Source organism: Caretta caretta, chromosome 10 (genome assembly GCF_965140235.1).
Source record: "Caretta caretta isolate rCarCar2 chromosome 10, rCarCar1.hap1, whole genome shotgun sequence".
In the NCBI taxonomy this organism is placed as follows: Eukaryota; Metazoa; Chordata; order Testudines; family Cheloniidae; genus Caretta; species Caretta caretta.
The window spans coordinates 9,523,047-9,809,239 of NC_134215.1; the positions used below are offsets into that span (position 1 = coordinate 9,523,047).

Here is a 286,193-nt window from a genome sequence, read left to right on the forward strand (position 1 = left end):
GCACCTTTCCTCCCTGGATCACAAAGCACTTGACTAAATGAACTAAGCTTCACAATGCTGCCTGAGGCAGGGACTACTCTCCAGTTTACAGATGAGTAAACGGAGACATACAGAGGTGAAATGACTTGCCCAAGTTCACTCAGTCTATGGCAGAGTCTGGAGTAGAACCAGAGCTCCTGACTCCCAGACCTTTAGTCTTATGGCACAAGCCTGGATTTTCAGAATTACCTAAGCAAAAATGCACCTAATCATGGTAACTTTGTGCACAAAATGACCAGTTAAACCTGTAATTGCTAACTGGTGTGTGCACTATTGCAGGGAGAACAATGGTGACATCACATGAAAATCCGGTCTTGAAAATCCTCCCCCTTGTGTCTGTCTGGCACCAAGCTGAGACTGTAACTTACATATGAACTTTGCCACCCTAAATTTGAGCCCAGGTTCTCAAGGTAGATTAAGTAATGCATTGCAGCCAGCTGGTCCCCATGCCTTAGCCAAGCTAAATAATGTGAACTTTCAGAGACCTATGTGCTTGTTACCATAGCTGGAGGGGAGAACCTCTTTGAAAAGATCTGCTTATTAATGTAGTGCCCCAGCAAGCATCCTCACCAGTATAGGAAGGAGCTGACTAATCTGACTGCAGCAAAATGTGACCCAGGGGGTATTAGGAGTCAATTTGTGTAGCTGAGTGAAATTACACCATCTTTATTTCAGAGACTCATTTGACCTGAGATCATTGCAGTAACGGAGTGAGAGAGAAGGGAATCTAAAATTTAGTAAATAAAACCAGGAAATACAACAAAATGGTGAAAGCATTAAAAATTAATCAACTGTCTGAATCGCGACTAATCAAACCTTTTTCTGTGACCTCCCAACTGGATGAGGATTAACCTGGATCCGCATCTCTGGGTCCATAACCTCCTCTTTGCCACCTCAGATAGAATCCTGATGTCTGGTTTCATGAGGAGCCTGTGTAGGTTGTTGATGGTGTATGTTTGTGCCGTCAACTGTCTAAGGCTGATGGAGGGGTATTTTTGGAGTACTGTACCAAGTCCTCCTCATACATAGTAACAGCTGGAGTGGGCGGCAGCCTCTATCTGTCTACAGTAGAACAAATAGGCTCTAACCATGGTGGTAAAAATTCTTGCATCCTCTCTATACTACAGCTTCCATCATTGTTTCTCCATTAATGACCAACGGCTATGCAGTTTGCTAGAGCAGATGTCTGAGGCCTGGTCCACAGTCAGAGTTGTGCCTGTTTCACTAAAGGTGTGATTTTAAATTTGAAAATGATGTAGCTACATGTTTGCACATGCTTAAATCATTGAAATTAAGTGACTTGCTAGCATGAGAGAGGCCCAGCTGGGAGCAAAGTGTATCTGGCTTACTTGAGTTTAAATGTTCCGGGGCAAGCTAAACTGAAACATAACCCAGTGTGGACACTTGTTTAAAACTGGTATTTCACCAGTTTAACTAAACCGATGTAAATTTGTGTGTAAACAAGCTCATAGAATATTGAGCATGTGGCATGTGGTGGAATAGCACTAGGGAGTGACACAGGCAAGTCTCCTGAAAATGGCTCATGGTTTCAGTGACCTTTTTCATAGAATCTAAGGACAAAAGGAACATGTGATAATTTAGCCTGACCTCCTGCATAACACAGGCCATAGAACTTCCCCAAAATAACTTGCTTGAACTAGAGCATATCTTTTCCTTTGCTGCTTTGGCAGGTTTGACCTAAGGTGCAACCCGTGAGGAGCCTCCTCTACATTTCACTCACAAATGCTTAAGTTATGGTTTTGTTTTATCATTCCAATAACTGTTATCTAAATGTGCTTTTAGGGGAGAGGAAAGAGATAAGAGAGGAGGAGGCTGAGGAAGGAATGTGCTGTCTGAGTCTATTATAGAATGCCAAACGTTGTTGCTGAGGTTTGCTGCATTGTTTCAGCATTAATAATCTGAGAGGAGGAATTGGGGAAAAATGACAAACGTTTTAGCCTGCAACTCTAGCATCAGATGTATTGGCAGATGAGGGGGGAGTCCCACTAGGATGGAATGTAAAGGAAAGATATGCCTAGAGACAACTAGCCTTCAAATCTTTTACTGGTAATAGTGCCTTTCAGCAGACTATCTAGGAATGCTTTACCAAGATGGCAAAAAGAAAAGGAGTACTTGGGGCACCTTAGAGACTAGCAAATTTATTTGAGCATAAGCTATTTCCCCATGTTTATTCCCTCCTCCTCCCTTCTCCCCCCCCCCCCCCTCAGATGTTCTTGTCAACTGCTGGAAATGGCCCATCTTGATTATCACTACAAAAGATTCCCCCCCTCCCCCGCTCTCCTGCTGATAATAGCTCACCTTACCTGATCACTCTCCTTACAGTGTATATGGTAACACCCATTGTTTCATGTTCTCTGTGTATATAAATCTCCCCCCTGTATTTTCCACTGAATGCATCCGATGAAGTGAGCTGTAGCTCACGAAAGCTTATGCTCAAATAAATTGGTTAGTCTCTAAGGTGCCACAAGTCCTCCTTTTCTTTTTGTGGCTGTAGACTAACATGGCTGCTACTCTGTAACCTGTTACCAAGATAGGGTGGTATTCCCATTTTCCAGATAGAGAAACATGCACAGAAATTAAGGGACTTGCCTAGTATGAGAGAGGCCCACCTGGGAGCTGAACTGTTCTAACCTTTGACTATCTTTCCACTCTATCCAGTCACTTCTGTGCTACTAAGTTTCTTAGCTGTCCCGTAACTTGGGCAAGGGAGATAAAGAGGCTCTGCAGCTACTTTTGAAGAAAAGGGGAACGTAGTAGTTGTATAACAGCCCTCATCAGTCATCCAGCTGTTTAGGACACGGAATAATATTCCGGAAGGCTACCGATTCACCCCTTGAGTCTGATGCCAAGTGAAGGCCGGGTGAAAGGTGAACTCTGCGCTAGATTCCAGCACTAGGTAAAGATCATCATGTAACTGGTTCACTGCCCACCTATCCGCCCTAAGAAGCGTGTCAAAGAAAGCTCCCTTTGCGAATGATAGAGAAGGAATGTGTGAGTCTCTAGGTACAGCTACTCGGAGTGAAGCCTCCAAGAACTCTCATCGCTCTCCAAATGAAGTAGCAGGAGGACAGGTTGGTATGTTGCAAGCTGTAGGGTAGAGTGGGAGAAGATGGTTGTGCCTCTTTCATAAAATTTCCAGACAGGGGCTCACCTTAATTGTTATTTTTTTTTTTTTAAATAATCTGAGGCTGATGTGCCTCTGCCCATGCAGATTAACAGCAGCCTGTCCGCATGCTCCACACCCACCCCTCCACTTTTCTTTGTAATTACTCCTTTGTGTGAAGTGTAAACATTTCCAGATGTGGAGGTCTGTCTTGTTTGTTCAGTCTCACTGGACTGGGACCATTGGCTGGCTCAGAAATAGGCACTGTCCCTGGCAAGATGATAGATCAGGGCTGGCATTCTCAGGCCAAGGGAAAGTCAGGGTGTCAGGCGCAAGGAATGGGCCTGCACAAATATTTACTGACAGAGCTTTGTTTGGAAGGAGACCTGAACATTCAGAAAGTCATCTGCAGACAATATAATGAATCTAAGTATCGAAAAGAAATCACCTGGCAATGAAAGCAGCCTGGACTATGCACAAAGAAACTCAGCTTCTTATCAATGGCTGTGCAAGGTAGGGAACAATCCCTCATGGGTGAGAAGATGGAGGAGATGAACTAAATCTCTTCCATCCCTGTCTTCCGTGAGATCATCTCCCAGTCTCCATACTGTTGAATTGACTTCTCGTGTTGTCATGCACTCTAAGAAACAGATCTGCTCTCTCAAGAGTGCAGTGAGGCTGTGGGGCTTGCATTGGTGCAGGGAATGGGTCCTGTAGACTGCGTGTGTTAACTTCCTGTTGTTTCAATTTGTGTAGCCCTGGTTACCCACCATGGCAGATTCAAACAGGTTTTCAAACAGAAAATTAAGGAGGCAACAAAACTAGAATTTAGAGCTACTGAAACAAATGTCTTGCATCCTGGCTTGAATATTGGAAGACATGGGCTCTGGTGGACCCTCAAAGACAGTGAATTTCTAAGACAGGATTCTTTGGCTAAGAGCACCCGTATTTGATAGTTCAATGGTTCCCAAACTGGGGGTCACAATCCCAAATGGGGTCGCACCACTAGCACATGGGGTCATGGCAATCCTTAGTGTGTGGAGGACACCATTTTGCTCCGCACACCACGACCTTGCATGTACAGTGTGTGTGAGGTCACAATGCAGGGAGGATGCCATTTTGCTCTACAACATGGGGTCCTCTGCACAGTATGACCTCGTATGCACCATATGTATGAGGTCACACAGTGCGGAGGGTGCAGTTTGGCTCTTCTAAATGGCATACTCCATGCTAGCTGGAGTCCCCGCAGGAAATACTTCATTTAAATGGGCTGGTGCTGGTAAAAGTTTTGGGACTCCCTGCCATAGATGGAGGTCAGTGCAATCAGTGGAGTTACACCAGGGCTGAATTTGGCCCAAGATGTTTAAACGAGGAACCTGCTCTTAATAAATTAGAGAATTGGTCTGAAATCAACAAGATGAAACTCAATAAAGATGGAAAAAATCAAATGTACAAACAAACTGTGGAATAACTGGCTAGGCAGCAGTACTGCAGACAAGGATCTGGGAGTCAGAGTGGATCCCAAACTGAATGAGTTAAACCATGATCTAGGAGGAAAGGCTGAAAAAATATCGAGCACGTTTAGTCTACTGAAGAGAAGGCTCAGGGGGACGTAAGTCTTCAAATATGTAAAAGGTTGTTATAAAGAGGACAGTGATCAATTGTTCTCCGTGTCCACTGAGGGCAGGATAAGAAACAATCAGCTTAGTTTGCAGCAAGGGAGTTTTATATTAGATATTAGGAAAAAGAATTCTAGCTCTCAGGATAGTTGAGCGCCGGAACAGATTACCTGGGGAGGTTGTGGCATTGGAGGTTTTTATGAACGGGTTAGCCAAACACTTGTGCATTTGTCAATCTCTGTCTGCCTCGGTTCTGCATCTGTAAAATGAGGCTAATGAACATAAGAACGTAACAGCCATACTGGGTCAGACCAAAGGTCCATCTAGCCCAGTATCCTGTCTTCCGACAGTGGCCCATGCCAGGTGCCCCAGAGGGAATGAACAGAGCAGGTGATCATCAAGTGATCCATCCCCTGTCGCCCATTCCCAGCGTCTGGCAAACAGAGGCTAGGGACACCATCCCTGCCCATCCTGGCTAATAGCCACTGATGGACCTATCCTCCATGCATTTATCTAGTTCTTTTTTGAACCCTGTTATAGTCTTGGCCTTCAACATCCTCTGGCAAGGAGTTCTACAGGTTGACTGTGCATTGTGTGAAAAAATACTTCCTTATATTTGTTTTAAACCTGCTGCCTACTAATTTCATTTGGTGGCCCCTAGTTCTTATGTTATGAGAAGGAGTAAATAACACTTCCTCTAGCGGTGTGGCGCTTCACCCCTGCGGCGCCTCCTGCTGGTCGTCTGGGAATTAACTCATTTTCCAGCCTCCGGAGCACCCTCTGCAGGCCTGTGTCCTGCTTGCCCCCGTGTCCCTTCCAGACCCTGGTGCCCCTTTTACCCAGGGTGCTGCCCCCTGGCAGTACCCCCAAAGATCTGGGTCTCCCATCCCCAGGGTATTCCCCAATCCTCTACGCCCACCTCTCCTCAGTCTATGGCCACTGCCAGTCATCACCTAGCCCCCGTTTCCTGGGGCCGACTGCAGTGTAAGGTCCACTCATCACAGGCAAGGGGGGTTTGGACCTGCTGCCTCTGCCTACCTTTGGCTGTCCCCTGCAACTCCAGTACCTATTTGGCCTTACTCTAGGCCTCCAGCCTGTGGGGTTTCCAGGCCGGAGTTCCTCTGGCCTTCCCCCAGCCCTGCTCCACCTCTGGTACGCTCCCCAGCAGCCAGGCCCGTCTCGCTCCACGGCTAGAGGAGACTCTGAGCATCTGGCTCACAGCCCTTTGATAAGGGCCAGCTGTGGTCTGTTTGGGGCGTGGCCCCAGCTGTGCCTACTTCCCCAATCAGCCTGGGAGCTACTGGCCCCCAGGCACAGCCCTCTCGTTGGCTGTTTTAAGCCCCTCAGGGCCGGAGCGGGTGACCACCCACCCCGCTACACTTCCTTATTTACTTTCTCCACACCAGTCATGATTTTATCATATCTCCTCTTAGTTGTCTCTTTTCCAAGCTGAAAAGTCCCAGTCTTATTAATCTCTCCTCATATGGCAGCTGTTCTATACCCCTAATCATTTTAGTTGCCCTTTTCTGAACCTTTTCCAAGTCCAATATATCTTTTTTTGAGATGGGGCGATCACATCTGCACGCAGTATTCAAGAAGTGGGCATACCATGGACTTCTATAGAGGCAATATGATATTTTCTGTCATGTTCTCTATCCCTTTCTTCATTATGCCCAACATTCTGTTTGCTTTTTAGATGACTGCTGCACATTGCGTGGATGTTTTCAGAGAACTATCCACAATGACTCCAAGATTTCTCTCTTGAGTAGTAACAGCTAATTTAGATCCCATCATTTTATATGTATAGTTGGGATTATGTTTTCCAATGTGCATTACTTTGCATTTATCAACATTGATGCTGCCTTTCTGCCACTCTTTGCCTGTCTTGTCTATTTAGATTGTAAGTTCTTTGAAGCAGGGACTGTGTCCTACTATGCATATGTGTTAGCATCTGAAGAGGAGATATTGGTTAGGATCTTTAGGTGCTATGGTGGTTTTATGCAGATTAACATCGAGTTCACTGTGTAACAGGCAGCATGACGATAGTACAAAGAATAGCATTGGAAAAGGATGCAAAGGGCTCAGGTGGGCAGGAGACATGGGAGGAGCTGGCTGGGAGGAAGTAGGAAGAATTGGAAGCAGAGATGTAGACAACACAGAGCCCTGCAGAGCCTGACTTGGATAGTGAGGGAGAGGGGAAGGCTGTGAAGGGCTCTGAAGAGGAGAGTGATGTGCTCCCAGCATCAGGAATGGGAAACTGTTTCAACAGCTGCAGTTTAGGTAGGTTGGAAGAGGATGAAATGGGATGAATGGGGGGAGGCCAGAGAGGAGCAGGAGAAGGTGGTTGTCGTGGTTGGCACAAGCAATGGCCAAAGCGTGAAAAGGGTTCTAGTAGTAAAATTAGGACAGCAACCTTGCTCTCAGTAGTCCCATGCTCCCCCACCCCCGATCTCCTACCACACATCCACTCCCCACCTTTGGCTGAAAAATGAAGATCCTACTGGAGATTTTGACTATCTGCCTGCTGTGCTGTACTTGGCTATCTTCATGCCATATCCTTTTGGCTCTTCCTATCCATCCATCGGATGGACTCAATCCCTAGCCTCCAAGGACACTAGTGACTGAGATCAAAAGGCCAGGTGCAAAGTGCTCTGACAATTATCATTCCATACCCTGTTTCATGCTGGTTTTCTTGTTCCAGTGGCCTCCAGTTCCTGTTTTGTTTGCTTTCTGGGTAAAGCCTGAAACGAGGAAGGCAGGCCAATGCCCTGAAGATGCGGGATAGGAAGATGAGATTGATAGCGCAAGCACAGAGCTTATTAATGGATGGAGACATATTTCCCTTTGAACAAACAAGGCTCTCAGCAGCACTTCCCAGAAGCCCCATAATCACAGAACCAGCACTACTTTCCCCCAAATATATAAGAATTAAAATATATAAAAAAAACCTTTTGCTGTCTGCAGAACAAATACCTTGAAAATGCTAAAGGACATAAAGGGCATTCATGAAAGGGCTGGATGGTTGTTACTGCAGCAGGGGGAAAAACATTATTTCACTGTGCAGATAAAAGGAAACGGAAAAGCGGCATATTTATAGCCAGGGAGCCTGGATTCCTTGTTAAGCCACTGTTATCAAATTAATGTCAAAATGCATCAAACAGGCATGAGTGTTCTGGGCTCCTTATGCAAAGTGCTTGCAAATTGGTTACAAATACATTTGTTTACAGGGTACGAAGCAGGAGCTCACTAATTAGTCATTGTACCAATTTTTTTTGGCAGTTACACAAATGAGCTGTTTTGAAGTATAAATATAAGAGATTTTATGGCCCTCTTTTTTTTTTAACCAAAAAAAAATAATAATTTTTTTTTTGAGGGTTTTAAAGTGAGCTGTGTGGTACCAGGTATCCTAGGGTATGTAGTGCTGGCAATCCGTGAATTGGAAATCAGGGGACTGTTTTGAAGTACTGTAAACTGGCTAAATGTCTGACACTGTGTTTCAATGAGTAACGATGGTATTTGAAGAGGGAGATGGGTTGGCCTCTGGCACAGCTCCAGCTTTGTGTCTGGGCCTCTTGCAGGTCCCTGTTCCTCAGATAGGGGATGGGAGATTCTGTGCTGGAATGTACAGGAGTTGTCAGAGTTACAGCAGGGGTAGACTTGGCCCATCATGTTCATAAGTGTCGAGGTCACTTTCTCGCCTCTGCTGCAACATGATGTGCTGTGTAGCCACAGGCAGCAGGTCGCAGCAAATGGGAGGTGACGCAGTGTTCAGGGGCAAAGACGTGACCTTGCACATCATGGCAGATATTTTCAAAATACACATTCAGAAGTGGCAGGTGCCATAATGCTCTGGCGTTTGTGATGCTGCAGCCTGATCTTCCATCACACCACACACTTGCTCAGGCCTGCCCTTCAGTATGGGGCATGCAGCATGCGTGCACGTCACCCTGGAGCCATCTCTGCTTCCACTCAGCTGAAGAGAAAGACCTTTGCTCTGGTAACTGAAGTCATTTCATCGGCTGGGCGTAGCCATAAGAAAACCAAGGACCACCATTCACCACAGATCAGTTAAGGCCCCTGTAATGTGGCCTAGGGGATAAGGCACAAGGCTGGGTGGCAGGAGATCTGGGTTTTCTTCTGAGCTCTGCCCATGACCAGCTTGGTGATCTTAGGTAAGTCACCTCTGTTGGTGCATCTGTAAAATGGAAATAATACTTGGAAGCAAAGAGCTTCAAATGGCATCTGTGACATAAGCACAGTATGTTTTTTGTTTTTAGCTTCATGTATATAGTGTGAATGAAGGATCAGTCTTCACTGCCAAAGGGCCATTCTTTAGCTTCATGTACCCCTAGGATAGCCATATGAATACCGTATTAATGTAAATGGTCACTGTGATCTCTTTTTGTAAGGAATAAGGCCTGGCATAACCACCCTGGAGTCTAGCTAGAACCTAACTAGCTAGACACTGACTGTGCCACCTTTAAATAGGAAACATCGTAGGAGAGATTGCCTGGCTTATATGGATCGGAATAGGCAGTGCTTAACTTGTAATGAAAAGGTGCCAGGGCTCAAGCTGTTTAGCTGGAGAGTGGCGGTTGCAGGCCAGGTGCCCAGCTCTAAAGGCGGAGCCACCGCCAACAGCAGCACAGAAGTAAGGGTGGCATGGGAGGATGTATTGCCACCCTTACCTCTGTGCTGCTGGCCTTGAGCCCAGAGATGCCAGGGCTATGAACTGGCAACCCTAATGGTGCCGGGGCAAGAATTATGCACTGGAAATGGAAGTTTATCCTGGTCAGCCAATTCAGGGTGGGGAAGCTGGGCCAGTTTAGGAAAGAATAAGGCTAAAAATTTTAGGGGTAATTTTAGGATAGAATGAGGCTAAAAATCCATCTTTATTCATCCTACACACCAGCACCATAGCCCCCGGACATGGGGGAGAGCCTAAATGAAACCAACCTCCTGGCCAGGGAGGATATAGCTGAAGGCTTTTCAATTTTATAGGAAAGAGAGAAGGAAAGGCTAAATATTGCCTCTTTACAAACCAAAGCCTCAGGATCTCCACTGGAAGGAATGTTAATAGCTCTGCGGTATATTCTCCCTTTGTATCATTTCTGGTAAATTGCCCTTCAGGCTGAAATAGCCTCCCTGACAGCGCTGGCCTCTGTGGCACTGGGCCAGGCAGGATCTCCACTACCTGAGACGCTGGGAACATTTGAGTTTAATGCCGTCGTAAAACACTGCTGTGGTTTCCATTCCCTGCAGTAGCCAGGCATGAAGTCCAATTTCGGCCCTGCTTTCACACAGAAAGGCATGAGTTTTCTCCACAGCAGAGTCTACATAGCATGGACAGGTGTAGCATGCACAGATGGGGCCTCAGGAATTAGACGATATCTCGGGCATCTCACCCAAACAACAGGGAACTGCTCTTTGTGCCTGTGTTCTTGGGGTTTTATTTTGGAAGGCATTTGGACCTGTTGCTGCTGAATAGCCACTATAGCAGGCCTAGAAAAGGTCACTTTATCTCCCTGGCAAACCAGATGCCTGCTCATCACGGGCTGCTGGGCTCTTGACATCCCCCTAAAACCAAAACTCTGATCCTGAACCTTCATACCCTAAATCTCCATGCCAGCCCTACATTTCATTGACATGTTATAACCACACCTACAAATCTAGCAATATTTGTAACCATAGCTTACGTGTATCTGGAACCTTCCATCCTGAAGACTCCCAAAGCCTGTCACGATACATATAGGACACCACTGAAATGCAGCCACTGCTGGGGTGGAGGGCAGCAACCAACTAGCAAACAGCAGGAGCAGAAATTATGGCCCAGGGGACTAGTTTAAGCCCCTACTGCTCTTTCCAAAATATCACAGAATCTTGGCTAGCCACCCAGGACTTTCTTTTACGATCTTGGGTAACATTTTTAAAAGGGCCCAAGTGACTTCAGAGCTTAAGTCCTGTTTTCAAAAGTGTCTTAGGTGCTTTGGAGTAAAAATCTCTGATTTTTGTAGGTCAGTTTTCCTTGGAAGGACAACTGTTCCTGTTGAGATTTAAACGTGATTTTCTTGCTTTTTCCAGCATCAATCTCCCAATCGCCTAACCCTTGGCCTGGAGATCTGTTATGTGTGAGTCTGACTCAGCTTCAGCAGTCTGTGTGCATATGTTGGCCAGCCAGCTTTACTTAGGACACTAGGGGTATGTCTACACTACGAAATTAGGTCGAATTTATAGAAGTCGTTTTTTTAGAAATCGGTTTTATATATTCGAGTGTGTGTGTCCCCACAGAAAATGCTCTAAGTGCATTAAGTGCATTAACTCGGCGGAGCGCTTCCACAGTACCGAGGCAAGCGTCGACTTCCGGAGCGTTGCACTGTGGGTAGCTATCCCACAGTTCCAGCAGTCTCCGCTGCCCATTGGAATTCTGGGTTGAGATCCCAATGCCTGATGGGGCTAAAACATTGTCGCGGGTGGTTCTGGGTACATATCGTCAGCCCCCCGTTCCCTCCCTCCCCCCGTGAAAGCAAGGGCAGACAATCATTTCGCGCCTTTTTTCCTGAGTTACCTGTGCAGACGCCATACCATGGCAAGCATGGAGCCCGCTCAGCTCACTTTGGCAATTAGGAGCACATTAACCACCACACGCATTATCCAGCAGTATATGCAGCACCAGAACATGGCAACGCGATACCGGGCGAGGAGGCGACGTCAGCGCGGTCCCGTGAGTGATCAGGACATGGACACAGATTTCTCTGAAAGCATGGGCCCTGACAATGCATGCATCATGGTGCTAATGGGGCAGGTTCATACACCGATGAACGCCGATTCTGGGCTCGGGAAACAAGCACAGACTGGTGGGACCGCATAGTGTTGCAGGTCTGGGACGATTCCCAGTGGCTGCGAAACTTTCGCATGTGTAGGGGCACTTTCATGGAACTTTGTGACTTGCTTTCCCCTGCCCTGAAGCGCATGAATACCAAGATGAGAGCAGCCCTCACAGTTGAGAAGCGAGTGGCGATAGCCCTGTGGAAGCTTGCAACGCCAGACAGCTACCGGTCAGTTGGGAATCAATTTGGAGTGGGCAAATCTACTGTGGGGGCTGCTGTGATGCAAGTAGCCCACGCAATCAAAGATCTGCTGATATCAAGGGTAGTGACCCTGGGAAATGTGCAGGTCATAGTGGATGGCTTTGCTGCAATGGGATTCCTTAACTGTGGTGGGGCTATAGACGGAACCCATATCCCTATCTTGGCACCGGAGCACCAAGCCGCCGAGTACATAAACCGCAAGGGGTACTTTTCGATAGTGCTGCAAGCTCTGGTGGATCACAAGGGACGTTTCACCAACATCAACGTGGGATGGCCGGGAAAGGTGCATGATGCTCGCATCTTCAGGAACTCTGGTCTGTTTCAAAAGCTGCAGGAAGGGACTTTATTCCCAGACCAGAAAATAACTGTTGGGGATGTTGAAATGCCTATATGTATCCTTGGGGACCCAGCCTACCCCTTAATGCCATGGCTCATGAAGCCGTACACAGGCAGCCTGGACAGTGGTCAGGAGCTGTTCAACTACAGGCTGAGCAAGTGCAGAATGGTGGTAGAATGTGCATTTGGACGTTTAAAGGCGCGCTGGCGCAGTTTACTGACTCGCTTAGACCTCAGCGAAACCAATATTCCCACTGTTATTACTGCTTGCTGTGTGCTCCACAATATCTGTGAGAGTAAGGGGGAGACATTTATGGCGGGGTGGGAGGTTGAGGCAAATCGCCTAGCTGCTGGTTACGCGCAGCCAGACACCAGGGCGGTTAGAAGAGCACAGGAGGGCGCGGTACGCATCAGAGAAGCTTTGAAAACCAGTTTCATGACTGGCCAGGCTACGGTGTGAAAGTTCTGTTTGTTTCTCCTTGATGAAACCCCCCGCCCCTTGGTTCACTCTACTTCCCTGTAAGCTAACCACCCTCCCCTCCTCCCTTTAATCATTGCTTGCAGAGGCAATAAAGTCATTGCTGCTTCACAGTCATGCATTCGTTATTCATTCATCACACAAATAGGGAGATGACTACCAAGGTATCCCAGGAGGGGTGGTGGAGGAGGGAAGGAAAATGCCACACAGCACTTTAAGCACAGCACTTAAAAGTTTACAACTTTAAAATTTATTGAATGACAGCCTTCTTTTTTTTGGGCAATCCTCTGTGGTGGAGTGGCTGGTTGGCCGGAGGCCCCCCCACTGCGTTCTTGGGCGTCTGGGTGTGGAGGCTATGGAACTTGGGGAGGAGGGCGGTTGGTTACAGAGGGGCAGCAGTGGCAGTCTGTGCTCCAGCTGCCTTTGCTGCAGCTCAACCATACACTGGAGCATACCGGTTTGGTTCTGCAGCAGCCTCAGCATTGAATCCTGCCTCCTCTCATCACGCTGCCGCCACATTTGAGCTTCAGCCCTGTCTTCAGCCCGCCACTTACTCTCTTCAGCCCTCCACCTCTCCTCCCGGTCATTTTGTGCTTTCCTGCACTCTGACATTATTTGCCTCCACGCATTCGTCTGTGCTCTGTCAGTGTGGGAGGACAGCATGAGCTTGGAGAACATTTCATCGCGAGTGCATTTTTTTTTCTTTCTAAGCTTCACTAGCCTCTGGGAAGGAGAAGATCCTGTGATCATTGAAACACATGCAGCTGGTGGAGAAAAAAAAAGGGACAGCGGTATTTAAAAAGACACATTTTATAAAACAGTCGCTACACTCTTTCAGGGTAAACCTTGCTGTTAACATTACATACATAGCACATGTGCTTTCGTTACAAGGTCGCATTTTGCCTCCTCCCACCGCGTGACTACCCCCTCAACCTTCTCCCCTCCCTGTGGCTAACAGCGGGGAACATTTCTGTTTAGCCACAGGCAAACAGCCCAGCAGGAATGGGCTCCTCTGAGTGTCCCCTGAAGAAAAGCACTCTATTTCAACTAGGTGACCATGAATTATATCTCACTCTCCTGAGGATAACACAGAGAGATAAAGAACGGATTTTGGTTGAATGCCAGCAAACATACACTGCAATGCTTTGTTCTACAGTGATTCCCGAGTACGTGTTACTGGCCTGGAGTGGTAAAGTGTCCTACCATGAAGGACGCAATAAGGCTGCCCTCCCCAGAAACCTTTTGCAAAGGCTTTAGGACTACATCTAGGAGAACCGCAAATGCCAGGGCAAAGTAATCCTTTCACATGCTTGCTTTTAAACCATGTATAGCATTTTAAAAGGTACACTCACCAGAGGTCCCTTCTCCGCCTGCTGGGTCCAGGAGGCAGCCTTGGGTGGGTTCGGGGGGTACTGGCTCCAGGTCTAGGGTGAGAAACAGTTCCTGGCTGTCGGGAAAACTGGTTTCTCCGCTTGCTTGCTGTGAGCTATCTACAATCTCCTCCTCATCATCATCTTCTTCGTCCCCAAAACCTACTTCCGTATTGCCTCCATCTCCATTGAAGGAGTCAAACAACACGGCTGGGGTAGTGGTGGCTGAACCCCCTAAAATGGCATGCAGCTCATCATAGAAGCGGCATGTTTGGGGCTCTGACCCAGAGCGGCTGTTCGCCTCTCTGGTTTTCTGGTAGGCTTGCCTCAGCTCCTTCAGTTTCACGCGGCACTGCTTCGGGTCCCTGTTATGGCCTCTGTCCTTCATGCCCTGGGAGATTTTCACAAAGGTTTTGGCATTTCGAAAACTGGAACGGAGTTCTGATAGCACGGATTCCTCTCCCCAAACAGCGATCAGATCCCGTACCTCCCGTTCGGTCCATGCTGGAGCTCTTTTGCGATTCTGGGACTCCATCATGGTCAGCTGTGCTGATGAGCTCTGCATGGTCACCTGCAGCTTGCCACGCTGGCCAAACAGGAAATGAGATTCAAAAGTTCGCGGTTCTTTTCCTGTCTACCTGGCCAGTGCATCTGAGTTGAGAGTGCTGTCCAGAGCGGTCAGAATGGAGCACTCTGGGATAGCTCCCGGAGGCCAATACCATCGAATTGTGTCCACAGTACCCCAAATTCGAACCGGCAACGTCGATTTAAGCGCTAATCCACTTGTCAGGGGTGGAGTAAGGAAATCGATTTTAAGAGCCCTTTAAGTCGAAATAAAGGGCTTCATTGTGTGGACGGGTGCAGGTTTAAATCGATTTAACGCTGCTAAATTCGACCTAAAGTCCTAGTGTAGACCAGGGCTAGGTTGTTATAATCAGAAGGTGCTGCTCATTGTTTTTTCTAGGGTTTTGTTATTGCTTTGAGTTCTCTGCTTTCCCCAGATGTTCACAGAGGAGCCTATCTGTGAGGGTTTCTGTGGCATGCTGTCACACCAGGGGTTATTACTGTAGGTAGATAGATACATGTGTCCCTTTTCCTGAACAGCAGGTCTTAGGATTCCAGATATTGCCATGTGCTAGTGGCATGTGCCTTAGGGTGAGGGATGTGTATAATAAAGGCCAGCAGAAGTTGGTGGCCAAGTTCAGCTTCCCTCCTATTACAGTGATTCATACAGAGACTGCAGTAATCTAATTAATTCAGGGGAGCTCTATTAGTGACCGTATAAACTGCAAGGATGGTGCTAGAGGCACCGGACCCCAGTGATGGAATTAATTCCATGAATCCAGCACTGTTTGCAATTCTATCAAAAACCCGAAGAGAACATTAAAGTTGCACAATTAAGTACTCGAAAGTCAGGGTATGCCGGAGAAAGTTACACGTGCAACCTTTTCTTGGCATTAAGATGCAGCCTTTAATTACATGATCACATACCATTTTAAAAAATAAAATAGGATAATACAGTTCTTGCTGCAACTTTAGTTACATGTGTAAATACCATCTCCTCATTTGTATCACTCTGCGTATACCACACAAATAGAGACTATGAAAGTCTCTCACAGAAATGCATCATGAATGAGGCCAGGGACTCCTGCAGAAGCCTGCTTTATTCCTCTCCGTCTTACAAGCTGCATCTTTCAAAGCAGGAGAAAAAATGGTGTATTGCCTTATGTGAGAAAGACCATGTGATCATGTAACTGAAGAAGTGTATGCACAAGAGAGCAGAGTTTAATGTGCATCCCTTAAGTGCTTAATTGTGCAACTTTAACTTTCCTTTAACATTTTTTTTAATGGGATTTCTTAAGTTGTTTTTCTTGAAAGGGAAAAAGATCAGTAATCTGGAATTGTTTGGCCAGGCACCACTGGAACGCCCTGGCCGTGGCAGGGTGAGACACTATGAGGCAAAGTCTGATTCAATGTATACGTTGCTCAAAGAGTATTTGCTTCACTGAGGGCTCTTTTTGTGCAGTTGAAAACTCGCTGTACCCGCCACACTGTAGTTTTCATTACATGCCATCTAACAGGTTTCAGAGTAGCAGCCGTGTTAGTCTATATTCGCAAAAAGAAAAGGAGTACTTGTGGCACCTTAGAGACTAACCAATTTATTTGAGCATAAGCTTTTGTGAGCTACAGCTCACTTCATCGGATGCGCGAAAGCTTATGCTCAAATAAATTGGTTAGTCTCTAAGGTGCCACAAGTACTCCTGTTCTTTATGCCATCTAACGTTCTTCCTGGTTAGACGACATGAAGTTAAGTGCCAATAATATGCAGACGATGCACAGCTCTGCCTATCCTTCACAAACACCCCACTAAGTCAAGTTGGCCCAGTGCTTGGATGATGATGTGGATGAAGAACAGCTGGTTGAAGCTTAACCTGAGCAAGACAGAGATGATGCTGGTGGGCAGAAGAAAGTTTTTTGACGAGTTTTTGCCACAGTGTGGGTCTTCTTTGTCTGAAGGTACACATCCACACTTGATCCATTAGATCCATCGTGTAGATTCCTAACTGATGCTGTTTTCACATTGCAACAGCTGTGAATAATGCTTTCTACCACCTCCAGTTACCTAGGAGACACTATTCCGTCCCAGCAAACAATGCCCCCGCCTCAATTATTCTCACCTCTCAGTTGGACTACAGCAATGCAATATACCTGGGCATTAAATCTTCAGCACTTCGAAAATACTGAAGCGCGTCTTCTCAGCAACCCAGGCCACCACAAACACATCACATCTGTCCTCCGCTCCCTACACTGGCTTCTCATAGAAGAGCGAATCAAGTTTGAGTGTCTCAGTCCTTATCTAAGTGCTCTGCGGCCTGGGCTCAGGGTATCTAAAAGATCAGCTGAAGCTCTGGGATGAAGGCTGTGGTTGACAGTTCTGCTGCTCTGGCACAATAAGGGTAAAGCTCGTCTGCACAGGAGACATAACGTTCTTGGGAGTCAGCCCAAGACTGGTGAATTAACTCCCCCAGGAACTAAGGACCATCACAGACCTCCCCACTGTCCACTCCAAATGCCAAATGCATCCTTTGACCTTGGCTTCTCTAACATACATGTGTCTATATTATAATAAATTTCAAAACAAAACTCTCCACTGCACACAGTTCTCCCTCTGGGGAGAGGTGGAGAGAACAGGCACACGACAGCTGTTAGTCACGTTGCTTAATGCACTACGGGAAGGCACTCAGATACTATGATGATCAGCGCAGTATAAGAACCTGAATAGAATAGAAATAATGGCAGCGAGAATAAAAGTCGAGGCAAGGGGGGGGCATTTTAATTTTCTTGTTTTCTGATGAAACGTGAAGATCATTGAGATGGAGAAACAGAAGGCTGCTCCAGAGGGTCGGAGCTGCAGAGGATAAAACTATCACTGTAGCAGTGACTAATAGAACAGAGGGGAGACTGGTGCTAGATTTTTCTTTCACAATGTTAATGAATGGAACAAAGTTGAAGACATTCTTGGAATGATTAAAGCCATAATTGGTTGAGTCAAGATAACGGGATGGCAGTGACTCAGAACTGCCATTTGAACTGCATCCCTTTAAACTACAGTTCCGAAAATGCTTATGCAACTGGAATATCGGTTAGCCTAAAGCAAGTCACTGCCCATTGTTCTAATGGCCGATCAGCGCATTGTGGCTGTTCAATGCATGGCTTACTGCACAATCCTTGTCACAATCCACTATAACTTTACACTCTGTAAGACATGCAAGAAGCAACTTCCAGCTGAGACAATCTCAGCATGGCTCCTCGTGGCGGGTCCAGAGGACAGCTTCGCTGCAGCTCACCTGTTTAAGCTGCAGCCTGTGGTTCTTTAGACCTGTAGTAACATGCCCAGGACACACACAAGGGGTCCAGACATAAGAAGTGTAAGACCTAATTGTTAGAGTACAAGAGGGAGTCAGGAGTGCTAAGTGCTGTTCCCAGATGTGCCACTGTCCGGCTGTCAGACCATCGGCAAGTCAGTTAACCTTGCTGTGCCTGTTTGCCCACTGTAAAGTGGGGATAATTATGCTAAAATGAGAGGAAAGAGGGTGTTGTGAGTATTAGTGGACTGGGACTCAGGATATATGGGTTCATTTCCCAGCTCTGTCACCATTTTCCTGTGTGGCCGTGGGCACATTTCTTAATCTCTCTGTGCCTGTTTCCTAGCTGTAAAATGGTGATACTGATACTTCCTTTTGCCTACCCGTTGTCTGTCTCATCTCTTTAGACTGCAAACTCTTTGGGGCAGGGACCCGCTATTGCTATATGTTTATACAGTGCCTCGCACAAAGGGGCCCTGAGCTCAGCTGGGGCCTCTAAAGTGCTACAGTCGTACAAAATAATCAATACCTGTGTAGCTGGGCTCTTGGGAGGGTTTCTAAAATGTGTGGAGAGTCTCAAATTGAAGGCTAAAGTGTGGTTGTTGCCTGGGAAACTCATGAGGCTGGATTTATTGATCCAAATTAATCCCTGATGACTTCAAGGGAGTTACAGCAAACGGCTCGTTTCCAAGCTGAGGGAATTTGCTTATGTATCATTTAATTGTTACGTGACAAAGCTGGAGTAGAAGGTATAAGGTATGGAGGTGTTTATACACGTGTGGGAGGGAAGGGGGGGGAGATGAAATGCCAGCACAATAGAGAGAGGTGGCAACTAGTTCCTGGAGACAGCAGTGGTATGAGTGTAGACCAGAGAAGCGTCTGGATTAAGTCCCCCAAAGCCAGTGCATGGAGACTCCCTCCTTCCCCGCAACAGCGCGGTCACTTCCCAAGGCTCAGATCACCAGCCGCTGGGCAGGGGGCATTCCATTACAAGCTCTATTAAAGTGACAATTAGTGTTAGCTGAGTGTCACAGGTGGTGAGACACTTAACAGATGCTGAGCATCCAACGTCGATCTCATAAGGAAATGAGCGTGATCATGGTTAATATTAAACAGGTATCCTCTTTCTTCTGAAGATGTGCTGAAAAGCCCAGCGCTCACAGGTATTAGAGGGACATCCCAGAGCTTTGCACCGCACCAACTCTCTGAATTCAGCAGTATGTGTGCACCACAGTGAAGTGGGCAGGGCTAAGCGCAGGGTGTGGTGTGTACCTGGACTCTAACGAAAAATCCCTCTGGTTTATGTGTCCTGAGATTTATTGCTCTGGGGATATGGGGAAGATGCCTTAGTTTTCTTTTCGGCAGTTTATAGCAGCTCAGCTCAGGGGCAAAATCTGTTTCCTTTTCCAGCCAGGTCCTTGCTTTTTCCTAATTTTACAGGTGGGTTGACTAAGTAACGAGGAAGTTAAATGACTTGCCTGAGGTCCCGGTGACTCGAGGCCCTTTCTGATTCCAGGGCCTTAGCAGAACGCACTAGATAACACAGGTTTCAGAGTAACAGCCGTGTTAGTCTGTATTCGCAAAAAGAAAAGGCGTACTTGTGGCACCTTAGAGACTAACCAATTTATTTGAGCATAAGCTTTCGTGAGCTACAGCTCACTTCATCGGATGTGAAAGCTTATGCTCAAATAAATTGGTTAGTCTCTAAGGTGCCACAAGTACTCCTTTTCTAGATAACACAGGTTCCCATTACTCTACCTGCCTTTCCAGTGCCCATGTGATAACTTGCAGCTGGGCACGGTAACTTGGGCAATGGGCTGAGTCAGCCAGCGGCCTTTCTGTGCTGATGCAATGAAGAGCTAAAGGTTTTATCCGAGCCGGGCCTTTTTGGCCCAAAGTTTCCCGCTGCTGTTCCCAGGGCTGCAGGTGTAGCTAGTGGCTGCAGGCAAGACCTCTTTTTTTATAGATGAGGGTGGTACCAGTCTGCTCCCTTGTATTCAAACTGGCTGCAGCCCTTGGGCTCCTGGCGAGTTAACAATAATAGCAGGGCCTGGCAGTTTTAGAGTGAAGCCAGAGGGTGGCTTTGAACCATCTGTGTGTCCTTGGATTCTGGGCTGGTTAGGCTCCTGGTGCTACATAGACTGAGTAAGTGCACCCTTGCACAGCGGCATACATGGGCTGGAGCAGAGAAGGGAGAATCCCTCCCAGGGAAACCTAAGCACAGAACAGTTAAGCAACTTGCTTAACAATACAGTCAAGGAGCTTAACTGCAGAAGAGCAGGAAATAGAACGCAAACCTCCTGATTCCCCATCCTGTGCTATAACCACTAGATCCGGCTTCCTCTGTGTCAAGCTGTTCCCAATGTGAGCCCTCCTGTCATGAACTCTTTGATGGATGCACTTATCTGTTCCTTTGGAAGCACCAATGAGCGCCTGGAGGTGTGAGGATTCAGATGGCAGAAGGAGGGAATTTCACCACCCTTTGTCACCTTTAATAATTTCATACAAGCTGTACCATGTGCTTCAGTGGCCTGGAAGGCCCACAGTCCCCAGAGAAACGTCTGTCTCTGTGAATCAGACCTTGTTATCTCACCTATATAGCATGCTTGGTAGGGTCCAGATCTGCAGACTTTTGCCATCCAAGCAGGACCCATCATGATGGAGAAGAGTTGTCACTGTGCAAGGCTGCCTTGTTATTTATATTCCTGTAGCTTAGGGCCCCATTCTCTAGGCACTCTAAAATCACACAGTTAGAGACAATCCCTGCCCCAGGGAGCTTACAATATAAACTGATCGGACGGCCAAAGGGTAGCGTTATATCCCCATTTTACAGGTCGAGGATCTAAGGTAGAGAGAGATAAAGTGACTTGCTCGAGGTCACACATGGAGTCTGTGATATCGGGAAGTTGAACCCAGATCAGAGTCCCAGCCCAAGACCACAAGACCAGGTCTGCAATGGAGAAGGGGCCAGTGCCAGGAAGAGCTTGAAGACCCAGTCATGCCAATTGAAAATGCAAAGCATTCTGATCTGTTTGTCTTAGGCACTTCCCAGAGCAAAAGCCTTTCCCAGCCTTTGAGCAGCCACTCTTCACTGCAAAGAGAGGGCCTGAGGCTGATCCCATTGACATCAGTAGCAAACCTTCAAAGGGAGCAGGGTTGAATTGGGCCTGTTGTGTATCTTTTAAAGCCTTTTTGCTCAGTTCTCTGACCTGAGCTCTTCGACGGTGACTAAAAGGGAGAGAGCAGGGGGAGCCACATCTAGACATCTGATGCTGAACAGACTCAATAACCCACCACGTTTCAAACCAGGCCAGGCTGTCGCAGCAACTGTCTCCTTCAAAGCCCTGCCAAGTTCTACCACCAAGCTCCAGCCTGGCTCAGAAATAAACCCACCTGCTCTTCAGTTTGTTTTTGTGAAATAAACACAGTTGAATGAGCAAAAGGCCCGTTCCTGGGAGGGAACAATAAAGCCAAAGATACATCCTGGGAAGACCAGCTGGAATGTTTGGCTTCATCGATGCAACAAAGCTTTTTAACTCTTTGGTGGTTTCCCCTCCTCTCTCAAGCGCTTCTAGGCTCTAAGCCTGTCAGAGACACAAGTGAGATGAATTTGCGGCTCAGGACTGATTGTGGCCCATCTCCCCAAGATTGAGGCCACAAAGCAAACTGAGCCACACACTAAGCAGGCTGTAATCTATGCTGCACAGTTACTTGGTTAGGAATCGCATTTGAGTCAGGTCTGGGAGTGCCACACAACGTAGGAATCCCGTCCCCACCTCTCCAATACCTCTTGGAGGAGAAGAAAGGCCATGCGTAGCCACCATGGTTCATTCCAAACTTCAGCCTCTGCTTGGGTGAGTTTCCGAGCCCTTCTGTTTTGTTTTAAATGCAGCATGAGGCCCCAAACTGTTCCCGAAAGTCCTTCACGTACCAAATTTTATTGGCATGTGGAAATAGTTCTGGCTGGTTTTAGGTCTGGCTGATTTTTAATCTCCACCCCTTTGCTACTCCCAGAAAAGAGTCAACAACTGTGATCAGACAAGGGAGGCCCAAACTTAACCACACTTGTCTTTTTCCTTCTTTCCCCTTGTTCCGAGAAGTCCCAGCTGTTATTTTTTGGACGTAAGTTGAATTGTAGTTTCAATGCCTATTTCATATACAATGTTCTTTTTGTTTGTCCTTTTCTCTGGAAGTTTCATCCGTGCCCTTCTGAGTGCCTGCATCAGTGCAGGGCCCATGAGTTACCTCTCTTAAATGCCACCTCCCCCACTCTGTCTGAGTTTTTGCACAGAGCCCCTTGGGGCAGGAAGAGAGGGGAACTATTGCTTTTGAAACCTGGTGCGTGCAGGAGGAGGCTTATGATGTCAATAGGGGTTCGTAGGAATGAAAGCTCTGGCAAAAAGCAGAGGCAACTCCCTTTCATGTCAGTGGAAATTGGGCCAGCTAATGCCAAAGCTGGATGTGGAAAGGAGCAGAGTGAAAACCACATGGACTTCCTTCACCTGTAGGTGTAGAACTCAAAGAATGAGGGGGAGCGAGCCATCCTGTCAAGGCCCTGGAGTTTCCAGTAACCCTGGCTATCAAATGGGGTGGGAATTTAGCTTCCTGAGGAATCTGGTACAGGCAGCAGAAACAGACAAACAAATTAGCTTTAGGTAATCCAGCCTCACAGAAAGACCGGTTGCATTTAAGCTGAGACACCAGTATACACATGGTCTCCACGCAGCCCCCAGTGTCTCTACCTCACAGGTCCATAATTCTCTGTTTGTGCCTTAAGAGGATAAATACATGCAAGAAAGAAACTCCTGGCTGGACCCTGCCTTCATAATACGTGGGCCTGGTTTTGGGTAGGGTGCGTGTGTGTGTCTGCAGAGTTCTTATTACATCTATAAAGGGGACACTGGCAAATCCTGCAGGCCAAGAATGTCACATTCCTTCCTTATTTATTAGCCGGTAAGTGCTGACACTCAACATTCTTTTAAAGCCTGTTTCATGTGAGAATGTGCAGCTTCTAATTGCAATGGCATGGAGGGGGGCTAGTTATATTGATTCTTCCAGCACTGCATAATTAGACATGAAAATTAGCATTTACTTCAGCTCTTGTAGCTAAATGAAACAGCTTGTGGGTGCACGCTGCTGTGGCAGGGGAGGCCAGTTTGTGCAAGGAGCAGAAGAGATGGGCCTAGCCCTAAACTGCAGATGTGGGTACCCTGAACACATGGTGGGAAGAGCGGTAGGAATCTGATGGAGCCTGATCTTGCAAGTGGCCCCGAGCTTCATAACAGATCAGTCCTTTCACCCCCAAACATTGGGGAAGTTTGAAAGCCAGATCTGCATCCTCATTTTTGTATTGTGGACCCATCTCTAGGAGTCTGTAGCACCCAGGCTCTCACAAAGTTCACCCTGAGTTCGAGTCCTATCCTGGGTGAGCTCATGGCCAATGCCGACAATGAAAGACTGGGTGCTGCGCTTTTAGAGGTGAACCATTACACTGAGATCACGACTGTTGGCTGCTGCTGGATCTGTCCTAGATGAATATAGAAAATCTTGCTCCTGACTTGCTCCCAGTGTAGACCAACCCCAGGAAACTATTCAGTGGCTTTTACTCATTAGAGGTTTGTAAGGCCCACAAGTGCCCCATTAGCAAGTCAGCTCACTCAGAGGGGCTGATGCTGAGGGCACAAAGAAATGCCCTTGGCTTTTGGATGAAAACTTAGGAAGACTCTTTCTTCCTTCTGAGTTGCTCATAAAAAGAGCCCTCCTCTCTCACTGAACTCAGCAGGAGCAGAGGATGCTTAATACCGTCCAGGATTGGGAGTCAGGACGCCTGGGTTCTGATCCTAATTTGTGGCATAAGACTGAGCAAGTCACTTAGCCTCTCTGTGCCTCAGTTTCCCCAGCTGTAAAATGGAGTTAACACTTATCTGCCTCATTGGGTTGTTGTGAACCTTTGTTCACTGGTGTTTTTATAGAGCTCTGAGACCCTCTCATGGAAGGTGCTATAGAAGGGGAAGGTACTGTTATTTCATGCACTGAATCTAGCTTTGTTTCACTTAATGATTATTTTGCACTTGTATAGCATCTTTCGGCCAAGGAGCTAGAGCTTACACCGTACCATCTCCCTTTGAGGTTGGGATTCATACCCGATCCTACAGTAGGCCAGAAGAGAGAGAGCAATCTGTGGCAGAGAGCCGTGAAGTCCCAGCTCCAGCCACTAGACTGCACTTAAACATAATTCAGCTGCACTGGGAAATTAAGAAATGGCCCTGCAGGGTTTGCAGCTGCATGTGTGAGTCTGCAGGCTTCAAGATACGTGAGCTGGGATATTTCACTCCCCACACAAGCCTCGATGAGAGTTACCACCTGGATCAATACTCATGTTTAATATATATTAACATTTTGTACCACAATCCAAGCTCACAGGCTCAGCTGCACCCCGCCCCCCCCGAAATACACACACAAAAACTCCACAAATTTCCCCCATCCAGAAACTTCACGTCCATTTACAGCCCAATACAAAGCCCATTAAAATCAATGGAGAAAACACCCTTTGGCTTTAGAAGGTTTTGGATCAGGTTTTGGATCAGGTTTCTCTGGTACCCTACACAGCGAATAGCTGTTGCCTCTTTTGCTGCACTAGTAACTGGACCCTATTAGTGACCTCGTTTGCCATGTTACTATGCTCCTGGTAGAATTGTTCCTGTGACTTTTAAGTGTGACTGACAAATGGAGGAAAAGAATGTACTGTATTTTGAACAAGAGCTTATTATTATTCAGGATATCAATATAGGGGGGAGGGGGAAATGTTCCTTTTGTGCAATGCAACATCTGTCAGGAAATAGTCTTGAAGATTTCTTATTCTTTTCTTATTTTCTCCCTATTTAGTTTATCCTACGTGAATATTAACCCACAATAGCCTGCAGCACTCTGCTCATTTAAGAACCAGTCTGCTTAAAGTCACTGCAGTCTTTCAGAAATGCCATTTCAGCGTATATTATGTGCCCTCTGCCCCTAGAGGGTATGAGTCTGTGACAGCTCCCAGTTCGGGGCTTCGGCCCACATTCTCAAAGGTATTTAGGCCTCAAATTTCTATTGATGGCAATGGGAGTTAGGTTGATCGGGGCCTTAGTTCTTTTGCTTAAGCTGTACAGGTTGCTGCTTTTAGTTCAGGAGATCTGTGGCTCAACCCCCAGATTGATCAGGATAACAGTTGTTGCACCAGCACTTCATAACCATAGTGCCACCTTGTCTTGTGGGGCAGCAGATATCAGAGAAAACAGATATCAGGTATCAGAAAAAACCCTTGGACACCTCGGCTGTTAATTTGCTGCACACAGTGGCCTCTCAAAAGTAGCAAGGATAGAACGCCAAACCTCAACTCAAAACAAAACAAAGCAATCCCCTATCACTTGGGCTAAAAGAGAATATTCACTAATGGTTAGGAGTATAGGAACAATGCCACACAGTTGAGCAGTTCTGAGTCCATTCAGTAGAGGGCAGTGTTGCTCATACCTACCAGCCCGCACATTACAGTGTTCAGTGATCGCTGTAGATCACAACAGCACATAAAAATGAGACCGTTTATTTATTCAGTGTTCAGGAGGGTGAAGAAAAATTATACACAACTGAAAACCAGACGCGCTCTCCGTGCGGGGACGGTTTATGCTCCAGCTCAGCAGCTTTCTAAACTTATAGCAGGCAGTACCTAGCTTCAGCTGGCACCAGTTTGGGTAAAGTTGCTTCCCATGTCTGGATATTACAAGGGCTCCAGTTTCACTCTGCAGGAGGAGTCCGCTGTAGTCAGAAGATGTAGCTTTGCCAACCCCAAGCATTCAATAATCATGAGTCAGGTCCCAAAAGCATGAGATTGTCTTAAAAGTTATGAGATTTTTAGAAAATAATAATAAATTTTAGATTATTTTTATTTGCCTTGTAGTTTTTGAGCTTTTAGAAGCCATGTTTCCAAGCTTTTCTCTGCATCCAGGAGGGCTAGAAACTAACTTTTTTTATTAATTATTAAAAGCTGATATTTTCACATAATCACCTAACTCCAGGAGCTGGAGCTTTAAGAAAAGCACCAAATTTGGTGAGATTGGTGATAAAATTATGAATCAGCAACACTGAATGTTTAAAAACAAGGTTTTGTTTTAAGTCTTCTCAGTTAGTAATATTTTCCCTCTTAAATTACAAAGGATACTGAACTGTCGGGGGCTCCTTAACTGCTATGGCCAAACACAAACAAAATAAGAGCTCCCTTGTTATTACAAAGGGCTTTTCTGCTCTGGGAGTGGGAGGAGCAAAGCCTCCAGTTTCTTGTAAATATGAGCTGGTTCAGCAACCCCATCCTTAAAGGGACCACAGCCACAATATTCTATCTCGTACTAGTCCAAATTTATGTCAATTCTCCAGGTAACAGATAATCAAATATACAATCGCACCCTTTTTATTTGTGAATTGGTTCTATGTGCCAAGCAAGAATGTGCGTCTTCCATTTGAAATAACTGTTCAAAACTTCTTAAATTCCTTATGCAGACAAGTTTATATTTTTGCCCCTTATTTTGACTGTAGAAACAGAATCTAGCCTATTGGATTTAGTAGCAACAGATGACTCCAATGTGAATGAATTTTATTGAGCTTTTGTGTGCGTTTTCGTGAGTTATTAGAGAGAGCAGGGTGAACACCTTATTTTAACAACTACGTGAATATTCCGTCAAAGCAAAACTTGAATTTGCTTTGCTTGAGCTCTCATCCCTTTCACGTTCCTTTCTGCAAATCTTCCAGTGAACGAATTTAGCGGCAGGAATGTTTGCAGGAAGCAGACAATTTTAAGGAGATATTAAAGAATATTCATGGGGGGTGAATGTGTGATCAGGAATGTTTGCACCAGAAATGTGATTATTCTGAGTGTTACAGTCAGCCAGTCAGATAACAAAAACCCGTCTCATTTATTACAGATTGTTACACTAGCACAATGGGATCCAACCTGACTGTGGTCTATAGGTGTTACCACAATATAAATGTTAAATAATAATTATAACAATACTGTATATCCAATCCAAGCTAACCAAACAGCTTTATTTTTTTAATTTCGGGTATCGAGTGCTTTCCATAAGCATCTCCTTAATGATGTATAAATCAAGAATGATTTGTCTGAATTATTTAGCTAATGATCCTGAGTAACAAATAAATATGGGTTTCAGAGGAACAGCCGTGTTAGTCTGTATTCGCAAAAAGAAAAGGAGTACTTGTGGCACCTTAGAGACTAACCAATTTATTTGAGCATGAGCTTTCGTGAGCTACAGCTCACTTCATCAGATGCATACCGTGGAAACTGCAGCAGACTGTGTATATATAAAGTCTGCTGCAGTTTCCACGGTATGCATCTGATGAAGTGAGCTGTAGCTCACGAAAGCTCATGCTCAAATTGGTTAGTCTCTAAGGTGCCACAAGTACTCCTTTTCTTTTTGCAAATAAATATGGGATAATTGTAACCAGCTCATGGACAGTTCACTAACAGAGAGAGGCTAAATTCATAGTGAATAATTGATTCACTATGAATTATTCGCTCAGCTCTGTTACTGAAGAACAGCATCTTCCCAGCCTTTGGCTGCCAAATGGTCTGTCTCTCACAAGGACTTAACTGAATATGAATCAGCTGTTTTCATGAAAGGCTCATGCTGGGTCTTAGAGACACAGGGGTTTTGCTGCTCTCAGTTGGTGGGGTGCAACCCCATTTCCAGGTCATGACCTACTGGTAGAGCAGAACTCCTCTACAGCCTTCAGGGTCCTAAAGCCTGTGATCTCTTTCTGTTAATGGGATACTGGCAAGTATTTCAGGCCCAAGATGTAGCTTCTGTGTAACATTTTTATAAGACCTGGTACTAATAGGAATGTGTTTGTGGAATTTAAGGGGAGAGGGAAATGAAAAGAAGCATCTGCCTTGATTTAACTTCCCCCCTCTGTTGGGATTACAGATCAAACACTGCAGTTTTGCGTAGTACTTGAGGACCAGAAACTAAAACTAGTGTCTTTCATTGCTGTTTGCATATCATTCAGGGTGGACAGACACCAGGAGTGATTCAAAGTAAATCAGACATAAAAAAATTATTTCAGTCTTAATCATACACATCTGTTATTAATGCAGAGCAGGAAACATATTTTCCACCATTTTTATAAGCTGACGCCCTCCCTTTAAAACAAAGGAGGATTCAAATGTGGACAGAAAGTTGATTTTTTTAAATGTGAGTAGTGAGTTCTGACCTCTAGAGTCAATAGGGCCTGTTCCTTCTCCCGCTGACCTAGCGCTGTGCACACGACCGCTTATGCCAGCACAATTTATGTCACTCGCGGTGTTTTTTTCACCCAAGTAGCTGGTATTGGGGCATTTAGTACACTGGATGAGGTACACCACATGTTGTGATAGGCGTGGATCCCCTGGATCTTGAAAGGTATGCTGTGGGGAATGTGAATAACTATAGCAGTGGAGATATGTGTGTAGGTTTTGCATCTGTTCTGGCAGGGTCTGGTGGTGCTTTCTGTGGTGTGTCCTGGTCTGTGGGGAGTTTGCTTCTGATAATGAGCATGGTGATGTTGGGGAGTTGTTTGAAGGCCAGAAGAGGGGGTTTGAGAAAGATATTACCTCACCTGCTTCATCTCTCAAAGAATCTCAGCATACTTTCCCCTAAATGTGAAATGCATGAGAATCCCCTTGAGTGAAATGCATGAGAACTTTCCACCTCGACGCAGATTTGTCGACTGTAGATCTTGTGTGTTGACTCTATACCCAGTGAATGCACATAGTTAATTACCCTCAAAGGCAAAGTAAAGAACCCCCTGACCTCTTCTTACTGGCTGCAAAGTTTGCTTGGTATGGCAGATCCTAGCTAACTCACTAACCTCCAGTTACATTGAAAGGGGACTCAGGAGAGTGATCAAAATTAAAAAAGCATCATTAACATGCATGACATACTTTCTGTACCAACAGTACTGCAAGCCTGCCTTTTTCTTTTTCTTTCTTTTGTGTGTGTGTGAGAGAAATCCACAGAAAAAAAGAACAAGATAATGAGTCTAATTCTGATCTGTCGCACTGGTGTGAACGAGGAGAAAGCCAAAGAGGTCAGTGAAGTTGCTCTGGATTTACGCCCCATCATAACTAAGATCAGAATCTAGCCCAATGTGTAAAATTCTTGGTTTCTTACGGGCCGATGGAAGAGTGAAGTGGTCTTTAGAGGAGGACATTACGTGCCTTTATTGGCATTCCATGATCAAACAGCTGAGGCCTCCTCTAAATGCAGAGTTGCACCAGTTTAAGTAGAGGTGTGTTTTTAAATTGTTTGAGTTAAACTGGTGCAAACCCCATGTGTCAATATTCTTAATGTGATAAACACCACCCAAATCAGAGTGTCCTCACAAGGGTTTGCACCTGTTTAGCTAAACCGGTTTTTAAACTGGTGCAGCTTTTGTGTGTAGACAAGGCCTAAATAGGACTCTCCAGCAGGTGCGAAATTAATCTTTTTCTTTTTGTGGCATTTCATGTGAATTTCTGTTTCTTACCCAAATTCAATTAGTTTCACATCATTTCAAAGACAAAATGGTTGTTTCCTCTTTTATGCAACACCCACCTATTTTGGCACATTTTCGGTGTAAATCTGCTTGCACTCTGAAAAATGCCATAGCTCAGCAATGTATTTTTGTGAAAATTGGTCTGTTTCTGAGTTGTTTGTGGTGCCCTTTTCTGTTTCACTGTAAAAATCTTCACCCCTCTCCAGTACCAGAACGAGGGGGAATTGAGCCCTGGTCTAAACTTAACATTTAGATTGACATAGCTGCGTCGCTCAGGGCTAGCTCCTGGTGTATACGCAGCTGCGTTGGCAGAAGAATGCTCCTTCGACCTAGCTACTGAGGGAGGTGGATTACATGCAGTGACAGAAATACCCCTTCCGTTGCTGTAGGAAGCATCTTCGCTACTGGCTCTGGTAGCATACCATACCATTGCTGCGCCCATTGCGTAGACATGGCCCTAGTTCCATGCAAGTTTCAGAGTAACAGCCGTGTTAGTCTGTATTCGCAGAAAGAAAAGGAGTACTTGTGGCACCTTAGAGACTAGCAAGGTTGTTGTCTCCCCAGAGCACTGCTTTCCTTGGACTGTTGTGTTACCCAAAGCCCGTTAAAAGGATGATCCCAGGGGATGGAGATTAAAGAGACCTTCGGAGATCTGAGAATTTCTTTCTGTAACAAAAATAAAATAAAAAATTGTTTACTTTCCCAAATGGCAACATCCACCCTAGTCTGAGTCAGAGAGAGAGACAGAACATAGCAACACAAGCCCCGTTGTTATTCTTCTCATGTAGCAGGAAGAATTTCTGAGAGCACCATAAACTACATCACATGGCAAGAGCCTGGGTGAGCTCTAATTGCTTCTATTTGCATAATGAGGCTGGGCTCAGCATCCTGCTGATATTTGAAAGAAGAAAATCAAAATCAGCTCTAGATAAACAACTTCCCCCCCCTCACCCCATTTGATCATTCTCTCCCTTAATGCTGAATACAATTTTTCAGCTCCTCTTTCTTCCTGAGGACACGGCAAAGTCTTGGTAATGCTCTTCTGCCTGTTCAACAGAGCACCACCAAGCCACTGACTCCCCTTATCAGAAGGGGCCCGGGGCTCAGTCCTTCAAGAGGGATTACTTGGGGATAATCACAGGTGCAAGCACCCAGAAACAATGTTGAAACCTTTGCGCCATGTCTGAACAGCAGGTGTGAGTTGGAGACAATCATGCTGGCTTCAGGAAGTTGTTAATCATTTAAAAAATACAAATTTGACCCTAAACGTTACAGAAAGATGGCTCCAAAGGAGCAGCATTCTCAGCTGGGAGCCAGGAAAGATTAGAACCTGGTTCGAAAGCAGCACTGCCATCCTCAGGGAGGGGGCCGGGCTCCTCTGGTTTTACCCTTTGGCTCCAGCACACTGGAAGAAGCAGTGTCAAAAATGATGGGGGGCGGGGGAAGGGAAGTGAGCCACAAGCCCAGCTTTTGGACCTGGTGCTCAAAGTTGCCTGGTTTTTTTTTTTCTGTTCTGTTTTTCAGGGCCTGATCCAACTCCTAGTGAAATGGAAAGACACCCCCCCCCCCCCCCGGCCCTTGATTTCACTGGGAGTTGAATCAAGCCCTCTGTGCCTAAAACAAGCCCCTGCACTGTGCTTTTCTGATACCCAGGGTGGAGGGTTGGCAAACCCAGTAACATGTATGCACACTTATTAATTCACTGCCGAAATCTGATTAGCGAGTTTCAGGCCTCTAATGTAAGCACCCCTTGTGTCAGCATGTAGCTGTTTCAGTATCTGGAAAAGACCCCAGCCTACAGACAGGGAAAAAGTGCTTGTTTGTTTTTACAACCTGTTACAACCCTACAGTCTTGCAACCTTTAATTTCCACGATCCGGAATGTTAGTATTTTCTCTGCTAAGGCTTCAGAGCCATCCAGCCTTGGCCCCAAGGGCAGTCACTGGGAGTGACTCTACAGGACTGCGCTACACTTTGTATGGAGATGGCTGAATTCTGAGGCAGCTACAGAATGTTTTTGTTGCTGTGACAGGGGTATAGTTTAAATCAGGGCTGGCCCTGTATGAAATCCCTGACCTTCAGGCAGGAGTGGGGTGGCCATTTACACACACACACACATGTACTGGATAGACAGATCTGGGATGTTGGATCTGCAGGCATGTTGTAAATAAGACACAAGAAGTAATTCCTTTCTACTCTGCACTAAAAGGCCTCAGTTAGAGTATTGTATCCAGTTTTGGGCACCACACTTTGGGAAAGATGTGGACAAATTGGAGAAAGGCCAGAGGACAGCAAAACGATTAAGGGTCTAGAAAACATGGCCTATGAGGAAAAATTGAAAAATTTGGGTTTGTTTAGTTTGGAGAAGAGAAAACGGGGGTGTGGGGGGGGGAGATACATGATAGTCTTCAAGCATGTTATAAAGAGGAGGGTGATAAATTGTTCTCCTTAACCATGGAGGACAGGACAAGACACAATGGGCTTAAACTGCAGCAAGGGAGATTTAAGTTAGAGATTAGGAAAAACTTCCTAACTGTCAGGGTCGTTAAGCACTGGAACAAATTCCCTAGGGAGGCTGTGGAATCTCCGTCACTGGTGATTTTGAAGAACAGATTAGACAGACGCCTGTCAGGGATGTTCTAGATAATCTTTAAAAAAGGGAAGAAGGAGGATCCTGGGAACTACAGGCCAGTGAGCCTCACTTCAGTCCCCGGAAAAATCATGGAGCAGGTCCTCAAAGAATCAATCCTGAAGCACTTACATGAGAGGAAAGTGATCAGGAACAGTCAGCATGGATTCACCAAGGGAAGGTCATGCCTGACTAATCTAATCACCTTCTATGATGAGATTACTGGTTCTGTGGATGAAGGGAAAGCAGTGGATGTATTGTATCTTGACTTTAGCAAAGCTTTTGACATGGTCTCCCACAGTATTCTTGTCAGCAAGTTAAAGAAGTATGGGCTGGATGAATGCACTATAAGATGGGTAGAAAGTTGGCTAGATTGTCAGGCTCAACGGGTAGTGATCAATGGCTCTATGTCTAGTTGGCAGCCGGTGTCAAGTGGAGTGCCCCAGCGGTCGGTCCTGGGGCCGGTTTTGTTCAATATCTTCATAAATGATCTGGAGGATGGTGTGGATTGCACTCTCAGCAAATTTGCGGATGATACTAAACTGGGAGGAGTGGTAGATACGCTGGAGGGCAGGGATAGGATACAGAGGGACCTAGACAAATTGGAGGATTGGGCCAAAAGAAATCTGATGAGGTTCAATAAGGATAAGTGCAGGGTCCTGTACTTAGGACGGAAGAACCCAATGCACAGCTACAGACTAGGGACCGAATGGCTAGGCAGCAGTTCTGCGGAAAAGGACCTAGGGGTGACAGTGGACGAGAAGCTGGATATGAGTCAGCAGTGTGCCCTTGTTGCCAAGAAGGCCAGTGGCATTTTGGGATGTATAAGTAGGGGCATAGCGAGCAGATCGAGGGACGTGATCGTCCCCCTCTATTCGACATTGGTGAGGCCTCATCTGGAGTGCTGTGTCCAGTTTTGGGCCCCACACTACAAGAAGGATGTGGATAAATTGGAGAGAGTCCAGCGAAGGGCAACAAAAATGATTAGGGGTCTGGAACACATAGTTATGAGGAGAGGCTGAGGGAACTGGGATTGTTTAGTCTGCGGAAGAGAAGAATGAGGGGGGATTTGATAGCTGCTTTCAACTACCTGAGAGGTAGTTCCAGAGAGGATGGTTCTAGACTATTCTCAGTAGTGGAAGAGGACAGGACAAGGAGTAATGGTCTCAAGTTGCAGTGGGGGAGGTTTAGGTTTGATATTAGGAAAAACTTTTTCACTAGGAGGGTGGTGAAACACTGGAATGCGTTGCCTAGGGAGGTGGTGGAATCTCCTTCCTTAGAAGATTTTAAGGTCAGGCATGACAAAGCCCTGGCTGGGATGATTTAATTGGGGATGGGTCCTGCTTTTGAGCAGGGGGTTGGACTAGATGACCTCCTGAGGTCCCTTCCAACCCTGATATTCTATGATTCTATGATTCTATGAATAGTTTGCCCTGCCTCAGTGCAGGGGACTGGACTAGATGACCTAACAAGGTCCCTTCCAGTCCGATATTTCTATGATCTGGAACACTGTCACAGTGTAAGTGAGAGTTGTCAGGAAAGAGTATTCCTGGTAGATGTTCTCTCTCTGAGATGAGATCATTTTGATGCCTGTGGGCTACTCTGGGGCATAGGATATCCCAGCATTGTCAGATGGGAGAAGCCTCCCAATACTGCCACAGCTCAAGCTGGATCCAGAGGCACTGTGCTGTGAGTCCAAAGAGCACAGGGCACCAGCTTCACCATTAGTAAACCAACTGGCCGGCCATGATTCACACAACTGGCCAGTCTGTTCCAATGGAAGCCTTAGCTATCTTTGCATAGACAAGTGATGGACCAGAGAACATAGCACTCCACACAGCCAGTGAATGCCCATGTGCCAGTGGAAAGGCAAATGGCCACATTATTTCCCTGTAGATTCAGAGTTCTTCATGGTGCTCTACGGCTGGGTCCCCGAAGGGGTACCTGTGATGTGGTGTCCACTCCACACTGGAGTGGAAGGGGTTAATGGAGGCCAGGTGGGCCAATTAAACTAATAGAGTGAATTCTGAGAAGAAAACCCTAATTAGAGGAACAGGCTCAGCTGTGCAGGAACCAATGGGGCCTGTATAAAGCCAGGTAGTTGGCTGCAGTGTAGGAAGGTTGCTGTTAGGAAAGGCTGCAGGGATAAAGGCTGTAGTCACGTCCTGAATGGAGCAAGTTGTAGGCTGACCAACCCAGAGAGCGGGGAAGCTATATATGTAGGAAGAAGCCCAGGGTAACAGCATCAGACAGGTAGGGCTGTACAGGGACCGTAGCTGCTTGTTATAGGGTCCCTGAGCTGGAACCTGGTGTAGAGGGTGGGCCTGGGTTCCCCAACCAGCCACTAGTAATGGCACAGGGTATTGGAGATATCAGCCAGACAGCTGCTCTGGAAAAACTGTGAATTCGCCAGAAGGGGAGGACTTTAGTGACCTGGCTGGAGGGTGAAGCCATGAAGAGGAGACTGCAGATCTGGAAGAGAGTGGGGCTGCAGAGTAAGGCAAGAGAAGATACTACCAGAGGGTGTCTAATCCCAAGGACGGCCAGCAGGAGGTGCTGCCAGCGGTGAGTGAATCCCGTGACAGTACCTCAATGGCCACGTATATATTCAATGTTGCTCACTAAAACTGTCCCAAGAAATACACACTCTATTGTGAGGGTTCCTTGGTGAAGAATTATGTGTCTGAATATATTGTGTGTATGGGAGACAGTGTGCACAATGGTTAGAATATGGGATTGGGGTTGTATCCCTGGCCCTGCTATAGACACACTGTGACCTTGGCCAACTCCCTGTATCTGCTTTGTAATAACACCTTCCTCCTACAGATGGTGAACCTTATTGCTCTGATGTTTGTGAAGGGTGCTCTAGGTAACCCGTGCATTATTACCCGGGCACTGGATACTCGGGGTAAAATAGCTGATGGTCTCTTGAGCAGTCACAATTCCCCTTCACTAACAAGGGTTATGTTGCCTAAAGCCAGCCAGTCTGGGGGACTATTCAGTAGGGGATGTAGCTTATTCAAGCTGTCTGGGACTGCAGTCCCGCAAGCGTGACTCCTACAGCCAGCTCTAGCTCTAGGCACTTTAACAGGTATGGACTAGTTTGGCCCAAGGATGTTTGCCGATGGCTGGAGGGAGGAAGTGAATGTTGATCTGCTGGTGCCAAACTGTGAACTTGTTTCTCCAGCGTAGTGAACTGGAGCTGCTGCCTTCGTTCACTGGGACTCTGTAATTAGTTTGACACGTTCTGTGATGACATCCAATGCAGCAGTCACCATGATGGCTCTTGAATTCACAAGGCCATAAAGCCTGGGCATGAGTTAATGACCAGGCCATAAAGCCTGGGCATGAGTTAATGACCAGGCCTGGCTGTCCTCCCAGGCACTCCAGGAGCACCAACAAAACTTACAGCCCAAGGCACTGTGAGGTGGGAGTGTGCGTGCGCGAATAGGCTCTCCTCTGGTGCGATGTCCATAAATCGCTGCTCACAGAGAGCGTGGTGGTTTGAACGCCGACGAGAGATTCAATAGACAGAAACCTCAACCCTCTTCCACACTGTCTCTCCCCAGCATTTTCATGGTGGCTGAGCTCCGCTGTGTCTTCAGGCTGGAGCACAAGCGTTAGGGACTTGTGGAGCAGGAGTCCAGCAGATGTCACTAGAGCCTCTGGAATGGATGAGGGGATGGCTGGCTTTGGGGTTGGCTTCCTGACCCCTCCACGGTCACCCAGGGCTTACAGTGAGAACGCTCTGGAACGCAGCTTTGTGCTATGGAAGCAGTGTCTTTTATCAGGCCTGTGGCTTTAACGGGTGTTTTGTTGACACCTTAATTGTCTGTCCTTGTAAGTGAATGGGATCCCCTTTTATCTGGAAATTCATTCAGCTGACTAGAACACCAGGGCCCACCCTGCAGGCACAGGCTACAAGAGCAAAGCAGCTTCCCCCTCCCCCCCCCCGGCATGGCTGGTGCAGAGCTCTCCTGGGTACTCGCTTGGCGAGATGCCTGCCGCATGGGGTTCAGTAAGCCTCACAGGCTGCCCTGACTGGGCGGGCTGGAAGGAGGCAGTGATGTTCCCCTCGGGACAGCCATGGTCTCTGCTGTTGTGCCATGGACGCATCCCGCTGGTTTTGCTCTTTGCTGTCTTGGTGACAGTGGAGGAGTCTGCCAGTGTTTCAGCTACGGACACAGTCCCGGGTTACCAGAGCCCAGACATGCCCGGGGCAGTATGCTGGCTTTGTACAACACTTCTCTCCACATGCCCATAATCGTCTCCATGTTCCCCATGGGATCAGGAGGCCACTCAAGTCTCTGTGACACGGCCGCCTTCCTTCTGGGTGAGGAAGCCTGGAATAAGATTCCTCCAGAGACCGTCAGTACCCTTCCCTGATCAGCTGGACTTTCTGTTGAGTGACACAGGGTGACGCTCCCTTGCCTTCCCCTTCTCCCCTCTGTTGTGGTGGTAGTGGGCATGGGGGAGGAGCATAGATCTATTGAGGCTGGGAAGCAAGAGGTTGAGGGTAGGCATGAAAACTGCATTTCCTCAAATGGCCCCACAGCTAGGCCAGCCCTACTTGACTATTCTGGGAAGTATGGAGCATATTTGCTAACTTCAAGGGTATATTTATGCTCTGACTCAGTCCAAGGAAAGTAAGGGAATTTCACTAAAGCTGGATCTCTGCCCTTGCCACACCCCAGGGACTGTAATGTAATGTACCAGTTTCGATGCGCATGCCCCACTGCTCTCTGAGACAAGGCAGTGTGTTATAGATCCTAATGGAGATTCTTCTTTAACTCTGTGATTTCAGAGCAGGCGGTCCTGCGTGACTTTCTTGTGTGACCATGGCATGCAGCATGGTCCTAGGTGGGCTCATGCATGGATTTGTTGCAGTGTCATGAGTTCTGCCATACCAAGGTTCAATGGGGTAGACTATGGCTGTATCATGTGTGGTTGTTGGTTTAAAGTGGACCTACAAAGTGCAGTTCTGCTTTGAAAAGTGACTGCAAAAATATCACCTTCTAACCTAGCAGCTCTGCCCTTTGTGTGTATCAAAGTCCTGCGTGCTTATCTCGGTTAGCCCTACAGAGCCAACACAACTAAGGCCAGGTCCACACTAAAAAAGCTTTGCCCGTTTAGCTATACTGGTTTAGCTGAACTAACAAACCCTCCTAGAATAGATACACCTTTGATCGCCAAGAGTGCATTTGCCAGATACAGCTTATGCTGGTTCGGCAAGCAAAATAAACTATACCAGCAAAAGCACGTTATGCCAGTAGATCTGCATCTACACAAGGGATTTTGCTGGGGTAGAAGTGCCACCATAAAGTCACACCCCTAACCAACATTGCTATAGTGACAAAAGTTTTTAGTGTAGACCTGGGCTAAGAGAGGTGACCTGCCTTCTAGTCCTACCAGGACCTCCTCACCAGAACTGCTCACTAAATTCCGGTGAGGATGATGGGATTGCACGAATGTCAGTGAGGCTGTAATTTGGCCTGCAGAACTTTTGGGTATGTCTTTGCTACAGCACCGCAGCTGTAGCACCATAGTGTAGATGCTTCCTGCATCATTGGAAGGGGATTTTCCTTCGATGTAGTTAAGTACCACTGCTCCGGGAGGTGGATCAAGTCAACAGAAGGATTCTTCCGTTGACTTAGCCTGGCCTACACCAGGGGGTAGGTCAACCTAATACGTTGCTTAGGGCGCAACAGTTTTCACACCGCTGAGCAACGCAGCTAGGTAGACCTAAGTTGTAGGTGTAGACCAGGCCGAAATCTCAGTAGTGGTGGTGTGCAAGAGGGAAAGAACCCAGCTTGGCTCTCAGATCCCAGTCTGTATTCAGCTCTTAGGTACTCTGGTGTGCAGCAGAGAAAGCCTTCAGATACATAGACAGGGCCTGATCCACCTCCCATTGAAATCAGTAGGAGTCTTTCCATTGGCTTAATTGGAAGTGGCATATGGCCTGGAGTTTACAGTTCTGGCAGTTTGGGGGTGGGGGGGAACATCCTTTCACCCAAAAACGGAGCACATTTGGCCTGGCAATCACTGAGACACAATAAGCCTGGGACCTGACCGTGTCATAGAATCATAGAATATCAGGGTTGGAAGGGACCTCAGGAGGTCATCTAGTCCAACCTGCTGCTCAAAGCAGGACCAATTCCCAATTTTTGCCCCAGATCCCTAAATGGCCCCCTCAAGGATTGAACTCACAATCCTGGGTTTAGCAGGCCAATGCTCAAACCACTGAGCTATCCCTCCCCCCAATGTCAGTTGTACAGAGTTATCTTTCAGAGTAGAGTTACACCTTAGGGCTCTTTCATTGTACTGGATTGTTCGGGGCACTGCACTTGTGTGGTGTGACTGAACTAAAGAGCATGATTCGGTGGCCCAGAATCCCTGGGTGGTTTACATTGCAAATGAAAAGGTCCCAGAAGTGTATGGTGATCAAAGTGGTGTCTGAATCCTGGGGCCTGGGTGTGTAGTGAAGGGGATTTGCTAAACTTTGGCATTAGATTGCAGGTAGTAGATACTATGAGAGAGCATGTGATTTCCAGTCCTCTAGGGACTAGAATGGTCCTCGTCCTTTGCTCCTCCTCCCCCAGAGTGCACACCCAGGCTGATATTCTCTGGTCGCTTCACGGCCCTTCTGGGAAGACATGCCGACTCCAGGCGTTCCCCTAAGCGAGAGACTTCTGCAAACAGCCGTACTTTCTTTTTACAGAGAAAGAAAACTCCAGTGTTAAAATGACACAGCCCTGTTTGTGCTAGGGGGCTGTGTACTGACGTGACGGCTGACTGGGTGCCATCCTGTTCAGGGATCGCTGCACGGAACCCAGCACTAAGCAGCCGTGTCAAGGAGGGAGGGTGGTTTCTGGGGGGATGCACAGGTTGAGAACACAGGAGGCCTGGGGCTCAGTTCGTGGCTTCACCACGAGGGGGGATCTCACACTTTGTTGCTTCAGAAGGCTGGGCTCATTGTAATCCCCAGGGACTCCTTGCCTCCCTTCATTCCCCCTACAAGTGCCCTGGGTGCCACCCTTCCATTCCCCTCTATTTCTGGGACACTCTGCATCTTCCCCCTCACACAGTCTCCCACATGAGGGGCTCTGTGTACCCTCCCCCCACCAGTGTCCACCACTCTTCACCCCTCCAGGATTTCTGTGTGCCCCCCATACTAGGATCCCCCATTCTTCTCTCCCATACAAGGGGGTTCTGTGTGCCTCCCTTCCCCCACCACATTATTTCTTCTCTTTTGGTGTTGGAGATAACTGATGCAGTGTTCAGAAGTTATTGCATTACATTCAGATAGCCAGAGAAATGCCATCAAGCTTGCCCTGTGTGATCTTGGGCAAATCAATCTCTCTGTGCCTCCATTCCCTGCCTGTAAGGTGGGGTTGATAATATCACAGGGGTGTGGAGAGGGTAGATTTGTTAATGTTTGCGAGGCAGGCTGGTGCAGAGAGCTATAAAGTATTTAGAGAGAAGCCAGACATAGACTGCCTTCATCTCCTTTGCCCTTCAGTGTTTCCCTAGGAGCTCTTGATCCAAAGCTGTACTCGGATCTCTGTATCCAGCCTTTTAGGCACAAGTTGGGAACTTCTCGCAAAATAAAAATGTTAATTTCTCCTCTGGTTTCTGCTCTGTTACAACCTTACAGGGAGAGGCCAGGAGCTGAGAGGTTTCTCACCACCATGGAAAGCACATTTTTCCGGGGGATTGTTTGGAATCGATTCTTTGCTGATGGGTTTTAAGTGGGATATAGAATCATAAACACTATGGGTGAGATTTTCAAAAACTCCTAAGGGAGTTCAGCACTGAACCTCATCTAACTCACTGTAATGATATTGAAAGTCCCACCCTGTGCAGGAAAAGATGTATTTTGGTCTAGCGGTGAGTGTGAAATAAAACTTCAGATTCAAACACCCCTGAACTGTGGGGTGTAAAATCCAAATGCAGACCCCAAATTCACCATAGAATGAGGGGGGGGGGGAACATGATCTCCTTACAATGGGCTGAACCAAAATCTGGATATCAGCGCCCTTAAACTTGGCGATACAAACCTGAATCTAATTTAGTCATCTACTCACCACTCCCTGCTGAAAAGCCATCTCCATCCATTGCCAGGCCATGGTGGGATGGTGGCATGTCCTTGGAAATATGGGGGAGAAAATGATGATTGGACAGATTATTTGACACACATTCTGATGGCCAGATCTTCAGCTGTTGTATATTGCCATAGCTCTATTGACTTGAATGGAGTGATGCTGATTTGCACCAGCTGAGGATTGGACCCTTATTGTCTAGAACATAGGCTCTCAACCTGAGAGTCAAGAATATGTTGGGGGAGGGGGGGGGAATAACCACCCTCACTTTCTGTCTGGCTAAATGGGATGGGGCCCCCAAAACAAGGGGAGGGTGAGGATGTTCTGTAGTAACACAGGGTGGAAAAGATCAAGAACCACTGGCCAGGCTGGGCTTGGCCACTACAGTTCATTGTAAAGGGTTAAATATGCTGTCTGAGGTGTAGTCAGAGAACCTGAATCTTTCTATTCCCGCTCTCCTTGAAGAATCAAGTTTCTTTTTCCTCTATAAAGGCTGGTAAATGAGACCCTATTAGTCATGTTACTGGGAATAATGGTGTCCCTCGTGGCTGGTTATGTTAATTACGGGTGAGTGTTCATTAGGGGAATCCCAGGGTTAAATCCTAATTGCAGTGCCGCAAGGGAAGGGGCTCCTTTCAATGCCATCCCAGGAGCACCAATGTTTTCTGCGGCACCTCTGTGCCGTTTCTCTCACCTTTCCTCTCCCCTGGAAGAAGGAAATCTTAAAGCACCGCACCAGAGTGATCACAGCTCAGACCTGTTCCCGAGTGGGAATTCCAGGAGATGCAATTACAATCCTTTTGTTGGCTTCTGCTGGTGCACCAGTAGCTCTAAGGACCACTAGCCCATTCTGTCCCCAAACCTAGCTGCCAATTGGGACCAGGAGGCACCTGCTGACAATGTTCCATTAGGATTAGTCCCCTGGTGAAGTCAGTCGCACCCTTCCCATTGACTTCAGTGAGTGCAGGACTGACCCCTTGCTAGAGAATAGGTTCTGACTATGGCATAAAGTGCATGAGATGGGCCTGAGCTGTTCAGTTGAAGTCTGGGTTTTGGTTCAGGCTCATCAATAGCTAAAACCCTCGGCTGAAGCAGGGAATTCTAAGAAGTGCCCCTCTGTGCAGCGGTTATCGGGGAGCTCCCTGATGTAGAAATGTGGCTGGACTCAACTGGAACTAGCCCCATTAGGGAGAGAACCTTGGAGCTGTATTTTGAGTCAGGCTGGCTGTGCACATTGGGACAGACCCTAGGAGCATGGAGAAATATTCAGAGAGCCCTGGTGTCTCTGTAATAGGGGCCATTCCTATGAGCCCCAAAAGCTGGGCTGTTTCTCCTGCACCCAGCTTTGGTCTATATGACCTGCAGCAGGACAGGTGATTAGTCTGCTTTAAGTATCTATGGCAGAAAAGGCACAGTGCAGGGGAGGCATGCCTGGTATCTCCCCAGATACCTTGTCAGGGTGGTTCTGCTGGTTCATGCTACCTAGCTGTACCTTGTCACACCCAATCCTGGCTTTTCCACCCATTGTCTGCCCTGACATCTCCTCCACCTTTAGAACAAACAATATAGCAGCCAGTAGCAGGCTCCAAACCCAACCTACTAAGCCCTGTGTCAAGTCTGGGTCCCCACTTTGCTTCCTTTGTGATGTGCGACAGGTGCTGGTGTGGGGGGTGGAAACCGTGTGTCACTTCTTGCATAAGTAGCTTGTCATTTCTGGCATTAGTAGCCTGCGCATTAGCACTCTGAATCCTTTTCTGCACCAAAAGCTCTCAGTTCTCAGCTAAGATGAAGCATGAAGCTTGTATGTTCAAAGAAACATACAAGGTTAAAAGGACACTGCTGAGACAAGCAATCTGTCTGTGTAGATACGCCATTTCTGATGTTGCTAACAGACTTGTGGGAATGCACGCTCTTTGTTTACTGCCTGCATTGCGCTCAGAGTGGGACTCCAGTCCAGCCTGGTTAGTTTCACTGATTATTCTGATCAGTTTCATTCTCTGGCTCTTGTGCACCAGGACAGAGGCAGGACACAAGCAGCCATTCTGGGCACTTGGTTGGAGCTCCCTGGCCAATTGCCAGTATGATGTTGGAGCCTGAGGGGCATCCCTAATTGGCTGGTACAGCGACGTACATCTGTCAGTGAGACATAAATGCCCATAACAACAGCTTATTGTCTTTGCCCTGCTCTTATGGGGAGGGAGAAGCAGGGTGGGAGGGGGATGGGATGCTTTCAGGGCTTCATTGGCTCCATGTTTGCATCCCTGCCCCTGCACTGATACCATGTTGTTGTGTTTGGCTTGCTCAACTTAAACACAAGTAAACCTGGAAACTCTTCTATTCCCGTTAGGTTAAGCCCCACATTTTTAAAGGGTTGTACAAAAACTATCTGACCTGTTAAAGCACGTAAAATGTGCTGGTGGATCTTTGTCTTTTACAGCTTGAATGGTTGCAGTATTATTTACTTTTATTTTTTTTGGGGGGGGGGGGCTGTTTGTGGATGGTGCGGGGACAGGTGGTAGGGCATTCACCCAGGACCAGACCCTGGTCCATTGAAGTCAACGGGAGTTTTTCCCGTAGTTAGTGTGATACTCTACACAGGGAAGAATTAGCCACCAGTGTGTCCCAAGGACACAATGTACAATCAAGTAAAATGGCTGACTTGAAGCTGTACCCAGTGCTCTTGCCTCCATGCCATAGGCTAATGCAGTGGTTCTCAGCCTTTTCATTTGTGGACCCCTACAATATTTTGAGTGGAGGTGTGGACCCCTTTGGAAATCGTAGACCTAATCTGCGGATCCTCCAGAATCTGCAGACCATAGACTGAAAACCACTGTTCTATGGTAACGACAACTTTCCTCAGACCCCTGAGACATAGTCTGCAGATCCCAGGGGTCCACAGATCACAGGTTGAAAACCACTGGGCTAAATTAATCCCTGATGTAACCACACTGACTTCAGTGGAGTTACATCCCTGGGCTAGATTCTCAAATGGTGTAAACTGACTTTGGTGGAGCTATGCTGATTCATCCCAGCTAAGGATCTGTTTCAGTTTTGCCAGCCCTTCCCCTCTGGGATAGGAGAGAATAGGGGAGAAAAAAGACCAATAGAATAGAAAATATTCCATTTGCTCCCTGATTGTAGCAGAGCAGAAAGCCTGTACAGAGCTGCACTCCACTATGTAGCCTAAGAATGTGTGCACATTAAATCCACACACTTAACAAAACATGCTGTCTGTAATGGAGCAAAGCACAGAATGGCCACTTATGCTACAAAATAGAACAATAACTGCGGCTCAAAATTACATAAATGCCTTGCCTCTGGTCTTCTGCACGTTACAAATAACTCAGCCATTCCGGGGCTAACACTTGCATAAACAGTTATGATCATATACAGGAGACATTCCAACAAAATATCCAGGGCTTTGAGACCTGCTTCAAAAGCAGCCAACAAGCCAGGAATACTTCATGTCCTACCCTTCTGATGTTGCAACTCTCAGCATGTACTGCTGCCCAGTTCCCTTCCTTGCTGCTTTGTTCTTTCTTGGGAACAGATTGTTCCAGTGAAGCAGAGTTCCCCAAAATATCCGGGTGCAAAAGGGCAACCTTAAACCTTAGCTAAAGAATGTGGTTAGCGGTAAAAGTTCCCACCTTTTAAGAGGTAGATCAAGCTCCTGCTAGGGCATTTTTGCTACTTCTAAGATCCTCTCCAATCTGTTACTTTTGCTGCCCCAATCCCCAACTGCCTTTCCACTAGGTTTGTGAAATCCTATAAGTTCGAATGACATTGAGTGGATCTGGTTTAATGTTCATTTTCAAAAGAGCCAAGATCCCTTCCTCCAAGGAAGTAGAAAACCCCTTTCCCGCTCCACTCCTCTAGCTAGACCCAGAGCATGGAGCGCGCACATGCTTTGATCATCTTCCTGGATCGATTGGCCGGGCGTTCTAGACATCTTTTCAATATTTTATAACCCTTCATTCTTCCAGATGGCACCGAGGTTTTTTCTTAAAAAAAGATCTAACTCCAGGTGTGTTGCTTTAATGGCTCTTGCTGCTTCCTCTCGTTTTTCCTCCACCCTTTCAACTCTCTTCCCAATTGTCAGTCCCATTTTCTCCAGGTTAGATCCACCATGCTGAAGGCTGGCCGAGGTCTGTCAGACATCTCTTGTTAAGCCTCTGGACCTGTTGACTTCATGAACTATGGCCTTTGCATTCTTCTTGCCTCACGTACACTGATGAATCATAGCATCTGTAACCCTGACATACCAGCCCAGCTAAACTCTTCTTGCGTCCTCTCTCAGTGGTGTGCTAGCTCTTTCCACCTGCTCGGTCTATCTCAGAGGTTCTCAAACTGTGGTCCATGGACCACCTGTGGCCCACGAGCTCCATTCAGGTGCTCTGTGGATAGTTCCCTCTCAGGCGCACGCCTGGAGGGCCGCACACAGGCGTGGCTCCACTAATTAGGTGCCTGGACCTTGGAGAAAATGCACACAAGGTGAGGGGGGAATAGGAGGTAGGTGGGAGGGGGCAGTGGGGTAAGAAGAGGGGGTGGGGGAATTTGGGATGTGCAGGGCTGCGGCAGCCAGAGAAAGAGGTGACTTTCCCAAGCTCCAGGCTGCGGCTGCCGGGGTGAGACGGCCCTCCTTCCTGGCCTCAGCTTTGTGGCTGCTATGGCGGGAGTAGGAGAGAGACTCCCCCTCCTTCCCAGCCCCAGCTCGGGGGGCTGCCACAGTCGGGGAGAGAGGGCACATCAATCACATTAGAAAGGTAAGACTACTGATATTAAAATATGAGTGGTGTGCTTTTATTTGTAGAACAAAAAAAGTTAATAATTAAGGTTTGGTTTTTTTAATATATATAGCACTTTTATCCAAAGCGCTTTACAACAGTTAGCTAACGGTACAAACAACATTTGGAAAGATCATTAAGTGGTCTGCTGAGACCCTCAGCAATTTTCAAGTGGTCTGCGAAATAAAAGTTTGAGAACCACTGGTCTATCTGATCCTGGCTGATCAGGAGATGGTGTGATGGTGATGTTTACCATGAACGTAAGACCTCGACCCTGTAATGAGCTCAGTGAAGACTGACCTATGTGGATCTGTGCTGAAGTGAATGGGGTTCTGTGCAGGTCTGCCTGTGCGGAGCAGTTTACAGGATCAGGTCTGTAAGGAGCCACACCCCAATGCAAGGATACACTATGTATCCCCATGTTACAAAGGGACATTTACATCATCGCCTGGCTGGGAGAGGGGGCGTGTCTCATCTCTGTCTTTCCCTCAGCCTGTGGGCCTCCCTAAAGAGTGCAGTGAGTCACCATCAGCCAGCTCCAGGGTGGGTAGGAGATCTGGTGACTCCGGCCCAGCCCGGTTTGTTCACTCAGCATTCCTGCTCATCCTCATCTCTTTCATAGCCGATGATATTGAAAATGCAGGACAGTCTCTGGACAAGAATGGAGTTGATCTGCTGATGAAATACATCTACCAAGGGCGTTGACAGCCCCTCTGACAGCAGCAGTGCCGTGTGATGGCAGTAACATGAAAAGGCCCTTGCTGCAGCCGGATGGGTGGGGACCGTTGTCCGTGTCTGGACTGCCAGAAAAACGGTTGAAGTCCCCAGCGAGTGACAGGCTGAGATAGGGGAGCTCTCCCAGCTCAGTCAGAATGAGGAGCCTGCCTGCAATCAGCTTGGTGCTGCACTCGCTGGAATGGAAGCCTCGTTGCTCAGGCTGTTTGGAAGAGGGGCAGGAAGGTTCAGGGGGTAGTGAATTGAACCTGGGTTTCCAGTGCTCTGCAACAGATTTCCTGTCTGTGGGGCAAGTCACTTAGCCTCTCAGGGACTCAGTTCCCCATCTGTACAATGGGGATAATAGCACTGCCCTACCTCTTGGGGGGGGGGGGGGAGGTTGTGAGGATAAATACTCTCAGCTGCTATGGTAATGGAGGCCACATAAGTACCACAAATTGGACAGGACAAAACGCTAATTGGTATGTACAATAGGGAGCAGAGAGATGGACTGAGAAGGCTGTTGCTAACTTTTGTGAGCTTCTCGCTATATTACCAGCTGAGAGCAGCACCTCTAGTTAGGCAAATAACTCTTGTGGCACCTTTTCCCCCCCAGCACAGACTGGGGCACCCCAGAGATGCACCTTAGGTCCTGCCGATAAACTGATTTTATTTAAAAAATAAGTCCTTGTACACAGTAGTAGAAAAACATTGTGTTGCCATAGATCCACGTCTAAGTAGGAAATTTGCAGCTCTTGTTGTGCTCCACAACATGGTGACATGCTTGGAACGCCATCAAGACAATAGAGAGAGAATCCAGATCCTCTTGCTCCAAAAGCACAGACCCCAGCCACTTAAATGAATGGAGAATCTCCATTAGCTGTTAGCAGTACAGGGTCTTTGACACACAGTCAGGCATTCCCAAATCTGCCCAGTGGAGGGAAGCAGTGCTCCAATACACATGCCAGTTCTTCACAGAATCATGATGTGTAACTCGTGTGTGTGTGTGGGTGTGGGTGTTGGAGATCCCAATTTGTACCCAACCCATAGAGAATACGAGTCTGTTACAACTCCCACCTTGACAGCCTGGCTCATGAGCTCAAATTATAGACACTCGTGTTGATAACTCTGTAGGTCCTTGGTGTGTTGGCCAAGAGGGTGGCTGTCACAGGTGCTCACTAATATATGGCATGTTGCTCTTATGTGTTGGCCCTGTGGGATGCATCTTACGTTCCAAGAGACCTCTAGCAAAGCAGAGATTGCCTGGAGAAGGGAGGTGATGGGGATGCTCTTTACAAGTTTCCTCCTTCTCCTGCTCCTCTCTAAATTCAACTTACTTATCATAAAAAAACAACCCCAAATGTGACCTAGAAGATTAACTCTGCGTAAGCTCGAAAACGTGTCTCTCCCACCAACAGAAGTTGGTCCAGTAAAAGACAGTACCTCACGCGGGCCTTGTCTCTCTAATATCCTGAGACGGAAAACAGTTACAACACTTTAGAACCCCAAACATGTCAGCTGTTCCTTTTTTCCTGTTTCACACATGATGTTGAATTGTGCTGTGTTCCTTCATTCCTTGCCTGGTTTGGGATATAGATGTACCCAGCAGAAGGAAAACAGAGAGCTTTCCATGAGCCCCAGCAGGGCTGAGGGGAGCAGAAAACTTGTTTTGACTGGTTACTGATCAAGCAGATGTGAAGGGATCTATAGGTAGTTGAGACAGCAAATTGTTTTGTACAAAAATGTGGGTTTTTTTTCCCCTCTAGGGGAGAGAGAAGGGGGGGGCAGAAAAAAATCTCTCAACTTTAGGCTGTGCCACAATGGGAGTGCATAGACAAAAAATTCCACTGCAGCTATTCAGGAGAAAGAAAGGGAACAAGTTGGGAGGATAAGGTTCAAAACCAGATTTGCCTGCAGCCAGGAGATTGCTGATTCCCGCAGAGAGAGCGAGTGAGAGTGTTGGCTTTCCATCAGAATGATTAAAGGGCTGAGGTCTCTTTAAGATCAAGCCAAGTAACCTGTGGCTCTGCTGGTCTTTACAGGGGGAGGAGGCAACTGGTGACTGAAGAGCTGTGGAAAGGCTCAGCCAGCAGCGAGGGAGGCCAGGTGCTTCATTGCAACAGCCCGGCACGGCGGCATGGGGTTCCCAGGCGCAGCCTGCCGCCTCGCTCAGAGCTAGAGGCGGGTGTGTGAGCCGCAGCAGGAGCGCCGGGGCTACTCCGCTTTGCAAGGGAGCAAACTCCTTGGAGCCTCCGAACCAAAATAAGGCTCCACTTTCCCGTGCCTGGCTCTCCGCTGGGGGCCCATGAGCAGCCTGGCTGGCCCTAGCCTGGGCGGTCAGTTTCCGGAGGGGGGCCCCTCGCTCGGGGTTACAAATGAGAACGTGGCCGGGGCTTCACTTTTCCAAGGGCACCGTGGAGGGGACTGCGCAGCTGGCTACCGACTTGGGCATTCAGCAGCGTTCGCCCGTGTCCTTGAGCCCGGGGAAAGGCTCCTTCTAAGCGTCCATGCGCGAGCGAGGGGTCGCGTGTGCGCATATGGGATGCAGGTTAGGGAGGCGGCAAAGGCCGGCGCTGAATGTGGGTCATTAAGTCCCCGGTAGTTCTGCTTTTTTTTTTTTTTTTTCCTAGACTTTTAAAAAAACAACCAAACAACAGCCAAACCAACCCCGCAACAAAACAGTGCCGTTGGGTTTATTGCGTGTGTAAACCCCCCCCCTCCCCATTTATATTGCTGCTCTCTGGGGATTGGGTGGAGGGTTGGTTTTGTTTTTTGTTTTTTAAATGGTTTTTGGTATGTTGCAACCCCTTCCCCATCAGCAAGCATTTGTGTGTACGTAGAGAACAGCCCGCTTGTTGCTTCTCTGTGGCGTTGTTACGTGCAGGAGTCCTTCCCCGCGCCCCCGGGTGCGGTATTCGGGTGCGTGAGGTGCTCTGGGTCTCCTTTACGTGGGCGCTTGATTGTTTGATTCTGGTCCCGGTGTAAGGATTTTACAGCAGCTCGTTCTGCAGGGCGGCGGCTTGGCCATACAATTGGTACAAAACGTTCCTTTGAATGCACAACATGCCGCAGACGACTCCATTAGCGGGATTAATTTGAATAATTGCATTTAATAAACACCCCTTCCCCCCTCCCCCACAAAAAACCCCCAAAGTTTGGGGAGGGTTAAAAAAAATCACTCCTGGGCAAATGGATTTTTCAGAAGGGAGGCAGTTGTCATACAAATGTTCGAGAGAGGCTTTTGTAACTAGAGGTGGAGAAGTTGAATTGCACTGTGCAGTTGGGCTTGCATTTAAAAAATGCCTGTGAAAGAAACTGGGGGCAGGCGTTTTTTAAAATTTTTTTTTTTTCCGCTGGAATATTTTGTGAAGGAGGAAGCTGCGATTGGAGAGAGGGGATCTATGGGGGAGGTGGTGGGGGGGAGAGATGAGGTTAAGGAGCCCTTGACTGGGCTGGAAACATCATAGTCACAGTCGGATACCAAGCAGGCTGCTCTGGTTGGGGGGGGTTAATGGATATTTGTACCCATATGGTGCGTGTTACAAGCGCCTTTCTAGTTGTGAAGATTAATTTAAAACCTCCTCTCCCTGCCCTCCCTTCACTGACACATGAACATCTGGGCTGAATGTTGCCCAGCTCCTTATCAAAGTGAGCTTTCATAAACATTGTCTGCGTTTATGAAGGTGGGCCCTCTTTTTTTCTTACTGATCCTTCCCTGTTTGCATGTGCTTTGCAATTCTGTTGAAACACTAATTATCCAGTAAACAGCCCCTTCAATGTTTATGATAGGTGGTTGGATTCCCCTTTTCTGCCCCCCCCTTTCAGTGGTGGGGTTTTTTATGGCATTTTCTTTTCTGTATGGAAGTTAAGACATGGGGAATATTTTTTTTTAAATGAATTATTGAAGAGCACAAATTATTTTTTTTTTCCTGTTTGCCGCATTTTTCTGATGCAGATTTTAAAAAGCAGACTCAAACTTTGATCTTCTGCAAAGCAACCAAGTCACCCAAGTTTTCTTAAATGTCACTAATTTCCCTCTGGGTAGCACCAATGTTTTTTCAAATCTATAATATGCGCAAATCATCTAGGATGACAAATAAAAGAACAAAAGCCCTAACCCTTACCCCTCAGAAGGGTGGTGAAGTTATTTGTCAATGAATTCCAGTCTCTGTGTGTCAAATGGATTTAAACTCTGGAAGGTTGTGGTAGTACGGAACGCCAGGATTCACGGAGAGCCCCAACTACCCAGTGAGCTCTTTGGCTGAACATTAAAGTTAGATGCTCAGAGCAACTACCTCCCCATTCCTACTGGCTAAGGCAGCGGGACCCGTACAGTTGTGTCTCTGAAAATCTAATGAAGAGCCAACAGAGATTTAATTTCCAAAAGATTTATTCCTGGTTAGTTTAGGCCTCTGATTTAAGATGTCCTATTTAAAACAAGCTTTTACAAAGCCTAAGATAAATAAAACATATTTCCATTATTTAAAATAAAACACATTGGAAAGTGTTTAAAAATAATGATTTTTTTTTTAAAAAACTACCCCTCCCCCCTTGTAATTTCCTGCAGTGTTTGCAACTTTTAGTAACAGTGCAAAGAGAGCCTGAAAGTGAAATTGTCAGGGAACTCCCTTTAAACAAAAGTGAAACTGACCAGTTTCCAGTCTTTTCACAGTCCAAACTGAGGGAAGCTGTAAATGCCACCAGCAGAAGAAAAGTGAACTAGAATTCAAAAATCATATCAGATGCACTAATGGAAGGTGTTAGTAACAGAGGGCAGGATTTTAAAATAGGATTCCTTTTAAATGCATTTAACATACAAAAGGGACAAACCAAAGAGCTAGGCAGGAGCAGTTAATGTTTGGTGCAGACATAACCACCACAGCATTGGTCTGGATCAACAGAGAGCCTTGAGAACATTCTCTGGAACAGTTTAAACAGGGATGCCTGCAGAACGGGCCCCGACTGCTGTAAGTCCAGTTCGTTGTAAGAATTCAGATTCCTTTCTTGCAATTCTTTGCGTTTCCCATGTAAGGTTAGATTTAGAAGAATTTTTGAAAGTCTTTTAACTGTCTGGATGCTTAATAGCAGTTGCCTTGCCTGCTGTGTAAGAGGAGAGGAATGGTGCTTGAGACTTGTATCTGAGTAATGTAAAAGCACATCATGTCTCCTTTCCAAACAGGCATAAAAGTGCCCGTTAGGCAAGTTAATCTCCATGGTCAGTGATTCATCTGGGCCATGATCTGGGATTCACCAAAATTAGGCTTTGTCCCATGGCTCAGGTCAGGGAGAAAGCTGGGAAGAGGGACACAATAAGCCTTAAGGAGGCTTGTTTAAAGCAAGAGTATGTTCCTTCTCAGACCATATTCCTACTCAGTAGGATTCCATTAAAGTTCGTGTGGCATGGAGGAGAAAGTACAATGCAAACAAACAAAAAAAGAAATTTAAGAGGGGTGGGAAAGCAAATGTGAATTCAGCTGAACTTGAGCGGCCAGTAGACAATTCTTTGGCCTGTCTGAACTAAACACCCAATATATATACCGTTTTAAAGTTGGGGAAAGCAAATCTTTGTCTATCTTGGACTTTTCCCTTTCCTTTTGGCATAAATTTAAGTCTAGGTTATTTACCCCTTGAGATAGATTAATTAAAGTGCGTGATTTCGTGCCTTATAATATATTAAGGAGATGCCACGTTTATGCTGTGTGTGTGGTGTGGTGTGATATTAATTAAAAAATGTTGTCTTACATGAGATAAAAAACCACTTTTCACAGTGGTTTTTGCTCCTCTTTGATTCTCAAAATATAGGGAGTATTTTGAGTTCTTTATAAATCCTTCCATCAGTGGCTGCAGTGCACAAACACGCTGTGAAACCCATAGGGAGGCACTGACCTGTTAAAAGAAATAACCAGGGCGTGCGAGTTCTCGTTTATTTTAAAAGCTGGAGAGGAACCAAACTGATCAGTTGCAGAGATAATTGCAGGAAGTGGAGTGTAAGAATGAGATTTAAACAAGAAGACACTGCAGGTGCACAGAGGGATGATTCCTCCAAGAGGAATTGCACAATGCTCTCCACGCTCCTCAAGGACATCGCCATGGCTTCCCTAGATAACACAGATTATAGTGGAGATAGGAGAGCAGCCCTGATCTGTCGCTCCTCTTCTGGACACATGTACTAGTGGAAATAGCTAGTCACCGTGGGATGCTGTGGGGAAATTAGGCTTTTGTCTACTAGCCACTGGAGTAGCTACATTAGTGCAGATTCCTAGTGTGAATGCAATTTAGTGGAACTGTTTATTCTGGTTTGAAGTCGACACAGCTGCACCAATGTGAATCTCTCTGCACTGGAGTAAACCATGTCTACACTTAGGATTGCACCAGGACAGTTATACTGGGGGCAAAAATTCCAGTGCAGATAAGACTTTGTATAAGAGCTTTCTGCCTTTTTTTTGTTTGTGGGTTTTTTGTTTTGTTTTTGTTTTTGTTTTTCTTTGCATGGCTGTATTGAATATTTTGGGCCACTGATCTTAGCATGTAAAGCCCCAAAGCTACTCATTCTTGGTGCTTTTTCCTGAAATTGATTGCACCCTCCCTAGTATGAAACTAACCAGGAATTACAGGAGACTGAGGACTTTGTGGAGGAGGAAATGGGCACTGCCAACACCAAAAATGTCTGATCCTTAGGAACCCCAGCATAGCACAGAGCTGAAGGACATAGCAGTGTCGTTACAGGGATCAGGTGAAATATTTCTAGTTAAAGATCCATTAGAGAGAGGAGGAGGGAGGCTCTTAAGGGAGCGGTATGTCTAACAACTTCAGCTGTAAAGCCCCTCAGGCCCAGGAGCTCTGGAAGAGAGCTCAGGTTTTTTTATGGCTGTCGCTGCCCCCTGCAGAGATGATGGTCATTCAGCTCTGAGCAGGAACTGGCTTTTGTTGGTGATAGAGAGGAGCAGAGGATGCAAAGAACTTTTGTGGCAAAGATGCGGCTCAGCCACAGGTGCGGGAGGTTATTAAAAGTGGCTTCTAACCAAGGAAAGTCCCCAATTAGGATCTGAACCAAAGCCCGTTTGGGACTTCCAGAGGCTTTGGATCAGGGCCTGGAAGCTTTACTCCAGGTTATTGCATGTTCCCATGTCAGAGGCAACAAGAAAACAACTCTTAAGAATATTATTTTTGTAACTCCTGGAGTTTGTCACGTTAAAGCTGGTAGCAAGGCAGTACTGTGGGCCTGATCCAAGTTACTAAAGTGGGCTTTGGCTCAGTCCCAATGTGGATTGGAAATTCTTTCCAAAGAGGGCAGTTGCTTTCTACCAGATAATATTTATTAGGCCTCTGGTTTCAGAGGGCTGACAGGCATTTCTGTAGTAGGAGGGATCTCTTTTAAAGATAAGGCTGGCCTTGGATCTATTGACCCTCAGCAGAGCTTAAAACACATCTGGGGAAAGAGGTGGGAACAGATCTCCAGAACCACCCCAACTCCGGGATTCACTCATGCGAATGAGAGAGAAAACACAGAGGGGGCTTGTGGTTCCTCTCACTGCTACCATCCTCCTCCTGCCCTCATTCCCTCCAGTTGTCTGTTACACCCAACCCTTGTGTTTTGTCTTCAAGTAAACCATAAGGTCTTTGGGGCAGGGACCATGTCTGCCTCTGTCTGCGCAGAGCCTGCACAATGGGGAAGCTGATCCTGACTGGAGCCTGCGGAGCTGCTGCAATACAAATCGGAAGACTAAGGCTCCTTCTACAGCAATGGCGTGCCACTCCCCAGGCAGCTGGGGAGGATGGACAGAGAAGGAAGAGCCTTGCTTTGAAGACATGTAGCCTCCCAAATCCATGTGGTTAGAGGCTCAAAGGCACAGAGAATAAAGTTCAGTAAGCTAGACCAGAAACCTAGCAGACTTGTCTATTTCATTCCATCTGCAGACCTTCAGCCCCTTGAGGAGTCCTTTCATTTGCACTCAGCTAGACAAGTCCCAGCCTGCTGGCCTAGGCAGAACCCCTGAGATCCCTGCAGCCTTCGGAAGGCAATTCTCTCCTTTTTTTTTTTTTTTTAATTTCTAGGGGAATTCAGTTAATTCCAGCACTTATGAAAGAGAGCTAGAGAGTGGGTAGCTCTGCAGGCTTCCTCCACACAGCTGGACTCATGTCCTGACCTGCAGCCTCCCTGCTGCGCCAAATTGTGGTCCCTTGACAGCTCTGCCAGTTCATGCGATTCCTGGCCTGCAGTGCTGCAGGCACCCAGGAGAGCAGCCATTCTTGTAAGCAGAGATGGCTCAATGATGGGTTTGGAGAGAGGTATCCACTGGAGATTGAGATAAGGTCACCTGCTTATTTCATACCTGAGCCACTGAATCACTGTCAAAAGGTCACCATCTACCTGCTCTGTATTTGAAGTGGTGACGCAGAGGTGGGGAGAGTCCCCTGCCTCTGTTGCCAGATCCCTGGCCCCATCTGGTCCTCCATGGTGGCCTGACCCTGCCTTCCTATTATACACTCAGCCCCTTCCCACAGAGTGTAAATGTTCTGAGTACTCACAGCTCCCAGTGATATGAATAGGAACTGGGGGTGCTGCAGCCCTTTGGAAATCAGAGATGGATTTAGGGACCTCCCTTCAGGCATCTACTGCTGGAAAATTGGGCCTTTTTCCTTTTTTCTTTCCTCTTTTAAAAGTTTAACCTTTATTTAACTCCGACTAACTTTGGGTAAAGGAAGCCCATCAATTACAATTCCATAGCTCACAACAAACACCAGAAGATAAGTGATGTCTGAATTTAAGATCAGAAAACAAACCCTTTAATTTTTTTTTTTTTTAAGAAGTTTCATTCTTCTGTATACATTTTAAAGAAGCCTAAAAGGGCTCAGGGCCATTTTTTTTTCCTTTCCCCTTTCCATCTCCCCATTCAAGGCTCTGGGATCCCACTCTTCTTCAGCATTCAGCTGGGTCTGTGCCTTCTCTCTGTTTATTCAGCCACACAGTTCTGTTCCGGGCAAGCTGGGGAAGGGAATATTTTCTGTTGCTTTGTGGTGCTGTGTTTGTTCCAACTACAGTAGTCTTGGTTAAAGGGCGGTTCGGGGGCTGATACGCGATCTGCCTCCCGCGTTTGCCTGCGTGCATTCTTTTCACATGACATCTTTCCCCCATTATTTTGTATCTGAGCGCGTTGGGGCTATGCCAGGACATTTTCTTCCCTTTTTTTTACTCACTGCACCCTGATTGTCTGAACAGCAGAATCAATCAAACTCCAACATGAAAACATGGGGTGGGTTGGGGGAGGGGAAAGAAGACTGTTGGAAAAGAGTGGTGTTAAAATAAATTGACCCTTTAATCTAGAGGTCATCAGCAACCCCTTGCATCGCTCCCCAGATGAAAAATCACATCTGTGGGGTTAGATCGGCAAACTGCAGTCTAGTGTCAAAGGTTGGTTAGATTTATGGGTTTTAATATTTGCACTATTGATTGCCAGGCTGTCTCAGGGGTTGTTGCAACAAGCACAATTACTGCACTTTTGACAGAGGTAGTGATTTTGAAGATGTCAGAGTGGTGGAGAGGAGGAGGGTAGTCCTGGGAAAGAGGTTTAGAAGCAATAATAAACTGTGGCACACCGCATCTGGAATTCTTTCCCCCTTTCCATTCTCTAGCTTTCTCTCCTACCCTTTCTCCCATCCCCATAGCTTGGCCTCATGCAGATTGGACATAATACATGAATCATGACCTGAAGTGCCCATGTAAGTCCAGTCCTGCCCCAACTCCTTCTTCCTATCAGCCTGGGGACGCACCTCAGTAAAACAGGTCAGGTCTGCTGTTGCCATCTTGGACCTTTCATGAGTGGGTGTATCAGATCTCACACACTCACGCACGCACACCCCCAACCAACCAACCAGCAAATATCTCCAAAGGCTGGTGGTGAAATTACTACAGAGAATTCTTTCCCAGGTGTCTGGCTGGTGGGTCTTGCCCATGTGCTCAAAGTCTAACTGATTGCCATATTTGGGGTCAGGAAGGAATTTCTCCCAGGTCAGATTGGCAGAGACCCCGGGGGTTTCACATTCCTCTGCAGCATTAGGCACGGGTCACTTGCTGGTTTGAACTAGAGCAAATGGTGGATTCTCTGAAACTTGAGGTCTTTAAATCATGGTTTGAGGACTTCTGTAACTCAGCCAGAGGTTAGGGGTCTATTACAGGAGTGGGTGGGTGAAGTTCTGTGGCCTGCGATGTGCAGAAGTTCAGACTAGATGATGATGGTCCCATTTGGCCTTAAATTCTATGAGTATCAGAAATAAGGTTAGAGACCACTTGATTCTAGGATCGTATTTCTCCCATCACAACATACAGGTAACTTCCACTGGGAGTGAATTCAATGGGATTTACTCATGACTCCAGTCTTCAGAGGTGAAAGGTGAACTTCCATTTCTGGACATGCATTGTGCTAATAGTTACTAGATTTAGTTACAAGTTTCCCTCCAGCAGTGCCCTCTGTGCATTGGCAGAGGTTTGTGTAAATGCTTGTATTAGCTCAGTGTTTACGACAGGCTGAATCTCTTTTGTGTCTCTGCTACACTAGCTTTTAACATCAAGAAGCTCCTAAAATAGCACAAGAGGTTGGGTTTTCTACAATGATTTCAGCAAAAATTTGGTAACGGGAGCCTCTTCTGGGTTCAGATTCCAGCCAAAGCACTGGTTGAGCCTGTAGCTTTGAAGGAGAAAAGTGTCTCTCGTGCAGTTGGAGAACAGACCCAAAAGCAAGAACCTTGCTGGAATTCCCTCAATTGGCTGAGCTGAGCTTCCCTTAGGAAATAAAAGGCAAACCAAGCACACACACTTGTCATCTGAAATGTGCTGATATGTGAAGAGCATTGGGCAGAGGGAGTGTCTGTGGCTGCACAATAAAAACCCCTGCAGCTGATGGGGGGGTGGGGAGGAGACCTGGCCTGCCTGTATTGGCAGGAAATGTGATGGGTGAGAGGGATCAGGGAAATGGGGGAAGTTTGGGGCTCCAACACTCCATGGAAAGGAAAGGATGGAACACCAGGAGTCTGTGGGAACTGACCGGTGATGGTGCCATTTGTAAGTCCTGAGCCCAGCATGGGCACATGGGGATCCCAAAGCAGGGGGCGTGTTGTGCCCCACCCCTTCTCCATGCCTCTCTGATCTCCAGTGCCCAACTTCAGTACAAAGTGACGAACTGGCTTTGGTTTTGTCCTCCATTTAGGCTGTCATTGTCAAGTCCCTGGACTGACTAGTCACGGCAGGGAGTGAACCACCATCTTCTCACAACGCAGGAGCTCCTAGCCAGGCTCCCTGTCACCGGGAGGCACTCAGCCAGCTTGGAGCTGCCCCTAGGGTTTTACTTCACAGTATTTTTCTTTTCTTCTTCCTCTTATATAAATCGTCTCTGCAGTCGGGCTAAGGCAGAATCCCAGATGCTGAGAGGGTTTGGGATGGTCGTGCCTTTAACCTGAATTCTCTCTTGGCTTCTTTGAATGGGACAGTGGAGACTTTTTCATCCACTTCCCAAAGAGTTTGTGGGATGACTCCTTTAGGGACTAAAATCCTTGTGTCCATCTCTTCCAAAACCAATGGATGAAATTTTGTCCATTGATATTCCAACCCCTAATGATAAATGGCTGTCCCTCTCATTGAGAGACCTGTCATAGAATTCTGGACAGAGGGATGGTCATCGTGAACCAGTGGTCCATCTATCCCCAGGAGTGGCCAGCACCAGATGCATCAGAGGAAGGTGCAAGAAAGCTCACAGGAGGCTGTTACGGGATAGTCTCCTCCTGGCCCCTGGTAGTTAGAGGTTGGCTTGTGCCCTGAAGCATGTCGGTTTTATCCCTTCCATGGTTCGTGGGTTTTGAAGGATTTTTTTTAATCTTTGGTTTTCTACTGCTGGCTGTTCTCACAAAAAAGCTGAGGGTTCTCTTTAGCCTATTGCAAATTCTTTGTGGGAAGCGAGATTCTTGCCAATGCCATTTAAGAAGGACAGTGAAAAATGGAGAGACTCCACCAACCATGTGAATGTGGAGTTATGCGCAGAATACAGTGTCTCAAGGTTGTCACTGTACACTAACCTGTAACTCTGGCTGGAGAGATACTATGCTGACTGTGCCACATACCTACTTTTAGCTCACAAATAGCATCAAGAACAACTTTTTGAGTTGTCTGACTCCCTTCCTCTCTTTCTGTCTTTGGGGCTCTATTCTGCTGCTCATCATCGTAGTATCAGAATGCCTCCCTGTGCTAGGGCTTGTCTTCATGGACAGTGCTACAGCGACACAGCTGCTCCCCAAGAGGCAGTAGTTATGCTGACGGGAGAAGCCCTCCCGTTGACATAGTGCTGTCTACATGGCGGGAGGAGGTCACTCCGAGGTATGGATTTTTGACACCCCTGAGCGACATAGTTATACCAGTATAGGTCTGTGGTGGAGACTTGGCCTTGGGTTGGCAACAGCGAAGTCCCTGGGGGAATTCATGGCCTCTCCTGCTCTTTTCTTGGGTCTCTGCTTGTGCGGGGCTGGGGAAGTGGGTGAAGCAGGGAAGTTGTTGCAGTGAATGTCTTTTTTTTTTTCTCTTGCTTTTGTACCTTGGATGGAAGCTGCTGCTTCACCCCCCAAGGGTGTTTTGTTTTCCTTATTACTAGAGTATTGTGAACGGGAGCTGAACACACTTGAAGTCAAGGAAGGTTTGGAGCCAGGGTTTGGATTCTGGCCCATCTCTTAATGAATTAAGGCTAAGGCCCAGAACCACAAAGGTATATAGATGTCTAACTTCCACTGATTTCAGTGAAAGTTAGGCACCTAAATACCTTTGAGGGTCTGGGCTTAAGTCTCTCTGGAGCTACAACCTGTATTTTCCTCCTTAGCCTTTGTGTCCCAAGGCAGGCATGGTTGTAGTGAGGAGTGGTGAATGACCAGGGAATCTATCCAAATCCCCTTTGAAACACAAAGGCTTTCTAATAACTGAGGAAGAAGGCAAAGAAACGTATACCAAGGGCGCGTCACCTGGGGAAGTTTATACTTAGCTTCTCAGAAATATGCTGAGTGTCGTGGGAGTATAGCAGTGTGTGCAGCCCGGCTCATTGAGGATGGGGGAGGGCAGGGTTCAGGAAATCATTCCCCTCTCCCCGGCCCCAGGGAACATTTTGAAAATGGCTGTAGGGCTCCAAAGGCAAAGACAGTGCTCTGGAGAAGGACTTGGATGAGGCTGCTAGAGAAGCCATCTGTGGCAGGGGTCATGTAGGGTCATTGAGTAGGGGTGACTCTTTCCGAGGCTGAGAGCTCACCTCAGCCCTCCCTTCAGTTTGCAGCTGGGATTTCTCCAGCTTGTCACCGTCAACCAGATACTGTGTGTTCCTTAGGACCCAGCGTGGGTCCAAGATGTATCTAGCAGTTGAGTGGCCAGAATAGTCAAAGTGTGGATTAGGTAGTGTGATGGGTGACAAAGGCCATCAGGACCGAGAAGAGCCATCATGGTCTTAAATCCCCTGTGCCAACGTTTCACTAAAAAGGGGCGTTTGGACCCAGAGGAATCCTCTGAGGTGCTCTAGGGAGGAGGGCAGGGCATCTGGATCCAGTTTACTGGGGAATCTATTGAACGGCCGTACTGGGTTTGGGGAGTTTGCCTTCCATGCCTCGCAGGGAGAAGCTGTAAAATGTAGGTCCTTTTGTTGATGTTGTGTTATTACCCTGGTGAACTGAGGGCTTTATTTCTGCACTGGCTTGTCAATTAAGGTACCAGGCTTCAGGCTGCAAAGAGTTTCCCCGTCTTGACCCCAAACCTTTCTGTGCATCTCAGACCTCCCACACTTGAGTGCAAACTTGGTGAGATGCTCAGAACTGTCTTTCCCCTGGGTTGGAAGTAGAATCGAACCCCGTAACCTACTTTGTCTGGGTGTAGGTGACTGTATTTTTACAGCTCCAATGCTTATACCATCAGATAGGCTTTTAAGCCGCCTAAAACCTCTTTCACTCCTGCCCTTGACTGTGCCTCCACTTGGTACAAAAATGGTTTCAAAGTTTTTAAAACAATCTCTTTCTGTGTGCTCGCTTCTTCCCATTTGAAACCCAGGTCTGTGCTTCCCTTTCTTTGCTGAAGGAACTTAGGAAGATCTTAGGAAGACTCTGCTAGTGATGGCCTATGAGAATATAACCTGAGCTACAGCTCGCCTACCATTTGGCTTTGCCAAGCTCCTCCAGCACAGCAAGCGAATCGAGGACCTGATCATTCTAACTGTGACAAGCAGGGGTGAAAGTAAGTCGAGTGATTTACTGGTACGCTGCAGCCAGCTCTGGCCCCACGAAGGGACAGGGCTGAGGGGGGTCAGAGCCAGCCCACCCTGTAAGGTAAGTGCTCGCCCCCTTCTCCTTCTCCTCCTCCTCTTCCTCCCCAACCGGGGTAGTGTAGCAGCCAGGGGCTCCGGGGGCTATTTAAACGGCCCGGGGCTCCCCTTCTACTGCCCCAGTCCTTTAATTAGCTGCCGGAGCCCTGGGGAACCGACGGGGCTCCAGCAGCTATCTAAAGGACCGGGGCGGCAGAGGCAGCTGAAACCCCAGGCCCTTTAAATTGCCCCCTGGGGAAGCCGGGCTGCCCCAGTACGGTGCACTGGCTCTTGCCAGTACGCCGTACCAGGATGTACCGGCTTACTTTCACCTCTGGTGAGAAGCAAGCCGGCAAGAATGCGGCTTAAAACTCTGATGTGACCCTTGTACGTCGCACAGAAGCAGGAGAGGGTAGCAACGTTTATTTTTTCGCCTTTGCTGGCCACCCTTGAGTAAAGATTTGTCAGCGACTTCTGTTCAGAAAACAGCCTTTTTTGTTCACTTTTCTTGGATTTAACAAGGCTTCCAAATTCGTGCATCGCCAACTCCTCGCTGAAGCTGCCAGGAAATGCAGCCAGAAACAAGTATGTGCTGATTCTACCCACAGCAAAACTCTCTCTTTTTTTAGTTGGAAGAGGTTTTAAGTTGCCACCCATAAGCGCTTCTGTTATTTTTTGATCTTGCTGGTATTCAGTCCTATCGGGTGCTGAGTGCTCCGGCCCCGTCTAGCACAGCATGTAAGCGCATGCTTAACTTTAAGCACGTGCGAAGCCCTATTGATGTCCATGGGCTATAAGTGCTTTTCTGGGTTGGAGCTGGAGTGCACAGGTCCTTGCAGGATCAAACCCGTAGTGACTGATTCACTCTGAGTGTAAATTCTTTGCCTCCTTCCCTGGATTATTCAGAGACGTTTCTGGCCACCTATCACTGTACCATTTTAAGCCCTAAGATGGGGTCACGTGCTCTGCCCGCAGCTAAACTCTCTCCTGCTAGGAATGACTCTTCATTGTAGTAGAATCCCTTCTTGCAAGAGGCATGAATCATAGTTTTAGAATGAGACCCGAGCAAGGGGTCAGGCATGGTTGCACTGCCCCGGCGCAGCCCAGGAGGGAGCCCTGACTTGCTGTGTTTCTCCTGGTCTCCCCACAGCAACAGGGAGAGAGTAACTGGTGCTGGATCTATAGTCTCAGCTACACGTGCTGGGGTGGAGCCACTTTCTGCACCTTCCGCGCGTTTGCAGGGGGCCAAGGGGGAAGTGCAGGATTTCCAGCACCAGCTTCCCCTTCAGTGCTGCTCCCCCGACGCAGGAACCCCCTTGTGTGCCCAATGGCACTGCCATAGCCAAGCTACAACTTTGCCCAGGATTAGAGTGTTAATACTGGGCGTGTTACTGGGCCCTCCTACACGTGCCCATGTAATGGTGAGGGCTGCTCCTCGTTCCTTCCAGCTCTCTGCAGTAGGAGCGCCTCGAGTGCGCTGCTGTGTGTGTGTGAGTCCGTCCATCCTCCGGGAGATCTACTCTACTGCCTGCTGAAGTACTAAGGGAGAGCTGCTCAGGATGCACCAAGGCAAACGCAGTCAGGGAGCGTGGTAGGTAGTAGTGCGTGGCTGTGTTGTGAAAATGTTGCCGGGTAGACCCAGCTCAGCCATGTTTGTTTCAGCTGGGTCAGGGGAGTGTCATGTATTGGTTACAAAAAGGCGTGTAACATGGGGAAGGGCCTTAATCTCTATTTTGCTTGGCCTTGGGCCTGAGCCATGTGTTAACCTTGATGCTTCCACCCTGCAAAAGCCCTTGGCTGTGGCATAGAGGCACCATTCATGTTCCTGAACTGTCGGCTTTTCAGGGACTGCCTCTTTATTATAAGTATATGGTGTCTAGCATCATGGGGCCCTGATCCAGGACTGGGGCCCCCAAGTGCTCCTGCAACAAAAGTAATAAATAATAACATTCAAGGCAAGGTCCCCCAGCAGATCTCTCTGCCCCCCACATGGTAGGAATTGCAATATAGATAGGGCCTCAGTGGAGATCAAATGTATGGGGGAGGAAGAGCAACCGAAGATTAGGAACTGGGCCAATTGTTTAGCCCTCTCCTTGTAACTACTGGGAAATGAGGAGGCTGAAGGCTTATTGCTGATGAATGCAAAGTAGCAATTTCTAATCATCTGCCTCGGAAGAGTCAAGTACAAGCAAATATTAGGGTTGTGTATATTGCTCGTATGTAAACATATATGCTAATTAGGTGCAGCCTTTGGGCTGCTGTCAAGTTGCCAGGGCCACTCTGTGTTCCTCTGATTTAGGGAGTGCTTGCAGTATTTCCCTCTCCCCTTCAATTAGACCAAACCCAAATGCTGGCTGGAGTCGTATTTGTAAATTTCAGTTTCTACTGGAGCTGCAGAAGCTGTGACTGTGGCTTTGTAACAACCGCTCTGAAAACAGACTCCCTAAACTTTAATCGGCCGCCCTCCCAATAACCCCCTTGCTGTCCCCGAGAATTGAAGCACGTTTTCTTTATCTGCTCCTAAGCAGGATTTATTATCCCCAGGACTTCCTGTGCTTTCTTTCAACATGCTCCATTTCTTTTCGAGAACAATAAATCAAAACTGTTTGTTTCATTTTCCTGCCATGGCCTCTCTCTGCAGTAATTGCACTCGTGTAACAGCACTGGGACAGCCTGGCTCTCTGCAGAGCTTCAGTCTGCTGCACGTGGGGAATCTCTCCCTGTCTGTGTTGAAGGTGGGCGGGGGGCAGGGAGGAGTGAAAAATTCAACCCTCCCCCCCCCCGACCCCTAACCAATTTTCCATCCAAATGGATCCCTTGTTTACCATTGAAATAAACCTGAGTCAAGTATGGAAATTTCAGCAGATCTCACCTAGGGGTTGCCACCCCATGAAAACCCAGTTGGGTGGCAACCCCTAGGTGAGATCTGCTGAACTTTGACCAGATCCTGGATGTCTTGGTTGGGGATTTAAGGAACCTCTAAGGCCCATAAAGGGCGTGCAGTGGACACAGACTGGAACCACTCCTCTGCAAACGAGTGCCCTGCACTGGCTGGCTGGATCAATGAACCCCGGGGTGTGGGCTTTGCCAGCCAAAACCCAACCACGGACAGTTAACCAAACAGCCCTGGCCTGGCCTCTGTAAAAAGGAGCTACAAAAGGAAACAGGGGAAAACATGCGAAGTGTCACTTTCTGAACACTGTTCTGATTTACAAACACTCCGTGTGCTCTGAGCAGCCAGAATGAGCCCAGCTTTTTTTGGGGAATGGGGGGATTCTTTCTTTTGAAACGGAGGAGCCATTTAAATGTCTTTCAATGTCAAGAGAAAGTGAGACCCTGTACAGAATACACTGGGATAGGGTCCTTGCTGCGTGGAACTTGGTTTAAACAAGACGGCACAATTGACGCAAATGGCTCTTCGGCCAAAGGGAGGTGATTCAGGTTACTTGGTGCCATAAGTTTGTAGAGAGTTTGTCTCTCTTTCTAGAGAGCTGGCCCCTGCCCCAAGGAGCCTGCAGGCCAAGTGATCTGAATGTAGCTGAGTTAATGTTGGTGGGAGAAGGGTGGATTTGTGTGACGAGCCCATGGCAACCTTGCAGCAGCTGGGCTGAGGGGGAACTCCCAAAGCCAGAGGAAGCATGAAAGGAAGAAGGAGGATCCAGAGGGTATGGTGAAGCAGGAAGAGGGCAGGGAGGGGAACTGGGAAGAAATGGGAGCAAGGATGTATAAATGAGGCCAGGTCTACACTACACACTTTGGGATAGCAATGTCTCTCGGGTGTGAAAAATCCCACCCCGAGCGACATAGTTATTACGCCGACGTGATAGATGGAGTCTTCACCAGAATTGCTACAGTGGTGCAGCTGCATCAGGGCACCTGCTCCAATGCAAGTTTGTAGTGTAGACCTGCTCTGTGCTGGCCTGCGCATGACCGTGAAGGAGTTGTCTGCTGATCTGCTGAGTGATCTGCTCTTATTATGCTCAGGAAAACCCACTCGTGACTCATGGAAAATACTTCATGGGTAGAGACAACTCTGTCTGTCAAATTTTCCATCTTTTGTCCTTTATAATTTTTTTTCTTCTAGGGATGTTAGAATGAAAACGTCCAGGATCCTTGACCTCCAGAGCCTATTTACTCATTCTCTACCTCAAGGCATTGCTCTGTCTGGAATGTTTGCTATGGAAATTATGATGCCACTAATGGAGGATTACACTTTTGGGTGGGGAATGAGCTGACTGGATTTTTAGAGGCTGTTTCTGAATTCAGCCCTGAAACTGCAGAGGGAATCTGGCATGTTTCCGTCTTGCCCGTGCAGCTTTTCATACCCGCGTATCAGCATGTACAAAACCTTGCACTATGCGTACACAAGTGTATTGGTGGACGTGTGCCCGGCTGTGGTTTGTATGGGCTAGGGTGAGCGTTCACAGGAACCCAAGCATGGCTATGCAAAACCAGAGTGCAAAATTGCATTTGCAATTCTAGCGGCTCAAAAGAGGCCCCTTTGGAAATATTACTCAGACCAATGCGCTGTTAGCCTGTTTTCATGAAAATATCCCTGCTAACATAAATGAGTGGAAAAAAATATAGAACATATGGTCTAGATGCATCTCAACAGAATGTTTTTTCCAAGCTTCCCATGAGTAGGCCTGCCCTGTGTTTTGAAATACGTTGTGTTGCCAAACTGCCATCCAAAAATTAGAGATGGGTCAGAACCGAAGCTCTGGATCTCAGCAGCCTGGAGCTTTAGGGAAGCTTGAATCTGAAATTCCTGATTGCCCCCGATCTCTGCAGTGGGCTAAATCAGACCCCCGAGTTTGCATAGTCTCAGATTTCAGAGCAGTTTGGATCCAGATCTGAATTCTGCAGCTAGGGCTCATCTGTACTGGAAAATACAGAAAACGCTGAAAGACTTTCTTCGTTGCTACAGGGAGCTGCTGAATTCTGCCCAGGGGAGTTCAGCCGCTGTGCACATGGAACATCAGGATGAATGGACAGTTTTGGGTTCTTTAAGCAACTGGTCTGGGGGAAGCGTCCGTCTGTAAGAAGCCCTTCCTTCCCAGTTCTCCTGTTTGATTTCCATGTGCCCTTCTCCTGCCCTAATTTTGCATCTTCTAATGGTAGGAGGTGTCTCCAACTCTGCAGCTGATACTTACTGTGACTCCTATTCAGACTGTTTTTTTTTTTTTTTTTTTTAGCTTCTCATGTTCCTTGTGATGAGATACCACCCCACCCCCCCGGCCGGGGTGCAGCCTGGGACTGTGGGACACGCCCCCTTAATTTCCCAGCCTGGGCTGTCTCTCACAATGCCTTGCTAGTGACCAGCAGCAAACCCCTCCAGGGGCTGTTTTCACTCAGCACAACTGCATATGGAGCCTCACACCCAGCTAGATTGCATGAATGCTCCCAGAGCCACTCGTGAATCACCCAGAGAAAGGCACCAGAGCCAAACCGTCCCAGCATTGTACCCCAGGAATACACTGTCTTGCTCTGCTTCAGACGAGCCGTGCAAACTGCTTTATGGGTTCACCACTTCATCACTGGAAAGTAGATATACACCAGCCTTTGCTAAATCTGAGCAGATTTGCCACACACACCAAGCAAACTCGCTGGTAAAGATAAACAGTTAAACAAGTTAATGGACTACAAACAATAGATGTTAAGTGATAGGCAAAAAGTCAGGTAGTTACCAAAATAAAATATAAGCACGCAGTCTAAACTCTCAACCCTTTCAGGCTGAGCAACAACTAGACTCAGCAGGTTTTCTCACCCCACTGGATATTGCAGTTCATAGTACGCAGATGTCACCCTTGAAATCTGGGCCAGTCTCCTCTGCTGGAGTCTTCAGAGTGTCCTTGTTGCTTGCAGCGTAGGTGGATGAAGGGAAAAGGCCAAGCATGTGGCCACTGTCTGTTTTATGCTTGGAAAACACAGGTCCAAGCACGTCTGGGTGCATTGTTGAGTCTCCAGCAAGGTTGAGAAATTCCCCTGGTGTGGCCTCATGCAGGTGTGTCATTGCGTCATAGTTCCCTTGCTGGACAATGGTTGTTGATGGGTTGATTGACACTCTGCCTGGGTGTTGCCTACTTTCCTTGCTGTTGCCTCAGGGGAGCTAATATCTAGCTATTCCCCAACGTGCAGCATGTTTTAATGACCACCATACAACACAATTCTTGTAACTTCATATGCATTAATGATATATATATATAAAGTCAGAGAAATGACTTTCAGCAGATCAGACCCTTTCCCCTGATACCTTACAAGGCATGCTTTATATGTAAGATCACGATTATATGAAAATGTAGAATATCGGGGTTCCAGGATGCTCCCCCAAGGAATAGAATGTCAGATTCCTAATGTCCAGAAACTCTCCTGAGCCTTCAGAGCTCTTGGTTTGTTTTGAGACTTCCAAGTTTAGCTGATGCTACTCAGGAGTCCGTGTCAGGAGTGACCCCTAGTTTGTCTCCTATTCTGCTCATGGGGCAGGTTCCTGTGTTTGGCTGGGGAATCCCACCATTGCAGTGCTAAGTTAGAACCCTCTGAAAATGGCACCGGGTTTTGTGGCTGTTGGAGGGACAGGGAAAGGAGAAGGAACTGGTAACATCAGGGTCCCATTTCCTTCCGGACTCTCATTTTATTTTCCCTTGTGAGGCACTTGGGAGATTCATTGTGGGCCAGTTTGCATGCAGAATCCCTGGGACAATCTGAACCTCTTGCATGATAACACCATCTATGGTCAAAGTTTGCCTGCTGGGACTGGAAAGGCAAATGCCAAGACTACGATTAAAATGTCTAATTCTAGAGGCTCACTGAGACTGCTTTATATTTAATTGCCCTGGTTTTTCTTGGGATCATTTTCAGATAAGTACCAATCATCTTCCCTTCTCTTCCCCCCCAACCCCCACCATTTTCCACTAAATTTTATCTTGTCATTTCTTCCCCCACTCCCCCCGCCGTCCTCTCACTGGTTTTTTGGAATGACGCCTTTATGGCTTAGTTTGGAAGGGAGGATGGAAAGTTATTTTCAACCCCCAAATTAGAAACAGAATTAGATTTTGTGTTGCATTTTGGAAGAGCCCTCACCGAGGAGGAGCAAGCATTATAAAAAAAGAAGAAAAAAAAAGTCTATCTTGACTCCTGAGACCTCTGTAAGGGATCTGATCCTGGGAAGTGCCTAGCACCCATAAACTTACTGGCATCTGTGCTGAGAATGTTTCCAGGGAGTGCCTGGCACCTGGAGGAATTGAGCCCTACCTGACCTCTGAGCGCTTTCCCTCTCCCTGCCGCAAATGAAAGTGCCTGCAACAGAGCCCCAAAGCTCTCCCACTCTCCTGAAGCTGTAAGCTCATCACTGTAGCAACCATCACTGCTACAAATTGAAATGAGGAGACAGGCACTCCTGCAGGCGGCAACCCTCTTCTGTCATTTACAAACATGCCATCATTAGGGGGGTGAGCCAATTAAAGCAATTAAGAAGCTTCAAGGCAAGCGACCACTATTTCATTCCAGCACCACAGACTGCTTTGCCATAGAGCTCCGAGCACTGATGTCCTGCTTTTGATGGATGTATGTGTGCGCGCGTGGAGGTGCATTTTGGTCCTGTAGGGTGACACAGCCTGGATTATTGATTATTTGACTGGATTATTCAGTGGGCAGAGAGAGAAGGAACAGAAGTGATCTCGGCCAAATAGGAACCTGTCCACATATATTTGACAGTGTTGTGTTGGATGAAAATGGGTTGGCTGTAGAAGTTTTGTTTGCAACATCTTTCTGTTTCCAAAAAAACTTGAAACAGTAGGGGAGGAGGGAAAGGAAATGCTGGGGAGCGGGTTGGTTTTGTGTTTGAAGAAGTCCAGGCATGAAAAGAACTTCCGTTTGAAATGGAATTTTTCAAAACGCAACAATTTTATTTTCCACTTCAATTTATTTAATTAAAAGTGAGAAATTTCAAATGAAATGAAAACTGTGTATTTTCTCTCAATCTTTCATGGTAAAAATCAACCCCGTTTCAACTAGCTCTGCTTCCAAATGTCACTTTCCCCTTGCACCCTTTCAGCAGCAGACAGGATCCGCAGAGATGCTGGAAAGGCAGAGAGGACCGTAGAAACAGCAGCCCTACAAGAGCTCTTGTGCAACAGCGCTTCTCCTTCTCCGCGTGTCTGCACGCCTCGGAGCCTGAGCCGCAGCAACCAAGGTGTGGCGCCCTGATGGCTGCTGCAAAGGAGCTGTGCAATAGCTTCCATTCCAGTGCCGCACTGACACCGTTAAAGCTGCTCCTTTTGGGCTGTGGGCCATTTCAGTCTCTTGGCCACGTCTCTCAATCCCTTCCCTCAGTCGGACAGCCACGGTGCCTGCTCAAAAGGCCTGTGTTCTTTTGGGCAACTCCTTCCACTCCTGGGTCTCAAACCCTGGCTCTGAATGGTGAGCAGATGATCCTGGGCAACTTTTCATCTGGCACATTGCTTTCTGCCTTCAAACACACACGTGCCTTCCTCCTGGAGGTCGGGTGCCATTTGCTCTTCTGATCTGGTAAGGCCGTGAGCAACCTTGAGATTCTACTTGGCCAAGATGGCCATAGAAGAAACACCGCTTCAGACAACGTGTGTCCTCCAACAAACAAAGGGGTGGAAGCTTTGCTCATGTGAGCCATGAGAAAAAATGATTCTGTTGGAGGAGGGGATTGCAGTTCAGATCCACACCTTATTCCCTGTATGGGCGTTTAGTTGTGGTGGCATTGCTAATACTTGCTCTCTGAACAGCTACAATGCCGCCTTTCCTGTAGCATGACCACCCATCCTGTCTGTTAATAGATGTCCCTTATGTAGTGCTTACCAACCCATTATCTGTACCCAATAAGGAGTGGCCAGGGAGTGTTGATTCAGATTATAAAGTCTGTTTCTAAGCTACTGTATAACGGTCAGAGGCTGATAAAATTGTAGCTGTGTGTGTAGGGGTGTCTCATTAGGAAAAAAACGGGTCTCATTTTCCTGCAGATACGTTCCAGATGGTCACTCTACTGCCTTGCTCGCCCTAAGCAGTACACTTTGTATATTGACTGTATTTGCAGCTCCCAGCAGCGTTCTCCCTACTCCATCCAGGTCTCCACTACAGACCTATACCAGTATGACTTCTTCACTCGGAGGTGAAACCCCTGAGCAACACCGTCATACCTACCTAACCCCCCGTGTAGACAGTGCTATGCTGACAGGAGGGCTTCTCTGGTCAACAGAGCTATTGCCTCTTGGGGAGCTGGATTAACTATGGAGACAGGAGAAACTCCCCTGTTGGCATAGCAGCATCTTCACTTAAGCACTACGGGGGGCAGCTGCACCGATGCAGCGTTTTATGTGAGACCCGCTCTCAATCGCGGTGATGACCCTCAATCAGCATAGTACCGCCATGCAGGCCTCACAGCAGTGGGGCTTCCTCGAGCAGTGTCTGCTCCACCATGGATTGTCAGGGTTCCCTGGGTCAATTGGAAAGCTGCGCTCTCTTGGCCACCCCCTTGTAAGTACTTTTCTTAGCATTTGCTTCCCTCATTAGTTGAGGCTCAGAGTCTGGCCCTTGAAGGATTTCCACGGTAAGGGCCTGTCTTCACAGCTAATGAAGGTGCTTTTTAAACCTCAGAGTAACTAACACACCTCTGCTATCCTGAGCTAAAAACAGGGCAGATTAGGCACTCTGGTTTTATCATGAGGTTAAATTCCCCAAAGTCAAACTCTGGAGGGGTATAGGGCTGTTTACCTTGTACTAAAACTAGAGTGCCTGGCCTTCATGGTGGTTTCTGTACCTTGGGATAGCTTGTGTGTAAGTTACCATGAGGTAAAAAATACACCATTTAATCAATGCAGATAGGCCCTCAGAAATGGGGAAAAGCTCCATCTGGTGATCTGGTCCGTTCCCAGTCTCTACCAGTGCAGGACTGGTCCCTATAGTACAGTTCTCAAAACCTCTCCCCGACTATCACCATGGTACAGCAAATTTTTCAGGACACTTCCTCCCATCTAGCCAGAAAGTCGTTAGATGTTGGCCCTGACCCCTGAAACTTGGTTGTGATCCTCCCCCACCCCTGGTCAAGAGCTCATGCTACAGTATTTTCCTCAGCGCATTTCTAGCTGTGCCATCCTGCCCATTGGCTTGTTATGGTAGGGGTTGTTTATGAGCACTAGGCTGCTGTCTTTATTTACATGGCTACATTAAAAGGACCACCTGCTGGTTAAAACACACAGAATTCTCCTTGCCGGTGTTATGAATAATGCCTGGCATGTTTAAAAAGGACAATTTCAAAACCCCAAATTGCTTCTTGCTTTTGGGGCTATTCTTACCCCCTCCCCCCCCCCCCAGTCTCTACTGGGCTTGTCACTTTCACTTTTGTCTCAAGTCCATTTGGCTTCCTGGCTGTCATACACTAGCGCTCAGATAAAACTTGATCCTACACACAGTGAAGTCAATTGCAGAGCTCCCATTGACTTTAATGGCACAGGATCAGGGCCCTACTGAGGTGAAAGGTGTAATATGTCTACAGGAATATCCAATGCTGGAATGCTTAGCCTACAGACACGGCACAGGGAATGTTTAAATCAAACCAAAATCCGTTTTTTAAGGAGGCATGAAACCAACTCTATTAATAGTAACTGTGTGAGGAAATGTTTCTTAACACAGTCTTCAGGCTGAGTTCACACCATGTGCCAGGTGACAGCTTTTCTTTTTTTAAACCAGCCTAAAAACCAACTCCGTTATAAACTATTCTGGAGATCTGCAAACTGATAGGAGAGCCAAAGGGCAGCTCAAAGTCTCTGTCAAGGTGAAGCTCTGTATAAAATTCTGCTCAGGAAAGTTCTTCCTTCAGCTCGCCTTTCCCCTTTTCCCTCCAGGCTTTGTCCAAGAGTCAGAGCCCCAAGTGCTGTCTGGCCACGTCCAACGATAACAAGAACCAAAATGCCAAAAGTTTCATTTTTGCCTGTATATCCGAATGGACGGCCTGCTGGAGAGACAGGAAGCCGGTGTCCTGAGAGTCAGACATTCCTAGGATGTTGAAAAGGTCCAGCATTACCCCTTGAGGGGAAACAAAGTACCATGTAAGGGTTGGAGGGATCAGGCAGAGGGGTGCTGCTTCCAGAAATGACAAGTTTGTCCTCTCCAGCTCCTTTTTGCAGCACCTTCTGGTGTGGTGCGTAACTAAGGTCTGATCTGTACACCTTTATATAGGCATAAGCACCTTTATTCCAGCCTCACTGTCCATGCTCCAGGGGTTGTACGGCTCTGACCATACTGGTACAGTTAATGCAGTACACTGTTCTAGCATAGGCGAGGCCTGATTCTCTCCCACACATTCCCATGTCTGCGAGTCCAGCCTCAAGAGCTGATAAATGGTAACAGACCCCACGTCCACAGAGCTAAAACACTGGACTCTCAGCTCTAAAGGTTAAGCAAACTTGCCTTATACAAAGTACCATCGCATGCTTCCCAGCCTCCCTGAATATTTCATGCCCCAGGTGAGCATGTCTCTGCCTGTGGCTGGTGAACCGGCTGCCAGTAAAGCATTCCCTTCCCCTGAATATCCCCAGGGGGGAGCCCAGACAGCACAGCCTGGTTTGTTGTTGTTTTTTTTTTTAATTCTCCATTTCATGGGTAACGCTCTGTATGGAGGCTCCAAAAATAAGCCTATAGTTTAGATTTAATAAGACACTTATTGTATGCTAAATACCAATGGTGGATAGGAAACATGTGTACTGAGGATTAACAGCTGTGTAAGAGATAAAGGACAGAGTTAAACCTCAGAACAGCATGTTTCAAATAATCCATTGCTATTGCAATATGGTGCAATAACTATTGTAATAAACAGAACTGAACTCATTGGAAAAGACAGATACTGTATGTTCCAGATCACCCGGTTATTAACCTCTCTTAGTGACGTCACGCCATGAAAGGGAGCACTATCCAGGGTAAAGGAGCTGGACTGTTGCTCAGAAAAAGATCCATCCTTTTTGGTTTAATATTTGTAACGCATTTCTCTCCCCCCATACAAAAGAACGAACATGTCAGAACACCAAAGGTACATTCACTTTATTCAGAGAGGATGGTTAAGGCACTGGATCTAAATACTGGGGGCTCAAATTCCAACTCTGCCACAGACTTGGGCAAATCAGTTTAATTTTTTTGTGCCTCTGTTCCCTCTTTGTAAAATGGGGATCATATTCCCTTTCTTCAACCCTGTCTTGCCTGTTGAAACTGTAAGGTCTTCAGGGCAGAGACTCGCTTACTGTGTGTCTAGCACTGTGCGGGCCCTGATTCCAGTTGGGGCTTGTTGGCACTGCTCTAGTGCACACACGTATAGGCATGCACACCCACCCACCGCTGGGCCCCAAGCCTAGAGGCTGACCTGTGCAGGTGGACCTCTGGCCATGTACTTTGGGGCATAGTTTGCCCTTCTTAATAATTACTGGTCATAGTTCATTGTCTGTAGAAACAATGGGGAAAGAAGAGCCAAAGGGCGCTAAATGGCCTAACCCATTTCACGAGGTTCCACCTCATGTTTGTGAGGGGACTGTGTTTAATCTGTGGGTGGCATGGGAGTGCTTTTCCCATCCTGGAGGTGTTGTCTTTGTATGTAGCTGGGTGCTGGGAAGCCCCAAGGTGCTGGGGTGAATGCTGATCCAGTCTAGAGCCGGAGGTAGAAATAGCCTGCCCAAGTGAGCCATGTGGCATACAACACACTGCAATCCAGTAGACAAAGCCCTGTCTTCAGTCACTTATAACTCACTCCAAGTACAGCCTAAGGTGACATTTCTCATGTTTGTTCAAAAACGATTGGTGAATTCTGTGGGGCTGGCGGGCGGGGAATGTAAGACCCCTGAGCTATTGGAGAGTGTAATAACTGCCCTTCACCTTTGTTAATTCAATACACCTCCCCCAAAGAGCAGCAAAGTGCCCTCGCCATATGCTGAGCTGCTTCCTCCTGCCCCAGCCAATGTCCCTTTCAATTTTAACTCCCTATCAAATGACTTTATTTTAAACAAGGGTTTCCCCCTTTCCCAGTCCATCTCCCCACCATGCACATGGTGGGGAAATAAGAGATCTGGGCTCTACAACAGCTCTACCATGTTCTGAGAGCCTTTGAGCTGGTCACCCAAAGCTGCTCCCAGTGACCACAGGGCAGGAGAGGGCCCTGATCATCCACTCCCTCCAGTTGCAGAGTGTGGGTAACACATCCCTTCCTCATGGGGACTTGGGAGGCTTAGTTTGTTAATGTTGGGTAACATGCTTTGAGATCCTTGGCTGGAAGATGCAAGAGAAGGACAAAGGGGAGAGGGGCTGTGGTATTGGATCGCACTGTGACATCCTAATGCTGGTACCCTGACATCACCGTGATAAATGGGAGACTGATTCCAGTACTCGCTGAGATGAAAGATGGGCTGTGGGAGGAGAGCAGTGACAGATCCAAATGCAGATCTCTGCAGTGCTGAGAATTAGAGGCAAACAAAGCAGCTTCTCCTGCTCTCGCCTTCCTCTTCCTCCTTCTCCCCACTGATCCCTGTATGCCTTTGAGTTCCAGACGCTCACCACTGTCTCACTCAGCTGTGCCATTGATCGGTGCTGCCAATCTGCTGTAGGGAGGATGGGATCTTTTTTTGTCCCAGTCTCTTAGGGTATGTCTACACTGCAGTTAGGAGTGAGCCTTCCAGTCCAGGAGACAGACCTGTGCTAGCTCTGCTCAAGCTAGCATGCTAAAAATAGTGTGGACATTGCAACGCGGGTGGCAGCTCAGACTAAGTGCCTGAGTCCAAGCCCTCCTGTCCGAGCTCAGGTGGCTAGCCCGAGCTACCACCACTGCTATTTTTAGCACACTCGTGTGAGTCTGTCTGTTTGGGCCAGGAGGCTCGCTTCCAGCTGCAATGTAGACATACTCTTTGGCTTTCCCTAACACTAAGTAAGGAGACACCCTTTTTCCCCATTTGAGAAGGCAAGGCTGTGCCTCAGTTCTAGGAGAAATCTTCCCCCTTGGAATAACAAACTCTGCTCCTTTCTCTGATCCGTTTTCCCAGATCCCAGTGTTCTCACATGTAGCTGATGTTTGACATCATCTGGGAAGACCTCTCCAGGCTCTATTAGAAATCTGAACGGCTTCTGAGTTGTGACTGGTTGTATAAACCACGTGATATTGTTTCTGTTCCTGATTGGATGAGCCTGACTTTACAGCTGGATTTCTGTTGTGAATGGTTGCACAAAGTGAACCCAGACACCCCTGTCTGAGATAGAAGGTGCTAGCTTCAAAACTGGTTCTTCTTCAAAACTTGGTTTATACTGGTGTCATGAGCCTTGATCAGATACACTGACCTCAAGGTTTGTTGGTGGGGCATGAGGCCCTACCACTCAAGCCACAGGAGAACTCTACTTCTCATCGTAGAGGAGGAGGTAGTCCTAGAGGCAGCCACCAGAGGGTTGTGCTAGCATCCACTAGGCCAGTGCATTACACTAGTGATCTTGCACCAATGTTCTCTGAAAGCAAATTCACAAGGGGTTCAAAGGCAGCTGGAATGATTTCAGTTAAAAGTCAAATGAATATTCCCAGAAAACATTGCCATCTCCAGGCAAGATACAGTGATTCTGACTCTACTTTATCCTTTTGCCCCAGTGAACTCAGGCGAGCTAGCCTCTCAATGCTTGCAAGCTACTGTCTGTGGCTGTATTGACGGTACACTTGTTCTTTGAAGCAAGCCTGAAATTCTTGTGCCTCTGCCTTCTCAAACAGTGGTATTGGGCTACCTAACTAACTGATGATCCAGCTGCAAATCTATTGGAGCATATGGCATAGGACTGCCCTAACCTCATGGATCCGACCCCCTGACTGAACGCTGTACCAGGTATTGCTGTATGCAGTCTCCGTGTTACTCTCCTGCCCGTTACTGACGAGGTGATGGAACAGCCCAATTCCCTTATGAGCACTTAGCAATCATGCTGCCCCATGGGTCACACCACCAGCCTGCTGCCAGCGTTCTTGTGTCAAAGAAATCAGCAGAACAAAATGTTTCCTTGCTTTGTCAATATTTTAAACCTCTCTCTTTTCTGTGTGCAAATAATGAATGGGGATAGGTGGTTACCAAGGTGTAAATCAGCCTCTGATTTCAGAAGCTATTGCAAGCCTGTAGCATCATCAGAACCTAGCCCCTGATTTACAGCCTAGCAATCATCTCTTCCCTTGCCATTACCCAAAACACACTGCCTGCCTTTTGCCTTCTTTTCCGTGCCTGTCCTTTTATGCAGCATGCTGTGGGGTTGGAGCCGTTTTGTGTTGTGTTCTCTTGTGTGCAGCAGTATTTTCCATTGCTTATTTTGAATTATGATGTATGTGCGCCCTGGTTAGGCGGCTTTGTTGGACTGTTTATCGCTGTAAATTTGGAATTCAGCCTCCAAGGCCTCCCCCTGAAATAGATTGTAATCTCTTGGGGTCTTCTACCTGCTTAAAGGAAAGGAATAGGATTGGATTTGTTTATAACACTTCCCATAATTAAAGTATCCCTAGGCCCCTGATACTACAGAGTTAGGTTCTAGCAGTGTAATAGGAAACTTCATGGCGGCAGCATTATGTGATCGCACTGTCTTAGCCAATAGAGAGAGGAAACGGTGGGCAGGATGAATGCTTAGCCCACGGTTGTACCCAGATCCTTGCCAAATAGGCTGCAGGGACCTTCCGGCCTGCACAGCTCGTGGCCACGGCAGCGCCAATAAGTGTATTGGCTTGTTGGGCAAAGGCTGCCGTCGCATAATGTCAGAAATGCCTCTCGGCTGCCTGAGCCCGACTGCAGGAGGAGCCATGACGTTGCTTTCAGCCTGCTTTAAACAGTGGCTTTTTAAAAAGAGACCAGAGCACAAAACTCAGCCTGGACTAAGCCAGGGCCACTCCCGGGGCAGCTTGAGGCCAAATTTAGGCCAGATGTAGTGACCAGGTAAGTGAGTGAGTGTGAGTGACAAAGCCAAACAAAAAGAAAAGGAGGACTTGTGGCACCTTAGAGACTAACCAATTTATTTGAGCATAAGCTTTTGTGAGCTACAGCTCATGAATGCGTCCGATGAAGTGAGCTGTAGCTCACGAAAGCTTATGCTCAAATAAATTGGTTAGTCTCTAAGGTGCCACAAGTCCTCCTTTTCTTTTTGCGAATACAGACTAACACGGCTGTTACTCTAAAGCCAAACAAGAATAACTTGCATGCTGAGGGCATGGAAGAGGGAGTGTAGCAGGGAGAACTATTAGCAGAAGGGTGTCAAATAAAGTAGGCTCCCCACTTTAGCCCTCCCCTACCCCACCCAGCCTCCCACCCCAATGACATCTGCTTCATTCCCAGGAAAATCCAGGTCTCACACAAACTGGCATAACTGTAGTAGTCGTGACTCTGACTCTAATGGCTCACACTCATTGAATGCCAATCCATAGGCATTCCTTGCTCGCACATGGGTTAATGCCTTGTGTAATTTCCATTTCTGCTGGGTTCAGTCCAGCCGGTTTAATTTTCAAGTGTGAACAGATTATTTCCCACCACCACCACCATTATCGGTGCTGATTGGGAACGGTTGCCAACCCCCAAAAGATTCAGAAACTTAAAATGTAGGCCAATATATCCCACAGTTGCCAACTTTCACGCAGTAAATAAACACCCCGACTTTCACAATAAGCCAAAAATCAAGGTAATCCCATTTCAAAACAAGACAATCCCTAAGAACCCCAATATTCTGTGACTAGATCCTCACAGCGTGTCATCTGGGACTGTGGGCCCACTGTGCACCCGGGACTTTCTCCCCCCCTTGCCCCTGCTTGTCCCTTGTCCCCGCTTGCCCCCCTTACCTCTGCTTGCCGGGAGCCAATCAAAAAAAAAGAAGCAACAAGCCAAACAAGCAACAAGCCAAAAACTAGCCAACAAGCAACTCACAAGCCAACTAAGCCAAAAACAAGCCCAATTTCTGCTTTTTTTTCATGAGTTTGGCATGTCTGTTAAATCCTAAGCCTGGTGTGTAGCTCCCAAAGGTCTTGCCTGCTCTCTTCCCGTTAGCCTCCTTGCCATTCCCAATTCCCTTCCTGGCCCAGCTCTTTTTTCAATGCAAATACCTTTGCTAATTAGCAAAAAGTGTCAAAGGAAATGGTTAATTTCATAAAGGGGATTTAACTGCCTCTGTGTAAGTGCAGCCTGTTTTATACATTTAAAGGTTTGTTTAAAAGATAAGGGAACTCCTGATGGAGGGGTAGAGGATTTATTCATCTTGATATTAAAGGGAAAATGAGCTGGGTAAATGGAATTAGGTTTTTGATGTGCTAATTGGAAAGTTTGGGTCAGTAAGTGAAGGTTCTTGTGACTAGAGGATTGCTATCAAAGCGAAACTCCCCACTGAAAAAAGCAACTTGTTTATGGGTGTTTTGTGTGTGTTTGTTTCCTTTATAAATTAAAAGGGTGACATTTTTTGCCTTTATGCAAGAGGATGAGACTGCAGTGTCATCATGGTCCTTCTGGACATACAAATCTGTGAATGAAATAATAAACAAAGGGAGCAACATCTGGCTATGTAATCTCCACTGGAAAAAAAGTTACACACAGCTGAGAATTCTAGGCTTTGCCATGAATGTTTCTGTACACTTCAGTGAAAATAGGGGCTTCCTATGTTTGGATTCTAAATATCCCTTTGCTGTCTTTATAGCTCAGACTATTCAGTACTGTCTTAATGCATGAAAAACTGTATAGTTTTTTTTCACTGTCCAAGTAGAGTGACAGGCAGGAAAAAGTAGAAATGATGACAGGTCAACTGTCTTTCAAATCTCTTTGGTTGCAATAATCTAATGTGTTTGTAAGAAAACATCTGGGACCTGATTGTTCTCCTATTGAAGTTACTTGGAGTTCTGCTGTTGATTTTGTTAGCCCATGATCTGTAACCCAAAGAGTGTCCCTTTATAGTAAAAAGCTATGGACAGTGTCGTAAGCTTTGTGGAACTCTGATATCTCTTCCATCTTTCCAACGCTTAAATTCCCCCTGCAGAGGGAGTCATAAGGTTACACTCTGGCAGGGAACAGCTGCCTCTGATATGCACTTGAGGCCACATCTACACTACCACTTACTTCGGTATAACTTACATCGCTCAGGAGTGTGACTAAGCCCCCCCCTCAGCGACACAAGTTACAGCGACCTACGCACCTGTGAGGACAGTGTTATGTCACCGGGAGAGCTTCTCCTGCTGACCTAGCTACCGCCTCTCACAGAGGTGGATTAACTATGCCGATGGGAGAGCTCTCCTGGCCGCATAGAGCGTCTTCGCCAGACACACTACAGTGGCACAGCTGCATCCGTGCAGCTACGCTGATGTAGCATTTCTAGTGTAGACTAGCCCTTAAGGAAGATTTCAGCAGCAGAAACTCTGAAATTCACTTAACTGAGGGCCCTGAGGCCAGGAAATTTTATGCTAGGTGGTCAATAGTCCTGTTCCTGGGGGAGCTCCTGCCCCTTTCATGGTGCAAATTGATAATTTAGGTGACAAATGGGGAACAAACCAACCATTCATCTCTTTAATTGCATCTCAGAACAGAACGGCTCTTGTTCATAGAATTTGGAAGCAAAGGAGTTGGATCAAAAGTTGTAACAGCCTCTGGCCTCGCCCCTCTTTTTATTCAGCCTGGAGTGGGTATTTGAAATGTACCTTAAATAACTAACTGTGATGGAAAGAGACAGGATTGTCTACCATGTCTCCTCCTTGGGAGGTCACTTTGGAGATGCAAGGGCTTGGTTGCACTTTTCACAGACACGTGCTCACAGGTCATGAGTAGGGCTTCTGATTTTTGTTTTAGCCGATCAACATGGAAAACACACCCCTATAAAAAAGGAAAGCAGTGTTTATCAAATAAACACCAGAAAAACCCTAGGAAGGGTTACTTGTATCTAAGGGTTGTCTAAGGAGTGTGTGTGTGTGTGTGTGTGCTGAAACAGTCCTGTGTTACAGGGCACTAGCGAGCATAACAAGGAGATGAATGTACAAATATACGTTACTCATTACAGTACATTGTGCTCTTCCTGGTAGAACTCATTTGGGGCACTCCTACTGGTGCCGTGTGGCTCATTTTGCTTGGGGGAAAGGGTTGCGGGGAGCTGGAATAAACTGTACCAGCAAAGCAGTTTTGCCAGTGTAGCTGCATCCGCACAGTGTTTTGCCAGGACAGTATACTGGGTCTATAGCTGTATAGGCAAAGTGCTTCGAGTGGAGACCTGGGCTCAATCACCTTTCTTAATAGGCACCTTTCTTAATAGGCACTCAAAACCAAACAGCCAGGTGCCATTACTGTCCCACTGGCCTTGTCTTGATGGGCAAAAAACTTGAATGAGCTAAAACACCCTATCTTAACATGGCTGAAATGCCCCATCAAAAAGCAGGCTAGCACCTTTGAAGCTGTGCGAACTGGACTATGTCTACATGAGCACTTTTGTTAGTAAAACTTATGTCGCTCAGCGGTGTGAAAAATACACCCCCCCGACCGATGACAAGTTACACCGACAGAAGCACCGGTGTGGACAGCGCTATGTCAGCGGGAGATGCTCTCCTGCCAGCATAGCCGCTGCTGCTCGTTAGGGTTTGGTTAATTAAGCCAATGGGAGAGCTCTCTCCTGTCGGCATGGGGCGGCTACATGGGAGACCTTACAGCGGGCGCAGGCTCAACGGTACAGCTGTGCCACTGTAAGGCCTCTAGTGTAGACGTCTGTCTCCTGACTCCTGTCTATGATACAGCCAGCTAATGCTGCTTCAAACATGTTCACCTTCAACTTGATGGGGCTTTTCAACCATGTTAAGCTAGCTCACCCTTTTTACCTTTCAGGATATACCTGTTATCTGGGATCTAGTTCAGATTTAGTCAAATCCTTAGGTTCACTAGAGTAGCAAAAGACCAGCTCTTCACTTCACTTTCCTCTCACATGCTTCTCAAGGCTTACAGAGGAGAAAAATCCCCGCCCTATTCTGGACTGGAATATCTTCTTGTAGGGCTGCTGGTCTGAGGGCCTAGCCCAGCAGATTGGCTTGTTGCAGGGTTGTTTGCCTGAGTGTTTGGTGGATGGACCTGAATACTTATTGGAATATGCAACTGGAATTTGCAAGCAAAAGCTAGGAAATCCCTTCATCCTCTCTCCTGTGACAGTCTCCACAAAGGACCCAGGTCCTCTCCTGAACCCAAGTCACCTGCAAAACCAACTGCCCTGGAACAAAACCCTCCATGTAACTTCTCTCTGAGTCTTCCAGCTCTTCCTCTTACAAAGGAATCTTTGAATCTTCAGTCTCGCTGCTTGGAGTTTCACTTGTAGGCAAGACCTAAGTTATGAAAGTTATTCCCAAATAAGGCGGGGGTGTGTGAATTTAAAGCAGAATAGTTACTCCAGAATAGCTATTCCACTTTACATTCATGTGTAGACAAGCCCTTAGAATGGAGAAGAAAGGATGTGAGATGGTACTGAGTCATTCATTTAAACAGCACAACAAAGTGATTTCTAGCTGTGCTGGAAACTATTTACCCTGATGGCTGCTGTCTAAAAATGCCTGTAACAGTTTAGAAAATTGCATGAATCTCCTGTGTGTGCCAAGAAGCTGGTACCTCTCCCTCTCTCTGGCAATAGGATGCTACACATCATGTAGTGCTAGCTATGGAATTTGGAATGGAAACAAGGTGTTTCTAGTAGAAATATCTTTCCTATTCTGTAGTAATGTGTCTAAGTTAAGTAACTAACATGCAGTAAGGCATGCAGTTATTCCAGGTGCCAACACACCTATCTTCCACGCCATCTGGAATTTCAGATGAGCTATCAAAGTGCACTCCAAAAATAGGTTAAGATTACTACCCCTAGTATACAAATAGGGAAACTGAGGCACAGACGGGTTCCATGACTTGCTGAAGGCTATGTGGTCATTGGCAGAGTTGGAATGACTCCCAGACTAATCACTAATCCACACTGCATTCAGTCAGACAAGCACTGCTGGTACAGATACAACACATAAAGCTGCTTTGTTTCTAGAAAGACTGTTTTGTAACATTTGTCCGACAAGCCCAGACCCGTTAGGTCAGGCACGGCGGGAACCTTTGTTAGCCAATCAGATTTCTCTTTGCATCTCACCACTCTATAGAGTAAATCCAAATCTGCCAGCTTTATCCTGCATACGCCCCCCTTCCGGCCAATACTCTTGGAATCCTGTCTCTACACGCTCTGCAAAGGTTGCCCGGAAGGTTGCACTCTGCCTCATGCCACTTTAACTTCTTATGCCAAGAGGAAGAATCATCGTCCATGTAGCTGTGTCTCAAAATTAACTGCAGAAAATTTCTATGGAAGCTGAATATGGTATCGCGTCTCTCCCCTGTCTCTGAAGTGCTCTGCAGGCTGGTTTTACTGCTTTCACATAGATTTTTCTTTTCTTCTCAAGGCTGTCAGCAAAGGGATAGATCTGAAAATAAAAAATGGCAAGCTCCGTGCAAGATGCCCTGTTAAGCCATCCCTGAGCCTGACAACTGGCTTCCATTATGGCACAGAGTTGATTTTCCTCTATATCCCCTTTTTCCTTCTAGACTTCAACTTCTTAAAGGGGGCGAGTGGGAAGGACATAGAGGCAGTTGTGAAGTATGTATTGAGAGGGAGGGAACCTCTTCCATGCCATCTGGAATTCTAGTCCATCTCTGCTAACAAAGAAATGCACCCAGCTTTCTAAAAAAAAAAAAGTCCTCACAAACACACACCTCTTAATTCATGTGTCTGTTGAGTAACAATGACAGAGTCACACCTGATGGTGAATCGGAACTATTAGCCAAACATTAACAAGCACTGAAATGCATTCTTCCCCCTCTCCCCCCCACCTTAGCTGATCACTCAGACTATAATAGATGCCCGATGACTGGAGGAATTTATTACCAAAATGTAAAAAAAAATAAAAATTATTTTAATTGAAGGAGGAAATTGCACACATTCTAATCAGCATGAAATTTGTCATACATGTAGGCTTTAGCATCAAGGGAACAGGCTCCTTCAACTCTGCAGCCTTGAAAATGTAACCAAAGTAGAATAATTTTCTGTCAATATAGGGCCAATTCCTGCTCTCTCACAGTAGTGCCAGTGGAGTTACTCCTTTCTGTGCTAGTTTTAAGAGAGATCAGAAATTGGCCCATAGTATCTAGAGATGAAAAATCCCTATTAGGCCGTTGGACCAGATTCTGATCTCATTCATACCAGTATAAAGCCAGGGTAATTATACTGACTTCAGTGTAGTTACTCCAGATGCAGCTTTGTAAGACAAGACCTATGGGGAGGGATAGCTCAGTGGTTAGAGCTTTGGCTTGCTAAACCCAGGGTTGTGAGTTCAATCCTTGAGGGGGCCGTTTAGGGATATGGGGCAAAATTGGGGATTGGTCCTGCTTTGAGCAGGGGGTTGGACTAGATGACCTCCTGAGGTCCCTTCCAATTCTATGTAGTATTCTATGACTACGCTGGGGGGAAGATGTGCTCTTCGAATGAGAGAGCTCCCGTACCACTCTAGTGGAGACAGAACACATTGTACTTGACCTCAATGTAACTGGTTGAGATTAACCTTAGGCTCCCCTCAAAAGGAAAATCATGTATCTTATATGGAGATGATAGGGATGGGGGACTTTGTTTCGGGAAGCCGTGACTCTGAAAGTCTTGAGGGGTCCTGGTGGATAATCAGCTAAGCGTGAGCACCTCGTGCCGTGGCCAAAAGAGCCAATGCAATCCTCGGATGTGTAAGTGGAGGAATAGCAAGTAGGAGTAGAGAGGTTATTTTATCTCTGTCTGGCAGTGGTGTGACTGCTACTGGAATATTGTGTCCGGTTCTGGTGTCAACAATTCAAGAAGGATGCTGATAAATCAGAAAGGCTTCCGGGAAAGCCATGATAATAATTAGAGAATTGGAAAACATACCTTAAATCTATGTCAATCTATTTATCGTAACAAAAGGAAAGTTGAGGGTTGCTTGATCACAGTTTAAGTACCTGCATGTGGAACAAACGTGATAATGGCAGTCTAGCTGGCAAAGATATAAAATCCAATGGAAGTCTAAGCTGTACCTTGAAATAAGGTACAAATTTTTAACAGTGAGGGCAATTAACAATCGGAACAATTTAACAAGGACTGTGGTGGATTCTCTATCTCCGGAGATTTATAAATCAAGGTTTTGATGTTATTCGAAAAGATCTGCTCCAGTTCAAACAGGAATTAATTCAGGGAAGCCCTATGGTCTGTGTTATAATACAGGAGATTAGAATAGATGATCACATTGGTCCCTCTTGGTCTTAGAATCTATGGATGTCTTAGCCCAGGATTGTGATTTGACTAGCATATTGGTTCATCAACACTGGCTCAAAAGCTAGACAGTGATGTATACCCAAATCTCAGGGCAGCGCTGGAATGAAATGCATAGTGGTGTTGTAAAAGGGAAATTTATGATCCCACGGCAGGGGTCCTTCTCTAATGAAATGTGAGCTATGGAGATGAAGGGGAATGACTCAAACCACTGCCAAAAAAGAACTGTTGGGATGTTTGGTGGGTTTTGTGTATCTGAAGGAAAGGGACACCCTATAAGAAGTAGAGGGTTGTGGGTCAGGAAGGAAAAATGGTTATAATGAAAATGTAGATCCTAGAGGCTCAGAAATTTTGAAAGTAAGGAGGCAGCCATGTTTAAATATGGCAATTGCTAGCAGGGTTCTAACATAGGGTGACCAGATGTCCCGATTTTATAGGGACAGTCCCAATGTTTGGGTCTTTTTCTTATATAGGCTTCTATTACCCCCCACCCCAATCCCGATTTTTCAGACCAGATTTGCTGTCTGGTCACCCTATTCTAATATGACCCTGCAAATGAGTGCCGCTGGGGATGTCTTTCCTGAAAACAGTGTTAGCCATTTTGGGTCAGTGTTTCATAAGAGCTCAGCAGGTTGGGGGCATGGTAGGTGCTGAGTCCTTTGAGGATCTGGCCCAGTTGTGGGGTGCTGCTGAGTACTCAAAGTCTAACCCCAAGTTCTTCTGAAAACCTGGCCCACTGTGCACCACAGCCCTGGATCTCCTGCCCTTTTAACTTCTTAACAACCATGGTTTAAATTCAATTAATTAATTAATTGAATTAATTGAATTAATTAATTAATTAATTAATTGAATTAATTGCAACAAAGCCCGTTGCCAATTGTGCCCACATATCTATTCAGGGGACACCATCACAGGGCCTAATAACATCAGCCACGCTATCAGAGGCTCGTTCACCTGCACATCCACCAATGTGATATATGCCATCATGTGCCAGCAATGCCCCTCTGCCATGTACATTGGTCAAACTGGACAGTCTCTACGTAAAAGAATAAATGGACACAAATCAGATGTCAAGAATTATAACATTCATAAACCAGTCGGAGAACACTTCAATCTCTCTGGTCACGCAATCACAGACATGAAGGTCGCTATCTTAAAACAAAAAAACTTCAAATCCAGACTCCAGCGAGAAACTGCTGAATTGGAATTCATTTGCAAATTGGATACTATTAATTTAGGCTTAAATAGAGACTGGGAGTGGCTAAGTCATTATGCAAGGTAGCCTGTTTCTTCTTGTTTTTTCCTACCCCCCCCCCCCCAGATGTTCTGGTTTAACTTGGATTTAAACTTGGAGAGTGGTCAGTTTAGATGAGCTATTACCAGCAGGAGAGTGAGTTTGTGTGTGTATGGGGGTGGGGGGGATGTGAGAAAACCTTGATCTATGCAGGAAATAGCCCTACTTGATTATGTAAAGAGTTGTCACTTTGGATGGGCTAGCACCAGCAGGAGAGTGAATTTGTGTGGGGGGTGGAGGGTGAGAAAACCTGGATTTGTGCTGGAAATGGCCCACCTGTTGATCACTTTAGATAAGCTATTACCAGCAGGACAGTGGGGTGGGAGGAGGTATTGTTTCATATTCTCTGTGTGTATATAAAGTCTGCTGCAGTTTCCACGGTAAACATCTGATGAAGTGAGCTGTAGCTCACGAAAGCTCATGCTCAAATAAATTGGTTAGTCTCTAAGGTGCCACAAGTACTCCTTTTCTTTTTGCGAATACAGACTAACACGGCTGTTCCTCTGAAACCTAATTAAAATACTGTAGCTAACTAATGGGGGTTGCGATTCCTCTGTAGCCAGAGCTGCAATGTCTGCAACCTGCCACTTTAGACACTGCTTGTGATGTCCTAAGCTGCTTCAGTGTATCAAAGCTGTAGCTTTTCCTTTTGTAGCATTAGGACACTTATAAGTGTATGGTACAGTATGGCCCATCATAGATGGGCCTGAACCGAGAAGCTTAGAAGTTCCACGTTGGATCCAAAGTGCAGGGAGTGGACATGTGCGGCTTTGTGGGAGCCCATCTCTAGTTCTGAGACCACTGTACTGGAAAAGCCAGGTGCTGATGCCTCTAACGGATCTAATCTATCCCTCCCGCTTGTAGGTAACAATTCGCCCCAGATGGCCAAACAAAAGACTTGCAGAATCGCCCCAGGAGTCCAGTTGCCCCCCTCCAAATTATTTTAAAGATCTAAGAATATGAAGTTTCTATGGGCTGGGCAGAAATTTGGATCCTAAAATGGGATTGGTTTCAGCAGAAGGCTTAACTCCAAACTGCTGGCAGTTTGGGGGAATGATTTATGTTAATGGCTAGAACATACTGTGATACGAACCAGAATGTCAAAGGGTGACCGAGGCCTGTAGTGATCACAACAGAGCAACTGCCAGGCTGATACGAGCCAGGTGCAACCAGCAGGGGCACTACTGGGCCCTTTGCAGGAGAAGCAGGGCCACACAGGACCAAACTCTACTACCCAGTTTTCCAGGTGAATGGCCTCAGATCAGCTCCAGTCTCACGCAACCACTCTCCTTCACGTCACCTCTCATTCTTCCTGACTGACCTCCGGAAGCTTCGCCGCTCACAGGCAAAGCCCCGAGGAGGAGAGCTGGCATTAACGCAGCCCATGCAAAAATCCAGCCCCACCTTGGGCCATGGCGGGATGGGGCTTGGAAGAAGGCGATTGCTCCCAAAACAATGGAGCAGGCAGCTTTGTGACTTCCAGCACATACAGCTGAAAGTGTGGCAGACATGAGTTGGGCCTCTGGCCAGAGATTCTGATCTGGAGGGAGAAGAACCTTTTAAATGCTGCCATATGAGAAGGGAGAAATTATGCATCAAATTCCGTGAATATTTCAAATCAGAGTCAGATGATTCACCGGTGTCAGAAGGAGGCTATCTCAAATGTTGGGGCGGGGGAGAGCACATCATCCTGTCCCCTTTGCTGGCAGCCTGCACAACAGGATTGCAGCCAATCTTCTCCTGGTTCCCTCTGGCACCCCCCGATAAGGCCCTGGGTTCTGCGAAAATGACCAGTCTGTGTCCCAGATGGTGCTAACCAATCCTCTGTCCCCAGCGATGCAATGGAAGAGTTCCAAGAGGCTACACCATCATGGGACTGAGCAAAATGAGCGCAGAGAGCAGCTCTGCCTGCGGGGAGGCAGGATAGAAGGGCACTGGTGAAACAGCTGCCTGTAAAGTTTTGGTGACTCTTTTTCTTCCAACTTTTGCTGTTCCCAGGGCCGTCCTTACCCATACGCAAGCTACGCAGCTGGAAATTTGGGGCACCTACGGAGCTGCATGCTGCTCCAGCAGCCAGCCTGATCCCCTGGCTGAGCTGGCCAGGAAAGCTGCCCCGGCCTTTGCTCTGTCCCCGGCCTGCCTCTTCCCCAAAGCCCCCGCCCCGCTCTGCCCCCCCTTCAGCCCCCCCCACTCCACCCCTTCCCCTGAGCTACCTCCTGGGGGACTGCAGCAGGGGTTGGGCCCGACCCCACACTCACCTGCCAGCTCCCAGCCACGCCACTGGGGAGTGCCAGGGGGTGGTTCCCCCCTGCCTCCCAAGTCCCAAGGCTGGGAGCCAGGGGAGCAGAGTGGAGTGGGCTGGGGCTGGGTCGCTCCATTTCCTGCCGCCCCGTGAGTGCGGGGTTGGGCCTGCCCTGCAATCACCGGGCGGCAGGAAGTGGAGCAACCCGGCCCCAACCCAGTCTGCTCTGCTGGCTCGTGCTGGGGAGTGGTTTCCCCCCTGCACACCAAGCCTGCTCCTGCCCCCCACAGACCTTGGGCACGTTCTTCTCCCGCCCCCTGTGTAGACTTGGGGACGCCCCTCCCTCCATCCCCCCCCCCCCGCAGAGGCCTGAGGCCAGCCTCCTCCCCCCCACGGGGGGCTGCGTAGGGCACCACAATGTCTAGGGATGGCCCTGGCTGTTCCCATATTTCTTCAGAGTGAGTTGCCACCTTCCAACACGACAGTGATGAGGTTCTGCTATGGTAACTCCTCTGGCTTGCTGCCCTTGCGCTGTAAGTTCTTTGACTACAGATGTACGCGGCGAATACGAAAACATCCAAAGCATGTGGACATGGCTCCTGTCGCTGCACTGCTTTCAACCGGAAGCTTCAGTGACCTGGGGTTGTGCTGAGACCACAGATTTATTCATTTGCTTGGTAAATGCCACAAGACAATCTGTTCCTAAAGCACCACAAGTAAATAATTCTTGGGCCCTAACGTCCCTTTTTATCCACTGCTCTCTCTAATGAGAGCGCTGTGAACGTAGTGTCTTAATTTTAAAGACAAATGGGGGGTGGGGAGAAGGCTCCTACGTTCTTGGCATGCAACTGTGCACCCTCCCCTTTATTTAAACTCATGGTGCTGATCTGAGCTGCAGTTTAATGTAGAAGGAACAGGGACTTCTACACGCTTTGCAAATCAAAGAATGAAGTGAGCTGTAGCTCACGAAAGCTCATGCTCAAATAAATTGGTTAGTCTCTAAGGTGCCACAAGTCCTCCTTTTCTTTTTGCGAATACAGACTAACACGGCTGTTACTCTGAAAGAAAGCAGAGTGACTCAACTTAGGGCATCACTGGAAGCAGGAGCAGGGCCATAGAGTATCTCCTCTGATGCAAAACACACCTTCTCTTCCCTGTGTACATATCATTCCGGGAGGCATCTGTTTGAGTAACTGTGCTCCCTCCGAATTCAAGTCCTGGTCCTCCTGGCCCCAAACAAACACATGTCAGAGCAGCTAACCTAACTGCCCAAGGTTTAAAAGTGTGTGACTCTGATCCTGGAGAAAGAGAGCTGTTATGGGAGTCTGCCTAGTGATTAGAGAAGAGGCTATGGACTTGAGGCCCCTGTGTTCGAATTCCTGGCATAGCAATGTGAGTCAGGATATGACTGGGCAATACACTGCCTCACTCTCCGGTCTGTAAACAGAGATCCTGCTAAGGAACTGATCCTGCTGCCCTTATGTGGGAGTAGCCCCAGTACGTTAAGTGACTCCTCACATGATTAAGGGCTGGGGGATGAGGCTCAACACTTGTAGAAGTCTACTTGTGGCACCTTAGAGACTAACAAATGTATTTGGGCATAAGCTTTCATGGATAAATTTGTTAGTCTCTAAGGTGCCACAAGTACTCCTCGTTTTTTTTTGCTGATACAGACTAACACGGCTACCACTCTGAAACTTGTAGAAGTCTGTAATTCAGAAGGTTGTATCAGATGCTCTTATGCTACACAGAAAGCTTGCAAAACTTACCCTGATAACTCAGTTTTACAAAGTTCTGACTGAGGGCCCTCAGTTCAGCTCCAGACAGGACTAGGCACAAAGGTGTACCATCTGATAGCAGGGGAGTGCTTTTAGACATACACTTGTGTCATGGATAGAGGTCTCTGTCCCCTCTCAGGTCTTGCTGAGGCCCCCCCCCCAGGTCTCACACTTCCTGTGTTTGCCCCCATGAAGTAGAATTCTGGATATCCACCCTCTTCCCAGCTGAGGTCAGACGCCTGTGGGTCTTCCCTTGAGGAACCTGCATGAGCAGTGGTGAATAGAGTGATCGGACAGCCTTCTTAAACAAAAGTAGTGCTTCTTTTAACAGTAGGAACTAAGCGCTTAAAGGAAAAAGGATTTTAAAATAAGTCTACACATGTCTGTCTTACCATCCCCAGCTGGTAAGCTAGGCAGGCCTAACTTCAGACCTCCCCCGCAGGTATCTATGTCAGGCTGAGTTCTGTCGTCTTGAAAGAGAGGTCCTTTTTCAAACTGCGTCAGTCCTTTTATTCTTCTGGGTTCCCAAGCTTGGCCCATAATGGCATTGTCTCTTAACAACCCTCAAGTGGTTGCAGAGAAGTGGCTTCTCTAAAGCCATTTTGATTCCTTCCTGCTAGTCTTCCTTCCAGCCCCAATTAATCTAAACCAACATATTCATACATTAAACATCCTAATAACCAGGTCAACATAGTGTTCCTAAATGATTACAGAGCAGCTCCACATCCGGCACCCGTTGCTCTTCCCAGGTTGTGCTGTTTGGCACCACTGTAGGCGTTGAACTGGACACTGGCAATAGGACCCCATTGGTAATTGTGATGCGGAGGTGCATCTTGCTAGACAGCAAACTTGATTCTGATCTCACTTTCACCAGAGTGAATCAATAATAAGCTTGGTGTGAGTTCTAGTCACCCCCCTTTCAAAAAAGATATATTAGAATTGGAAAAGATACAGAGAAGCGCAACAAAAATGATTAAGGGTATGGAACAGCTTCCATATGAGGCGAGATTAGAAGACTGGGACAGTTCATCTTAGAAAATAGATGGCTAATGGGGGAGAGAGGGAGTGTCTCTAAAATCGTGAATGGTGGGAGAAAGTGAATAGGGAAATGTTCAATACCCCTTCACATAACATAATAACCAGGGGTCACCCAATGAAATGAATGGTCGGCAGGTTTAAAACAAACATAAGGAAGTACTTCATCACACAGTGCACAATCAAGTTGTGGAACTCCTTGCCAGGGGATGTTGTGAAGACCAAATTTATAACAGGTTTCAAAAAAGAATGAGAAGAGTTCATAGAGGACAGGTCTATCAATAGCTATTAGGCAAGATGATCAGAGACGCAACCCCATGTTCTGGGTGTTCCTAAACCTCTGACTGCCAGAAGCTGGGACTGGGTGATGGGATGGATCACTCAAAATTGCCCTGTTCTGTTCGTTCCCTCTGAAGGATCTGGCACTGGCCACTGTTGGAAGACAGGTTACTGGGTTGCTGGACAATTGGTCTGGCCATTCTTTTGTTATCTTATCGTATGTTTATTTAGCCGTATTAAAACAAATATGGTTTCCTTGAGCCCAGTTTACCAAGCAATCCAGATTGCTCTGTATCAGTGACCTGTCCTCTTCATTATTTACCACTCTCCCAGTGTTTGTGTCATCTGCAAACTTTAAGCTGTGATTGTTTTATGTTTTCTTCCAAGTCATTGATAATAGTGTTAAATAGTGTAGGGACAAGAACTGATCCTGCAGGACTCCACTGGAAACACTCAGTCGATAATGATTCCCTGTTTACAGTTACATTGTGAGACCTGTCAATTAGCCAGTTTTAATCCATTTAATGTGTGCCATGGTAATTTTATATAGTTGTCATTTTTTCATCAAAATGTCATGTGGTACCAGGTCAAACGCCTTCCAGAAGTCTAAGTGTACTACACCAGCACTATGAGCGTTATCAACCAACCTTGCAATCTCATCAAAAAAAGACAGCAAGTAAGTTTGGCAGGATTTATTTTCCATAAGCCCATGTTGATTTGCTTGAGTTACATTACCCTCCTTTAGATCTTTATTAATCAAGTCCCATATTAGATGCTCCATTATCTTACCTGGAATCCATGTCAGGCTAACAGGTCTATAATTACCCGAGTCATCCCATTTACCCTTTTTAAAAATTGGTACAACATTAGCTTTCTTCTGGAACTTCCCCAGTGCGCCAAGACTTATTGAAAATCAACATTGATGGTCCAGTTTGCTCCTCACCCATAGTGCTCTCCTTTCTCCCCCACCCCCACCCTACTCATTGTGTGGCCTTCTGGGCCCCATCCAGTGTGTCTGCTTGAGATTATAGTAAAGCAATAACATCAGATATGCTAATGCTCTACTTACACATACTCATCCATCACTGAGTTTAGACATGCTTTATATTACATAACAGAGTTGCACATTTCCATTAACATCAATCTCCTAAGCAATGTAATACCCAGATGTGTGGAGATTACCTTAAAGGGACTTTATCAACGGCTGGAGGCCCCACATCTAACCTCCCTTTCAAACATGTACAGTATATTACCATTGCAAGTGTACTTTGTTTTCTAGATTGGAGAGAATACTGGGGAAGGGAGGGTGAAGGTCATTCTGTATATTAATAATTTAGGAACAAATCAGTGCACTTATTGTAAATCCAAAACGTAAGCCAAGTCAAGCTGTGTGCATGTTGTCTGTGACCATACCACATCGACACAGCTCTGTTTATATGCAGATGGCCAGAATCTTTAAATAAATAAAATAAAATAAAATAAATAAAGCAGTGATGCACAGTTAGGCAGTATCTTCCTGAAAAAAAACCCACTGGCTTTTAAAAAGAACATGTGCAAGAACAAATAAATGGCTCAGATGAATTATACATCCACAACCAAACCCACCTGAGGTATGATGATTATGGCTTGTTACCAGTATTTCATTTTCTCTTATGTGGGATGGCTTTCATTCATTGTTTAGGGCCCTACGTTAAAGTAGTACGTTTGTTACTAAAACAATAGATTACAAGGCAAGAAGGGACCACTGTGAGCATCTAGTCTGATCTCCTGTATTACACTGGCCGTAGGCCTTCCTTGAATTAATAGTGTGTATTTTTAAAAAGCTACAATCACTAGGCTGAATAAACAACACTCGTATAGTATTTAAATGTAAAGGCAGATAGATGCAGGCAGCCTTGCTCACTTGGGAGATCTGAGTGCAATTCCCACATCTGCCACAAACTTTGTATGTGACTTTGGACAAGTAATTTAATCTTTGTGTTTCAGTTCCACTTGTGTAGAAACTGGAATAAAACTTGCCCACTCCCAAGGGGAGTTAGGCTAATTTTATTAATATCTGCTCTGCTGCTTATCCTAAGTATTCAAAAATCCCAAGTTAGACCACAAAAAATCATGAGACTCTTTGGTAAAAAAGTGCAGTTCCCTTTTTTTGCCTTCTGCAGTCTGGCCTTTAGGTTACACTCAAGTCACATTTTCAAGCTTTTTCTCTGCAACCAGGATGGTTAGAAACTTGTTTTAAAAAGAGACGGCAATTCGCATGTAATCGCATGGTCAAGAGTTGGCAACCTGGAGGCATTGACATGAGTGATGGGTGCCATAAGAAGATAGCTAACAGATGCTGGTACCATAAATGTCTTCATACTTAAAGCTCCAAGTAACTTGAAAACTTAGTAACAGTTAACAGATTCTGTGATCTGTCTCTAGAGGGGTCTTGATTATATTGATACATATAGCCTGACAAGGCAGAGGGTGAAAACACAAGATATTTTGAAAACACGGTCTCTGGGTAAAGCATAAAGAGTGACTCTGCCAAGGCCAATGGAAGCTGCCTAAGAGCTGGGTGCTTTGATCAGTTTTCCTATAGGGCTCTTCAGAGAAGTAAACAAGACTTTGGGCTTAATAAGCCATTTGTAAAGCTGTCTAGATAAACAACAACGTGTGTGTCAGGCTGAAGCTGGCTTCTAAAGGCTCCCTGGCAGTGGGTGGGACCTCAGCACAGAAATATTTTTAAGGTAAACAAGGGAAAATTAGTTCTGGAGAAGGCTGAGGCTGCCTGCAGTCACCCAGCTAGAAGCTGATCCTAGAAATATTTTGCAGCAGGAAACTTGCTTTTAATGTACCATGGCTGAAAAGTGTGTTTTAAAAGAAATGTTTAGACTTTTTTAAATCTAGGAATCAGTGGGCAGCATGACACTTTACTAACCCAACAGCCGGGGGCTTTTTGAGTTCTTAGAAAAGACATTTCATAGTGCCGGTAAGGGGAAGAGGGCCTGATCCGATCGCCCTTGCTCATGGGAATCATCCCATTGGGACTTCAGTTGGACCATTTGCATGGAACTGCAGGATTGAGACTCTAATTACTGCTGATTCCACTAGATGGTTGGAGATCTGTAGCAATTACGGCATGGTGGCCTGATCTCTTGATGGAAGGACAAAGGATGCCAAGAAAATATTTTACTGTGTGAATCTTTGGAGAAACTAATAAAAAGGTGTGCTGGACACAAAGATTAAACACAACCATTCTCATTGCAAAAGCAAGGGGCACTGTGGAGACACGTCTTCAAGTGGGTTCCATAATAGTGCTGCTAATTTGCTTTGAAAGTCTTTACAAACACTGGCAGAGCAGGGGACTGGCATGGAGAGGAGACAGAGGAAGAAATGAAGGCTAAGTTCAAGGAATTCTCTAGGGCATATAACAAAAACAACTGCCTAAGCAAAAAATACAAGACTGTAGGCCACTGAGGACAGAAGGAAGAACAACCCAGCATTATCTTTTAAAATCTCTTAAACTGAAAAACAGTGAAAGGTTACAGTAGGCTCGCTGCAAACTGAAGCAGGGGTGAATTTGCTGGGGAGTGAGAGTGGGGAGGTGATGAATAAAGGTGTTTTTTTTTAAATTTATTAACATTAGACAAGTATGAACAGCATCAAATAAACGTCAGGACTGGGCATGGAAGGAGCTAAAGAAGATATAATAACTAACATTGCTCTTGTCTAACTAAACAATCCATTACCTGGCCCAGGAAGGCTCTTAACTAGCTTTGTTGTAAACTCTTGGGTGAGGTCTTCACTGCAGAGTTAACACAGGTGATCAGCATTAGGGTTAGCCTAACCTGTGTGAGCAGCTACACTGCAATGCCAATGCCTGAGTCCATTTTGCTAAGACTTCTGGGGGCACGTCCCATGGTTCTCTGTGTTGCAGTAAGCTGAGCCAGTCTAAATCTTTCCCTGGGAATTGTGGAAGAACTTGTCTGTCCTTCTGGGGAGAGAGGGAATTGTGGGAAGGCATTGGAGGACTATCCATGCCTGTGTGATTTATTCTGCGTCCTCACTGCAAAGTGGGTGAGTTACCAGCCTAGGTTGAAAGCAGCACCTGAGCTCTATACCCTCAGCCAGGCCAGCTAGCCTGGGTTGAAAGCAGCCAGCTAGCCTGGGTTGAAAGCACCACCCAGCTCTGATGAGAGGGTTTTGTGTGTGGATGGGAGGGGGTTAGGGTTTGCAGTGAAGACGTACCCTTTGAGTGCAAGCATGTTTGGGGGCAGGGACTGGTTTTTTGGTTGTCTGTTCTGTGTTTTGTACAGCACCTAGCAGAGCCCTGCAAGTGTTGGGTCCAGGTTAGGTTGGGTGGGAAAACAACTGGACCTTCTTGGGCTGAGGTTTCTCCTAGGGTTGCCAATTTTGGTTGGACCTATTCCTGGAGGTTTCGTCACATGCCATAATCTTTAATTCAAGATTAATCTTCAATTCCTGGAGACATGAGGACACTCCCGGAGGGTTGGCAACCCTAGTTTCTCCTCCTGCTTATTGGGTTGACACGGCAACAGCTGTATGCCCCGCTTCTGCCATCAGCCACCACCAGCTTGCTGCGCTGTGGAGTGAGTGGGCCGAGCAAACATTTCCCCCACTGCCCCAAATCAGATTTATTAATTTATTTATTTCTAGTAGCATCCATACTGGACCATGCATTTTTGAAACAGAAAAAATTATATGATCCATATGCTGGTAAGATCACAATCTGAAGTGTCCATAAAGTAAAATGTCTAATAATACTCTATACTTTCATCGGTATCTCTCCCCTCTCCATTCCCCCAAGACTATTCACCTTGGAAGAGTCCACCGTGTTTTGTTGTTCCCACCAGACTAAGTATTGGAACAACAGACTTTCCTGATTGGGGCCTAAACCGGAATATGTCCAAAAAGGATTTTTTGCATCCTGGTCCAAGTCACCTTAAAAATAAGTTAGCAGTTGATTCTAACTAGTTTCAAACAGCTCTAGTTTAGTTAGATTTTTTTTCTGCATTGTGTCTGGTTTGGCAATGCAGGAACTTTGTGAAAATACAATGAGATGAGGGAAGTCTGTGCTGAAATGTGTTACCAGTTCTCTTTCCGTTAGTCCTTGCCCCAGCCATAAACAAAAATCTTCTCTCTTTCTTTTTTTATTTCCCCACCCCCAACAAATTTAATTAAGTCATTCAGATTCCTTTGAAAGAAAATGTCATCTGTTGACACAATTATATTTTAACTAACCAAAGCTGTTACAGTCCCTATATATATTGAAGTCAGGCTGTCGTTATTAGTTCTAAGTAACTAATTTATTCCCATTATTGTGTTCAAATTACAGGGTATTACCCCCTGGGGAAATAATCTTGTTATTTGAAATGTAAAAAAGAATGTTCAGGGAGAACAATGGATTCCTAAATGGACCACCTGTACAAGAATCACATGACGCATAGCTCACATGGTCTGGGGAAAACGTTAAGTCCCTTCTTAATATTTGTTTCCCCCTTCCCAACAGAACGAAATCAAACTCCTAACCTTCCAAATCTTTCAGGGGGAAATCTAAATAAATATGCTGGAGTTGAGTTCCTAAGGTCGAGTATGAGGGAAGAAATATTTTCCCCATTTCTTTTTCATGCAGACTTGCAAGGGAAGTACCGCCTGAAAAGATAAGGATGGGGAATCCAAACTCCCCCTAACCTTTTAGATCCACAGGCAACTGTCAGATTTCTGCATAACCCTGGCATGCATTTATTTCCCGGGCAAAGAGCTGTAATGGTTTCTTTTCTGAAATGTTGTTCACTTGATCAAAATCTCCTTCAGAGAAGCCAAATAACAGCTTGTCTCAGAGACACCCAAACATACGCTACTAATTTGGACCACAAAAAAAAAGAAAGAAAGAAAGAAAGAAAACAGAAAATCAAATACACTTGTAACCTGATTACAACCGCCAGCTATGTGTGCAAAATCACAATGCAGCTCTATAATTAAATCTTTCCTTCCCCCTCCTGCGGAGCTCTTTCTTCTAACAGGCATGTACAAAAACAGTTGTTATGACATCAAATTCCAGCTCACTACAAGAAGGGCCGTTTTGTCTATAGCTACTCTCCTTGTCTTTAAGGAAATAATAATTAAAAGACAAATGCTAGTGTCTGAAAAGCATTGCCGAGCAGAGACTCAGGCTTGTTAAACTGTTCTTCTCCTTCTCCTTCCCCCTGCCCCTCCTTATGGTCTATGCTAATCAAACCTTGCGACTCTGATCATAGTTTATAAATGCAAGTGTCTGGATTGAAGCCAGTCAATAACAATGATTGATGTTATGGATGGCAATCACTAACAATCAAAAAGGGAAAACACCAGCTGATAGACATTAACTCCTGACAGGGACTTCACGCTATTAAACACAGAGCTGCTAGACTGGATCAGACCTGTGGATCTAGTCCAGTAGCCTGTTTCCTGCAGAGGCCAGAGCCAAGATGCCCATCCATCATAGCCGGAGGAGGAAGCTGGATAGAGATAGGCCCTCGGTCGCAGAGCAGTATCTCCAGTCTCTTATCCAGTCACGCCTCTGGGTAGAGTTCCTCTAAGCGTTGTCCACTGACTTCTGGGATGCCTTTGAGGGGCAGTAGACGCTGTCTGGGGTTCTCTGCTGTGTGCCCCTCTTGCTCCCTCATTCTCAACCTTTGACCTTACTCCCATTCATGTTTTTCTTCCTTTATCCCACTTATTCAACTGCAACCTGGGCTTAGTGGTTCCTCCCCATTAGTTGAGGAGGCCTTTAGTTTTGGGCAGGCCTAGGCCTACGGTTGCCAACCATCCAGGAATTAAAGATTAATTAAAGATTATGTCATGCGATGCAATCTCCAGGAATACGTCCAGCCAAAATTGGTAACCCTACCTAGACCCAGTCCTGCAAATAGTACAGTGGCTAGGAGCACATGCTTCAGAGGGAGGTGCAAGAAACCCCATCATGGGCAGGTGTGGAAACCAATCCCTATCCCCTAAGAGCTAGAGATCAATTTAAGCCTTGAAACAGGAGGTTTTAGATAATCCTTCCCAATACTTAAACCAGGAAATATTAAGAAAGAAAAAAAGTCTGCGCAGGTAAGTTATCTGTGCAGCTCGTGGCCACAATGTCCATTTGCTTGAATTAGACTCCTAGGTGATCTACTTATCATGAGGACACGATTTTAAAAAATAAAGAGAGAAACAAACATTGCAGTAAATTGTATGGGGACTCTGGCTTTAACTTTGTTCTGTGCAGGAAATGTATATGCCTGAGATAAAAGGAAGGTGGGGGGAAGGGCAGGGAAGGTAGGCATTGGAGACTGATCTCTAGCCATAGGATTTTCTCGCACTGAGTTTGTGTTTAGATCTGAGACACACCCAGAAGAGGATTGGAGAGATGAAAAAGCAGAGAGAATTATTTCAAAGAATTAACCATGGGAAATGCTGCCTTTTTTTTTTCTTTTTGGTTCCTGCATAAAAGCAAATGCAGGAGAATAATAAAAAGCTAGGAAAGGGGGCGTGTGTGTGTGTGTGTGTGTGTGTGTGCAAGAAACAGAGCATCTTCCTGCAAACTTCAAAGACCCTCAAGAAGACAATGAAATAGTTTGTTCCCTCTCTCTCTCATCATCTAATGAAAGAACCCTTTGCAAGCCAGCACAAGCTGTTGCAGAAGGAACTACCTAGACGTCCTTGAAGGATCAGAGGAGATGGAGGCTCCCAAGGAAATGGAGACTATGCCTGATAGTCTATTTTTCCAGAGAGTTTCTCCGGCATTTCAAGAAAGCCTCTGAATAGGGTCACCTCCTTCCATCCAGATTCGTAGACCTGCAGATGAATTGTCAGTAAGAGATGCATTGCGCCATGAACTGGGGCAGGTGTCTGCACGTTCTCCTAAAAAGTGCCATTTATGAAATGGCATTATTAGTTACTATTCTTATTGTATTGCAAGCACGGCTGCCTTCTTTACTCACTGACTGCTGGACTGGCAAAGCAACTAGTTTAACTTTGGTGAAAAAAGACCGTTAGCCAGGGCTAACAAATGAGCTAGATACTGTATGAAAAGAGAGGGAAAATAAATAAAGCATTGTCATGGGGAAACGGTGCTGGAACAGTACAGACAGAAGGGCGTAGACAGTGTGCCTTGTTTGTTTATACAGCCGTGGTGACAATTTCAGTAGTACAATTCACTGGGCCAAGGCTCCCAGTGTAGTTCTGATTCATAGAGAGGTGGAAGCATTAGTCAAAAGCAGCTTTGAGCAGGGAGGACATGACATGTTACTAGGTGAGAGAGGGTCTTTCTTGCAATGAGCAGCTGCAGCATGCACACATCTTTCAAGGCACAGATCAATCGGCAGGGGGTTAGCTGAAATTTCAGGTTGGTCTCCCTTGCACATGTTGGAAACTGGATGCATGTGAGCACCCCTCCCCAGTATTTAAGCAATTATCCAACACAAGGGGAGGTCCCCCACCAGGAACTACCACATGCCTCCCTGAAGTTTTGTTTTGCAATATAGTGGCTGGGAGATGTTTATTTGAAACTTTTCTAATAGCTATTTTTACTATTTGGTACCCTCTTTCTGATGGCAACATGCCTGCAGTGTCACCAATAATCACAAGGCCCGCTTGGGGGTCTATTTTGAGGTATCTTCTTTGAAATAATGTATCTTTTGTTCAGCCGGGATGATTTGAGCTCCTTTTCACCCCAAATCTCTCTTATCCACAACAGAGACCCGTCCCCTGACATCTATGAAGTGCCAGGTATGTATGGTAACACCCACTGTTTCATGTTCTCTGTGTATATAAATCTTCCCACTGTATTTCCCACTGAATGCATCCGATGAAGTGAGCTGTAGCTCATGAAAGCTTATGCTCAAATAAATTTGTTAGTCTCTAAGGTGCCACAAGTATTCCTTTTCTTTTTTCCAGGTCTCTCTGTTATCTAAAATCTTGATTAGCTAAAGTTACTCAAAGGTTTCCCCAGGATGGCTGAATAATCGAGGCTGCACTGGACATCTGGTTATCACTACACTCTTGGTGACTCTAGATACACCCCAGAAATGCCATGTGGCCACTGGCTGGGCCCCATCTGCAGTAATCAGCATTGCAGTTTACCACACCAAGGGTGCCAAGGGTCTCTAGGGGTATGGATTGTGTGAAGTAGCTGGAGCATCCCTCCAGTCAGGTTATCCCTTAACACTCTCTGTATTCAAAAGCATGGAGTTAGGCTGAAGGGGCTGTTGGTGGCTATTCAGTTGGCGGTATTATCGGCTTACTGGACTTCTCCATCCTGCACATCACCTCCATCCCTTCAGCATGATCTTATCATGCAGTTTCAACTGCCCCCTGTCACACATCGTGAGGGGGAGGAGGCCCCTTAATGATGGCAGTTGTTCAGGAACATTTGGCAAAAAGTTAAAGGAAGGCAAATAAATTTTGGGACAATGTATGCAAAAGGGAACTATAAATATAGAAACAGGAAAGCATCCCTCTGCAGCAGACCACCTAGAGCCAGAATAGGAGTTGTGCTTGCTTCCCTGTCTTTTAAAATCTGAAGTATAGAGATGAGCTGTTTAAGGAATTTAGTTGGAAAACTACTGAAATCTGAACTAAAGTGACTGGTTATCGATATTACTTCTGGAGCAGCCTAGAAAGAAGCAGAAGAGCATCTGCTTTGATTAGGATTGTTCTTGTAATAAAACTCGTCCATTCATTACTGAACCTGTCTGGATGTGCCATGCTCCAGACAAACACTCATGGTAATCTGTTAGTGGGTTTGATTTTTCAGACTGGTCAAGTGGCATGACCAGCATTTAACATGTGGTTTTCAAGCCAGGATCGCATGCTTGCTTCAAAGTTTCCTTGCAAACAAGAGTTTTCTACTGAGCCCCTTGCTCGTTTCCTTTGGCAGATTCAGAATTTGATTTTCTTGGAATTTCTACAAGCCCAGCATAACGACCCTTAAAGCCATTAGCAGCTGTTAAAAGCATAAGCTATTTCATAGTATTAATACTCTGTGCTTATATAGTGCCTTTTATCTAGAGATTTAAAAGTACATTTACAAGTATTAAATAAATAATCACAATGCTCCTGGGAAGGTAGGCAGTATTATTCCCATTTTAAGATGGAGAAACTGAGGCACGATGGGCTTGATCTTTCAAACGCTACAGAGCGCAATGGTTATTACCCAGAGTAATAGCATTGAAGGCAATGTTTGCCTGTTTGTCCCCATGGAGAGTAAGTTACACCAGGTCACACAGCAACTCAGTGGCAGAGGTGGGGGGCATAATGCAGGAGTTTCCTGCTGGAACCACTAGGCCACACTTGCTCCCTATCACACTGAACTCTAGTCACCAGTTTGCTAGTCAGCCCCTATCTAAGGAGTCTCAGGGTCAGGGACTTGCTTATTCATATGGATATTATCTAACTGGCTTCCCTCTGCCAAGAAGGTAGACACTGGGCTGTTCTGAAACCCAGTTTGGATGCAGTGCTGCTGTCTGTAGGTGCCTAGAGCTGGCTCTGGACCGTCTTGGAGTTTCTCTCCGGCACAAAAGCAAAATACGTAGTGTGTGTACACCAAACGGATGCTGAAACTGGTGACTCGAATTCACCCCCTCCCCCAGGCGCTTCCAATATGTTTTATTTATGACCATATGTGAACTGTTCCGTGGACCTTTCTAGTTTAACCCTTTCTTTCAGGCTTTTGCTCTAGGCGCTGGGCTTACATGGCTGCCTGAGCCAAACGGAGGGAGGGAGGGAGCATGTTTGTGTGTGTGTATGTGTGTATTTTAAGGGACCAAAATTCAAGTGCCCCAAGGTTACTGATCAGGCTTCAGAGAGTACATTTTCAGGTAAACATGCACTTATTTACTTCCACAAGCCTTCCATGGAGCTCTTTATTTTGAGAAATACTATCTTCGATTTGCTGTAAAAATGTGCATGCTGGAATTTAACCTTGGGCAGAAACAGCTTGTGTGTGTGTGTGTGTGTGTGTATTTTTAATTTAGGAAGGCTGCTTTCTCAGAGTGATGTTGCAAATCTGGATTTTCCAGTTCGTAGGGTGTTTGGTTTGTTTAAATAGCACCAGATAGGAGAAGTGAATTTTAAGAAAGACAGAGCAAAGACACAGAACTCTGCAGCTAACTCCTCAACTTCTTTCTCGGTGTTTCCTGCTGAGTAAATGCTGTCTGATCTCCCAAGGACCGTTCTTAATATCTCCTTTAACATGCCCTGCTAATGTTCCCCACCATCCAAATGGCAAGCGCAGTTGTGAAGATTTTTTCCCCCCTTTTAAAATCAGTTTTGTATGCATATTAAAATACCTGCAGCTGTTGTGGGATTGGAGATGGGAAAAAGTTTAAAGCAAACTAGATATATTTGAAATATTTATATAATACTTGTGGTATCTCTCACTCACATACACCTCCTACCCCAGGAACACACATGCTCTTGGCTTAACTGACAGGCAGTTCAAGAAAAAAATATCTAATTCACTGTGATGACATAAAAATCTTGCCATTCAGGAGTGAGAATTCCCATTTGCCTGGACACACAATTGTGTTAAACTATCATATTGAGCCCTATTATAACCCTGAGTTCTATAGAGACTGAAAATTTGGATAGAAAATGTTTTACATTTCTCTGCTAAAAGAAAGCGTTTCCTAGTGAAAGACGTAATTGCATTCTCCTTGTATTAGACTGGTTTTAAAAATAGATGAGCTAGGTCAATATCCTAAGAATCCAAGCAGTAATTTTAGTCTTGGAATTCACAGTTGGCTGATATCCTATATATTTTTCTGACATTAGGTGAAAGTTTTACTTTTGTTTGTAAAATAACAAAGGTAAGATACACTGTCTGCCTCGTATGTGTACCATGTAGGAAAAGATGCTTCTCAATTACAGGCTTTTTACCCCTTGCATTTTACATTGTGAGATCTTCCACTGCAACAAAAGACTATATTGTTTCAGAAGATGATGCCAGACTCATGTTCAAGTGTTTAACCCAAATTAGAAATTCTAAACGTCTGCAGCACATCTTCAAAAGTGCCCGATCAGACACCCACAGAGCGGATCAGAAAAGGCAGGGAGATTTAAATGACTGGGCCAAGGCGGGTGAGGTAGTATCTTTTATTGGACCAGCTTGTGTTGGTGAAAGAGACAAAGCTTTCAAGCTTCTTCAGGGCTGGGAAAGGTGATCAGAATGTCACAGCACACTACAAGGTGGAACAGATTGTTTATCATGAGTGGTTAACACATACTGCAAGAGACCATTCAAGGTGAAGTGGCCAGTTAACACCTCTGCCAAAAAAAAAAGGGGGTTAGTGGGTTACAGATTGTTTGTAATTAACCATAAATCCAGTGTCTTTAAATCCATGAGTTTTAGTGTCTGACTAGCATAATTATGTATTTAAGCTCCCAGGCTTGTCTTTTGAAGGTGTTGTCCTGGTTCGAGGATGAGGACTGAAAAGTCAGATATGGAGCGATCACTTTGTGAAAAGTGTTCACCCCTGAGTGATATGGAGGGCTTTTTTAAATCATTTTTTTGTGTGAGATCATTGGAGAATGTAGTGATTGCCTGGGTACAGTTTTTAAACTTGATATCCGGTGTATATGTAGTTGGGGGATTATAGATTTAAAGAACAGCCCTGACATACACATAAAGCATGCTTATTAGAAGGCTGATACTTCATCTGTTGGGCAGAGATGGTGTGGCCATGGATTATGACCCCAGCAACTTTCAATAAAAACACAACAGTATCTGCCCATGAAAGTGCCCTTTATTCTCTCTCTGTGTAAACACAGGTACCTATAAAAAGACACCTGGATCGGTGAGCTCACTTCTGACCTTTTTCATCACTAGAGAGAATGACATACAGTGTTCCCTCCCATGGTACACGTATAACTGGTGAGTTCTCACATCTCAGCCCGCATGAACTCCGAGATAATGGGAGAGCTCAGCCATCAAGTATGATTAGTATCACTATAAAGAACACTAGGTGTGGATGAATGTGTCCATACACAGTGCAGTGGTGCTGGAACAATTTTTTTCAGTGGGGGGGTGATGAGGGCAGAAACCACGTATTTGGGTTGTTATTGCTACTTCAAGTCAGCACCCCTAGATCCAGCACCGATGGCACAGTGTTCTTTGTATGTTAGGCATCACTAAAAGTAAAACTGTTTAACACCTTTTAGTTAAAAATCTATGGTAAGTGTTCCAAAAAAAGCCATTAAAAATTAGTTTGATGGGATAGGATTTAAACTAACATACATATTACAAATAGTAAAGGTATTTCTACGGGTGCCCTAGGGAACACCTGTGTGTGTGTGTGTGGCGGCGGGGGGGGGGGGGGGAATATTTTAAAGCAAATATTAAAAGCAAAATTAGATTTGCAAACTGGCCATGTTGATAGAATTGTTAGATGTCGATGAAGGAACCTGGAATGGTTGATCTAAGCCATAAACCAACATTTTAAAAGGCAAGCTTGCTATGCTCTGCAGAGCATTAATGTACCTAGAATCCTGCCAAAAGGGTCCCGTCAACAGGACCTTGTGCTGACATGGGTGCTGCATAACACTGCTTAACTGAGGCATTGTTGCACCTTGAATTTAGAATAAAGAGTCTAGAGGGAATTTTAAATTGACACCAGCCTCTTTCAAGTGACCCCTTTTCTAATTGATCACTTTAGTCATCGGATGAAGTGAGCTGTAGCTCACAAAAGCTTATACTCAAATAAATTTGTTAGTCTCTAAGGTGCCACAAGGACTCCTGTTCTTTTTTGGTCAGACAGGTTCCCTAAAAGGGAACTCGTCCTGCTGTTTTGTGAGGTTCCCATTGCCTTGAATACTTTAGTTTTTAATTATTGTTATTCTAGGGTTTCTTAATGCACTTGTATTTATTTTTCCAGCCTGCTCTTGCTACTTTTCCATCTGTGCTCATTACCAGCTTTTCCTTCTAATACATACAGCCTGTTCATCCTCGCCTAACGTGGTAGCCACGCGGGGCCAAGAGGGAAGAGGTGCTGGGTTTAATGAGCCAGCATTTAGAAGAAAAAAAAGAGCCCTTTGCCATTAATCTTAATATAGCGGGAATATTTTCCTATTAAAAAGACATAAACCCGACAGATTTCCAAAGTGTCTCGCTAACTACCTGCACACCCACCCCCACCTCACTGGCGTGCATTTTAAGTTTTGCTATAAATTTGTCACCCGTCATCAGCAGGGTGGTTAGCGGGTTTCTTCTTACAAATTAGGAAGTGGCCTCTCCTAGGATTGTGTGTGTGTGTGTGTTGGGGGTGAAGCGAGCTTGGCTGGGGTTTGAACGTTGTGCTTCTGTGCAAGCCAGCTGTCCAATAACAGAAATCCGAAGGGTGATCAGCAGTAGGGACACGTCTCCCATCTCCCAAATTACACCTATTAATACATTTCCGGAAGGGCTTTAACATTCTCGCTTCCTTTTCAAATCAGCATCAGCTTTATTTCACACCTTTTGGGATGATTTGTTATGGGAGGGAACAATCGCTTTGCTATATTAATTTCTACAAGGGGATGGGTAGATTTTAATTCCCCATCTCTCTGTGTTTTTTGTTTCCCTGAGGAGGGCAGGCCCTGCTTTCCTTTCTTTCTAAATGACAGGTTTCAGAGTAGCAGCCGTGTTAGTCTGTATCTGTAAAAAGAACAGGAGTACTTGTGGCACCTTGGAGACTAACCAATTTATTTGAGCATAAGCTTTCGTGAGCTACGGCTCACTTCATCTGATGCAAGTGAGCCGTAGCTCACGAAAGCTTATGCTCTAATAAATCTGTTAGTCTCTAAGGTGCCACAAGTACTCCTTTTCTTTCTAAAGTGGCTCAAAGGTAAGGCACTTCCCTGCACGCTGCAGTTTCAGGTAATTGCTCTTTCTGAAAGCTGCCATTCTGCTGCTCACAGGCGGCTTCCATCCACAGGCCAGGCTCAGCTTGGTGTATATTTTTCATGCCTCTTAGGCCTTTTGTTTCCATGTTGTATAGTTTGTTTATAAGTTGTGTCATCAACCGGTGCATTTGGGGAGCTTCCAATGGAGCCCAGCTCCATCAGTCTTCCTCCACCCCTCTCCCCACTGGTCTTGACAGCCTGAGGCTTGTGGAACTCCTTCATCTTTTCAGGAATAACCATTTTTGAGCGACGATCAAAGCCTGGACAAGATAGCCTAGCTTTAGTGTGGGGGTGGGTTATGCTCCCTCTATATTTGTGTCAGGGTTTCTATATAAAGTCACTGACTCTACACTTTAAATATAGCTTGGCATGTCAAAACACCCTGGAAAGGTGGAGTAAGCACGTTAAAACTGCATTGTGAAATGCATGCACAAGCATCCGACACTTCTGGAAATGGGATTGCAGAGACTTGGTTAGAGGAAGAAGAGGGACTTATTGCTAGATAAATACATACAGCTGATGGCAGATGCGGTTACAGTATATTCTGTTCCCAGCAAAAGGTAGAAAGATATAGCCGGGAAGGGGCAAAAGAAATGCCCGTGAGGTTAGCGTCTGCGATTTCCCCATCAGAGGCTAAGGAGGCCTGGCAAGTTTTTTTAAAAAAAGGGGTTATCCTGAAGTAGCTCTGCCTCTTCCTACAAGCCAACCAAACCACCAGCTGTTAGGGCTGCCTTGGCCATGCTTAAAAACTATCTTGGGGCAACCAGGGCCCATGTAACTATTCTATCTATCTCATCAGCTGGCAATTAAATTTCCTAAAAATTGTAAGTAAATGACGCCAGTGGTATTATCTGGGGCACAGTCCTCCCCTCCGAGTGCCAGCTGCCCTTCCATTTTCAGAACCCTGGGCAGAGGGCAGCCCGCTCTGCAGGGAGGACAGTGCAATCCGCGGTGTGACTTGATTTTCAACCGCGCATGGAAGTAGGTGTCAGAAACCCACAGGGGTCTGGTGGAAGCACCTGGCCGTTCTACAATGCACCTGAGCGTTCATTCAAGGCGTGCGAGGTGCTGCCTGCCTAACCACCAGTCCCTGGCTTTTCTGACTGACACACACTGTCCTCCCTAGACAGCTCCCGCCAGAGGAGACTTCCCAGACACACTCCGGAATTTCTAACCAGGCACTGGGCAGCTATGGCAGATCCATTTTGTTTATTTGTTTCCCTGGTAAACGAGTGAGTCCTATTAACACTCGCCCTGTTGCGCGATCCGGTGGAGCTGGTGGAAGCGCATGTACCCAGGCACCGAATCCCATGTAAACAAATGAACCGTCTTCTTGTATGTGAAAGCCAAGCCCCCACCCCACACATTTAGGTGCTACTTAAGAAATCATGTGGCAGGGAAAAGTTCCTTCCCCTCTGCAGTTTTCTTTTTTTTTCCTTTTTGCCACGTGTTCTGCTAAAGCCTGCCAGGGGTAAAGGAGAGACATACATTTGTGAACAACTGCTCCACTGGCAAATCAAACTCATCCTGTCAGTCATGCAGTGTCCCCTTATCTTGGGAACCTGTGTTCTCCCCTCCTCCACCACCACTTGGGGGCTGATTTAGAGTGAACGAGGCTGGAGAAGGGGGTAGAGGGGACATCTCAAACAGGCCAGTGTAACCCAACAGAGGCCCTACTGCTACACTTTCATTTCAGGGATGGGGGCGGGAAGAGAAGAGACCCATTAGCAAACAGAAGATTTATGGCTCAAATTGCAGAGAGCTCATTTCATTCTTTTGTAGGCCAAACACAGAACTGTGTTCACAAGCCAGCTAGACACTGGACTGCAAAAACGTAGTACAGAAAAAAGGGAATTGCACAAGATATAATCTGACGCTAGGCACCACTGTACGATTAAATTATTCTATCTGCAAGTATTTACTGCTCAGATCTGCTTGCTAGCCAAGCTAAATTTGGCTCTGGAATGAGTGTTAGACTTGCTAGAAACATGAGTGGTTTTTTGCTTAGTTACACTGTTTCATGGAAGGCTTTGGTTATGAGGGACAGGGGGAAATTAATTCGCCTTATTCATACACCCGTCTTTACAGCAAAACCTACCGAGGTCCCACTTAACTAGCTCTTCCGAAGAATAAATTTTGACCGTTTACCAAAGGCGCCCAGCGAAAATGAACCAAACTCTGTTTTTGTTTTTTTTAAATTAGACTTAACGTTCAGAAAGAAACAAAGACAAATAAACCCAAGGCCATATATTTCTGAGCAAATCAGCAGGACCACATTGGGGGAGAAAATTCTATAAGAACTAAAATCATTGTAACTAGCGCTCGGGTTCAAATTCTCAACCTTACAAGCAAAAAAACAAGGGGGGGGGAGCCTTTGATCTTCTAGATGAAAGCTTTATCTTTTTTTTTTTTTAAAAAAGCAGCAGCCCAGTGCTTCACTTAAGCCTTTTATATACTGTAACGTTTCTACATGAAGGAGGTGTTACTAGTTGGTAGATTTCAAAGGCTTCCTAGGACTATGAATCGCTTAAAACAAAAAAGAATAGATCGTTCTAAAAACTATCCAAAAGAAAAAGTTTCTGCGGAGCCAGGCTGGCACATTGCTAGCGTCCCACCGGTTTGAGCGCAATAAATAAACCCCAGTTTAGAAAACAGCTAGGGGAAGGGGTTCTTTTCCACATGAAACCAACCACGATTGTGTTCTAAAGTGAGTGTGAAAATAAGTGTAGTCACGTATTTAAATATATACACAAGCTACACGTACTCCGTCCTACCTATAGATAAACTACAAAGGGCAGTATTAAAACCAGGGCTGGCTTTCTCATCTGTGTTGACCACTGGGGTAAGCGATTAGGTTTCTGCTAGGAATTCTTTCATAAAAGCTGATTAGCTCCAAAGCAGCAGGTAAAGATCAGCATCATATCCCGGGGTCTGGAGAGGGAAAAGAAGACAAAGGAGGGGCCTCTGAAGGCAAACGGGTTTGGCTTTTGTGGGGAAACAGCGGAAAGACGGCTTCAAGGTTGGAGTGTCCTTTGATAAGAAAAAAAAAAGTATTTTGTCAACCCAGCCGGGAATAATTGTGTGTTTACGGTTGTACAGTGCCTCAAAAAGCAAACCCACGCTGTAAACGGTATGTAACAAACAGCGGCAAAACAAAAGAAAGTCTAATCTAATTAACGCCGATTAGAACAATGAAGGGAAGGGAAATCCCTAATGCGCTTTAATTCGGTTCAGTTGTATTCTGCAAACACAAATACCGAGCAGGTCGGCTGGTTTGAAGGGCAGATGTGCCTTTGGCAGAGAAAAGAAATCGACTTGGATACGCTCCGTTGAGTTTCTGTACACGCAGTTTTAAAAAAGAGAGTTGACTAACATAACTCAGAACCGAAGAGAGGCGGGAGAAGAGGGGAAATGTTTGGTTTGGTGGGTTATATAGACCTGAAAGTAGTAGAAACCCAGACGTTATTTTTCCGGTTTGAAAGAAACCGAAGGGGGGTGGGGGGTGGGAACGAGAAAATGGCTCCTTCCCTCCGCCTGATTCGAATCATGGATTTCTGGAGCCTTGGGTTTAAATATTTAGGCTGGAAAAACAGGCACAGACCCCGAAGACGGTAGAGGGAAACAAAAGGTCACTCGTAAAAAGCACGATTTAAAAACATAGCTATCTAGGAGAGTGTCTGGCATCTTCTCCCCGAGCTGAGACCGGCCGCTTTCTAGAAAGGTAACTTTATTTAAAGGGGTTAATTACTAACCTGGCAGGTGGCTGATTGCCCACGGTCTCTTATATATTGGGGAGGGGGCGGGGGAGAAAAGTTTCCCAGGCGAGAATACCAGGCTTTTAAAGAAATGTGTTTTCTCCCCTGGTACTCCACCCAGCCCACAAGATGGCTTCCACCCAGCTGGTATCTATCAGTCCGACTGCACCAAAGGGGGGAGGGAGAAATCCATGATTTCGCTATCGGTGGCAAAGATCAAGGCAATTAAATATTTGCTACAGGACAAGATTGCAGTTGGCGATGGAAAGCCAGCTCTTATTTATTTTTTTCGAGGGGGAAGGAAAAATAACCCACCCAGTATTGTTTACAGCGGAAGGCAGCCCGTGTTATGGGATTTGCTTTGCATTTTTCCCTCCATAACAACATCTCGAAAGCCTCGTCAGGGAAACCATTTGATGACATAAAATGCTATTAAAAAATAGCTCCAAGGCTCTTCTTGCATTGAGAGTTGACCTAGTACATTTTTCTTGCTTAAAGCTTTTGGGGGGTTTCTGGGTGGCTGACAAAGCGGGGAAAGAGAAAGATTGATCAACAGAGAAACTGCAGCTTTAATGAAATGCAGATTCCCTTCCCAACTGATGAGAAACACACTTGAAAAATGCAAGCGCCATTGGCAAACTAAGGACAAATAGGCAGAATTTTTTATTAGCAACTAAATGATTTATTGCATACATACCCCACCATCACAATTACAGCGTCTTGTAGGATCCGGGTGTGAGAACATAAACATTTATACAGTACGCGTTTAAAGCCACATAAAAGCCATTAAGCCATTTTTATTTTTTCCCCCTTTGGTCTGCTAAAGGAGAACAAAAATTCCGAATCCAGGAGTTGAGAAGTCCGAAGACAATGGCTTGGATGGCTCCCTCCTTGATCGTTAGGGTATTTATTAGCGGTGGATTTTTTTTAAAATTGCATGTAGAATTTGCAAGCTTTTCGAGGAATAAAGCGCTATTTTAAAAGAAAAAAAAAGAAGAAGCGTAAACTCAGAGGGAAGCTGTCACTCATTGCTGCTCCAATGATCATTCAAAATCTCTCCGCATTCTGTTCAGGCAGCCATAAGCCACGGACTTGCATTCATTTTCTTTGCAATAGCCTCCTCTTCCCCCTCCCACCAAGCCTCTCTCTCTCTCTGCTCGTCGCCCCCCCTTTCTTCTTGTTGATCCTTTGGCTAATTTTGGATCAATCCACTGTTGATGAGTCCTGCTGAAATTGCCGTCCTTTCACTGGGGTTTCAGAAGGCGCCGGGGTGAAATTTGGATGAGATCTTCTTTGCTTTAACACACAGAATTGCTTTTTCCTCTCAGCTCATTACTATTTTAGGTTTGGGGGTTCCCCCCCCTTCCTTTCCTCGTCTCTCTCCCTCCTCTTCTGCTTCCAAAAGAGGGCAGCCTAGAAACCAGCTAGCTACGGTTTGACTATGGGCAACTTGAAACTATCCTACAGGACTCGAGGGTTTTTTTGTTTTTGTTTTTAATTTATACTGGAATTAAATTCGATTTCCCCTCCCCCTTTAAATACCCAAGTTGAGGGGGGAAAGAGAGTTTCTAACCTCTTGACGAATTTCAGGACTGCTTGATTGGGGGAGAAGAGGTGGTTCGACTGATTTAAACGCCTAAACTGTTAAATCTAAGGCTTTTTAAAAAAATAACAAACACAAAACCCCCAACAAAATAAAAACCAAACCGTAGAGCACTTAATCCAAACCCGGGGTAACAAAACAAAGCTGTTTACAATGTCTCTCGCTAACGCGCAGCATTGGTTAACCATTACTGTATCAGAGCCTTCCAGACCGCATCTGAAGGTTAAAAGAAGGCATGGCTCGCTTGCTGTTAAAAATAGTTTAAACGCATTTTCGTGAGGAAGGCGGCTGAATTTTGAGACAGGTTCTCCGTTTACACGGAGCCGTGTCTCTCTCTCCCTCTCCCTAAATCAAGGCATGTTCATCTTCCTAGGCGGGGAAAACAACAACAGACCAACAACGCAGGGCGAAAACGGATTATGCTGAAAGAGGCATTGTAATATCAAACACAGAGTCGTTTGGTTTCTCTCTCGTCTTCCCCCGCCTTCTCCTCCAGCTAGGGCAGCGAGCAGATCTCTTCTCTGCTCAGCACCGGGTTTCTCCCACCTAAACAGATTTCGCATGGGGAGGAAGGGGGGAGGTTGTCTTTGAAATTTAACACGAGGTGGAAAAAACAGAGCCCAAGCATGTTTATTAAAATGGGGAGGGAGAAGGGTCCCGTAGGAGCCCAGCAGTGAAATGCAAATGAAATGAAATGTCAGTTGGGATTTTTGACCACAGATCATTCATTGCTCTTTAATCGTGTTTTCAGCTCGGATTTTTTTTTGGGGGGGAGGGGGGCGTTTGTTTGCTTTCAAAGGAGCTATATAAAGGGACTATTTACTCTCCTCTAATGTTCATTTATTCTGGGATTATTTTAACCAGCCGGGCTGCAGCTGGCTCTTATCACCTATGTTTCTATAGGAACCTCTGTCGAAAAGGTTATACACACACTCACCGGCCTCTCGAAAACATTAAAGATTAGCTGCCTTCGATTACCGTCTAGTGAAGGATTCTTTAGGTTCTTCCCCAACCCCATGCGCGCCCACGGGTACTTGGAACAAACTCCTGCTCTGTCCCCTCTCCTCCCAGTCCCGTTCAGACAAACGTTCTCTCTGGGAATCAATTAAAGCTCTGTTTGAAATGATAAAATGGGGGAGGGTTGTTTTTTTTCCCAAAGTTGGGAAATATTTCCCAGTACAGTAAAGCCCCAGCTAGCAACTGCAGAAAGAAGGGGGGAGAAGAGGACAACCCTCCCCCCCTTGCATTATTTGCCCTCGGTGCTGAAAGCTTATTTTTCAGTCAGAACCGCCCCCCCCCCCCCGTTCCCTGAAAATAGGGGACTTTCGCTAAACGCAGCGTTTTCACTAACTAGAGCGAAATGAACAGACCCAAACTGCGGCTACAATCACCTTCTATTTTGATCAGTCAGCCCAGACTGGGGAGGGGGAGGGCGAGGGCAGCCTTGAAACGGCCTCTAAAAATTCTCACCACCAGTTTTGATCATTCAGCCCTGTTAGGGGAGCCTAGAAACGGCTCGAGTCCTTGGTCCATAATTGGTTTTATAGGAATGGCTGAGGGCCAAAGTGTTTACATGAGGGTGAGTGGCAGGGCGAGCAGCCAATGGGAGACTTACTATGAATTTTTGGCTGGCCAGCTTGGAGAGGGGTGGGACGGGAGGAACAATGCTTGTTTCATTGCTAAAGAGGGTTTTTTTTTTTTTTTTTTTTTTTTAAGATCCAGAGAGAGGAACTTGAAAGGGGGTTTGTGTAATGTACCTTTTCCAATCGCGGGCTGTATATGGAGATTCTGAATTCTCCAAACCAGCGCTACCTGGATTTTATTAAAAAGCAGAGACCTCTGGAGCAGGAAAGCTGGATTTTAAAGGAAAGCAGAGAGATCGGTGCCGGTGCTCCTTTTTCTTTCAGGGTGGAGGAGAGGGTGAGACCGACTTATGGACTAAAAGGACATTTTTATACCAAAAAAAGGCAAGACGGGCAAAAAGTACTGTTCTAGCTTGGATCTAATTTCTGAGACGGGAGGAAAGCAAAGGCAAAGAGCTAAAGAATGCCAAAGAAGAGAGTTGCATAGAGGAGAGAGGCGGATTCTTCGGGGCTGGAAAGGTAGAATTCTTCGAATTTATTTTTTTGCAGCAAGTTAACTAGGTTTGGTTTGCGTTTTTGGCGAATAGCTTTGCTATAGGATCCGCTCCCCCGTCACCCTCCAAAAACCTTCCCGTAGTGTAGTTGGCTTTGATTTCACCCCAATTTCATTACTTAAAAGCCCCCTCCTTTCTCCACCCCTTCCCCCGACACACACACCAAAAAAAAAAAAAAAATCGAAAATAAAAATAAGGTTTCCAAAGCGACTCCCCAACTTCTCCTTTGCTGATACAGGCTTGGAAAGGAGGTAAGAGAGAGAGACATGTTATGGTTATGGGCTGTTTTTAATTAAAAGCAGGAATGCAGCCATTTTAACTGCGTTTAAGAGGAAGGAAAAGTAAGGAGGTTTTGAAATTGGAACATTGAAGGAAGGCAGATAAATTAACTCCCCCTCCCCACCAAAAAAGCCTAGAATCAAAAGGGTCAGCTAAACTTGTCCATTTTGTCATAATGTTATTTCATTCCACTGTAAAATATACGAATAGGAGGAGGGCTTTTAAAAAAAAACAACGCAGCAACACCCCCTGCTTAAAATGGAAAACATGTAGCTAAGGATGTCCAGAATTATGTTGGTTTTTTTTTTTTTAAAGTAAATGTTTCATCTGGTAACCAGAGGAGGGGAAGAGCCACTGCTTAATAAAGCTGGTGGAATACATGTAACTAAAACCAGGCTAAAATAAGAAACAAAGCTGGTAAGAAAACTCATGTTAAATGGCTTTTGAGCGACTTTGGCTTTCTGGACAGTGCATTCCCTCTTTTTAAACTATGTGTAGGTTAGACATGGGTGGAAATAATTTCAATTTATTTCAGATAATTCTGAGTATTTGCCCTGGAGAGAAAACATGGAATACATAAGAATTCTTCACTTGATCTGGAAACTAATGCTCACTAGACAGCTTGAGTACCCTTTAAAACATATATATGGGAATGATTGCATGGTATTGAAAATAAATATTTGAGGGGGGGGGAAACAGATTTAAAATATCCTGCTTCCCTCTACCGCCCCTTTTCTTTCAGTAAATTCTAGATATCTTAACATTTTAACTGAAAGGTGATGAGTATTTACGAAGTATAAGAGGGTTCTCGAATTAAGCTTCCCCCCCCCCCCAACTAATTTCATTGGCAAACAAGCCGCGGTTTAGAAAATATGTAAGAATATTCCTTAGTAAATCAGTAACTGAAAATGAAACTGAGGATAATACTGTTTCTTATAAAACCGTGACAAGATGCAGTCCCATCTCATGGTAATCTCAGAATTACAATTGTATCGTTGTTGTTGGGTTTTTTTTTTAATCGTGTGTTCAGTAATAAATCCACTTTCACACAAAAGCTATTTTAAGTGGATTAAGGAACACCGATTTAAAAGCCTAATAATAATAAAACAACAACAACAATAATAATCTTCGTTTAAAACTCCCTAACTGCGTGTACCTAGTGGAGTCCTCAAGGGCTAAAAAGTTAAATATTAAATACTTTCAGGATAAGATAATGGGTAAATGTGTAGTGGGGCATTTTAATCTATGGGAAGGGGAGGTTTCGCGGTTTTGTAACCTAAAGTTGGTGATTGTGGAGAAGAATATATACTGCGGTGGCTGGTTTCAACCAGATTCGTGGGGCAGGAGCGTCCGGAATGCCTGAGTGAGGCTTTTATTATTTGTCAAAAATAATTTTAACCCGATCTAGCAGGGCTTGCTGAACTCCCCCTTGGTTTTGGTGGGGCGGGGGGCAGAGCGGAAGGTTCTTTTAATTAAACCGAATTCTCTCTCTGCTGTTATTGCAACAAAAATATCGGAGTCTCCCAAGCAACGTCTCCCAAGCAACGTTGTGGTCTTCTCTCTGTCAAACCCGCTCCTTTTCCCCCTTCAAGGCGAGGATATTTTTTTAAATGATTTATATCGGTTGTTTGGAGGGGGGGGGAATCAGTTTAACTTTTGGGTGACTTGCTGTTTAAATCATTTAGCCTCCGTTTGCAAACAAATTGACTAATCGCGTGTGTGAGGTTTGGATGTGAGGGTGAATTCACCGGAGGGACGGTAACCCCCCGCCGCCGTGTTTGTGTCTGTCTCTCCCCTGCAGGGCGCTCGCCTCGCCAGGACCCCAGCACCCCACCGCGCCATGGGACGCTTTCACACCTTAGTTTTAAAAAACATCTGAACGGGGGGGGAGGGGGGGAGAGCTAAAGTCAACTCGGAGTTCGCGAGTGGATGATGGATGGCAGAGATTTTGGGCTTCCCCGATCTTTTCCCCCTCCTCTGCTGTCCGGGCTGGCCATGGAGAGTCACCGAGTCGGACCCGCCAGCGCAGCCGGGCGCATCGCTCCATCCGCCGGCCACATGGCTGCGGGGCTCCCGGCCCCTCTGGCACCTGGAAAATACCTCGCATCGGGCATCAACATCCATTCCCACCCGGGTAAGGCGCTTTGCGGCCCCGCTGGCGGTGTGTGTGATTTAAATCTCTGAGGCTGAGCTGGAAAGGACAAGCCCCCAGCTCCTTGCAGAGCCCCGGGAAGGGTGGGTCCCGGCTCCGGGGCGCTAGCTCACCCTGGCGCGGGACGAAATACATCCAATCTCATTTTTTTCCTCCTCCCAAAATGTTTCATTTTCCCCGAGGAGGAGGAAGGTTGGCGCGTGGGGTGTGAAGTCTAGGGAGGCATTTCAGTGTCTGGGGCGCTTTTTACCTTCTCTCCCCTGGAAGAAACGGACCTGAAATGCGTCCCATGCCCTTCTAAAATGCTCTCCCGCTGATTACAATTTTGTACTGATATCTTTGAAACTTGTCTCGTGGTTTTTTTGCTTGAAACAAACCCCCAAGATTTCTCCCGCCTTCCTCGATTCCGGATTCCTCCTCCCCCCCTTTTATTTTATTTTACTTGCTCGATTACACTTTCCCCCTCAAAAACTATTTTTATATAAAACTGGGACAAAGGAGAAATCTCGCTTCTTCCTTTGGTTTAAACACAAATCCGGACTAGGATTACCTGGTTTCTAGTCTAAATACCACCCCCCCTTCCCGCCCCAAGATGTAACAATTTGAATATCTTGCCGGGAACAGTATTAAGAAGAAGAAAAAAGTCTGAATCTTAATTGCAAGGCGAGATCGCTCTCTGGTTGGCTTTCCTGTTTTGTGGATGATAATTTCAGTGAGGGAGAGAATCTTGTTCGTGCTTTTCAGCGGAATGGCAAGAGGTGCTAACGGAGGGGTGGGAGACAGGGCGAGTTTCCACCCCCCGTTTCTAAGCAGGGCAGTTACATAGCTGCAACACGCTTTGTTTTGCTAAAGTCTGTTTGTGTTAGGGTTTGAGGGCTCCCCTCTGCTTTCATTCCCCAGCGTCTGCATAGCGTCCTGGGAAGTTCGTTAAGTATGGCAGGATTTTTTTTGGGGGGGAGGGTTCAACAACCTAAAAGTAAATTGTTTAATAGACACCAGCTGGATTTTAAAAATCCAGGAAACTGCCGGGGGGAGAAGAGAAAGCGGTCCAAGCGGTGTGGCGGCTTGCTTTTTTTGAATGCATCGACGATAAATACCCCCAATATACCACATGAAGCCAACATGGTTTAATTTTTGAGCAGCCTTATTTCGTTGATTGCATGGGGGGAATGTACAAGGAATGCAAGCTAAGAATGTCCGATCGAGCCTTCCTCTCTTTCCCTCTCCCCCAATAATTTATTGTCCGGGTTTTGAGCTACAGCGGTAGTCGGTTGCTTTGGGAGTGATTCAAGGCAGATGAAAAGTTTTAGTGTTCTCAGAAATTCCCTGCTCCCAGACCTCCCCTTACCCCTTGGAGAGAGAGGGGTCCACATAGGGGAGGGGAGGGGAGTGGGGGAAGGGGAGGCAGTCAGAAATAACACACACACACACATCGCATTATGAATCCCTGGGGCTTGCAGAATGTCCAACTTTTGCACATTAACTGAGGATGCATTTTTGTGGTTGCGTGTGTGACTCCGTTAAAAAGCTGAGTAGCTGGAAGTGTTTTTATTTTTAAAACTGTAGATAGAAAGCTGTTGTGTAGAGGGGGGGTTTTACGGGTTACGCTCTTTTAAAGAATCAATCCTTTACCAGCCGGATGGATGCAATTTCTAAAGTGCTTTGGGGCTATTTCTTATTAATACATAAAACCTAATCTCAAGTGCCTGCCTTTTTTAGATAGTTGGTTTTTTTTTTTGGTTGAAATTCTTATAAGTCAATATAGCTGGGAATCGGTCTGCACATGTGCCAGCCAACTGTTTATTTTTCTTTCATTGCACATTTAAAAATATGTTGCTTTTTCAGCTACTTCGTGTTGTGTAGCCCGTGTTTGTGGCCTGAAAGGAGGTTGCTTGCAGTCCAGCGCTCAGATATTTCTTCAGTTACATTTCTTTTTTTCTGGGTGTGGAAAGGTGACTCTGAGGTTACATTAGGCGTTGGTAGGGGACAAGTTTTGCAATAATAAACCTGCCTTTCTCTACAGCGCATGGAATGGATGACTTTGAAATTTACAAACCTGATTGCCAACATCTGCAAAGAAGGAAGCAGCCCGAATGGAGGGAGAGATTTATTGGTTTTAGAATGGATGTCAGTGCCAATTTTCCAGGTGCTAAAACAAGAGGTGTAAAATGAAGAGCAATAAAACGAAGCACATGGGCAAACACCTCATTTTCCACCACCTCCTGCTAAGGCAAAATGTAATCTCTCAAAAATTGATCTCCCTGCCTAGACAAACAGGTGGAGCCTAGTATCAGGGTTTTAGTTTCCTTTTATTTTTAAAAGACGTACAAACCTGTAATTCTTTGCTGGGGAGAATGATTACAATTACCTTTCCAATTTGTATTAATAGAAGCTTTCCCCCACCCTCCCTCCCTGCCTTGCTTGCTTGGGCTATCTCATGAAATAATTGCTTTATGTTTACCCCCTGTTTCCTCTGGCTGATCCCAGAAGCTTCTATCGCTCTTGTGGCTTTGAGGTGCTAAAACTGTCCTTTGAAAGGGGGTTCAGGTAGAACTCCCCCCCGGGCTGGTAAGCCAGTGGGGAGATCTGGTCCTTCTTTAAAGGAATTTAATCTTCTCTTTTCCACAAGTTCGGATTTTACATCTAAGCCACTTCCGAGATAACTACCCCATCAGCCTTCCACAATTCATTCCCTGCACTCCCTCATAAACTCTCTACCCTGTATTACTATTAACAAAGCTCTCTCACCCAGGTTGGCTACAGTAGGGAGTGGTAATTCCCAGACAGGCTAAATTGCATTAAAAAGATATGTACAATTAACAGTTTAAACTTCCATTATACTGTGGCAGTTGGTAGACAGGGATTTTTTTATGGCTTGAACAATTTCATTTTAAATGATGATTGCTTCCTGCTATTTAGAGCTTCTCCCATTCCCCCCGTAATTTTAAGTTGTTGAATGAGGGAGGGGTAGCATTTTAACAGAGCATCTTGAAATCAGTCAATGAATAAGCAGGACTAAAGAAAGTGACTGCTGAATCCCTCCCCAAGTCATCTTAAACTAAATTCATCCCTTTAAAAATAGCGTGATTTACTATGCTTCTGGATCTAGTTCTTTTAGCCTATTGATTTCAAAATTCTTTGCTGTGTAGCCTTTCTGTGCTAGAAAACCCCGAGCTAAAGGACCCTGCGCTCTGGCTCAGCTAGACTTGCAGGCAGTTGTCTCTTCTCTTATGTGTGTATTTTTCATGTGAACTTGCCAATAATCCTGATCCATTGAAGATTTTTGGGGGGGTGGGGTGGGGACAGAAGTCTTTTGTCTGACGCAGTACAGTGTGAGTTGTTGCAGTTATGGGGAAGGGGATACTTACTAGGGGCAGTGAGAAGGTAGAACTGGCTTCTCTGCCAGCTCAGACCTAGGTCTGGCTAAATGCAGTTATTCCTAGTGGTTCTACATTTCTTTGATTCTTGGCTTGTCGGAGATAGGCAGGTCGTTCATGTCGCTTTTGGGTGGCAGAAGACCGGATGTACGTGCCAGCCAGGAGGTAGCATGGCACCTTCCTAAGGGTCCTGCTAAATGTCCATGAAAAGAGTTAGGAAGGTGACGTTATGCAATGGCATCTCATCCACAGCAGCAAAGGAGTTCGGCAAGAAGAGGAGGTGTACTTTAAATAAAAGAGAAGGTGATTGCAATCTGGCATCACTGATTACAGAGTCCATTAATACACTAGCCTTTCATCTCTGGAGACCTGGTTCAAAATCTGGTGGGTTATTGGTTTTTGCCTTAGGTCACAAGTGAAATGAGTTTAGTGGTCTCGGCTTAATCCACAAAGCACTTTTATTTCCAGCACAAAACCCAGAGTTAGTGTGTTACCATTGGCGATCTCGGCATAGCAAAAGCCTGAGACTGAACAGCATGTGCCGATGCAGGACCATGTTGATGTCAAGTAGCAGAGATGCATGAGAGAAACTTGCCCAGGACCTGACTATATCAAAATGTACCAAACTCCCTGAAAAACAAAACAAAAAAACTGCCACTGCTTTTCCCCAGTGTTAGGATATTATATTTCTGGGTGGGGTGTGTGTATATAATCTGGTGAGTGCTCTTTGTAGGTATTGTTACATTCTGGTCTGAGGAACTTGATTTTCCAGAGTGTTCCACTAAGGCTTCCTTAATCCACAAGAAGGGACTTAAATCTTAATGGCAAGATAAGTAATAAATAAAACTTGCAAGCTCGCCAGCCAAAGAAAAAGGGCCCAGATTGAGGGAAGAGATGCTTTTATATTTCCACGTTAAGTATCTGTGTCCGGATATAGGAAGTGTGAGAATTTTAAAATGGATCGGAAACTGTTCCTATGTACACCATTGCAGTGATAGGCAAGAAAGTCTGTTGCACGTATTTACTGAGTGTGAGACTTGGGCCTGCATAAAATTTGTTTTTTTACCCGCACTCCTAACCAATGTAGCTATGCTGGCAAAAATTATAAACACCTCTCATATGACATAGTGGTGCCAGCAAAAGCCCCACGTAACTGCAATTATACTGGCAAAAGTGCAGTTTTGCTGATATAAGCTGCATCCACATGAGTGCTTTGCTGGCGTAGCATCTGGTATAGCCATACTGGCCAAATGCTCTTAATACAGACCTGGCCTGCCGTCTTTTCTGCCTGTAAATTGCCTATCACACAGTTTAGTGCTAGACAAATGGTAAGAAATAATAACCTGTAACCTCTACACCAGCCTGCCGCAAGCTGGAATTGGGATATGGACTCTAAAGTTATCCAGTGCTGTAAATTCAACTGATCAGCTTAGTGGTTCAGCACAGGTATTTTTGTAATTATGATACATTCTGGGAAAATTTCATTGTGTTCAGTGGGGAAAATTTCATTGTGTTTAATGGTCCTTGAAATCACACTTCCCTCTGGGTAGTGTGGTGGGTCTGGTGCTGTGGAGTGCCGGCTTGTAATATAAAACAAGGAGGAATGTTAGCTGACTAGAGACCTGCCAGGGGTGGTATTTCTCCCTCGCATGCCCCTCCCTTGTCTAAACTAGGCATTTTTGACCTAAACTTACCACCAGCGCTGTCCCCCCAATAGCAGTGGTGGAGAGAGGCACTTTTGCAAACAGGGCTCCTGACCCCCATGATCTAGACTGGCTCTGAACGGGGCTCATGCTTGAACCGGTCGTGTGCAGCCCTGTCTACGTTCACACTTTTACTGCTAGATCTGCTGCAGTAGCAGCACAAGTGGAAAATCCTTGGCAATGAAGTCTAGGGTAGGAACACCCCCCCCCAAACACACACACACGCTGTCTGGGTTTCCAACTTGTTGACAACAAATAGCTGAAGGTTGATAGAGGAACAATGACTGTTCTGTGTCTATTCACCCCAAGGGGAAGTTGTGAATATGGTAGTTAGGCCAGGTGTTACTTTGGTCCCCTCATAGGTTTTTTTAGAAATATTTAGAGCACACATTGGTAAATTACGGTGTAAGAAGGACGGGAATGGATTGAGATTCCCTGACCCTCCTTCCCTCCACTACCCATTTTTCCACCAACTTAAATTGAGATCACTTCAAAGCTTGCGAAGCCAGAGAACGTTATGAGAAGAACTGGCTTCTCTGTTCCTGCACTAGTCTTCATTTTTGGAACTGTCCCATGGGTGCAGCACTTCTTCCGGTGCAGTGACCCTAGTGACTGTCATTGTGAAGCCATGTCTACACGAGAGAGACTTGAACTGGTGTAACAAACACCAGTACAGAAAGCTAGTGCGGACCCCTCCTGTAGGTGCAACAGTCTTGCTTTTTAAACTACATACGGGTAGTTATACCGGGCAAATTGACCTGTTTTAGACAATCTGCATAGAAAGGGCACCAGGTGCCACAAGTACTCCTTTTCTTTTTATGTATGTCACTGTGTCATTTAAACCTGTTCACAGCAAGTCCAGGCATTGCTGGTGACCACCTGGTCCGTGTTGACATTAGAGCGTCCATCATTGCAACTACCACTGGAGTTGAACACCTACTAGGAAATTCTAGTGGAGGAAGGGAGGAAAACTACTGTAGACTAGCCCTCATTGCTCTAGTTCACAACAAACCTATTCCTTTCCAACACTTTAGCTGTTGAAGAATGGACCTTGTTGGAGGGAAGATGGGGATGAAGCTTGCTTGTTATTTAGCTTTTCTAATATAGCAACGTTGGTAAGCAGAGAGGTTGTTTGCAAAAGGGAAATTCTGAATTTCATTTCCTTCCTAAAGACTGCAGCAACATTCTTGTTGGTTTATAATTATATTATAATAGTGGTTATTTAAGGAAATTAATTTAAGGTTCCTGCAACAATGTTAACACAGCATGTTGCACTTTCTGGCTTTGTCTGAACTAGGATTTAAAGGTGTGATGGTAGAATTAATTAGCTAGCTAACGTGATCTAACGCCTAGCTCTAGTCAAGGCAAGTTGTACTTAAGCAAATGCTAAACTTGTCCAGTTACAGCCTGGGTGCTCCACTATCCAAAGCTGTAAGTGGACAAGTTTAGCATTTGCTTAAGTACAATTTGCAGAGTTTTGTCCAGTTTTAGGAGGTGTTAGCTAGCTCAATCTAACATACACGATCAAAACCATGTATTGGTTGTACCAGTGTCTGGTTTAAATGCATGGCTTAACCTAGCACTGTCATACAATGTATACCCTAAAATATAAGGGATGTGTGAGCTTGCTGAGTTAATGTTACTGTAAGAACCCTTGCATTTTTGCTTTTATTTTAATTGCAAAACTTTAACTCTGTGCATGTATCTTTTTAATAAAAGAGGGTAGGATGCAGGGAGTGTGTGGGGCAAATGTCTGCACTTAATGATGGTAACATTTAAGGGGTCCCAATTAGTGAGGTGTGAACTTTAAAATCTGAGATGAATGAGAGAGGAGCAGAGAGAGAGAATCTTTTCTGCTATGGTTTGTTTGAAAACAGTTTTTTGAAGAGGTGGGTTGGCAGAGCAGCCTGTCCTCTGTTTGCATAGTGATTGCTGCATCTTACCAATTGGGCTGGGGGGCCCTTTAAAGAAATTCCAGCAAGTCTAGAATTGCAGGAATACTGCTCAATGCAGCAAAATTTGCTCCCTAAGAGATCTCCCTAAGATCATACAGCCCATAATTCTCATCCTCACCATTTTCTCTTTTTCCCGTTGTTGAGGCAGAATTAGGAGAGACTTTTGTTGTGTGGATTTCCATACAACATTTTATATTTCTTTTTAAGTGTATCAGAACTGCACTTTTATAGACTCTAGCCCTCTGGTGCTGTGGCTGGATCTGTGGAGAAAAATCTCATGTTCACAGTCTCCAGATTTTTCACCAGTACAGACTCCCTTTTTTACACTAGTACGTCACAAGTGCATTGGGGGAGTAAGAGTGGTGGAAAAAATTCCTAATTTAGACAAGCTTCCAGGAGTGGTGTAGCAGTGAAAGTTTGGCTCTCTTTCCTTAGTGTCACAAATGATCAGCTATTGCGTATGCAGTATGTTTCTGTTTTCCTTTCCAGCTGTTTTAGATGATGATTATGGGAAACAAAAGGTGATCATTTTGGTATCACTCTAAATCAGGGGCGCATTGAGAAAAAATCGGCAGGTGAAGGATGATTATAAACGGACATTGCTGGGGACCTAAAGAATGTTAATGTTTTAATGTGGCAAGAGTTGAAATGTTGATAAAAGATGGAGGTGACCTTGGGAACAATTTTTATTATGAGCATCAGTAGTGGCCAAAAGAATCATTTTAAGGGAATTGGAAATTGACAAACCAGCTGAAGATTGTGGGACTGGTACAATGAAATGAGTGATGTGGCAAGTCTGGAAGAGATATGGTGGCCTTAGAGAAATGACTGAGGGAGAATTTTAAGGAGATTTGGACCTCCTTTCTAGATCTGTATTCTGATAACTTCAAAAACGGTCACAGTTCCATATATCTAGCCATCTTTTTTTTATCCTGGTATGTTATTAAAAATTAGATTATTTTTATTCTTGACGGTTATATATTGAATCTTGCCTTCTGTGTACTACTGCTTTTCTCCTCCCACTATGTTCTGTTCAGCCTCTTATCATTGGTCTTTAAGCTTAATTCCCCATGGTTTTGAATGCACTTTTAGTATATTTGGTTCTAATTGATTTTAATTATGAAAATCATTTAAATGACGGACATGCTTGGCAGGTGAGGTTAACTTGGCTTTGCATATATCTTTGCTGCAAAAAAGGTGTGTTATTAACTCCAGCTAGCTCAGTCAGGTTAAAACAGCAGTGAAGACCTGACAACTCCGCTTTTAATTCAGGTTAAAGTCTGTAGGGGAGCCTGCAGTTGAATTCACCTAAGTTAACTGAATTGCCAAGTCTTTGCTGCTATTTTAACCTGCATTAGCTAAATTGGATTAGCTAACCTGTTTTAAGAACACCCCCTTTTTTTGTGTGTGTGTGTGTGGTGAACATATAGCCTTAGTGCAAGTCACCATCAGGGCAAGAACATAGTGTGTGTGTGTGAAATAACTAGAAAGCAATAACACATGGCACTCCCTCCATGTACTGTGTGTGTGACCATTATGTAATTCTCTGTTTCATATCCAGATCTGTTATGTCAATATACATCATATGGACAATATTAGGACAAATCAAGTTCTATTATATTCAAGTGCATAAACATTGTGTGTGTGTTTTCTCTCCCCTACCTCCCCCCCCCTCAGTTTCCACTTTTTTCTCCTTTTTATGCTCCAGTAGCTATACACACTACACGTCATTTCAATCCTGCGTTACACTCAGGGGTTTCCCTTCACTATCCCACTGCTACAGCAGAGCCTTCTCCAGAATGAGATTAGCAGCACAAAGCAGCGATTCTTCTGCTTCTTTTAATGTATCCTCTGGGTTTGTGTGGGATCGGAAATTCCTACTTTCATCAGATGAGCCCTCTCTGTAACTTTTTTTGGACAGATCTTCTGCATCTCCTCTTCACGATGACATTCGTGTTGGTGCAAGCATTGTATACTCCCCCCACCATTGTTAAAGTTAGTTTTACCTTATTTTCTTCTCTAAATCTCTCCACATAACTGAGCGGCCTCCATGTTGTCTGGCACAAGAAAGCTCTCTGTCTTTTCCTAGCCAGGTTCAATATAGTTCTGAGAATAATAAAACCATCTTTTGTATCATTTAGACAAATGTTTCATGCCTATAGGTACAAGTGTAAGTGACAGCCATAGATTACAATACACCATACAAGTAGCATCTGTAGTTGGGTGGCTGAACTTTGCAACGTCAGGGGCTGCGCTGGCAATTTGTCAAGAGCCCAAGGGCTGTGTTTTAATTTGAATATGTATTTAATGCACACAACCATAACATTTGCGTATGCTTTTATCTCCTTTGATCAGCGACTAGAAAGCACTTGTTTTGATTTTTTTTTTGCCAGTAGTAAAAACATGGCTGTTTCCAGTTATGCCATCTTTCTAATGGCAGGGAGATGTTAGCAAAGGGCTACTTTTTAGGGGAGGCAACTACTGGGCAACCTTGATATGGGGTGAAGTTTCAAGCAGAATGGTTGAGCATGAGCGCAAATGGAGACAGAGCGTGTAGTGTGTTTAATTCATTAAAAGGATGGTTTGGAATGCCAGGGCAGGTGGTAGAAACAAGGTGTAAAGAGAAGCAGGGATGGAAATGCAGATGATGCTGGTAGCAGGAGGAAAGGTTCTGCTGCCCAGAGTGACGAGACAAGGAAGGATGGGGTGGTGGAGTTTGAGAGGACAGGGAGAGCTGATGGCACTCACTGGAAGGTGTTGTGAACCCCACTGAAGACGGGGTTGGGGCGGGAATGAAAAGGGCTAGAATTGTGGGGTCTGGTCATGCCATTGTTGTTAATGGGACTTTCTGTTTACAAATGGATGGCGTGTTATGACCCATGGGCAGAAGATAATATGGTGAGATTCAACCTGTTGAAAAACTCATAGTACTCAATCTGGGGAGGGAGAGAACAATCCAAAACACAGAATCAGTGGGAGCAAGAGACACACAAAGGCGTAGTGCCGCAAGAGAAATGGGATGCTAGTGAACCGTAAATAGAGAGGCCTCCAACACAAACCCAGAGATGTAGGTAGTGCCTCTTGAAACCATCCTGGTGAGACAGCATCGAGAATTGCATATGGCTTTCTGTGTACCTCCATCCCTGCAACAAAAAAGAACAAATGGGAAGGACAGCTTGACTAAGGAGGAAAGATTAGAGGACTAAAATCTGAATAGTTTAGCTGAAAAAAAACATCTGTTGGGATTGCAACTTTAGTATTTAGAGGGGTAAGTGCCCAAGGACAGAGGAATGTTCAGAATGGTTCAAAGAATAAGTGGGTTGAGATTAAGAGGAGAATTATTATGGGCAAATACCAGGGAAGATACCTTAAAGGTGTCACGGTCTATTCTGGTTTGCCTAAATTAGGGACAATATCAGTCCCTGGTATCAGAGTAACAGCCGTGTTAGTCTGTATTCGCAAAAAGAAAAGGCGTACTTGTGGCACCTTAGAGACTAACCAATTTATTTGAGCATAAGCTTTCGTGAGCTACAGCTCACTTCATCGGATGCATACTGTGGAAACTGTAGAAGACATTATATACACAGAGACCATGAAGGGTGAGAGGAGGTATTGTTTCATGGTCTCTGTGTATATAATGTCTTCTACACTTTCCACAGTATGCATCCGATGAAGTGAGCTGTAGCTCACGAAAGCTCATGCTCAAATAAATTGGTTAGTCTCTAAGGTGCCACAAGTACTCCTTTTCTTAGTCCCTGGTATAGATCTCTGTATATTTCAGGACCAGGGTAAAACACATCAGCATAAGGCCATGCTTTACACCTGTATAGAGCGTTTACACTGGAGTTTGTATCCTGTATTGGCACAGAAATCCCTAATGTAGACAAGTCCATAGGCTGTTGACTAGTCTCACAGGAGAAGTGGTGGAAGCCCACTTCAGTTGCAGACGTCCTATATGAAGAGGACAAAGCAATGTACGGAACATCGGCGGGAGAATGAACACTGCATGGCTTCTGTTCTCTCTGGCTTCTGTGATTTTAAGTGTTGGAGATTAGGAAGACTGTAAAGGAGGAAGTGAGGGAAGCCAAGATGAGAGGAGATAGAAAAGCATGAAGGAGGACAATTTGCATGAGCTAGTGGCCAAATACCACACGCCTTACTCGTGTGAGCAGTCCCAATGAAATTATGAAGGCATGTGGTATTTTGCCTTATTCAGATGTTTTGAAGGGGACATTACAGAGCTGGGAGATGGTGGAATCTTGGCCTTGCCTAGTGTAGACAACCAGTTTAAATCAGTTTAGAAATCTAGCTCTTTAAACCAGTACAAACTCCTCATCTGGATGCTCTTGAAGGGGTAGTGATAGTCCGTGTAACTGTGTCCCATTTTAAGTGACACTGGAGTTAGGCTAGTTTATGGGGGGGAAAAGCAATTCAGACACTTGGCTCCAACGAGTCCATGTTGTGCCATCGTCTAGAGGGGAGTTTAGTCAGCCCAGCTCAGTAGGGGACGGGCTGTGCTGACCCACTGCATATAGCTATTAATATTCTTCCACCCCCTCTTGCTACACAAAACTGTGGTTCCAGCTTTTTTGGGTAGGCTGGTATTAAAACTACTCGCAAGCCCTTTATTACCACAGTGTCTGAGTGCCTCACGGTCGTTAGTGTGATGTAGGGAGGTACTCCTGTTCCTAATTACAGGTGGGAAACTGAGGCATGGTGTGGCTTGCTCCAGCTCCTATGGGAAGTCTGTGGTCATGTAGGGGGAATGGGACCTGGATCTCCTGACTCCAGCTTAGGACCTTAACCACTTGGCCACCCTTCTCCCTTTCATGGAATGCTTCAGCCTGGTGTGTTTGGTTTCAGAACTAGGCTTTCCCTGAGTCATTAGTCTATGGTTTGAGCACTCGGTGTCATTACTACAGGAGAGAAATGGCTTGCAGAAGTCCAAATGAATTTAAAAGCTCTTAAGAAGGTTGGAGCAGCTTCCACCTATGACAGAGGTGGGCAAACTACGGCCTGCGGGCCACATCCGGACCGCGGGACCCTCCTGCCCGGCCCCTGAGCTCCTGGCCCAGGAGGCTAGCCCCCGGCCCCTCCCCCGCTGTTCCCATGCTGCCGGTGTAGTGTATTAAACTGCTCCGCGTAGGAATGTGCTACTGGTAGCAGTTACGGGGAGCAGTTTACTACACTACACCGGCCCGATGCTCTGGGCAGCGAAGCAGTAGTGCTGCCAGCCACCAGTGCTCTGCGCTGTGCGGTCAGGGGGCAGGGAGCATGGGGGGTTGGATAGTGGGCAGGGGAGTTCGGGGTGGTGGGCAGGGGGCGGGGGCGTGGATGGGGGCGGGGCGGTCAGAGGGCGGGGAACGGGGGGGGGGTTTGAATGGGGGCAGGGGTCCCAGGGGGCAGTCAGGAAGGAGTGGGGGTTGGATGGGGCAGTCAGGGGCAGGGGTTCCAGGAACAGGGAGCAGGGTGTGTGTGGATGGGGCACGGGTCCTGGGGGGGGCCGTCAGGGAACGGAGGGGGGTTGGATGGGGCAAGAGTCACGGGGGGGGGCCTCAGGGGGTGAGAAGCAAGGGAGGGTGGATGGGGGCGGGAGCACAGCCTGGCACAGCCTCCCCTAACTGGCCCTCCGTACAGTTTCCGAAACCCGATGTGGCCCTCAGGCCAAAAAGTTTGCCTGCCCCTGACCTATGAGAAACTTTGCAGAGGTCTTCTCTTCTGCAGTCCTCTTGTTCAGTTTTGCTATCTCTCTGAGTTCTGAGGTGTGTGCCACTGGGGTCTGTCTATGGTCTGGGGCCCTCAATGGGTGGGTGGTGGGGGGCCTCCTTTGTGGGCCAGATCCAAAGACACCCATTGATTTCAATGGGCTGTGGGGCCCTGATCCTGCAAAGACTGATGCACATGCTTGACTTCATGCACTGTGAGTAGCCCCACTGACTCCCAAGTCTTTGCAGAGGTTTCTGACAGCCACATCCTGTGTCTTCTCTGCCATAAGGAAATTGAAAGTTTCACAACTTAAATTTGTAGCTCATGAAAGCTTATGCTCAAATAAATTTGTTAGTCTCTAAGGTGCCACAAGTACTTCTTTTCTTTTTGCGGATACAGACTAACACAGCTGCTACTCTGAAACCCAACTTAAATATAAGACTCCCCACCCCACCGCCCCATTTAAAGTGCCTGAGAATCGCAGTTAACAGCAAATATGCTAAGGAGTCAAACTGGCAGCTCATTAGGAAGGGGATTTCTGATAATCGGGGAATCTTGGATATTGGGGACCAGGACTCAGGAGACATTTGGGTTCTGTTCCCATCTCTGCCCTGACTGGCTGGATGACCTTAGCCAAGTCTCTTCCATAGAATAATAGAATATCAGGGTTGGAAGGGACCTCAGTCATCTAGTCCAACCCCCTGCTCAAAGCAGGACCAATCCCCAACTAAATCATCCCAGCCAGGGCTTTGTCAAGCCTGACCGTAAAAACCTCTAAGGAAGGAGAGGTTTTTAAGGTCTTTCTTTCCCCGTGCCTCCGTTTCCCCAAATGTAAAATTATGCTGATTTCCCTTGTAAAACGCTCTGAGATCTGCCGTTGAAAAGCCCAATATCAGAGCTAGATACTATTCCTCTGAAAGCTTAGACAGCGGGTTTAAAAATAAGCAGTTGAGAAAGCCACGTCTACTGTAACTTTGACTCATAGCTGCTCATGCCAGCTCTGTCTGGCTTCTCCTTTTTTGTTGTTCTTTTGGCATGATCCTTGGAGTCAAAACAAATCCAGATCCAGCTGCCACCTTCTAACCTAATTTTAATGATTGGGGTTGCATGTTTGTTGTTTTGGCTATGTACAATAATGGAGACCTAAAACCTGCTAGGGGGAGGAAGGGATGGCACCTTCTGGTGCCAGTTGTTGTTGGTATGTTTTGTTGCAGCCCCAGTAAGCAGGCTAGTTTGCATAGTGAAAGTTCCTTGCCCGCGGGAGGACAAGAAACCTCAATGGAGAAGATGCAGAAAAGTATCTCCCATCCTGGGCCATGCTGGCTATTTTCACTGTTGTGGGTTTAGATGCTATCTATATACTCCGAGCCGGTGAGCTAGGTGACTCGCAGAGGGGTCTGAAGACACAGTCCTTTCCACTAAGAGCTTAGGTCAAAGGAACTGTTGGACCCTGCACCTCTGTGGGTGTGTCCTCAGTGCAGAGGGAACTCTGCTGATTGAAGCTCCGGCTGGCCTAGCCCGGGTCTGAACAACCACATTGCAAAGCTCTGTTTGCTCCCACTCAGCTGCGTCTACACTGGTGCTGTACACGCTCAGGTGTGTCCCATGGAGGCATATCCCGTGGTTCCTATCTCTGCAGTAAGCTGAGCCATTCTCCGATTCTTTCTCGATGAATTGTGGGAGAACTTGTCTGTTCTTCTGGTGATGGGACGGCAGGAAATTGTGGGAAGGAACTGAAGATCATCGCTTGAGTGGCGTAGCCCAGTGGCTCTCAACCTTTCCAGACTACTGTACCCCTTTTCAGGAGTCTGATTTGTCTTGCATACCTCCAATTTTCACCTCATTTAAAAACTACTTGCTTACAAAATCAGACCTAAAAATACAAAAAGTGTCACAGCCCAGCATTACTGAAAAATTGCTGACTTTCTCATTTTTTACCATATAATGAAATACATCAGTTGGAATATCCATATTGTCCTTACATTTCAGTGTACAGTACATAGAGCAGTACAAGCAAGTCATTGTCTGTAGGAAATTTCGTTTGTACTGACTTCGCTAGTGCTTTTTTTGTAGCTTGTTGTAAAACTTGGCAAATCTCTAGATGAGTTGCTGGAGCCCCCGGGGTACATGTACTGCTGGTTGAGAACCACTGGCGTAGCCTGTGTCCGCATTGCAAAGTGGATGGGTTTCCAGCCCAAGCGTAAGCAGCTCTTGGACGCTAGCCTGTGCCCCAGCATGGGCCAGCTGGCCTGGGTGTAAAGCCCCACCACATATGAGGGAGAGGATTTTGTGTGCGGATGGGAGTGGGGTAGGAGCAATGCCCAAGTTGACTCTTCGGTGAAAACAAGCCTCTCAAATGCAGCATCACCTGAGTACATCAAGTTTGCAGGATCAGGGCCCGAGTAGACAATGACAGATGAAAGGTTGACGGATGGAACAAAGAGCAGAGTTATACGATTACTCGGGAATATATTACAAAGCAAGAAAAGGGGAGAGCTCTCCCATAATTCACTGCAGATATGGCCTTGTTCAAAGAACTGCAGCAGAAAGGGAAGAGAGGGCAGATGGTATTTACCTTTCCAAGCTCAGCTGCCTCCTCCGTTTTCCTTTCAAGCACCCTGTTGTGAGTACTCAGGGTTGGCTAGTGCCCATCAGGCAGGAGTATTTAATTTCTCAATGGGAGGGGAGGAAGATAATGCTGCATAGTTTAATTTAACCTGCTGGTGACCTGGTCTTAAGTCATCATGTCTGAAAATAGCCTGTGTTCCCCTCAGGGCATGGCTAATGACTCTGGGAAGGCTGGATTCAGTCTCTGAAGGCTGATTTAATTTGCTCTCTGAAGGCTGTTGCTGCCAGAAACTTGGCACAGGTGATCTTGGGACCAACACCTGTGCCACCCCATAATAAACACGCCCCAAATGTGTGTAGCCTTTGCTGAGAAACGGTGGCTAAGGTGGTGCTCCCTTTTTAATGAAAGGGACGTTATCACATAGTTTGGGCGCAGGGGTAGCCTACTTCAGCTGCACATTAAGTGGGTGGACAGGGCTCTGAACAATCAAATGAATTCGGTGCCACGGGCTTTTTTTCCGGTCTCTTTGCAATTTTGATTTAAAAAAAAAAATCGTGGAACTAACGTGCCATTTGTTGATCACCCTGTTGCCCTGCCTGGTGTCTAGCTGGTCCATTCAGGTTGAAAGCTCATCGGGGCAGGAGCGATGTGTTTGAACAGCGCTGGTCCTTAGGCACTACTATAATAAACGTGACTGGTGATTATTGATTTGCATGAATGATTATTCTAATACATGTTAGGCCGAATCACCCACTGCCACCAAGCCACGCTGGAGTAGATGGCATGGCAAAGGCTGGGGACAAATGAATTCACATGTATAGCTTTTCTTGGCCTGGAAAATGAATTGTGCTAGAAAATATGTTAACTAGTGTGAGGTCAACTAGCACTTGGCCCTTAGTGTGGACAGAAGCTGGCCCTGGTTAACCCACAGGCCCTTGCTGTGGTTCATATCCATATCTGTTAACTTGTTTCTTACAAGATGCATTTTCCCATTGTCGGCCAGATTGCCTCCCCGGTCCCACTCCCTCCTCCATGCAGCAAAGCTATTCCGAAGCAGCTGCGTTAGCCTTGATGCTGCATAGGGCACTGCTCTGCTGGGAAAATGGTAGGTGAACCTGCATGACAACAGATTCCTGGGGCTGCCCCCCAAACCTGACTGTGGGGGTATGCAGTGAACCTCCCAGGGCTTGGGCACCTAGAAGCTGTGACTCGTCCTCAAACCTGTTGTCAACTGCAAGCATGGATTCCACTACCTTTGGGCCCTCTGAGGGTGTAGAGAAAGGGCAGGCTTTACCTTTGGGTGAGCAGGAAATAACAGGCTGGTTTTAAAAAAAATGTTAATTTTTTGGTGATGCTGCAGACATATAGATAGTGGTGTCAGCATAAGTAGGAGATCTCTACCTGTCTAGATACTTGCATGGTAGCATGGTTTAATGGGTAGAGCATTGGGGGAGACTCAGGAGACCAGGGTTCTGTTCCCAGCTGAGCCTGCTGAGTGACCTCAGGCAAGTCACCTCCCTGCTCTGTGCCTTAGTTTCCCCATCTGTAACATAGGGATAGTGACACTGGCTTTCTTTGTAAACCATTGTGAAATCTGCTGACAAAAAGCATTGTACCAAGCTAGGAATTAAAGGTTCTTGAGGCAGGGACTAGCTTTTTGTTCTGTGTCTGTACAGTGCCAAGCACAGTGGGGTCCTGGTCTGTGACTAGGGCTTCTAGGCTCTATGTAATACAAATAATAATAATAATCCCCTTTTAAGATGTACTCTCTGAGGCACATGGCCAGTATCTTTAAAGGGGATCTGCTGAAGAATCATCTCAAAAGGTAAATCCCATGCACAGCTGTTTGGTTTACTTTCATGTCCACTCACCATCAGGGTCTGCTTAGCTCTGAAAATAGGGTTTGTTGGCCAATTGTTACTGCAGCCTCAGCAGAGGGAAGAAGGCACCAGAGGATAAAAACAATAGATCACAGAAATTCAGATTAGAGAGATGGAAAAGATCAGTTAGGTCCTCTCTGTCTAAATCTTCCTGCTAGGGCAGGATTCTCATTGAATATATTGTTCTGGTAGGTGTCAGTAGGTGGCGCTGTTACACATAGTTTTCTAAGGTGTCTTTTTTTCTGTGTCTGAGCAAAAATATGTTCAGTCTTGGGAAGACATGGTTATGGAGTTACATTTTGTTATGCAAAGTGCTGTGTAAATGCAGTGGCCCATGGCATGGGAGCAGTGAGACCAGCAGAAGAGCTTTGCTCTTTGCCTTTAGCTCTGATTAGAGTCAATTCTTGAGGCTGATTTGCTCTCTGAGAATTTGGGCATTGGTGCTAGGCTGAAATTCCTGGGAGAAGAGATTGCCCTGCATGCTGTTTGACCACCTCTGTTCCAGGACTGGTGTATTTTTGTGTGTATATACAAATAAAACAAGTTACACTTAGAATATAATCAGGCTCCACTTCCTTGATTTCTTATCCAGTTGGGAAGCCAACCTGCAAGGCCTTGCACATATGCTACGGCTTGGCAGAAAGGTGACACTAGTGTCAGGAATTGGAACAACAATATTCCGACTAAAATGTGAATTGCCTTAATTTATCCCATTAGGTCTAGGACCATTCTCAAAATTCTCTTCTCCCTTGGAAGGTTTCTGTTCTCCAGATACTTGCAGAGAGTTGTCACTAATATCTATTCCATGTGTCCTTAAATGAATCTTTAAAAATTCCATCCCTCACTATGCACTTGGCTAGAAAGATGTTCAGCAAAGAACATTCAGCACATAAAGGCTTTCCCTTCCAGGCCCCAACAGTCCCACCAAATCTTTGAGAATCATGGCATGTATGAAAGAAAAGGAATGCATTTGAACAACGATTAGCTGGTTCAGTGTTCCAGCAGCGTTCCCTGGGGTCAGTGACATCTGGTGTAGTGGTTGTGACTTTAATTTATTTTTTATTGTCTGCGCTAGATGCATCTCTTAGCACATGGAACCTTTGGCGCTAAGGAGGGAATAAATGTTATTTGATGTATGGCGTTTTGCATTTGAAGTCCTATTTAAGGACGGATCTAATATAAAAAAAATCTTGCTTGCTGTTGGTGTGTGTCCTTGCGCACCCCTTTGTGGTTTTTCAGAGCAAGGCTGAGGCGGGCTGGACCTAAATTCCAGGCAAGGCCCCTAGATTCTGCATCACTCTGGTGGAAATTCTGGGGCAGTTAGGATTAATTTAAAATAGAAGTTCTTGTTGAATTAAATAGGAGATTGAAGAATGCAGTCAGCTCAGTAGCCCCCCAGGCTATTTAAACTGAACTGGGAAGTTGCCAGGGGAGAAGCTGGAAGTTTGAGCTCTGAGATGGGAGACCATTGGGCACTTGGGAAAGTTTTGTAGATGAATTGGGATTGTGAGCTAAATGCTTTTAGGGTCTGTCTACACCTGGAGTTATTCCAGAATAAGAGCATCAACACATGTAGTTAATCAGGAATAGTTTATCTGCTTTAAATTCATACCCTACTTTGTATGGGATTAAATTGCATGAATAGACAAGTCCTAACTAGGTGATTTTGCTAAAATGATCAGCAGTGAGATAGTCACTTGTTGACAATGACATTGTCATCTTTATATTTTATAATTAACACCCAGCTGAAATGAATGTGGGTGGTTCACACCTCTTTGAGCTATTGTGTCAGGCTGTTTGCACACTCAGCGCAGTATACGATTCCGCCACTAGATGCCTCCATGCTGCATAGAGTTCCAGGCAGTGTGGTCCCTGGTAAACAAAGGAGACAGAGTTGAAGCTCAACCTTGTTTGTGTCTGTGGTTTGTCTTTTTAAGGAGGACCCTGACACTCAGGAGACCTCACTTAACCATGTGTCACATATTCAAGGTTTTCTTCAAAACCATAAGGACTAGCCACTCTTCCTTTCCCCCGTCCTCCCTCCAAAAAAAAAAAAAAAAAAAAAAGACAAAAAGCTGAGATTCTGGAGCCAAGGGGTGAATTTTTAAAGTAAACCCTCTGATCCCGGGACTTTGGAATAAGATTTCTACTGCAGTCATCCACAGCAGGCTTTGCTTAGAGGGTCCTGGCTGGCAAACCGGCTTTGTTGGGGTTTTTAGTCTAGCAAAGCTGCAGGGATGAGGAGAAACAGTTCAAGCCGCTGATTGTTTGCCATGGGGAAAGGGAGTGTTTTTGTAGGAGGAGTCACTTTACAATCACTGGGCTCTGTCGGTTGGCATAAGTCTTGTGCCCCTGTCAGCAATGGGCATTAATCAGTGGCCTGGTTCTCTCTCCCTCCTCTGCTGCTCCTGAATGTGCCTCCATGGGATTGGCTGTTAGCTGCTAAGGATGATGCCATTGTTGGCTTCATGAGCATCATAGGCAAAAGGAATCTGATCAATCAAAGCAACAAAGCATCCTTCAGATGCTGGCTTTGTCAGCCACTTTGTGGTTTGGAAAGAGAGTTGGGGGATAGCAGACGGGAAATTCTGTCATACTAAACTGAAGCCTTTGCTGCCTATTTCACGGCTCCCAAAAGGGGGGCAGGGTGCCCCTCAGCAATGCAGATTTCTAGCCTTAGAATTATGCCCAAATTCCTCTTTTTGGGCCAAAGAGAGGCTAGGGAATTGGCTCACAGCTGGTGTGAGATACTAGCAGCTCCCACTGTGTGTGGAGTAAACTGGGAAACTGAGGCAGGAAGGCTAGGTCGGGGGATGAGCCTTGGGATATTAGTTAAAACTCTTGCTTCCCTACAGAAAGGCAGGAGCAGGATACAAGTCAGACTGAGAGTGTTGTAAATCCGGAGCGGCTCAGGGAAAGCCATCCAATACCAAACAGATTTATTGGCAATGCAGGTAAATGGGCCACTGAGCAAGAAGAGGCAGCTGAGTGTTTCTAGCTTGCAAGGTCTCAGTGCAGATGCAGGCACTGACAGACACGCACTGAGCCTGCCCCAGTCCTCTCTTTCCTTGACCTGTGTCCAAACGGCTGGCTGCGGGCAGAATGGAGAACTAAAGAATGGGGAAGTGGTGGTGAGTTGGAAGGTACAAAAGCCCTCCGCAGATTGCAGGGAGGCTGGTTCAGCTGTTTTTAATTTCCTGTTGCTCAATGAGGCCTTCACCAAGGCCATGGAATGTGAGGTCCCAGTTCCATCCTGCCTGAGAAGCACATGTTGATGCCTGGCTTGGCTGCTTTCTCTTCTCCTCCCTCTCCTCGTTTGCTCCTGTCCTCACGTTCCCCCCAAGGACCCTTTTCTTGGCCCAGGCCTCACAGCTGGCTTCTTGCTTGTTAGTTTCCCTTCTTTATGCTAATCAAATCTTTCCTTTTAGGGGAGCAATAGTCTGCTGGGGAAAGCTCAGGCCTTGGAAGAGCTGGGTTGTAGTCCCACTTCTGCCATGGGCTTCCCTATGGGACCTTGGGCAAGGCCTGACTTCTTCAGCTAGGGGTGCTCCGCACTTGTGAAAATCAGACTCTTAACCGCTTGTGTTCTGTTTCTGCATCTGTAAAATGGGACTATCACTCCAAGAAACTGGCTAATACGCATGTGGGGAACTGAACCCAGGTTTTGGGCTAGCACTCCTACCCACCTGATCATTCTTCCTCTCCTCCTCCTCAGTGTCGCTGGGTGTGTCTTGCTTCCCCTCCCTCCCGGGAACCAGCAAAATATCACGGGAGTCTCATTAGCTGTGTCAGTTGTGGGGCGAGAAGGCTGGAACTTTTATGTCGCAAAACTCTGATTTTGTTGTCCATGGAATACCCCTCTGCCTTTCCCTAGACTGGGCGTACGAGGCTCAGGGATATCTGCGGTGGGTCACGGAGTGAGAGTGTTGTACGAAGTCACTGCATAGCATTCAGCAAGGGATAACTGATGCAGAAGTCACTTGCAGAGCATGCTGGGTAACAAAGCCACCTCTCTACCCATTGACTAAGGGACTTGCTCTTTCCATACCAGAGCAGGTGAAAACAATAGTCAGTACTGAGCAAGATGAATTTTTTTAATGGTCTGGGTCCAGACTCCCTAGTGTATTTGAGGCAGGAGTCCATGCAGGGCTGTTAACTTGCACCAGCTCGTCAGGTGGGGATTTGGCAGCAAAGGGACTTGAAGCACCAAAGACTAAGAATGTGAGACCACCTGCTCAGCCACGCAGTTCATTTATGTCAGGAAGATCTCGGCAGTTTCCAGAGCCCCCGGAAAATGAAACATTGAGTTAAATTGGTCTCCTGGCTACCTGTCAAGGGGCTGTGATTGAAACTTTCACTATGCTCCAGGGGATATGCAGGATCAATGCCACAAATTGGCTCTTTGAAGCCATCATTAGCCATGGGACATGGGCTGATAATAAGGCAGTGTCGGATGACTTTAGGGGGGACTTTGGCATGCAAAGGTTGGTGAACTTGGGGTGCTTCTAAGGAAGGTCTATGGCAGGAGCTATTAGAATAGCTATATGGAGGTAGACTGGTACCAAAGTGCAAAGGATATAGGAACAGTCACTAGCAATGAGCTGATGAGACAGGGTTTAGTTCAGCCTTGAATGTGCTGGCACCCGTGTATCACTCGTTGCCTTGTATATGGCACTGAGTCAAACAGCCTCGGCACCTAAAGTATAACTAGAACTGACCCGAGAGACAAAGGAGGAGGTGGCAAAGATTTACACTGTCCTGCAATCTGTCTCTCAGCTGTTTGCAGCCATTACGGTGGGTGGGCGTGTGAAGTAGCTGCTGTTTTGAGCTCTGCAGTGCTGCTGGCTTGCATACACTGGCTTGTGTATCCCAGAGCAGATACAGGGAAGGGGAGATGGTTTCTATTAGGTAATCTGCCTGAAGAATCTGCTTTTCTGTAAAATGCCAGGTTTCAGAGTAGCAGCCGTGTTAGTCTGTATTCGCAAAAAGAAAAGGAGGACTTGTGGCACCTTAGAGACTAACAAATTTATTAGAGCATAAGCTTTCAGTGGAATTTCCACTATATTTTCCACTGAATGCATCCGATGAAGTGGGCTGTAGCTCACGAAAGCTCATGCTCAAATAAATTTGTTAGTCTCTGAGGTGCCACAAGTCCTCCTTTTCTTTTTCCGAATACAGAGTAACACGGCTGCTACTCTGAAACCTGGCAATTTACAGAAAAGCAGATTCTTCAGGCAGATTACCTAATAGAAACCAACAAATTTATTAGAGCATAAGCTTTCAGTGGAATTTCCACTATATTTTCCACTGAATGCATCCGATGAAGTGGGCTGTAGCTCACGAAAGCTTATGCTCAGATAAATTTGTTAGTCTCTGAGGTGCCACAAGTCCTCCTTTTCTTTTCTGTAAAGTGATCTATGGACATGCTAATTGCTCAGCTGCCCATTTCTGGAGTGTCTCTCGCTGGGGCTCTTGCTCTCTCTGCAATTTTTTTTGTGGATTCCGTTATTGGCCTGTACGTGCTCTTCTGCTGGGCCTGCCAGTTGGGAGGCTGGATTTCAGGCTATGAGTGTAACGTGTTTTTGTCCCATGTGGAGCTTGCCAGGGTCAGAAATAAGCTTGCTGCTTCCTTTCTGCTTCCAGCCCAACCCTACTCACCTGGCTCATCCTGAGGACGGAAACAGACTGGTGGGTTAACCCAAGTGCTTGGGAGGAAAAGGGCACATTGGGGTGGGTGTGACACTTCAGAGATGGGTGTCAGATGGGTAGCTGGCAGCCAGTGAAGTAACAATAAGCTTCCATACTATCATCCAAGGAATCCATTTGCGCTGATTAGGCCTCAACTGGAGAACTGTGTCCAGTTCTGGGCTCCATGTTTCAGGGAAGATGGGGACAAATTGGAGAAAGTCGAGAGAAGAGCAACAAAAATGATTAAAGGTCTAGAAAACATGACCTGTGAGGCAAGATTGAAAAAACTGGGTTTGTTTAGTCTAGAGAAGAGAAGACTGAGGGGGGACATGATAACAGTTTTCAAGTACATAAAAGGTTGTTACAAGGAGGAGGGAGAAAAATAGTTCTTATTAAAGTCTGAGGATCAAATAAGAAGCAACGGCCTTAAATTGCAGCAAGGGCAGTTTAGGTTGGACATTAAGAAAAACTTCCTATCTGTCAGGGTGGTTAAGCACTGGAATAAATTGCCTAGGGAGGTTGTGGAATCTCCATCATTGGAAGCTTTTAAGGACAGGTTAGACAGACACCTGTCAGGAGTGGTTTAGTTATCAGTTAGTCCTGTCTCAAGTGCAGGGGACTGGACTAGATGACCTATTGAAGTCCCTTCCAGTTCTACACTTCTGTGAGTTCAGAGCATGAATCCATCAGAGTTGGTAATATTCTAAGGGAAGTATTATTACGACCAAAGCGCTTGCCTAAGAGAACACAACGGCAGAGCCAGGACTAGAACCCAGGTCTCTTGACTCCCAGGTCTCTTCTTTAGCCACAACACCTTCCTCCTAAGCAGCTGTCGGCTATGGGTAGGTAGATTCAGTTCTAGTCTCTAGGCTTGGGTCTCCAGGAGAAATGACCAGGAAGGGTTCTTTCTATTCCACATTTTTCCCTGGATCTTTGAAGGAGATTGGGGTCCAGCCAACATGCTGTGTCTGTTTGCTTCCTAAAGGGGCTCAATTTGGAAATGCAGGCTAAGTCTGGGATTTCCAAAGGAGTGTAAGGGAATTAGGCCCCCAACTGCTTTAGGCTCCTTTGGCAATCTCAGCCTAGATCTCTCTCTTTCTTTCTCTTTAATTGGTTTCAGTTTAGACCAAGTCAGATTTGTGTGTCTGGGAGCGGGGGGGGGTATAAAATGAAAGCCTGGGGGCAGGGTTCCCTCTAATTTTTCCCACGCACGCATGTGCGGAATAAATTTTGTGATGTGCACCAATATGGAGGTGATGTGTGACACATCGCCTCCAGATTGGTGCACATCACAAAATTCACGTGGAGGGGGTGAGGTGGAGGGGTTTGGAGTGTGGACGGGACTCAGGGCTGGGGCAGAGGATTGGGGTGTGAGGGCTCCGGCTAGGGGTACGGGCTCTGGGGTGGAGCTGGGGAGAAGGGGTTTGGGGTGCAGGCTGCTCCAGAGCAATGGTGTGGGGAGAGGGCTCCCCCCAGCTCTCTCTCCCTACAGCAGCACCTGGGCTGGGGTGGGAAAGGCACCTCTCCCCCAACCGCAGCAGGTCTGGGGATGGGATGGGCTGGGGCCCAGGGGGGAGAGGTACCTCTCTCCTGGCTGTGGCAGGTCTGGGGCTGGTGGGGAGAGGCACCTCTCCTGCAGCTGCGGAAGGTCCTGGGCTGCAGGAGAGGCATCTCTCCTTGCAGCAGCCTTGAGCGCTTGTGTGGTGTTTAATAGGCTGTTGCAGCTTAGAGGGAACTCCACCTGCGGGCTGCCATTCTCTAGACCTTTGGCTGAAACCCCTGCTTGTCCCTAGAAGATGCTTGTCGCATCCCTACAGTTCTCCTATCTGGTGGTACAACTTGCAGTCTCTGCCCTGGAGGGGGGTAGCAGAGCCAGGGGCGTTGTGGGTCTGGATCGAAGTGTGCCCACATTCCCTTTGCACAGCCGCAGCTGATGCCGTGTGTGGCTCTCTCTGGGCCTCCCTTCCTTATAGGCACTAGACTCTCCGTAAAAATACTGAACGTGTGGGAGCTACTTTGCCAGGGGGCCCGAAGCGGGGAGGCATTTCATCGAGGGGCATGTTCCAAGTTGGGAAGGGAGGGGTTTATACTAGAGTGTATAAGGAATGCCCTATCCTTATCACCGCCTGGCCCAAGAGCTGCGGGCTCTGCACTCTGCATGCACGGGCAGGGGGTATGAATTATGGATGTGTGTTTGCTGATAGATTAGTGCTATATTTTCTGCAGTTTGGCGGAGCCTCAGATTGTCTTTTGCTGCAGCTCTGAATGCTGGCTAACTACAGGGCTGTATATTTCCCTGTTCATGTCTCCATGCTCTTAGGACACGCTCTGGCATCTGCTCCCCCATTATCCATCCCAGGCTTTTATCACTGTGAGAGACAATGGAGGTGGAAATGTCAAACAGCCCCCCTGAGCTGGGTCGGTTGGCTCCAGGTGGCCTGAGCTGTCCTTTGCACTGTACATGGAAACCACCATTTTCTGTGAGAGAAAATCTGGAGTCTGCAAACCCGGAGAAGAACAGCTCTCCGGAAATGTTGAGGTGGCAGACTGGAATGAGGGTCTGCTAATGCCGGATCCCCATGCAGTGCTCCCGCATGTTGATCCTAGAGTCCTCTGTGATCCCCTTTGATGTAGAATCTTTCGACACGTAACGGCAGGAAGTTTGTAGAAGGTGGATGGATCCTTTTCTATTAGCTCATAACAAGAGATGGGTCTGAACGCAACTCTCAGGTATCTGAACCCTCCCCATCTCCCCAAACCATGGGGTGTTGGGAGCTGGATCCAAATTGTGCTAAGTGTGAGTCCCAGTAGCCTTGATGGTTCGGGGGATAAGAGACACCTGCCTGGTCCCTTGCTAACTCCGAGCATGAGACCGGAAATGCAAGTGGTGCAGGACACTAGGTTGGCAGGTGACTGCAGGTAATGAGTTCTAGGGCTCAGCACCACTCCTGGCTCATTGTCCAGGTGGTGGTGCAGGCATGAGACAACCCCTGGCCTTTAGTACACCTTGCGGCCCGGACTCCGAGGCTGCGTATTTAGTGCACTTGGGATTCCTCTCTCTTTCTTCCTCGGCTGGGAAATGGAGCTTTTTAATGTTTAACTGGTTGTCCAGCCAAGTGAGCTGTTTGTGTCACCATCTCACATCCCAGTTGCTGTTTACAGTGATCTAGGGGAGAGGGCACGGGCACATCTGCTCCTTGCAGGCCTTGGCTTGGGCCTGCGCCACTTCTCTCTCTGATCTCCCCACTTCCCGCCAACACGTCCATCCATCAGAAGAGCTGCTCAAGAGGCCAGCACAGCATCGGCCGTTAGCACTATTTCATAAGAGGCAGAAACCCCATAACTGGCCAACCGGCGGCATCTGTGCACATGTGTGGAGTGGGGGGGAAAGTTACTTAATCTCCTGCACAGCCTCGGAGGCCACCGAGCTTCCGGCGAAGAGTCTGTGGCTTCTGAGGGGAAGGGATCGCTGCAGCACATGGTGGTGTCTCCCCACACCCTCTCTGTGCATGAGCTGTTCCATCTGTGGGTTCCCTGTGCTGGCTCTGTGGCTGGCTCTGTCCCCGCTGCCCCGTCGAGACCAGGGATATCTAGGCTAGCCTGCTGCCTCCCAGCTGGTTCCAGGAGCCCCGTCCTGCGCCAGATCTCATGGGCCGTGGGTCGTGCGTCCTGAGTCCTGCTTTTGCCTGGCATGGCCTTGTAATGGTTGTGGTTTGGGTCACGAGCAAGGAGCCTGCATGGAACGGAGCGCGGGGCCAACAGGCTTGATTGCCTTGAGTGGTGGGGATGAGTGACCCTCAGTGATGCCCGGTTTCTCTCACATCTGCCTCTAGGTTTATCTCCGGGTAGGTGCCTTTTTTTTTTAAAGGTCTTGTTCAGCCTTTCCGACATCTACCAGCTTTTCCTATCGCGGGGAGCTGGCTGACAATGCTCTGATAGCCGGCCCTTACGAGCCAGGGCGACAGTCCTTGTCTGCTGGGGGGGAGCTGTGCAGCGGCGGGTGTGCGATTCCTGGAAGGTGCTGGGCTCCAGCGGCGCACAGTTCCGCTGATACGGGCGCATGCCAGCAGCGTGTGGTGCATTGTCTGGCTTGGGCACTGGAGCCGCCCGCCTGGGGAGGCTCTGGCCTCTTCTAAGCACAGGGAGAGCTTGCAAGTGTTTTCTTTTCCTCTGCCATCATTTCACTTAGCCCCTATGCTGAATGGTCCAGGGATGGGTCTGCATTTGCTGGCGGAAATAGCCTGCAGGACAAAACTCAGAGGCTGCTCCGCTCTCAGCGGGTTTGAAATATGAGACCAGAGGGGGCAGGTTGGATCTTTCACTGCCCGTCCTGATGGAAATGGCTACGCGGTGATCTCACTCACGCGCACTCCCTGCTCCTGTTTCGCTGTGGGTCCGCGTAGATTTTGGGCGATCCTTTCTGAAGACTTTCTTCTGGGGACTTTTAACCCAAACTGGGTCTGGCTGGGCATATCTGCCTCCCCACCGTACCAGTCCCTCAGAGCAAAGAGCAACCATTGCCCCCGTTGTGTGTGTGGTTTGTGTGGTTGGCTGTATTTAATCGTCTGATCTGTCGCATCTCCTCTCGTTGGTGAGTCCCCGGGCCAAGCCCTCCCCCTGCAGTTTAGAAAGCAGAGCAAAGATGAAGAGGTTTTTCGGCTGGGCTGACACAGCTGCATCCACCAAGTTCCTGTGCTAACCGCTCTTGGCGTGGTTTACGTCTTAGCCGTGCTCATCCTCGCAACGCCCCCGCCAGCAGGTCCATTTCATTGCCGCCGTGTTACAGCAAGGGACACTGAGGGGCAGCAGTCTTGCCCAGGGAATCAGCACGAGAGCTGGGGATGGGAACGAGAGAGCTGCTGCCTGCCAGCCCTGCTCCCCCTGCACGGGCCCATGTGTCCCCTCTCGCTACAGATCACAAGGGTTTGTGGCCAGGGGGAACCAAGTGGGAACATGCGCCTAAGCCAGAGACTTGCTTATTTTGCAGGGCTTTCTCATTAGGCCTCCTAATGGGCAATAGAGGAGTGGGCACTGGGGCATGGCAGATGGCAGTGGGAGGGGTGCAAGCTGGGAAGAACCTCTGCTTTAAAGCTGGTACCTAACCCTGACTTTCTTCTCCATCCTCCCCCATTCAGGTGAGGCCTTCCTGGGTGGGTATGTGGCCAGCGGACTAGGGACCTCCTCCACGCCCCATGGAAGCCCTACCCCTTTACCCTCTGACCTGTCCTTCAGGTCACCCACCCCCGCCGACCTACAGATGGTGCAACTCTGGGCTGCTCACTCCCATGAAGGTAAAGAGAGAGAGAACCTGAATGCTGATGGCAGTGGCTGATTTCTGGGGCTGCCCCCTCTCCTACCGAGGTGGAGGGGAGCGTTGCTTTCAGAGCATCGTTCAGGTGGGAGATGGGGTTGGGTCACCTTGTGGCCATAGGTGCTCAGTAATAGCTTTTTGCCCCTGTGCAAGCTGGCAATGCCCCTGATGCCACGGGCTAGGGTCGCGCGATCAGCTGGAGAAGCAGCAAGGTAGAGCTTGTGGGGACTGTTGAGGTGTCTGTTGGCCCAGGATGTTGTGCTGGATTGCAAAGCTTTCTGCTCCGTTGACACCAGGGGGAGAGGGCCATGGGTTGCCCCCTTCCCATGCAGAAGCCTGTGTCTGGGGTAAGCTGTATGTTGCTTGTTGCAATAAAGCCTGTCCCTCTGGCCTTGCCACATGGTGCAGGGGCCAGCGAGGTATCCGGTGTCTTTTGCCGAGGCCACAGCCGGCAAAAGGAGCAACGTGTGTTAAGCAGTCGTCTGACCTCCAGATCCCTACTTGTGTCTTCTCTTGTGGTTGGTGTGGGGGTTCAGTGGGAAGCTGTGTGTGTGTACAGGTGCGCAATGGATGCATCCCCCTTCCCAAAGAGGGTTTTCTCATCATGTGCTCATTCTCCATTTTTTCCGCTGGCTGCTGGTGACGATGTAACCCTGTGCTGTGATCTGGCTTGGTTGGGCAGGATTTGGGACTTCTCCATCCCTGGCTAAGGGGAGGAGGGGAATGTTTCCCAGACCACCAGGCTTGCTGTGCCCAGCAGTTCAGTGGGATCCTCCACAACTGTGTGTGTCTATGAGAGAGAGAGGCCTGGCTGAGTGCTGTGTTCCCAGGCCTGGGAGCTAGGTGCTCCTCCTGGGGTCTGACCATCATGCACACCTGTCTCACAGGGTATGCTCAGGGTTACCCGAAGCGCTAGAGACATTAGAGAGGGGCTCAAGTGGCAGAGTTGGGATTTGTGTCTTGTGTACACGTTGCGGTTGTTTGGATCTGGGTTTTACCTTGGTCCCTTATAAAGATAGGGGCCAATCTGCAAAATTCAGAGCCTGGTGCAGGCTTCAAGCACCCCAACATTCGGAACGTTTGGAGCAGGGGTCCTGTCGCAGCCCCTCTTTGCTGTGTGAGCCCCGTGTTCTGGCCTGGGCCAGAAGCCACCTTGCTGGCGTGTGTTCGTTGTGTCTTCCCACCAGTGCATGGATTCCCCTTATAAAGCCAGAGCAGAGGGGAGATCTTAGTGACTGCGATTTGCTCTGGTCACCTGAACTCCTTCCTGAGTGGCTCCCTGCCTTGTGCGCCCATCGCCTCCCTTGTTCTGGGGGCCGTAGAAAGCCCGAGACGTTATGTTTTTGTTTTGCCTAGGGGGAGGGGGAATCGATACGTGCGATTCAGGAAATTCAGCAAGTGGCTAGTGAGTAGCAAACTGATTCCAGGTTCTTCTTATGCCTCTGTCTTTGAAACTGCCTTTGCAGCCGCAGCGTGGAAAGGGGGATCAAGGTGAAGTAGCCATCTCTGGGCCACTGACCTCATTCAGTTCTACAGTCTGGATAGATGGGACCTCATAGGGCAGATCTGTGCTAAAAAACTAGCCATGTTCAACAGCCAATGCAGAAAACATCCCCTGCCCTTGTTAGAACCAGGCTTCAATCACACATGCTTACTTGGGCTTGAAGACTGTTTGATCCTGTCCACTCCAGCAGCGTTTTTTCCTTAATTTCTTACCAAGGCTGCCACTTGTGGGAGTTCTGGCAAAGTCGCCAGTGTGGACAGGCTGCTAGAAAGTCCTGCATGGGTGGACCTGCATCAAGTGGGAGATCTTCAGGAAAGAAGCCTGGATAAGGCCCTGGTGTAGAGGTGACAGTGGGCGGTGAAGAAAATGAAACAGTGGGTCATGGGATGGTGCCCTGCATGTACCCCCTTAGAGCAGCTACTTCTTCAACACCTTCTTGGCACCATTCCCACACGGATTCGCCTCCCCAAATATTAGATTCTGTGCCTCTCCCCATCCCCACCCCCCTTTCCCAAAGGCCTGGGCAGATGCCTGGTGGGGACAGCTAGGTCAGCCGCGAAGTTGAGAGCTTACCACTTTGAAGAGCATGCGTGGAGAGTATTTGCTCCCATGTGTTGCCAAACTTTCACTTGATTTGCGTTCTGAAAAATGTCCGCGTTCTCATGACTGATTCTGCTCTGTGTGCAGAACTCCTACGGACTTCGGTTGGTTTTTGCACACAGTAGCTGTGGAATTGAGACTCAAGTGGTTGTTTGCAAGGGAAATGGGTTTGGGTCTCCTCCCCTTACTGTAACCATGGGCCCTGCCAGATGGGACACTTTCAGTCATTTGTTCCTTACCCCAGTTCCTGGCAAGGGAGCGTGATCTAGATGAACGTACTAGTCACTAATCTAGAATAAATCTCCTAGTTGCATCAGTGCTCAGGAGTTACGCAACTCTGTCCAGCCCATGGAATAAAAAGGCACATTTCGCAGTCCACACACAGCCTGAATGTTCCTGTGTGAACACTTCATGGCTTGCAAAGGGCGTACATGCGATGTTTTTATATAATTATGCATAGAACTGTAGCAAATCTGTCCCACCTGGGATTTAGCAGTTGTCTCTTTGCTCTCCACTTCAGCCACTTGAAACATCACAGTGACTGCTAGGATAAAGCTCTGGTCATCCTGCTCTGAAAAGAACTTGGGCCAAAGAAAGATCTCCATTAGGAGTGAGCCATATAGGGGTTATAACCAGGGATTGGGGGTTTTGGTTTTAACCAATAAACACCAGTAAAACACCCCCAGTACAAAATAAATGAAATCACTATTCATCCAAAACACATCAGAAAAATACCAGAAATAGTTACTCAATTTATGTTGACTTCACTCCTTTCCCAGTGCAGTTCGTTTACATAGGTGATGTTCCTGATCCCAGGCTTATCTCTAAGAGCTTGTTTACACTGCGCAGTAATGTGGACTACGGCCGTATGATTTCTAAAGCACAGTAATGTGTTGCACGTTAATTGATCTGTGTAGACCCTGCTGGTGTGTGCTAAGGGTGCTCTAGTGTGCTTTAATGTAGTGCTGTTTGAAACAGAACTACGTGTATATACAAAGACAAAGCTAATTTTTTGACATCTACGTAGAACTCAAAAATTGTTAAAAGAAAACCAAAACTAATAAACCTTGAAAAACAAGTTGTAACACAAAAATGAAGCAGGTTGGATTCCATTCAGTAGGTGGCAATGGTGCGCATAGCCAGTTCATCAGTGTGCCTTGTGTAAATATATACATACCAAAAGATCATGAACAGCGTCTAAATAATTTGAAATATTAACTAGGTCGTCCAGATGCTGCTCTGAGCACAGGCCACAGTTACTGTCTGTCTCTATTCAGATTCTGTTGTGGCTCTTTCAATCCGTTGTTTTATGGATTCTCAACGATATTGCTGCCACAACACTGGTTACAGTGGGATTGCTGCGATGGGGAGTTTTGTTGCAAATTTTGACACGTTGATCACTCCTTGCAGCTGCCTATGGAGTGGGGCAGTGCTTACATCACAGCGGGATGGCGACACACCTGGTGCAGTAATGCCTTGTGATCTGAAGCCACAGAAGTTCCTGACTTCAAGGGGAAATATCAGGGCAGCAGGCAGCGCCCCCTGGTGGGAGGATCTACATGGTGCTCTGGAGCCCTGGAGTATGAGTCTGACTCTCAGCACCCTGCAGCCTGGCGTGACACAATGGGTTGTTCAAGCAAAGCCGCCTCTTCTGGTGTGGTGCGGGGCGGGGCGGAGGGGGGGGGGTTGCCAGCCATAACAGTCTGTAGCTCTGCGGGGTTTGTTCCAACACAGGGAGCCGGCTGTTCTGAAACATGTTTCCTCTTCTGTTTTTCAGGCTTCTCCCATCTGCCCAATGGGCTCTACCCGTCGTACATTCCCCTAAGCCACCTTGAGCCCCCCCGCAGCGGTAGCCCCCTCCTGGCCCAGCTGGGTCAGCATAGCCTCTTTGAGTCACAGAAAGGTCAGTCTGCTTGCATCGGTGTGTTTGGAACTGGGGTTGTTGTCCCTCTCTGTGCAACTGGAACGGGCTCTTCCTCTCTATCCTCGCCGCTCCTTCCCCATCCCCGTCCTCTGAGAGACCTCTCCATCCACCCTCCTTACCACTCCCTGAATGGAGGCCCAGCCACCAACATAGCCACACCAGAGCGAACCACCAGCAAAGACAGGTCAAATCCTCTGGGCACCAGTGCGAACAACCACTGCTGGAAATGGGGGTTTGCTGCTGCGGTGCAAATCACAGCTTATGGGGGCTTCCCCTGTCTGCCTGGGGTCATCTGTGACTCTAATTAAGACAGATTCCCATGGTGGCAATCAGATTTCACCAGCATGCTCTTCCATGTCCGGAGATCCTCTGCCCAGCAGCCAGAGAGAGTCAGCCTTTGGGTTGCGCTGATCCCTTCCCTTCCCCTGCTCCCTAGAAGGGAGAAGCCTCTGCAGGGCAGCCCTTTTATAAGGAAACTTAAATACCAAAGGGCTGATGCCGTTAGGGACAGGTCCATCAGCCTAGCCTCATGAATTAACCCTTCGATGCTTGGAGCTGGCCCATCCCAGTGACCAGCTGTGTCTCAAAACATATCTGTGCTCAGCCCTGGACACGTCATGCCATTGTGTTGAAGGGGTTTCCGGCCAGGCTGACAGTTGCGGGAGGGGAGGGATGGGAGAGCGGGACTTGGTGGGTGTCGTTCAATTCACACCTGGTGCGATGGGGGCCTGAACCTCAGCCCTGGCAGCCAGTGCCCTAGATTGTCCCACGTGAGCCCGTACCAGGCTACCTGCCAGCCGTCAAACCATTGGAACTTTGTCCCAGTCCCTAAAGGGTTAAGGGGGGGTGTGCTGTCTGATGATGGGTGACAGGAGGGGTCCCAGCTGAGCCCAGTCTGGAGTTAAAATGCAGAACTACAGCTGCTGGCTGGGTGGTGCTCCGAGAGCTGACCCTGGTAGGAGGCTGAGAGGCTGATCTTGAAAAGTACCTGGAGACCCCAGAAGAATCTTGACCAATCAAATGCGCGTCATTAACCCTTCACAACCGTAGTTATCCCATCTCAGCCCTTTCACCCGGGCTCCATATGAGCCACACACTCTGCGGGCTCTGTATGAGCAGGTTCTTGGGTTGGTCTGACTCGCCCGTGGTGCCCTCCCCTTCAGAAAAAGAGAGGCTCGTGTGCCCCTCCCTTAAAGTCTCAGGCAGTTTCTCCGTTGCATCACTGCAGGGCAGGTGACCTGGGGGCCTATCTTTGACGGAGGTGCTGTGATTGAGGGGGGGATTCTTGGCAAGATCCTTCTCCCCTTCAGTCTGATGGTTGGGATTTGGTGGGGCTTGGATGTGTTCTGGGAACCCCACTAGACTCCTGGCTCTCTGCTAATGCTGAGGACTAAAGGTTTGGGATTTGTCCTGCCCCCTTGCCAAGAGCATCTAAATGCTCGTCCCATATTGGCCTGGCCCCATTTTCCCCATGTTGGTGAGTCACAGCCGAGCGTTTTTGGGCTCCTAATGGGAGCAGTCGTGGTTGGGAGTCTGCAGTGGAGAGAAACCAAGGTAATCTTGTTCCATTTCATTTTGCAGATGGATTTTACTTATCTGGCCACGCGGGACAGTCTGCCTTGCACCCCCAAGCCCCCGTCTCGAGGACAGTGGCCAACCACACGCCAAGCACCCTGCACCGCGAGAAGGACCTCGGGCACCTGCACAAGAGCTCCAAAGAGGGCCTGAAAGACACCCCCGGCAAGGAGCGGGCCTGTCGGAGTGACCTCTCCCTGCACTTCCCCAAGAAAGATGGCAAGCCGAAAGAGGAGCCCAGGCCTCGCAGTGTAGTGGATCTGACCCAGGAAGCCAAACCCGACGGCGACCGGAAAGGGACTGGCTTGGAGAAGCCAGTGAAGGCAGGGGAGCGGCTGTCCCCGTTCCTAGCCGAGCACATACCAAACCGGGGGGCTGGCAGCGGGGAACCAAAGTCCAAGAATCCACTACAGACCTCTTCGCTCAACAACTGCAACGGCGGTGGGGACCCCATGCTGAAAGCTCTCGGGAGTGAGCAGGACCGCTGTGCCAAGGACCCCAACCGCCACGACGAGAACATGAGGCCTTCTGCTCATGTCCACTCGGACAGGCTGAAAAGGGGTGACTCCGCCATGACCCCGGGGGGCGCTTTGCACATCTCCTGCAGCTGCCCCTCCCCGCACCCTTCCCAGCCAGGGAAAATGACGCCCTCCTCTGCGTTCCCACCCCAGTCTGTCCATTCCAGCATGTACACCATCTTCCCGCCGGCCAAGGAGCCCGGGCGGGAGCACAAAGTCGTTGCCCCCACCTTTGTGCCTTCGGTCGAGGCCTACGATGAGAGGAATGGGCCCATCCAGATCGCCTCCCAGGCCCGGGACAACAAAGCGAAGGACAAGGACATGGGCAAAGTGGGTGTGTTGCAGTCACCCACAGAGCGGGGTCACACCGATGCCTCCCGCACGCTCTTGTCCCAGGACTTCTCTTGCCACAGCGATGCCAAAAGGATGGAGGCCCTGAGGGAGAAGGGATCCGTGATAAGGGCCAACTCCATGGTGCTGAAGAGGCAAGTGGCTTCGGAACCCTTTCTGAACCGGCCCGGGCTGGGCTCTCCGGAAAGCAGGGAGTTCCTGGCCGCCAAGGGCTTGCTGAGGGCGTGCCCGGAGCCAGAACACCGCACCTGCGAACGAGACCGCTTCCAAAGGGCCGGCTCCAAAGAAGCAGCTAAGGTATATGGCACTTTAGACTCTTCCAGGCAACACCTGGACCACCGGCAGTTGAAGCCGCCCGAGCACAAGTGGAAACCCTTTGAAATGGGCAACTTTGCTACTACCCAGATGGCCGTGCTGGCCGCCCAACACCACCACGTCAGCCAGGTGGAGGAGGAAGTCAAGAAGGCGTACCTCGACCCCAATGGCCTGCAGAGGTCTTCAGCAGTAGGGTCCCGGGGCACGTCTGACGTTCTGCACCCCACCTCCCACAGCGAAGGGTCTGCCATGCAGAGCCTCATCAAGTACAGCGGCAGCTTTGCCAAGGAGACGACCGCTCGGCAAAGCAACGGCAAGAAGAGCCCCTTCGGCGGGCTTGGCAACATGAAGCTGGATTCCGCCCAGCTGGGCACCTCCAAGATCCAGCAGCTGCTTTCCCAGCAAGCCGGGAAACAGTTGAAGAGAGACCTGGAGAGACCAGAAAGTGCCAAGTCCTTTGGCCGCGAGAGCATTGGCTCACAGGGCGAGGTGGAGGTCAGGCACCTGCCCGTGGGCATAGCGGTAGCGGTTGCTCGGCAAAAGGACAACAGCAGCAGCAAAGTGGGGCCCAGCCTGGCCGACCGGGATCGCTCCCTCTCCCTGAGCAGCATAAAAGGTAGGACCCTGGGGTCTGTCTGAGAGCCTTGAGATCCCTCCCGTGGGACTGAACTCTGCCATGCTGGGGTGTGCCCAGAGGGGAAGGATGTATTGAGACACCGAGGCTGATCTGGGCTCCCCTCTCTAGGCTGCCTTTGTGGATCGGGGGGTGAATGAGAACAGGATGGGGGCAGAGAAAACTAAAACCTAAACGCTGCTTGGTTGGCTCAGGGGCTTGGTTAGAGCCCAGGGAGCCTTTCCTCTCCAGGGCACTGGTGTGAGTCCAGCCATCGTGGTAGCGAGAGCTGCCCTCTGCTGGCCGTACCGCAGAAGCTGAGTTTGGTAGCCTCAGTCTGCTTCCCCGTGTACTGCAAGCCAAAAGTCTCCTGCTACCAGGGAGACTTGCCAGCTTCCCCTTGTGAGCAGCCTCTGCGGGAGGCAAGGGATTGAAGGGGCGCTGGGAATCCTCCCCTTTCATGCCTCCAAGGCCTTGGCAGGGTGAGATACAGGAACAGCTTGCCCTGCAGCTGCCTGAGCTGTTCTCATTCTTGGGATCCCACCTCCCCGTCCTAGGCCAGCAGGCGCCTGCACCTGGTTCCAGTGAGCCTTACAGGTTGGAACTTGCCACTCCCCAATAATACTAGGTACACCTCGTACCCATTATTTAATCTAGAATTATTTACAACTGGTTTACACCGAGTAGGACCCTACCCTAAATTCAGCCCTTGCTCAGGGAAGAGACTACATTGAACATAGCTCTTGTCTGCTAAGACCGAATTGCTCCATTGCATTAGTCAAGCCAGACGGGACTGAATTCAAGCTAGACTAAGGGTGCTTGGGGAGGGTTTGCATATGTAACTCCCTCCATGCATCAGTTAAAGAATAGATTCTCCCAAGATTGGGAGCTAAATGCAGTCATCTGCTGGGCTCTTGGCTCGCTGTTAGTCATAAGGCCTGATGGACAGACATGGAGCTTCACAGCTTTAAAGCCAGAGGGTTGCAAACCTGCCATTCGCTTCCTCATTTAACTTGTGGAGTTTCTTTTTATATCAGGCTTCTTATGTTCATTCTGTCCTGTGTCCTGGTTGTGATGTGGCCACCCCCACCCTGAGCTACACAGAAACAAACACACTTTCTCTGATCATTTTTAACAGGTTTCCTTTTAAATCTAGCACCCCGCCTATTTGATTTTCACTGCCTTTTACCTTTCGGAGGTGCAGAGATCACCAGAGGGGGCTGCTGCCTGACTGAGTTCACACCTTGGGCCTTGTTTTAAATAGAAGCAGGGCCGTTTAAAGAGAGAACCTCTGAAAACTCATACTTGCAATTGGTCCAGCTGGCCACTGGATGCCGCTGTTGTGCAACACAAATATGGCTGGGAAGCACACCTGTTGGTGTGTGCAGTGAGAAACAAATGACAAATCCCTTCCGGAAGCTAATGGGCTCAGTTTTGGAGGGGTAGCGGGAATGGGGTTGGTTAAAGCTTTGGGATCAGTCTTGAGTGCCCATGAAAACAAGGCGGTCACTGGTATTGGTTAGAGCCGGGGTTGGTGTACAAGCTGCCACCTGCTCCACAGAACGGGCCACTCTCCTGATGGAAAACCCTGGTGAGCTGTTGGCTCCGGTACCTTGGCTCATCTTGCCTCCCGCAATGTCACACTGGGAGAGAGGTGGTCTCTGCAACAAGCCCCCAGCTCCTTTAGGGTTTAGCTGCTTGAAACCAGCCATCCAATGACACCTGAAAACAAGCCTGAGGCCAAGCATAGCTTATGGAAGTATGAATCACCCTCTGCAAAAGATGCCCTGGACCGAGAGCCATTTTGGGGCCCAGCCTCTGAATGCCCTTGAGGAGCTGCCCCCTGTCAAGTATGTTATAGCAATCCACTCTGTGGCAAAGGCACTGGTAGCCATCATAAGACTTCCCGAAATGCCCAGAATAAAAGGCTGCAGCTCTTGGTACGAACAGGTAATTGGCACTCTCACACCACCAACCACTGCGTGGACATCCAGAAAGTAGCTGGGGATCCAGAAGGATCCCCAGACTGAAAACCATCGTGACATCAGCTCTAGTGGAGGGGCGGAGATCTTCTCTGCCACTTTGGCCAACTGCTTCCCTACCTACCAGTAGTACCCCAGTTTTATCTGGATGAAAACCTTCCTTCAGATAAGACAAAACAACTGAAAGCGTCCTGGTGCTGGAGACCCCACACTTTCACTGTCCCGGCCAACAGCCTCATGTGCAATCAGACAGGAGGAGCAATGGGATGGAGCACAAAGGGCAAATGAACCATTGCTATCCCCAAAGGCCCATCAGCAAGCAAAGAGCAACTCAAGTCTCTCTGGCATAGACCAGCAGGAACATTTAGGCCGCTCAAATAAGGCCTTGTCCCAAGCCAGATCAAGTCAGTACCAGTCTTCCCACTGAATTCAGTGGTGTCTGGCAGGCCCGTTCCCTTCATAGTCTGCTATGATTAAAGCTGGTCTAGAGTTTTCGTTTGAAATCTTTTTGACAAAAAATGGCTTTTTCATCAGAACAGAAATTTCTCTGGGAAATGTACGTTTTTTGGGGGTGAAAAACCTGAAAATTTTTGTCAAACTAAAAATCTTTCGGCTGTCAGTCACTGAAAACAGACAAATTTCAGCTGGGGGGACAGCGCAGCAGATTTTCTGTGAAACCAAATAATTTGTGCCCTGAATGTTTCAGTTTTTAGCTGCTGAAGACCAGAAATCGAAGAGTTGTTGGGCTTTTTTTATGAACCCCTGAAAAATTTTACTGAAAACTTTTTACAAGAAAGTGGGGTCTCTTGTCAAAATGTTTTTGCAAGGAAAAAGAAATCCCCCTCAGCATCTAATGGCATTTGCTTGTGTTTCCAAAGTAAGGTGACCAGATTGAGGGTGGGGGATGCACCCATTCACAGACCTTTCCTTAGTTGTATCTGGTTAAAAAAAAAAGCAGATTAAGCCTACACAAGCCAAAATCAGAGTGTCTCCTGGGGTGAAGAGGTGGCTTGCACCAATTTAAGTTAAGCCGATGCAATGTCGTGTAGAGCGGCCATGAGTGCCCTTACCTGGCTTCCCAAAGATATTGTCATGTTAGGAATCTTATTTTCCATAATGAATCTCTCTTTTCTACTCTGTTGGTTCCCCAAGGTATGTGGATGCCTTTGCCTATACCATCCTGCTCTCCGAGTGCATTTTAGAGCTGTATTGATGCATCTCTGAGATGCATGCTCCCAATAGAGTAAACACACAGTCAGTCCAAAGGGAACAGAACTGGAGTCAATCCTCCTGCAATTGAATAGAGGGGTCAGAGGGGATAATGACCTTGTGTTTCCAGGGTCTCCGGGCGCTGAACCATACACTAAAATCCACTTCCAAAAAGATGCTCCAAATATTGTAATCCCCCCCCCACGCCCACGCCCTCATTGCAACAAAAACAGACCCAAGGGATTGCGGACAACAAGGGGTAACAAGAGTGGGGCTGTCAGGGCTTCTGCTGAAAGAACGCCTGGTTCAGTGGGGAATGGGTCCAAGAGCCTAGCAGGGAGAGTTGGGGCTCACTTGTACGTGGATGGGAACTCAGCTAAGGAGGAAATTAACATCTTTTTGAACCATTCCTGCTTTATTGAGAGGCTGAAGTGCTGGGTTATAAAACCACACTACTCCTTTGCCAACTAAACTGACCCTGTTCTAATCTCTGTGTCCCCTGACCTTGCCACCGCTCCTCCCTATTCTTCTTCCTATTGGCACCTCTCCTCTGTCAGCCCGCAGGCCAGTACTCTCCCTGTCAGACCTCCTGTCTGAGCCAGGATTGATTGATTGATTGGCAGTGCTGAGGGAGCCCGAGTGAGACAAACACGTTCATTCAGCGTAGCTTTTTAATTCTCTGGAGGGGCAGAGATTCATCACCCCTGCCATCACACCTCTAGCCCAAACCTTTGTCCGGAGAGTCATATTTCTCTCTGTTAGCAGCCTCCTCCCCTGTAAGCCCCCCATTCCATTCCCATAGCCCCCTTCCATCTTTCCACGCTCTCCTCTGCTGTGTCTTGAGCCATCAGAAGGCCTGATAGCCAACACGGGGGGCTGTTTGTTAAGCCATTCAGGCCCTCAGACCCTCCCAACCTGCATTAAATGTAATTTACAGAGCCAAACTAAAAGGCTGCAAACAAAGGTTGAATTCTAACAGGCCTCTGGGTCTGTTGCTAAGTGATGGAATTGGCTTTCATACAGAAAACAAGGCCGTTCTTTTTCTTTCTCTTCCCTCCTTTCCCCTTGTGCGCCAAGAGAGATTCTACTAATAACATTAGCTTGCTTGCGCTGAGTGGACGGTGCGTGAATGTTTAGACCTTTTAAGAAAGAGAAAGCAGGCTTTAGTTGGCTAATCTGTAGTATTTGGCAAGTAAAATGCAGGTATTTAGTACTCGGCATTGGTTGCCAAGGAAACAGACCTAAGCTTTTCCTCTGTGCATAAGTGATTGAATTTTGTATGCGCTCCATGCGTCATGTTCATATAGATGGACAAAATGGGCATTCACAGACCGGGACAATCACTGGCTTGTACAGAAACGGGACTGTCCCCTTATGGGAGGGGGAGTTATGTAAGCAAGAATGAGTTGCAGGGAGGGGGTTGGTTTAAAAACAATAAAAATAAAAAGTAAAAGCCCAGCTATAACTAGTGGATCTGAAATAATATAGATGGCTAAATAAATAAAATAAAATATTTTCTGCAAATGAAAAGGCTGGGTGGTGGTGGTGGTGAGGGGTGCCAAGGAGGGAAAACAGCCCGAGAGGCCACTAGCTAAAGTTCTGTCCCAATTCCAGCTGCCAGAAAGACGGCCAGGCCTTGATTAAAACTAAATAAATCAAAAGCGCTCTGAATGGAAAAACCTGGGCGATTGGGTTGCGGGTGTGTGTATGTTGGCTACATTAGCAAGCTCTTAAAATAATCCCAACCCTGAGATCAACTGGCGTTGGATCACAGCACAGTGTTTAGCTGTAGATGAGCAGAAGCCACACTTAAGGTGGGATTGCTGTACCCCCCGTCGCCCCCCCCCAACCCATGCTGCCAGCTAACTTGCTGGATGTCCCTGGAAAAATCCATCTCCCCTCCTCTCTTTTCCCCCTGCTCTGCCTTCAAAGACCATCAGACAATCCCCGGGGTGTTGCCTGTTTGAACATGGGGAGGAATGATGGTTCTCCCAGGACAGCAGGGAGAAGCATGAGGGCATGAAGCAGCTCAGCACAGAATGCCACTGGAGTGTAGCTTTTTACAAGCCAGAGAGAGGATCCAAATGCCCTGCCCATCAGCCCGTCCCAACAGGGCCTGTGCGCTCAAACTGTGCTCCTGAGGGATTCCGCCCCGGAGGGGGCCTGTCTCTGTCCTCTGAGAAGTCACTCGCGGGGGCAGCAAAGAGGATGCTGCTCTTTTCATTGGGGCATGGGGCATGAGGCTGCCATCTCAGCCTCTGTTCCGTGCCAGCCTCAACCCCACTGGGCCGGCCTTTGAGAAGCGTGTGGAAGCCATTAAAACTAGGGAAGGGGTGGTTAATGGGTGCCAGAAGCTGGCATCCAGCGTGATCTGTCGGCTCAAGGAAGCAGCGGCCTGTAGAAGCTAGTGTCCATAAAGTGCAGTGTCCAGCCACGCTTTGAGCCGTATGCTGGCACCATGTAAAGCCCCTTGAGAAGGCTGGTTGAGATGCTTGAGAATCGGGCTTGCGCCTTTCCGCCTGATGCCCACTGGAAGCAAGCAGGGGGAGAAGGTGGGGGAGATGTTGTTTCACTACAATATTTTTCCTGACAGTAGAAGCTGAGGGAATTGGAATCTTGACAGCTAAAAAACACAGGCTGCCCAGGTCTGCGGAAATACACAGCGGAGCCTTTCCTTGAAAGGATCCTTGTCAGCAGAGTAGACTTGATGTTAAGAGATGCTTCCTGGTGCACCAGTCCCAGCCAGAGGGGCCTTGGGAAAGGGATGTAAATGGACAAAGGTGCGGTTCTGTGAGGCAGTGCAGCATGGCTGCAAGCCGCCCTGTTTCAAGGGAGGCAGCTATTAGGAGTTTGGACCGCCGCCGTGAGTGGGGCCTCACCAAGGCCAAAGCTGGGCCTGCTAAAGGGGACCTGCGTGTGTCTGGTCAGGGGAACAAGGAGGCATCATAGAATATTAGAAGAGACCTCAGGAGGTCATCTAGTCCCCCCTGCTCAAAGCAGGACCCACACCAACTAAATCATCCTGGTGCCATTGATTTACTGGGAACCGGGATGGGCTTTATTAGCCCCCTCCTACCAAAAAAAAGGTACTAGGCAAGGGCAATAATGAAGTGCGTGTTTGTGAGAGTGTAGGGTTGGGGTGGGGATAAGAGGCATAGGCAAAAGCTTTAGAAAAAGGGGTGGAAAATGTAAGGCAACCTGAGCTAAAATACCCTTGGGTCACAGGAATTGCCAGACTAGATCAGCCCTGATGTCCATCTAGTTTCCTGTCTCTGACAATGGCCAGCACCACATGCTTCAGAGGAAGGTGCAAGAATCCCCACAGTAGAGCAGGACAGCCTGCACCCCGTGAAGGTCTCGTCCTAATCCCTAACAGAGATTGTCGAACAGCCTGAAGCAGGAGGTGGTTATCCCTTCCCGAACTCTTCGTTTGCACTCGTCGTTAGAACTCTGGGTACTCTTGGGTAAGTGTCCAGTGTAAGTGCCCAGTCCCTCGTTGGATCTTGCTATCTTATCCTAGGCCCTAGTGCTGCAACACCTCCCTATGTCTGGGTAGAGTCCCTTTGAAGTCACTTGGATTCTGTGCAGAGACGAGGGCTCTATGCTAACAGATTGCACTGCAGGATCAAGGCTGTTGCTTCTCTGATGGCTATTGCTTTTCTGGAGTATCTGTGTCCTAGCTCTCTCCCAACACATGTTGTTGGGCACAGAGTGCTTTTATCAGAGTGGATGCATGCATAAGGTCATAGATTTGTAGACTGTAAGGCCAGAGTGGACCATTGGGATCATCTGGTGTGAACACCTGTACAGTACAGGCCAAAGAACCTGACCCCAGGATGGCTGCTATAGTTCACGCAGATGATGTGAGCTTTGTGCAGATCGCATAGAATGAAATGCAGTCTGGACTTTGTCTTTTAAGAATCAGTTCCTCTTGGACTTACCTCCCTTCTCTTCTACCTTGGCAGACGATTATAGCAGGAGAGTGGAGGGGACAAACTTAGCTAAATTCAGTTGCTTGAAAGTACATATTTCAAACCACACAGGACTGGGACGGGAATAGTGTGAGAAAATAATCCCCAAACCCCAGGGTCCCCATTTAGATAGTGTATTTTGATTGTGTCTCTGATCAACAGACACATTTAAGTCCCTGCTTCCAGACCCGTCACTTTAGCTGATTTTATTAGCTACTTGGGGGCTTAGAGCTGCAACCCTTTGGTGACCCTTTGGTGGGGACGGTGGCCCTTGAAACGCGGGTGCGGAGGGGAGAGGACTTGGCACGTCTCAGACCGGAAGAGGGCTGCTTGTCTTTTCAGGGACAGCACCTGTATTAACTGCTGATTGTTTGTGTCTTAGGGCATGGCCGCTCAGATGATGACTGCGGGGACGACCGCACCCGCCAGAGAGACAGTCACTTCCTGGCTGGGCGTTTGGAGCGAGACCAGGAGAAGCTACTCAGGTGAGGTTCTGTGTTTTGCTCCTTCAGGTGTGAACTAGGCCGTCTTCCAGTGCACATGGGCTTGGGGATGCACCTAGCGACTCATGCTTGAGTGCCTGGCCTTGTACCCTCTTGAATGAAGTCACAGATGTAGCCAGCTGTGTGGCAGGCACTCATGTTTGGGCAGAGTCAGCACTTCTGGTGCAGCTCTCCCCTGGGTCAGCAGGGAGCACTGGACTTTAGGACCCCAAGGACAAAGACCAGTCCTTGAGTGGGCTGGGAATTGGGAGTGTAGGGGGGACCTAGAATGCATCCAAACCTGCAGGCATCGTTTGTGTGTGTCTAGAGCTGCCCGAATCAGCAAACAAAAGTATTCTTTCAAACACCCCCACAAGGACTGAAACTCCATGAGACCTTGGGGCACAACCCATAGCTGCTCCAAATGAGAGGGAAGGTGGAGAGAGATGGCTACGGGTTGACAGAGGAACAGGACCAGCGCAGGGAACGCAAGCTGAGCCTGCTATTAACCTTCCTCTTTATTCTAAGGGACCCCTGGGCACTGTGTGTGTCCTCCTGGTCTCTCTCTGCGTCTCTCATCCATACTTTGAAGACTGATTCTTGAGGGTTCCAGTAATCTCCAGATGCACTCTCCTCCTTCCGCTTCTTCCCTAGTGCTCTGGTTCATCGCTAATTGACATCCCTTGTGTGCTTCTCAGTCTGTTCCTTTGCCCGTGCAACATGCCCAGTGCTAAGAATGGCTCTAACGATTCTGTTTTTGCCCCCCAATGCCCAGAGAAAGCAAGGAGCTGGCGGACTTTGCCCGGCTGCATCCCTCCAGTTGTGCCACAAATGGTTTGAACTCCAACCTCATGGTGACGGGGGGGCCAACCCTGACTGGCTCAGGGCGCTGGTCTGCTGACCCAGCTTCACATTTGGCAGCTCACCCGTGGCTACCCAGGACGGGCAGCCCTTCCATGTGGCTAGCTGGCCATCCTTATGGTGAGTCTTTCTGGGAGAGGGAGGGTTGTGTGAAGCTCTTAACTTACCCATAAGAATAAAAGAGGAACAGGGTTGCTGTGACCGACCATGGTGATTAACGGCACCTCCCTGATTTCAAGAGGGATGTTTCTTGAAAAGACCCCTCTGAAAATAACCTGCAGTATTGCATGCACCTGTAGGTGCTGTACGGCTGCGTCCCTGTGGGCAGCTGGACATTCTAGTGTCCCTTCTCTCTCCCTGTCCCCTCATTTGTCCATGTCCAGTGCATGAATGTCTACAGGAGCCCTTGTTGATTGTCTGACCTGAATTTTGATGATGATTCTCCTTCTAGGACTTGGCCACCCATCCTTGCATCAAGGCATGACTCCAGGCTTCCCCCCTAGTATGGCGGGTGCTATCCCTTCTGCCTACCAGTTTGCCAGAGATCCTCAGTCCGGGCAGCTAGTTGTGATCCCCAGCGAGCACCTGCCACACTTCGGTAAACACTCAAAGAAGATGATTCAGGGGTCCTGTCTTGAAGGAAAATAACCCAAAGCTCAGTGGGGACAAAACAAGGGATGTGATCTACCCATGGTAACAGACCATGAGTGTACATGTCCAGTATCTAGTAAGAGATGCTGGAGTTTAGAACCTTAGCTCAAGGGCTCAAGTGACAGATGTCTGTCCAGAAGGTGCTCCCTGGCACCTCCCTGTTGTAAGTTTTTCAAGAATAAAATTCTTGGGCAGGATGTGTTTTTTTGTTGAGGCGGGGGCGCTGGTGGTGAAGCTGCATGGCACTGGTACATTGATGGGCAGTGTGGAGGTATTTGTCCAGCTATTAATTCTTTGGACAGCTTTGTGCAAGCCTTGTAGACGATCTCCTTTCCCAGCTTGACAATCTCCTACCGCTCAGTTCTGAAAATGGTCCATTCTGTGGCCCAGCAGGATGGGCTCTGCGGGCTGTGAAGATCTGTGGACCATAGAGTAATAGAAATGTAGGGCTGGAAGAGACCTCAAGAGGTCATCTAGTCCAGCCCTCTGCGCTGAGACAGGATCAAGTATACCTAGGCCATCCCTGACAGGTGTTCGTTCAGCCTGTTCATAAAAACCTCCAGTGATGATGGGGATTCCACAAGCTCCCTTGATAATAGCTTGGGAACTGGGGAAAATACCTGTACCAGGAACTGCTGCTGCTGCAGAGCCTGGGGAAAGATTTGCCACCAGTGCGGTGTCTGGCAGTGTTCTGTAGAGGCTATCCGGTTGTTAACATATTTGCAACTGCTGAAATAATTTACGCCAGTTCTTCAGCTACAACACTGTCTTCCTTATCATCTCTTATAAAGCCCTGTGAGGCTTGGGGCCTGGCTGTCTGAGAGACTGTAGTTGGGGTCAGCTGGGGGCATTCAAGCTAACAGTTGCTAGATTTAAATGCAAACGTGATGGCGCCATGGAGCCTTTAAGAGTAGGAGGCTCAGCTATGGAACTTCCTTTGCCTCACTGGTCCGACACAGACGAGGTTAGCTGACCTTTACGGCATGGCCAAGACCCTCTTGTTGGGTGTTGTCTAGATGTGGTGGGGCAGGAGAGTGTGTGTGAGGGGAGAGTTAAGGAGGGGGCGGTACTTGCATTTCTGTGTGAGCTATTAAATTAATCACCATGCAGTCTGGGGAGGGAGTGCAACATAAATCTACAACGAATATTAAACTCACCTCTACAGCTGCTCCATGCACTCCGGTTTTGTCCGTTTTATCAGCATGGTTGTGATTGCCTTTGTGTCTTCCCTTGTTCCCTAGCTGAACTAATGGACCGGACACCCCCTCTCTGGCCTGCGATGTACCCTCCAACGAGAAGCACCCTCCAGCATGCTCACCAGCTCCAGCTGCTGTCTCATCAGCAACTGCTTCGGCAGCACGAGTTGTACATACTGCAGCAGCAAGCTGCCCATGCCATGGAGCTCCAGAGGAATGCGCAGCTGGTGGTACGTTCTAAGGGCTGTGGCAAGCAGGGGGGACTCCCCTGTTTTAAAGTGAACCAACCTCAAAGTCTGTGTTCTTGGGAGAGCAAACTTCAGCCACCTGCCTGCTTTGCGTGTCCCCTGTGTTGAGAGGAAGAGATCTCCTTAGTAATTCCCAGTCCCTAAGGGAACCTCAAGTTCTGGGGGCATTTGGCATGTTCTAAAGAGCCAAGTTCAGATTTTGAACATCCCTGAAGGTGAAGGTGTTAGGAGGCAGGGTTTTGGGGTGGGACCATGTAAGCCAGGGGGTCAGCTCACCAGCCAGTACTGCTTCTAGCAGCAACAGAAGTTCAGATTGTCATCCTACAAATGAGCCAGTGTTGACTCTGCTCTAAACAAAGCTTTCATAGACTGGATAGTTCCTTCCTTCCTTCCTAAGACCCAGGACCCAGTATTGCCAACCCCAAATGTTCAAAAATCACGAGTCAGGCCCCAGAAATCATAAGATTGGCTTATAAGGCATGAGATTTTTATAAAAATATGTTTGGGGGCTTTTTTTTAGTTGCCTTTTTGTTTTTGAACTTTTAAGGTGCATGTTTTCCAAATTAAGACTTTAACGCTAGAAACTTCCTTTTTGTTTTTAAATGAAAGCTGAGATTCTCACATATTTGTGTCACTCCAGGCACTTTAAGAAAAACTTGTCACAAGGTTCATGATAAAAGTCACAAGAGCTGGCAACACAGACCTGTTGCTTGGCCTCTCCTAAAAACCTCTTCCTGTTAAAGCATTTACCTCTGCTCTCTGCAGGTATCTCCTGCCAGACCTTCCACCTGCCTTTTGCAGAGAACCATTCCCAGGTCCTGTTCCTGCATTTCCATCCCTGACTGTGAGGGTTCCTTTTATAGGAAGTCCTGCTTCTGGTCTTGTTTAGTCTTGTAGGACCTTTTTGCTTTGTAGATTCTAACCTGATACCCTAAGAAACATCCTCTCCTGACGCCCGTCTCCGTTTCTTGCAACAGGAGAGGTTAAAAGTAAATGAGCAGCGAGCAGACATGGAAGAGAAGGCTACTAAACGGAGCCTGGACAATGCAAAATCAGGCCTTTCCTCATCCACATCAGGGCTGCTGCACCGAAAGCCACCTGTTCTGTCTCCAAGCTCCTCCACCTCCTACAGCAAGGCTGTGAGTCCACCTCCCCTGTCTCCCAGGGTCTCGCCCGTATCTGTGCTCAAAGCTGAGGTTATCAAAAAGATGGAGGAACCACCTACGCAGCCGGCCTACTCTTATCCTGCCACCCCAAGCTCCCACCCTTCCAGCCCACCCCCTGCCTCTCCACCCCCTGCCCCTGCCATCCCTCCAAAAGAAGAGGTACCTGAAAACGTGGAGAAGAAAGACTTGGAACTGGAAAAAGAGGCTCCCAGTCCTTTCCAGGCTTTGTTCCCAGGTAAGAGAGCCCTGCTTTGGAAGAGCCACCTTCTGTTTGTGCCTGGCTCGCTCTCTTTCCTCCTCTCCTTGGCTCTTTCCTGCCTCAAACCCTCCCCAAGAGAAGACCAGGTAGGCCCTTCTTAAAGGAAGGCTAATGTGAAAGGACCAGTCAGCACTTGGCAAGTGTGGTGCTAGGATTGATGCATGACATAGCTCTATGGGGAAGCATGGAGCTTTGGTCCTGTATCTTGTGTTCTTGTCTTTCCTTGGGAGGGGTTAGTTCCTCAAGGTTGCAGTCTATTGGGGGAACAGCATGGAGGAGCCCAGCATGGATGGAGTGGAGGCTGAAGTCTCCTCTCGCCCCAGAAGTGGGTTGGGTGAATCTTTTGGTCTTGCATCCTTGGAGGAGGGTGACATCTTGGGCAGAAGGAAAGTCCAACAAGCAACAGCCACTGAGAAGGGTTAGGGGTTGGCAAGGGTGAAGTTGAGTAATCGTGTACCTGCCCCGGGAGATGAGCCCCACTGGCACCAGTCACTGTGTATAGTATTCCTTTGGGTCTCTTGCAGAGATTCCGCCAGGATATCCATTCCAGTCCCTTCCTGCGTCCTTCGGAAGACATTATCCCTACCTCCTTCAGCCCACCGCGGCCTCTGACGCGGACGGCCTGGCTCCCGATGTTCCACTGCCTGCAGAAGGGTCTGAGCACATGGAGCTTTCTCCAGAGGTCAAGCCCATCCGCCTGTCTCCATCCAAAATGCTAGAGCCTATTCAGGCTACGGCAGAAGAGGAGTCCTTGGAAGACCGGGTGAAAACGGAAGTGGAACTGGACGAAAGCCAGGGAGCTATCTGCGAGCAGGACATAGAGGCTCTGAACGCGGCCTCCTCCAGTGCCGTCCCAGGACAGAACATGGACAGTTGCAACCTCCTGTTGCACCAAGATGAAGCTCTGAGAGCTTTGGAGCAGGAGCAAGAGTCCCTCCAGAACTGTCAACAAGCGTACCAGGTAGCCGTCTGCCCTGCAGAAACAGAGGCAGCAGCTGAAGCTGGGAGCGGGGCGGAAACCTGTTCTGTGCATATGGACTACGATGACTCCCTACCGCACCCGGATAGTGAGCAGCCTGGGCTGGACCTGGCACCCCAAAGAGAGGAGCCTTCTCTAGCTATGGAACTGCAGAGCAGCGACTTGCCCCAGGGGGGAGAGTTTCCTAGCCTGCCTTCGGATGAGGGGCGGCAGGGGTCGGAGATTTCCTTGTATGCAGATGAGGCGATATCCTGTCAAATCCCAGCTCTGGACATCAAGCCAGACGACCCACTGGCCGGCATGAATGCCTTAGTGGCTGCCACAGAGCTGCCTCAGGCTTGTTCCTTGTTGACAACTGGCAATGGCATAACGCAAGCACAGGTAAACCTGGAGATGTCGCCCGGCCTGTCCCTGGAGCACTCCTTCCTGCAAGGGATCACTCTGCTGAGTGAAATAGCAGAGCTGGAACTGGAGAAGAGGAAGCAGGAAATTCAAAGTGAGTTGGGGAAGTGTGCTGTGTCTCCTACCCCTGCAGAGGCTGGGGACCTGGGTCTGCCAGAGCAGCGAGTGCTGCCTCCATAGACAGAATCCCCTCTGGGTAGGTGTGTGATGTATGTTTATCCTCAGCCTTAGCTGTGGTGTCATGGCCAGCAACCCCACAATGCTCCTGGAGTGAGCTTCCTTTATTGCTGATGCTCTAGGCTGAGTTGGGAATCCTGCTCCAAGAGGCTCAGCTGTGGGTGGTGTCTGGACTATTCTTCCCTGTATCTGCACAGGTTACAGTATGGAAAAGACATGGTATAAAAGTGAAGGTGCACCTCACCCGTATGCTCTTGATGCTGCCAGATAAGCATCCCATTGGCAGCAACGGATTCTGCAGCCATTCAATCTTCTGCATAATGGGCTCCCACAGCTCAAAATGACTCTCATTCCATTGGATCTTGAGGGGATCTTGCCTCCAGTAGCTTCCAGGGAGAGGGAAACTGAGCCTCCCACCAGCTGGAAGGTTTCTGAGTATCCTGCGTGTGGGTTGTAACAGGCTAGATCTCAGGGGTAGGTCAGGGTGGCTGGCAGTGAAGCAGCTGAAGAAGTGCTAAGGCAGAGAAGAGGTTGTTGGCCTCTTTGATGCCTATGGGAGACGTGCACTTGCCCTTGCTGAATGCTAAATCTTGAATTTTCTCCTAAGCAGGTCCGGAGAGTTGCCTGGTCCGACCGACGCTGGAGAGCTTGCTGGCTGCCAGCACCCATGTGCTAATGGAGGTTCTCTCAGCCCCCTTTATGGAGAGTCTGAAAACCATCCGGCTGCCGCGAGAATTAAATCCCAACAAAAAGTACAGCTGGATGCAAAAAAAAGATGAACCTGTAAGTAGCTCTTCCTGCTGAGCTTGACAGGACATTGTGAACCTACCTAAATGTTCCTCCTCTCACCACTCATCATTCACATAACATTGTATTTCCCTATTGACATTCTCCTTCTCAGTATGGCAAACCTAGACCTTCCTCCAGCCCTCCTATGTTTGTAGCTGAGCAAAAGTCAATGTGGCGTGATTTAATTTCATTCCTTGTTTGTGTGTGAGCATCACTGATCTCATCAGGGAGGGACACAGCTTTAGAGACTGTGTTTGTAATACAGAGCCAGCAGGAGAAGATCTTACACTCTTTCTTTGGATGTGAGGACAAACAAAGATGGCGGCAGGCTTCCTCTCCCAGGAGATGGAGTTGCAGATTCTGTAGCACCCAGAGGGTTAGGGTTAGAGGCAGAACGCCCAAGGACATTTTCCCAGCAAACGGTAGCTACGTGTTTTTAAGGTTGGTTGTGTTTTGAGCCATATTTAAATCTGACATAGAGGAGAAAGAGTTCATTGGTTTATCCAGCCCTCTGGCCTTCTCACTTAAAAATTAAAAAAAAATAGAAGTTATCATTGGTGCCTCAATGTCTCCTAGCAGAGCAGGAGCCTTCTCATGTCAGGCTGAAACCTCCGGCACCAAGTGAGAAATTGATGAATTTGTATGAACCTCCGCACTCCTGCCTGACCAGCAAATCCCACTCCCGCTGGGAGGCTTTGGCCTTAGGGTTGCTTTCCTGAAGTCGCTCATTCGTCTGCCATAAAACATTTAATATTATTATGTTAAACCACAAAAAACCTACAATCAACTGGTTTGGAATGACTCTAGAGCTGTGTCCTGGAGCGGAGGAAGGCACCCCCCTTCCAGGCCCTATACTGCATCCAGCACCTTTCCAACCAAGAAGGATGGGGAAGTGGCTCAGTTTAGATCCTGTCTATTCTGCCCCTTTATCAGCTGGAAGGGACTCGCTGCTCAGCAGTGGTGACCCCTTGCTCCCAGGGGCCGGCCAAGCTGCCTCTCTAGGGCTTGCAGCTCCTGCTCACCTGGAGAGTAGGAATTTCCTCATGGTCTCCACATCATAGTACAGAGGACTGCTATGAGGCAACCTGGCCAGCCAGCTAGCTTGTTAAAGCTCCTTCCCTCAGGGGTTAGTATGCAAACTCCATTTGAAATATGACTCTCCTGCCAGTGATAAAATGAGGTAGGTCCCTTCCCTTGTGCAGGTAATATGCCACTAGTTGTCTAAATGGTTGCATCAGTGGAACATCTTGTCCCTTGCTGAGCCGTGGGACTGGGAAGCAATAATGCACTGGTGGCTGACATCTGCATCCCTCCTTCCCCTCACCACCTCTGCCTGTCTCGCCTTCCGCCCCAGATGTATTCCATCAAGTCTGCCATTGAGAACATGGATGCTATGGAGCTGGACTACAGGATGAGGCTGGCAGAGCTGCAGCGGCGCTACAAGGAGAAGCAGAGGGAGCTGGTAAAGCTGCAGAGGCGCAGAGACTCCGAGTAAGTCACACAGATTGCTTTGTTGTTGGTTTTTTGTTTTTTTTTTGGCTGGGCAACTTCTCTGCCTGCGGGTCCAGGAGAACGTTCTCTTTCCCCAACTCCCCTCCAATGATGCTTCTGCCAAAGCTTTGCAAAGTGCTCCTAGGCTAGTAAAAAGGCAACCCAACCGCCGATGAATGCAACTGGGCATGCTCGGCGTCTCGGGTACCGGTGGTCGGTGGGCGACCCTGTTAGGGAACCTTGGATTTCACGGCTCAGCTTAGCAGTTTGGTGCCAGACAACAGCTCTGGGTTGGCTTTTGGTGGTATAATTGATTTCGTTTTACTTTGCTGTTGCCTTGGCTAACAGTCAAGCGTGTGGTTTTTTTAAAGGGAAAAGCATGACGAGAAAAGTAGAAGCTTGGCAAGAAGAGGCCCTGGAAGGCCCAGGAAGAGGAAGCATGGATCAAGCGCTCTGTTGCCCCCTAAGGAGAGAGGGAAGAGTGACAGCAAGAGCGGAAAGTAAGGCTGGAACATGGGGAAGATGGGAATGTCAGGGTTGTTGCACCACGGGGACTGCATCTCGGACGCAGCGGGGTCCCTGCGTGGCGGTGTGCTGGCAGGGTGCCTCTGTGGCAGCAGGGTTACGGTGTGGCGTTGTGGTAGAAGTGTGTCTCTAGCCCCCTGTGGTGGCGTGCGCCTATCACTGTAGCAGGAGGGCTGGCGCGGCGTCACGTTGGTGGAGTGTGTCTGGTGCCTCTCGGGGAGGAGAGTGAGCAGGCGATGGAAGAGTTCTGTGCAATGCTGAGCCAGGTGAAGAGTGGGGCAGGCGGACAGTGAGAGGAGCTGCCTGAGGCAGGGGCTGTGTCTTTGTATGCGTTCTGTACGGTGACTAGTACACGGTGGCCATCTGGGCGCCACTGCAATCCAGTGAATGTCAATCTATAGTGACGCTAATGGGTTTGATATGAGTGATTTTCACGAATCCGAATGGCTTCTGTTCTGTTTGCTTCCAGGGGTATTTCTCCTGTGCTTCTGCCTCTTTCCTGGCCCCTACTCAGTGGGAGATGGTTTAGCCTGGCTGCTCTCTTTCCTGGTGTCTGCATCATCCTCTCCTGTGGTGCCCACTATTTGCAAGCCCAACAGGTTTATTTGGGCACCTTGCGCAAAGCCCCATTGACCATATTTCTCTGCCCCACATGTTGTCGCTGGTTGAGTCTCTCACAGTGGTAGCTCAGCATGAACTGGCTTCCCAAGCTCTGCATTGTCTTGAGAAGATATTTTCAAAGGCCCAAAGGGGTATTAGTTGCCTAACTCCCATTGACTTTCACATGTCTTTGAAAATCTGCCTCCTTGGTATTTTGCTTCTGTGCTTTGATGGTTGGAAAGGCTTGGGATGTCCACATGTGTCTGGAGTTTTCTTGTGCGTGCATTTCCATTGGGGCCAGTTGTCATTGGAACTGTATGGAAGCCTTGCCCTGGAAGCTAAGCCATGCACGCAACCTGATCCTGTAAAGTGGTGTTGGTTTGGTTTTGGGTTGGGGGCTAGCAGGGGAATTGAGGTGGGGAAAAGAGGGCTCTCTGCGGCATCAGTGATTTCGCAGCCATGGCAGCCATGAGCTGGATCAGCAGGCTTAGTAGAAAGGCAGGGTTTTTTTGCTTCTACATCCTTAGGTGGTAATTGGCAATGATGGGGATGGGGAACTACAGACAGTGTGCAGGGTAGTTTCAAGAAGGCTTGGCAGTGGCTCTTTAACCATTGGCTCACCTCTCCATCTCCATTCATCAGCTATCTGCTGAAACCAGATGGGGAGCAATGAGACCTGTCCTCCTTGTCTCACCTACTCTTTCCCTGCTCCTTCCCCCCAGAGCTTAGAAAGAGATTGAAGAATCAGACTGCAAGTTACTTTTAGAGAGGGACAGTCTAGGAAAAGTGGATGAACTATTCTGTGTACTAGTTAGTGTCTGTGCCTGAGACGTTTCCCCCCTCCCCCCGACCCTTTTTAAGTTAGTTTTTATCTCTGCTTTGCTGTCTACTCCTTGCTAAAATGCTCATCTCCCACGTGCTCAAGAGCCAGCATCTCAACCTGCATGCAGCCAGTACAACATCTTTCAAGTCCTGGGAAATGGGAGTCTCCTTAGATCTACAGAATCTTAAAAATTAAAGGTGGGAAAAGACCTACATGGTTGTCTCATCCATTCTTCCCCTCCTGGTCCTAACCAGAGCAGATGATTCTCTGCAGCTTTTTTTCCAGCGCGTTATCCAGCCCAGTGAGTGGGTTCCACCACTTCACAGGCATACGGATCTCTGACTTGTGCTGATATTCCAGAGAATGCAAAGGGAGCTCACTGGCACTTCTGTTAATGAGACAATGGGATGGATTCTCAGCCGGTGTAGGTTGATGTAGCTCCACTGAAGCCAGTGGATTTACCCAAGCTGAGGATATAGCCCTAGGTGACCCGTGAGCGCCTTTAACCGGGAGCGGACCTTGCTAGTGATGTGCCAGGAGGGAAGGGCGATCTCAGTGACCAATCCTTTGCCTGGCTTGCAGACTGAGCAAGTCCTTGCTGCTGTCCGAAGACTCTGAGACCGGCGAGGGGATGAAGAAGAGGCACAAAGGGGCTGTCCCTGAGGAGGATGAGGATGCAGACAGCAGTGGTGGGAAAATGAAAGGGAGGAGCCAGAGCTGGGATGACCATGATGCAGCAGCAAGCTTTTCAAATGAGGTCAGTACTCTTGTGGTGTGTGTGGGGGCTGTGCTCTAAAGGAAGAGGCTGCATGGTCTCATGGATGGGGCATTGGCTTGGAATTCTGGAGACTTATGGGGGTCTGTTCCTAGCTCTGCTACTGCCTTGTTGTGTGACATTGGGAATATCACGTCACCTCCCTGAGCCACCATTTCCCCTCCCACCCTTAGCCTGTCTTGCTTGTGTAGATTGGATGTTCTTTGTGGCACAGACAGTCTCAGACTACATGTGTGTGGACCTAGCATCCCCAATCTCAGCTGAAGCTTGTAGGTGCTTCTGTATAAATAATATGAGTATGCATCACTGTCCAAGAGGCTGGAGCAGGGATGGGCAAATTTTTTGGCCCAAGGGCCACTGCGAAACGGTATGGACGGCCAGGTAGGGAAGGCTGTGCCTCCTGCAACAGCCTGGCCCCTGCCCCCTCCCACTTCCTGTCCCCTGACTGCCCCCCTCAGGACCCCTGACCCATGCAAACCCCCCTGCTCCTTGTCCCCTGACTGCCACCTCCCGGGACCCCCCCGTACATCCAGGACCCCACCACCATCCAACCCCCCTCTATTCCTTGTCCCCTGACGACTCCCTCTTGGGACCCCCCTGCCACTTATCCAACTCCCCACCCCCTTGCCATGCTGCTCAGAGCGGCAGGGCTGGCTTATTGGAAGGCGGATGGGCACAAGCCGCGCTGCCCGGCAGGAGTGGTGGGCCAGAGCGCTGTCCGCATGGCGGCGTGACTGCGAGGGAGGGGAGACAGCGGGGGAGGGGCCGGGGGCTCGCCTCCGCGGCCGGGAGCTCAAGGACCGGGCAGGACAGTCCTGCAAGCTGGATGTCGCCCGCGGGCTGTAGTTTGCCCACCTCTGGGCTAGAGAGAGAAATTGGCAGCAACCTAACAAATTTCAAAGCAATGTTCTTCGTGTTCTTGTTGGAATGATGTGTTCCTCAAGGCCGGTTTCAGAGTAACAGCTGTGTTACTCCGTATTCGCAAAAAGAAAAGGAGGACTTGTGGCACCTTAGAGATTAACCAATTTATTTGAGCATAAGCTTTCGTGAGCTACAGCTCACTTCATCGGACGCATACTGTGGAAAGTGTAGAAGATCTTTTTATACACACAAAGCATGAAAAAATACCTCCCCCCACCCCACTCTCCTGCTGGTAATAGCTTATCTAAAGTGATCACTCTCCTTACAATGCGTATGATAATCAAGTTGGGCCATTTCCAGCACAAATCCAGGTTTTCTCAACCCCACACACAAACCCACTCTCTTGCTGGTAATAGCTTATCTAAAGTGACCACTCTCCTTACAATGTCAGACATTCTTGTTAAACCCTGGATTTGTGCTGGAAATGGCCCAACTTGATTATCATACACATTGTAAGGAGAGTGATCACTTTAGATAAGCTATTACCAGCAGGAGAGTGGGGTGGGGGGAGGTATTTTTTCATGCTTTGTGTGTATAAAAAGATCTTCTACACTTTCCACAGTATGCGTCCGATGAAGTGAGCTGTAGCTCACGAAAGCTTATGCTCAAATAAATTGGTTAGTCTCTAAGGTGCCACAAGTACTCCTTTTCTTTTTCCTCAAGACCGAATACAAAGTCCATTACACCTAGTCAGGATAATATTACTGCCTGCACAGTTACTTTAATTAGTACTGCTATTAATTGACTAAATTAAAAATATTTTGAAGTAGCAAGGCAATACTGACATGGTTAAAATATAACAGCATTGCTAGCTCTCACAATTGCATTACGAGTCTCACGATATCTTTTCCACTTTATGCATCTGATGAAGTGAGCTGTAGCTTACGAAAGCTTATGCTCAAATAAATTGGTTAGTCTCTAAGGTGCCACAAGTACTCCTTTTCTTTTTATGATATTTGGAGTTTTTCTTAAAGCCCCTGATCCTGGAGTCAAGTGATTACCCAAGACTCTCAGCTGTCATTTTTAAAAATAAGTACGTTTTTGGCCCTCATGTCTGTGCAGTAAAGCTTGGATACATGCCCTGAGTGTACCCTGATGGTTCAAAATTCAGATGGCAAATAAAAAGAACCGAAAATGTTGTATTAATTTTTTAAAAAAACTCATGATTTTGGTATGCCTGGTACCAGGTACCACAAGGCAAAGCATACTTTCTGTACCACCTTGGGTGTGGCACATCCCCATGGAAATGCCCTTGGAACGTCAACCCTAAGGAGACTGTGCAGAGGCCACAGCCGGCTATGACAACAAAGGGGTTACGTTGTCCCTTACTCGGCCGTGTTGTTTTGGAGTGCCCAATGACCCGAGGTCAGGTTCGTCGGGAGAATCAAGGCTCAGGGGTAGTCATATTTGGTCATTCTCTCTCCCTCCTCTGCAGCTGAAGATCAAGAAGAAGAAGGTGGCGTCAGATCAGGAGCAGCTGGCAAGCAAGCTTGACAAGGCCCTGTCCCTCACCAAACAGGACAAGCTCAAATCCCCCTTCAAGTTTGCAGACTGCTCTGGAGGGAAACAGAGAACCAGTGGAGGCGGCAGCAGATATCTGTCACCCCATGAGCACCTGCCGGGCAAGGACGAGAAGAGAAACCTGGCCAAGAGCCTGAGCCTGGCGCTGAAAAGTGTCAAGGAAGGTAAAAACAAAATGGCCACCAAAATGAAGAAGATGGAGGTGGGGTTAAAGGTCAAAGGTCAGCTGAAGGTTTCCCATTCACCAGCAATATCGGAAGTTAGCAGCTACTCCTATAGTAAGTAACCTCTGATTTCTCTTTAGTGTGAATGGTTCCTGGGCTTTGTGGGAGCTTTTAGCCTTTAAGTGGCGGCATCTCAGGTCTATTGGAAATGGATCTGATTTTGCTTTCCTGTGAAAGTCACCTCCTCCCTGGCTGACTGTAGAACTGACCGGGCAGGCTCTCGGTGCTTGTTTGGAGTGAGTTTGCATCGTGGTGGTGAGGATGGGGTGTCATTTGTTCCAAAGGCAGTTAACGCTGAGAGCATATTGCACATCTTGTGCTGGCTGTTCTGCCTCTGTTGGGTTGTGCTGACTTTACAAAGCAGGGAAATACACCATTTCTGTCTGGAGCTGTGGACTGTCTAAGTCCTGAATGTTCCTCTGCCTTCAGCCTACACCTGCCATGTATCCCTGCTTTCTTTGCTGTTATGTGCTCTCCATTCATCTGCAAGACCGGTCTTCAGGGTTTCTGCTCCAGGGATTGACTAGTAGTTGACTTAGTCCCCTAAAAACCAGGTGATATGTAGAGTTGACCGTAGGTATATGCTAAGGAGACAGCTATCAAAGGCAATGTTTATAAGATGTTCTGGGATAACACTGAGAATGCTATGGTCATTTACAAGCCTGTCCTTTCTGGCCATTTGGTCCCTGGTCTCCTCTAAACACATTTCCCTGTTCCTGCCCAGCTGTCTAACCCAGGCATCATCAGGTCTCATTTGTACCCCAGAATCTTTTATGTTGTGTGCAGCTCCCCCTTTTCTGAAGCAGTGCTGCAGTTGATGCAAAAGATTATGGCTTTGGGCAGGAAGTTTCCTCATGCATACAACTAAGAGGAGCCAGGGACACCCTTTGGAAGAGAAAAGGCCACAGACTGAAGATGGGGTTGGGTTGGTGGAGGAAAGGGAACAATGAGTGAGCAAAATGCTCGGTGGAGGAGGGCAGCACTAGTTAATCGCCTAGGGAATAACTAGCCCTGTGCATATGTGCACAGTGTTCTACGCTCATGCCAAACGTTACTGCCCAAAGGGGACAGGGTGCTGTCAGCTATGAGAGTGGAACCAGCCTAGCCACAAGACTCTCATAAATCCTTCCCTTTCAGGTCATTCCCTGGTAAGGACTTCATTGTCTTGCTGCTGGTCTTAATTGTCTGACTGCTGTCCACTTTTATGTTGGACAAGAAGTAAAAGTAGTGCTCCCAGAGCAAGAGAAAAGGAGAGGTGGGGAGAGTGTCTGGGAAAGCAACAGGATCTCAATTTCCTTTGCTTGCCACCTGGTGCCATAGGAAGAGGGGAAAAGATGCTACCAAAATAAGAAAAGCTAGGAGGGGACACTGTCTCTAACAGCTCAGACAGAAGTCTGGGTGGGATGCAGGGCAGAGGCCTCCTAGGTTTGGGGGACTTCTTAGGGAGCGGGTCAAAATCATGTATGCTTAATTTTTTGTTAAGGTTTGAAAGTAAATTTATTTTACTGTTATGCAGCTTCCAAAGTCCTGTGTTAAAACCCTTGTAGGGTTAAATGTGCATGACAAATGTATATCCCGGTACCAGCAGCTAGAGATCCCACTAATGGAGAAGGAGATTCTAACAGTTCTCTAACAAAATAAGCATGTTAAATAAAATTAGCCATTTAAGTGGCAAAGTAAAGGGGTAGCTGCTATAGCCTGTAGAAGGCAATGCCTCTTACAGCCTCCTTCAATGATGCATTATCCACTGAGGAGCAGCTTGTTTTCCCTGGAAAAGGTTACTGAACCCAGGAATGTCCCAGTGGCTCCCTTGAATTAGGCGTAATGAGTTGATGGAAGTGGGGGCTTGGGCAGATGGCATTGTTATGTCTGGGGAGTTTGGCTCTTGGCCTAGAGAGGTGAGGCACATATTCTGCTCTAGTTGCATCAGTGCTGAGTACCAAAGTTCCTTCCCATGGAATTATAAACCAGCGCTCCAGGGGAGCATTTGCCTGGTTCTCCTCCTGTCTGCTAAACTTTCATTGCACACAGTGCATGTCAGCTCGTGCCCTCTCTAAATCGGTGTGGGGAACACGGTGATTAATTAAGCACCACTGAGTGAAATTGCTCCTCATTCAGTGGCTATATTCAGTGCGCAGAATTCTTCTGCTGCAGTGACACAGAAGCCCCATGTTCCGGGAGAAGGTGTGATCCCCCGCCCCTCCTTAACAAGGGACTGTACACCAGATTTTTGCACTTCGGTATGACACAGAGTTGAGGGCAGGATGAGTATACATAGGTGTCTTTTGCTGTGTGTCAGAAACTGGCCTATAACCAGAGAGGTGGGTAGATTTCTTATCTCAGAGAAGGATAAGTGGTAATGGTGCCAGACCCTTCCATATCCTGCTCCAACCTCCCAATTTTTACCTATAGTCTTAAAAAGGCTTAAGACCCCTAGACATTCCCCACACCCTAAAATGAAGAATGATGCATGACCAGGACTGCGGTGGGAAAGCAGCTGCTGATTCTAACCAGTTGGAACTGTCCCCACTATAGCATTCATTACACTTTGGAATTAATGGTGCATTCATGAGTAGGGATGTAACGATTCAAATCCACTTTTATTGGATCCATTGGGTACCAAATACTTTGTTGCTCCACTCATCAGATACTGTTTGGAAATATTGGACAACATCTCGGCATTATGTGCCCATGGGAAAATGTCATCTGTGTAAAAACATAGACACCCAGCCAAAGCAGAGTTTATCACCGAGACTCAGGAAGAACTCCAAAAGCTCTGCCCCCTTTGGTGTCACTCCAACATAGCTCACAATGGAGGCCTCACTCCAAGTTTTCCACCATGCAGTTTGAACAAAGATTGATCAATCAATCCACCAATCATCAGATGTAGTGTGTGCTATCCCTATCGTTTCTTGCTTCATTATGTCAAAATACCTTCATGGGGCTGGATTCATGTACAAATAAGGATCAGGGCTAGGTATATTCATCACCCTCTAGTACAGACAAATACATCCTGTCTGACTCTTGGCACCAGTGAGTTTTGAATGAATGTATGCACTGGAGATTTTTTGTTGTTTTTTACAAAAATCAAACTGGATTTTTATTTGGTGGGGCGTTCCAGGAGCAATTTGGGGGATGAATATCTGTGCTTCTCTTGCAGATTTCTTTGCTAAGGAATAGGGATGCCATAGTAAGAATAGCACTAATGAAACCCTTTGTGATTTAAGAAGGTTCCCCTCCCCCAGCTTCCAACATTATGCAGTTGGGTGTTGGCATTTGTCAAAGCTGAATGCTTTAAGAAGGTTGGAGCTTTTCAGAACCCCCTTTGCCCAGCACACAATGAGTCTGCTGTACAGCATACTCTTAATTGGATGAAATTTTGAGAAAAGGCTAGTTCTCACAAATGTAATGAGTTTTCCATTCTGAGATAAATCTAAAATAGCTCAAGACTTGTAGCTTAAAATAAGCAAAGACCTATAAAGTTTGTACTGGACAGTGTGCGCTGACTTCTGAAAGGTCTGTGTAGAGGCCTTGTAAAATGTTTATTATTGTTTTATGTCGGTTCCTGTGTACCAAATCACAAAGTAATGATGGCTTAGGACTGCAATAGGCAGCTAGAATTGAGGTGCATCATCCGAGCCGTTGAGGGGAAGCTTGCACAGCTTTGGCTCCACACAGCATCTGATCCATTCTGGCAAGCATTTTCAGTCTCTCGTTTTCATGGGCACTGAACTGTCACAAGTTTAAGACAATTTAAAAAAAACAAAAAAAGCCACAAGGAAGTGAATTGACTTAATGTTATTTAAAAACTACTTTGACTGCAGATACGGACTCAGAGGAAGATGATGAATCCCTGAAGGACGAGTGGCCTTTGCAGTCTCCATCCAGCTCCAAAGCGAGGCCACCCAGTCTCTACAGTGTAGGGGCCAAAAAGAGCAGCAAGCAAGGTGGAGGTCTCAAGCCAGCCAAGAGGGGCATGCCTGCCACTAGAACTCTGAAATCTAAACAGGCCGCAAGCAGCAAGCAGCAGTTTTGCTTGCTGCTTCGGGAGACTGGATCTTCATTCAGTGACTCTTCGGAGGACTCATTCGATCAAGGTTACTAGATTATAACAAACACAAAACAAAAACAACACTTATCTTCCATGTTTGCAGAGTGAGAGAGAGAGTGAGAGAGTACATGTGTGAGAGAGAGAGATGGCAACACTGAGGTCAGCCATCTTTGATGGTCAAAGTAGGGGCGGCCATCTTTGTCCTTGGCAGCGTAGGCTGCTTTATCACTTATCATTTATTTTTTATTTTTTTTATACTTGTATCATTGTGATATTATTATTGGCTGGCTCTTTTTAGAGCTTTTATATCGACTGGATTTTAGGCTCCACCTTTCCCCAGCTTTCCTCTTACCCTTCCTCCCTTCTGTTCCCCCCTCCCTCTTTTCCTTGCTGCAGCTGCTGCCACCACCATTTATATTATTTTTTAAAAAAAATTATATTATTTTATTTGGCCTGGGCCTTGTAGCGGTTTGGAAGGAGCAGTTTGGTTTGGTTTATAATGGGATTCTGTTGTGTGGGTGTGTGACGTGATGTTTGTACTGCGATTTGGTATACCAAGCTTTATTAAACATATTGAGTTCATTTTTAACTAAACCTGTGTACCTTGTCTCTCTTGCTGTGTCTCTTATTAGGCGATTTAGAATGCCGCTTCCACTTCATCCCGCTCTGCCTACCCCTTTCCCCACTCCCACCAAGTAGAACTGGAATTAACATAGTCTTGGGCGCGCTCTATTATTCAAATATCCCTGATAGCATTGGCACTTGCTACGATTTCCAGGATGAAACGAACAGATGTTGTTCTCTCCCCCACCACCGCCCTGCTTTTAATTTCATTTATATTTTGCATAGGTTGTTCATTCTGTTTTTTTCCTAACAGAATCTTTTGAGGCAGACACTAAAATATTAATTATTTATTTCTATTCTTTATCTTTCTGCTTCAAAAGGCTTAGTGTATGGTCTTACAATATTTAAAACTCAAAGTTTATTTATTTTTCTTTTATTTAATATATATATATATATCTATTTACACACACACAGAGCGCACATTTTTAGAGGAAAAAAATCTTTATGGGTTATAAATTTTTCAGATCCTGTACTTTAACCCACAAATGCTCAAGAATGTGGAAATTTAGTGCACTGAATTTGATTCCGCTGGAGGAAAGTTCTCTTCCCCACCCCAACTCCAAAATATTTGGCTTATTGTCTGCCCGCCGTTAGCTTTTAGGTGGGAAAAGAGGTCCAATGAAACTTTTCCTCAAGAGACACAAGGTGGTTTCTCTTTTAGAACACACTCATTAAATAATAATCATGGGGGGCAAAGTCATTTTAGTGAGCCCTGGAATTTTGAAGCTCAACTCCCAAAAGAAGGTAGCTCACCTGTATAGATAAGTGAGGGAAATGTAGTTCCCAGTTGTTAACAGCAAAGTAATAGGGTAAAAGAGTGTTGTAAATTTGATCATAGTGTAGCAAAATTCTTGTATCCGTTAGTTTGTCTCAGAGAGCTGCTGCTTGTTAGGGTTTTGTTTGGGTTTTTAAGCTTTTGATCTGATTATCCTAACCTCTCCTCTCTTCTCTCCCCTAGACCCACCTTCCCAACAAAAACAAGTTACCCATTTTTAAGAATCAGAACACAACGTAAAAGCTAGAGAACATTAATTCATTCTGAAATGAGCTTGCTGATGTATTTAACAAAAAAGAAAACCCATAAGAAAGAACGAATGTTTCAGAGAAGAGACGTTCTATTCCTTAGAGAACCTGAAATGATCCAGTGTTGGTGGATTGCCTTTAAGGGCATGGGCTCTGTGTTTTCCATGAAGAATCGGATTTAGCTTCCATTCAGTTTTACGTCTTTTCCCTCCCCCACCTGCTTCTTAATTTTTTTTTTAAATTTTTAAAATTTTTTTTTGCTGCTGCTGCTGCTGTTGGAAATTTTGAGGATATCAATCCCTTTTAGACACCAAGTTCTTGAGGTTTATCTACCCAACTTGTTCCAGAAAAAGCAGATAGATAACTTGTCCAGAGACTTAAGAACCCAAACTGGCTGTGGGAATATTTTCAAGCAATTTATCTGTTTAAGATCCTGATTTCAGAGAGGGCAGGGAAATCTGGAATAAGGGTGGGAAGGAAATGGATTTAATTAAAAAAAAAAAAAATCATTCGCTGGTGTCATTAGTGGTGGGAAGACAAAATGCAGAACATTGGGGAGGGAAAGGGAAGTTTGGTGGAGGAGGGAGGAGGGATTATTGATTCTGGGTTTCCTGCAAATGAATCTTTTCTCTGAAGCATTTCTTTAAGGGATATTTGGGTAATAGGATTTCTAATGGCTTTCCCTGATACTAAAACGATTAATAACCTCAGCTTTTCTGGAAGTGCTCGCTTTCTTCTTGCAGCTGCTTGGCCAATCCCTTCACCCCTGACCCCTATCCATGATGCTTTGAATGTCTGTATCGGTCTCTTGCATTTGCTCTCACGCTGCACTAAAGAAGCAAAGTGATTGGCTGGGAATAGGGCAGACACTGCTCAGCGAGGGGTCACTAACCATGAACCTGAACCTTGACCATTGTTATGTAGGTAGGCAAAATACCTTTTCTTTATGTCATCTGTAAATCTGAGACATTTCGCTGTTAACCCCATTAATAATAACATTTAGACGTTTGCGTTTTCTGGGTTATTTTAATTTGAAGATGATCAATGTCCACTTTGATTTCTTTGTTATGAAGAATCTTGCAAGGAAGCTTTGCTTGAGTGTGCATGTGTGCTGAGGACTCCAGAAAAGCCTTACAATTGTAAAACTTCCTCATGGAAAATCTCTTTCTCCCAAGCAAAAGGAAGGACTTAGTAGGCAGGGTGTACCCAATATAGGAAGCTATACCACTTCCTCTAATGGTACTGCCCTTGTCTTAAAGGAATTTCTGGGGCCATGATCTAGAACCCACTGATGTATTACCAAAACAAATCATACCAATTCCTTGGGATCAACTTCAGAGGTAGGTGATTAAATCCCACTGGTTTATTATGGGGTAACTTCTCCAGCTGAGAGAGAAGAATAGGGGGAAAAGGGGATGATTTAAAAAAAAAAATCAGAGGATTGGGAAATGTGGGTCTTTGGTTCTGGAAAGGTCACAGTATTACCATCTTGATGGCTTGCAAGGTTTTTATCTGGTTGTGGAAAGCTGATCACAGAAAGCTATGGTTTTTCTTTTGCTTTGTTTTTTTAATGGGGGCATTCTTTTTTCTTGGAGAGTAAACAGTGTCACTATATTCTGATTTGAGCAAATCTGACATAGTGAGAAAATCCTCATTTGGTAACAACCATATAAGAACTTTGCAAGCAGTCAAGATGGTAACATGGTGAACTTTCCAGGACCAAAGACCCCCATTTCCCTGTCCTTTATGATTTTTGTTTTCCTTATAAAAAGATCATCTCTCTTTTTTCCTATTCTTCCCTCTCAGCTGGAGAAGTTTTACCCCATAATAAACCAGTGGGATTTAACCACGGGCCTCTGAAGTTGATCTTAAGGAATTGGATAATTTTTTGGTGTTGCAAATTATTTCTGGAGTCAGCAGCAGAACACTGGGAGGGGAAAAAAATCTTAAAAGAATGGGAGATTGTGTTTGACAAACTATGTGCAATCTTATGAGAGAAAATTTTAAAAATAATGTCCAGAACTGGACAGCTCAATCCAATCTGAAGGTGAAGGACCCAACAGCTGTCTAAAGTCTGCCTGCACTTAGCCTGCTTTGTACGCTGTAGGCCTGCTCGGCGTTATGATAAAACCATGCTATTTTTTTTTCAGTGTGAAATAAATTTTTGTCTAGTTTCACTCCCCTTTCTCCTCTACCCATCCTCTCTACCCTCTTCCAAATCTATCCTGTTACATCAATCTCTGCAAACTAAATAACATAACCAATTTCTGTCCATCATTAACAAAATCTATTCACTTACTGCTCTCCTAACAACAAGAAGCCAGGCTAATATAAATAAATATTAACAAAACCCCACACTAGCTCAGTCATTTTGGAAGACTAAAGAACAAAGAGAGAGTTCAATTTTTCTCTTTAAAAAAAAAAAATGTGGACACACAGGCTGAAATTTTGTCCATAAAAGTATTTGGTGGCTCTAGTTTATTTGCCATTGATAGCATTTAAACATAAATTTGTGTGTGTGTATGTGTGCATGTAATATGCATCTGTGTATGTGTGTGTATATATATATGTGTACTTAAAAATTGTAGGTAAAGAGTTTTGGTCTTGGGTACATGCCTTTCTTTCCCTTGCAAGTATTGGTTGGTTAATGGTGTTTGAGGAAAAAGTGTAATGTTTTGAAAATGTTTTTTTCTATCTTTAACTAGAGATCACTTCTTTCCAAAATGTTTTAAGGCCCTGATCCTGCAACAACTTATGTACTTGCTTTACTTTAAGTAGTCCCATTAAGTTCAATGGCAACACTTACACACTTCATGCGTGAGAGCAACAAAGCCTAAATGTGCAAGCTACATTAATTTGGCTTCTGTGGGTCACCATAGCAGCATGTATACCCAGACGGCATGCTCAATATTTAATCGTAAACTAACATTTGATTTTAGCTTTGAAGTGTTTGAATTCCGAGAGTAGTTAAAAATACTTCTAATTTTTTCGTGTCCATGAAAAAGTGAGGGGTGAGGGAGTTCGCAGGTTGTGAGAAAGGGACGGATATGTACCGAAGAAATACATTGTATGAATGGTGGGAGTAGGGGAAAGTGATTGATGTTGGTGAAGGCTGTGAACATTTTAAAATGTATTTTCTGTTCTGAAGATTGAGTCTCTAGGGGTAAAATATGGGTGATCTTTTAAAATGCTTTGGGTGCATATCTGCCATAGTCTTTCCACTGTACGACAAAATATATTTGAAGGAGATTAAAATAACTGCCAGGTCTATTGTTGTTATATCATGTATTTTCAGTAGCAGGGATAAGGATCAGTTTCGTCATGGCTTTTAAAGCTGTTTTACTTTAGTGCATTTGAAATACGGTAGTTGTTTGAGACATTTTATGGGCTAGCATATGCTAAGTGAATTGTTGGGCTTGCTGAAAGAGGAGCTTAAGCGTTAAATGAAAGGTGTTCCCCGAGCCCAGCAGAACTGCTAGTTTCTTTCTATGATTTCATGCTGGTGGTGGGCATTCTCCCTCACCTCCTCCTCAACCAGATCTGTACAGCAGAACATGGTGGATTCATCCTAGCTATTCATCCTGCTAGATTCTGTTCGTTTGGGTGCAGCCGGCTTACTTCCTGGTTTATGTGTGGAGGCTTAGCTAGAAGGATAGTCTGATGGTTGCCATCGTGGACAACTCACTGGAGATCAGAGTGGGGACCTGCAGATTTAAAAGGATGAGCTGCTACAGCTTGAGCTAGAGCTGTCAAGCTGAGTTCCAGATTCATAAGGTATACCAGATTCATATCCTCCACAGAGCAGGCACAGTGGGCCCCTGTGCGGTACACTTACCAGTGGATTACAATAGCTGTCGGTGGGCGTTTCTTGTCCAGTGCTGAAATATTCTCCACCGCTTCCGCCAGGAAGAGATGTTAGAGCCAAGACTCTGAAACTGATAGCGCGAATGACTTCATTGTAACCACTTGGCAAATAAGTGTGTAAGCAGAACAGGTGCGGCCCCAATAACCAAGCTACTATGCAGTCCACCTAGAAATGGGCTGTGGATCAGGCAGGACAGGCTTTTGGGAATATATTGAAAGATTTCTCCATTTTTCCCAACCCCTTGGGCTAGTAATTCTTCACTGGTTCAGTGCTGTAGATTCAGAGATGAGGTCAGGAGACTACTTTTCATCAGTTTCTGCTTGTGAGTTATCGAACATGTTAAACCCTTGAGGGAAATCCTATATCTTTGTCCCTCCCAGGGGTTGTGTAAGAGGGAAAAGGAAGGTAGGCAGGCTATGAAACGAGGCAGGGTCAAACACCAGTCTCCCTAATTTAAGGAAATCCAACAGACGGGGGCGGGCGTCAGCATGACAGCCATTTTAACAGAAATCTCCCCATCACATGGGCCTAAAGTACTAGACTCTGTACAACAGCCAGGGCAAAGCTCTACTATGCTGACAGTGTGTAGTATGGAGGGGGGAAAGGGGGCATCTCTAGTTGACGCATCTTTGGTGATCTCTGCTTTTCCTTTATTGCCCATGAAAATATCATGGGATCTGCAGGCTGGCATTTAGTCTGTGGAAACTTTTGCAAGGAGGGCAGGTCTCAGTTGATGAAGAAGAGTTGAGATTGCTGGTCAGTGTCAGGATTTATAACTGTGTCCTTCTGCACTATATTAATGGGAAGGTCTCCAATGCAAGTCAACTCGCTGGCTCTCTTTATGCGAGTAACTTTTGTCTCACTGATTTGTATGCATTTTAATTTAAAAGTTGAACTGCAGAGGAATAGAAGTAGTGCCCCTTTCTGCTTGTTTCTGAGGGAGAAATAAAACAAGGAAGTGTTCTTATTTCACCCCCCCTTCACCCCAAAATTCTTTTTGTCTTTACCTCGCGTGGTGTTAATGTCAGAAATATCAGGTCCGGATTTCCCTGTTTTTGCTGGAGGAATGTAGAACTAGTGGGATTTTGACACCACAAGAAACCAGACTCAACAACTGAAAGGGGGAAGGAATTTTTAGTGATGTAAAATTCTTTGGTTTGTTAGTAGCCATTTAACCCTAACTCCTGACACATGCTCTCTCTGTGAAAAATTCAACTGGCACATTCAACTGGTGAGTGACAGAACTCCAGTAAAAACAGGGAAGGCAAAACTTTTCTGGATTCCTGTTGTTTCTAAGGTTATAAAGCAAGTCAAGAGTGGAAACAATAACCTTTTGGGTTTTTTGGGGGTGGGAGGGAGGAGGGGGTAACATTGAGACCATTTTTGTTTATATCATAAAGGGCACAAGTGGAAGGAAAAATGTTTTCCAGTTCACCTTTGAAAGGGGATCGTGGTTTGATTTCTAGGTTGGTAGTCTTTCAGAATGCAAAGACCTTAGCCTATAGACATTAATGGTGCAAATAACATTCCTACTACGGAAGGAAATTGGGCATTCTTGAGGATCCCAGTTCATTTCTCCTTTTAAACTAGGGCTCTTAAATAGGTTTGCCAGATCCATTTTGTTACAATTAACTATACAGAGAGATTCCTTTCTAATCAGTACCTACTGGATCACACATTCAGTAACTAATCGCCCTCAAGCTACTTTACAAACTGACTAGCAAGTATGTGCTACAGGGAAGAGAGTGGTGCATGCTTCTGAGTGTGCAATCCTCCCCTAACTCCCCCCCCAAAACACACCCCATCGAGTAAAGGATCAAAGCAAAATGCCCTCCATTTGTATCAGCCCAGGTGGTCTGTTTGCATAAAGATTTGTCCTGTTAAAGCTGGACTCATGCCCGCCTGCAGCTGATTCTGCATTACTGGGCTGGACCTGAAGGGGCGTATGTTGAAAGTTTTATGCAGCGTGTTAGTGGAACACTTCTCATGCCCCCATCTGCAAAGCAATCTGCTGAAAATATTTCCTATTAGTAACTGCCATTCTCTTCCCTTATGCCTCTCTCCATCCACAGTTATTTGTCTTAAGCATTCAAATTTCATTGCTCTTAATACCCCCACTCCCATCCCTGCCTCCGTCTTGCCATCTCTGTCTTTGTCTCTGTCTTGCTCTGTGTGTCTCTTCCCTCCCTTCCAGGACACGTGCTGATTTCTTGTATTCCCCTTCAGTGAAGGAGAGCTCTGTTGCTGTTACAGAGCCATTCCAGTGCAGTCATAAAGCAAAGGATTTTGTTATGAAGAGGGAAAGGCAAAATGTAGTAATAAAATCTGAAAATCTTCGCCTAAGTCTCTCTTTCCCGCTTTTGCCCCATATGGGTTCAGTTTTGGGGTTTTTTTTGTTTGGTTTTTTGGTTTTTTTTGACCGCACGCTACCATGTGCATCTGTTTGAACAAGGCTGGTATTACCAGGCAAGTCTTAGTAGGTGAGGAGTTGTACGCTCTGTGACTACAAGCACTTTCTTGTTTTCCGTGGCGTAAGGTGTTTAGCTCAGTTTGGGAGGCTCTGCAGCGTAAGAGAGGACGCCGCAGGCTTTCAGTGATAGAAATCCTGGTGCTCTGTTTGCTGGGAAGCTGCAACCTGATGCACCAGGGCTGAAGGATGGACAGTGGAAACCTGATTAGATTGGTAATGGGCTTCCTTTTTTCTGCGTGCTAGATTCTAGCTCTGAGGAAGAAGAAGAGGAGGAGGAAGCAGAGGACTATGGGATGGACAGCAACGACAGGCTTTCGTCCCCAGCTCTGGATGAGAGCGGTTTGGGACTGCTAGCGAGGTTTGCTGCTAGTGCTATGCCGAGCCCCATTGTCCCCCCTCCTCTTTCCATCATCCAGCTGGAGGCCAAGCAAAAAGCTAAGAAGAAAGAAGAGCGGCAGAGTCTGATGGGTAAGTCCCATGGGGAGGGGGCTGTTGGGTACAAGATGAAGAGAACTCATGGGAGTGGAGGGTCCCACCTATGCTGAAGGTGTGGGAGGACCTGTTGGCTGAGAAGCATGGGTGGAAATATTGGCTCAAGGTTTTCATTCAGTGATGGCTTCTAAAGAGAGGGAGCAGACCCCCCCCCAACTCCCCACCCCTGCCTCTCTCCCCCTATTTTAGGCCCATACTGAAGCACCCATGATACTGGGGTTCTCTTACAGGACCACTGCCCCTGGAGAGCTTGGCGGTGGGCTCCTGTCCATCTGGTGATGGCTGCTGGGCTAGTGTGCCCAGAAGTCATGGATCTGCAGGGGAGGCACCAGCACAGAGGGATAGCAACCCACTGTGGTCAAGAGTAAGCCTCACGTTGCCTGGCAAAGTGCATCTAGTTGTTTGCTGCTGGTTGCCCGCATCAGTGGCTTTCTTTGGGGCTTCTAAACTGACACTGCCTGGCTTCCCTTTGTTGGGGCCCCAGGATGTGTTGGATTGTCATCCTCTTTCCTCCCCCCACAACTCTGTGCGGAACACACGAGTGAAATGGTGCTACATTCTGACAGCCACTTGCCCCTTTGTGTGACAGTGCAAGGGGGCAGAGGAGGGGAAGCCTGTGTGGCTGTAATTAAGGATGGGTCGGTGAGGTTTCCTGCAGAGTGCGTGTGGCAAGGAGCTGAGTTTGTGCCTGCTGGACAGGCCATGTTACCTCTGCTGTGTGCTGCAGTCTACACCTGATCCACAGTCTACTGAAGTCAATGGAAAGGCTCCTCTTGACTTCCATGGGCTGCGGAGAGCAGGTCTGCAGAGAGCTGGCCCCTGGCGTGACTGTGGGATCGCAATGCAGGGCTGCCCCATTCAGATGCACACATGCTACCCCACTAACTTTTGAGCCCAAAGTGCCGCCTCCCTGGGCAAGCAGCAAAGGCAAATGAAGGAAGCCCCATGGTGGTAGCAGACCTTTTAGGCTTTGAAGCAGTGTTTCGCTGCCTGGATAGTGGGTCCTTCAGGGCACAGAGAGTGTGCAAGACTGGTGCGGGACAGAGGGGAAGTTGGAACAAGGAAAAGTTCTGAGCCCCAGTTCACCTCCTCCCTGTTTCCAGGGAAGCTCTGAATGCAGTCAGCATGGGAGCAGCTCACGAATAATAGGGCTGTGTCCCACTAGCCAAAAGCTCTCTCCTTTTCTGCTTTCCCGGTGCTCAGCTCAGCCACGAGAACATGTATTGCCTGGAGAGCCTGTCTCCCTGAGCTCTCTTCTGTCACTTTCCTGTTGTGGAGTGTAGTGGGGGGAGAGCCACAAAACGAGAAGGAGGGGGAAAAAAAACTAAAAAGAAAAAAAATGAAACAAGGCCATTTTATAGATGAGGAAACTGAGACAGAGAAGTTATGTGATTTGTCCAAAGCCATAGAGGGTGTCGTTATCAGACTGGAACTCGGGAGTTCCTTATGCAGTCGTGCGCTCAGATTGCTGGACATGTGTCTCTCTGTCCCTATGTCTGTCTGCTGCAGTCTCTGTCTTCCGCGTTCATCTTTTCCTCCCCATGCTAAAGGTACCCCAGGGTGACATCTTTCTCAGGCTGCCAGCTCTATAAAGGTTCCATTTATAAACTCTTTTATTAATATTTATTAAATTGATAATGGAATTTATGGCATGCTTCAGAATGGAAAATGATGTCTTCCCTGGGAGCCCCGCTTATTTTAGCACCATTTCCATGCTATATTAGGCTTTTGCCAGCTTGTTCCAGTAGCCTCCTTGAAGAATTTATCACAACTGGTTCTCGTAACCTGTCCCTCTTAAAACCCCGAACGTCTAGAACTTGTCTAATTTGTATTAATAAAAAGGAGGGTTAATATCATAACTATGAATGGATCCTTCATTTCACCGAGTGCCTGCTTTGACTGACTTTGCCTTGCACTCTTCCTAAGCATGTTTGGAATGTCTCATTGAGGGAGAGGGGGAGGCAAAAAATTGTTTTTTAGCTAATGAAGGCTAAAGAGAGTGACTCATGCAAACATGGGGTAACTTTGATCCCAATTTCATGCCTTGGAGCATCTTCATTCATTGTTTGTGTGTTTGTCAGAGAAGGAGAACTGGGGGAACTGACGACACTTCACTGGGAACTAGAGGTAGGGGTGAACTGTTCGTGTCAGGATGGGGAGGAACGGTAGTCTCAAGGTTAGGATGTTATCTCAGGACTCTGGAAACCTGGGGTCAATTCCCTGCTCTGCCACAGCCTTCCTGTGTGACCCTGAGCCAGTCACCATAGTGTCTCCATGCCTCAGTTCCCCATCTGTACAGTGTGGGTAATAGCACTGCCTTATGTCACAGGAGGATGAATGCCTCAAAGATTGTGAGGTGCTCGGATACTGCCATAATGGGGGCCAGAAAGGACCCCAGCCAGATCGTGTCTCAGGTCTCTGCTGTGGTACAGGGAAGAGGACAGCGGGAGGGGATTTCCATTTGCTAAGTGCAAGAGATCATTTACCTCTTCCGAATTTTACAGTGACTACTCGAGCCAATAAAAGGACCCCTCTGCTCTCACTGGCCAATCAGAAAACATCACTTGAAGCTGGGGGTTTTTAATTAATAAAACATTTCATCCTAACCCAACATAGCCAAGTGGATCTGTGTGAGGAGCCCGGCCATTAAGGGAGTCAGCCTTTGCCCCGCCGGAGGAGTTTCTGTTTTCTGTCAGCCACCAAACGCTTTCATACTGAGCCCTGTCTGTAACTTGTTAAAATGAGTGCAGGCTTTTCTGTGACTGAGAGGAGAAGTTAGGGGGTGGTGAGGCATACCCCACAGGCAGCAGGCTGGGAAACATGGATTAATGTGGCTCTTGGGAGGTAAGGAAGGGGGAAGTGATGGGAATGGTCATTAATTCTGAGCGATGCTGCATTGGTGGGCGCGGTGGGGGTTGTTCCTTACTCTTCGCTGCTCACAGTGTTCTCAGGAGGAATGACTGGAGAAGGAGAGATTTCCTCTTGCCCCCCTGCCCCCTCTTGGGAGTTCACTTCTATTTCCTGGTGTGGCTCCATGCAATGAACTAGGGTGGATTTTCTTGGGGGTTTTTGGCCATGCTCTGCGGAGCAAGTGTAAAGTCTGGCATCAAAGCCAGAGGATGCTGGGTCAGACACAGCCCACCCTTACTGAAGTGGTGCGTTGATGGTTCTACCCCCTTGTGTTTAGGAACGGAGTTTGAATACACCGACTCGGAGAGTGAGATAAAGATCCGGAAGAAATCTCCCCCTGGGCTGCTGCGTGGGAAAAAGGGGCTGATGGAACAAGGCAGCGCCACCCCTGTCCAGGCACCCAGCAACATGGACCCCAGCCCCGGGAGTGCTGACAAAGCCAAAATGGGGGCAGAGAAAGGCCGGAAGCTGAAAAAATTCAAGCCCACCAAGGACCTGAGCTTCGAGTTCGGGCTGGAGGCGAGTGACGACGACTTGTGGAACAGGCGCCGGAGCGAGCGCATCTTCCTCCACGACGCCAGCACTTCCTCGTCCGTGCCGACGCCCAGCACGCCTACCAGCTCCACCCCTGTTTCCAAGCCCAGCCGCTGCGGGAAGGGGGCGCCGCTGAGTCCCAAAAAGGAGGGGAGCAAAGGGAAGGAAAGGAAAGAGCTGAGCAAGGTAGGAGCTGCTTTGCTGAGGTGGGCATAGAGCCGGGGGCATGACTGACTTGCAGAGGTGTGGGGTTGGGAGGTTAATCCTGTTGATCCAGGCACTTGGAAAGAGGTGAGTTTAGTGGCCGTCTCATCTCAGCAGCTGGTTGCTGCTGCATGGAAACACCCTCCCCACCGCCCATCAAGGAGCTTCCTTTATCCACTACTGCCCAGTTTAATGCTGCAGCAGGCTAGCTGCTCTTGCCTGACTATACCGGACCTTGGTTTAGGGATTCTGGGGGAGGTCCTGTCCCTGCTGAAGTGGTGGTAAAACTCTTGTTGACTTCAGTGGGGAAGAAAGTAACCCCCAGGCTAGCCATGCAATCCTTTCTCTGTCCCATTGTAAGACTGGGAACTGGAAAATTCGCTTTGTCTCCACCACGGAAACCCTGTACTGCAGTCAGAGGGAAAACTCCTGTCTCACCCCCAAATCTCCCCCGGTCTGGTCCGCTCTGCTTCCCTCGCCCATCACGTGGCCTTTGAGGCGCTTTGCCTTTAGCACAGTGACATCCTAGATCCTCACGTTCTCTGGGAATAGTAGTGATCCCTTCCCAATCACGTGCTAACCAGTTTGCTGAAGCATTAGGTTCCTTGGGCTCCAATTTGGCCCATTCACCAGTTACTGGGGAGATTGGATTATGGGAAGAATTAGACAAGTTATGACACGACATCAGCTAGGGTTCTTTTCCAGCAGTTCTGGAGGAAGAATTGGTCAGCGGGAGGTGCTGGCTGGGATAATGAAAAGCTCTCTCTGGAATGTGGATGCTAAACCCAGAGTGCCAGAGAGGCAGTGAGAGCCTCGATACAGTGCAAGAGTCTGGCAAGCTGTCCGCTTGGGCTCTGCCCCATCCTGGCTGGAGTCTTTCCTCGTAGCTCTGTTTGAATACTAACTGCTGCGCTCCCCTTTGCTCCATCTTTCCCCTGTAACTGCCTAGTGAGCGTTACTGATCAAACCTTTTTATGGGTGGGGGTTGTTTTGTATTTGCTTTTAGCAGAGGAAGAAGGGTAAAGAGGCCCCTTGCTGCTCCTCCTCCTCTACCATGTCTCCCCCTGGCATCTCCAGCTCCCCCTCTGATGCCCGGGTCAGCCTGGCCAACTCCCTGAGCTCCAACAAGAAGAGTAAAGCCAAGGTGAAAGCAAAGGAGGTGAAGAAAGAGGTGAGGGTTGACTCCACAGATTGAAGTCAGGTTGTAGCAAGACAGCTGGGTCTTTGCTTCCTTCCTGCCATATCACATTGTGAGGGGGGAAGACAGACAGACAGACACATCCTTTTGGAAGCTGGGACATTGGTAGCACTATAAAGTGTTCTCGCTAATGAGACTGGGGTAGGAAGGGTTGTACAGAAACACCCCTATGGGCAAGACAGACTTTATTTCTTTTAAGTTCTCCTCTTGTCAGGAAGCCTAAAGTCTCAGATGAATGTAGAAGACTAGTCACCATCTATTGACTCTTCTAGGGCCTGAGGGAAGGTACATCCAGGTGACAGTTCAGGGAGCTTAGGACTTGCCAATCAAATTCCACTTGTACCCCAGAAGAACGTGGCCCTGTTAGGGCACCATTGAGGGGTGTTGCTGGACCAGTGGGCAGGAGTTCAAGACTCCTTGAATGGGAGGGGTGACTGAACTGCCACCTTGGAGTCCCTCCTCACCAGTTTCAGGTTATAAGAGACACCGTCAGACTCTGCCACAGCAGCCGAAACACCATGCTTTCCGTTTCTCATTACAAGTATCGCAGGCCAGTCCGACGGCTGTCTGGTTCTATTCTGACAGACCTGGCACATCACCATTTCTTTTAATGTCCAGGCAGGTCAAGAAATGCAGCTAGAATGTATGAAAGGGCTCTCGGAGCCCTCATTCAGCTGACGACAGAAGTGGGGGATAAACACAGCAAATAAACAAAGCAAGGAACTCCGTGAGCTACCAAAAGGCAACTGTCACTTTGGGTACGGCATTGGCAGGGCCTGCTGACTGCAGTGGTTCACACTGAGGCGGTCTGCATCCTAATTGCATTATGTCCTGGATGGCCAGGTTACTTACCCCAGGAGGGAGAATGGCTGGTGTAGAGTCGGGGCTGGTGCAGGGATGTTGCATTTTGGCCTCCTGACATGGAACCTTCCCTGTTTAATGGGGGTCACTTAGAAAGGAAACTGCAGAGCTGGGGAAGGAGGGTTTTAAAAACGGCTCCTAAGCCCTGAGGCTCGATACCAGATGTGGCCGAGGTTTCTGATGGGCTCTTTTGTTTCCCTCTCCAGAACCGAGGGAAGGGCGGCGCAGTTAGCAAGCTGATGGAAAGCATGGCAGCCGAAGAGGACTTTGAGCCCAATCAAGACAGTAGCTTCTCTGAGGACGAGAATCTCCCACTGAGCATGCTTGTAGAACGGGCACCTACCCCAGGTGAGAGCTGGAGGCTGTAGCTGTCGGGGGTGGGGAAGCTTTTCTAAACGCTCCTGGTGTTTTGGCAGCAATGGATGGGAGAGTTGGATGAGCTTTTCCCAGCTGGATAAAGAGCAGCCTGCCCAGTGTTATACAGGGGATGCTGCTCCACTCTGATGAGGAACACAGCTCTCATTTGGTGCGCCCCGAGTCCCCCACAGGCTGGACCTGCCTTGCCCAGCAGTCGCAGGAGCGCTCCGTCAGTCACTGCGGCAGGCTGTGCTTACAAGCAGTTGGAGAAAAGGACTGGGTCCCAGGAGGGCGCTGAGTTCTAATCCCCGTTTGAACCACTGACTAGTATTTTGACCACCAGCAAGTCCCTTGATCTTCCTTGTGCCTCAGTCCGTGCAGCTGCAAAGCCGGCCCAATAGCAGGGCTGCTTGGAGACTCAGGCAGGGTCTCTGCTCTGCGTTCACCTGGGAATGAGATGATGATAATGCAAACCCCTCTCTTGGGTTATCTGCCTTCACCTGACTAGAGCCCAGGGATGGCTGGTTTTGTTCCGTGTGTTAGCCCCGACTTAGGATCCATGAGCCTCACAAGGGTCACTGCCAATAAAGAGCTGCCCACTTATTCCTTTAAAGCACCCCTATGGGTTTCTAGGTAAAGACCAATCTCTATGAGGTGCTGGGTTTTGGCTGGCCTATTGGTGTTATTACTGTATTACCAAAGTGCCTAGGGGCCCGCTGAGAATAGGGGCCCATTGCGCTTGGAGCTATACAAAGAAAGACCGCCCTTGCCCCAAACAGCTGACAGTCTAACTGAGGCCAGTGGGAGTGGCGGGTCTTGTTGAAAGCTGTGCAGTGGCCTATCCTGGTTCTTAATGGACCCTCATCTCGTGGGATCTGCCCCTTTCTGTTGTGTTGAATGGAGCCGCTAACTCCCTGTCTCACTCCATGGTCCTCCAGCCCCCCGCTCCTGTATCATTGACAAAGATGAACTGAAGGACGGGCTGCGTGTCCTCATTCCCATGGATGACAAGCTGCTCTATGCCGGACACGTGAAGACCGTGCACTCACCTGACATGTGAGTAAAATGGCAGCCTCTCCCTGATGAGCACTGCTATGGCGGGGGGTAGCGCATGCTTTGGGGGCTCCCAGGGGGTGTATGGACGCACAGTATTGCTGCCCTGTCCTTCGTGCACAGCTCCACCAGAGACCCAGCAGGGTCTGCTCAGTGCTTTCTGGGACCTGGTCTGTGACCCAGCACAGCTGGATACTGGTGAGATGCAGATGTTTCTTGAGAGCTGCAAAGCTGGGGGCAGTAGCTGTGTTTGGCTGGGAGGAGGAATTTACCATAATGAGCTACCCTAGTTTACGAGTGAATTCCTCAGCTGGAAGAATGAAGCCTCCCATTAAACAGCCTTGGCTAAACTGCGGTTTTTGAGGTGGAAGATGATAGGGCTTGGAGAAGGTAGGATTTGGGGAAGGAACTAAGCCCAGAGAAGGGTTATTGGGTCCTTCTTGTTGAGCTTTGATACCTTGTGATGCCGTGGGGTCTTGTGTTTTCAGATACCGAGTCGTGGTGGAAGGGGAGAGGGGAAATCGTCCCCATATCTACTGTCTGGAGCAGCTTCTGCAGGAAGCAGTAAGTTGGGCCATTTTACTCTCCACACGTGCAACGTGACTTTCGTATCAGGGATGGGGGAGGCAAAAGGAAAATCCCTCCTTGTCCCGTGGGTAGTTGCAGGTTGCAGTGGTGCCCCCAAATCCTGCCCCGGGTGCCCCATCAACATGAAGCAGGTGTCAGACAGATTGCTTTGCATGCCTCGGCAAATGTAATTCCCTTCCTGGCATTGTGGATTCAGCTTCCCATCGCTGGCATTGGGCGAACACACACCAGGGCCAAGGGCTTAACCCTGTCCTGCCAGGGACTCTAGGACTTTGAGTCTTCGGTGCTGTACTGCATTGTATCACGGGGAGGAATGTGACCCTTTCCTACAGAGGTCGCCCCTCTCCTGTTCTGCAGCCTTCAGCAGAGGCACGTTTGAATCCTGGGGGAGGAGGAAGTCCAGCTGGGCCTGGCTCAGTCTGAAGTCCTCCCTGGGGAGGTCTCGGCAGTGTCTGTTGACAGCCAGTCTCCTGAAACACTAGTGTGGAGGACAGAAGATCATGGAGGCCTCAGGCGGGTTAGTAAGTCACTGTCCCACCCCAAACAGATTATTGATGTGAAGCCGCCCTCCGTGAGATTCCTGCCTGAAGGAACAAGAATTGCCGCCTACTGGAGTCAGCAGTACCGCTGCCTCTACCCAGGGACCGTGGTGAGAGGTAAGAGCATATCATGGCTGTCTCTCTTACACTCACAAACCAGGGGTGTCTTAGCACAAAACTTCAGGAGAATCAGTGGAATAGTACAGTGCAGCCCCAAAGCCTGTAGTGATAGCCCTGCCAGGCCAGATTCCTTACTTGGAGTAGTGTCTGACTCTGCAAAGAGCCCCACTGTGGTATGTAATCATCACAAGCTGCCTTGCGGGCCAATATTACTGTTCACTTATGCTGGGATTTTTGCAGAGGCCTAAGGGAATTAGGTGCTTAAGTACCATTGAAATTCAACAGAAGTCTGGGAGAGGGGGGATAAACAATTTCAAAAGCCCATAAGTGAGATAGGAGCCTAAGTCCAGCTGACTTTCAATGGGGCGTAGGTGCCTAAGTCACATAGGTGCTTTTGAAAATTGTACTCTGAGTGCCTGACTCCATTCAGCCTCTTTGGAAATCATAGCTGTAAAAAGTGCCTGGAAAGAGAGCAGTAGGAAGGGCTGTGAGCTGACTGCAAAGCACTTCCTGCTTCCCCACAATGCCCTGGTCACGGGGTTTAATGTTGACTGGCCTGGAAAGTGGCCATAAGCTTTGAAAAAGCTTCCAGTTGGGATGTGGCCCTTGGAGTGCAAGATGCACGACCTGAAGAGAGCATCAGAGGGCATTGCACATGACTAACAGACTGAGGAGACTGATACCAGCAGAGAGGGATGAAACAGCGATTCTTTATCTGGGAGGGAAGATGAATAAGTGGCGGCCTATGGTAGCCGAGGGCGGTTATAAAATCCAGTCAGAGATGGATCTGAGGCTATTGGACAGGCCTCCTAATGAAGGGACATCAGTGCAAATGAAGAGTGAATAGGCGTGAGAAGAGATGGAATGGAATTGTGGGGTGGAGTCATGTGGTTAAACTATTGGGATGATTCTGTTGAAAGGGCAGTTTTGCGCTTGAGGGCGGGGCGTGTAATTGCATCACAGGCTGTTCGCCCCAAATGGGTCTGGCTTAATAGTAGGTTCTGAAACTGGCCCTGCCGCCAACAGTCATAACTTCCAAGTGCCAGGGTCTGGCCCATTTCTACTCTACTGCTCCAGCTGTGTGTGTTCCAAGTCCTCTCTTTTTAATCTCTTTCCCCTCAAACCACAGGGGCCCTTGATCTGGAAGAGGATGGGGATCTGATAACGGTGGAATTTGATGATGGGGACACTGGCCGGATCCCCCTGTCTCATATTCGGCTTCTACCACCTGACTACAAGATCCAGTGTAAGTCTGGACTCCTGAATTGGGTTCTTGTGTGAGGTTTCCTCCAGAGCCCTGGTCTTTTTGCCCATGAGACACTAGAAGCCTCCTTTTAAACCTGCTCAAAAGGGAGACTTCCCATGTTAGGGAACTATCCCGTAAGATTCCAGGGATAATTCACAACTGTTTTTGTTCCAGGATTGTGTCCTAAGCTATGCGGATCAGGACTGAGTTTTCTAGGGCTGGGGTGTTGGGAGGAGAACCCATCTGGGAGTGTTGGGGTGAATCCATGTCTGCTCTGCGTTAGTAGGTGTCAATTTCCCAGTAGCACTTAATGTGCATCCCTCATAGGCATTGTGTGGTGCCAGCAAAAATCTGGGCACAGCAACCAGCTCCTGTGTAATGGCTGCTGCTGAAAATTCAGACTTGCAGGTTTGGCACGGTGTGGTTCTGTTGGGTTCTATTAGCGGGCAGCCGTACACCAGGATTCCTCATCTGTGTGACTCGATGTTACAGGTGCGGAGCCCTCCCCCGCCCTCTTGGTACCCAGTACCAAGCGCCGCAGCCGGAAGTCCAGCAAGGATGCTGGGGAAGGAAAAGAGGGTGGTGCACTAGGGTCAGAGGAGCCCGTGGCCAAGGGCAAAGGTCGTGGGAGAAAGCCAAGCGTCAGGCTGAAAGCTGGTATGTTGATTCACCCTATTTTAACGTGCAATTCAGTGAGTCCTTGTGCCAACTGTCTCATCCGGTAATGTAGCATTCCTTTTCCTAGAGTAGCGTCCCTTTGCCTAGGTGGTGCTGCAACATGTAAACAAGATTTGGAAACTCCGCTCCGTTTTCTCAGCGGGGCATCTGTGGGCATGAGCCTCCGCCAGGAGTTGCAGACACATTGGGAGGCTGCTCCCTTTCCTAGCTGCATCTGTAGGGAGGTGGAACAGCTGCAATGGCTGAGCTTGCAGAGGAGGGAAAGGAGCTCCCTGTGGATGCAGCGCTCTGCCTGGAGCTAGGAAAGCCAGCAGCCTCCCACTGTGTCTGCAACTCGTGGCTGAGGTGAGGCCTGCTGTAGCCTCCAGAGGCTAAGGCTGCCCTCTCAGCACTGCTCACAGGCCACAGCTAGCAGGAGAAGTGTCATGAGGTTGGCTCATGCTAAGGCCCCCTTGGTAGTCTATTATACTACTGAATGAGCCACCATCTGACCAGGTATTTTAAGGCACGGTATCTGGGCAGCAGTAAGTATAGCATAGATTGGAGAAATCTAGATTGTGCTTTCTCAGCTTGGTTTGCGATAGCGGAAATTCATAGTGCGCCCTCTTTATAGTGGTCAGCAGTTCATTGGTGTTAGCCTCAGACATACCGGCCTGTATTATTTATTAAGTACTCAAAAAGGGCCTTGCTAAGGTGGTCACTGGGTGGAGTGAATAGTTTGGTAAAAAAGCAAACCATGAAGGAACAAGAGAAATCTTTAAATCCCCCTCCCCACCCAGGGCCTCAGCTCCTGGGTTATGTGCAGAGAATATTCAGCAACTATTGTGACTTGAGGGAGTCCATCCCGGCATACAGAAAATGTCATATGGGTGATAATTTGCATCTCTCAGTCTATCTGCTTTCTGTTCCTTTCCAGAAGAAGCAGTCCTGCCGGAAGAGACAGACCAGGGAGATTCTTCAGCAAACATCCCTTCTGCTCCAGAGAAGACCGTCTGCCTCAGCAAGCAAAGTGTGAAGGGGTCAAGGAAAAGCCAGCAGAATCCAGCAGGAGGATCTCCCCCACCTGCAGAGGAAAAACGGAATAAAGCTGGCAAAATGAAGATCTCTGCTAAACTTCATAGCCCACCTCCGCCTTCTTTTCAGCCTCCTGCATTCAGCAATGTTCTTGGAACGGAATCCTACAGTGAGCTCCCAGGGGCGCTGGGATCCTTCAGTTCCAACGACAACCCCTCCGGGAAAACCAAAGCCAAGAAGGGAAGGCCTGCTGAGGAGTCGCAGGAGTTTGGTTCGGCAGCCAAGGCTCAGAGAAAGCAATTGGACAATGAAATCCTCATCAAGCTGGACCACGAAGGAGTGATGTCTCCAAAGACCAAGAAAACAAAGGAGGCCATGAGGATGCTGGAGGGGTCAAACCTGACCAGCAGGAGGGATGGCAAGAGTGTCCTGGGGCTGGGCTACCCCGCTGCGTTGGGCAGTGAAGCCAAGCAGAAATCGTCAAGGGCTAAAGCAGCAGAGGGGGAATCTTCGGCTTCTAATTTTGGAGGCAAGGATCAAGAAGTCAAAACCACCCCAGCGACGGCTGCGGAGGAGACTGAAAGCAACAGCAGCGGTAGCAGCTCAGAGTCTGAGGGCGAAGAGGAAGCTGAGAAGAATGGAGGTGAAGCTCAGGACAGCAGCTCAACCAGCTCCAGAGCTTCAACCCCTCTGTCTTCATCTAATTCCTCCTCCTCCTCCTCCTCCTCTTCCAGCAGTAGCAGCTCTTCTTCGTCCTCCTCCTCATCCTCGTCATCAGCATCATCCACCTCATCTTCATCAAGCTCCAGTTCCTCCTCCTCTTCCACCACGGACGAAGACTCCTCTTGTAGCTCAGATGAGGAGGCGGCTGATGCCCAGCCAAGCTCCTCAGTCCAGCAGGCTCTCCCTCCGAAGCAGACCAAGCAGGCAGGAAAATCCCGTGTGTCTTCTCACCCGCAAGGCCAGAAGCCGCTGCCGCCGCAGCAACAGCCGCAGCAGAAGCAACCGCAGAGCAGCAACAAGAGCAGGCCCAAAAAGCGGGAGGGGATCCATCTGCCCACCACCAAGGAGCTTGCCAAACGGCAGCGGCTGCCTTCGGTCGAAAACAGGCCCAAGATTGCTGCCTTCCTCCCTGCACGGCAGCTTTGGAAGTGGTTTGGCAAACCCACCCAGGTGAGCGCGGCCCTATGGCTTGTTCTTTTGGCTCGTGACCTCTGTGTTTTTCTAATCCCCATCACCTTTCTACTCTGCCTCCTCTCCTGCCAAGCCAGCAGTTTCATCCCCACCCTCTTCCTGGCTGGCGAAGGCATCCCCTGGTGGTGAGTTTTGGTGCATTCCCAGCTTGGTTTGTTACCGGGGTTACTCCAGGCAGGCAGGCAGTCAGGAAGATCAAAAACGTTTCAGGCAGATTTACAGCAGACATCTGGAAAGATCCTCCAGCAGCAGCTGAGGTGCATCTGTTGGGACTGTCCGGCCCCTCTGTCTGTGAGCATTGGCTCCTAGCTGTACTGAAACCATAAACAGATACACTATCTTTTGGTGTGTTGAGGCCTTTAAGTTTGGCGCTGTTGGTTTGTTTCTGGGGGAGTGGACACCCCACTGAAATCAGGTCACTATATACTCCCCACTCCCTTCTCACTAAGGGGCTCTCCGGTCATCCTTTAACCATTCGCTTTCTTTTGTGACGTTTTCCGCTGTGTCACTTGCACTCTGGCCAGGAAAGGATAAATGTCTGCCAACATTGCTGTTCTCTTTGTTGGCCAGCAGGGGGTGATTAAAAGGGGGCAACTCGGTGTCTTTTCCAAGGTAACATGCCTCGTCTGGACCCACTCACTGTAGAGGTGTCCTTGGGTTGCTTTGCCATACCATTGGGCTGACCCAACAAGAAAGCATAACTGCTAGTGCTCTAATTATTCGTAGTGGGATGCAGGCAGGGAGCGCAAGCTATCCCAGAGTGAGGGGATGAGTGAGACTGGTTTGTACCTAATATTCTGTTCACTCAGCTTTGCGCTCCTAATTTCACAGAGACGAGGAATGAAAGGGAAGGCCAGGAAGCTGTTCTACAAGGCCATTGTCCGTGGCAAGGAGATCATCCGGATTGGAGACTGCGCGGTCTTCTTATCAGCTGGCCGGCCCAACCTACCCTACATCGGCCGGATCCAGAGCATGTGGGAGTCCTGGGGGAACAACATGGTAGTCAGGGTCAAGTGGTTTTACCACCCAGAAGAAACCAACCCTGGAAAAAAGCTCAATGAAGGCAAGGTATGTCAACCCAACACTGCCCACCCTGTTTAATGGCCACGCTGCAAAGCTTTCCTCACACCTTCATCCTGTCGGGGATGGGGTGACTCATAGGTTTTTTACTAAGTGCAAAATATAATTTGTGACCAGCAAAAGGTGAACATGGAGATTCTGTGCGATCAAAGTCGTTGGTGGATGGACGTACCTGGGGTTTCTAAAGCCACTTGAGAGGGAGAAGTGTTTTTTATACTTATAAGACACAACTTGGAAACACAACGAGCCACCTTTCGCATGAGTCCATCAAACTTCTGTTTGTCCCTGGGATGCACAGAGCAAAGTGATATATTCCTGCCGTCTGGCATGTGAAGGATGAGAGGAAGCCCTCGGTGTACGGGAAGGCTGTGTGGGCCTGGTGTTCAGAGGTGCCGAGCACCCACAGCTCCTGTTGGCATCCCTGGGAGCTGCAGCTGCTTGGTCACTCTAAAGATCAGGCTCTGTTTAAGCTGACGACTCAAGGTCAAGATGTAGGCTGTGGGAATGCATATCTTTAACTGATGAGGGAGGTGCCTTTGAAAGGTACTAATTTGCCTGCTTTAACTTTTCTCCCTCTCCATTTCTCCTGGTTGACTGCTCTCGGTGTAGCGTTGGGATCAGAAATCTGGGAGGAGCCTATCTACCACTCTGCAGGCATCCAACCAGAGGAAGGACTTCATGGAGGTAAGACAGGGGTGCAGATGGCAGAAGGCCAGGCCTTGGAGAAGGTTTTGTGATACGTTGTTGACCGCTCTGATCTTATAAGCGGAGCAACAAATGTTAATGAGGTAAAGGCCGTCTGGTCTGGTCCAATTCTATGCTGAGATGAGCATCATCCCCAAGTCCTTGGTTTTGGCAGAGCATTTTACAGAGGGGGAAGGTAGCCTGCAAAGATCCATATGTGACCATCCCCAGATTTCAGTGGTGTTTGGCACCAGCCTTGTCATTCAGGCCCATCTTTGTTTTATTTCATTTAAATTCTGCCAAAATGTCGCCAGACTGATTCTGAGGTTCACAGAGAGGTTAAGAAATATGCAAGATGGCGACCCAGTCAGTGGATTTGATTGAAACTGGGGAAATGTCACACTGTAAAACCCTTCACACAGTTCAATTTGATGGCCTGTCTCACTGTGGGGATGCAGCAAATAAACCTCAAGGTGTCACCTTCTGCATCCCACCATTTTCACTCCCTGTGTGTAGCTCTCAGGTCCTTCTGTGGCATGGGCCACCTAATCTGTAGGAAAGGGGTGTATTCTAAGTGGTGTGGCATGTCCACTAATGACTTGTTTCCTCTCTGTCTCCCCCCCCCATTCCTCTAATGCAGCGGGCACTGTACCAGTCCTCTCATGTGGATGAAAATGATGTCCAGACCATTTCTCATAAGTGTCTGGTGGTTGGTCTGGACCAGTACGAGCAGATGCTAAAGACTAAGAAATACCAGGACAGTGAGGATCTGTACTACCTAGCAGGGACGTATGAGCCCACTACAGGCATGATTTTCAATACAGATGGCGTCCCAGTCATCTGCTGACTGTCTAGGAAGAGGGAATTCAGGGACATGTGCCATCGGCCTGGAGAGTTCCGATTTCCCTTTGGAAGAGGAGCACGGCGAATCTGAGGACATGCTGTTCATTCAACGTGATTTATTTCTTTCCTGCTCGTGACGTCTGTGTCGCACTATGGACAGGTCTTCAAAAGACGAAGAGAGAAAGTTAGGGTGGGGAGTAAGAAACCATAGGACTTTCTGAAGATGCCTTTGGGATAGCATTGGAGATTGGACCCCATCGTTTTCTGGATGAATGGGGTGGTTTTAACTAAGACAAAATTAACCAGCTTCTTCCTTCCCCCTTCTGCTCGTGGAGGGTCAATGATTCTCAGATCCCTGCACCAGCAGAATAACATCAAAACAGAGGAGGCTTCTTTTGGGTTGCTTGACCCCCTGAAAAAGTCAGAGGATGACTGGAAGAACACCTACTAGCCTTCAGGATATCTGCATCTCCTTCCTTATAGCTCCTTCCTTGCTAACTGCACATGCCTTTCTGGGAAGTATGAGGTGGAAGAGAAAGGAGCCGTGTCTCTTTAAGCGCCTCGGCGCAAACAGCAGGCACACCTTTAATCTGCTTCCCTTCCTGTAAGTCTGCTGTCTGGGACCCAATGGAGAGCGGACAGCCAAGCAGGAATGGAGTCACTCGGACACAGAGCTGTTGACTGATGTCCCTTCTGGGTTACAAGGAGTCGGGTAGAAGGAGAGAACAGAATCTCAGTACTCTCATTGAGCAAATTGATTAACTCAGTAGATTCATCCAAAAAAGGAAAAAATGTCTGCAGTGGGGGGTAGGGAGGAAGGGAAAGGGGAGGGCTGTAATCCATGCGGGAGGGTACAGGGGTGGAGTGTAACGAACAAAAATCTCCCTTCAGGAGGTGAAATCAATGGGGAAGTTGCAGCAACCTGCTCAAAACGAGGAAGCCCCTTCTTGTGGCTCAAAGGAGGCCATAGCCCATCACTGCTTTTTCACACAGGTGCAGCACCTCGGCTTTCACATGGAGATGAGGGGCTGCGCTCTCCCTGGGTGTGAGGCTCCTGCAGTTTAAGCAGAAGGACACACAGCTCTCTGCTCAAAAGGAATGAGATGAGAACTGCCCCCAGGAGTTTCCATGCAGGAGATGCATGCTGCATGCCCACAGTGGGGGCCAGAACCAAGCTGTCATTGGGAGCAGGCATTCAGCTTAATGGGTCCATGTGGACAGTCACCCCAGGGCTCATTGAGAGCAGTCAGTCCCCCTCCTCCAAGCAGCCGGCTGACCCATCTCATTCATCTCTCACAGGCCTGAGCCTTCAGCTTTGGCCACTTGCCTTCAAGCAGCTGCTTCAGGTAACCAGGTTTGCAACCCAAAACACCAATACACAGACCTGGCTCTCCGGGCGGCATGCAGGGAGCCAGGGGAGTGGAGCAGAACAAGACCACGGCGCAATGTTCTTGCACTTAACTGAAATCTCACGAGATGCACTGATCTTTGCAACTAACCGATTCGCACTACATATTTCTAGGACACCAAGATTGTTCCAGCATGGATGGGAGCAGAGTGACCCAGCCATCCAGGGGAGAGATACTTACAAGGACAGATTTTTAGCTATCTGACATGGTACTATCTGAGTACTAGAGACTTGCAGCCTCTATGGGAAGAGCAGAGGGGCACCCCCTAAAAGATGATCCCTCATACTTTAAAAGAACCACAATGGTGCTGAACTCCGGCCACCTCTGCTCCAGCCCACGGCTCACCAAGACTTGGTGGATATTAATGTTTCTAAACTGTACAGTTTTAATGTACCAAAAGACTCTAAACCCTTCTGTATTATAAGTCTTTAAATGGATTTGACTTTTTAATTATAAATATAAATATATATATATAAAAATATAAACTTTTTAAAACTGTGAAAAAATTATGAAATTATAAAGAAGAACACAGTCTGACGTTTAGAATATTATTTTTTATTTCCAGTTGGATTGTGAATGTAAATGATCTGGGAACAGGCTCACACAAACAGCCACACACAAAGTGTACTGGACTTATAGAAGCAAAATTGTGTGAGCGAATTTTAAAGAGAGAGAGAGAGAGAGATTTTATGCTAATGTTAAATAGAAAGCACTTACTGCCCAATGCCTTCTATGGAACACAAGGATTTTTCAGACAATCGAGAGGAAAGGAGAGCCAGGTTTTTGTCTTTTGTTTTCTGTTTTTGTTTTTAATTTTTTTTTTTTTTTTTGCATTATGTTTGTTGGAGAATTCCGTGTGACCGTTTTTCATAAAAAAGAAAAAAGTCTATTGGAAAAAATGAAGCATATTTCTTGGTCCTGTTTTTTAGAGTTGTGTGTGGTTTTTTTGTCGTCGTAGTCACCTATCGTCTGCAGATCGGGGACGCGTACTGAGGGAATGTGGGGTCAAGTCCGTCCTGTCGTGTCCCTGTCTTTCTCCCCCCCGCTCCCCCGTCCACCACCACACAATGGCAGCCAGGCCCAGGCGGTGAGTGGAAGGGGTGGGATTGGCCACTGGGTCGCTGCTCTGTTGCAGCAGCTACCTGAGAGAGCCTGGCTGGGGAGGTCGCAGCAGCGGGCCATCAAGTGCATAAAAGATTGTTACAAGGAGGAGAGAGCAAAATTGTTGTTCTTAACCTCTGAGGATAGGACAAGAAGTAACGGGCTTAAATTGCAGCAAGGGCAGTTTAGGTTGGACATTAGGAAAAGCTTCCTAACTGTCAGAGCAGTGAAGCACTGGAATAAATTGAGTAGGGAGGTTGCGGAATCTCCATCTTTGGGAATTTTTAAGAGCAGGTTGGACAAACACCTGTCAGGGATGATCTAGATAATACTTCATCCTGCCTTGAGTGCAGGGGACTGGACTAGATGACCTCTTGAGGGCCCTTCCAGTTCTGTGACTCTGTGATCCCCCTCCCTCCCGGGACAGGGGCAGAGCAAGCCAGAGTGCACCCCCCACCCCCGCATGCTTGGCCCCTGTCACCAGCAGCTGAGCCCAGTCAGGGAGCCGGTTGCTGCTGCCACCCCCCCAGCCAGGCTCTCTCAGGCAGCTGCTGTGGAGCCCAGAGCAGCGACCCTGAGCAGACAGCCTGAGCCAGGGAGAGCGGCTGGCCATGCAGCGGGAGTGGGGTCAGGGCAGGTGCAGTAGGAGGAGGACAGAGCCCCTCCCCCTGACAGGTAACATGGGACGGGCAGAAGGTGGCAGCCCCGGGCTGGGCACAGGGCTGGGGAAGAGGTCACTGGGCAGAGGAGATACATGGGGCAGTCACGTGTCCTCCCTTTTAGATTGTGCACCCTCCCTCCCTGTGTGGGGAGGCACGAGTGAAAGCCCTCCTGCTCTGAACAGTGACTGTTTGCTTGTTTCTGACTTCTTGATCCCATGTGCTCAGTTTGGTGCCACTCCAGGGAAGCGCACGCACATTTGAATCCATCCCTGTTTAGGAAAGTGCTTTATGTATGTGCTTAAGTCCCATGGGCTTCAATGAAAACGAAGCGCATGCTTAAGTGCTTTTCTGAGTCTTTGTGAACAGAGAGAGGTCTCTTCCAACTGCAGACTCAGCCTAGGATCTCAGCCAAGCTGCACTTTTTCCTTCTCTAAACACCATTCATAAAGGTTCTGCGGGCCAAATCATGCCAATAGTTACAGCCAAGCCACTCCGTTGCACAGGTGTGAATGACTGCATCAGTCTGACGGTTTCCTACATTTCAATATGGAACAGAATCCTCAGCTGCCTCCGCGTGGTGTTTTGGATCTGCAGAGGTAAGAGGCAGCAAGAAGCTAGTTTATGCTCTGAATTAGTAAAGCCGTTAAGCATGTACCGGGGGGAGGGATAGCTCAGTGGTTTGAGCATTGGCCTGCTAAACCCAGGGTTGTGAGGTCAATCCTTGAGGGGGACATTTGGGATCTGGGGCAAAAATTGGGGATTGGTCCTGCTTTGAGCAGGGGTTGGACTAGATGACCTCCTGAGGTCCCTTCCAACCCTGAGATTCTGTGATTCTATGTGTCTTAACTGAGGGCGTCTGTTGTATGTGCTGACTCAAATGCACACAGGAGGCCCGGTGCTGAGTGAGGTGGTGCTGTTTTTACTGAGTCACTTGTCCGTGTAGAACTGTGATTTTAACACCAACCAAGGGACCAGCACAGATTGCTTTGCTTGATGGAGATGGAGTTCTCATAAAGATGGCTAAAATTGGGCTCATTGTCTTTGGGGAAATGGGGGTGTGGTATCAACACAGAGTGTCTCCATGTCAGTGTATTTGCTTATGCACTAAGATTTACCACGGAGCAGCTGATAGACCACGGGGTCCTAAACACGGTTGTATATACCTGTATTGGGCCAGCTCAAGACTCATATGCACCCCTCCTAATGCAGCTTCTGGGCCGTGCCCTAAAGCACCCATGCTGTCTGCACTGTAACAGACAATGGAACTTGGGCTGCTCCCAACCTGAGCCCTATGTGCTTGGGAGGAGCCATGCCTGGTAAACGGGCGTAGTTGTCCAGGACCCTGTGCTATTAACTCCTCTTATGGAGGATTTTTGCTCTGCCGTTGGTATTCCATCCCCATCCCTTACTCCCTACACCAAGTGTTGGCTGCTTGTTGCAGGCAGCTGCCATCAACTGAGTCATCACCATCCGGTACCTCTCACTGGACTCAGTCATCTCAAACACCTCTGTGAAAATAGGACCATAGAGAACCCGTGGGCCCAAGCTCTTGGTCGGCTTCCTCTCTCCTCTGCATCTCCAGATGCTACTGGGCAAGCTACCGGGCTTCACCCCCTTGCTATGAGCAATGTCTTGATGGCAGTGGCATGTGGAAACTTGTAGCATCTTGCCAAATTGGATTTTTTTTTCTGCACATGGAAAAGCAGCTATGCCAATGTGTTCTGCATGTAATGTATGGGGGAGGGTAGAGAACACTATGGATTCCCCCCCCCCCACCCCCACCACCACCACAACCCCCTACTACTTCACCCCCTTAGCAACTGTTCTGCAGCCCTGGCTTGTTGGAGAGGAGGGCTGGATTGTCCCTGTCATCTCTCTGATTCAGCACAGCCCCCAGACCAGGGTGTCCAACTCTGTTGGGGCCTGGGGGATGAAGTGAAAGTTGTCATTGGCCCCAGGTGGGGAAAGGAGTGAATTAATGTGTCCAGGAAAGGCCAGGCAGAGCCTGGCTTGCTTGGAGCCTCTGCCCTGGGCAGGGGGGAACAAGGTGAAAGGGGTATTGGGGAAACGGGCATTGGTCCTGCACTGCCCCCAGTCTGGGCTGGGGTGTCTGCTTCCTGGGCTGTTCCTGCAGGAACTGCACGGCTGGACTGTGCTGGGTGCTCCACTATCAGAAATCTGCGGAAAAGCAGAGGGGCTGATGGAGTGCCCCTGGTGGCCCCAACCACCTCCTGGCCAAGGCACAGGTATTTTCAGTACCTGTGATGAGACATGGGGGCTGCACCTCACTGTCCCTTTGCTTTTCCAGGAAGGACAATGGGGTTGTAGCAATTCAGCATGGGAAAAGAACCATTAGCACAGTAACTTCCTGCAGGAGCCAGCTGTAGCCATCTCTAAGAAGCTGCAACTACCAGCCAGCGCTGCATGGATAGGACGAGTCTTCCATGGGGAGCACACAGCCTAGAATGAGACGGGCCAAGGCAGTGGCTGGCGGGGGGGCGCAGGGACAAGGACAGGAGATGTCTGTTAAAATGAGACTGGACAGAAGGGAGGCAGTGGCTTTCCCCTGGTTAAATGTTGGCTGCCTTCAGCATGTAAGCAGCCCTGATTCCCACCCCAGCTGCTCTGGCCAGCTCAGCTAAGCTGTGGCCTTTCAGCTGCAGCTCCCACTAAAATCAATGGCTGCAGGCACCTGAATACTGCAGAGGCTCAGGGACTAGCAACGGTTGCTGGCTGGCTGCTGAGTGTCTCCTCTGGCAGGGGGCCTGCTCTCCGGTGCCTTTTACAAAAAACAGAGTTTATTTGTCAGCAGACACACAACAGCAAAGTGACAACTAAGACAGCAACACAGAGACTGGATGAGGCCCAAAACCCCTCCTGAGAGAGACACGCATTAGAGTCCTTATCTTAGCCCAGCCCACGGCTCTCCGGCCCTGTGGATGCAACAAAGACATTTCAGCAGCACTCTGGGATAAGACGTTCACACACGCACGCACGCCAAGGCGGGAGCCAACCCCAGAGTGAGCCAGGATGCCTCACAACCCACCCTAGGGTGACCAGACAGCAAGTGTGAAAAATTGGAACGGGGTGGGGTGGGGTAATAGGAGCCTATATAAGAAAAAGCCCCAAATATCGGGACTGTCCCTATAAAATCAGGACATCTGGTCACCCTAAACCACCCTACGTGTTCAAGGGAACCTGATAGCAGCTGGGCTGAGACATGATGCTGCTTCTATCCTGCTATGTAGTGAGTATCCCCTTAATTGCCTATCTAGCTTGGCCCAGGGTGGGCGGAAAAGAGCATACTGAAAGGTGCCAATCTCATATTGTGGCTTGGCATTAATGTAGCCCTACGTTTATGGACACACACACTGGACAAGCAGAGATGGGAGGCTGCACGTGCCACTAAACAGTCATATTGCACCTGTAAATCCTGCCATTCAAACACGCGATTTGGCTTTGATAAGCTGTTACAGGCTACAAAACGGCATTGCTCAGCCAGCCCAGACCATGTTTGCTTAGTTGCAAACCATGTATTAGTGAAGTAGCTTGTATGTGTCACATGACTGGCTCCTTCACACAATGCCACTTTATTTGTCTTTTCTGCAACTCCCCAAATCACCTATTTCAGCTGAGATATTCAACGCTCCTGCAGGGAGAGGCTACGGAAAGGCAGCTGGGAATTGTGTGTCCAGTTCCCCTCCGGGACTGCAAATTTCAGCCTTCTCTTGCAGGCTGCACCATGGCATTTAAATGCACAGTTGAGCCCAGTCTTAAAGTTTTTTATAATGGGTGTTGGTGGTGTGGACAGACATAAATTGCATGCTAGGCTTTTCCTGGAGCTGACCAGGGCCCATCATCACTGCAAAGAAGATCACGAGAGACCCAGACTCATTCTAACACATTTTAGGCTCCCTTCCATCGATGGGCCAAGCGCTGAGTAAATCTCGCCAAAGGCGACCAGTCACCCCGATTAAAACAGAACAGGCATTTGCTTTGCCCATGTTTAGGCCGTGTCTTACAGCTGCTTTCCATGCCATGCTAGCAAAGGCGTTTGCTGACAGGCCAGACACTTTCAATCAAATATTGCAGGCTAGTCAAAGGCAGTGGCTTTTTGAACGGGAACTGTGAAGAGTTGCACCCAAGCCCTTCTCATCCAGGGCGGGAACACCACAAACACTAGCGTCTCCCTGGGTTGGCCAATCAGAATGAACTAAGAGACCCGCCCCCACCTCCCCCCTCCCCCATATGTCAAATACACGCCCGCAATGGTTGCTGGACAAGCTACAGGACAGAGTGAATAATTTACGACAGCAAATCGGTTTGAGAAAATGGCAGCGGGAGGCGAGGGTAAACGGCCTGATTAGCCCCTACGCACTCAGCTCTTGTTAGACCCATGCTCGCATTCTGTAACGACCCAGCACGGGCCAGGGTGAGCGCATGGCCCACTGACATCTATGGTGTTGTAAGCGCTCCATTGCTGAGATCATATCTGCAGGGTCGGCGGAAACAGAGCCTGCCTGGATGCCTGTCCAACAAGCCGTGTGTGTCCCGCCAGTTGGAGTGCAGCACAGAAGGGCTGAGGCTGGTCACCTGTGCTCATCGGGCATGGCCTTTCCCCTGGAAGAGGCAAAGGAAACAGGCAAGACATTATCCCCCCCCACACACAAAAAATGGGGGGGGGGTTGTGTGTGCAAGTAGTTTGACAAAGGCTTGAACCTGCTGTGGCAAGTGAGGGTCTAGTACACGAGGCCTGGCCGAGCGCGTGTTCAAAACTGTGGTCTCGTTCCGGTCCCTGCCCGGGGTAGCGTATGGTGGCACCATCACCGTTTGGCCCCATCCACCCCGGCTGCCAGATTAGCAGCCCGTGTTGCCATGGCAGTTTACGCTGCGCATCCACTGGTGTTAACGGCCCCGCAGCCACAGGGGTGAGGGTCACCGCCTTCCACCCACGCCAGGCCCATAAGTCGCGGTCTTATTTCTTGTGCCACAGGCCTCAGCTACACTGGGCTGTCGCGCTCGTGCACGGTGGTCACAGCGGGGTTAAATCCCAGTTAGGTCGTGAAAGGCAGCTGGGAAAGCACAGCGGGGCAACCAGCTTTGGGCATCAGCATGGCTCGCAGTTGTGCGGCATGGGCTGGAGGGCACAGACAGGTAAAGTGGAAGGTAACGGCTCAGAGGCCAGTAGCGGACATGTGCACCTACACAGCACTGTTCCTGGGCTTTGGCGGCCTGATAAAACGTATGTTTGGCAAATAGCCTCCTCTGTCCAGTTCTTTAAATAACACTCTTAGCAGCTAAGAGGCATGGGCCTCTCTGCAGTGCAAAAAAGAGCCATGATGGGCATTGCCCTTGCTATATCTGTGGCCTCTGTGTAGGGTGGGGCGCAGAGTCCCTATACACCACAGTTGAACCTATGCTTAGCAACTACCCACGATGCTCACTCCAAGACAGTGCTTGCAGGTGCCCGGGTCAATGTACATGAACCCATCCAATTGGGCGTCCACCCAGAGTTCCTCCCACACGGTTGTTCACCAGAAGAGGAGCAAATGGGACAATGAGAGGGGAAAGGGTGAGCGCCTGGCCATCTTGCTGTACCCGTTCCTGCTGAGCACAAAGTGATGACAGGCCAGTACTAACTGCTCTCTGCCACCAGCATTCACAACCGGCTCAGCCTGAGCCCCTGACCAGCCCTGTGGCCAATCTAGAGCCTTGGTGTCATAGCCCCCCCCCCCCCCCCCCGGCTCTTGCTGCTGACTGATGGTGCGTCATCTTTGACGCCAGTGGTTTGGAAGAAGGGAGATCCGGCTGCTGTCGCTGTGAAGGGCTGATTGGCCAGGACCAGCAACCATGTTGCGTTGCAGTGGTCATGGCTTTGCTACAATATGAAATCGCGCTCTCCACCGATATAAACCTGGTCCCGCTGCATAGGGACGAACACACTGGAGGCAGCTCGGCCTGTTCTGAAAGGGTTAGGTAGCACAACATGTGACTGACTCTACTCAGGAGGGGTCAGATGGATGGAGCAGAATTAAGTAGTTGGTTTCCCCTCTCCTCCCCACCCCCCCCTCACAAACACTGGGCCGATCATGATCTTCCCATGCACGAATCAGCAGGCTGGGGCCCTCACTGAATTTGCCTTGGCTGGTGCAAGAGTCTGGGGGAGCTGTGGACCCTGGAAGCCACTGCTCTTGATGACGTGCTAGCAACATGGCCTCCCCCAGCAGCAGGTATCGTCGTAGGGCAGATCATGGGGGCAATGCCATGGGTGTGGCGCTGTCTCCTCCTCTGCTGCCCTTCTGCAGCCATCTGCACAGGACGTGAGGGAGCTGAGAACAGAGGGGCACATCCACATGCTGGCCCATTTGAGTTGATCGCCCAGAAATGGCTCCAAACAACTGCCCTGGCCCTGGCAGACTAAGCCTAGCCACGTTCTAGTTCGGGGCTGGTCAACCCTGGCTTGGGAAGCTGTGTTAATCATGCTCTGTGCCCCTACAGCAGCATCCAGTGTTTTACAAATACTTCTGGGAATTAACCGCCCCATCCCCAGTGAATGTACTCTCAGCGGCTCCATTTCACAGCTGAGGAAACTGAGGCCGTGAGCAATGTGAAGGGACTTGCCCAGGCGACCAGTGGCAGAGCTGGGCAGGCCTCTGATCTGACCATCCTCTGATGGCTAGACCACTCTCCAGCAGCCTCTTCCTGGGAAGAACAGGGTTTAAAACCAGCCCCGGCGAATTCATTTCCCTACTTACTTAGCCTGACTCCAACTCTCAGCTCCTCTGATTCACCAGCTGTCCCTGCAACAAAGCTGGGCTGCTCTGAGTGTGAGTGTGTTTGCTGCCCGGTCCCTCCGCTCAGCGTGTCTGCCCTGCTTTAGCGCACAGGCGGCCATGAGCAAGGTTCTTTTGCAGCGCACCTCTCTCCCGCTCACAGAAGAGACCACCCAGGCCCAGCTGAGAGGCGGGGGTTGGCGGGTGGAAATGGAGCCATGTGCTTGTATTCCCTACACCACCACGTACTTTTTGGCCGCATCGCTGACTCTGGACAATTGACACGATGCCAAATATTTTATTATTTCTTGAAAATGTATTGATTTCCTTCGCAGCAAATAGGACGGCAAATGAGTCTGGCATGGCTGACACACAACACGAGAGCTATTTGGGGAGGAAAGGTGACAGCTCGGCCATTCCTGGACCAGTTTTCGGGTGCTAGCATAAGAAGGGACCTGATGTCACACCCACTCCAGGCCCAACCTTCCGCTAGGTTTTGATTCAGGCCCTTGGAGCAGGGCCAGCTTGACGTCTGGCTCCAGAGCCAACCTCCCTCAGCGTGTGGGGAAGGTGGTTTGGGTTGGGAGGCGCTCTGAAGACAAGCCAGGCCCCACCGATCCATCGGAGACTCAAGCAGCTCTTCAGAGCACAACTCTCGTGAAACAAGGCAAGCCCAGTCTATGGCTACTTCGTCGCTAGTGCTCTTCTTAAAAAAAACCGTTCCACCTCGGTCATGGGCTCAGGGCTAGTTTGCCTAACGTGCCTGGCTCCCGATAGCTACCAGGCAGCCTGGCTCCTGACCGTTCCCCCGCCGGCTCACCCCAACAAGGCAGCCAGAGGTTGGCTGGCAGGCTGCATCCTCGCTGCATTAGGAGCGGTTGACATGGCTCATTTGCGGTCCATCAGCCAGCTCAGCACCGAGGACGTTTTGTTCAAGCTAGTGCTCGATTCTGTGGGAGCACACGATGCTGGCAGACAAATGTTGCTAGGTTACACAGAAGGGAGGACTAGGCCCTTCCACTGCAGGAGAAATTCTCTGGCCTGTGCTATGCAGTCGGTCGGCCACCCTAGAATATAATAATCCCTTCTGGCCTTACACTCTATGACTCTGAATAGACAGCAGGGAAGAGGCCAGGAAAGGCTGGCAAGGAACCATTAGCTGCAAAATACTAGCCATGATCATGAACAAGGCTTTGTGGCCATGACTAAAGTCACATGGCTTTGAGACTGCAGGCCCTGGCCACTTAGGATATGTCTACATTGCAATTAAAATCCCGCAGCTGGCCCATGCCGGCCGATTTGGGCTCGCAGGGCTCGGGCTGTGGGGCTGTTTAATTGCAGTGTAGTCGTCCACATTTGGCCTGGAGCCCAATCTCCACGAAGTGGGAGGGTCCCAGAGCTTGGGGTACAGCCTGAGCCGGAACGTCTACACTGCAATTAAACAGCCCAGCAGCCCAAGCCTGTGAGCCCGAGTCAGCTGGCAGGGGCCAGCCGCAGGGTATGTCTAACTGCAGTGTAGACGGACACAAATGCAGCCTGTGATCACCCTTGCACTGTAACTGCAGGGGATGGCCAAAGCTCAGGACCGTGACTCGATGACTTTGTTTAATGGTTAGTTTCACTGCCGGTGACAACCGATCAGGTATTTCTAGTCAACTGGAAGGGTGACCCAGGTGCAAGCAGACACACCTGTGCTTGGTTTGATTGCCCTAAGGAAAAATCTATTGAGTTCCCCATAAATCACTTATACAGCAGCTCTGTATTAAAAAAAAAGGAATATGACATCCTCTAAAATAGAGTTAACATATTACAAAATGAGCTACGGTCATTTATAAAATTTATGGAGCAAGCAGCTAAGTGAGAGTGTGTGTGTGTGTCTCTCAGTATTTGTCTGTTATCATGTACTTTACGATCTAGTCCAAAGATCACAAACTGGCCAGTGTGACACCGTCTCTCTACTTTATATAATCATGCCTGTACTTTGCAGCTCTGGCCAATGCAGGATCATCAGGCAGATAACAGAACTCAGTGGCCCATACGATGCTCTCCCTGGACTCAGTGATAAGTTATTGAAAGAGGAGACGGGGAACACCTGCAACACCACTGAGCATTCAAAACTCATGGAGCAGGCTCCTAAAAATCATAAGAAAGGTTTAAAAATCATGAGATTTTTAAAAATATAATAAAATTTGGGTTCTTTTTATTTGCCTTCAGGGATTTGGGAGTTCAGGTTTTCAGGTCTGTCTCTACAACCAGGAGCGCTAGAAATTTAGTGTTTGAATTAAAGCTGAGGTTTCTACTTCAGGAGCTGGGGGCTTTATGAAGAACATCAACTGCCAGGAGCCTTGCAAAAGTATGCAACTTGGAGTTGCAATTTACAAGGCAAAAACACTACACCCATTTCAAGTCACCTTAATCGCTTATGCAGGACTGAAGCAAGCCTTGATTGGGGCACAACCTCTGTGCCTCTCTAGGGCCCTGCACATTCAACAGAGAGGCAGTTTTAGTAACTGGGATGGTCTTTTATGGGGAGGTGTCAACAGTGGGACTAGGTCATGTGGGCCCCACATGAGCTCTGTGCTAGTTGAGATGAAGAAGCCACTCCATCCTAGTCTCTAGTGATGGTTCTGTTCCCCACCCCACCCTCCTTAACTCCTGACACTGTCCCGTGGACCAGAGTGGAACGGTCACTGAGCACGTGCCTTGCTCTGGGGGTGTGGAACAAAGAGGGGGAATGGGAGAGCTAATCCCTTGGGTCTTTCAGGGTGGGTGACAGGTGGAGCAACTGTGACTCCATTTCAGGGTGACACCCACTGTCACCCCCAAACTTCTGTGCCATTGCTAAAGCCAGTGACGACTCACGGCAAACACCCCTTGGCCCTGCCTGTGGCCAGCTTGCAGGCCTGAGGAAGGCTCCAGCCTTTCAGCCCATCAAGCCAGGGGCCTGGAAGGGGGATTAATATTTCAGGGATCAGATTTTGGGTAGGGTGGGAACGGATTAATAAATACAGGACAGATCATTCCCATTCTCCTCTCCTCCCCAGCCCAAGGGCAGGAATTCCAAGTCCATCACCACACTGGGGAGGCTGGAAAAGGAAGAAGTGAAATTTCGAGACGGCTCAGTCTGCACTAGGAAACTGCCTGGCCATCAATCCCTGCCCAGAGGTGAGCGCAGTGGTGGAAGCTGCAGTGTGGAGAGGACACTGGGGCTTTTGCCTGCTTATCACCCACCCCTACTTCAGCATTTGCTAGTGTAGACAACACCACTTGCAAACTGTACCAGCCACGAGTGTAGACAGATCCCCAAGGACAGCAGAGCAGCTGCTCCTAGGTTCCATTCAGCTCAGCTCAGGACCAGTCCTTCTCTTGGGAAGGGGCACACCCCCTCCAGCGTTACACTCCCAGGGCCCCGGTAACAAACACCGGGCAGATCAGCTGTGGTGCCTGCTATTGATAACTCCTTCCCTACTCCTACCCCATTGAGGCCAGTGTGGGTTTGGCCAGTGATTACAATACAATGTCTCACTCTAACGGAGCATCTCTCTGTCACTGCAGGTCTTTTGCCCTCCTCCCGCCCTCCATCAGGCTCTCTCTCTCTCTCTCTCTCTCCTGCTTTCTTCCGCCCCTCTATCACCACCCCCTCTCCTTGCAATCTGTCTCCCCACTTTCCCTTCATCTCCTCTTTGCATCTCCCTGGCACACACACTCAGTCTTGGGTTTACACCTGCCACATGGCGGGCGCACGCTGGGGCGCTGTGTGAGTTGCGAGGCAGCAGGACGGTGCTGGGCGGTGGCGTGTGCTGCAAAGCGGCTGCGTGAGGGGTGTGACGACCAAGAGGCTGGACGGTAGGATGGTGGTGGGATATGTAGAGGTGGTATAGCCAAGGGGTTCATTTTACGGCTGGCATTTGTATCGCAGAGCCGAAGACCACCACAAACGTCTGACACAAACGCCATCACGCTCCCACCAGTATCAGCACCCTGTCCTTTGTCTACACATGCTCTCTGGGTCAGGGTGGGTGGAAACACCCCACACCCTTGTACAAAATCAGGGACCTACACCCCAGGAGTCTCCGCCCCGCTCTACCCTGCGGGGTGAAATGCTAAGGCATGGGGTGCAGTGGCCGGGCAATCCCCACTGCTCTGTCCCCCAAGGAGCTGGAGCCCCTCCAGTCATGAGAAACAGCTCCATGACAGTGCCACATATCAGCTGGACTTCCTAATGCAGAGCTTCACCGCAATTCACTCCCCACCCTGGAGTCACCTGGGAACAGCCAAGGGGATAACATGCCAGCCTAGAGACACGGCTGGCTGGAAAATCCCGGGGCCAAGCTTATCCCTGGTTTAACACCCTGGACTTCAGTGGTGTTACACCAGGGATGCGCTAGGCCCACTATGTCCCCTAATGGGGATCCACTGTCTGTAAAGCTCTGCTCCACTAATCCAGCGCCCCGCGAGGACCTTGCGGGGGGGAGGGGGGGAGATGAGGCCAGCTCTGGAGCACTGAGCTCGCCCACAAGAGCAAGCAGCTAAGTCGGGGGGTGGCCACTTCAGGGTGACACTCACTGTCACCCCCAAACTTCTGTGCCATTGCTGAAGCCAGTGACGACTCACGGCAAACACCCCTTGGCCCTGCCTGTGGCCAGCTTGCAGACCTGAGGAAGGCTCCAGCCTTTCAGCCCATCAAGCCAGGGGCCTGGAAGGGGGATTAATATTTCAGGGATCAGATTTTGGGTAGGGTGGGAACGGATTAATAAATACAGGACAGATCATTCCCATTCTCCTCTCCTCCCCAGCCCAACCCACCTGCCCCCTTCTCCTGCACCCCCGTCCCGGCACAGAGCTTCTGCAGCCCCAGCCGCATCACCCGCTCAGTACCCCGCCGTGAAAGAGCTGTTGTAGGTTTCAGTGTGGAAACAGGTCCTGTGAGACGTACTGGTGAGGCTATAGGCAAAGTAGGCCACGGCAGAGCCCAGTGTCAATCCGGTCATATAGGACACAGTCATGGTGTTACCTGCAGGAGAAGGGGAACGGAGAAGAGAAGCCAGGAGGTTAACCCTCATCTGCCAGACAAGCGCGGATGGCTCAGACCCTAACAGGGTGCCAGGAAGCGTCTCCACTCATGATCCGGGGCCCCGCCGGATTTGGGACAGAGGTACCCTGCTCTAGCTCTAATCTGTAACTTACCCCCCAGAGCATATTGCTGGCAACCCAGTGCTGGTGGCCATGCTCCCAAGCCAAGGGAGAGCGAGGGTGCAGCCGGTCACTGGTTTGGGCCCTGCAGTGGATAGGGGCGCAGCGGTCTGGAGACGCAGTGGTATGAGCTGGGGTGGGGAGCCTTAGAGCAGGAATTGGATCAGCATGGGCAGGAGACAGCCACCTGGAGGGGAGCTCTACAGGGGCCAAAATGGTACTACCCTCCCCAAAGGGACAGCAGGATCCTCACACCCGCGTTAACTCTCTGCCCCTCCGCTGGACCTTGTTTGGCCAGAGAGAGAGCCCCGAGCGTAGGTGCTCTTAGAAACTGAGCTTCTGGGGAATGACTCCCAGACTGGGCTGGTGCCACTGGATAAGTCACCCTTGGTGCGGGTGCTGCCTGCAAAATGACATGCAGGGCAACCAGCACGTCAGTGCACAGCCAGGCTTCGTGCGGAGGCCTGCAGCCCGGACATGGCCTCTGAGCCTGGGGGGTAGTGCAGGGATGAACAGGAGAGGGACTCGACCGCCCACCGGGGCCTGCCTCCCACCCACACCCGCTTAATATTTTGGAGTGACCCAACCGCTTCCTCTCCCCTCACCCAGGCACAGCTGGTCTCTCCCTGCCGTGTAACGTGTAACTGGGATGGGACTGGTTCCATGCACACGGCATCTTTCCCCCCACTGGCCTGCCCACACCTACCACATCCCACAGCAGTGCCTGCAGCAGTGCATTCTGGATACATCTGGGCAATCTCCCACGCCCCCTCAGCTGCTGCTTCCAGGGGCACTTGGGGCAATGCTGCTGAAGCACTGTGCGAAATCCCCTCTCATGCACACAGGTGGGACGTTGGAGGACTGACTAACCCGGTTATAGTGGCAGGGCCCAGCCACACAGTGTGAAACGCAGGTGCCAATCATGTTACAGGGTGACGAGCAATGGCAAACCACAGCGCACTATCTGGTTAGGAGCCACATGCTAGCCATGGGGCGTGTGGCCATGTGTTAACCCAGCGAAGAACTCAGCAGCAGCTCTAGTGCAGATGGGCCTGAAGGTGGGAGCAGTGACATGGGTGTAGAAGGGGACCAGGCTGTACTGCTAACCGTGGGAAACACAAATGGAACTTGTGAGGCTGTGGGTCCAGCCTGCACTGTCCCTGCCTCCCTACACGGCTCCCGTGAGCGGCTGCCATGTGTCAACACGTTATTCCTCCTACCTGCCAGTTCCCGCTGCTCCGGGCTCACTTTGCCAGCAGCTAGGATCATGGGTACGCTGCCAAAGTACCCGTTGGTGATCCCCATGAGGAGGGAGAAGATGCAAGGCCAAGCGGGGTGGTTGAAGGTGGGTTTCCCACTGGGGTACACGCACATTATAAAGAGGGGAATGAAAATCACTCGCAGACAGGAGTAGATGAGAAGGTGGGTCCCTCTCCAGTCATAAGGCAAGGCAGCCAGGATCTAAAACACAGAGGGAAAGTCTCATTGTGTTGCAAAGGAAAGCGGCTTCTGGAGTAAAATCTAGATCAATAAAAGACGAGGCTGTTCAGGAGGCCGGCCTAGACTGAGTGGCAGTTCCAGAGCAAAAAAGCCACTGGAAACGAACAGGTCTCTACTGTGGGATCTGAAGGAATCCAAACCTAGCCCATCTTCAGTTACAATCCACCCCCATTTAGACCAGACCCTCCACCCATACACACACCAACCACACCTTTAATAACACATCAGATCAGCAGACAACCCGGTTTGAACGGATTGCTTTTCTAACAGCAGGGGAGGGACGACAAAGTCTGTAAAAATATGCACGGCAGGAAGTCATGAGCCACTCCAAGCCCAGGGCCTGAACTTGGGCAATTGACTCCCCGTTCTCTTCCACAACAGGGTAGACTGGCCATCAGACAAGATGTGTTCCTTAGTAATCTACTGCCCATCTGGCACCTCAACCGCTACCCACCCTCCCCAAAGAAGCCTGCACAGGAGGTCTAGCCAGGACCCCTCCTACCTTGCCTACAAAGTCCGAGAGGTTGAAGACAGCCATGATTAAGATGGGGAGCCACTCCCCAAGAGTGCAGTTGCGGATCTCCGACTCCAGCCCAGGAAAGAGGCACAGTGTGATGAAGTAGGTCATGGCTATGGAAAGCATGTAGGCCCAGATCACCCTGGAGACAACGTAGCGATGGAGCATCATGTCTGGAGGAGGACACCAAAGCAACTTGTCAGCTTATTACTAAACCCACGCTCTTCCCCCTGCAGAGCACGGCAGTGAGAGGTTCACCTCCACCAGCCTTCGCCCTGGTCTAGGGGTGCTCACAAAAGCACTGATTAGTTCTGCATGTGAACGGATGCTTTCCCAGCATGCGGCAGAGATGTATCAATCCAGAAGGCCACCCTGGCTTCTGCCCTCAGAGCTCTGACCCCATCTTCCACATTAGAAACCCATTTGCCCTTGCCAGACGCCATTCCCTGAACTGTGGGTCAGGTTCAGGACCGGTGTAAACAAGTGCTGTTCAAATGACTTCAGCAGAACTCAGGGCTGAATCCAGCAGGCCCCTAAGCAGGCTCTCTGATTTCCATCGGACGCTAGAGCAGTATGAATGCTGTAATTCCACATGTTGTGTACATACCACACCTGCAACTCCGGGGAATAGCTAATTTACACTCGCTGTGACCTCCCTTTCCCCCTGTGAGGGCAAAAAGGCAAGAGAGACGGCGGTAGCTGGCCGTGTTATTTTATGTCCAGTGCTTGGCAGAAATGTACCCTCAGACTCCCTGTGATGTGCAGCATGAGATTATCTCACTTGGGCCTAAAAGTTTCTCAGCCTCCACTGCTGTTCAGTGCCATGTGTGTTGGATGGGTTCCGCCTACCACACCAGAGGCAGCTGCATTTCAGAGATGCTGTGCGTATCGAGACTGCAAAGCGTTTGGGGGTGGAAGGTCTATCCTAGGGACAGATGTCTATGGCTGCCATCACAGTAACCTCTGAGTGCCTCGCAGACATGGATGACCTAGGGGCGTGTTTTCACCCCCTTTGTGCAGATGGGGAGCCGAGGCATACAGAGAATAAGTGACTTGCCCAAGGTCACCTCAAAATGCTGTGGCAAAGCAGGAGCTGAACCCAGCTGTCCTGAGCCTTTAGTAAAAGAATATCCTTCCTCCCGCAACGGCACGACAGAAACGCACAAGCGGCTGCAGTACTATTAAAAGGTGACAGTTCCACTTTAAATGGCAGCCTCTGAAAGCCCTTTTAAGTGAGAGTGGGCTAGTTGTCCCTGCCAGCTAGAGCAAAAGACAAGTGCGCTTGTCAGAGCGAGTGCCGGGGAGAGCCTGGACAGCCCGGCTAGCGGGTCCCTGCAGCTGGACACAGGTGTCCTACCTCGGAAGCTGGGCCAGCTCCTTTTGATTCTTGGTCGAGGGACGTCAAACCTCACATAGGTGCCGCTGCCAGCCAGCTCAGCTTCTTGCCCCAGGCTGCCCAGAGGGGAGCCCGCCTGCCCACAAGGCCGATTTTCCTGGGGAAAGCACAAGAGGGATCAGGGTAGCGTTGAGCCAGGGGGTACTTTGCAAAGAACAGCTCAGTGGGAGGAGGGGGAAAGGCTCCGGGAACTTATCCACCTTGATGTAAGACCCTCCTGCTGTCACTAGCAAAGCCAGAATGGATGAGGTCAGTGGCTGTAATACACTTCACCCAGGAAGCGTAGAGAACAAAAGTGGGGAGGGGAAACATGGGTTACACTGAGCTACCAGTTTATGTGCCACGCTAGGACATCCACCGTTACTGTATAGATTTATATACAATACTTCAGCGTCTCTCTGCACCAATGCACCGTTAGAGGGCACCACACATCTCCTAAAAGAGGGGCTCTCGCAGTTTTCCATAGTGCGCACAACAATGGAAAGCAGGTTGTCTTGTAGGCCCATCTCCGCTCCCATTCGTGGCTGCACAGCCCACCTCCCCTCCCATGCCCAATTGTGTACCATCCCCCTGTGGCACCCTCGGCAATTGTTTGCACAGGACAGAAATGGTCGGAAAATATTAAATGTCTTTTTAAAGTCTAATGTCACAGCTACAAGCAAAGAGCAGGGGCCAGCGGGCAGAGATCAGGCGGCCAACCAGAAAGTGCTGAACCAGCGACAGGGTGGCAACCCCGTCCTACAGCGAACTGGGATGCAGGCCCATTATCACACTCATTTAAGAACGTCGTCTGTGAGGGGCTGGAGCGCAGAGGGCTGCATTTCTCGTGCAGCACTCTGCCTGCGAAGCTGAAGGAGCAGCCCTGCTAATGCCCTTCAGCAGGGACTTATGTGGCAGACAGACCGTGATGAGAAGCAAAGCATGGTTCTCATGCCAAACAACTGACACCACTGGTTGGAGATGGTCCCATGGGTATGAGGGCAGATGCTGTGCTTCAAGTTCTAATTCAACTCTGGATTCTGCACCACAAGGTCGTCTGGACCAAACCAGTGCATCTTTGTACCTTTGTCAGTCCTTCCCTTATCCCTTGGAGATAGCTTCCCCAGCACATCTGCCTCAGGCCAGCAGCTGGAGGCCCAGGTCAGAGGCAGCAGAACCCCAGCGGCATCTAAAAGCCTCTGGCACACCCGCCCACATAGCACAGAAAGGGAGACTTACGAATCTGATGTCTTCTGCAGTGACATCGTGGTGAACCCTGTATCCGGTGCTGTGGTCTGGGACCCCTTTGCCCCCAGGTGCGCCCTGCCGGGAGCAGGCGGTGTAGTGCCGGACGAAACGGGTGCGCTTCACCAGCAGGTGGAGAATGAAGCACATGAGCTCGATGCCGATGGAGATGAAGAAGAAGATGATGGTGTTCTCCTTCTCGTCCGACAGGAGGAGTTTGGTGAAAATGCGGCTGAGGGAGATGATGACCCCCGCAGTGCCTGAGAGGAAGAGAGCAAAAGCAGGCCCGTCGGCACAGGGGGTCCAGGGACAGCAGGCAGCTCAATGGCCGGGGCTGCAGAGACATTCTGGACCGGGTTTGAAACCCAGGTTCTCTGTCCTGATAAGGACAGAACCCAAGATGTGACTCGGTGGCCAGGCCGGGCCAGTGTTGGCCTGGCCCCAGAGAGGGGCACTAACATGTAGTGAGTGGGCTGGTGTGTGCTGGGTGAACTGAGAACAGATGTGAGCCACAGGCTACTCTGTGAGCCGAGATGATTTCTGTCAGTAACGCTGATTCCCTAGTACTTCCCCCAGCAACACAGAACAGGCACCCAGTCCCGGCCCTGTTTGCTTTGGAGTTAGCTGCAGTGGGGGAAAGTGAGCGGAGAGGCCACTTTCCCCTCACTGCAGGTATCTCCCTGACAAAGGGGTGAGGCGCAGGAACTGTTTGTTCTCTCTCCCTGCTGTGAGACAGCTCATCTACTGCTGGGGAAATACAGGGGAATCGGCTCACCCCACCCATACCTGGTGCTGCCCCCTCGGCTGGCAGTCCCTGGCAATGCTCGTGCTTTGCTCTCTTGAGTGTTAACAGCAGCCGCACACACGCAGAGCAAAGGGAAACAGCGTCTGATAGGTGCATGCAGCCCTCTGCCAGGTAGCGTATTTCCCCGAACAACCCAGGAGCTAGCACTAGGCAGAGTTACAATGCCAGGCTTTTCATGCCACGCCGTGTAACTGGAAGGGACAGCCCAACGGAGTGCTGTTCATTCCCCCAGCCCATGGGAGGGGGCAGCCTTTCTTTCTGGCCCGCGTGCCCACTGTAATTACAGTTTTTCTCTGCCTGGCGTAGGGCCAGCTGGCCACTGACGGATGAAAACACCAACCAAAGACCAACAAATTCCCCCTTCAGGGCGTCAGTCAAAATATCAGTGAGAGCACCCCAGCTGTCGCCAGCTGGTGCATGTGCCAATGATAGGTGGTGAGCGTGCCCACCACCTGCCAGCGTGTGCCAAGGCCAAATCCATTACCCTGGATTATCAGGAAAAGACTAAAGCCTATTCTGGACAGCAGCACCTGAGGAGTGAGCAGCATGCTGGTCAGTTTCCAGCGAGCCATCTCCGGGAGCAGGGCTGGAGACTGAGAGATTGCTGGGCTGGGCCAACGTCTGCTGGCAGTGGGGGAGAACTAAAGAAGGCTCGGCTAATAATGAATGAAGGCCTTTGCTGTGTATGTTCAAAGATGGGCTGCAATCTAATTGGGATGGAGGTCACCCCTACCCGTACCCCAGGTCACGGTAGAGACTCTATCCTCTCTTCTGCTCGCTGTAAAATGCCCTGGGACATGAGTGTGCTGTCTGCATGCTGCTCATGCTGCCCTCCCCTCTACAGAGCCAGAGAGCCGTAGAAACAGGGGGGTACATCTACACTGTAACACGGACTGCAGCACATGTAGACATACCCGAGCTAGCTACCAACCGCAATGGAGCACAGGCTTCAGCGTGGGCTAGTCACCCGAGTAAGTGGCCCGGGTCCCAGGCGGGCTTGTACAGGCCGCACCGAAGTCCAGGCCACCACAGCTTCACAGCTATGAGCTCTCAGGTGAGCTAGACTCAAGCTAGCTCAGGTATCTGTACAGACGCTGCAGTCACACCTCTGACCTCCGCACAGCCATACCCCGTGTATGTGACTTTGCTCAGAGCCTAAGTTACCAGATTGCTAAGGCGGGCTCCAGCTAGGCCTCTTAGCATGGAGAAGTCACATCTCTCAGCAGCATCTTCCCCAAGAACCTGACCTTGTGGTGGATGGAACATTGCAACCTGCCTCTGCCTAGGTCTACACTGTCAGCTAGGGATGTTCCCAGCTCCCGCAGCCAAAACCGTGCGAGCTCGAGAGCATGGGAAGCTACCCCAAGCACAAACCACCTGAACCCTGTGGGTGTGTACTCAGGGCGGCCAGCACAGTACCTTGATGAGAGCTAGCATGAGTACGTCTGCGTGAGCTGGGAATCACATCTGAGCTCCAAGTGGAGACGTAACCTCTGTGTCAAGCTGGGGGTCTTTATTACATGTGCCAACTAATGATTACATCTAGGAGAATGGGCCAACTAAGGACGCACTGGCCAACGTGCCAGCCAGCAGCTGGCTAATGAGCCTATTATCTAATCAGAATTGCGAGTAGCTCTGCCAGCTAGCAGGCTTTAAGAATCCAGGGTTAGGAGGATACTCACTCTCGCCAGTCATCACCCCTTGGGTGTACCGCTTGGGCAACATCCCGGTGTAGCCGTAGAAACTGGATTGCTGCACTTAAAGAGAGAGGCGCACCGAAAAAAGAAAGGAGAAGAGGTATTATTCCCTACCCACAATTCCGCGGGGATCTAGCCCAAATATATTGCCGGGAGTCCTGCCTAGGTCCCTGGAGCTGTTGAACTAGGAGAAGTTGGTGCAGTTTCCTATCTAAAGTTCTGATTCAAGAAAGCACATGCTTAACTTTAAGTTCATTGTAGCCGGTCTAAGTGCTTTCATGAATCAGAACCGCCTCCTTCACTCTTGCCAACGCAATAAGAAAACAATACTGTGGAAAGGCACCAGCTCTCGGTCCTGGATACCTCCGGCACATGAGAGCCCTAGGTACTAAAAGCCAAACTGTAACAGGGTGTCGGGGGTAGGTGGGGTGTGAGGGTGCAGGCTGCACAGCCTGACTCTGGCTGTTTACAGACGTGAAGCATCACGCGAACGACTCGTGTTCCAGAGTGTTAACCAGCATCATAAAGAAAATCATAGAAAGGCTGTAAACACACCTGGGCTAGCTGGTGCTAATGAGCTGCGGAAGGCTGGGTTTTTATGGGATGAAATATGGTAGGCCAATAAAAATCACCCACCTGGGGATTGCCCTGGGATTAACAAGTCCTGCTGCCCAGCAGCTGCATGGGGCCCTGGAATTTCATTATTTCAAAGCATTCAGTCACAAGGGAAAAGGCTTTGGTTAGCATAGCAACAACTGGACTTGATGGCTTTTGGGTTATTAATATTTTCAAAATGAACCAGAAACTCAGCAGCTGGAACAGCAAGCAGGGATTCAAAAAGCGTAAATGTGCCGCCTTAGCTCAAAAACGGGCATTTCACAGAGCCCAAAATGGGAGGGGGGAAACCCACCCCCACTTTTTTCACCAAACAAGAGGTCGGTTTCAATTCACGTTCTTTTCTATCTAATCTATCTGCCTGGTACTCGGATGCCCCACCCCATCAGCGCTTCCCAACAGAACTAACAAACCAGCCAGGCCAGCTGGCCAAGCAAGGAGCAGCCACCGCTATGCTGACTTACCCCAGCTTGGGATCTGGCCCCACTGACTGCAATTGACCTGGCGATGCTAGAGATGCGTGTTTGATTGATGATGGGCTGGGTGGGTATGGAGTTTGGTATTTGGGGGTTCCAGGAGAAGCTGAAAGCCCCACAGGCCATCAGGCAGCACGTTATGCAAATAAGTGTATTTTATGCAAATATGTGCCATTTATGCAAATCAGATAGCTCCTGGTTTGCGCTGGCAGGTGTGCATGCTGCTTTATGTGCTATGGGTTACGGGGTGTTCCCGGGATCTGAGAAGCGCAGATGTAAGTGGCTGAACAGATCTACTTCAGAAGAAGAGTGGGGAGATAGTTCAGGGAGCGGGGATCTGGAGTTTCAGGCAGCAGCAGGTGGCCCATCAGGGGCTGCAAACCGCTGAGTTATGTGGACCCAACAGAAATGTCAGAAAATTTGTTCCTGCTTTTCCCTGCAAGGAAATAGGATGTTTGAGGGGAAGAGCAATTTCCCCCTTCCAGATACTCCCCTCTCTATTTTCAAGCAGGCCTTGTACTCTGAAACAAGACCCTGCTCTCCCCAAAACCATCTGGCCTGTCCTCCTTGCGCCAGGCTTCACATACCTGTGCAGCCGAAGGCCACGACCCCTACGGCTATCAGGTTGATAGCATACGCTTGCCTGTGGGTGAAGAGCTCCAACCAGACATCGCAGATACTGACGAAGAGAAGGGGACCCAGAGCGAACAGGTATCCTGCAGCGAACAAGATGGACACTGGAGTCAAGGGGCAGAGAGCAGAGCTGGAAGCAAGCCTTTGGACTGGCTTGGGACAGCGATGTGATGAGCTCGGCAGGCTGTGGAATCCCAGTGAAACCCCACGGGGCCAAGCGTCCGAGCCACTACTACTGCATGGAGCAGCCTGGAGAGAGAGTGCGTCCCTGCACTGAGGCGGAGATGGAGTTACAGAGCAGACGAACAAGGGGCCAGAGAAACCCCCCGTTTCTTTCCATCTACGCCAAGATGGCTTTAGTCATTTAACTGCTTATGGGGTGGAATGGAAGCCTAGGCATCGCCCTGTAGGTTCCTCGTGATGTTTGAGTTTCTAGGCAGCCAGATGTTTGGGTGTCCAGACGTCTGCCTGATCGTAATTCTGGTGTCTAGCTAATGGTGTGTCTGACTGACTGCGTGGCTGGAAGTTTGGGTGTTCACACTGGATGCTGGGCTAAATCTAAGTGATTGGGTGGCCTGAGGCTTGGGCGAATGGAATGTGCTTATATGGCTTTGTACATGACCGGCCCAGATCTCCCAACCCCCTTCCCCCTGGAAACTGAACAGAACGTATCTGCACACATAACACGCATCTTGTCTTCACTGCTGGGAGATCAGGCGGGGAGCAGAAGTGACACTCAGCTACCCTTAAGGGGCCAAGGATGGGCAAAAATATCTCAGTGCTTGCAGGCTTTTTCCAGGTCAGTTGGTGGAGAGGCGCTGGAGACAGGAGTAGAGTCCACCCTTCTGGAAAACGTTAGCCTGACCGCTTGCACCGATGGGATAGGAAAATAGCCACGGAGATATGGTAGCCCCAGAATGCAGGCGGTAGGCTTGGGTCCTGTCTGGATCCCTGAGGCAGGGGAAGGAAATGGAGAGACCTACCCACAGAGATCCTGGTGTGCAGACTCAGCAGCTCCACCAGGGCGTTGTTCAAGATGACAGCTACCAAGGCTACCAGGATGTAGGTGAGGCTCATATCAAACACAATGGAGGTCCCTGCAGAGCAACAGAAGAGGTGAGGTGGTCAGCAATGCTCCAAGAGCCGCGTTGGACTGAGTGTGTTGATTTCAGCAGGGAGCTTTCAAGCTACTGCTGACCACGGGTCTGTGTTGGCACCTTGGTGAACAGAATTTGGGGTCTGGTGGCTGTTCTGTATTTCCTCCAGCCCACCTGTCTGGTTTCTCTGATGGCTGAACCAGGCTCAGGGTTTGGGTAACTCAGCTGTGGTCTCAAAGAACAATTTCAGGGTTGCATTGTCTAGGGATATCCAGGAACAGGAAACATTTTCCAGGTTGTGGAAATAGGCAGCAGGGCCGGCTGAAATAGAAGGCGGTGGAATGACAGAAAGTGGGGTGAGGGTCTGGGGAGATACCCCGTGGGCAACACAGGAGATGCCACGGGGGCAGCCACTCATTTTGTCTAGCTCCACTTTGCACTCCGGGTACAAACACTGCAGAGTGATACTGCTGTCATTAATCGGGCTACATTTGTGAGTTCAGGCTGCTAGACACCCCATCCAGGAGACATCCAACACCTGTCAATATCTGCATCCACAAGAACTGGGAGACCCGGCCAAGTCCTATTTCAAAACCAGACTCCCTGCCAAATACACCGACCCTCACTTCGGCAGCCTCTGTCTTTTCAACATCCTAGCACCAGCTTCTAGGATCTCCTGTCATTAAATGGGACTGTGTTTGCTATCAGCATTGAACATCAGAGATCCTGACTGCTGGCTTTCAAAGATTACATGTGAATTGGAAATCAGCGGCCTGTCCGGGCTGGTTCCCCTCTGCCTGTCAGACTAGCATTCTCCTGCTAATGAGGACTCTGCCGTGACAGTTTCCATGCTGTGCCCTAGCTCAGTGTGAATGAAATCCAAGGAGCAGGACCTGGGACACGCCAAACCACCATTGCTGGGAAGGACCCACCTGGATATTTGTGATGCAAATAGTCCACATCTGTGATAAAGCTGTTGTATGGCAGGAGAAATCCAACCCCTGCTAGCAGCATGGCGAAGTAAATCCCATGGTATCGATCCTGCGGCTCGGGGTCTTCTAAGGCTACAGCCGGAACAGGACAGAACAGGTGACAGTTAAGCTGATGGGCCTCTTGGAGCCCAACACAGAGTCCTACAGACAGGCTGGGAAATATATCGAGAGGCAACAGATCTATTGTTCACTGAGACGAGGTACCGAACATTCCCAAATGAGGGGCTCTGTCTATGTCTCGCAGCTTTAGTAAAGAATCCCCTTTATACTCATTGCAACTCTCTTCTCTCCCATGAGACACTGCAGTGCCATTATTCGACTCGATCACCCGCACAGGAATAACCAGGCTAGACCAGTGGTCCGGCAAGGCCGGGATCCTGTCTCTAACAATGGTCAGCATCAGCTGCTTCAGCGGAAGGGGCAAGAAACCTACCTATCGGACATCTGTGTAGCACCAGCCAACGGGTGAAGTATCTTCCTAGACACTTGTACGTATGGATCGGTGTACACATGCCTCTGTTCACCTACCTCTAGTTCCCAGCCTTCCTCACCGGGAGCAGAGAGTGAGGTTTTGTTATGGTCCCTGTACTAGGAGAAGTTATTGATCTCTGCAGCTACACATCTTTTCCCAGAATCACTGACCTCGGCCCAGCCACCCTTCTGCACTTGAAACCCCCCCAGGAAAGAGCAAAGCAGAAATGCCTACTGTTCTCTCAGCTGGGCTCGCAAGGGAACATCTGGGGGCCCCAAAAGAGCAACAGCTATGTTAAATCTCAGCCCTTCCCAAAGGGCCACCTATTGGCCCAGGGGCGAGTGCTCCTCGAGGCCACGGGGGAAAGCAGCTCGCAAGCCCTTACAGGGACTGAGAGCTCCCAGAGGGATTAAATAGCAGGGTCAGCCTTTTCATTGCAAACTGGAAAGGATGGTATTAATGTCGGATAGCTGTATTGTCGGGTTCCCATAATGTGCCCAAAGCCAGGTTCACCTATGGCGCTCCACAAAATAAACACCAGCCTGGCTAAACTGCAGCCTGTGAGTAGAGGCATTTCAACAGTGATCCTGGCAGTATAAGAATACCAGGTCTTTGATGTGCAACGTACTGAAGCAGTCCCGTGCCATCCAGCGTACGTTCAGGGAGTGACTGGCAGAGGTACAAACCTAGGGCCAGATCCTCCGCTGGTGCAAATGCAACTAGCCCCAGTGGAGGTAAGGTAAGGGTCTGTCCTACAGTTGGCATCTGCTCAAGTGACTCAGCCTGTGAGATGTTTGGAGTAAACTCTCGTATAAGATCATCTTGGCCAGGGGAGCGACGGCTCATTAATTGCTTTCCTGTCATCTGGGAACACGCTGCAGTTACGACATGTCGGAGTCTGCACTGTTAAAACACCGGGGATCTGCACAGGGAAGTGGTGATGTGTGTGCCTGTCAAATAGCACAGGCCCCCAGGATCCCCACTGCCCCGGCATCATACGGAGAGGAACGAAACCACGGCAGGAGCCACAGAGAGGCCTGGCAGTGAAGGGGGAGTGGTTAAGAGCAGAGGGAGGAGCCACGATAAATCGCACGCGTTCTCATCCCAGCCCCCAGAAGGACCTTTCTTACCCAGCCAGAGGGGCAGAAAGTTAACCCTGCTGGGATGTCAAAGCCTGCACGCCTCAAGGGGAGGGCTCAGCAGGAGGGTGGCCAGCCAATAGCCACACATTTGCTGGCCCAGTCATGCTCCCCTGGCTAGTGAGCAGAGAAGCGTCCTCCGTGCTGCCTTGGACCCATGCAGTTGGGGAATTTGCTGGATTCCTTAGCTCCCTGCTTGTTTTGGTGGGTCCTGGCTGCAGCGCCCCCAGGCCAGTCCTGGGGATGTGGGAGGGTGTGTGTCACCTCTGTGGGGGTTACAAAGCCACAAAACTTGTTCTCCCCGCACGCTGTTTGCGCCGCAGGACAGTGTCCGGGCCATGGCGACGGATCAGGGGCTGCATGGACAACAGCAAGCTCCACTCACAGTAGTTATTCTTAAAGACTGGGCCAAACAGCTCCTGTACGCTAAGAACCAGCCCCAGATGCTGGACAAGATTTGAACCAAACCTTCTGGAGGCTTGGGAAAAGTTCCCGGAACGTACCGCTGTTATTATTTCCACCCTGTCCTGTGGTCTCTGTGCTTCTGGGCCTCATTTGGACCTGAAGTGTTACCACAATGAGGTAATGGCTGCTTGCGGGGTGTGTCTGGCCTGGCCAGGAGACCTTGCAAAAAAGCCCACCCTTGTGAGATCTCCCGACCCAAGAAGCCAGGATAATCTGAACACATGGCCAAAGTCTGGGGGGCTGAACCACCCGGCAAAGCAGGGTTTGCCCATGGCTCTGTGATACGTGGAGCGTGGAGCTGGTTGGTGCAGCACTGGCTATGACAAAGCTCTCTCTCCCCACTCCTCTCCCTGCATCCAGGGAGCTGCCTCAGCAGCCTGTCACTGCCATCGCTATGTGCCCCCCTCAGCCCTTCCTCCACGCTCCCTCCTTGCGAGCCAGGAGAGATGCGGCGCCCAGCTGCCAAGCCCTACCTGGCTCCATGAAGGTGAGGACTCCCTTGGCCTGATTCCCTTTAGCCTGCAGCTCCTCCTCCTCCAGCTGGTAGCTGTCGAAGCTGAAGCTCATCACCACATTTCCCTCTGGGGTCACCACGGGGCTGATGTCCTTGAAATGATCTCCTCTGACAGAGCCCATTGTGGCTGACCTAAAGCAAGAGAGGGCAGCAACACACCATTAGCTCAGCCCCAGCACGGTCCTCAAGGGATACCCCACAGGGGCTTATTCCCAACGGGGCCAAGGGCTCAGCTAACGTAATACGTAGGGAAAACATTCAACACACCATGCAAAACAGCAGAGCAGCTAGTGAGGGAAAAGAGCTGTGAGGTCATCTAGCTCTTCCCCCTGCCAGAGCCAGAATGACCACAGCATCTCAAGTGCTTTGCCCTGTCTAGTTTTAACTGCTCCAAGCGACAGGGCTCCCACTGCTTTCCCTGGAAGGCCTTCGTGTGATTCACCTCGCTGGCAGGACGTCTTTCCTGATAATCAGCCGACATTTCCTTTGCTCAGTCTCATCCCGTTTCTCCTAGTTACGCCCCCTGGCGTGCGCAATAGGCTCCCCGTAGAAAACAACCATGTCCCTCCACCCTGAGTCGCTGCAAAGTGGCACAAGCAGGCCCAAACTAAGAGGTGACCGACGCTAACCTGGTGTAATAACCTGGCCCCCCTCAACACACCCCTAACAGCAAGTTAGACACCCTTTGATTCACACCCACTCACTGACGTACACCCACGTTACACATCAGCCCTGGCTCCTTCTCTATTGTCCCTCAGTGACTTTTAGCTCAAACATGCTCAGTTTCTAAGATGTTTCTCCCCCTTATCTCCCAGCACTACCTCAGCCAGGATAGGCCAAGAGACAAGCTGGGGCCTTTCCTTCTCATGCGTCCTCAGCACCAATAATACAGATCTGGCCACGGAGGACCATGGGGTTCCCCACGCAGGGACTGGCATTTTGTTCCGTGTTTGCGCAGCACCTCACACACAGGTGGCACGCAGTATGAATACTAAATAATAAAATATGACATGTGAGAGGGAAAGAATCCAGCTTGTCTCTCAGAGTTTGAAGGGCTGGCGGTATGAAATATAGCATGTCTTTCTGAGCCCGTTCAAGCTGTACAGCTAGACAACACCAGGAGAGACCCCCCCACTGGAACCAAGAACTCCATTTTATGAGCATGAGGCACTTTAAAGATGTCTCCATCACTATCACCGAACTGCTCCTCTGTTGTGCGGTCCGAGAATGAAGGCTGCCAGCTGGCAGGATGGGCTGAGTGTGGATAGTGTTTTGAGAAGGACTCCTAGGCGGGAAGCAATGGAGTGAAAGGAGAACCTCCCACGAAACCTCGTAGAGAATTACTTCCGTGTAAGCTCGGTCTCTTCCCTGGTGAAAAAAAGCTCTCAGTCTCAGGTGTTGTCTGTGCCCTCTGCTGCTTGACTCTCTGAGCAGGTCTCACACCAGGATCTTCACCAGGACTTCTCCTAGCATGATATAGGCTTCAATTTCCCCAAGAGCCAGCACTTCCACATCCTCTGTGAGGGTGACTCGTGCTGGGAGAAGCTGGGCCTGCAGTAGCTGTGAGCTCATCACAGCCGGCGCGAATTCACTGGTCCCTCCAGCGATGTTTGTTGGGAGTGGAGGAGCTATGAGGCTCCCCTTTACTGCAGCAGTCTGCATGGCTGTCACAGCGGAAAAAAACCAGAACCAGGCAGGGCATCAAACTGTGCTAGAGAGTGACTAACGCCACAGCTAGGTCGCTGAACCTACAGGGAATGGACAGGGCTGCCTCCACACTAAAGAGCTGCGTAACTGCAGCCTGGACCGGTGTGATTCCCACACTAGTCACCCTGTCCCACACGCATACATAAAACTCCTTGGGCATGGCAGGGCCTTGTGGATTGTTGCACCTGTAACACCAGCCGAGCCCGGGTGTCGGCAGACAGGATCGAACCTGGGACCGCTGAAGCTTAGGGCATGAGCCTCTACTGCAAGAGCTAAAAGCCACGTGGCTCTTAGCTATGGCTATCACAGACTCATCAGTCTCTAGCTGGGCTAGGTGCCATTAGAAGGGGACAGCAGGGATGGGTTACACACCTACCCCCCCACGCCCAGCACAGCTCCACAGAGCAGCTCGGGTCCATTTGCACCTCTCCACATTTTGGGTGCCGCCTCGGCTGCTCTTGGGCAGGCTTGTCAGGTGACAGAGCCGTTGCTCTGGGCTGTTGAGGCCGTCTCTGACGGACTAATTACACCACTGCTGTTGCCACACTACCATGGCTGTCTACACTGGCACTGCACGGTGGGCATCCAGCTCAGAGCAAGTCCAGCTGCAGCCTGGCATGAAGCCCCGTGCACTGTTGTTAGCGATGCTGTGTCTGGATGCAGGGCCTGGCACACACACGCCACAGGGTTCTCCTGCCTAGAATGAGGCTAGCAGGGTTCTCCGGTGCTCACATCCTGGGGACCGTTTCACAAGAACTAGACTGTTTCGTGACCCCACCTTCCCGCCCAGTTCCCCAAACCCCACTGCTTGGGTCCCAAAGGGTTTCATTGTGCAGAACACCAGCGAGGGCTCTGCAGCTTCCGGATGGGCTCTGGGTCTGAGAACCAAGCACCCGAGAGCAGCTTTTTAACAGAGACAGCATGGCTGTCGGGGAAAACTGATACCCGCCCTGTTCCCAAAGGCCAGGAAGACTGTGCTAAGAACCACCATGGCACAGATCCCATCCTGCTGCCAGAGCCTTTGGACCTTTGCAGCCCAGGTGAAACACCAACAGGCAGGGCTTCTGCATCATTTCTCATAGCAGCTCACGCGAGCAGAAAGTTTGGGACTGGAGGGATGTGCCCAGGTACACTTTCAGCCCAGACCCAGAGCATTGCTCTTAGCAGCTGGCACTGGAGAGGAACAGTATTCTTAGTGGACCAAATCCAGAGGGCCTTATTGAAGCAAAACCCCACCGAAGCTAATGGGCCCGATCCACCACAGTCAACGGTGGCTGTAGGTGCTTGTCAACTCAGAGGTTTGGCCTGATGGAAGCTGGGACTGAGTCAAACCTGAGCAAGGCCCCGGGGGATCTGGCCCCAAGTGAGACTGAGTCTCCGAGCGCAGAGACGTCACAGAGGACGGTGCCAGGACCCCACGCACAGGCAAAGGGGCTCTGTAAGGAGTGCAGGTTGGAGACTGCGCACTGGCATGAGGTTATTTTGTTGCAAGGCCACAAGGAAATGCAATGGCTCCTTCGCTCCCACTTGCTCCTTCATGCACTGCCCGGAGACCTAGCTCAGGGATGGCTATTTCGGCAGAGACCTTTAGGCCTGCCCTCATATAGCCTTGCATTCTTTGCACAGGTGCGTTCCTTCCATAGACACTCCTTAAAGGGGACTGCTTTACTGTATGCAATTCAGCACCTTGTGTGATGCACCGAAGCGAGCCCCCTCTGGCCGACCTCTTCCTCCGGCAGCTCAGGGTTCTGCCCAAGGCTGCAAAACACATCTTTGCTCCCAGGTCCAGTCACTGTCTCGTCCATCTCGGTAGCTTCTACTGCACTGGCATCAAATGCCAGAGCAGAGACAGCAGCTTTGAGCTGGGCTATCTAGAGAGCTTATCGCAAGCTTTGAGGGGTGGTGTTAAGGTTTATCGCCACTGCAAATCCCTCACTGAAAGCCTCCCAACCTGATAAGCCAGGAGGACGGGGCTGCTGCCACTCAGCGGGGTTTTCACACTGACAGCCAGGGTTTTTTCTGCCTTGGGTGTCAGGGTGACAGCAACAGCTGTCAGGGGTTTGCTTTGGTGCTGGGGCTTTAATGTCCCCATGCCCCTGCTCTGCAGCAGCCTGTCACATGCTTCAGTTTCAAGTAATAAACCCGAGGACTTTTTTTTAATCCTCCGTTTTGCCAGGGACAACAATATGAAAAAGCCCAACTCAGGGGCCAGACTAGACCAACCAGGGTGGCTTTGGCTCTAGCCCAGGCAGTCAGCTGGGTTAAAGAGGACTTGGGACTGGCCACAAGATGGCATCGCTGGCTGATTAACGACCAAGAGAGAAGTGCCAAGGGACAGGCGATGCTGTCTGAGGTTAGAGCAGCGGGCAGGGTTCTATTCCTGGCTCAGATGCTGACTCATTGTATGCCCTTGGGAGAGTTGTTTAACCTCTGCGCCTCAGTTTACCTTTCTGTAACATGAAGATAATACCTTACTCACAGGCTTTAGAAAATATTTGTAAAGGCATTTGGCAGCCTCCTCTGAAGGCAAAGGGCAAACTATTGTAACAAACCGGTGGCCCTCCTACAACTTTGTGCTTGACTCTATGCTGTCCATGTGATTAATGAGCACTTCAACAGGGGGAAGAGAACCCGACGCCTCCTGGTCTGGAAGCACAGGCCCTACCCCTTGAGCTGAAGGAGACTCTCTGCTACCTGTTAGCAGCATAAAAAGAGTTCTGCTAGGAGTTGGAGATTCCCATTCCCTCCAATAGAGGGCGGTAGTGTTGATACATAACCTTCCCAGCAGGGCAGGTTGGAAGCCTGGTGTGATGTTTACTGCTCATGCCCCAACTGTCTGAGAGCTTGGTAATTGATGGGACAATAACTTGAGGCTGCTGGAAACTCAGGACATCTCCCCCTTATCCTGGCCCCAGCTGGTACTCTGGATTTCTGCAGCAGGCGCAGGAGAGAATCTGGGCTTCTCAGTAGGGGATCCCCAAGCAAATGGCTTTGCAGGGAGACCCAGATTTGCTTGAACTGGCCATAGCTCCACCATTCCCAGGGCTGTAATTTCCAACCCAGATCGGTGGCTCCAAACCCCAAACCTGTGAGCCCAGCAGAGAGCAGCAGGAACTGCTTTAACTGATCCTTACTGTCATGAGGGGCCACTTACAAAGAATCCCTTTAAACTTAACTGGGGCTGTGTCGCAGGGACCTAGCTCTGCCTCTAGGTGGTGCTCTAGCCCACCTCAGGCAGGAACATTCCTCCCAGAGTGGCAAGTTTTTTGGATTTGATTTGTTTTCTGTTGTGGTGAGCACCATGTGTCTGGCTACCACAATGAATGATGGCTCTGAAGAGGGAAAAGTCTACCTGCATATCTGGAATCCCAACAGGAACACAGCGATTCCATTAGGGGTCTGATAAATTAAGTCTCCGACCCCACCCCGAGAAGCCTGGCAGGGAAGCTAGAGTTTGCAAAACTCCAAGAAGCTCTTGTGGAATCAGACAGCGCCAGCTGATACCTTGAATATTTGTTCTTAATGCAGCAACAGTTCATGTGTATAGGTCCTCAGTGCACAGTTCTTCGCATGGTCAAAATCTTTTTAGATGATCCCCTGCTTCATTTCACTCCAAACACCATCAAAGGGTAGATTCTTATTTATAGTTATGTATACTGTATGTTACCCCAACTGCCCACTGGATGTCAGTGGTGCTCCACCAAAACACAGCTTTAGGTACACTCATCCGGGGGAATAAAATGCTCTTCAAAACAGATGGGGGTGGGGATTCAATTTCAGTCATTTCCTGTCTCATTATGAGATGTGATGTTTGCTAGGATATAAAGGTTTACATGGAGTCTTAGCCATGATACGCCAAAGAGTCACATATTGGATAAACAGGGATAGAAACCTAATGCCTTAGTTAATTGGGTTGCAGTCCCAATGTCACACAAGCTAATGAAAGTTCTATTGACCCCTTAGAATCTAGTCCTTACAAACTTTGATCGCTTCCTTGAGCCATAAACATATTTACTTATTCCAGGAACATGCCACAGCATCCTCTGAATCTGTGTGATAGGCCAGTCGGTACCATTATGCTAATAGCAGAATCCACTGTCTCTGCCTCTGACACGCGTCCTGCTGTTCTTTCAGAGACTAAAGGTCAAAGTAGTAACAACAGGTCTTATACTCCAGCCGCAACCTAAGGGGAATGTGCCCTCTCCAACAAGCAGCCTGGCAATGCAACAAGAGCAAAGCAGCTGAACTACTCAAGGCAACTGCAACCCAAAATTAATCCAAACTGAGCATCTTGATCATGGGCCTGGAATGTTTTGCCTGAACTTCCACTGAATGGAAAGAGAGCGAGGGTGAAAATCTAGCTACCTGCTCCTACCTGGAAGAAATGTAGGCCTCATGCACTGGGCCCATGCACTGGACGAAGCTTGCAAGGTTTCGGCTGGCAATATACAGCGACCTTGGAGTGTCACATTTTGAAGAAAATGAAATTATAACAGAAAACTGACCCCTAAGGCTCAGTCACCTTGAAGCACCAGAACTGACTCCTGGTCTGTTTCACAGGTTATTTCTTTAAGTGGGCTCCACTCCCTTTTAAAGGTGGAATAAAACCAGTTGTTGACACTATCTGCTAGGAATCTGCTTACAGAACTGAGTTTGGGATTAGCACCTTTTTGTCTATTGTCAGGTCGGAGCTTTGTTATTCTCTGTGAGAGATGCGAGACTATCCAACAAGGAACAGAGCTTTGACCGGCTCAGACAGGACTGGGAATGAATACAGATCCTTTCTGTGTTATTTTTTGTTGCAAAAGTCATGCTTCATTAACCTTTTGTTAACACCCTTCAGCAGAGTAATATAAGAGCAGCTAAAATTATTAAAACCAAACACAGCAAAAACCACTTACCAAACACCTGATGCTAAAAGAAACAAATCAGATAAGACCAGACAGGAAATGGTCTCCGGACCCACTGTAAAGCCTGTTGTAGATTTTTTTAAATAGAAAACCTGTTTGGAGAATAAGCCTATTATAAAAGCCTCTTATCACAACGTAAACTTCTTACTGATTATACTAGACCAATAAAGCTGGGAAGCATGGACAGTACACAGCACAGGAAGGAACCTTTCCTGTTCTGCAGGCAATACAATTCCTTAATAACTCCGGGCCTGATTCTCCACTCTCAGTGGGTTTACACTGGTGTGCATCCATTGACCCAGTGCAGTTACTGCTCACTTACACCACGATCAGCGAGAGAAGAATTGGGCCTTAGGCGAGTGACATCCACAGTCCCTTTTCCAGGCTCAGAACTGAGAGGACCGGGAGGATGAATCAATTCTCATCAGGAAGATTTTTGTGGGTTTTAAAAATATTTTCAGTAGCAAAAAATATAGTAAATCCTGGGCTGGCTGGGTGTGGACAGTGGCTCCCCTCTAGCAGGTCCACCTCCCTCTCCTAGGCAGGATTTATTCCTTTATCACTAAAACCAGCCTGGATTGGTTAAACCCCAACACTGGGCTCCCCAAAATCGCTGATGCTCTCTGTCCCCAAAGCAACTTCTTCCCTCTCTCTAGCTCCTTCCCTCCTCTGCATCTCCTAGCCCAGCTGTCCTGCGGCGGCCATTCGGTCCCAAGGTGGGCTCCTCCCAGGGCTGTGAGGATCAGAAAAGCCGGGCCGGAGGGCAGCTAAACCCTGCGGCTCGCTCCGGGCTTCGCGCTCCTGCGGCTGGAAGAAGGGCCCGGCGAAGCGCCGGTCCCATTTCACGCCGTCCACAGCGACAAGGCAAAGGCAAAGGCACCCCTGATTTCTCCACCTTCCAGCTGCGCCCCATTCACCCCCGTGCCGCGAGCCGGGCTCCCTCTCCTGCCTGGGACGCCCCCTCCCGGGGGCGCTGCGCAAACACCCAGGTTGCACGAAGGCAGGGGTCTGAAAAGCCCTGATTTAATGACAGTGATGGGCCGGGGGGTCCGGAGTCCCGCAGCGATCAAACAGCCGCCGGGGGCCCCCATTTCGGGGGGTGAGGGTGGGGTGCCTCCGGGCAGGTTCAGAGTCCGGGGTGCATCTGGGGCAGATGGGTGGGGCTGTCTCCCCCCCCCCCCCCCCCAGCTCCCCGAAATGTCAAGGCGGGGATTTGCCCAGCTCCGTGCAATGTCTCGGGGTCTTTGCCGGGCCCAACAGGGCAGCCCCGCGCCCCCTCCCTTACCTCCGGCCGGGCTGGCTCCGCCGCCGCCTCAGCGCTCCTGCCCGGCCGCCTTCAGCCCGGCCGCCGGAGCCAGCCCGCTGCCTCCCGTCGCCCGGCCGCCGGCTCCATCCAGCCTCTGCCCGGCCCGCGCCTGGGGGGAGCCGCCGCGGGGAGGCGGGGAGCGTGTGCGCGGCGGCCCGGCCCCGGCTCCAGCCCCCGGCTCCCTCCTCCTCCTGCCGGAGACAGCCCGCCCGCTCCGCCCTCTCCCCGCCGCCCCCCGCGCGCCTGCCGAGCCCCCGGGGGACCCGCGCCCTGCCCGGGGCTGGCCAAGGGGTGGTGCCCGGGGCCTCTGGTGCCAGCCCCGGGCAGGTCTCCAGCCCGCGGCTGGGGGGAGAGGGACGCGGGGGGGGGGTAGGTGAACCCGGGTGTCTTTAGCAGGCAGCCCAGGTCCTCCCCGCCCCTGGGTGCCCGGTCACCCCCGGCCAGGCCACGGGTCCAGCTGTGCCCTGCGCAGGGGGCGGGCGCTGGAGCCAGGCGCCAAGGCAGCAGCCCTGGCGGTTTGGCCTGGGGGCGCTGGGCTGGGTGGGAGCAGCCCGGCGCACCAGGGGCGCGGCCAGCCCTGGGGCGGGTGGCAGCTTCCCCCGGGCCGGTCTGAGCCAGCGCCCGGGCGCCAGGCTGGGGGCCGCCGTGCTGCTGGGGGCCCTGGCCCCTGGCTGGCAGACAGGGCCATGGGCCTTGCTGCTTGGTGGGGCTTTTCACCGTCGGAGCAGGAGTATTGCAACCCCCCCCCCCCCAAACTGCCCACAAACTGCCCTGCCCCACGCTGGCTAGGCCGGTGGGCAGCTGAGATGGCTGTTTGCTTTGCTGTAACCGCCTCCTCCCACCCCACCCTCCACGGTCTGTTCGGTCCATCCTGCCCCACACCTAGCCTGGCAGCTCTGCAGGGCAGGGACCCCTTTGTTACTTCTCTGTACAGCGCCTCGCTGTGGGGCCCGGAGCCTTGATCGGGGAAGGCCCTACCCATCATCAATAATAATATTAAGAGACAGGGCTAATGCGGGGGTCACATTCTGCCTACCTAAACTTCCCCATCGTTTCAGTTGGAGCCAGGAGTCTTCTCCTTCGCTGATGGAGCCACAGTGTTGCTGTGCACGGTTAAATAGGGGCTGTTTCTCACCCCAGAGGTGGCCGCATTCCAGGATGAACTGATACATGTATACATTGAACCAAGCCCTTTGGAAGAAAAGGTGCTAGATAAACGTAATCTGTTGTTACTCTCATTAATAAATAGTGCCAAACCCTGATCTCCATGTGGACCATTTGGGAACAACAACCCAACGATTAGGAATTGTTGGTGTCTCAGGGCCACAGTGAGGCCTGAGGCTGAAGGCTGAGTGATACCAAGCACCCAAGCTACATGGGCACCTGATTCAGGGTGTTAATGTTACTCCTATGGAACTAAACGGGAGCTTGATTTAATGGGAGCAGGCCAGCGAGTGACACTCGGCCTGGTTTCCCCCTGCCTTGCAAAGCGCTACCCTACCTGAATAGCAGGATTTTCCACCCCCTGCACTTAGCACAAGGTGTGAATGAGTGACCATGAGGAATCGGGCCCATCGAGTCACTGCCTGTATCCAGCAGCTGAATGGCAACATGTACAGGTGCATTCTCCGATAGCAGTGACTGCCAGTGCCCGGGTGCCAGAGTTGGAGCACCCAACCTGCTCTCCTTCCCACATACCAAACAGAAACCCTGACAAGACAAGACAAACAGAGCAGAAAAACAGTTCCACACACCTTCTTCTCAACTAGCTTTTGCTTGTGAGCCCACTAGAAAATGACTCCACTGCCCCCCCCTTCTCCCCCACTCTCCTCCTGAATAAAACTGGCAGAACACATTCAGCTTCAAAGCCACTTAACTAAAGAATACAATCTTACATTCCTGTTGCACCTGGAGGATCTCAAAGGCATATGACAAACTCAGCAAACTGCCGTACAAACCATACAGGGGGCTCATGCTAGACATCACTGAAATGCTGCCACTTCTGGGGTGGAACGCAGCACCGGTTTAATAACGCACAGACTCCATACACAATAGTTCAGGGAAGGAAGAAAAATACCATCCCCCAATGGAAACTCATGATGTAATTTTGGTGAGCAGAACCAAAGACGTTTAAATGGAAAAGACCTATTAGATCATCTATATCCATATTCCAAGGCAGTGCATGATTGTTTCCAGAGACCGTGTATGAGAGCCAGACAGGAGTCAAACTTACACTCCTATAATTCAGAGTCAAATGTGCATTGTGCCCCTGGTATTGGAGAGAATGTATTTACCCAGTATGGAGTGCCACAGACAGTCACAGACTGGGCCTCCTCTCTCGGGCTTTTTGTCAGGGGATAAGCTCTGAGGTGATTGCCAATGAGTTTTAGTGATTCTGCATGATGGATTCATGACCCAGCAGTCTGAGTAAATGGCAAGCCCTAGTCATTGTCAGGGTGCATTGGTGCTCACTGACAGGGCCTTCCCACCATGTGGATTCGCCTCATGCAGCTCCCTTGGTCTGTTAAGACAGCAGATGGAAGTGGAATGGGGCATAAGGAGCTGGAGCCCCCGGGGAGGACACATGGAAACTGGGGACAGGCATGCAGAAGTGGGACAGGAAACAGAGCGAGGCAAGCAAAAATGGGACAGAGCACCCAGAAAGGAGGTACAGAGGCTGGTGATGGGGTGAACAAAGATCAAACTGGACCAGAGCAGGAAGGGGTTAATGGCTAGACCTGGAAAAAGGGGCAGAAGCCAGCTTCACCCTGCAACATCTGCCATTAATATCAAGCTGGGAGGAGCCTCCTCCAGCAGGACTGCGATAAAAGGGACTTTGAGATGCTTGATTTTATTTCTTAAGCTGCTAAAAACGGCAGGAAGAGGTGTCAGGCAGCAGCCCTGATGCTCCAACCCTGTCTCATGGTGTAGAAGGACTGGCTGTTGACTAATAAGTTCTTGCCACCTGGGGCAAGACAGTACTTCCTGGGGGCAAAGACAGAGCAGTCCTGAGGGTTAAAACCATTGGAGCCAACCAAATGATGCCTACCCTGCTCACTGCACTTTGCTGCTTGTGGCTAACTGTGCCCGAGGCCTGGGTGTCACAAACTCCGCACCTGGCATCTCGCTGGAGGCATTGCTGCTGTTCCATTAACTGCCCGCTTCCTTTAATTACGGACCTGTACCCACGTTTGGCCAGGCTGCCAGCTTTCCGGGGCACTTCATCCTCAGACAATGGCCCCCATCTCTCGGCCTGAGGTAATGATACTGCAATAAAAGGGTTGATTATGGTTTAATAACGTTCGGTTAAGCTGTAGAGCAGAAGGATCTGCTCACTTGCTTGGAGAAGGCATGGGAACTGGGAACCTGGAGGGACCCTTTCAAACACAGGCAAAATGGCACAGGCCCACCAATGGTGGAGCTAGCAGAGAGCACTTCATGCACTCCCCAATGGAACCGCCCCACTCTCCTGCAGGGGAGAAAGTATGTCTGTAGGTGGGGAATCTTCACCCTCCACCATTCTTCCTATGCGGGGCAGGACACAATCTGGTCAGGGTTAAAGTAAAGGACAGTCAGGTTTATTGGCTACATCTCTCATGGCCAGTTGTCTACCTGAAATGAAGCCTCCCAGAGAGCCTGTCCCAGCATGGGCCCTTGGGGAGCTGGATCTACTTTGGCTGCTCCAAATCTCTGGTGGAGGGCATGGAGGCGGGTCCCTTCGGCAGGATATTACACATTCAGACTCATTGGTTTCAACCTACTATAGCAAACCACACACATTAGAGCCACACCCAAGATCTGCTGGTATCCCTCAGCAGAACCTGTCTCCATCCCTTTAGCTCCTAAAGAGGGATAGAGCAGGGAGGAAGTGTCTTTTTGCCTCTAGTCCCCACAGTGCCCATTAACCCATGCTCAAGAGCTGTCTCTGTCCCTCTAACCCTGCCGAGCTCCCTCTGCCTCACACTGACTTGCAGCAATATCAGCTGGAAAGTTTGGGCACCAGAGCAGATTTGGATATTAGTCCTCTGAAGTGTTGCCTTAGGCAAAGGCTAAGAAAAGGGGACACGTCTCCAAACTGAGGATACACCTGGAATAGTACCAGGACCATGGCAGTTCAGTACCAAACTGTTCTTCTCCAGCTGTGGATTTTCCACCCATTCAAACCCTGGCTTTGCTCCATCATTTGCAGTTGACACCTTTGGGTCTCCTCATTCATGGCCCTGCCATCCCAAAGGTCCCAGATACGTACACCCCAGAACTATATTAATGTCAGACTAAGTGGCCCATGTCTGTATCCACTGAAAGAAACAATGTTTGAGCCCATTAGGGGAAGGAGAGGGGGATGTGACATTTTCTTTACTTTCTGACTAGTAAGGGGCTTTCCTGGAACCAGAACAGATAAAGTAGGTAGGAGCCAAGGAGGGGAAAGACAACAGCAGTCCTGTTTCCCACCTCACATGCATCGGCTGCAACTTTGAAGAGCCTCATTATGAGTTACAATCTTCTGGTAGTCAGTAAGTGCCACCTTCCATAAATCAGCTCAAAGGTCCTGTGGGACGCAGTGCTGGCTTTGATGATGCCGGAGGAAATTAGAGAGATACAGTAGGCAACAGTTGCTCAGCATCCTCTTCATTCAGAATAGAACAGAGTGAATAATCCAAAACAAATAATTTACCCAAGGAATTTGTCTCTTTTTCCTTTGTGGGACAATCCTGGGCAGGTGGCAATTTCTTCCCGTTTTATTTTCCTTCAGCAAAAGTGTTTGGTGACTTTTGCAATGTTCTGTAGATCACAAACATGATTCATTACTCACTAGTCAAACTATCTTGGTAAATTATGATTGGTCAGAATAGTCAGGTGTGATTACCTTTTTGCTCCCTGGTTGGATGAGCATGCAAGCACATCCCACACAAATACACAAGTGCAACTTTGGCGTTCACTAGCATTTGACTGGATTGCATGAACGTTTGTGGGAAGGCACGAAGGGGAAAGAAGAAAGAACACGGCCAACGTGGATTCAATTTAAAGTTAAGAGCAAATAGTAGTGGAATAGTTTTTGTTGTATTTGTCCAGCTGTAATTTGGGGAGAGAGAAAGAAAGAGAGAGAGAGAGAGAAACATTGTTTAAAGCAGGGAATTTTAAAATCTCATCCATGGCAGCTGAACTGGTAGTGGCCCAAAAGGGGAACTCTTTAGTGTAATTTCCTAGTTAGACCCAAGCCTGTGTGCGTGTATGTGTGTGTGTTTGCCTGTTTAAACATATCCTAGAGATCTCCTGCCATCCCCCCAAAACCTGTCTCCATCCCCCTCTAACTCCTAAAGAGGGAGGCCTCCCTCTGTTCCACAGTAGGAAGGGAAGTTTCAGAGCAGCAGCCGTGTTAGTCTGTATTCGCAAAAAGAAAAGGAGTACTTGTGGCACCTTAGGGACTAACCAATTTATTTGAGCATAAGCTTTCGTGAGCTACAGCTCAGAGTCTCTTTGCCTCTAAGCTCTCTCAGCCCCACAGTGTTTCTCCACACCTCCCAAGATCTCATGTCTAGTGGGCAGGAACCAGTGTTTGCCCAGCTGAGGAGCAGGGTGTGTGGGGCACACTTTCACCAAGCAGACAGTGAAGGAGACGTTGTCAAGGCTGGGAAGCCTGACAGAGTGAACTGTGTTGGTTTAGTTTCCAAGCGTCTTTTCTCTGCCTCTAAGTTGGCAAAGCCTGGAGATATCCAAGAACCCCGTTCTGTGAGCACCCCCGGGAGTGGGATCCTGGTCTGTTCCAGTAACACAGCTGCTCAGAGGAAGGAGCAAACAGGCAGGTTGGGCCAGAAGGACTGTGTGCCATGTACGCTCGCTTCTGCCCTCGCAAGTGAAGCTCAAAGCCCTGGCACAGGTAGAGACAAGTGGCCTCGATAAGATGCTGGCATTTCTTTTCTGTTGCCGAAAGGACATTGTGGACCTGACTTCCCATTACTCTGATCTAGTAACGTTTTATACCCATGGATGTAAATGACACAGGAGGGGCAGGCAATGGTGAATCAAGCCCTGTGAAGGGAGGTGAAATTCCCCATCTACTCCCCTTCCTTCCTGTTAACTACATCCTAGCTCCCCCTCCTTCAGTGGAACGAGCCACTTGCAGAGGGATCTTCCAGGTATGAGTCCAGGCAAGTGGCAGGAACCACAACAGCTGAGGGTGAGAGCAGGACTGCACCTTTACTAGTTGTAGCCTTGTGCCTGTGGCCTAGCCACTATCTCACTAAGCATTCTCCCTGAGAGCTACCACGGAGCAATTAGGCAGTGCTTGGTTACAGGGTTTTCTCTTTATTATTGTGAGATTATTTCCCCCTTTGCTGATTTATAACTTTGCTAAACAACATCAGTTTGCTTCCCTTTCACACGACTCCCTAAAAAACAGAGGTATATTAAGTGACAGTCAGGGCAAATGCGAATGCAGACTCTCACCTTAGCGCAGGTTGCAAAGCCAGGGATCACACCCCAGGAAATAAATCCATCCTAGGGATTAATCAGACTAGCTTCTGTTCCACTTTCAATAAGAACCAGAGCCAGAGCCAGGGCCTGTGGCACCAGCCAGCCAAACAGCCTCCTGGGCAAGAGAGCTGGGTGAAAAATTTAGAGGCAAAAAATGCAGGGAAAACTTGGAAATTGCAATGTTGTTTCTATGTCACAAGATTAAAAGAAAACGGTGGCGGAAAATTTTAAATCAAAATCGTTATCAAAAGGGTTGTCAACATGTTTCATTTACCAGAAAACCAGAGTTTGGTAAGCACAACATTTTGATAATTTCAATAATTGTTTTGTTGACAAAAATGTCATGAAAGTTTTGTAAACATTGGAACAGTTAGAAAAAAATGTCTCAACAGTTCTTGAAAAAGGCTATTTTTTAACAATAACAAGAAATTTCGTTTAAAAAAATGCTGACCAGTTTGAAGAGGCATGCAGTGTACGGCCTAGGAGGGAGCAAGGCGGCAACTGTAAGGCAGAGGACCGGGTTTCTATTGTTGGCTCTGTCACTGATTTGCTGGGTCACCTTGGGCAGTTCCCTTCACCCTTCTGTGCCTCACTTTCACCGTCTGTTAAACGGGGGCTAATGACACTGACCTGGTTTTGTAAAGCGCTCTGCGATCCTGGGATGAAAGGGGGTGTATATGTGCAAAGTCATTGTCATTCTCCTTCTTGGAAGCCTGGCTCACATATGTCCTTAAAGATAACACAGGAATAGGGTTGCCACGTGTTTTTGCACCACAGAGTTCAGTTCATGGAACCAGCCTGTCTCAGGGGATGGGCTTAGCTCCCAGGGCTCTTCCAAAGCTGGCAGACTCATTTCTGCAAATATATTTGCCCCCTTTAAAAAATATTTTTGCTGGTGCACAGGTCAGCATGGCAGAACCTCAGTCTCTCCGGGAGGTGCGCACTGGAGGAGAAACCCAGGAATATGGAAGGTGGAAAAATGAATGTTTGATAACCGCTGACCAAAGGTGGTCCAGCAGAACATCGCCTTTCCCTGATGCACTGAGGATTATGTTTGGGATGTAGCTCGCTTTTCTCCATTAGCTATGTACTGTCTCACAGAAATGCCATCTCCTAGTATGAAAAATGAAGCCAATTAGGAACCAGCAGACTGCATGGGCCAACAAGCACTTCAGCAGCTCCTGAGTTTGTGAATAACAGCCACAGCCATTTATCTTATTAGTCGCATGGCACTTTTCGCCTTTCTATGGCACGGACCCAGTCGGGCAACAGGCAGTAGCATGGAATGATCAGCAGCAGGATTAACTCCGGTAAGGGATGGGAAATTTATCATGGAATGTAACAGCATACGCCCTCCCCCCACACTAGGGGGCAGCATAACCAGGGTTTAGGTAACATGAGCAGGTGCGGCAGACAATGAGGCTATGTTCAAAAATATGCCCCAAAGTCGATTTTCCTGTTGGTTTGCAATTGTATAGCCCCTGTCCATAATACTTTTGCCTTTGATTTTAACCAGAAGGATTTGCTTCCTTGAAAAGAGCAGGTTCTGGTAAAGCAGGTGTGGTTGTCTTTTCTAGGCATCCGATGAAGTGAGCTGTAGCTCACGAAAGCTTATGCTCCAATAAATTTGTTAGTCTCTAAGGTGCCACAAGTCCTCCTGTTCTTTTTTGCGAATACAGACTAACACGGCTGCTACTCTGAAACTTTTCTAGGCTTGTCGGCTAAGGTTATGGCTACATCTGCAATCATGTCACAGTTCAGGGCAATTGCACCTGTATTCCGCCTTCCTGGCCAGCAAGGCACCCACTCCTACAATCAGAGAGAGGATTGCAGCAGATGGGCCCAAGCTAGCTTTGATCGAGCTAGCCTGAATAACAGTAACAATGAAGTGCTGTCAGTATGGCAGCACAGGTGGTACAAGCCCACCAGGACCCTGGGTGCGTCGTTCAGTGGCTGGCCCACGCTGACGTGCTTCACTGCTTTTGAGCTGGCTAAAGCAGAGTTAGCACGTGCTGCAGGCACCCCTCTGCCTGCAGTGTAGACGTACACTGAGATCCACTGTGTTGGCTGATACGCACGCTCGCAATCTTATAGGCTCACGATAGTTAGTGGTTTTCTTGAAGCCCCAGATCCTGGAGCCAGGACTTTGCAAGAGAATCTTGGCTTTCAGTTTTTTTTTAAAAGAAAGTTTCTAGCCTTCAGGGTGGTGGAGAAAAGTCTGCAAACGTGACCCGCGTGTGCCCGAAAGCCTCTGAAATCTCATGATTTTCAAGACAATCTCATGATTTTCGGAGCTCAACTCATGATTTGTTCAGTTTTGGGGTTGGCATTTCGCCCTCTGTCACAGGACGACAATATGTCCTGCCTCCCCAGGGAAGACAGACTCGGTGATCTAAGAGGTGTTTTCCCTCATGAACCACAGTCGGTGTAGCAGGCAGTAAAGTTCTTGGGTCCCATTGCAGCCCCTGTGTGTTGTTCTGATGACGAGGGCTATTTAATAACAGAGGGTGCTAGTGATCGCTGAATGCGTTAGACACGGTGACTCTTGGTTAGGAAAGGCCCAGAATCGGAACTGTACGCTCCATACTAAAAGTCACAAAACCTGTTCAGGGTTTTCCAAGTGTAATGTGCACTTTACCCCGAGGAAGTATTTTGGATTCACCAGTAAATAAACAAATAAGCGTGTCTCTAATGGAGCATTCTCTGTAACGACATCATCGTGCCATCTGGCTCTTGTGGAGATGAAACCCAATTTATCCTGAACTTATTCAGTTAAAACCTATTAGTCTCATTTACATCAATCAATCTGTACAGGACAAAGGAACCGCCTCTCATGGAGCAGCCCAAAGAGATGGTTCAGAGGGGCAGCTGGTGGCTGCTGTAACAATGCCGACACCACCATGAAGAAAGACGCGTCACTGTTTGAAACAGATGAGGAACTTCCCATGAACACGGACGCTTCACTCCCTAGATTTCTGCAGAGAAAGGCACAGGCTGGGCTGGGTGAGATCTCCACTAATGGTGTCTCCAGGCCCAGCCTGGGAGAGCTTTAGCAGACAAAAGGAAAATGGTTTACTCTGGGCCAGCTGTAGGGTTTTGGGAAAACTATGAAAAATGTCCTCTCCACCCAGCCTGCCACATGCAATAAATAGCCTGTTGCCCTAGGACAGTGGCTTTCAACCTTTCCAGACTACTGTACCCCTTTTCAGGAGTCTGATTTGTCTTGCGGACCCCCAACTTTCACCTCACTTAAAAACTACTGGCTTGCAAAAATCAGACATAAAAATACAAAAGTGTCACAGCCACACTATTTACCGAAAAATTGCTGACTTTCTCATTTTTACCATATAATTATAAAATAAATAAATTGGAATAGTGATATTGTACTTACATTTCAGTGTTCAGTAGATAGAGCAGTATAAACAAGCCATTGTATGAAATTTTAGTTTGTACTGATTTCGCTAGTGCTTTTTATGTAGCCTGTTGTAAAAGTAGGCAAATATCTAGATGAGTTGATGTACCCCCTGGAAGACCTCTGCATACCCCCAGGGGTACATGTACCTGTGGTTGAGAACCATAGCCCTAGGATGATGGTGTTCTGCTTACGGCAGGAACCAGCCCTGGAGGTGACCTCTACAAATTGATGTGGGATGGGGCAGTCTGCCAGCCAATGTGTCCGATTATAAGAGCCCACCGTGACCAAATTAAATTTGGGACATAGGGCAAAATGACACCTTCAGAGTGTCACATCCCACTGTCCCCACATCTGCACACAGGGGACCACGTGTCCACACAGGCAGCTATATCAAAATAAAGGGTTTGTGTCCATCTGGCCTTTTGCTTTTTTACATGTTGGGTTTGTGAATGGGAGCCGAGTGATTCCTAGGCTCAAGCCTTGCTGTGGTGTTCTGGGCCCAGTCTTGCTCCCATTGAAGCCAATGGCAAAATTCCCAATGACTTCAATGGAAGCGAGATGAGCAGTGCTTAATTTGTAAAGAAAGAGGTGCCGGGGCTATGAACTGCCAAGCCCAGAGGTGCAAAGTAAGCACTGGAAATGAGGTTATAGCCTTACAGGAGGAAATAACCAGAGCTGGACAAAATTTTTCAGCCAAAACTTTTTTTGTGGATTCAGCAACAGTGAAACATTTTGAAAATTTGTGTCCATTTCACTACGTTGTTTCAGGACCAAGGCGGCTGAGCTGACTTTACTGGAGACGGAGCAGAGGGGAAATATGCCATAGGAATTAGCAACCTGGCTGTGAAATTAGAATAGTTAGGCAATGCCAAGCCTTTGGAGCTATGGTCAAGCGAGAGAGCCAGACAGTGATAAACTGCACTGCTCATTGCTGCAAAGGCAACAGAGGAGATTCCCCATGCAGGCTAGAGCAAGCAGCATTTATGTTGTTATACATCACACCTAGGGACTAGGACAGATGGCGATGCTCTTAGGACATGTATAGGGAACCACCTCCTTGGATGTGGGCAGCTAAAGAGGCAACTCTCACAATTTTATTATGAATTCTGTGATGTATGATGTTTTCTCCAAGCCCCAGCTCCCGGATTCATGTGATTATGAGGGAATCTCAGCTTGTGTCGTTGTTCTTTTAAAGTAAGTTTCTAGCTCTCATGGTTGCAGAAAAAAGCTCGAAAATGTGATCCGAGCGCATGGTAAAGCTTCAAACTCCTGAAAGCAAACAGCAAGAATGTAACATGTATTTTGTTTAAAAATCTCAGGATTTTTAAGCCAATCTCATGATTTTTGAGGCACTTACTTGTGATTTTTGAGCACATGGGGTTGGCACGACTGCTAGCATAGACATCTCATGAATGACTTCTACACACACACACAAAGAGCTGGTGTTTACAAAAAATAGGAATAGATAGTCTAAAAAAGACAACCTCGAAACAGTTGGAGGCTTAAATAGAAATTATAGCTAGAGGCAGAAATCTTTAAAAAAACTAAACTAGAAACAGGCAGAGGGTTAAAAGGAATTAGAAAAAAGGCAGAAATCTTAACATTTATTACAAATTAAAAATGTTAAAAATAAATTGGAAACAGAGATTTTGAGAAATAACAGACAGGGGATGTTTCATATAATTAGTCAGTGGTTATTTAGCAAGTGAATACAGTTTAAGGGCCTGACCCAAAGGGTACATCTACACTACAAGTGAAGGTGTGGTTTTAGCATGGATAGACACACCTGTCCTTGCTTTAATCTAGCTAGCAGGGTAACAATAGTGAAGATGTGGCCACAGGGGCTAGCTGCCTGAGTATGTGTCCAGGGTCCCTGCTGGGTTTGTACATGGGTGGGTAGACCTTGCTGCCTTGGTTTCACTGTTATTGTTACCCATGCCAGCTAGATTAAAGCGAGGACAGTTATGCCCAGCTATACCACACTCACCTTCACTTGCAGTGTAGACATACCCTGAATTCAGTGGAAAGACTCTCACGGATGGCTTGGGCTCAGGCCTTAGGGATTAGGAGAAGACGTTGTGATTAGGTCGGGGTTAGATAATCCGTGTCAGCGACCCTTCAACTACTTTACTAATCCAGACCTACCCTAAATGCATTGTCTTCCCCTCCCCTTTTCCCCCTCTCCCACTGTCTGCTACATTCATGTGTTGCTTAGACCAGGGGTTCTCACAACAAATTTTTTGGTGGCCCCAGCGTGCAGCCACCAACTCTTGCTGGTGGCCGGTCTGACAATTTTCCTAAAATACTTAATTAACTTTAGGAAAAACAAATCAATATGCACATATACATGGCCAAATTACTGTGATCTATTTAGATAGGGTTTTTGACAGACTCAATAATAAAAATAATGTACAGTTGTCTCTGTTCTTGACTGAGCCTAAACAGAATAGAAACACACATACGGTGCTTTGCACGTTCTTGTCTTTTTTTGTCGTTTCTTTTGCTTTTTTTGGTTGCTTTTTTTTAGACTTGCTAGTTAGTAAGTCTGCTGCTGTAAAAATTAACATTTGTATGTTTGTTAATATCACTTTTCACAGCAGACTTAACGCAGCCCCAGCAAGCCCGGGGAAAAATTAAGCCCTGGATGGGGAGGTGGGTAGGGAGGCAGCGGGGGCCAGGGGCAATTGGGTTGAGGCTGAGGGCCCAGAGGGGGCAGCAGGGGCCAGAGGTCAGCTCCCCATTCTCCTAGGTCCTTCTCACACGTCCAGTCTGCTCCACGTTCTCCTAGGTCCCATCCCACACGTCCAGTCAGCTCCATGTTCTCCTAGGTCCCTTCCCACACGTCCAGTCAGCTCCACGTTCTCCTAGGTCCCTTCCCACACGTCCAGTCAGCTCCACGTTCTCCCCTTGCCCTCACAGCCAGTGGCACTTGACATCATGGAAAGCAGCCAAGCCAGCAGGGGTTGGTTTTTTAGTTTTATTTTTTTTAATTGGCAGGATCTGTCTGCTTTTAAATAAATTGTGCTGGCTGAAAGTACATTCCATTAAGGACTCAGCCTCTGCTCCAGTTTTCAGAGGCTTGTAAATATTGAGGGGGGTTCTTTGAGTCAGCTGCCAGTGCACTCTCTGGGAAAGCACCGTGTTCCTGGCTCAGATGCATTTGGCTATACATAGGGACTTCTCACAGGGCCTAAAGAAGCTGACAGCTCAGCTCTGACAGCTTTATATCAAGGAAACCCTTAGCTATGTTATGTTCATGGCATACAAGCAGAGAAGTTAGATAAACTTTCTGGAAACCTAACACTACTTTATTTCTTAGAATCCAGAACTTTAATGCACAAGAACCCAAACCAGAGAGAGACAAAGCAGGCTGCTCCCTAAGGCAGTGAGATACAACTCACCCCACCTTGCTCTAGGCTCGCTCTTGGAAGACCAACTGCTGAAAGATCCCGATTGCATGCTTCCTTACAGAGCCCTAGCTTGCAAGCAGGACCAGGAAAACCCCAATAGCTTTATCATTTTAACACAGTTTTCAATAAACCACAAGCTATTACTGAGCAATGCGCTTAAGCCCCACAACAGGAGCGGTGCCCAGAGGGAGGAAACCGGGTTCAGCTCTAGTCGCTCTTCTACATTACAGAAATTTGGCATTGCCACTTGCTAGCGCCTGCCACAGAGTACAGCGCTCGCAGTGGTGCACAACCATGGCTGGGATCTTGACTAAAACAATGGTAACTTAAAAGTACAACAGCCAGTAGTGAGCTGGAGCTGGTTCGCACCCGTTCGTGCGAACCGGTGGTTAAATTTTGCAGCCGGCTTAGAACCGGTTGTTAAAGGGGTTCGGCAAACTGCGGCCCGTGGGACTGTCCTGACCGTCCCGCCTGAACTCTCCGTTGGGGAGGCTCCCCTGAGAATTTCTGCTCACCCGGCGGCCCTGCAGTCCTTCAGTGCTACCGAAGACCCAGAGCGACTGAAGAAACCAGTTCTTCAGCTTCTGGCATCTCATCACTGACAACAGCTAACAGCTGCAGAGGGAAGGATGCGTGATCGCTCCCTGTTTCAAGTTGTGTGGAACACCAGGGGCCTGCCGGGTCACCCGTAATTTCTCCATTTATAAAGGCGCTCCTCCAACAAACCCTGAGAACTGGTATAGAAAAGAGAGGAAACACCTTCCCAGGTGAAAATCGGTTAAGTGTGAGTCTGCTGTATAATAGGGCCAGATCCTTAGACAGTGTGAATTAGCAACGTTGCATTTATTTCACTGGAGTTGTGCCAGTTAATATGAGCTGAGAATCTGGCCCTGCGGCAATCTGTTCGACTCGGCTAGAACTCAGGATGAATTCCTTCCCAGTGGGTTTCCAGTGCCACAGTCGCTGACTTTGCAATGTGCTGGGGGGTGCTCAACCCCTGGCTCTGCCCCAGGCCTTGCCCCCACTCCACCCCTTCCCCCAAGGCCCCACCCCGCCTCTTCCCACCCCCACCTCGTCTCTTCCTGCCTCCTTCCGCCCCCTCCCCCAAGCGCACCATGTCTGCGCTCCTCCCCCCCTCCTCCCTCCCAGCCTCCCCGCACGCTGCAAAACAGCTGACCGGGGCTGGCCAGCGGGTGGGAGGCACTGGGGGGAAGCTGATGGGGGGGCTGCCGGTGGGTGCTGAGCACCCACCATTTCTTCCGCATGGGTGCTCCAGTCCCCGAGCATGCACGAAGTCAGCGCCTATGTCCCATGCCCTCTGTGCTTACCCTCCTCTTGCATGGCATACGAGCCCTTGCTCATCTCAGTACCCTGCCTAGTGCCTTTGCTGTCCCATGCCAGATTACTGCTTCGGAGCCAGATTATTCTGTCCACCATCGTGAAAGAGACCTACCAATGAAATCCTGGATTAAGTCTCCCTATCCGTAGAGCAAAGGGTGGGAGGGTGGAAGCACTGGCGTAGACTTCACTCCTCTGTCGATGGTGGGTGCTGAGCATGGCTAACCCACCTTCTTCAGACCAGAGGGGCTGTGCGAGAGGAGGGTGGGCTTGTTTGCAGGTGTTAGGATCTAGTTTAATCTCTGAGTTTTGTTGGGTTGTTACATTTTTTAACCAGGCCTGAATAATTTAGATTCGACGATATTTCAGTCTGGGGTTGTTAGCTTGAATGTTCTTTCAATTGCTGCTTGACCCAGTTTCAAAATAAAGGGAAACCTACCAAATGAAAAGCTCGCAGGCTGGGAGGCAAGGAGCCTCCTAACTTATTCCAGATTTCTCCTCCCTTCCTCCACACTGGAAAATGAAATAACCTGAGAAACCGTATTCTGGGATGCCATGTATTCCTGTGGAAATGTACACTGGTGCCCAACACCAGGGCACCTGGGATCTCCCATCAATAAAGCAACCTGTTAAAATGTAACCGTTCTGGGGATATTATGCAGATGCCATGAAAACCCAGGGACTGCAGGGAAGGGCATGGGGAATGGAGAGTTAGGGCAGTCCTGGATAAGGCCCCTACTGGGAAACCATATTCTTCCCTTGCTGGGAAATGGACTTGATCTAACAGGTCTTTTCCAGCACTATCGACTATGATCCTAAGAGGATGCGTGGGAGATATTCTCTGAAGCTCTAAAATAGTTTGAATCCAACCTACGTACACACATTTAAAAAGGCCCTTTGAGACCAGCAATGAAGAGACTGTCTGTAAAAGGGATTTCTGATGTGTCCGGCTCCATAGTATGTAGAAACTAAAGGTCCAACATTATTAGACAAAAATCTCAAGGTCAATGACATGCATAAAGAACTGAGCACAGAGGGCTACATGCCCAGGCCCAACCAGCACAAGGGGCTGTGTTCTCCTGTGATTCTAGGGAGGGATTTTGCTGTATTTACATTTCAGTCACCATCCCGTAGTTCCCTGACATTCAACGGTGGGCGAGATAAGAGAAAAACGTCTGCTCTCTGCTCTTTCCAGCATGCATCAACTCAGATTTTAGGCTCTTTGTTACTCTCAAAATATTTCAGTACTGGCGCTCCCATGACAATTATATTTTAAATTCCTGAAAGCTCTTCTTGAGCCTGTCACCCCAGACCGATCCTATCGGGTCCTCCAGCAGCATTCTGAGTGGAACACTTAATCGTAACACATTAGGGGTGAATTTGCTTAGCTCTGTGAATATGGCCCTGAATTTCTACAAGGTCTTCTTGACTTGGGTTTGTTCTGTTGGGTTCTTGACTAGGGCTCTTTCTGTTCTGATCAACTCCACGTTCCTTGGGTCTGGCTGAATCCTGGTTAATCTCTGGGCGCTAGGAAGAGGATCATTCTGGCCCTTTGATTTATTTGGCTGTAAAGATTATTGGATTGGGATTGGACCTGAGAGAAGAATCTGATCCATTGTGTTTCATATATTACTTTTTTCACCTCTTTCTAGCAGAATTTGCTTTTACTGATCAATAAAGGGAGGCTTTTCAGCTGTATGTGTCAAATTTTACTTTCCAACAGCCACCCTCCACTTGTGCTGATGTGTTTTGTTCTCATTTAGACTGATCAGTCATTTGTAAGGATCAGAGCAGAGCTGATTTCCTTAATGATTTCAGAGGCAGGAAAAAAAATTCTCACCTTTTGAGTGCCACTTGGCTGAAGGTAAAGAATGTTACAGCTGGTGGAAGTGCTAATTAGAGCCAATTATAACTTTAATGACCTGCCTTGGTATTCACATGCCTGGTAGAACTCACCATGAAGGTATTTTGCTTTTATGCAAATGTCTAATTTGGGAAGCTCACACTTTTACAAATCTTTGTGTAGGGATTGTTTGGATAAAATGATGAAAAGAGGGGATTACTCAAGGTGATCCTTGTACCCGAATTCCACACATCACCCTTCATTTTCTGGGCACTGTGCTGAGCCCACGTTAGTTGCACCAACCCTTTTTGGGCACATGAAACGCCCGTCACCCCAGTGTCTGATGTTCAGAAGGAGAGGCATGCTTTTGCATGACAGAGCTGCATGTGCAGTTAATTATAGCTGTGCGCAACTGCCCATTTGCACGTGCACATTTCACAATTCCACGTGCTGTCACCATAATCAGTGCGTACAAATTAAGTGCCCAAGCGGATGCCTATTTGCACAACCCATCCTTCCAAAAAGCAGGCTCATAAGGTCTTCTCAAAATAATTTCACCCATCGCCCTCCAGGTGATGGTCTCAAGAGTCATTGAGTAGGGCATGGGAGCTGTCATTTCTGAGAGGAGACTGCAAGGAATTGGACAGAATGGCTGAGCATGTGAATAAGCAGCATGTATGTGTGTGTGTGTGTGTGTGTATATACACACACAAACACGCTCACTGGTTATATATAGTGTTGTGAGTACATATGTTCTGCATCAATTCTCTACTGGGAGTGGAACTCGGCATGCAAACCTCTCTTGGAAACTATGCCTCTAAATAGCCTCCTACGTCTTCAGATGCTTTCCCAGGAGTGCGCTCCTCCAGGGCAGCTCAGGAGAGTAAGCTGTACACCCCATGAGAAAATACCAGTGGCTTTTCAACAAAGCCAGCTTAGCAGAAGAAAGTCTGAGATTCAACAAGAATGCAGTAGCTTGAACACAGCCATGCACAGTTATTCATGGATTACTGATGCCTGCAAGGAACACAAAAGATCCAGAGAGTTTGTTAAATGCAATTCACCTCCTCTGCATGGATGTTTGTGAGAATCCAGTTCAGCAGGGAACAAAAACCCAGTTCAAACCAGAAGCCGTAAAGGGCTTGCGGCATTAACTGTGTGTGTTTACCCTGGGCTCGAGTTGGCTTTGGACCCAAGAAGAGATCGGGATGAAACCAAACCCCAGATCTGAACATCCCTGAATGTTGGGGCTGGTTGGGTCGGGACTGGATGACTCTTATCTCTATAATGAGCCAAAGTAAAACCCCAGAATGGACACCTCAGATCCTCATCCACAATTTATGGTTCTGGTCCATCTTCAGTGACATGTGGACATGAGTGTGACTCGTCTATGCAAGCTCTGCTGTTTGGCTGAGTTCTCCAGCTGTGCCAAAGGATTTATTCCCATTATGTATCAATCAGTATTATTATGTTTGTAGCACCTAGGAGCTCCGGTCATGGAGTAGGACCCTCTTGTGCTGTGCAAACACAGAATAAAAAAGACACTCCTATCCCCTCCCCCAAGTTACTGCCTAAATTATTTTAGGTCCTGCCTATGACCAGTGATATCCTCCGAGTCTGGAGTGTTCTGGGCCCTTCGAATGCCCAGCAGCAGAACATTGGTGACAGGCGCAGTGCGCGGGGCTCAAGGAGAAATCCATGTTCTAGTCTGGATGGAGGATCCCTGCCCATGACCACAGATGGCAAATTAATAAGACAGAGCAAATGGAAAGTCCCATTTATCTTTCTGACATACTTGTAACTCACCTGGAATGAAGGCCAGTGCTCCCAATTAGTAGAAAAGCAGATTCTGGACTGTCTCCCCCTCCCCTGCAGCAGATCCACCAATATCACCCACATTTCATGATCCACTAATTGACTCAGAGCAGAGCAGCAAAGAATGGGCTGGGCTGGTCCCTGTTCCTACAGATCAACCCCCTGAAGAGGGGGAGAGGATAAATGCGAACTAGGAGTGCTCCTTAGCACAGGACTTTGGGCACGCTGCACCCTGCAGAGTAGTCATCTCTAATAACTGTACATGTGCTGGGACGGCTTCAGCTGTTTGCTAACTAGCAATGAGAAGCACTGCCAGGCCCCAGTACAAGCTTTTGGAGTGGGGAAGGGGCATCTTTCTCCCACGTCAATGAACAGGTGAAAGACAAGAAAGAGGCCCCTCATCCCGCCATTAGAGATTATGAGAAAGTTTGTCAGTTTATGTGATGCCGCTGATGTAGTGTAAGTTGCCCTGCTCCCAACACGGTACTCACATGCGCAGTGAAACCTGATTTATCCTTTCCTGCCTTAACCAACATCCACATGAAACAAAACCTCAACCTAAGCTGTCTCCCAGGCTTGACTGTTCCTAGGGTTTCTCAGTAGTTATTTCAGCTCCTACTTCCCTCTGTTTTAACTCCGTACCATTCTATGCTCCTGAGTTAGAACAAATAGGACATGCTGGGTCTGTATGCCAAGGTGAATCAGCAGAATAGTCCTGCATCTCTGTGCAGGGTCCTGCCACCTGCCACCCTATAATATGGAGTAAAGTCAAAACAGGAGTCACTGTGGTCTTAAATACCTAGTGATTAAATGCCTCTCCCTGATGCTTATTCCCAGCCAGCCTGGGCTATTCAGTCTTATGGCTCACCAGTCATTCTTGGTGACATTGGCAAACTCTGTGCATTCCCAGATAATAGCTCATGCTTCACAGTAATACCTTTTGCGCTTCTGTAGCACCTTTATTCCAAGAGATTCATGTTGCTCTGGAGACAGCATGTGCTCAAGGCCAGCAGACTGAAACAGAGCATCCCCCATGCTCCCCCCGGAGTGCAGAGGGCCACACAAGCCAGTAACCGCTGCGTTGGACAGCTGAACACCCTTTCTTCTCCCCTGCTTTTCCCTTGGCAGAGCTGTCAGACTAAGAAGGAGAGAATATGCTTCCGGGTTGCTATTTTGTTTCCTCAGATCACAGAACAATACATTTCAGAGGTGCATTTTTTATGCTAAATACTCCCAGCCCGATCATCGATCATCCTTTGAAGAGCTGTTGCATTGAATCCCTGCTCTTTCTGGAGCCTTGAAAGGCAAATGCAGCAGGGCCAACTTCATCAAGTGGTGGTGTACCAGTGGAGATCCAGATCATCCACTGGCGTGATAGTGCATTGGCCTAGGGCACAAATTCCAAGAGTGGGTAGGACCTGTACACATAGGAACTTAGTAGTGAGCTGTCCTGTTCCCACTGCTTTCTCATCTAGGCAGATGCTCGCTGCAGACAAGTACTACTGCCATATGACTGCAAGAATGGCACCACGGAGTTCCATGGGTGGGCCTAGAATTTCCAAAGAGCTTAGCACACCGCAGCTCCCAGCGCGACCCGCAGGAGCCCACCTGAAAGCACGAAGGCAGCCAGTGTTTTTAACCGCCAACCCTGCAAATCCTCTCTGGGATCTGAGAGTCAAGCAGGGCTCTTCGTGGACCCTGCTGACTCTAGTCTCATACTTAGACTGCAAGCTCCTTGGGGCAGGAGTACCCTGTGCTAAGTGTTTGTACAGGACTAGCACAAGGGCACCCTGGACCCCAGGTGCTACCACAATACAAGTAATAAATAATAATCACCAGCAAGAAAAAACAGCCCTGCCACTGCGGCTGAGGAGCTGGCTATTGTGACTGATTTCACAAGCAAGGTGCCCAGTGCCTCAGATACAATGCAAGATACTACACGGATGGGTGGCAGTATAAAACTCTAAGAAAGTTAGATAGCTAAGCCGGACTAGAATCCAGCACATGCTCCCAGAGCTGTCTTGTCCCTGCAGTGCTAAGGGAATAAATACTTACTGTGGTAACTGAAGTCATCAGCGACTACTTAGCCTCTTAAAAAGAAACTCAAAAGTCTCTGAGACCGTTGAGGCTCCCCATCAGGAAAATGAAACCCATCCTTGATTTGACAAATCCGGATGTTCCTCACATCGATTCATGGAAATATCCAGCTGCATGGTGAAACTCTGGGGACTGAGAGATGGCCGACACACACTGCAGCACGTAGAAAGGACTTCTGGAAGCTGCAGAGCCCCCAAGCATGGTCTTGGGAAGGAGGCCAAGAAACCCTTTGTAAACATTCAGAGGCAGTCAGAAGGGGGGGGGGGGGGGGAGGAGTGTTAGCGAGGGGCTGCTGAGGTCCTTCAAGGTGTGGCATTGCCAGTGGTCTTCGTAATAACATGGGAAGACTAGAGCAGATGCTTTTAACAGCTGATGGTATAATAGATATGTGATGGGGTTTCTCCCATCACCAACTAGAGAAGAGAAAGAGCCTCAGTTAGAAACATGTTCCACACCTGTGGGCTGATGGATTGACTGCCTTCTGGCCAGAGGGGGCAGAGCTAGGTAAGGCTCATTAGACAGCTGGGTCTTATAACTGAGCCTGCAGGAGCTGACAGAGAAGGCCGGGCTCTCTGTCCAGGAGAGACTCACTTGGGAGGAAAATCCCAAGAGTGAAGCTGGTGATTTTGACATTGTCCTGCAAAGGGGAAGGGGGCCTTCTTGTTTACCATTCACTGAAGCTGATTCCATTGGACGGTTGATACCCCAGAAGGGACCATATTGGAGAAGTGTCTTGGTCCTAGTCCCAGAACACAAAGGCAAAGGATAAGGCAGTGCAGCACCTTGGAAGCATCCAAAGGGCGCCTTAGAGGTACAGCACAGTGCAACACAGAGTCTGAATGCCAGGAGGCGCTATGACTGTAAATAGCAGTGGTCACAAGGTATCACTTAGAGTCAAATCTCTGGCAGAGAGACTCAGGGCAAAGTGAAGGGGAAAGGGATTCTTCTTGCTAGCCTGCAAACACTTCTTAACCTCCCTCTGTGACATGGGAAGCAGGGCAGTTTTTACTTCTCCCAGGAGATGGGGCACTGTTGAAGGGACACAGGTAGATGTGTGGTGGAGGGGGTCTCTCCACTTTCTTGTAGACCTTGCATTGCATGTAGTCCATAGTGCCTAGGTGTGCGTGTACAGAATTGTATGCAAATCTCATTGTACCACATTTGGTCCCCATGGTTACCTGCGGCACTTGGACTGAGAAACCGTGGAGCGAGACTCCTGAAATATGTAACAATGGGTGTGAAATCTCAACCAGAATCACTGGAGGAGATGGAGCACCAGCAGCTAGTGAATGTTACCCAGTGGAATGGCACAGGCCCAGCTGGTGGCGTTGGGACAGCGTGGGACTGGGCTCCCACACTGCAGCGAGGACAAGAGGCGCCTGGAAAGAAGCGAAGAGAGACTGCAGCCCTGGAGTTGGTGTGTTCTCTGTGCTGGCACCTATAGCTGCCCCAAAGCTGCATTATTCCTATGAGGCAAGTCCTCCTCTTCATCCCTGTGACAGCTCCTCAGGCTGCTGCATGAAACAGCTCTTTAGAAATGGGGGTGCTAAATCCACCGCTGTGCGTGTCCATGAGTTACCATGTCCTGTGGACTCGGGACCTCTCCACCAGGCACCCTTTTCCAGCCCTGAAGCCAGAGTAGCATGCATTGGCCAGGCCTGCTACCACGCCTCAGCTTGGAAGGACTCCTTGTCCTAAGGAGATCCCCAGAGTCCAGGCCAGGTGCTCCAGCTGGGCACTGTGAGAGGATATGTCCTGTTATGAGCACACATTTGTAGACTCCATGTTCGCAGACACAGTTGTAAGCTGTGGGCTCAGGATCGAGACATCTGGTCTCTCTTGGAGCAAATGCACAAGCCATACCATTGGTCCTAAGGACTTAAGGCTGGAGTCTATTCTGAGTTACTCCACTTACTCCCAAGGGTTTGCGCACATGTACCTATATTCATCCACAACCCTGGACGCCTCTGCAGGTGTCAAATCCCGTTGCTTCACCCCACCCAATCTTACTTCTCATTGCCTGAAATACCCTGGACAACTAGCCAGAGATGTCTGAGACCAACTAAAATAGCCACAAAGAGCCTGTAGAAATGGCAATAAAACTAGAGCATCAAAACCAATGTAGAAAACAACATATCTGCCATTCTCTTCTCTAGAGCTGCCCACGTGTGAATCTCAACACACCTCAGCAAGATCCAGCCAGGGATGAGCCTCATAGATAAATGGGATTATCCCCATTCTACAGGTGGAGAAACAAAGGTGCAGAGAGGTTAAGTGATTTCACCAAGATAGTAGCAGAGCCAGGCCTAGGACCCATGTGTGATAGCTCTTAAATCTGTGTTTCACACACTGGACCATGCTAAGAAATAACTTTTCTAACCTGGCTGATACAGCTCATTGAACTCCTCTGAGCGTCACACCCATCAGCACAGTCACTCACAGAGCCACACGCGTGCACACAAACACACAATCCTAGGGATATGCTGATAAATGAACAGAAGCCATCCAGAGCCCTTTCCGTGTTGCTGAAACTGATTGGCATCCCTCACTAATTAATCCAAGATGAGTAGCTAATTCAGGACCTTGATTACGACTTTGCATAATTAAAAAAAAAAAAAAGACAATCAGCAGCAGGAGCAGTGGAAGAAACCTGCTAATCAGCGACGGTGTCTTGATGGGCTCAGTGCTTGGGTTCGCTCCTGCGGATCTAGGCTATTTAAAGAGTTGGGGGTCGAGAATGAAACAAAACAGCGAAGAGCTCGGTGATGTGTAACAACACTCTGCCCTGTGATAGTGCTTTTCAGTCACGGCTCTCAAGGCACTTGACCAGCACTTATGAACTTAGCTTCCCAGGAACCCTGGGAGGCATATGACGGATGGGGACACCAAGGCGCAACGCGGTTTGCTGATTTGCCTGACACGCTAGTGGTGCAGCCAATGTATGCTACATGATACCACTTGTGTTAACCGCCTTCTGTGTAACAACCTGTCCCAACTTGTATTTTGCTCACACTCTGGTTTCCTTCCCCAGACCGGAAGAAGAATTCTGTGAAGCTCAATAGCTTGTACCTTCCACCAACAGACATAGGTCCAATATATGATTTTATTAACATTTTGTAGGTCTTTGTTCTGCAGGGAGCCCAAAAAACATTTATACAGGTGTCTCCAGGGCAGGCGCATTCCCTTTGTAGCATCTGGCACCGGCTACTGTCGAAAGACAGGATACTGGGCTAGATGGACCATTGCTCTGATGCACTATGGCCATTCTTATGCTCTTAGGAAATCATAGTTTATACATACACATGCAGTGCAGCAAAAACCATCCTAGCCCCGTTTCCGGAGGTGGCTCATTGGCTCGGCAGTAAAAGTCAGCCAGCTTAACATGCAGGATTTTAAAAGTTGGAAGCAGCCCTGGCTGTATCTCGCCACCTCACTGACGAGCCAGCTCACTGCCAACCTCATTTGAAAACATATATTTTCTCCCTTGCCTATGGCTCCTAAGTTCTCTCTCTCCCTGGCCCTCTCTTGCTGCTGCTAACTATTGTGTATTATTTAACTCTGCAAAGCACTTCGGGGATGCAATTGGTGTGATTGCTACAATATGAAACAGCCCTGAACCTGCAATTTGTCCAGGTAGACCTCTGTGCTCAGGAAGACCCCCACACGGACTATGTTGTACTTATTGAACAGGACTCAAGGAGACTGACTGGCTCAGGGGATGGGTGCTGAGCTGTAACACTTGGACCTGTTGGCTGTCGGTTTAAATCGGGCCCTGATAAGTAGTGAGTGAAAATTGTCTGATGGCAGAGACTTCTCTAGCTGCTGCTTGTTCTGTGTTGGACCATCCTGCCTGGGTTTCTTGTTTGTCGCAGGCCTGACTCTGCTTGGTCTGACGCATGTACTGTTGGCCTCACTTTCCCCACTGGTCAGAGAGGGTGAGTCAGAGTGGAGCCTGGGTAACAGGGGTAGATCACATGCAAGAAAAATGTGAACAGCCACTGTTGTGGCTGGTGTGACCATCAGTGCTGGAACTAGCGGGGCTGCCTGGCGCACCCCCTGGCTTGAAAAGGTTTCCATTGTATACACTGTTTACAGTTCAATGGCTCTCGGCACCCCCCTGCACAAATTGCTCCAGCCCCCCTGGTTGTGACTGCAGAACTCATCATACACACCAGTACCAGTCTAGTCCTCCACCAATACGGTCTGCCATTGCCCAGAACTGTCACTGTGACAATGGGACCAGCTTGTGGTCCCCCATCAAACCAATAGAGAAGGGCCTGGGAATGGAGCCTTGTCCGAAGTGCAAGCAGGGCTCTGTACAAAGACTCCTGCAGTCGCTGTGACACCTGAGGCAGCTCAAGTCATCTGTGCGTCGCTCCCACTCGGCCCCTCTGTGCCTCACATCACTCAGCCCTCCCCTTGCACCTCTTCTAGAGGGCAAAAAACCTGACACCTTGGCTTGTCCAGATGGCACTTTGCCTTGCACCAGACTTTCCAGGCAATTTGTTTGTCCCCAGCCCGCTCTCCATCAGGCTCCCAGCATTGCTAGGTCCTCTCCCTCAGACGGGATTAAAGAAGTGCTGCTTATAAAGGATACGGAAAGCAGAGGTCACTTATGAAAGAGACAATACCTCCCTCATGCTCACATCAGTGTACAGTGCAGAGCGCACCGTGCATGCCCAGGGGGGCGAGGGAGAGGATAGTCTCCAATGATCCCATTGAGGGGGTCCACATAAGCCCTACTGACACATATTCTGGGGTCACATCTCTCTGGCAGTCTTGAATGGTTGCCATGAATTCTGCACCCATCAGGAGGTGAGTCAGGGCAAGGGGGTTCGGGGAAGACGCTGAGTGGGGGTTACAAAGGCTGTGGGCATCACTCTTCCTAAGGAAAGCAGCTGCCCCCAAGGAATTACCCCTGGTTTAGGTCCAGCCTGGTACAACCGAGCCTCCACACAGCACCGATTTGGCGTGAACAGCAGCTTTATCAGCACTGATTGTGAGTGATGCCACCCTCCTTTCTCCTCAACCCCCGGCTTTCACACAGGGCTGCCAAGGAATGGGACAGGGCTCGTCAGGAGGAGACACTAGTGATTCGAACAATGGACTCATTGTTTCTGAAACTGGCCACTGGTCTCTGTTAGCACACTCAAAACCACAGAGCCCTTCTCTGTGCCCTGTGTAGCTGCTTCACAGCTTTCCATCTTGGGCACTTCTTTGGTAACTTCAGCCGTGAGCCAATTCTTGGGTGACAGCAGAAGCGGACGAGTAGCAAATGCATAGGAGGACAGAGCCAAACTACACCAGAACCTAGAGAAGTTGGAGCAGTGAGGCCTGGAGCCTAGAACAGGAGCTCAGGTTCTAAGACAGGTTAAGTCCTGAAACCTAGAGAGAGGAACTGAATGGCGCAGAAACAGAAAGTGGGGATGTAAGCAAGAAGCAGCACCCAGCACTGCAGTAGAGTGAAATTACTTTTATCTTGCCCCTTTGATACTGTCATAGAATCATAGAATATCAGGGTTGGAAGGGACCTCAGGAGGTCATCTAGTCCAACCCTCTGCTCAAAGCAGGACCAATCCCCAATTTTTGCCCCAGATCCCTAAATGGCCCCTTCAAGCGTTGAACTCACAACCCTGGGTTTAGCAAGCAAATGCCCAAACCACTGAGCTATCCCTCCCCAGCTTTTAAAAAATGGGGGTTGAAACCAGTGGGATTGACCACAGTAATTTACCAATGTAAACATGTGATGTTACTGAGCGTTATAATCAAGGTCCCCACATACTCTGGGGTGAGAGGAGCCAAACTTCTCCAGCGAGGACCTTGGGCTCTCCAGCAGCTTCTGGTCATTTTTTAAATTGAGGATTTTATTGAATTAAATACAAAAAATGAATAATACAGTCAGCGCAGCAGTCCCCGTGCTGTTTATGTTACTGCTGCATTCAATTCATTTGATGCTGTCCCTACAGTTTTAGTTTTCAATATTCCCCAGAGTGGCATCATTAGGTTCCAGAATTAACAATCAATTGCTATCAATGGGGTGGTTCACACCTCTCAGAGCCACTGTTTCAGGCTGTCTGCAGACTTAGACAGACATCGCTGCCTTGGTTACACTCTGCTTGTGTTTATCTTTGCAACCAGGAGGGCTGGAAACCATTTGTTTCAAAATGAGAGCTGAGACGTTAGAGCAAGGAGTGGCCTCCAGGGGGAATTCTGAGCTGCAGAATCCAGAATGCATTGAGCCCTGGCTATAATGGCCACAGGGAAGGTGCGGGATCAGGGTAGGAAGGAAGACTGACCTGAAGTAATAGTGCATGTTAAAAAAATGTTGGAAAATCACTGCAATCATCAGAAAACAAAAGGAACTGCAGAGGATGCTGGGTAACATTATGCAAATTACCATCACAGTCGCCAGGCTGATTTCTTAAAAATCCCCAGCTCTGTTAGCACAATTAATGGGAAAATCTGCTTTTCTGCCTCTCTGAAAATTTTCAAAGCAGTTCCCAGCCTATCCTGCGATTCCAGTTTTCCTTATTAACATATTCAGGCATCTTTCAGGGCGGGGCACTGAGTCCCCACAACTAACGTGTCAGTCAGCTCTGTCACCAAGGAGTGCACCTGGAGGACAGGATTTTACCCTCTGATTTCTCCATTGGGCTCTTGGCAGAACGCAAACAAGCTATTGCCGGATTTTTTTGTTCTCCTTGCTGCCACTGCACATAGTCTGTCTGTCTCCCCCTTTCACTCATGCTCTCTCTTGGACGAGAAATCCTCCCATACATTTTAATGCCGACGAGCATTAATGCATCTAACTGCCCCCTTGAGCTCTTCCAATAGCTGAGTGACACACCAGGAAATAGACCTAGACAGGACTGGCCTCAGTTCCCTATTCAAATTCCTTCATAGATCAGTAAGATTACAGTGCACAGAGAAGAAGCATTTTCAGCAGACCCTTTTCATCAAAAGAAATACAGCAACAAGACAGGGGGAGATTTAATCAGGCGCTCCACCGGCGAAGCCAACTCAAAGGAAGTGGCTAGTGCTGAATGGAAGCCTTCCCTTTCCAAGATCTGGCCCTGTCCCCCAGTCTTAATCAGCCAGGGCGTGCATGAAGTATAAGGCTTTATTGGAGATGTCAATGCTATTGACACGTGCAGCGCATTAAATGCCTTACTGAGGATTTGCATAAATCGGGGAGGAAGGGAGAGCATTGAGAAAAGGATCAACAATGACAAACTGAATGTGCTAAGGTGCTTAAAAAAAAAATGATAAGGGAATAAACCAGTTAAGAGAATACATTACTCGCACAACAGTTTATTCAAATCCTGTTTTACTGGAAATCCTCTTAAGTGATCACCTGATCATGTGTTAAATTCCTAATTGAATAATCTGTTCACTACATATTCCTATAGACACAGCCACCTGGCAAGTGGCAGAGGCAGATAAGGTAAAGATCTGGGGAGCTCAGCTCTGATGGGACAATTATAAGAATTGTTTTGGTGAAACTATCACTAAACTGACTGAATGTCCTGGATGGTGGGCGGCTGGCTTAGCCACTTGGAAAAGAAAAGCTTAGCCACTTGGAAAAGAAAAGGGAAAAGATTATATAATGTAGAGATGGGCCAAACTTACTGAGTTTGGATCTGGTTCCCAATTTTACTCTAATCCACCCAGAGCTTGGGAGCATTTGGATTTGAGCCAGGCCATTAGAGAGACAGGCTCAGCCTAGGACATTCAGGATGCAACGCTCCCGTTGAGTTTGGAGCCATCCCCAAGACAATGCTCCCATCTTTAAGGCTCTGAATTTTGTGGCAATGCATTGCTACTCAGCAGCCTGTCCGCACATGAGAATCCCATAGAGCTTTGGAAGGGAACATGCCTGGCTCCAGTGAGAGCTTCAGGGCCCCCCTTGGGAGAACCTGCTCTGCTTTCACGGGCAGAAACAAGGTCACCCTCTAGCTACAAAAGGCCTTGGCCTTAAAGGGAAAACGTGCCTGCTGCCCACCCACCCCTCCATCCCAGCATGCTGGCGTGTTCCAGCCGACATCCGTCCCCAGGAAGCTCTATCAAAGACCAAGCTTGGCTTCTGTAGAAATTAAACCCATTATGCACCATCTTCCGCTACCAAAACACCGGCACCTGCACATAGAAACTCAGTGCAAAGACAACAGCACTTAGCAAAACAGAAAAACTATTCTTGAGCAAAAAGCCGCAGCAGTTTTTACAGCCATTAGTTAGCAATCGCTCCAGCTCTGCCAGCTGCTCAATCTAAACAAACCCCACTGTCAGGCAGCCAAACCAACACAAAGCAGGCTGCCAGTAGCAGGATGAAACACTGGCCACAGGCAGCAGTTGGAGACAGCGTGTAACTATGAGCACCTTGGGTTACAGCAGAGGATGTATATGCATAGATCCATACTCCCATGGTCAGGAGGCCTCTGCAGGCACCAACACTCAAATTTTTGCATCAGATCCTATGAGATGCTGAGTTCCTCCCGCATGGTGGAGTGCCCCCCTCAAGCCCCACTGACCTCGGGGCCTATGTCCTCATACAAACCCCTTCCACGTGTCCTTGAGCAAAGTCTCTTTTTCCTTTCCAAACCTTCATTTAGAGAGGAGAAAATCAGCATTTGCTGACTGAAATGCAAATCCTCTTCCACCCTGGCATAGCATGAAAAGTGTTTCCCAGACACACATCCCGATTTCTTTCCCCCTTGTCGTCACTCTCTGCTGCTGTACTCTGTATCTAATACTTGCACATGGCAATGCTGATAAATTCAATGAAGCCGTTCTGGAAAGCTACTGAAAATGCCCAGGCTCATCAGAAAACTCTTGAATACCAGGGAGGAATTGATGGCCCAAAAGCAGACGGGTGACACCGCTGGATCTTGTTCAAGACCTTGGAATCTCACTGTCATGCGCCATTGTGCTGAAGTTTTCTGCTTCAAGGAAGGACTGGCTAGGTCACAGGCCAAGACACTAATCTGCTGTCACAGTGGATGGGCAAGAGCATCATTTGACTAATGGGATCTCCAACTTTCCAATGTCACGTGATGTTTGTCTTCAGCCCCGGCAGTCGGCAATGGCATAAGAGGAAGAACTGTCTTGTGGTTAAGGTAATTGTACTGGACTCAGGGGATTGGGGTTCTATTCCTGGCCTTATTTGGGCTTCCTGTGGGGCCTTAACCTCTTGGTGCTTCAGTTTCCCTCCCTCACAGGGCAGTCATGAGACTTCACATTTGTAAGGTGCTTAGACAGCACACTGAGGAGAGCCATATAAAAGCTTATCCATGAAATGGTTCTTTGGGGCAGGTAAAAATACAGGCCTTTTACCAGGCAGATCAGGCTGCTTCCAGCATTCTGGCCCAGTCTATGCCTAGCAGCTCAGCAAAGCAAGCTGACATCTCCACCCCTGTTCTCTAGCACATACCACCACGGGGTCACTTACCCTGGCTGCCATAATAATTGTTATGCAGCCACTCACGGGCATCTCCCTGCCAGAGATGGCTGGTTCTTACTTTTGAAGAACTGGAATAAGACCCAGTGCCATTGAATCAACATAATATTCTGCACCAGTTACAAAGACCTTCCTAACCTTAGAAACAAACCCCAGATGAAATCTTCCCTGGGCTTGATAGCCACTCCCAGAGTGCCTCCTGGACATGGTGTTACTTTCATTTCATAGGTTTCATAGTAGGTTTCATTTCATAGTGCGTCTAGCATACACACTGTCTCCCCAGGAGCTTTACTGAGTTACATTATACAGTTACAGAGAAGCAGGGGGAAGAGAGGAATCCAGAGGTACAGACATGGGAGAAGAGCTGTAGATATTTATTTGACTAGTGAGTCTGTGCACCACCCCTGGAAGAATCAGAACTGCTCAGCAATGAGCCATTGCCTTGTACTACTAACATCTAACTGAGAGCGGGGATGCAGGGGCTTGGGCTGCCTGGAGCAGCAGGATCTGCGTTCTAGCCCCGCTGGAGTGTGCAATGTAATAACCAGTGCGATCTTCCAGGGCAGACACAGGTTTGTTACCTGGTGAGATGTATAAAGTGATGGAAACTGCGAAGCAGTCAGCGCAAAGGCCTCTGGGAGAGGAGAGAGGGAAGGAAATGAAAAGGTATTTCAGATCAGGACAGATTAACATGGGATCCCTAGGGTCCGCCTCCACATTCAGAATGGGCGTCTGGGAGGCGCAGAGTAGCAGACAACAGCGCAGCCAGTGCCTGCGGGCCTGCTGGAGTGGTCTGGGCTGCCCCTCTTGGGAGAAAAATCAAAGACTGGAAAGGGTCGGGGGGTCTGGATTGTGGTGTGGGGCAGAAAAGGGTTTCAGCATCCCCTGAGTTTGCATAAAATGCATGTCTGTGCTTCCATGCTCCCATCCCGGTCTCCAACTACCAGCAGCCCTGAACGGACTGGGACCCGGGGAAGGGGAAGTGGAGCACATTTAAAGGCCAGTCTGTTAAAGAATTCCTTTTCCCAGTTCCCAGAACTCTTTCCCAGTTCCTTCTTTATCCCCGCAGCTGTCCGGTACAAATGTCGCCCAGGACAGCTACCAAGACTACGATCGACTGGGGAGGGGAGTCAAAGATTTTGCATAGTGTAGATTTATATTCCTGAGCTTCAACACCAGCTATTTTTCACCCAAGTGAGAAGGCGCCCTCCGGAGACTCATGACTCTGCTCCTGGGATGCCTTTATCAAAGCATGTGTTTAAGTGAATAATAAATGATATAAAGGGTTTTTATTGATCCGGCCCTGCTGCCTCAGAAGCAGCAGTGCCGAGAGACGGCTGCTGTATTGGGACCACCCCCTCCTTCCACAAATCAGGTAGCACAGAGCTGGGAGCAGTCCCACCCATTTTGTCTGGTCTCCAGGAGCCATTCCATGTTAGTTATTTGCCATGATTATTACAGCAGTGTCTCAGGTTATTACTGCAAACACAGTCGCTCTGCTGAAGAGCAGCAAAGGTTAGGGGTAGGGTGACCAAATAGCAACTGTGAAAAAACAGGACAGGAGGTGGGGGTAATAGGCACCGATATAAGAAAAAGTCCTAAAAACCAGGACTGTCCATTTAAAAACGGGACACCTGGTCACCCTAGTTAGGGGAAAGGAACCCATCGTACAAGCAGATGAGTGCTCTGCAGTCCCTTTGATTAGGACAACAACAAGTACAAACCTTTTTATGGCTCAGGATTTCCAGTACCTCCTTAGTCTTGTTGCAGGCACCTCCCCTTCCTTTTCTTTTGGTCTTTCCCAAAACTGCCACAACCCAGGAGCAGGGAAAAAGCCCCTTGGTCACCCTCACCTTCCGTCCCTCGCTCCTTCCATCAGCAATTTCTCAATGCTCAGAGGGAATCTTAACTATTGAGTCCCCTTGGGGAAAGGCTTCGATCGACCGGGCACAGGGACCACCCTTCCGTCTGTAGCGGGACCTCCATCAGTGCTGTGGAACAGAGTGTGACCAAAGGCACCCCGTATTCATGCCGTACACACTACTGCAATCATCTTTGTACAAAATATGCCTTGTGTGGCATCATCTGAAAAATAGTAATTTACTGGTCAATCCTATCATGATGAAATGTGTATAGCAACATTATATATAAAGTTATGAATTCCCTCTAACTGATGTTGGTAGCTCATGTTCAAACCCATGTAGCCCTGATTAGGCAGGACTGGTCAAGCAGGTCTTAAACAAAGGAGTGTGTGTTTACCTCAATTTATATATAAGTTGTAAACAGATTCCTCAGACAGCGAGAGGCAGAAGACAGGGGACAAGGAAAATCTGTATTTCAGCAAACAGAGGTGAGAAGGAACAGCATACATCCCTTTTCACTGCCTGATGCCATATTGCCTTCTTTATTGTTTGAATAAACTTTGTTTTGTAACCTTCAGGAAAATGCATCTCGAAGGGGAACTGGACTATACAAGTGAGGGGCAAAACCACCCCAAGTTCTCTCTCCCTATCTATCTCTTTCTTTTCACCAAGCAAGACAAAAGAAACAGCTGTTGGACTTTGGGAGCAGATCTTAACCTAAGACTTTGGTCAGTGATGTTACTGGAAACATGGTAAGGGACTTCCCCATGAACCAAGGCCAGTTTGTTATGCTGAGGAAGCGTTTTCTCTTTATTTCTTTTGTAACAATTTCTGACTTCAATGCCCTCACTTAAAATCTATCTCCTTGTAGTTAAATAAACTTGTTTTAATCCTTAATTGAAACTAATCCACTGTTCTGAAATGTTTGGGTAACTTCACTTAAGGCAGCAGTATGTTGATCCCCTTAGAGGGGCAAAGGACCAAATATATCTGTACTGTCCAGGAGAGGGTTGGACAGGGCAGATCACATATTTTTGGGGGAAAATCTGGGACTGGAAGTGTGCTGGGGTCACCCTGCAAGTGGGAAGCCTGGCTGATTGAAGCCAGAGAGCGGCTGGTAAGCTGCAGCTATACACAGCTAAATTCCCTGTAAGCTGCGTGGTTGCATGGCTGTCCAGCAGCCTTTTTAGTACTGCGCAGGTGCTCAGGGAACCCTCCTGGGGACCTGCCAGGGGAGGGGCGCCCCTCCCCGGCTCCAACCTAGCCTGGCCCCCAACCTGCCGCGGCCAGGGCGGCCTGGACCGGCCAGGGCATCTCTACCCCGGCCCGAACCTGGCTGCTGCCCGAACCTGGCCGCTGCCGGGACCTGCTGCGGCGCCCCTCCCCCGGCCTGACCCCAGCCCCGGCTGGAACTGCTGGGGGAGGGGCACCTATCCTGTGGCCCCAGCCCTGGAGCTGCCGCTGTAGGGAAAGGTGTCTCTCCCCTCAAGCCCAGGTGCTGCTGTGGGAAGACAGAGCTGGGGGGAGTCCTCTCTCCCCGCCATAGCCCCGGAGCACCCTACTGCACCGCAAACCCTTCATCCCTGGCCCCACCCCAGAGCCTGCATCCCCAGCCAGAGCCCTCACACCCCTGCACCCCAGCCCTCTGCCCCAGCCCTAGCCCCCTCCCACACTCCAAACCCTTCGGCCCTACCCCCACCACATGAATTTTGTTATGTGCACCAATCTGGAGGTGATGTGTCACACGTCACAAAATTCATTCCACGCGTGGGTGGGGAAAATTAGAGGGAACCCTGATACACGGACAGGCAGGGTTTTACCCGCATGCCGTTTGTGAGCAGCCCAGGTGAGAGCTACAGCAGCAAAGCATGGTGAGAAACACAAGGCTGCAGGCCAGGTGGTGACACAGCCCCTCACTGGTGTGGATTGCACCCCAGAAGATAGGAGCAGGCTCTGCGGGTGCTCCGGGCTGGAGCATCCATGGGGAAAAATTAGTGGGTGCTCTGCACCCGCCGGCAGCCAAGCTCCCCTCCCCGCCCCACCTCACCACCGCCTCCTCCCCTGAGCGGGCCGCGTCCCTGCTCCTTCCCCTACCTCCCAGCGCTTGCTGCTGCTCACTGCTGTGGCCGTGTAGCAAGCTCCGGGAGGGAGGGGGGAGGAGCGGGAACGTGGCGTGCTCAAGGGAGGAGGCGGGGCCGGGGCGAGGATTTGGGGAAGGAGTCGGAATAGGGGCAGGGAGGGGGTGGAGTTGGGGCGGGGACTTTGGGGAAGAGGTTGGAATGGGGGCGGGGCAGGGGTGGCGTCAGGATGGGGCCGGGGGCAGAGGCGGGTCAAGCACCCACCGGCGCAAGCAGAAGTCGGCGCCTATGCCCCAGAATGCCATACTGAGATGGATTGTAATGCTGCTGAATGGATTAGGCCGGAGGAGGGCAGCCCCTTAGGAAAAAGAAAGATCTCTTTAGAAACAATCTCTCAGCAGATGCAGAGTGGAAAACCAAGTAGGAATGCAGGATTTTGGTGGAAGTGTCTCTTACAGCATTGCCTGGGTGCAACAGAAGGCTCCTTAAAGAGCAACAGTGCCCAAGTTGGTGGTCTCACGCTGGTGTAAAGCAGGAGTAACACCACTTATGCGACTAGCTGCATTGGTGAGAGGAGAGTCAGGCCAGAGCGTGTTGCCAAATTTAGTGACGTCATTTCCAGCCCAGTCCTCGCTCCATGTACTTGTTCAAGGCCTGTTTTCCCTCCTCTTATCTCTTGTATTTTTTCTGCCTGTCTTCCTGCCCCTGCTGTCCTTTTCCCGGTGAGGGCTGGCTGACTGTTACGCCCATATGTCCTCCTCCCTTCCCTGCCCCCCTTGCTATAAATAAAAGCAGCCCATGGCAGGCAGAAGGTGAGTGGGGAAAAAGGCTGGCGCTTGCCAAAACAGCCAAACCACTGCTGTATTTTAAAGAAACAAAAAGAGCTAAAATCAGCAATAGGCTTTTTCCCCGGAGATCATTTTCTACCAGGTAGTCTGGTTTCATAAACAGGGTTCTCTCTCTCTCTCTCTCTCTCTCTCTCTTTCTTTCTTTTTTTTTTGCACAGCGTCACAGAAGGATGCTGATCTGCCCCTCACCACCGACGCTGTGGATGTGCTTTCATGCAAGTAAACCAGCTTTGCATGTCCTTGAATATCCCAGAGTGCATCTGCTAATGTACACTCGGATATCCATCATAGCCAGTGGTGAGAGTGAGAAGGGTCTGTGTCTGCAGCAGGCTTCACTCCCCAGTGCAATCACCAGGCCTTCTCCAGCCGGAAGAGGTAAGCTGGCGGAAGAGAAAACAAAACCGCAGCCCCTGGCAATGAAAGGTTTGTGGCCCCCTCCTTCGGAGCAGAGGTGCTGCTTACAGGCTCTTTATCAGACGCAATTAGATTGTTAGGGCCCGAAAGACATCTCTCTCCTCAGTCAATGCGGCAGCGAGGAATGATCAGAGGGGAAGGTTCTCTGATGATTATTCAAAGTTCCTTTCTCTGGAACACCCTTTTCTTCCCTGGACAGCAGGCTTTGGCTTGCGGAACGTTTCAGCCAGGGTGGAGGGACAGGCACTGTGGAGCTGAGGTTCCTCCTCAGCAGAGGCAGGGTGGGCATTGCTACAGTCAGGCAGAGACAGGTTTTGAGTGACCCTTACTGGTATTGCTCCATATCTTCTGCCCTCCTCCTGTGAGCCATGATGTTCTGCTACCCCCACTGGCTAGTTATTCTCACGCTAGAGGGCAAGCACTGGTTTCTGCACATGCTTTACCATCAGGTGCCATTTCTGCAGAGAGTAGTTTAGGTTTTACACATACCTGACACTTGAGGTCATACCAACGATGTAATTTCTACTGAGAAATTAATTTCCCTCTTAGGAAAGCAGGTTCCGCAACAGCCGAAGGCAGCTCCTCTTTATCGTTTGCTGGTGTACTGGAAGTGTTTGCATCTACAATTGGTTCTAGATTCCTGCCCGATAAAGTCTCCTCAAACGTCTTGGAATGGCCTGGGAATCAGAGAGAGGGAGACAGGAGCTGTTAAAAAAAAGCGCCACAGAATGAAATTAATATATATAGAATTTAGTAACATTTAAAATGGGGAAAAAAAGAAAGAAGTAGTTACACTCTGACCTCTTGAAATGTAAATTGCCTTTCACCCTGGGACACATGAAAGGCTGTTTCAAATATGAAAATGTACAAAGTCTTTCTATTCCCTTGCCCCTTTATTTTTAAATTGTTTTCTGTAGAAAAGGGAACAGAAGCTCAGTGTGATTTTGCTTTATTTGCTGTCTGTGCAGAGGAACCGTTTGCTTTGTTCCTCCACTGCACAGAGCTCTTCAAAGGCAGACCTGTAGCTGACAGCAAGGGCTCGGTGCACAAGGATGAACCATTCCTAAGGGCTCCGGTTTCGTTGCATAACGCTGCCAAGCCCACCGCGCGAGCTCAGCAAACCGGCATGTGCTGTGGGATTTGGTCCTGAAGCTGCAACAAAGGGCCAGTAGCAGCACAGATGGAAAGATGAACTGGAAACTGGCGTAGGATCCGCTTAATCCCACACAGGGATGCTTGGCAGCAAGAGGGTGAAACCCGGAGTTCACAAAGACACTGGTGTTGCTGTGGAAAAAATGTCACATGGACAACAGGGAAATACATGAATTTATGTCATGGCTCTTCCCCACAGTATCTGAGCACCTTCCATCCAAGACATGAAGTGTGCCATAAATTAATAAATGTTGGCAGAACAGGCGTTATCTGCATTTCACAGATGGGTGAAACAGGACAGAGAGAGGCAACACCACTGGCTCGCTCTTATACAGCTAGTCAGAGGCAGACCTGGGAACCGAACAAGGATTATTAGTAAATACTTTCATTGCCATTGCACCCAGAGGCCCCAGTCCACGTGGGGCCCCATGGTACTGTATGCTCTAAACACACAAGATGACACAATCCGAGGCCTGTGCTTTTGCCATGAGAACATGCTCCTCCCCATCTCCACTCCCCACAGTGCCTTGGAAAAGAGACCCTAGTTGTATAGGGCAGAAACGATGAGTTATCCCTTATTCTTTAAAAAAGTCACAGAATCTTTACCTCCTACCAGAGGTGCTAAATTAACATCCTATCTCAGCAGCTCATCTAAAGAGCAGCACCCTCCACTGGCAGACGCCATAAACTCAGTGTCCTTGTCAGTCTTGGGTAGGTGCCCAACTCCTAGAGTCAATCATGAATACTTCTGGCTCTGATGAAGGAGGCCCTCTTCAGGGCAGTCCTGGCACGACATATTCTCGCCCTTCCCTAGTGGGGATTAAACATTACTGCTCCATATAGAGGATAAAGCCTCATACCAATATTGAACCTATAATGTACATATCACAGTGAGACAGACTATATGCCTATATTCATCCTTTTTACAAATCCATGATAAATTTTGTACAAAGTATGCCTTCTGAGGTATCCTCTGAAAACTCCATCTGCTGAACATTATTATTCCTGATAAAATATATGTATCATCATTGTATGTAAAGTTATAAGATTCTACTGTATAACATGCTCCAAGTTTAGAAAAGCAGGCACAAACCAGTTCCTCAGGAACAAATGACAAACCAACACATTAGCCAGGTGTCAACAAAATCAACTGGACCATCAGCTAGGTTAGTGGCCATTCAAGAAGGGTGTGAGCAAGAATTTTACAGATTGCCAGTAGAACAACTGGAGGTTCCCATGTAAACAGACTGGCTGTCGCCTGACCCCCAGCTGGAGATAATCTTCAAAGAGAGGATAATGGTATAAGAAAAAATAACACACACAAGACAAATTACCACTCTCCTCCACACCTCTCTGCTCCACTCCTCTCTGCTCATGGCAGCAACAACACCTGAAGAAACACTGACCTGCAGGACGAGTCCAGTAGATAGTCTACATTTTATCTTTTCTTTGTAACCAGTTCTGACATCTCTGGCCCTATACTTATAATCACTTAAAATCTATCTTTCTGTAGTTAATAAACTTGTTTTATTGTTTTAGCTAAACCAGCGTGTTTGGATTGAAGTGTTGGGAACGCCACTTGAGATAACAGGATTTATGCATATCATTTTCCATCAATGAGATGATGGACTTTCTATGACCTAGTATTGTCCAGGAGGGTGCTGGGCAGTACAAGATATACATTCTTGGAGAAGGTCTGGGACTGGGAAGTTGCTGGTGTCTGCCTGTATGTAATTCATGAGGCCAGAGCAATCATGTAATTCAGCTGGGAGAGATTTTACATGTGAGAGGCTGTGTGCAAGCAGCACCAAGAGTGATTGCTCTTACAGCGAAGCAGTGTAAAAGGCCCCCCAGGTTGGAGATTTGAGGGGACATAGCTGTCCATCTGTCCAGATTGTACCATGGGGAATGTCACACATTAAGTCATATTTACTGGTATTTTCTGTAGCTTATCAGAGTGAGGCTACAAGTGCCTTCATCCACACCTAGGGGGCAAAGGCACTGGTCTGCAATGCATGAGACTTGGGTTTTATTCCTGGCTCTGGCCTGCTGGTTGACCTTGGGCAAGTCACTTCCCCTCTCTGTTCCTCAGTTTCCCCAGTTGTAAACACTGGGTTACCAAACTGACCTCCATGTTAAAGCACTTTGAGATCTATGAATGAAGAGTGCTATATACAAGCCAGGTGTTATCCACGCAGCCTCAGGCAGGAAGCCAGCACTCAACTAATACTCAAAGGTTGGATAGAAGCTGTAAGCATATAGGGATATGGCTGTATCCCTCAAACAGCAAAGGAAACTGCACCTAATGCTACCTGGGCTGCAGAAATAAACAGCAAATGCTGCCTTGCACTGACAGGATAAAATCCTGGCCTTGCTGAAGCCAATGGCACAGCTCCCTTTAACTACAATATGGACAGGTTTTCACCCCAAACTCCCTTTCTGCATATCAAAGCACCCCATGGCAGAGGGTATTATTCCAGTTTTGGAAACAGGCACAGTGAGATGAGCAGGTAACGCAGGATGGCAAGAGAGAGGGTCAAAATATTTGCCAGCAGGGCTCCATGGAGGGCTGAGGAGTTCTGCCAGCAGAAAACAGGGTCCTCAGTTGCTTGCCCTACTGCACTTGCCCATATCTTCTAACACAGACAGCAGCAGGTTTCAGGTTGATGTTCCTTGCTGACAAGAGAAAGTGAGACATTTTCCTCCTGCGGTGCTCGGAACAGCACTTATGTTCCTCGTAGCTGAGTTCTCTCTTGGCATCACCCTTGGCTTGGCAAAGCTTCTCTTTGCTCCCATGGAGCGGCCACTCCCTTCCCTCATCTTCTCTGACAGGCCTCAGCCTCAGCGGGAGAGCCCTTCCCAGTGAAGGCCCTTTCACCAGGCTGCAGTCGGTTTTGATCAGGAGTGTTGTACCACCTACTGGCCGGACAGCAAATTGCTAGCCAGGAGTCAGACGATCCAATTAATAGCTCATTAACAAGTTGGCGTGAAGGCCTCTAGCTATCAGCACTATCTTATTCAGGATCTAGACGTGCGGGGTTCAGAAGTGGCTTCTCTTGTTTGACTAAATTATATGAGGTTGTTGAAGGCAATGTTGTTGTAGCCTTATCAGTCCCAGGATATTAGAGAGAGAAGGTGGGTGAGGTAACATCTTTTATGGGACCAACCGCTGTTGGTGAGAGAGACACACTTTTGAGCTTACACAGACCTGAAGAAGAGCTCTGTGCAAGCTCGAAAGCGTGTCTCTCTCTTTCACTAAGGGTATGTCTACACTACGGAATAAGGTCGAATTTATAGAAGTCGGTTTTTTAGAAATCGGTTTTATATATTCGAGTGTGTGTGTCCCCACAGAAAATGCTCTAAGTGCATTAAGTGCATTAACTTGGGATAACATGGTTTTCGTAATTAAATATTCATGCTAAATAGGCCCAATGGCCTGTGATGGGTTTTTAGATGGGGTAAGATCCAAGTTACCCGGGAAGGAATTTTCTGTAGTATCTGGCTGATGAATCTTGCCCATATGCTCAGGGTTTAGCTGATCGCCATATTTGGGGTCGGGAAGGAATTTTCCTCCAGGGCAGATTGGAAGGCCCTGGAGGTTTTTCGCCTTCCTCTGTAGCATGGGGCACGGGTCACTTGCTGGAGGATTCTCTGCTCCTTGAGGTCTTCAAACTACAATTTGGGGACTTCAATAGCACAGATATAGATGTGAGGTCTTTTTTAGGAGTGGTGGGTGAAATTCTGTGGCCTGCATTGTGCAGGAGGTCAGACTAGATGATCATAATGGTCCCTTCTGGCCTAAATATCTATGAATCTATGAACTCGGCGGAGTGCTTCCACAGTACCGAGGCTAGCGTCGGAGTGTTGTACCGTGGGTAGCTATCCCACAGTTCCCGCAGTCTCCGCTGCCCATTGGAATTCTGGGTTGAGATCCCAATGCCTGATGGGGCTAAAACATTGTCGCGGGTGGTTCTGGGTACGTGTCGTCAGGCCCCCGTTCCCTCCCTCCCTCCGTGAAAGCAAGGGCAGACAATCATTTCGCGCCTTTTTTCCTGAGTTACCTGTGCAGACGCCATACCACAGCAAGCATGGAGCCCGCTCAGGTAACCGTCACCCTATGTCTCCTGGGTGCTGGCAGACGCGGTACGGCTTTGCTGCACAGTAGCAGCAACCCCTTGCCTTCTGGCAGCAGACGGTGCAATACGATTGGTAGTCGTCCTCATCGTGTCCGAGGTGCTCCTGGCCGCGTCGGCTGGGAGCGCCTGGGCAGACATGGGCGCAGGGACTAAATTTGGAGTGACTTGACCAGGTCATTCTCTTTAGTCCTGCAGTCAGTCCTATTGAACCGTCTTATGGTGAGCAGGCAGGCGATACGGACTGCTAGCAGTCGTACTGTACCATCTTCTGCCAGGCAGGCAAGAGATGAGGATTGCTAGCAGTCGTATTGCACCATCTTCTGCCAGGCAGGCAAGAGATGGGGATGGCTAGCAGTCGTACTGTACCATCTTCTGCCGAGCAGCCATGAGATGTGGATGGCATGCAGTCCTTCTGCACCGTCTGCTGCCAGCCAAAGATGTAAAAGATAGATGGAGTGGGTCAAAACAAGAAATAGACCAGATTTGTTTTGTACTCATTTGCCTCCTCCCCTGTCTAGGGGACTCATTCCTCTAGGTCACACTGCAGTCACTCACAGAGAAGGTGCAGCGAGGTAAATCTAGCCATGTATCAATCAGAGGCCAGGCTAACCTCCTTGTTCCAATAACAACAATAACTTAGGTGCACCATTTCTTATTGGAACCCTCCGTGCAGTCCTGCCTGAAATACTCCTTGATGTACAGGCACCCCCTTTGTTGATTTTAGCTCCCTGAAGCCAACCCTGTAAGCCGTGTCGTCAGTCGCCCCTCCCTCCGTCAGAGCAACGGCAGACAATCGTTCCGCGCCTTTTTTCTGTGCGGACGCCATACCACGGCAAGCATGGAGCCCACTCAGCTCACTTTGGCAATTAGGAGCACATTAACCACCACACGCATTATTCAGCAGTATATGCAGCACCAGAACATGGCAACGCGATACCGGGCGAGGAGGCGACGTCAGCGCGGTCCCGTGAGTGATCAGGACATGGACACAGATTTCTCTGAAAGCATGGGCCCTGACAATGCATGCATCATGGTGCTAATGGGGCAGGTTCATGCTGTGGAACGCCGATTCTGGGCTCGGGAAACAAGCACAGACTGGTGGGACCGCATAGTGTTGCAGGTCTGGGACGATTCCCAGTGGCTACGAAACTTTCGCATGCGTAAGGGCACTTTCATGGAACTTTGTGACTTGCTTTCCCCTGCCCTGAAGCGCATGAATACCAAGATGAGAGCAGCCCTCACAGTTGAGAAGCGAGTGGCGATAGCCCTGTGGAAGCTTGCAACGCCAGACAGCTACCGGTCAGTTGGGAATCAATTTGGAGTGGGCAAATCTACTGTGGGGGCTGCTGTGATGCAAGTAGCCCACGCAATCAAAGATCTGCTGATATCAAGGGTAGTGACCCTGGGAAATGTGCAGGTCATAGTGGATGGCTTTGCTGCAATGGGATTCCCTAACTGTGGTGGGGCTATAGACGGAACCCATATCCCTATCTTGGCACCGGAGCACCAAGCCGCCGAGTACATAAACCGCAAGGGGTACTTTTCGATAGTGCTGCAAGCTCTGGTGGATCACAAGGGACGTTTCACCAACATCAACGTGGGATGGCCGGGAAAGGTGCATGATGCTCGCATCTTCAGGAACTCTGGTCTGTTTCAAAAGCTGCAGGAAGGGACTTTATTCCCAGACCAGAAAATAACTGTTGGGGATGTTGAAATGCCTATATGTATCCTTGGGGACCCAGCCTACCCCTTAATGCCATGGCTCATGAAGCCGTACACTGGCAGCCTGGACAGTGGTCAGGAGCTGTTCAACTACAGGCTGAGCAAGTGCAGAATGGTGGTAGAATGTGCATTTGGACGTTTAAAGGCGCGCTGGCGCAGTTTACTGACTCGCTTAGACCTCAGCGAAACCAATATTCCCACTGTTATTACTGCTTGCTGTGTGCTCCACAATATCTGTGAGAGTAAGGGGGAGACGTTTATGGCGGGGTGGGAGGTTGAGGCAAATCGCCTGGCTGCTGGTTACGCGCAGCCAGACACCAGGGCGGTTAGAAGAGCACAGGAGGGCGCGGTACGCATCAGAGAAGCTTTGAAAAACAGTTTCATGACTGGCCAGGCTACGGTGTGAAAGTTCTGTTTGTTTCTCCTTGATGAACCCCCCCACCCCTTGGTTCACTCTACTTCCCTGCAAGCTAACCACCCTCCCCTCCTCCCTTTAATCATTGCTTGCAGAGCCAATAAAGTCATTGCTGCTTCACAGTCATGCATTCGTTATTCATTCATCACACAAATAGGGGGATGACTACCACGGTATCCCAGGAGGGGTGGTGGAGGAGGGAAGGAAAATGCCACACAGCACTTTAAGCACAGCACTTTAAAAGTTTACAACTTTAAAATTTATTGAATGACAGCCTTCTTTTTTTTGGGCAATCCTCTGTGGTGGAGTGGCTGGTTGGCCGGAGGCCCCCCCACCGCGTTCTTGGGCGTCTGGGTGTGGAGGCTATGGAACTTGGGGAGGAGGGCGGTTGGTTACAGAGGGGCTGCAGTGGCAGTCTGTGCTCCAGCTGCCTTTGCTGCAGCTCAACCATACACTGGAGCATACTGGTTTGGTCCTGCAGCAGCCTCAGCATTGAATCCTGCCTCCTCTCATCACGCTGCCGCCACCTTTGAGCTTCAGCCCTGTCTTCAGCCCGCCACTTACTCTCTTCAGCCCGCCACTTACTCTCTTCAGCCCGCCACCTCTCCTCCCGGTCATTTTGTGCTTTCCTGCACTCTGACATTATTTGCCTCCACGCATTCGTCTGTGCTCTGTCAGTGTGGGAGGACAGCATGAGCTCGGAGAACATTTCATCGCGAGTGCGTTTTTTTTTCTTTCTAAGCTTCACTAGCCTCTGGGAAGGAGAAGATCCTGTGATCATTGAAACACATGCAGCTGGTGGAGAAAAAAAAAGGGACAGCGGTATTTAAAAAGACACATTTTATAAAACAGTCGCTACACTCTTTCAGGGTAAACCTTGCTGTTAACATTACATACATAGCACATGTGCTTTCGTTACAAGGTCACATTTTGCCTCCTCCCACCGCGTGAACGGATTTTGGTTGAATGCCAGCAAACATACACTGCAATGCTTTGTTCTACAGTGATTCCCCAGTACGTGTTGCTGGCCTGGAGTGGTAAAGTGTCCTACCATGAAGGACGAAATAAGGCTGCCCTCCCCAGAAACCTTTTGCAAAGGCAGAACCGCAAATGCCAGGGCAAAGTAATCCTTTCACATGCTTGCTTTTAAACCATGTATAGCATTTTAAAAGGTACACTCACCAGAGGTCCCTTCTCCGCCTGCTGAGTCCAGGAGGCAGCCTTGGGTGGGTTCGGGGGGTACTGGCTCCAGGTCTAGGGTGAGAAACAGTTCCTGGCTGTCGGGAAAACCGGTTTCTCCGCTTGCTTGCTGTGAGCTATCTACAACCTCCTCATCATCATCTTCTTCGTCCCCAAAACCTACTTCTGTATTGCCTCCATCTCCATTGAAGGAGTCAAACAACACGGCTGGGGTAGTGGTGGCTGAACCCCCTAAAATGGCATGCAGCTCATCATAGAAGCGGCATGTTTGGGGCTCTGACCCAGAGCGGCTGTTTGCCTCTCTGGTTTTCTGGTAGGCTTGCCTCAGCTCCTTCAGTTTCACGCGGCACTGCTTCGGGTCCCTGTTATGGCCTCTGTCCTTCATGCCCTGGGAGATTTTCAGAAAGGTTTTGGCATTTCGAAAACTGGAACGGAGTTCTGATAGCACGGATTCCTCTCCCCAAACAGCGATCAGATCCCGTACCTCCCGTTCGGTCCATGCTGGAGCTCTTTTGCGATTCTGGGACTCCATCATGGTCACCTGTGCTGATGAGCTCTGCATGGTCACCTGCAGCTTGCCACGCTGGCCAAACAGGAAATGAGATTCAAAAGTTCGCAGTTCTTTTCCTGTCTACCTGGCCAGTGCATCTGAGTTGAGAGCGCTGTCCAGAGCGGTCAGAATGGAGCACTCTGGGATAGCTCCCGGAGGCCAATACCATCGAATTGTGTCCACAGTACCCCAAATTCGAGCCGGCAACGTCGATTTAAGCGCTAATCCACTTGTCAGGGGTGGAGTAAGGAAATCGATTTTAAGAGCCCTTTAAGTCGAAATAAAGGGCTTCATTGTGTGGACGGGTGCAGGTTTAAATCGATTTAACGCTGCTAAATTCGACCTAAAGTCCTAGTGTAGACCAGGGCTAACAGAAGTTGATCCCATAAAAGATGTTACCTCACCCACCTTGGCTCTCAAGACATATTAGGCTCATTTATTTTATACCTATTCGGTGCAGGTTAGTAACAAAATAATGAAATGAAAGGTGTGTTTTTGCCACCCTCCTACCCCAACCCCCAGTCAGTAGAGAGCTCCTCCTAACCCCAGCCCAAGGTAAATCTCACTAACTCTCAGATTGGTAAACTCAGCCTGGTTGGCCTTATTTTCAGCCCTACCAATTCTTCCAGATCAGGTTAAGGGGCAAGCCTCCATGGTTCAAGGCCCCAGTCTATGAAACTCCCTTTCTATCTATGTCCACCAGACTCCCCTCTTCAAGACCCAATTAAAGTCTTTTGAATCATGTTATATTGTCTTTCATCATCATTTTTTTTAATGCGTCACCACCATGGCTCTGGACACATAATATGCACAACAATTATTAAAGACAACTATGGCCTGGTAGCTGTCTTCACATAATTGAGACAGCCGGTCCTACATGAACAGACAGCTTGTCCTCCCTTTTGGGGCAATTGGGTTTTTTTTTTAGTCCTTCTTTAATCAAAGTGGCTACTTCTCTCCTATTATACATATAGCAATTGCATCTACATAGAGCGTCAAGTGTCTTAATCATTCAACATCTGGGGGAAGGGCATCGGGCAAGTCTGTGAGGCAGCCTGCAGGTATGTGGCCTACATCAACCGGGCCACAGCATGAAAGAGGGAAGTCCACACTTACAATCATTTGCAGCACATCTGATCATTCCAGAGCTGAAACAATTAAGCTTTACCCAAAAATGGTATGAAAGGTGAAAACCAGGGGGCTGGATTGCTGGATCTGTCATGAGATAGCCAATGACTATGTTCGTAGCTTATTCTTGCCACATAGTACACCGCCTGGAAGTCATATTAGGGAGGTTTCTCAGGGGAACAGTCCAAATAGGGTGCCTTAAGCTGATGTGGCAGCTCCCTGGATCAAACATGTCTTTAAACAGGAGTAGATGTAGCATGTCTCGTACCTTCAAGAGCAGATTCTGCATGGTGACTTGTCGCCTGATGTCAGGAGGGGCGATGTTGGACAGGACTTGCAACCAGACCAGGTCAATCGGTCTCATGGTATCTGTTATAACACTCATGGTTTCAGGTTTCAGAGTAGCAGCCGTGTTAGTCTGTATCCGCAAAAAGAAAAGGAGGACTTGTGGCACCGTAGAGACTAACCAATTTATTTGAGCCTAAGCTTTCGTGAGCATCCGATGAAGTGAGCTGTAGCTCACGAAAGCTCATGCTCAAATAAATTGGTTCGTCTCTAAGGTGCCACAAGTCCTCCTGTTCTTTTTACTCATGGTTTCATTCAGCTGACTGTCTACTAGTCTTGTGTGAAAAGAGCTGAACCACACTGATCTGTTGCAGAATAGCACAAGGCAAGCCCAGAGCATCTTAGTGTCTGCACATTGGCTCCCCAGGTAAAACCAAGTAGTTTACTGATAACATGGTTTATTCTCTTTGTTTTCAGCAAGGTCTTGGTAAGGAGTTCTTTGAAAATCAAGGTACAGTCCAGCATAACGTCTAGATACACAAGCTTTGGGTCATGGTCTTGCCTGCGTCCATTCAGGAAGATGTTGAGCGGGTTGTTGACCTTTGTATAATATAGATGGAAGTGGCTGGAAACTCTTTTCGGTACTAGGGTGCAAGTCTCCATCTTTTGCAATGGTGGGACATCTATTTCCCGTCAGCTTCCAAGACTTCTAGGGGACTGAAATCCTGGCCCTGTATTGGCAGGCAGATGATGTTTGCATAAATAAGATGTCTGGCTGTGGTGTTGGGAAGGTCATTTGTAAAAAGGTTGAAGAGTGTCGGGGCCCAAAATGGGAGTGTGACACTATGCCCCATATTCTTCATGGACATATCGTTATGATACGATTATAGCATATCTAAGATGTATTTTATGAAAGATGGGTCACATGAGAAGTTGTGATTTGCTGAATAGGATTGTCATATTCGTATGCTTGTATCATTTTTGTATCTGAAGTTGGGAATATTGTCTATACATCTATTACAAATGTGTTTACACCTGGGGAACACCCACTAGACAGAATGCAATCAGTCTAGATGGCTGGCTATAAAGGGCCATTAGGAAAAACAATAGGTCTTTGAAGATCTTAATCTTCCACCTCCCTGCGGATGCTGCAAACAGACTTTGAGTTGTGGCTGCAGGGTCATGTGATCAAGTCACCTGATACTGGACTCCATGATAAAATTAGTACTTTTCCACTGATCGGGGGCATGGGCGCCAACTTCTCCTGGCACCGGGGGGTGCTTGCGCCCCCCACCCTGACTCCACCCATGCCCTGCCCCCATTCCAACCCTTTCTCCAAAGTCCCCGCCCCAACTCCCTGCCCCATTGGACTCCTCCAAATCCCCACCCCAACCCCGCTTCCTCCCCTGAGTGCACTGCTTTTCTACTGCTCCTTGCTCCCTCCCACAGCTTGTTACGCCACAAAACAGCTGTTTCGCAGTGGCAAGCGCTGGGAGGAGAAGCGGGGAAGGCGGGCTCTGCAGAGGAGGCGGAGGCAGTGAGCTGGGGTGGTGAGCTGCTGGTGGGTGCAGAGCACCCACCAATTTTTCCCCTTGGGTGCTCCAGCCCCAGGGCACCCACGGAGTAGGCTCATATAACCGGGGGTGGGAATCACACTGGAAGACAAAGGATTCCCGCCATATGTAAAACCTAGTTAAGGCAGGGGAGTGACATAATCAGGGGTCATTCTTCACTGAATCCACACCCAGGAGGACTGCTAAAAAGATCTCATAAACAAGGACAAGGGGGTGGGGGAGAAGGAGTGAGCCCAGGCTGGAAGGGTGTCTAGCCTATGAATGAAGTATCTGAAGTTTTAAGCTGCAGGCCAGTGCAGCTGGCCTTCAAGAATCTCTGCAATCTGCCTAAAACAACATTTAGGGTAAGAATGTGCTACTTGTAACCAGTTTCTTTAGTAGCTTTAGCTTAGATTGCATTTTTTGTTTTATTTGCTGAGTAATCTGCTTTGATCTGTTGGCTATCCCTTATAATCACTTAAAATCTCTCTTTTGTAGTCAATAAACTTGTTTTTTTCTCTAAAACCAGTTTGTGGAATTCATAACTGGGGGGACGGGCAAAAAAACCTGTGCATATCTTTCTCCACAATGCAGGAAGGGGCAAATTTCAATGGGCTTATGTTGCATAATTCTCTGTGCAGTGCAAGAGGATACAATTTTGGGTTTACAGGCCGGGGGGGGGGGGGTGCACTTGAGTGCCGGGCAATTCCTTAGCTGAGCCCTCCCAGGCAGAGCTGATCTCAGCATCTGTATGAAAATGCAGCTGGTAAAGTGCAGTCTGAAGCCTGAGGGAGGGCTTGTCTCAGCAGTACAGTGTAAAGGGAACCCCAGCCGGTAGGACAGGTGGGCTCAGTGGTACCCCAGTTTCAAGTGGCACCATGAGGGGAGCCCATCACAGGGAGCCTTGGGGGTAGATCACAGTTTTGGGACCTCCAGGAGCTGGTTTTTCTGTCCAAGTGAAACTTGGAATAGGCAGCCTGTCAGAAACAGCTCCATAACCATGACAACACACTGTTGTGGACCAGTGACAGTTCTTACAGTAGACCTGTATACCACATTGTATCATATGCAACAGTAAGATCCAGGAATATTGAGCCTGTCTTCGGCCTGGCCTGGCCGCCATTCTGATTTAGGTGGTGACTGCTAGCACTTGATTGCAGGCACTGCGGGGGTTTGGTCTGAAGCCTGCTTGATCTACACTCAAGTTATCCACTATAGGGACAACTCTTTGAAGGATAAGCCTTTGAAGTAATCTGTACATGCAGCATATCAAAGAAACGGGGAGTTGTTGCAAGTCAGCGGTCTCTCAGGTTTTGGCAAGACTTTACTTTTGCTCTGTGCCAGCTCTTAGGTATTTTATTCTCATCTATGACTCTAGATAGAATGACAAGGCGGGTGAGGTAATCTCTTTTGCTGGACTCTCCTTGTCTCGCTAAGACCCTGGAACCAACACGACTACAACATTACAAACAAGAAATCTAGATTGAAGATGGCTAGCCCTTGTCTGCTAGTTGTTCCCAGGTTCTCCAGAAATTCAGAGGAGATATCAAGTCCAGAGGCGGTTTTCAATGTTCTGATTTCCCTTTCTGTTTCATGTTGCTTTCAGGTATGGACTGTTTGCTTTGCTGCCATTTCTTCTTCATCTCTCTTTCAAACTTTTTGTCCTAATGCAGCTATGTTCCCAGCATATGCCCCACAAAGCACCCTGCTCCGCAGGGGAAAACCAAAGCTCCAATAGCAGGCCAAATCTTTCAGATCAGCCAGCACAGCACTCTCAAGCTATTTCCAGCTCATTAGGCCCAGCTTTGTTTTAAGTATTTTTAGGGCTGTCAAGTGATTAAAAAAATTAATAATGCGCTTAATTGCACTGTTAAACAATAATAGAATACCATTTATTTAAATATTTTGGATGTTTTCTACGTTTTCTAATATATGGATTTCAATTGCAACACACAATACAAAGTGTACAGTGCTCACTTTGTATTTTTGATTACAAATATTTGCACTGTAAAAAAAATAGTATTTTTCAATTCACCTAATGTAAGTACTGTAGTGCAATCTCTATCATGAAAGTTGAACTTACAAATGTCAAATTATGTACAAAAAATAACTGCATTCAAAAATAAAAATGTGAAACTTTAGAGCCTACAAGTCCACTCAGTCCTATTTCAGCCAATTGCTCAAACAAGTTTGTTTACATTTGCAGGAGATAATGCTGCCCTCTTCTTGTTTTCAATGTCACCTGAAAGTGAGAACAGGCATTCGCATGGCACTGTGGTAACCGGCATCACAAACTATTTACATGCCAGATGCGCTAAAGATTCACATGTCCCTTCATGCTTCAACCACCATTCCAGAGGACATGCATCCATCCTGATGATGGGTTCTGCTCGATAATGATCCAAAGCAGAGCGGATGGATGCATGTTCATTTTCATCATCTGAGTCAGATGCCACCAGCAGAAGGTTGATTTTCTTTTCTGGTGTTCGGGTTCTGTAGTTTCTGCATCGGAGTGTTGCTCTTTTACAACTTCTGAAAGCATGCTCCACACCTTGCCCCTCTCTGATTTTGGACAGCACTTCAGATTCTTAAACCTTGGGTCTAGTGCTGCAGCTATTTTTAGAAATCTCACATTGGTACCTTCTTTGCATTTTGTCAAATCTGCAGCGACAGTGTTTGTAAAGATTACAGAAACAGGGCACAAGTTTACAGTCTTATTTCTGATCTCACTCTAGGCCTTAGTACATGGTAACCTATCCGTAACACAATCACTGGTAAAATTCTAGGGCCTGTGTTCTGCAGGAAGTCAGACTAGATGACCTGCTCTTAAAAATCTATTAATATAACCCTACTAGGCAACTTGATATTCTTAAAAACTTACCATAAAAAGATGCTAAAACAGCTGGTGAAATATCTAATCTATATATCTCTGTGGGAGGTGTGTGTGTGTGTGTGTGTTTGTTTTTAAATAAGCTAAGGAACGGTGAGCCTAGAATCCCATTTAACTCACATTGCTCCAAGAAATTAGATGAAGAAATCTGTGCCTCATGCCTGACAGAACTCTGCCCAAAATCTGGCCACAGAACTGTCTGTGCAGAGGGTCCCACCCCTGACAGAGCCCAGGGGTTGC

At 48.3% G+C, this 286,193-nt stretch overlaps 2 protein-coding genes and 3 long non-coding RNA genes across 16 annotated transcripts; 3 read left to right on the forward strand and 2 right to left on the reverse strand.

Moving 5' to 3' along the window:
* The first annotated feature begins 58,510 nt into the window (after positions 1–58,510).
* LOC125644126 (uncharacterized) lies at positions 58,511–68,624 on the forward strand. 2 transcript variants are annotated; one of them, XR_007358910.2, is made up of 3 exons: positions 58,511–60,044; positions 61,468–61,610; positions 64,104–68,624. It is a non-coding gene; the product is annotated as an uncharacterized LOC125644126 (long non-coding RNA). The 2 variants fall into 2 exon arrangements; XR_012664259.1 differs by having other exon boundaries at positions 58,511–59,952.
* A 43,306-nt stretch (positions 68,625–111,930) lies between these two features.
* On the forward strand, positions 111,931–201,603 carry TNRC18 (trinucleotide repeat containing 18). Of its 9 annotated transcripts, none has more exons than XM_048867044.2 (30): positions 111,932–112,336; positions 114,452–114,784; positions 142,816–142,971; positions 146,873–146,998; positions 148,601–150,394; positions 157,936–158,038; positions 158,811–159,016; positions 159,348–159,494; positions 160,789–160,973; positions 161,969–162,392; positions 162,941–163,891; positions 164,582–164,757; positions 166,118–166,254; positions 166,626–166,754; positions 168,785–168,959; positions 171,334–171,697; positions 175,468–175,740; positions 183,920–184,144; positions 187,356–187,798; positions 188,823–188,987; positions 190,082–190,223; positions 191,171–191,288; positions 191,774–191,849; positions 192,421–192,529; positions 193,662–193,778; positions 194,271–194,435; positions 195,373–196,643; positions 197,496–197,732; positions 198,354–198,428; positions 199,069–201,603. In XM_048867044.2, the coding sequence occupies exons 2-30, from the start codon at positions 114,580–114,582 to the stop codon at positions 199,273–199,275; spliced, it is 8,901 nt and encodes a 2,966-aa protein (XP_048723001.2). In that variant the 5' UTR covers positions 111,932–112,336; positions 114,452–114,579; the 3' UTR covers positions 199,276–201,603. The 9 variants fall into 9 exon arrangements, with proteins under 9 accessions (XP_048723006.2, XP_048723001.2, XP_048723002.2 ...); XM_048867045.2 differs by having other exon boundaries at positions 188,826–188,987; XM_048867046.2 differs by having other exon boundaries at positions 164,585–164,757.
* On the reverse strand, positions 201,481–208,165 carry LOC125643845 (uncharacterized). The gene is made up of 2 exons (XR_007358848.2): positions 205,136–208,165; positions 201,481–203,031 (listed from the first exon to the last, which is right to left on the reverse strand). It is a non-coding gene; the product is annotated as an uncharacterized LOC125643845 (long non-coding RNA).
* Positions 208,166–209,498: 1,333 nt separating this feature from the next.
* On the reverse strand, positions 209,499–236,043 carry SLC29A4 (solute carrier family 29 member 4). 2 transcript variants are annotated; one of them, XM_048867056.2, is made up of 11 exons: positions 235,854–236,043; positions 227,911–228,083; positions 225,302–225,433; positions 224,256–224,369; positions 223,227–223,355; positions 221,534–221,608; positions 219,041–219,306; positions 217,784–217,919; positions 216,412–216,599; positions 215,630–215,870; positions 209,499–214,230 (listed from the first exon to the last, which is right to left on the reverse strand). In XM_048867056.2, exons 2-11 carry the CDS (start codon positions 228,071–228,073, stop codon positions 214,088–214,090), a joined length of 1,587 nt encoding a protein of 528 aa, XP_048723013.2. In that variant the 5' UTR covers positions 228,074–228,083; positions 235,854–236,043; the 3' UTR covers positions 209,499–214,087. The 2 variants fall into 2 exon arrangements, with proteins under 2 accessions (XP_048723013.2, XP_074973692.1); XM_075117591.1 differs by lacking the exon at positions 235,854–236,043 and adding an exon at positions 234,560–234,838.
* Positions 236,044–243,151: 7,108 nt separating this feature from the next.
* On the forward strand, positions 243,152–273,618 carry LOC125643841 (uncharacterized). Of its 2 annotated transcripts, XR_007358845.2 has the most exons (3): positions 243,152–243,658; positions 268,161–268,334; positions 270,667–273,618. It is a non-coding gene; the product is annotated as an uncharacterized LOC125643841 (long non-coding RNA). The 2 variants fall into 2 exon arrangements; XR_007358846.2 differs by lacking the exon at positions 243,152–243,658 and having other exon boundaries at positions 256,935–268,334.
* The last annotated feature ends 12,575 nt before the right edge of the window (positions 273,619–286,193 follow it).

Bases quoted from the DNA above. Each gene is read 5' to 3' on its own strand.
- TNRC18 (XM_048867044.2), top strand. From the start codon at position 114,580: ATGATGGATGGCAGAGATTTTGGGCTTCCCCGATCTTTTCCCCCTCCT. The intron at 164,758-166,117 runs GTAAGTAGCTCT...CTTCCGCCCCAG, and splicing joins TGCAAAAAAAAGATGAACCT to ATGTATTCCATCAAGTCTGC. The intron at 194,436-195,372 runs GTATGTTGATTC...GTTCCTTTCCAG, and splicing joins AAGCGTCAGGCTGAAAGCTG to AAGAAGCAGTCCTGCCGGAA.
- SLC29A4 (XM_048867056.2), bottom strand. From the start codon at position 228,073: ATGGGCTCTGTCAGAGGAGATCATTTCAAGGACATCAGCCCCGTGGTG. The intron at 217,920-219,040 runs GTAAGTCTCCCT...TGCTTTCCCCAG, and splicing joins CTGCAGAAGACATCAGATTC to GAAAATCGGCCTTGTGGGCA. The intron at 216,600-217,783 runs GTAGGACACCTG...GTCCTCCTCCAG, and splicing joins GAGCTGGCCCAGCTTCCGAG to ACATGATGCTCCATCGCTAC.